Raw genomic sequence first — 238,584 nt, forward strand, 5'->3', positions numbered from 1 at the left:
TCGTTTGAGGCCAGGAGTTCGAGACCAGCCTGAGCAACACAGCAACACCCTGTCTCTATCAAAAAAAAAAAAAAAAAAAAACCAGCCAGGCATGGAGGCGCACTCCTGTAGTCCTAGATACTAGGTAGGCTGAGACAAGGGGATTGCCTGAGCCCAGGAGTTTGAAGTTGTAGTGACCTATTGTGACACCATTACACTCTGGCCCAGACAACAGACCGAGACTCTGTCTCAATTAAAAAAATGTTTTTAAATGTTCAGACATTAAATAAAAAACTCTTTTAGTCAAATGTATCTTTTCCTTTATGATTGCTACCTTTGCTATCATGCTTAGTCAAGTCTTCCCAAGTCTGATTCCAAGGTTGTATAAATATTCACCAGTATTTTATTCTTGCACTTTTATAATTTCTTTTTAAACAGTTGAATATCTGATCTATTTGGAATTTATTTTCTAAATTGCCCCAACACTACAGCAAAATCTATTCTTTCTCTGCTCTGTATGAAGCCCCGTTTCTCTATATGAAATCCCGTTTTTACTCTGTCTGTACCCAGTCCTGCTGCTGGGTTCCTGGGATCGCACTGGCTTCCTCCAGCGCGCTCCGAACTCTGCCGTGGTCCGTTCTAGCGCTGGTACCGCACCATTTTGGTCATTATAGCTGTGGACTAGATATCCCCATTAATCAAGCTTTTTCAAAAATTTCCTCACATTGCGTATTAATATTTCCCAAAGGAAGTTTGGGATCATGTTGTAATGTGTAGAAGAACTAAAAATTAGATTGTGTAAAATTTATATATCACTACAGAGAGAGTTAAGATCTTTATAATATGTAGCCTTTCAGTTCAGTAAATTTGTTTTATGTCCCTCAGCCTATTTTTTCTAGTACAGGTAATTTTTGTAGTTGTGGTTACTGTTATAAATGAGATCTTTTGTCCATAATGTTTTCCAAGTGCTTTATTGTTAGTATACACTACTTTTTTAATGAAAATTAAATCCATTTGTTTTCTAAGACATTGAAAGTTATGTAAATTTAAACATTATGAAAAGACATAATGTAGAAAATGAAACCAAAATCTTTTCCCCAAGATAAACAATCAATAATTGATTCATATTCCTCAGCTTTTCTTCCTACAATGTTTTATCACTTTGACCATATGATATTCTCCTTCTGCTACTTCCATTTTGCGCTTGGCCGTAGATGCTTTGTGAGTGCACATCGATCTACCTCATTCTTACCTCTGCATAAGAGAGTAGTGTGTGGTTGTATAATAGTTTAATTTGGCAATTGGTTATTTATTTTGTAACTAGCCAATTACTGAATTCTCTTCATTCTAATAGGGTTTTTTTGTTGTTAATTTCTTTTCCCTCTTTCAGGTAAGTAATAGTTTTGGGTAGTGATGATAATTTTACCTCCATATTTTTAATAATCCTGTTTTATTTTTCTTAACACATCGAGCAGCACTTTTAGAACCATGTTAAATAACACATCTATAACGGCTGGTATCGTACGTTCTTCTTTATATATTTTTTTTTTACTTAGCAAGAATACCTCTAGTGTTTTTCCAAAAGTATAAATTTGACTTTTAGTGTAAGCTAGTCTTAATATTTGAATTTATATATTAAAAGTATTCTCTTCTACTTCCAATTTGCTGAAAATTTTATCAGTAATGGATGTTAGGATTTTATTAAATGGCTTTTTTTCACATCTATCAGGAAGGTCAAATGGTCTTTCTCTATTATGACTTCAGATGAGTCATTTTAATAGATTTGCTAATGTTACGACCTCTGCATGTCTATGAAAAGTTTATGTAGTCATAGTGTATCATTCTTTCAATAGACATCTCCTTTCGATGTTAACAGTGGTTATTTGTGATTGGTTGGTCTATGATAGGTTCTTATTTTGTGTTTCTTATCTGTATTTTCTGATTTTTCTACAAAGATCATGTATTACTTATATAATAAAAATGAAAGCTTTAAAACAAGAAAAACATTCTTCTGGATTTGGTTTGTTGATTTTACTTTGCAATGTTTCACCTCAGTAAGATGAATAGTTATATAATTTTTTTCTGCTGTTTTTGTCAGGTATTGGTGTTAAGTTTAACTTCTTAAAAAAAATTAAAGAGAACTTGGGACAGTCTCTTTTTCTATGCCCTGTAACAGTTTAAACAGTATTTAGAATTTTTTGCTCTTTGAAGTTTTTATAACATGTATAAAACTGTCCAAGTCTAGTGCCTTTTTAGGAAATAATTACAATGTTTTCAATTTTTTTCCATGTTCATTTGTCTCTTCAAACTACCTTCCTGTTCCATAAGTTTTTGGCGATTTAAATTTTCCTAAATAGTGATTCTATTAAAATTTTCAAATTGTTGGCATGGAGTTGTGTTACTCTTTCTCACTCACAATGCTGTGTGTCCGTGCTTCCCTTTTTGTTCTGATTAGCTTTTCTGGAATTAGTCTATCTTAATGGCCTTTTCCAAGAACCAACTCTGGGATTTATATCTTAATTTACTGTTTTACCACTTTATGACTTTTTTGGTTTTGTTTGTATTAATTTTTTCCTTTTTTATTTTTTCACCTTCTCAAATTGAATGCCATTTTAACTTTTCCTTGCTTAATAAAAGACATAGTTAGGCTGGGTGCAGTGGCTCACGCCTGTAATCCTAGCACTCTGGGAGGCCGAGGCGGGAGGATCGCTTGAGCTCAGGAGTTCCAGCCTGAGCAAGAGCCAGACCCCATCTCTACTAACAATAGAAAAATTAGCCAGGCATCGTGGCGTGCGCCTGTAGTCCCAGCTGGTTGAGACAGAAAGGTCGCTTGAGCTCAGGAGTTTAATGTTGCGGTGAGCTATGATGACACTATTGCACTCTACCTGGGGCGACAGAGTGAGACTCAGTCTCTCAAAAAAAAAGTTACTAACATTGTGAGGCTGTGACGTTTCCTCTGAATCCATCTTTATCCAAATCCCTTAAATTTGTAATGATAGTGTTCTAGGTTATAATTTATAATTTCAAATATGGCTTTATTTTTTACTAGAGTTATTTGATATTCTACTTTTAAATTTCCAGGTAGTTTGATGTTTGTTGTTGTTAACACTTGTTGCAAATTTCTGGTTTTGTTGCCTTGTTATCAAGGAGGGTACGGCCTGTACGATTTGTCCATTTTGGCATTTATTGATGTTTTCTTGGGACCTAATACATTTTTAATTTTATCCCTAGGAAACTGGATAAGAAAGTATATTCTCTGAAGGGACAAAATTCAATCTATTTGCATTAATATGACTTTATAAAGTATAATATTGTAGACCTTTAATTTTTACTTGATTCGTTAAAGACTAGGAAAGTTAGTCTCCTACCACTGTTGTATTTCTGTTTCTCTTGTTTCCAGCAGTTTTTGCTTTATGTGTTTCTGTTTGATGTTATTTGGCAAATGATGTTTTTTATATTTAAGGGAAAAAATATTTTCCTTTAAAGACTTGTATACTTTTGTGAATTTTACCCGCTTTTGTTGTAACTGTTGTTTATGTAGAAATACATAGTTCAGTAAAATATTTGTGTCTATTTTTAAGCTGACAAAAACCTTTTAGAGCCTTTTGTGTCTTAACAAGATACTTTGGAAGTTGCCGATGACCCTAAATAGGCCGATGTCCTTCCTCCAGGGCCACTTCCTGAGCCCTTAAAGCCAAGAGCGGTGTGGGTTGAGGTTGTACTAGCCTTTGGGGAAGAATGTTAACATTCCTGGTTCCTGTCTTGGGGCAGCCCCATGTGTGGGGATGTTTGGGGGTGCCTGCCCTTCATCTGGTCACATTTTGCCCCAGCAGGGCCCACACTAAGCTATTCTCAACCCACGGAGGCACTTTCTTCCTGCAGAGACTACAGAAGCCAGCAGAGAATTTATACTTATGTGCCTGGGTATTAGGGGAAAAAACTAATCTCAGAGACTCATCCTACCAGAAAAGATTTTTCCGGAGCTGTTTGAACAGGCTGTTCACGTGGCAAAGTCTGTGCCAAGCACAGAACCAACTTTTCCCAAACGTGTGGGAGGGGCGGCTCCCAGCGTTCAGCTCAGAAGTGAGAGAAATACGAGCTTCTCTGTTTTTCCTTCCTTCAAGTTAGTTTGTATCTTGAGCCCCACCAGGCATGTGCAGTTTGATCCAGTCAATCCCGAGACTCCCTTTTCTCCACAGGTGAGTCCTTGAAGGTTCTGGGGGCTTACAGATTGCATATCCCAGGGTGTGAGGGAGAGGGGCCCACGTCAGCTGAGGTGTCCCCTGCTCTCTCCCCGCCCCCTCTGCATCATGCTTGGGGCCCGGGAATCACTCAGACGTCCTGCAGGAATCTCCGTAAGGCTCCACTCGGCCCTGACTGCCTAGGCCCTCCACGCAGCCATCCCGTCAGGCGCTGCAAAGACTTTGGCCGGGGGGTGATTTAACTCAAACGGGGACTACTGGATGCCTGTTTGCATGGGACACCAGACCGAGTGGAAGTGATCCTGTGGCCACCACCGATGCTGGTTTGCTTTGCTGATGGCTGCAGTCCCAGCACCCCCTCCCCCCCACAATGGCCTCACCACCCCTCCAAGTGTTGGCACCATCCCTGGGCGCTTTCTCCTCTTCCTGCACGATGAGTTACACAGTCTTGTGCTTGCCCCTCTTGCCGTCCCCATCTCTTTGCCACAGTTACTCTCACCAGGCCATCCCTCCCTATTCCTGGCACCCTCGCTCCAGGCTCTCCTCCATTTTCTGGGTCCTCTTGCGGCAAAGCTGCCAAGGGCTTCTCCCTAGACAGTGGGGCGGAGTCCCTTCTCTTCCTGGCTCCCTCCCCGACATGCGGCCACCCCAGGTTCCTTCCCTGCTCTGCCCGTGCCTTTTTGCAGCATTGGCTGTGTTCTTGCTCATGGTGTTCCCACGGCCTGGAATCCTTACCTGTTCCAACCCCATCCCTCCTCTTAGGCCCAGGTCAGAGGGCTTGACCCTCTGGATGAAAATCCGCCACGACCAGGGGACTTCTCCTGCCTCTTGCATAGTTCTTTTCATACTTGGTTCTTAAAAAATTAATTCATGTTTTCATTTAACAAATATGGAGCAGTGCTGTGCCCTAGGCCCTGGGAACACAATGGTGAGAAGTCTCAGTTGCTTTCCACAAACCGGACATCCTGCAGGCGAGGTGAGGGGGGGTCCTGCAGGCGGCGGTGGAACTCAGTGGAGGGGACTTGAGCGGCTCCGCCTGGAGACAGCGCTCTCACAGGTGGCCAAGAACACCGGCCGGGCCGAGCATACCCAGCCCCTCCCAGGCCACCCTGGAGCCCCATGAACACCAGGCCTCAGGACTGTTACCCTCAGGAGCAGCCACAGTGGCTCCAGGTAGGCCTGCTTCCCACGTCACCGGCCCGCCCAGGTCCTCTGTGACTTTAGCGTAGCAAACATTGTTTCGGACGGTCTTCGGACCAGCTGCTTCAGCTGTTCGGGTTGCCGTCCCGTCCCACAGAAACCTAGATGAGGACCTTTGCGTTCTGGGCCTGGAAATCTGCATTCTAGCAAGCTCCTTATACTAGACAGGATAACGGTCCCCAAAGATGTCCACACCCTAATTGCTGGGAACTTTGTTACCTTACATGGCACAGGGACATTCAGATGGGGAGGTAATTCCGGGTTATCCGGGTGGGCCCAATCTAATGAGTTTTTAAAAGCAGAGCAGCTTTCCTGAGGGTCAGAAAGAAACGTGATGACGGAAGGAGCCCAGGGAGATGCGTCGTGGCTGGCTCTGAGGATGGACGGAGGGGCCACGAGCCAAGGAACACGGACAACCTCTGGAAACCAGAAAGGGCAAGGAAATGGCTTCTCCCCCAGCGCGTTTAGAAAGCAATGCAGTCCTGTCAGAACCTTAATTTTAGCCCAGTGAGACCCATGTCAGACTCCTGACCTACAGAACTGTCACATGAATTGTTCTTAAGCCACTGCAGTTGTGGTAGTTTACGGCAGCGATAGAAAACCAATACGTTCCTCATGTGAGTCGACCTGCCCTAAGGTTTGAGACCCCCTGCTGTATAACCACATCCACCCAACTACATGGTTTCATGTGATGTGTGGTCATTAATCCAAACCTCTTGATTCTAGCTCCTGCTACCACCTGCTTGATTCCACTTCCAATTCTGGAGAGGGAAAGAATGAACAAATGCATAAACAAGGGGACTGGCCCAGCTCGTTTTCCACTCCAGGACAGCCCACAGGACGCTGCCGGTGTGGACTGGCCATCCCAGGATCACATGCCAGTCTCCAGGACAAGGTACAGTGGCCAGCAGTCATACAGGAGAAAGGCGTCAGGGAAGGCTTCAGAGGAGAAAGCTGTGGGGTTGAGCCCGAAGGATGGCTGTGGTTTTACCAGGACATGGCGGTGGGGGGCAGAGGGGCAACAGCTCCAGGCACTGAAGTTTAAGAGAGCAGCCCCCTCGGGGGGCAGGCGGCAAGCAGCTTGGTGTTGCTGGAACAAAACCTGCAGTAGAAGGGGCCACCCAGGGGACAGCAGCTGGATATGAGGGTTTTGTGTACCACGCTGAGGGACCAGCCCCTACTCGTGTGGGTTGGAAAGCCAGGAAAAACTTCGAGAGGCGAAGGCTGATTGGCAGTGCTTTGCGGGGTGGATTGGAGAGCTCCAGAGCTGGACAGTAGGAAACATACTTGTCCCCTCTCCTTGGCTCAGAATTCCCTGAAGGTAAAGTCTGGATTTACTTCAGGGCTTGGCTGGAAGAAGTAGGGAAATGGAGAAATGAGGGAGAAGGTTCCAGAGAAGGAGGAGAAATCTTGATGCACAAAAGGCTGAATTGGGCCAGGACCTTTAATCAGGAGAAGGCTTCTTGTCTTTGGCAGCCCTTAGAAAGCAAATTCTGAGAATTATCCAAGACTGATTCATCTCACTGGTATTTATAAAGTACTGAAATTACAAGGAGTAATTAAAAACAATGCCAAACTGCAAAATAAGCATAAGAAAGTTCCACAGTGTTCTGGCTTTGCCATTTTTTAAACTCAAGTTCTTTCCAGAGGAATGGTTTGGCGCTCAGCTTGGCCTGAGTGTGGTGGGGAAGGAGCAAAGCCATTTACCTGCCTCTGGCGTTTGGAACTGAAGCCCAGCGAGGAGCCGGCAGTGAGGGTCCCCCAGTGGAGCAGCCCTGGGACCCTGAGAGGGAGCAGTGAGGCAGGGGCCAGTGCAGAGTCAGGCCCGGGCTGGCGGACTGAGGCCCACTCCTGCCCAGGAGTTGTATTTTCCAGTTCTAGAAAGGCAGGACAAGCAACAGGCCCGTGGGCAACCTGGCAGTAGCCGCACCTGGCAACCGTGCCACGGAAGGACCCAGACCCCTCCCTGCTATGGCAGCTGGGATGGGCCAGAGTTAAGAAGACACTGGAAGTAGGAAGATTTTGGTCTGTAGCAGGACTCTTCTTTAGAGGCAGGGAGGGTGGGTTTGTTTTGTTCTGTGGAAACCCAAGAATAATGTCACACAAGTGAGGGCGAGGAGGTGATGGGGGACGCCTGGGCAATCTGAGAAACGAATAGACTGCTTTGTATTGGTCCCTTCCCCTCTCCTAATTTCAACAATTTTAAGCAAGGAGGAAAAAAGATTTTGGCATGAGACTTCAGTTCCTAAGGGGAACACCACTATTCCACCACCTTTAGTATTTGCTTAAACAAATGTTGAGCTGAAATCTTATTTAAAACTTTAAACCCATCAGGCAGGGAGGGTTTTGCTTTTATAGCAGTTAAGACATTCTGCTTTTCCTGGGCATGGTGGCTCATGCACTCTGGGAAGCTGAGGCAGAAAGACCACTTGAGGCCAGGAGTTGAAGACCAGCCTGGGCAGCATACAGAGATCCCATCTTGACCAAAATAAAATGTTTTTAAATTATAATTAGCTGGGTGTTGGGGTGTGCCCCTGTAGTCCTAGATACTCATACTCAGGAGGCCGAGACAGGAGGATCACTTGAGTCCAGGAGTTTGAGGTTACAGTGAGCTATGATCATGCCACTGCATTCCAGCCTGGGTGACAGAGCAAGACTCTGTCTCTTTAAAAATAAATAGTTTTCATTTCCTCATGAGTGACATTGATACATTAAAATAGCTCTTTATTACGAGTTTATGCAGTGCTCAACACATAAATTTCATTTAAACATTTAAAATAACTCCTCACTATAAGCAGCTTACGCTGATTATTGCTAAAATAACATTCACATTTCAGCCTAGTAGTTCAGAAGGACGCAGCCAGTAGTTTAACAGTGCTGCTTACTAGAGTCGTATAAACTTTCAGAATCAGGGACTATTCTAGATTACCCCTGGGGAGAAGTAAGTGCTATTCTTAGGCCAGCAACACTCTTACGACTTCGACATCCCAACTGTGGGTTGGTGTGTGAAAGGCCCCCCCACCCCACGTCCCTCCCCAGTCTGAGGAGCCCCTGTGTGACGTAAGACCTCAGCATGCCACACCAAGCGCTGCTGCGTTTTGGGGCATTGGTATAGCACCCTGTTCACATGCTTTTCAAGAGCAGGCCCTGGCCCCACCTTGTCCGTCCCAGCTCGCCGTGGTGGGCGCCTCCTCAACCTGGAGAACTTAACGGTCCCACTGGCCGGGGTCCTGCTCATCGCTGTCTTCCTCCGAGTCGGCGGACACTCTCTTGATTCTCTGGAGCGCGGCCTTGATGCTGCTCTCGAGGTCGCTGGTCGGTCTATTGCTGGGGCTCGGGCCAGAGTTGGGGTAAACTTTCTTCAGTTTGACCCCTTGCCGTATGGCAGCCAGAATGTGCTCGTTGACTGAGGCTCGGGGAGGGGCCGGGGCAGGCACCTCTGCTTTCCGGAGAGGGGTTCTGCCCTCCCTTAAGGAGGCCAGCACTTCATCCATAGATCCTGAAATTGAGTAAGCAGAGCAGGTACTCTCGGGAAAGCCTACGCCTTCGCCCCAGGCTGTCAGAACAGCATCACACTAAAGCTGTAAATCTCACATCGTTTAACACCATGATTTAACAAATCATCATTCTGTTAAATGCCTTGATTACCTGCTAGACAAGATCAACAATAGCTCCCTCTTTGGATCCAGGATTTTAAGAGCTACTATTTTTGTTTCACTACTTACTATTCCACTAACTTCTTCAAATCCATAGCAACTCAGAGGCAGAGCCACACGCACCTTTTGCTGGACTGTTTCTCAAGACACAGGTGCTGTCCTCTTGCCCTGTGATCCTGAAGCGTCATGGCTGCCTGGGGTGGAAGGGATCTCACCCCCTGAGCCTGACTTGGATACCTCTGAAAGCGGATCTCCTCCATTTCCCTGCCCACTTAAAAAAAAAACTTAAAAAAAATTTACCCCACTCTAACTTCAGTCTTGGACATTAGCCATTAGTGATGACTCATTCTGTGACAATGAAGTGAGCAGGTTACCACAAATGAAAAGGCTTAAAGTAAAATTTTAAGCAGGAGCTCAGTGACCCTGGAGGGGGTGGTGCTGGCACATTGTTCGGGATGTGGCGTGTTGAATTCTGCCCACATTACCCCGAGGCGGCTTAGGGGCTTTATTTGTGAGGATGTTAAATGCTGTCAAAACACACATCAGAGTTTCGAGGCACGGTGGAGAAGCTGTTTTCACTCTGGTACTTGAGACCCCTGAGGGGGTAAGATCTTTCCTCACCTGCTGGAGACCGGGCATGGCTGTGGCCACCGATCCGGACATCTTCCAGGTAAGGCTTCAAGATTAATAGTCGTTTCTAGTTCAGGGTTGAAAGGTCATGCTATGGCTAACAAAAAGCTATTTGATTTTCGATTTAAACCTAGAGCTTGCTGTTATAATTTCATTCTGGAAGTAATAAGACAAGTTTCATAATCAAGGGCATTTTCTGGTGCTAACTCACTGTCTTAGTCATTTCAATGAATCGAAGGACTGTTTGAGTTGAACAGAGCTTCCCAAAACCGCGTGCGTTAAACCTCGGCTGGGGACGCGGCACCCCCCATCCAAGGTCTAACCTAGACACACGCACGCGAACTCGCCTTTTCGTTCACGTGGTGTTGCAAACCCCAGGGAAATGGGCCATCTGGTCTCCACCTGACGGTGTGGACATTTTCACTTGCACCTGGTTCTAGGTACAGTGAAAACCTGAACTCTGAATAACCAGAAGCACAGTTTGCAACTGTTGTATTTATATCATTCCCAGCGCCTATTATAATAACCTTTCGTGTTGTAGGTGCAGGTGCTCAGGCATATCTTTAAAAACAAATGTACAAAGATTTTGCTAGGATTTATCTAAAACACACACAACCCCCAAAGCAGCAGGTTCCAAGTCTAGTGTTCCGAAGCCATGCTCCTCCATAGCCAATGCCTAAAGCCGTAATAGAAATATTCAGTATACTATACTTGCCAAGACAAAAAGTAGCCCACTTTTTCTATTTGACCCACATTTTAGAAAGATTTCCAAAAGCCTTATTCCTCTACAATAATTTCCAACCAATATTCTGCTTAAAATGCAACACGTTAATTCTGTAAAGGGTTCAGAGATGGAACAGTAAGCTTAATTTAAAGCTATATTGAAAAATTTTCCAGTGATAATAATCAAAATATATAGTAAAGTCTTAAGAAACTTGAAATAGGTTGATACTTTAACAGCCTCAGAAATCCCAAGTGAACATTAAATGCATAGAGATGGTTTCTTCAAACTTAGTTAGCATTTACCCAACTTAGGTTTAAAGTACACTAACTTTGCAGCAGCAGAGTAATATTCAAGACAACAAATAACTGGAATATTTTAAGATTGTAGAAAATTCTAAAAAAAATTTCAATGTGAAGACGATAGCTTCTAAAGCTAGAGTGCTTCAACAGCTTACAACCCAGGGGGAGCAGGCACAGGACTCGCATTACCTGGGCACTGGAAACCTTCCAAGGAATCACGTGGTCTCTCAGCAGGTGGTTCACACACTAGAGGAAGTGGCTGATCATCTTTTACTGTAGTCCTGAAGGCGAAGTTCCGATGAGTTGGAGCCTGAGAGGACAAGGACAGAGGAGGGAGAGGGGGCGGTGGAGGAGGAGGCGGCGGCGGTGGAGGTGGCGGTGACAATTCCTCACTGGATTTGAAATGTGTTTGGTCACCAACTGGAACAGAAATCTGGACAGGGATATTTCCGAGACAGTCTTGACGCGTGGGGGGTTTCACATTGCTAAGTTCAGATAAAGGAACACTTCTGGTTTTCCTAGAGGCCCGGTGAATCACTGACACCGTCGGGGAAGCTGGCGAGGATGTCTGCTGGGAAAGGCCACCTGGCAGGTTTGGAGCCACAGGTTCTGAGCAAGAGGTTTTTGTTACAGACTGAGCTGGACATTTCTGAAAAAGAAAAATGGTTGCGAAGAGTTTGCCACAAATACAAACCACTGAAATGCTGAAATTTTTTATAAATAAATCTATAAACAAACACTGATGCGTTTCTATGCCATAGATGGTCTAATTCTAAGTGGCGCCTCATGTGGACAGCCGTCCTTGCTACTAACTTGGCTTTGCATGTGTTGAAAAGTAAGTATTTATATCCCTTGATCAAGTACTACCTTCCCTGTAATAAAATGAAGATATGAAAGGATACAGACGGATGAGAATGTTCATATTTTTACTATGAAAAATCAGAAACCCTAGCTAGTAATAAATTAGTTGAAAAAATTGTGGCAAATTTATTCAAAATATTAAGCAGCCATGAAAAATCGTAAATAGTACAAAGTCTGGGAAATATCTGGAAAAATCAGATAATACGGTGTTAAAATAGCAGGACACAAAATAACGTATTATAAATGTGAAAAACAGGTCTATGAAAATACCAGCAGAGTGAACAGCAAAGTGATGATGTAGTAACAGGTACTACTGATATTTCTTTTCTCTAACTTTTAGGCTTAAAGTAAGTTTCATAAATTAAAAAAAAAAAAATGTAAGTTTAAAAAGTTCTGGTCTTTCAGGTATCAATTTGATAAAGAAAAACCTAACCCTACAAAGAACTAGTCTTGAGAGAGGTGGTCCCTAAAAGCGGCTTTTATTAGCCAATAAAAGGTAACACTGTGGAGCCACTAAAATGAACTAGGTCTACATATATTAACATTGAATATATCTCAAAACCATAATTCAAGTTAAAGAAACAGGCAAAGGATGCATATAATATACTTTTTTTTTCTGAGATAGGGTCTTACTCTATTGCCCCGGCTAGAGTGCAGTGGAGACGTCATAGCTGACAGCACCTCAAACTCCTGGGCCCCAGCAATCCTCCTGCCTCAGCCTCCCGAGTAGCTGGGACTACAAGCAGGTGCCATCACACCTGGCTAATTTTTCTATTTTTAGTAGAGACGGGGTTTCTTGCTCAGGCTGGTCTCGAACTCCTGAGCTCAAGCGATGCTCCTGCCTCAGTCTCCCACAGTGCTAGGATTACAGGCGTGAGCTGCTATGCCCAGTGTGATATTATTAATATACACTTAAAACACATACACAGCATACAATTCATGATAAACTCAGTATTTCTATCTCCCTCACATTTTTCTAAGGACAAATAGCAAAGTAATGGGAAAAGCCCCAAACCTCACTATTGGAGACACAGTCACACAGCTGTCACCCTGCAGCTGTCTGTCAGGGAGGGTGCGAGAATTAGAATCCCAGAAACTCCGGGCCAGAGGACCCAACTCCAGTGGCCACATCACCTGGCCCCTGATGTCAGGGATCCCCCGGTCCCCCAAGGACCCCCTCTCTGGCATTCTGGCAGCAGCATGCCCCTGTGACTCGGGACTGTTAAGTTCTGCCTTATACTGCCGGGCAGTCTGTCTCTTCAGGACAAATTAAATCCTCTACCTCACAACAGCCCTTCAGGTATTTAAAAAAACAGCAACAGGTATCACATATCACATGACTCTATATCTTATCTTCTTCCTCTCCTACCTACTCCCTCCCTTCCAGATGTGTTCAAACTGGCTTCGCCCCCTTCAAGGGTGGCACTTCTTGGTAAACACAGAACTCCGTCACTCTACAGAGGACACTTCTGTTCAAAAAGTCCAAAACCCCGAGAGCGTTCAGCACAGGTCTGCAGTCCCCAACCGCTGGGCTGCGAACCGGTCCCGGTCCATGGCCTGTTGGGGACTGGGCTGCAGAGCTCTGCTGCCCCCTCCTGCCCCATGCCCCATCCCTGGAAAGACTGTCATCCATGAAACTTAGGAAGGTGGGGGCACAGCTGCTCCCCATCGCCCGTATCACTGCCTGAGCTCCATCTACCCAGCGCCCCCTTGGAAAAACTGTCTTCCGTGAAACCAGTCCCTGGTGCCAAAAACAGGGATTGAAGGAAACTAAATTCTCAAAGTCTTTTCCCCTAAATTTAAGCCACACGGATTTTCCTATCACCCTGTGTAAGTGTACACCACCTCCATTATGGGCTTTTTTGGACTAGAAAACCAGTAATTTATCCCAATTTTAGGTCAGCTTGTTAAATTGTAACTAATTATTCCAGTTTGTTGAGAGCTTAGGAAGCCAGATTCTGTCATCTTAAATCTGCCTACCCCTCCCACTTTCATGCCACCCATATTTGAAAGGCCATCTTCTATACTGCCGAGCAACTCACAAATCTGAGTCAGGGCTAAGGAGACAGACTTGCAGCTGCCCTTGATCCCTTCCCCCATAGTGATTCCATTCCGTTAATCAATATCCCCTTGGTGACAGCACCGAACAGTTACCCTGCGCGGGCTCTCCCCTCACTGTGCAGCTCCCCTTCCATGCATCCATGCATCCCCCCTGCAGTTCATGCCCAGGCCTCGTTCCAGCCCAGCGGAATCGGAAGCCCTGGGGGTGCAGCTGGCACTAGTACGCAGAAGCCCCCCCCCCACGCCCCCGGTGATCCTGGTGTGCTGCCCAGGCTGTGAGCCCCTGTTGGGGCTCCAGAGTAAGAGAGACCTGGCCGCAGCTCCTGCCCTGTTTAACCTTGAGCTAAGCTGTCTAGCCACTCTGAATCTTGGTTACTCATCTGTAAAATGGTGATGAAAACATTAATATCTCACAAGGTGGTTGTAAGAATTAAATGAGAATGAATCTAAAGCACAGTGCCTGGTATGCAGAAGGCATCCAATAATGGCAGCTGTTATTGGTCAGAGTAAATGATACTGATAAGTACATCACAAAAGATGAAGTTAGTATGTTATGATTTATTCACTCCAGTGGCCCCAACTTTTGTTGTTGGTATCACATGGCATCTCTCCAAAACCTATTCCAGAATCTTATCTGGGATGGACTGGGTTGTTTCCTCTTTTGGGATCAACTTAGGACTTTATGAAGAAGGGGGTTGGGTGAGATCAGGTCTATGTTTTATAGTCAATAATTTAATGATATTCTTACATAAGTCCCTATTCAGTTTTTTTAAAAACCTATTTACTAGGCCAGGTACAATGGCTCACACCTATAATCCTAACACTCTGGGAGGCTGAGGCAGGAGGACTGCTTGAGCTCAGGAGTTCAAGACCAGCCTGAGCAAGAGCAAGACTCTGTCTCTACTAAAATTAGAAAAAATTAGCCAGGCATGGTGGCACACCTGTCATCCCAGCTACTTAGGAGGCTGAAGCAGGGGGATGGCATAAGCCCAGGAATTTGAGGATGCAGTGGGCTATGATGACACCACTGCACTCTAGCCTGACAACAAGGCAAGACCCTGTCACACACGGACAAAAGAAAAACCTATTCACTTTTAGATAAATGTTTGAGGTGATGGATATGCTAATTACCTTGATTTGATCATTACTCATTGTATACATGCATTGAAATATCACACTGTACCCCATAAATGTATAATCATGTGTCAATAAAAGGAAAAAATAATTTTTAAAAAGATACAGATAATAAAAGTATAAAAATTTAAAAAATAAACATTTATTTAACAGAATACTTTCACTACACTTATATCACAATGCTTCCTTAGTAATGTTTTAAAGAATTTTTTTTCTTAGAGATAGGGTCTCACTGTTGCCCAGGGTGATCTCGAACTCCTGGCCTCAAACGATCCTCCCACTTCGGCCTCCCAAAATGTTGAGATTACAGGCATTAGCCATTGCTCCAGGCCCAGTTTAAAGACTTCTTTATTACAAATGAGGGGAAAAGCCAGCTAGAGTCGAGGGCGTTGACTATTTTCAGTTTTCCCTGCCGGTCTGAACCACAGTGGGCATGGTCAGTACCACTCAGTGAAGAGGGGACAGGAAGGACCCAAATGTGTTCTCATGTCAGAAACAGTAGTTGTTTTATATCATTGTTTTTGAAACATAGTGATAATCTAATTTTTGGTTTTTATTGATATTCCACAAATAATGGTATTTTTGAAATGTTTCATGTTCTAAATTATCTGTTCTTAATACTTTATACTTTCCTCCTAGCATGGGATATCTTCATTTGTTTCCCCAGAAAATGTAGGTGAGGTGATTATTTCCAGAACATACCTCTTTAAATGCTCTCAATCGTTGGAGTGTTTTTTGGCGTTCTTGATTTATCCATTCTTTTTTCTTCTGCTCCTCTTCTTTTATCTTGTCTCTTTTCTATATTTAAACAAACATGTATTTATAAATTGCTCAAAATTACAATAAAATGTCTTAATATATAATCAAAATATGTCTTGACAAGGAAAGGGGCTGTAACACACCACCAGCCCCCGCCAGTCTGCACCCAGGCTGCAGGGCTGGAGGAGGGAGGCTGTCAGCTGCAGGTCCGAGGCGGTGGAACTCCAATTTCCACCGGCTTAGACACAGGTTTGGGTGTCACATTATGTTACGCAAATATAAAACATTCTCCTTCAGCAGCTTACCATCTGAATACTGTGATGCTGATGAAAATATCGTACGCTTTCTTCAGCCTGTTGCAATCTGAGTCGATGATTTTCCTTGCATCGATCCTGGCGGTGGAATAATATAAATCACCTATGTGGCTTTTAATATTACCATGGTATAGCATAAGGTTAAAAGAAAACAGCACTGCATTTGGGCTGTAGTGTAAGGCATTCGTTAATACTAGTTTCTGGTGTGGCTGGCTCAGTGGTACTGCCTTCTCCACAGTCACACGAGAAGAGGTGACTGGCTGCTTACAGGAATAGTTTGTTCCCGGCAGAGTGCTTTGAGAGATGAAAAAGCGAGCCACCCATGAGAGAACATACAGCCTAACAATCTGTTTTAAAAGGGTTGTTTTAAACACGTTTCCCTATAATGTTATAATTATTTCCAAACATATCTACAAAAGCATAGTCAACCTACAAACATCTGAAAAATTATGTTAAAAACTATATTTCACCTAGGCTTAACCACTCATTATATCTATATGTGTTTTATGTATAAAACCCTTAGTATCTGTAGAAAATAATACAGTGATAGTACTAACATTTTTTAGTATGTTTTAGGTCCTAGCCTCAATGCCAAGCACCTTACGCGCCTTATGGCATTTTATCCTCCTGTCAGCCATGCGATTGTATTATTACCATTATTATCCTCTTTTACAGATGAGAAACCTGAGCTCAAAAGAGATTTAAGTAATTTGCCTACAGTCATATGGCTACCAAGTGGCCAAGCTGTGATTTGAACCCAAGTTAGATTCCAAAGCCTGACTTCAACTACCATTCTATTAACCCAGTGCCTTCCGAATTCTAATATTTGCAGAATTAAGTGGCAAATATTAGACTGGGGAACAGGGAGGGATTATATATGGAGGGTGAAGGTTAATACTCCAAGTCTGGATAAGAGAAGGCACAGCTGTCCTGCCCAAGAGGCGGAGGCATCCCTTCCTCTCGCCACAGTGGTGCAGTGCCCTGGCAGTGCCCAAGGAGACTTCTCCCAGGGCTTACAGGTTTTCTGAAATGTGGAGCAAAGGGCAAACGCCTGTCTATCTTCAAATCATCTGAAGAACAGTTCCTAAATCTAGAAGCTCCAATACTTGAACACAGACATGCAAAGAATATTATTCTAATGAAGTGTTAAAAAAGCAATTATATTTGCATGAAAGAGTAATAAATGTTTTTGTAAGCTACAAAAGTCACAATCTTCATGTTTTCCTAATTCCAATAGTATAATAAATATAAGTAAATACATATAAAAGTCTGGATACAAATGAAATACAGGCACTTTCTTTTCTGTTAGAAATAATTAAATTTCTTAGTGTATTACCTTTTATGTATTCATAGAGTTTTTAAAAATTAAGAAAAAATCACCAAATATAATCTGAAATGAGCTGATTATATCTGATTTTTTAATCAATTTATAATCAAATATAGTTTAGAATTTACTGTATTTGATTATTAGAAATAGAGTTTCTACCTATTGTGATTTTAAAAGCACCTGTGTATGCAATGGGCATTCAACAGATAGTTATTAAATGAATTAATTAAAATCTAGAGATTTGGGTAAATGCTTAAATCCCAAAAGAAACAAAGAATCTTTTTAAGAAGGACATTTCAAATGTATTTTAACTGTAGCCACTGATATGTACATAAACATTCAAAAAATTAATCACTGTGTTGGTAAAACCTTATTTTCAATACCCCCTTTATCTTTCACAAAAGAAGAAATCCCCGCAAGAGGAAAGAAACAAAAGCTGCTGTGGGCACGCCTACCTTTCTGTTCCTGAGATAGGCCCTTCTGGCGCAGAGCCGGCCCCGTCTGGCCTCCAGCTGCTGGCACTGCTGGCTGAGCTCCTGCACCTCCAGATTGCTCTCCTGCAGCCCCCCTTCACGCTCAATGACTTTAAGTTCCTCTGGGCTTTCACATGGATCATAATAGACAACTTCATCCTGTTTCTCTAAAAATGTATTACTGATTTTTTAAAATGTGTTTTATTATGGAAAATAATGCATAACATTTTTTAACATAAGTAAAAATCACTTGTAATCCCACCATTCAGGGAGAACCACTATACACACATACTACTTTTATAGCTACACGTATGGACAAAGTTCTAAGAACATTTTCCATGTGATGGCAGTATCATTTTAATGGCAACATAGTATTCTCTAAGCATTTCCTATTGTTAGACTGCTCCAATGTTCCATTATTCATTTCACTGTGATAAACAGCTCTCTATATAAATCTGTGTACATTTTTTATTACTTTCTTAGCAGATAAATATTTAAAGCTCTTGGTATCCGTTGCCAAGTTGCCCTCCAGAAAGGCAATTTATATTCTACCAGCAGTATTTCATTAAGGTGCCTTAATGATATTTAATGTTGATTACATATTGATTTTTTTAAAAATATGCTTACTGTAACAAATTCGAACCCTAGAGAAGTACATAAAATAAAAAGTGAAAGTTTTTTTCACCTCCTTCCCCAAATTTTCTGAATCCCATTCCCAGAGGAAGACATTTTATGAACAATTTAGTGTGCATCCTTCCAGATTAACTTTTTTAAAATGGACTTTTTCCCTAAATATGGAAAATACAATATGAAAGTACTGCAAAAAAATTTTGAATACCTAGTATTAAACTAAATGTTCAGGATCTATATGAAGAAAATTATTAAATTTGGAGGAACTTTAGGGGGAACAAAAAAGATTTAAATAAATGGAGAGACATACCATGTTCTTGGATGGGAAGATTCAAAATTGCAAAGACGACAGTTCTCCCCAAAGTAATCTCTAATTTTAAGCACAATCCCAATAAAAATTCCAATGAGTTTTTTGTTTGTTTTGAACTCGATTCTAAAGTTCATCTGGAAGAATAAAGGAGTGAGAATAGTCAGAAAACTTGTGGGGAAGTACAGAAACAGGGTCGGGTGCCTAACCAGACATGAAAATGTGCTCCCACGGCATAGTCATAAGAGCAGTATGGAGCCAGCATCAGAAGCCACTCACAAATCAATGAAGAATAACAAGTCAGAAACAGATCAAAGTTAATGTTTTTCAAATCGGTGATTGGGACTGCTAATAATTTGGGGAGGGAGTGCAGTCTCTACCAGAATCAAAATTAAATTTCAGCTAACTTGAAGTTTTAAAAAAGCAAAATCATAAAAACACTAAAATAAAATGTAAATATATATTGATATAATTTGGAGAGGAGAACATTGCCAGGCATAATACCAAAAGGAGAAACCAAGGGGGGAAAAGATTGATAAATGTGACTTCATAAAAATTAAATATTTCTACAAGGCAAGAAAAAGCAAATGACAGGGAAAAATTATCTGCAACATATGCCAGACAATAGAGTAATATCCTTAATATGGAAAAGAAATATTCTAAGGAAGAATGGGCCAAGACCATGAATAGAGAGCTCATGAAATAAATACAAATGGTCAATAAATCTACAAAATTGTGTTCAGTATCACTTGTAATTAAATAACTAAAAATTAGATGTCATTTTTTTCTATCAAGTAAGCTTAAATTTTTTCTAACTGGCATGAGTATGGGAAAACATACACACTCACACTTGGCTAATGCAAGTATCATTTTGTGCAACCGATCTAGAGGGCCATTATGTATATGAAATTTAGAAAACAGAAAATATAGGGGTGAGAAAAAAATGTATCTCAATTGTTGTAGTGTTAACAGATATATATCAAAATGTAAACGATACATTGCCCTTGACCCAATAATTCCACCTTTAGAAATTTATTCCAAAGAAATAATCTGTCCTTTACACAAAGACATGTGTAAAGGAAAGTTCTCCACTATACTGCCATTCAAAACGGCAAAAAACTGAAAATCACAACACATCCATATAATGGAATACTATGCAGCCATTAAAATTTTGATGTTTTTATTACTTACTGAAATGGAAAGACAGTTATTATACATTAAATGAAAAGGAGGTTACTGAATATGTAGTTTTGGCTAAAATATTTACTTAGCATATAAAAAAGGCTACAAAGTGATACAACAAATCATTAATACTAAGTATCTCTAGATGATGGGATTTTTTTGGGGTAATAGTTTTTCTTTCTTTGTTTTGCTATGTGTTAACAATGGTTATTTTTTTTTTTTTTTTTGAGACAGAGTCTCACTCTGTTGCCCAGGCTAGAGTGCTGTGGTGTCAGCCTAGCTCACAGCAACCTCAAACTCCTGGGCTCAAGCAATCCTCCTGCCTCAGCCTCCCAAGTAGCTGGGACTACAGGCATGCGCTACCATGCCCGGCTAATTTTTTCTGTATATATTTTTAGTTGGCCAGCTAATTTCTTTCTATTTTTAGTAGAGATGGGGTCTCGCTCTTGCTCAGGCTGGTCTTGAACTCCTGAGCTCAAACGATCCACCCACCTCGGCCTCCCAGAGTGCTAGGATTACAGGCGTGAGCCACCGCGCCCGGCCAACAATGACTATATTATTTAAATAATAAAAATACTGAAGGGAAACTTCATTTAGGAAATTTCAGTAGATGTTATACATAACTTACAAGAAGTAACTGATAATAATGGTCTGTATTTCCTTACATGTGTAATTTAAACATTTTAATCTATACATTTAAATATAAATTTTACCTTTCATAAGTCTTTTAATAGAGTCCAGCTGTGTAATAAGCAGTATTTCTTCATTTTTTAATATCTCAAATTTAACCTCAAATAGTTCTAACTGAATTTCATAAAATTGTATTTCCAGTTCATCTACAACATCTATATTTTTTTCTTGTTCTGGAAGATCTTCCATCTTGTTTACATGGAAAAAAGAATAAGTTAAAATAATTAGTATATTAAAAGCAAATGTTGGAAGCATTCTATTTTCTTTTTTTTTTTTTTTTTCTTTGTCTTTTTTTTTTGAGACAGAGTCTTACTCTATTGCCTGGGCTAGAGTGCCGTGGCATCAGCCTAGCTCACAGCAACCTCAAACTCCTGGGCTCAAGTGATCCTTCGGCCTCAGCCTCCCGAGTAGCTGGGACTACAGGCATGCGCCACCATGCCCAGCCAATTTTTTATATATATATATATATATATATATATATATATATATTTTTTTTTTTTTTAGTTGTCCAGCTAATTTCTTTCTATTTTTTAGTAGAGACGGGGGTCTCGCTCTTGCTCAGGCTGGTCTCGAACTCCTGAGCTCAAACGATCTGCCCACCTCGGCCTCCCAGAGAGCTAGGATTACAGGCTCTAGCTATTTTCTATTCTTGCTCATTACTAAACATAAAAAAGCAAATAGGGAAGAAACACTTTTCCATTTCATCTAGTGAGACAAAAATGCCTTATTCCACATTCATTACAAATACTTTATCTCATCCTTGAAACATACAAAAACATATAGGTATTGAAAATAACAAATGGCAATGAGGTATTATCATGAGCTGAAAGTCTGTGTCCTCCCTCCCCAAAATTCCTATCTTGAAGCTGTAACTCCCAATGTGATGGTACTTGGAGGTGCGGCCCTGGGAGGTAATTAGGTTTGGATTATGTCAAGAGAGTGGTGTCCTCATGATGGGATTAGCACCCTTATAAGAAGAGAAGCAATGAGATGGCTTTTTCTGTCTCCATGAACATACACCAAGGAAAGATCACATGACCACACAAGAAGGCAACTGTCTACAAGCCAGGAAAAGAGCCTTCAGACACTGAATCTGCAGGCACTTTGATCCTGGACTTCGCAGCCTCTGAAACTATGAGAAAGAAATGTCATGGCCCGGCGCGGTGGCTCACGCCTGTAATCCTAGCACTCTGGGAGGCCGAGGCGGGTGGATCGCTCAAGGTCAGGAGTTCGAGACCAGCCTGAGCAAGAGCGAGACCCCGTCTCTACTAAAAATAGAAAGAAATTATATGGACAACTAAAAATATATATAGAAAAAATTAGCCGGGCATGGTGGCGCGTGCCTGTAGTCCCAGCTACTCGGGAGGCTGAGGCAGTAGGATCGCTTAAGCCCAGGAGTTTGAGGTTGCTGTGAGCTAGGCTGACGCCACAGCACTCACTCTAGCCAGGGCAACAAAACCAGAGTCTGTCACAAAAAAAAAAAAAAAAAGAGAAAGAAATGTCTGTTGAAGCCACCCAATCTATGGTATTTTGTTATAGCAGCCAGAGCCAACTAAAACAAGTATTTACAGTGTTTTCTAAAGTCATCAGATTACAAAAAATTAAAACGACTATGATCCTAGGATGAAGCACCTTTTTGATTATTCTATAAAGTACTGAAAACATTGGATTGATTTTAAAATATTAATATATTACCCACTTCAATACTGAGCTCAGTGTTATGATAAAGTAGATCCTACAATATAATATTTCAAAAACATTTTGACCAGAGGGAAATTTTATGGCTGAAATTTAATAGTCTTTAGATTCTTACCTACTAGAACTGTGGTCCCCAACCCCCAGGCGGTGGACCAGTACACGTCCATGGCCTTAGGAACAGGGCCGCACAGCAGGTGAGCAGCTAAGCCAGTGAAACTTCATCTGTATTTACAGCTGCTCCCCCTTGCTCGCATCACCACCTACGCTCTGCTTCCTGTCAGATTATCACAGGCATTAGATTCTCACAGGAGCGTGAACCCTACTGTAAACTGCACATGCGAGGGATCTGGGTTGCGGCTCCTTGTGAGAATCTAATGCCTGATGATCTGAGGTGGAGGAGGGGCCGTGATGCTAGTGCTGGGGAGCGGCTACAAGTACACATTATCATTAGCAGAGAGGTTTGACTGCACAGAGACCATCATAAATGAATTGCTTGCAGACTCATATCAAAACCCTATCAGTGAGTGGCAAGTGGCAATGTAATAATAGAAATAAAGTGCACAATAAAATGTAATGTGCTTGAATCATCCCGAACCACGTCCCCTAACCCCTGTCTGTGGAAAAACTGTCTTCCATGAAACCAGTCCCTGGTGCCAAAAACCTTGGAGATCACTGTACTAGAAGATGGTATTAGAATAACTGAAGAGGCCGGGCGCGGTGGCTCACGCCTGTAATCCTAGCACTCTGGGAGGCCGAGGTGGGCGGATCGTTTGAGCTCAGGAGTTCGAGACCAGCCTGAGCAAGAGCGAGACCCCATCTCTACTAAAAATAGAAAGAAATTATATGGACAGCTAAAAATATATATAGAAAAAATTAGCCGGGCATGGTGGTGCATGCCTGTAGTCCCAGCTACTTGGGAGGCTGAGACAGGAGGATCGCTTGAGCTCAGGAGTTTGAGGTTGCTGTGAGCTAGGCTGACGCCACGGCACTCACTCTAGCCTGGGCAACAGAGTGAGACTCTGTCTCAAAAAAAAAAAAAAAAAAAAAAAAAAAGAATAACTGAAGAAAGGAAGCTCTTTAACAATGCCTGGCAAGAGTGCTATCTAAAATAAAAGTGTATTTTTAAAACACAGTTACATTTATCTTTGTCTTACCTTTCGTTGAATTTCAGCTCTTTTGTGATTTAAACACAACTCCGTGGCTCGCATGAGTTGCAGAGTCTCTCGAGCTAGCATCAGCTTAAGCTTTTCTAACCTGGGACATGCTGTGGCCCAGGCAGCCTGGCCAAACCTCTTCCCATCCTGTTCCATTTGTTTCTGCATTCCTGTTGAATTATAATTAATAAAATAAAATACAATTACAACTCATTAAAAAGGGGACAATTTATCATGAGCTAATCCTTTCTTGCCTCCCATATTGCCTGTAAAACATCCTTTTTAAAAGAACTTTTAATTTTACTTCAATAACTTTTTTATCATTACAAAAATAATACAGGGTCATTGATATAAAATCTTAGGTACTCCATTTTTAAAAAGATAATAAATTATGATCTCACCTAGTTGAGGCAACTGCTTCTTACATTTTGGTACATATACTTCCAGACTGTTTCTATGTCTAGCTAGACAGACTATATGGATAGTTTATCCAAAAAAACCAGGATCATCATTCTGCTCTAGATCTTATTTGCCTACTAGAAACTCTTTTCATTAAAAAAAAGATATAGAGAATCATGCTTAATAGCCACATAGTTTTATGTTTTATGCATATCCCATAACTTAAAAAGGTTGAAAGACATTCAGGCATTTCCTATCTGGGGCTGTTACTGACAGTGATTTAAGATTAGAAAAAAGCCCTTCACGCAGCCCACACGCCCTATGCAGTCTCACCCCTGCCTGTCTTGCCAGTGTTCTCCCTCAGACCACATTCTCTGCAATCCAGCCCCGTGGGTTTTAAGTTCCTGGTATTGGCCAAGTTCCCTCAAGCCAGAGGACTTTTGCAAATGCTATTCATTCTGCCTGGAACACTCTTCCCTCACTTTTTTTTTGCCTTCAACTTCCATTTACCCTTCAGATATCAGGGCAAGCACCGCTTCTCAGAGGCCTTTAGTAACCACCCTGGTGGAGTCCAATTTCTTTCTCACAGGCTCTCAGAGCCCACGTTTCTCTTCTTTGTGTTACTTACTGCCACTGCCATTTTCCATGTGCTTAAATGAATATATACGATTTCTCTCCCCTCACCAGACTGTACAGTGTCTACTTATGCTTATCCATGCACTGAATTCCCAGCACCTATAAAACAGAGTGATGCTTAAGAGGCACTCAAATAGTTTTTGAATAAAATGAAAATGTAGCATTTTTTATTATCACCTGCCAATGCTTTTACTGTTTCCTTAAAATAATTCACTGTGATATCTTGAATAGAGACAACAGCTTCTTCAGCCCGTCTGGTCCACTCTTTGGCTTCCTGCTGCAGGCCAGCTATCCTTCTAGGACCTAGGTCATCCTCATCCAAGGACTTCTACAGAAAGAAGAGAAAATTGTCTTAGTAAGAGATGACAGTAATGTAGAACTGTTAGGAAACTGAAAGGAAATTGGTCACATGGCTTATTTTCACTAGTTTTATTACCATTATTTAGTCAATTTAATTTTCCTTCATTCAGCAATCCCCTTACTGAGTATGAATCAGGCCATAAGCTGGGCACCACCTGGAAGAAAAAAGCCTTATCTTTGCATGCCTATAATAACTTTCTAGAGAGGAATGCTGTCAAGTTATGTTTCTATTAATGGTGACAATTGTTTAACTGAGATCTGCTAAGAACTCAGCATTGGGCCTGGTACACAGCACTCAGGTGTTAACTGTTGCTGTGGTTGATTTTAGAGATTTGACAAGAAGCTTTTCAATACTTTGGTTCTTTTTTGAAGAGCAAAAGTAATATAGCCACCTAAAAGATAGTAAAATCTGTATATTCATGATTATGACATGTACTGGCATGGACTGTTTTTGTCACCCTCAAAATTCATTAAGTTGAAGCCTAAATCCCCAATTTGATGATATTTAGAGATGGGACCTTGGGGAAGTAATTAGGTCATGAATGGGATTAATGCCCTTAAGAAAAGAGACACAGGATCTCTCTCTCTGCTCTTCACATGAGGACACAGCAAGACAGTCATCTACAAATTAAGAAGCGGCCCCTCACCAGACACTAGATCTGCTGACCCCTTGACCTTGGGCTTCCCAGCCTCCAGAACTGTGAGAAAAAAATTGCTGTTGTTTATAAGCCGCCTAGTCTATGGTACTTTGTTTTAACAACCTGAACTAAGGCATGGATTAGGTTGGTGCAAAAGTAATTGCTGTTTTAGCACTGTTGAAACTTGCCATTTGATATTGTAATACATTCTTAAATAAATGTGGTTTTGTTATACATCATTTTGGTGCACATTTCTTACTTTATGTTTTTTTGTTAATGACTTATTTGCTATTTATTTTATATTTATTTTAGACTATGGAAATGATATTAGACAAAAAGCAAATTTGAGCGAATTTCTTATTCAATTCAAATGGGTCATAAAGCAATGGAGACAACTCATAACATGAACAACGCATTTGGCCCAGGAGCTGCTAACGAACGTACAGTGCAGTGGTGGTTCAAGAAGTTTTGCAAAGGAGATGAGAGCCTTGAAGATGAGGAGCACAGTGGCCGGCCATCGGAAGTTTTGCCTCATCCGCCACATTCTCCTGACCTCTCGCCAACTGACTACCACTCCGTCAAGCATCTCTACAACTTTTTGCAGGGAAAATGCTTCCACAACCAGCAGGATGCAGAAAATGCTTTCCAAGAGTTCATGGAATCCTGAAGCATGGACTTTTACACTACAGGAATAAACAAACTTATTTCTCGTTGGCAAAATGTGTTGATTGTAATGGTTCCTTATTTTGATTAATAAAGACATGTTTGAGCCTAGTTATGATGATTTAAAATTCACAGTCCAAAACCGCAATTATTTTTGCACCAACCTTAATACTACTATGTCATCCAGCATCCAATTTTTCTTCTACAAAGTATGATTCCGTAACATAAGAAATATGTACAGGTTAGCTGCAAGGAAATACAAACCAAAACCACAATGAGATGCCACTTCACACCCACTAGGATGGCTGTACCCCCCAAAACAGACAATAACAAGTATGGTGATGATGTGGACAAACTGACACCTCACTACTTTTGGGAATGTGGAAGTGGTGCACTTGCTTTGGAAAAGTCTGGCAGCCCCTCAATAGGTTAAACATTGAATTACCATATGACTCAGCAGTTCTACTCATCAGCACATACACAAGAGAAATGAAAACATATGTCTACACAGGAACTTCGAAACAAATGTTCATAACAGCATCATTCATAGTAGCCAAAAGGGAAACAACCTAAATTTCCATCAACTGATAAATGGGTAAGTAAAATGTAGTATTATCTATATAATGAATATTATTCAGCAGTAAAAAGAAATGAAGTCCTGATACATGCTACAGCATGGAGGAACCTTGAAAACACTGTGCTAAGTCAAAGGAGCCAGTTACAAAGGACCATATATTGAATGATTCCTTTTATATGAATGTTCAGAGCAGGGAAATCCACACAGACAGAAAGTAGATTGGTGGCTGCCTAGGGTTGGGGGAAATGGGGGGGGAAATGACTGCTAAAGGGTATGGGTTTCTTTTTGGGGTAAAAATATCCTAGAATCAGTTAATGATGGTTGCACAATTCTGAATATACTAAAAACCATTGAATTGCATACATTAAATGTATGGTCTGTGAATGAGATCTCAAGAAAGCTATTCCTTAAAAAAAGAAAAATATGTATAAGACATAAAGACTTTCCAAAGAACAGACTATCAAAATAATGAACAGGACTTTGTCTACAGGTTAGAGTCGCGTAAGTTTCATCTAACATGATGCCATTTTTATAGTACAATAACCCGTAGGGGTCATGAGAGCACATGTGGAGAGATGGCTCCGTGCAGAGGGCAGAGATCAAGAGATCACTCCGCTGTCTTCTGATTCCAGTTGTTGAGACCCAAGGCAAGCTATTTACTAACAATTCCTCTGGCTCTAGATTCGTGTGTAACACTGGAATAATGATGTCTTTTCTAAATAGCGTTTAAACTAAAGTTTAAATTACTGAATTACAATCTAGGGCCCTGCTATTTAAATTTTCATCCTATTTCTAAGAAATGTGCACGTGTCCTTAGAGGTGGAAAACAAGCTGAAGTAAATAAACATCACATCAAAATCAATTCATCAGCAGAAAAAGTGCTTAACTCTTTAAAATCTGCAGAAATCTTAAGGTATTAAGAGTGACCAACATAAATGTCTTCATTTTTTAATCAATTTTAAACATAAATTCAATATTTAAATGTAAGAGTGAACCCAAAGTACACAGACTGAACCTTAAATGTGACTAAAGAAAGAATATGACAAATAATATAATCTGATAAAATAAAAAATATAAAGAAAACATACCAAAATATCAAGCTTACATGAAGTTGCAACTTCTCGCATATCCCTGAATGGCTGCAGTAAATACTGGAAGAACATGGTTGCCGCAGTCACTAATTCCTGGTACGCTTCATCTTCCTCTTGGTAAATTTTCATTAATGCTACCATGGTGTTGGCTTTTGCATGTCCTTGAAGAACCTAGAAGGCAAATGTAAATAAAGCTCAAATCTGGACAGTATTGTTTATAAAACCGTAAAATACCAAACAAAATTAAAGAAACCTCAACGTTCTCAACTTTAATCATACATTTTAAATGATTAAATATGAAAATGTCCTCCAACCAAAATGCCCAATAAAACAAGAAAGGTTAAATAAATTATGATATAGCCATGGCAGATTATTAGTATTATAGTCATTCAGCACTGTGTTTTTGAAGACTATTTAATGATATGGGAACTTTTATATTTTAAATAGGGCAGAAAGCAGAGTGCAAAATTTTGTCTCAACTCTATACTAAATATGCAGAGAAGAGGACCCAAAAGAGTCATCAAACATTAATAACAGTTATCGTCGGAACATAAATTGTGGATATTTTTCATTTGACTTATCTGACTGTAAAGGTTTTGTGAGGCTGTACTCCTTTTTTAAAGGCTCATAGACATTATAGAGCTGTCTCCAAGTATTACTAGTTCTCCAGCATGTTGACTCTTAATTCCCCCAGGTTAACATTCCCACCAGTCCCCCAGCAGAGTCCATTCATTTACAGAGCCTCAAGGTGGCTCTAGCCCCTGCTGAGCATTGCGGGGTAGAAAATAAAGAGTTTATAATCTAGGTGAACTCCTTTGGTAGGAAATTATCTTACCCCCAGAAGAAGAGAAATAAACTCAAGTGTAAATTTTTTTTCAACTAATACATTCTTAAATTCTTCTATTTCTGTCCTTCTACTTAAGGATAAAGTGATCTACTTTCAGCTTTAGTTTTATCAAAAGGTGATTAGTGTTAAGAAAAAAGTGAATGATTTGCTGAACAAAATTAAAACATACACATGCAAAAGTAAACTTAAGGCAACTGATACTTTTCAGCCTTATTTCTTAGACTATTCAGACAAATTCCAGAGTTAAAACATTCAGCTTCACTTTATGTATCCTAGCAATACTAGTAATTGGTCTAATTCTAAAATCAACTGCTTTTCTATTCTAAATATAAGGTATTAAAATTATATACACTTCCATAGATATGGCATATTCTGTATTTAAACCTCTCTCCTTGCCCATATTTAAGTTCCAGATAAACACATGAACTACACTAGTGTGAACAGTTAGCTCAAAAGTATGAACTAAATTAGTGCTACAACACCCCTGACCCCTGAATGAACTTCAATTTGGGAAGAGTGTAATTTTTCCAATAATAACTACTGTATACATATCATATAAATGTTAAGAGTTTAAGGAGAAACCACTTCTCTGTGAGAAACCAAGTGTCTAAAAAGCAAAAGTCTGATATATAAAATGATGAAGATCAAAAGCTGACTGGCCTGAAACTCTCCTGTTGTTTCCTCATATGATAAAAAGAAATCAACAGATGAGGAGTGTGTAAATATTTACACATAAAACCCACAGCATAAAATAATCTCAATAACAAACTCCTTTTATAAAACCATTTTAATTTAGAAAGCTCATTCTATATTTAGCTTACGAAAATATAATTAAAATTTTGAAATGTGGCTGAACTCTCCTACACCTCCCCTTTCTCAAAAGAATCCACAGAAAAGTATCATTCAGGTTAATAATGGCTTAAAGGAGAAAGAGCAAACAGACATGTCCAGGTTAGAGAACAAATGACCAAATCTTCGCTCTCCTTAGTAAATTTCGAGTATCGGTATATAAGCCACGTTTTCTCCTCAGCCCTTCTGTTAATTTACACTTTCCCCTTCTCTTAGCCTCTGTTAAGTTTACCATTCAAATTTTTCTCTCTCAAGCTACTTCTTTCAAGCTTAAAAGGACACTCCTGTGGTTGCTCTTCGAAACTAATGAATAAAGCTCACTTTCTGTGGGTTTTCCATTTGACCAAGTCTTGATAACTTAAAAAAAAAAAAAAAAAAGCCATTTCATCCTCTAAAACATTTTATCCCCATTCTTGGTCTTCCTTCATATGCACAACCTGGAACTGTTTACATTTAGTCCATGTTATTACTTCCTGCGTGGAAATATGGGTTCTTTTCAGTTTTGCTTTCAATATTTCTGGCATTTCTCGTTGCAACATCCTGCTCTGCCAGTATCTTCAGGGAAAAGGTTAAGGGCCTGGCCTAGCCTAGCTCCTACCTGCAAATAACCTTTGATCTAACTAGTCCGTCCTCTCTCCAGGCCTGAAGCGAGCTCCCGCCTAATGCTCCCAGCAGCTCTCCCACAGGTGAGGGCCCGGGTGAACCTGCGGCTCTCTCTGCGTGCCCGCTCCGCCAGCCCGGTCAGACTGGGAACCTGACCTCTCCCAGCACCGAAAGAACCGTAGGAAATGGCCCACAGCATAACAAAAGCGCACAAACGCCATGGTTCGGCGTTGCGCGGCCCGGCCGGCCGTACCTGGCGCAGCCGGGCGCCCGCCTCGGCCCACCGCGCGCGCAGGGCCCGCTCCCGGAACTCGCGCAGGCTCTCGCAGTCGGCCGCGCCACCCTCGGCCGGGAAGAGCGCGTCGCGCACGGTGGCGCCGCCGCAGCAGTCGGCCGCCTGGCCCAGGTAGCGCTCCAGCTGCCGACACAGCTCCTGCAGCGCCGCCTCGCCGGGGCCCGCGCGCGCCGGCCACACCAGCCCCCACAGCCCGAGTCTCAGCCAGGCCCCGCCGCCGCCCGCGTCCAGCTCCGGCGGCAGCCGCGGGAAGCAGTGCTCCAGGGGCGGCCACAGCGCCGCCAGCTGCCGGTGCGCGCCACGGAGCCCGGCGGCCGAGAGCAGACCAGCCCAGCTGGGCGGGGGCGCGGCGGCCTCGCGCTCGGGCTCTGGCCGGCTACCCTTGTGCCGCCGCCGTTGCGCCGTGCGGTCGTGACAGGTCACGGCGAACTTGCCCTCCGCGTCGTTCCAGGCCACCAGGAAGCGCAGCTGGTGCCGCTCGGGCTCGGCGAAGAGGTCCTCGCGGACCGGCACCCAGCCCTCCAAGCTGTCGGGCTGCTCGTACTCCATGGCGGCCGGCGGCCAGCGGCCCGAGGGCTCGGCTCGCCCGGGCCAGGCCCCTTCGCACCCCAAGGCCCACGACGGCCCAAACCGCGACATTTTCCGCCGGACTCTGACCCACGTAGGTGCCCGGCTGTGCCCCGCCCCGCACTTTGGATTGGCTGCCTGCGGCCCGCAAGGCTTCCGGCAGGCGTTCGGGATTGGTTGAGTGATAGAGGGCGGGTCAGTGACAACCAATGAAAAGGTCAAGAGGGCTACCTCCGACTCAGCCCTCAGCAATCAATCTCAGGACTTCGCCCAGCGCCTGGGAATTACCACTCTTGCCTCACCTGGTCCACCTTTGGACTTGCTCACGTTGGGAAAATACAGGTTAAATGGACGAGTTATTGTCTTGGCCTCCTACACTGAACTGTGAACTTCTTGAGAACAGGGACCCGCCTGATTTTGTCTGCTGTCACGGCCCTATTGAATATATATATATGGTTCCTGTCCTCAAGAATGTCACAAATGTGCTGGGGAGATCAAACAAAATTAAACTCAATAATTATTTATGGAGAGCCTCTAAGTGCCAAGCACCGGGTAGGAGCCACAGATTTATTCTGTCAATTCAACAGGCTTTCACTGAGTGTCTGCTACGTGCCAGTATTTGAGAGGGGGCAGGTAGAGGGAGAATCCAAAAAGATATCTCTGCGTTCAGAGCATCCCAGCTTCCCACCAGCGTGTTTAAGTACAATCTATGTTCTAAGTCTTCATTTTAGAGGTAAAGAGAGACCCAGAAAAGTAACTTAAGATACACCAACACTCAGAGACTAAATAAGACCACCTGGCTACTGAAGACCTATTTAAGGAGATACGAAGAAATCCAGTTTACATGTGGCAATGGAGTTTGGGGTGGAGCTGGGTTTGTTCATACAACAGGGAACAAGAAAGCCCTAGTTAGTCTCTGCCTAGGAAATACACGGCGTAGACTGAGAAGTTCGGTACAGGCCAGCTCCCATCCCGTGAGCCCACTGAGGGGGATAATGGTGGTGAGGGGAGGGAGGGAGATGCCCAGGGAGCCCGCATCAGGAGCCCTTTGCCAAAGCAAGGACTGCGGGTTCTTGATTGAGCAATAAGTGAAAGAGCTTGTGGAGGTTTTTGTAAGAATGGCCTTGCTGAAATAACAGAAAAATATCTAATCACACAATTTTCTAATAACAGCTAAAGATCAATCTTGAATTCTCCCTACTGTATCCCAAGCTGGCAGGCACCCTGTCAGGGACTCTGTTTTCACAAACATCTAAAAAGATCCAAAAGACAGAAAGGAAATGTAAATCGTTCTCTTTACATTCAAGGCTCACAGACTTTAGAATTTCTTTCTAATAGCCTCCAGGTGTTCTTGAGAAGCTCTCTAACAGACAGCAGGAGGTAAACTCCGGGTCTTAGTTTCCTGCACAAAACCATATCTCAGGGGCAAAATCACATCGACTGCAATAAACCTGACTACATCTCAGAGATAACTACATCTCCAGGAACTTAGACGGAAACAAGAAACACAGACAACCTGACTTCTCAAAGCTGCCTGCTAATTACTCCACAACAATTACTATTTTTCTCTTTGTCTCCATAAAAGCAGCAAGCCACCTCCCTTTTCTTTCTTTGGGATGCCAAGCCATGTCTCTCTTTCTTCACCCTCTCTTCCTTTTCCCCAAAAGGGTAAAATAAACTTTTTTACGTTTATATCATAATCTCCGCCTGAGAAATCTTTCTCTACCAGTGCCATTAACACCTACCAGGCTGTCCACTCTAACAGCTTTAAACTGGGAAAGCCCAGAATCCCCAAGGTTAAGCAACAACAACAAACATGAAAAAAAACAAGGCCAGGCTAGAGCTCTGGTTAGGGCATCTCTCTGTCCTGAAGATGACCTCAAGGTATCTAGGAACTTCTGTAGAATACAACTTGAAGGTCTAAAGCTGCCTCTGTCTGAAATCCCTCCCCTTTAATGCCTGTGGCTGGGTCAGCGTGTTGGCTCTCAAATTCAATCACCCAGTCCTCTTGGAGAGAGAACCTTTTAGCCAAAGTGATTTATCTTTCCCCTAAATATTTTTAAATATATTATTTTAGTTAGTATAATTTACTTATAATTTTAATAGTCTGTTTTAAATATCTTTTTGGTATATTCTTAACATTATGTCTTTTCACCATCTATATTTGTTTTATACTATTTTATTCCTTCTAGTAGTTTTCTAATCTATTTGGTTTTTCAAAATGAAACTATCAATCTTTCCAATTATAAAAGTAATTTCCATTTTATGTGTGTGAGAAGGGCATAAATTTGTATATTCCTAGAAAAAAATATGGAAAAATACACACCAAACCTAATAGTGGTGTTATCAGGATGTGTGATTACTTTATATATATGTATATATACATATACATATATATATTTTCTGTTTCTGGATGCGTCATGGTTTTTGTTTGTTTTGTTTTTTATTTCAGAATATTACAGGGGTACAAACATTTAGGTTACATATATTGCCTTTGCCCCGCCCAAGTCAGAGCTAGAAGTGTGCCCATCACGCAGGTAGTGTGCACTGCACCCATTAGGTGTGAATGAACCCATCCCCCCCCCACCTGCCAGACACCTGATGAATGTTACTACCATAAGTGCACATAAGTGTTGATCAGTTAGTACCAATTTGGTGGTGAGCACATGTGATGCCTGTTTTTCCATTCTTGTGCTACTTCACTTAGTGTAGAGTGGGCTCCAGCTCCATCCAATATAACATAAGAGGTGCTACTTCACCATTGTTTTTTGTGGCTGAGTAGTACTCCATCATATACATATACCACGTTTTATTAATCCACTCATGTATTGATGGGCACTGGGTTGTTTCCACATCTTTGCAATTGTGAATTGTGCTGCTATAAACATTCGAGTGTAGATGTCTTTATCACAGAATGTCTTTTTTTCCTTTGGGTAGATGCCCAGTAGTGGGCTTGCTGGATCAAATGGTAGTTCTACTTATAGCTCTTTGAAGTATCTCCATATTACCTTCTACAGAGATTGTACTAGTTTGCAGTCCCACCAGCAGTGTATGAGTGTTCCTATCTCTCCGCATCCACACCAACATTTGTTGTTTTGGGACTTTTTGATAAAAGCCATTCTCACTGGAGTTAAGTGATATCTCATTGTGGTTTTGATTTGCATTTCCCTGATGATTAGAGATGTTGAGCATTTTTTAATATGTTTGCTGTCCATTACTCCATCTTCTTTTGAAAAGTTTCTGTTCATGTCCTTTGCCCACTTTTTAATGGGGTCGTTTGATTTTTTTCTTATTGGTTTTCCTGAGTTCTATACAGATTCTAGTTATCAGCCCTTTCTCAGATGTGTAGCCTGTGAATATTTTCTCCCATTCTGTAGGTTGTCTATTTGCTCTAGTTATAGTTTCCTTGGCTGTGGAGAAGCTTTTTAATTTGATCAGATCCCATTTATTTATTTTTGTTGTTGCTATGATTGTCTTTGGGGTTCTTCATAAATTCTTTGCCTAGGCCTATGTCTTTAAGAGTTTTTCCAGTGTTTCCTTCTAGAATTCTTATGGTTTCATGTCTTAGGTTTAAGTCCGTTATCCATCATGATTTGATTTTTGTGAGAGGTGAGAGGTACAGATCCTGTTTCAGTTTTCTACATGTGGCTATCCAATTTTCCCAGCACCATTTACTGAATGGGGACTCTTCTCCCCAGTGCTTTGTCAAAGATCAGATGGCTATATGAGGATGGTTTTATACCTGGGTTCTCAGTTCTGTTCCATGGGTCTATGTGTCTGTTCTTGTGCCAGTACCATGCTGTTTTGGTTACTGTAGCTTTGCAGTATAGCTTGAAATCTGATAATTAAATTTCTTTTTCATTGGAATCTGTTGCTGGAGAATTATTATGTTGATTTGGTGGTGTCATATTTCCTTGCTTTTTCACATTTCTTTTGTCTTTATGTTGCTGATATCTGCACATCTGGTGTAACAGTCACCTCTTCCAATTTTTTTGGAAGAGCTTTCATAGGAGAAGACTTTTTTCTGAAGATGTGTCTGTGGTGCTGGTTGCGTGTGGCACTTTAGCTTTGTTTCTGGGTGCATGCGGTTGTGTTGTTGCTGTATGATTTCTTTGGCTGTGAGCAGTGTTAGTGGTGTCTGTGATTTTCTCAGTGGCTTGGCTGCAGTTAGTGGAAGCTGTGATGATGCCTTCCTGGGGACAGGGATGCCAGGTGGGCCAGCCCTTGGTCTCCAGTGGTGACAGTGGCAGGATGAGCATACCTGCTTTTAGGTCCTGAGGCAGCACATGCAGATGTCAGTGTTAGCAGGTCCAGTTGGGCTGATTTTGGGAGCTGTGGGTGGCTGGCTCAGGTGGCAGCAATGGCAGTAGTGAGCCAGACAAATAGGCAAGTCCTCGGACCCCAGGCGGTGTGCATGGTGTGGGCAATGGTAGTAGTGGTGGCAGGACAGCCCTCAGGCTCCCAAGTGGCATTTGCCAATGTTACCAATGACTGTGATGGGCTGGGTGGGTCAGTCCGCAGGCCCCCACGTGGTGTGTGCAGGTGGGTGCCAGCAGTGGTGTTAGCGGCAGGCTGGGTGGGAGGAGTGCACTGATTGCAGTGGTGGTGGACTCAGCAGGGTGACCCCAGGCCCCTCGATGGCACACTTGGGGACCACAGGGGAGTGGTCCAGGCTGGGCAGGCCTGTTCTCAGGCCCCTCAGTGACGCACAGGCACAGGCTGTGGTTGTGGGTAGGGAGAGCCTGTCCTCTAGGCACAAGCAAGTGCATGGGGACCCTGCTGCTCTGTGGGGCAGGGCTCCTGTCAGTGGGAGTGGCCCCAGGCAGGTGGGTGGCTTTCAGGCTATGGGGAGCATGTGCTTTGGTCCCCAGAGGCAACAGCATTGGCAGTGGTGTGTGTGGAGAGCCTGACCTCAAGGCACGTGCTAGTGCACCGCAGCCCTGCTGTCGGTGGGGACGGAGTTGCTGTCAGCAGCCCCAGGTAGGCAGCTGTCAGGCTCTGGGGACTGCACGCTGATGCTCTTTGTCCCGAGAGCAGCTTCCCTGGTATGCTGCACCACCCTTTTCCTGGGGTGTAGGACTCTGTAGGCTGCAATTCTGGGGATCCTGCTATACTTGTGGGTCCAGCTGGTGTCGTGCTGCTGCAGCCTTTCAGGGAGACAGAGGTGAATGTCAGAGGGGCTCTGGGGATGTGGAGGTGCAGGAGCTGTTAGGGCCCAGGACAGGATGCCATCTGGCGGGGGTCGGGCTCTCCAAATGGCATCATCATGTAGCTGCTCAGGACTGGGGGAGGTGTGTGGGACCCAGTGTGAGCCCCCTCTCTGTAGCAATGCTTTTGCTCCATCTCTGGGCTCCTCCCTATGCTAGTCCCAGGGTCCTTGAGGGTAGAGGGGTTCTCCCGTGGCCAGGATTCCAAAGTCTGCACCGGGAACATGGACCACTGTGGATCTCTCCCCTGCCCCGCACTGGGCAGCCACTGTGGAGTTTTAGTACCAGGCGCCGGGGGAGCTGGGAGCCTGGTGCTCTGGCTGCAAGAAGCCTTCCGAGCACTGGCAGCAGCAGTTTCTGGGCCGGTGTGGGCAGGTCACTCCAGCAGCTCGGGAGCCCATCAGCAGTCTGAGATGCAAGGGAGGAGAATAAACTCTGCTCTCATTTTGTGTGTGTGTGTGTGTGTGTGTGTGTGCGCGCGCATGGTCTTAGTCCATTTGGGTTGCTGTAACAGAATACCATAGAAGACCAGCAGGCTTATAACAAATGTTTATTTTTCCTAGTTCTGAAGGCTGGGAAGTCCAAGATCAAGACACCAGAGGATTTGGTGTCTGGTGAGGGCCTGCTTCCTGGCTCGTAGAAACCTGTATTCCTACTGTGTCCTCACAGTAAGGCAGAAAGGATGAGGGAGTTTTCTGGGCCCTTCTTTATAAGGGCACTAGTCGCATTCATGAGGGCTCTGCTTTCATGACCTAATCACCTCCCAAAGGCCACATCTCCAAATACCATCACACTGGGGATTATGTTTTAACATATGAATTTGGGAGGGACATAGTCTACAGCATATATTTATGTATGTGTGATAGTTAATTTTATGTGTCAGCTTGGCTGGGCCACCAGGGTGCTCAGATATTTGGTCAAACACACTGTGCTGGCCGGGCGCGGTGGCTCATGCCTGTAATCCTAGCACTCTGGGAGGCTGAGGCGGGCAGATGGTTTGAGATCAGGAGTTGGAGACCAGCCTGAGCAAGAGCGAGACCCCATCTCTACTAAAAATAGAAAGAAATTATATGGACAGCTAAAAATATATATAGAAAAATTAGCCGGGCATGGTGGCGCATGCCTGTAGTCCCAGCTACTCCGGAGGCTGAGGCAGGAGGATTGCTTGAGCCCAGGAGTTTGAGGTTGCTGTGAGCTAGGCTGACACCATGGCACTCTAACCCGGGAAACAGAGTGAGACTCTGCCTCAAAAAAAAAAAAAAAAAAAAAAACCCCACACTGTGCTACTATAATAATTTTGTAGCCACCTCCTGTTCCTACTGTGGTGAGCTCAAGTGTTGTAAGTATCTGCTTAAACACCCAGTTTATCTCTCCAGTAAATTGCATATCACAATAAAAAGTATCCCTCTGGGTTCTCTAGTATTTTTTCATCGTGTTTAGTGCGGTACCACAAATGAATAACATCATGGAACCCATATGAAATGCCATTTGTGATGCCGGAAGTTCTCCCAAGAAGCAGAGAAAAATCCTGACAGCAAAAGAGAAGGTTGCATTGCTTGGTGGGGGCTGTAGATTGAGGTCTGCAGCTGCAGTTGCCCCTCATTTCAGACAGAGGATTCATCTCATAAGCAGACAACGTAAACTTATAGTGTGGATAAATACAGTAAAGTATTGTAAATGTATTTCCTCTTCCTTATGATTTTCTTAATATTTTCTTTAGCTTACTTTATTGTAAGAATTCTGTACATAATACATATAACACACAAAATATGCTTTATTTACTGTTTATGTTATCGGCAAGGCTTCTGGGCAGCAGTAGGCTAATAGTAAAGTTATATGTGGATTTTTGACTATACAGGGAGTTGGCACCCCTAACCCTTCAGTTGTTTAAGGGTCAACTGCAAAAAAGGGTCAGAATAGAGAAAAGAGAGGATGTTTTGGAGGGAGAGTGGTGGAGCAATTTCTCTGCAGAGAGCTGTCGTCAGGCTGGCGGTAATGACACCCTCCAATGCCAAGCCCTGTTCAGGGGGAGGTCTTCAAAGGGGGCTTGCCACATTTCCTGCAGTTGGACTAAAGGATGGCCGGCGGTGAGAGCCAGGGGATGGCTGCACTGGGATCATCTGCATCCCAGAGTTTGCTGGGACCAAGGATGAAGCCTCCTTTCCAAGATCCAGATGTGGGTCAACAGGAAGAAAGAGCCAGAAAGGAGCCACTTAGATTGTGCCCGAGAGGGGCACCTGCATGGATGAAGGGCCCTCACTTGAGAGATTCTAGAGGTGTCCCCAGACCCTTAAGGAGGGAAAAAAAGACCCCTTGAAGCCAGGCATGGTGGCTCATGCCTGTAACCCCAGCACTTCAGGAGGCTAAGACAGGGGGATCACTTGAGGCCAGAAGTTTGAGACCAACCTGAGCAACACAGTGAAATCCCATTTCTACAAAATATTACCCACAAAAAACCAAAAGAAAAGAAAAGGAAAAAGACCCCTTAGAATAGAAGGACTTTCAGCCTGGTTGTGAGAACTTCAGGGAAGAGATCTCCAGAGATTTATAAAAGTTTCCCATGAGAGAGAGAGTCAGTTATAAGCACCTTCCTGGCCCAGAGAGCCTGGAGTCAGCACCCACCGTGGCATCTACTCAAATAGGAGCCATCGTATCACCTTAGCCCTCCTGCCCTGATCCAAACCAGCAGCTCAGGTAGGGTATGGGAAGGGCAGGCCAAGCCCAGTCTCCCTTCCCCAGGGCAGCTTCCTGCTAATGAGGCCCGAGCTGCAGGGGGAGAAGATTTTGATGCCGGCTAAACCAGGTTTGGCTTTTTTATTAGTATATTGAACATTCAATTACTGAATTTGAAAGTATGACTTCAAGTGACCCTAAGGACTATGTGTCACCTAAAAGGGAGAAGAAAGTCATCAAATCTGCTGGATTTTCATCCAGAGAGGGAAATAATTCCCATCTTGCGTACCCTCTAAAGGAATGATGGGTGAAAACAGTTAAGTGGCATTTGATTAACTCCAGAGTTGTGCTTGTTCGAAACACCTTGGGAGAAGACTCCAGGAAAGCCCAGGTGGAAGGCCACCGTGCGAGGGCTGTCAGAAGTCTCCACCCTGGCCTTGCTGTGACAGCCCCCACCCTCTCTGCATGACCAGCTGTCTGAGTCCTTGGGGCAGCCACAGGTCTCAGGCTCCAACAGTAAAGGTAGTAACTCAGAGCACAGCATGTGACCTCTCTGGGTGACACTTGGGCAGTGGGAGGTGGCAAGACAGCTGCAGCAGGTCTATATTTGGACTTTCACTCATGGCAGGCCTGTTGCTATTTGCGGCCGGAGCCAGCTCATGTTTCCATCCCGCTCTGGTGCCCCGCTTGTGAGCTGGGTTGGAAACAGGCAGGGGCAACCTGTGGGGCAAGCAAAGGCCGCCAGGAAGGAAGGAAGGAAGGAAAGCCTGCCGAACACAGACCCCATTTTCTAGCAGAAATCCGGGTCCTCTGAGTTAAAAGAAGCATTTATGGACCCTTAGCAGGCAAGTTTGTGGATAGTCTTATTTTTCCAGTGCAAACTGTATTATTAGAATCTCAACTGAATGCCACAATGTACGTGCAGAACCTTCCCCTTAGGTGGAAGGAGATACCGTGGTACACTGAGATGTTTAAATGACAATGAATAGTGTAAATGTTTTCTGTGTTCTTGCGGCAAGGGTTTGCATTTGGTGCGAGGTGTGACAGAGGCTCTGAAGCAGGTAGGGAGAGGCTGGTGACTGTTGCGATGTGTCTTCACAGTATTTCCAGTTCAGGGGCCCATTTACTAGAACTGTTTGGAATCCTAGATGTTGATGTTATCTGGCTATAATGTTGTGTTGGTAAATACTTCTTATTTTAATCTGCGTGTACGTGCTGACACATCATAATTTCATGCTTGGAGTCAAATACCGAAGAACAGCATTGTAATCATTTCTCACTTACTATGTGCACGGCTTCCAGGAGAAAGTTTGCGGTTGGAAGTTTTCAGCTTTGAGCTGCTCCTGCAAAGTTGCTTTGAACCATTTTGCATTACCGTGCAGCTAACACCTGAAGGCAGCTTTTCTTCGTGTGTCTCAGGAATTTGTAGGGGCTACGTGGATATACTTCTAAAATTATACACAAAAATATGTTCGTGCCCCTGTGGGATCACTTCTGGGAAGAACTCACAGGTTTCAGTAGATTCTCAGAGGTGCCTGTGACCCATAAAAGGTTAAGAAACATTTTGGGAGGACTTTCCTAATTAAAGCACATATAAGCCTTAAGCAAACATCTTTTTTAGTTTTAATTGCCGTCCTATGCACAGAGGTGAGGCTATCCAGCCAATATGGTCATTATGGATTGCTCTAAGCTTTAGTTACTTCATTTATAAAATGGCAATTTATTGTCCATGTTCCTTTCTCCTCTAATTCTGATTCTGTTCAGAAACTAGAAGAGTCTAAGCACTAACTGTGGGGTGTGTTGCAAAATTCCTACTCTGAGGCTGAGTGCACAGAACAGTTTGTGTTTGTGTGTTCAAAGGGCAAATGCTGGCGTGAAGAACATGGTCTTACTAGTATTTGTGCTAAATGTCTGCCAGTCCTCTTGCAAGTGTCTTTCTAATCGTTCAACTTGGTGTTTCACATCCCAGCTTCTAGTTGAACGGATTCCCATGCTGATTTTTTGGTAATACAGAATTGCATGGAAATGTAAGCGGTATTTTTAGTGGGCTGCCCCTCTGCCTGTCGGTGGTATGGCCTAGTGGAAACCTGGGTTTGGAGCCAAGCTCTCCACCTGACTAGCAGTGTGTCCAGCACCCAGCACAGGGCTAAGTACACAGTGGCCCAGATAAATTCTTATGAAGTAAAATTGGCCATAAGCAAGCCCTTTACCCCCACAGGAAGCCAGTTTTGCCATCCGAAAATCGGGAAATTGAATGAGATGCTTTCTAAGGGCTCCTCCATCCCTAGAACACCACATCTCCTCCCGGGCCCCGGGAAGCTCTTGCTGCAGGGAGAGGGCTGCCCTCACAGCCAGCGGCTGGGCCTGGTTACGACACTGTTCTGCTTTGGTGCTTCTCCCACCATCAGCTGTTTTCAAGGGACAGATGTTCCCACAGTGACCACAGATGGTTCCACACTGCTGCAGCCACTGTGAGCTTTCGCTTTCCTTTGCTGGTCCTTGCCATCCATGAGTGACCAGGTAGGAGGCTTCTTAACTAGCCCAGGTGGGAGATGCTGAGGCTCAGATAATGGTAATAACAGTAACATCAACAACAGCCAACATTTATTGAGACTTACCTTAAGCCATGTCCTAGGCTAAGCATTTTATGTGCATTATGTTATTTCATCTAAATGTCAACCTGACGATGTAGACACTGTTAGCAAAATCATTTCGTAGTCCATGAAAGTGAGGCCGCAAGAGATAGTTTTGCTGAGGTCACACTGCTAGGATGCAGCAGAGACCGAATGCAGACGCGGACCGTCCGAATCCAGAGGGCAGTGGTCTGGGGAGGGGGAGGGTGGACGGGAGGGGGTTGTCATCTGGAGACTCAGGAGGTAGAGTCAGAGTCAGCAGCTGGTTACTAACTAGATCGGGTCATGTCAAGGATGAGCTCTGGTCTCTGGTTTGTGTGCTGACGGGGTGGGCGTCATGCTATTATTAATGGATAGTAGCAACGCAGTGGCCCTCGCGGAAGGTGTAGCGGGAATTGGCCATGTGGGTGGGTAGAGGTTTGAGGAGCAGCAGTGAGATGGGGAAGGGTGGGGACTCTCAGCCTGAGCACACTGGGGCGCACGGTCAGCAGACTGTAGAGATGAGATGGTTTCGAGGAAGACTTCTGTCTACAAGGTGTGACGTTGGATCCACAGAGGAAACAGTGTGATTTTGGCCTGAGTGACCGGATCCTTCGCTTTAGGAGGGAGAGGTATCCTGGGACCCCAAGGAAGAGGGAAGGTGGCATCTCTGAGAAGTTGTGCACCAGCCCCAGCTGGGGTACCAATCACTCATTCACTTGTCTGTGCCTCCGTGAGACCAGAAGCTGTGTCTCATCCCTTGTACCCCGCTCCTGGCCCAGTCCTGTGCTCTTGGGTCCACTTGAACCCGCGCCTCACCACGCCATGAACAGTCAGCACTGGGGCAATGAGTGATGCCCAGCACCACGGGCCACGCATGTGCTGGAGTCAGCCGGGGCCACCGACAGACCTCAGCTTCCCCAGATTCCCTGCGAGGGTGCAGACTTGCCGGGTCATTCCATGTTGCCCCAGAGCACGCGGCTCCAGGACTCCTAACTCTGGCGTGGCCGAGGGGCCTGTAGTGCCCGGGAGCAGAGGCAGCAACCAAGAGCCCAGGTGGAGGGAAGGTAGGGGAGCTGCCCCTAAGCCCGGAGACCTGCTGCTGCTGTTGGCTGATAAGAGGCTGCCGGAGAGGAAGCTCGCCCCCCTCACCCTCTCGGGTTCTGTTTCCGGATCTACTTGCCCTCCACTCCGTTCTCCTCCTTCCCCTCCCACCCCATGATGCCAGGAGCTCAAAGCAGTGTTCATGGTAAGACATTGTTTCTACGCAAGGGGAGAGTGACTGATCAGCCGGACAAGTAGACACACGGGAGTGTGAAGGCAGGATTCAGAGCTTCTCAGGACTGAGGCTCTGACTGCTTTGTTGAGAACCATCCACTACAATAAGGGACTCAGGGACCCAGGATGGATCATCAGGAGAGAGGAGGCGAAATGGTGTTTCCATAGCTGGAAGGCAACTTTGACCTTGGGAACTATAGGGGTGAGACATGGGCTAAAGCGCAGGCGAAGTGCATGACACCCAGGAGGAGCTGGCAGTCCCCTGGGCCTGGCGTGTGTGGAGGGGGCGACGTCCTGGCCCTGCTTAGCACTGGCGTTGGGACGCAGACCCACTGTGGGAAGACGTGCCCTAGTTCACTTGAGGCCACCCTTCTCCAGCCCTGGGAACAGGCCGTGTTCCTGAGGATGGGCCAGCACTACCCCAGCCAGGGTCTAACGGGGGCGGAGTTCTTAGGAGTAACCCCCCAAAACCCCAGATTCTGGAATCTTCATAAATCATAGATGCTGTGAGACAAAACACTGGCCCTGGAGCCTGGAAGCCACTTGCGCTGTGACCTCTGGAGGCCTACCTTCCTCCGTCCCTGCTCCCCGCGCGGGGTGGACCTGACTCCGTTGGTGGTCTCAGTCGGTGTGGACCAGCGGACGGCGGAGCCTGTGTGCGTCAGTCCTGCGTGGCTGTGGCAGTCGCCTCGGCAGATGCTACCGAAGTGACGCTTACCAACCGCTCGGGGTGAGGCTTCCGAGCATTAGAGAACGGGAGGCCCCCACGTGTGATGAGCCCACGGCTTGGAGTCTCGGGAGTGCAGTTTCCATAGGGGACCCAGATCCCAGCGGGCCTGGCATAGGGCCAGGAGAGCCGTGTGTCTGTCACCGCGCACCTCTGGAAGTCTCCCTCTGTGTGGTGCTGACAGAGAGGTGGAAAAACAGCAACCTGTTCAGAGGGAAGGAGGGAAGAGGGAAGGCCCCAGGGGCCCACCGGGCTGAGTCCGTGTAGTCACACTCCCCGCCCCGTCAGGGAAGGCCGGTGGGCTCTTGTATTTTCGTCTTGTCATCATCAAGATCCAGGGTGAGCCCACTGAGGGTTACCTGAGGGACTTCCGCAGAGGGGTGTAGCCAGGATTAAATCAGGGAGAGATATTTGATACCGAGCCCCAGAAGAAGGGAGGTGGCTAAGGGCCCCTCCCAGCTAAGAGCAGGACAGGGTTCCATCCCTACAGTGCAGTGGTATCATCATAGCTCACTGCAACCTCAACTCCCTGGGCTCAAGCGATCCTCCTGCCTCAGCCTCCTGAGTAGCTGGGACTACAGGTGCACACCACCACAATGCTTGGCTAATTTTTCTGATTTTGGTAGAGACGAGGTCTCACTATTTTGCTCAGGCTGGTCTTGAACTCCTGGCCTCAAACAATCCTCCTGAATTGGGCCAATATTTGAACATCAGTTGTACCTGTTTGTGACCATTAATGCAGTTAAAAAAATTTTTTTTAACTGCTTTTCTAAACAAAAAAGTTCATCTTAGCAGGGGCAGTTCTGGTACTAGTTGGGATTGAAATCCAGATTGCAGTGTGTGGATTGGTGGTCTTCAAACTTTTTGCTTGTGAACCTCCTTAGCAAAAGTTTAAATTACCTCAGATTAGGCAATGATTTCTCAGATATGACACCAGAAACACAAGCTAAAAAGAAAAAAATAGATTAAACTTCATAAAAATTAAAGATTTTTGTGCTATCAAGAAAGTAAAAAGAACTAAAAAAAAAATAAAAAAAAAGAAAGTAAAAAGAACTGAGAAAATATTTGTAAATCCTATATCTAATAAGAGATTAATATCCTGAATATGTAAGAACTTTCACAACTTAATAAACAGAGAAATAACACAATTTTAAAAGGGCAGTATTGGTTAAAGCCCTTTAAAGAAACAGAACCAATAAAATGTGCAGGTGTGTGTATATAGAGAGAGAGATAGAGAAATTTATTTTAAGGAATTGACTCACACAATTACGGGTACTGGCAAGTCCAAAATCTGCAGGGTGGGTCCACAGGTTGGAGACCCAGGGAAGATGTCACAGTTCATGTCTGAAGGCCATCTCTGTCAAAGTTCCGTCTTACTTCAAGGAGGTCCATCTTTGTCCTGTTAGGGCCTTTGACTGATTGAAGGAGCCTTACACTCATTATAAAGGGCAATCCGCTTTACTCAAAGTCCACCAATTTAAATATTAATGTCACTAATTTAAAACATTCTCACAGAAACATCCAGAATAATGTTTGGCCAAATATCTGGGCATCACGGCCCAGCCAAGTTGACGCATAAGGTTAGCCATTATGACCAGGCATGGTGGCTCACACCTGTAATCCTAGCACGTTAGGAGGCTGAGGCAAGGGGATCGCTGAGGCCAGGAGTTCAAAAGTAGCCTGGGAAACATAGCAAGACCCCATCTCTACAAAAAATAATTTTAAAAAATTACGGGGGTGTGGTGGTAGCAACCCGTAGTCCTACCTACTAAGGAGGCTGAAGCAGGAGGATTGCCTGAGCTCAGGAATTTGAGGTTACAGTGAGCTACGATGACATCACTGCACTCCAGCTTAGGTGACAGTGAGAAACCCTATCTCTAAAAATAAATAATTAAAATAAAATTGATCATTGCATTGGGCAAAGGATTTGAATAGATAATTCTGCAATGATGTAACAATGCCAATAAGTGCATGAAAAGATGTTCAATGTCATTATCCATATGGAAAATGCAAATCAACCACAATAAGGTATCACTTTATACCTACTAGATGGCTCTAATCAAAAAGGTAGTCAATAACAATTGTTAGGGAGGAAGTAAAGAAATCGGAACCTTCATGCGCTGTTGGTGGGAATACAAAATGTTGAAGCCACTTTAGAGAACAGTCTGGCAGTTCCTCAAAAGGGTAAGCACAGAGGTAACACATGACCCAGCAATCGCTCCTCGGTATATACCCAAGAGAAACGAAAATCTGTGTCCACACAAAAACTTGTACATGAATATTCATAGCAGCATTACTTATAACACACAAAATGTGGAAACAACCCAAGTGTCCATCAATTTATGAATGGATAAACAACATATGGCATATGGGACATTAGTCAGCTATAAAAAGGAATGAAGTTCTAGTACATTCTGCAACATGAATAAACCTTGAAAACATTATGCTCAGTGAAAAACCAGACACAAAAATCCACATATTGTATGATTCCCTTTATATGAAATATCTAGAATAGACAAATCCATAGAGGCAAAAAGTAGATTAGTGGTTACCTGGGGCTGGGAGGAGAATGGGGGATAATTGCTAACGGGTATGTGGCTTCTTTCAGGGGTAAGGAAAGTGTGAATATTCAACTCTGTGAATATGCTAAAAACTACCAAATTGTACATTTAAAAGGGTGAACTTTATGGTATGTATATTATGTCTTCATAAAACTATATGAAGTATAAAAGTATAAAATAGTTGCAAAAGATATACCTTCTGGCATATTATAAATATTCACAATTTTTGAAAAACTACTTTATAACCCTTTTTAATTTATTCAATGGGGACTCTTAAATACTAGCAATTTGATACCCTTCATCCAATATTGGTTTTTTTTTGTTTTTTTTTTTGAGACAGAGTCTCGCTCTGTTGCCCGGGCTAGAGTGCCGTGGCGTCAGCCTAGCTCACAGCAACCTCAAACTCCTGGGCTCAAGCCATCCTTCTGCCTCAACCTCCTGAGTAGCTGGGACTACAGGCATGCGTCACCATGCCCAGCTAATTTTTTTCTGTATATATTTTTAGTTGGCCAGCTAATTTCTTTCTATTTTTAGTAGAGACGGGGTCTCACTCTTGCTCAGGCTGGTCTCAAACTCCTGACCTCAAGCAATCCACCCGCCTCAGCCTCCCAGAGTGCTAGGATTACAGGCGTGAGCCACCATGCCCAGCCCAATATCTTAAAAAATGCAAGAATAAACTCTTCTATAGCATTAGAAATTTTACATTGTTCTTTTTTTCTCCTTAAACGTGTATTTCCATTCCACTTCTCAACAGAATTTCACCCTAATGTAGTGTTTTTCTATGATTGGAAAGTCTCTCATTGGTCACCTGTGATGATTCTCCACAAAAATACACATATATAACTTAAGATTTAATTTTTTTTCGTATTTTCCTGGAACCACAAGTCTCTAAATAGTAAGCTCTTTATTCTTCAGTATTAAGTTACCAATACAATTTTTAGTCATATCTAAGAAAAACAACATATAGTACACATTTTGATAATTATTAAACAGAACTAAAATGGAAATACATCTCTTAATGAGGCGAATGGGGCTTTTTAAAAAAAAAAAAAGTTAATTTATGTATCCAAAGATGAAAATTACATATTCTAGAATGCGACAGAAATCAGAATCAATTATCTTCCTGTTTTTCATTTTGTTGATAGAAGCACTGAGCAACCTTGCTCACCCAACATCAGTAGATGGAAATGAAAGCACTTTATTATAGCAATGACACTTGATTCTTCGAACTTTTTCTGAAATATATGCCAAAAATTATATAGTGATCTATCATGAAAAATTATTTTTAATCATATACTAGCTGACAACTTGATTAGATCCTCCTTCAATTTTGTTGAAAGCAAAGAACTGGAAACCACTCAGCTTGAAAAACTTTTTTCTTACCCATTCATTATTGTCATTCACTCTCTCAAAATTGATACTAATCCTTCAAATTGTCCTTTCATTTAGCCCCTTGGAAATTTTAAAAATTCCCATGCAATAAAACTTATAGCGCAATGTAATATTCAGAATGAGTAGGAGGTGAGGTTTTACTTTTGTGATAAGGAGAAGAAAGGCTCTTGTGCAAAGAGAACCTGCATGAAGCCTCCGGTGCTGGCTGGCTCCCAGGCAGCGCAGCGCTGGGCAAGATTAAACGTAAGGGTGAGCACGTGGAAACTCATATGCCCAAAACAATTTACGCCATGTGACCCTTGGAAGGTCTTCTTGTATTAATGCATCTGCCGTAGTCTGGAGATCGGTGGTGTAAGTGACCTCCCTTAGAAGGAGCCTCACTGTGAAGAGAGGAGGGAGAGAAAACCGTAGCAAGGAGAAACCCAGGTGGAAAGAAGGTTATTTCCAGGCTGGCATAATGTGTTCGTTATCTGTCATTACGTAACAAATTATTGCAAACTTGGCAGCTAAAAGCAACAGATATTTATTATTTTGTGCGATTTCTGAGGGTCAAGACTCTGAGAACAGCTTGTCTGGGTGAGTGACGCTGACTCAGGGTCTTCCCTCAGTCTTCCTAGCGTACCTGGTGCCTACAGCAATACTTCCAGTGCACACCGCTCACCTGCCAGCCAGCCTTGGTTCACCTGTGTCTCTGTGTGTTTCTCTTGCTTGTATGCCAACTGCGGACCAGCTCTAGCCAGGACGACTAAGTGAGCCTGTCGGCCGTGGTGTGGGCTGTACTCACAACTTCTTTGATGAAATTTGAACCCCCTGTCAAGTTTATCCCTTGTTAGGTTCTATAGTCACTCTCCTATCATAGCTTAATACTTCTTTATAGTAAACCGTCTTCTCTGATGTTACGTCTTTAGTTCTCAGACTTGTGGATGCCAATCTTCTTTCCTAACCTCTGGTTTACTATCCTACTAGGAAACTGAGAATTGGAATGTTAATTATCAGGTGCTGAGGAGGACTCTTTTTCGGGGGTGCGGTATGTTATTTCATAGGAAATGCCGTTTTGTTACACGGAAGAAGACATCAAACTTGAGCTACTCCAACAGTGTTGTCATTTAGAAATTCCATAGGAAGCTTTTCATAATGAATAGATAAGAAAAATTAATAATATAGCTAACTATATGTTGTCTACAGGATTCACATTTTAGATTCAAAGATACAAATAGATTGAAACTAAAAGGATGGGAAAGATATATCTAGCAACCACCAGAAAGCAACAGTGGCTATACTGACATCAGAAAAAAGACTTTAAAACAAACAAACAAAAAATGTTACTAGAGATAAAGAGGGACACTTTATAATTATGAAAGAGTCAATCCACCAGAAATATATAACAATTATACATGTATAGGTATACACATGGATCAGACCATGATCCAAGCCTGACCCTGGCTGAAAGAGAGCAGAGGGAAGCTCGGGGAAGCGCCCCAGCCTGCCATGCAAGGTGCCAGGGAGTCCTCCAGCCAAACTTGGCCATCAGAGGAGTTTTGTGTCAACCGGAAATGGATCTTCCTTTTCCGTATCCTTGCCGCACCTGTGGTTGGATGGCAGCCGTGTGTGGGAAGTGTGTTCTCCGTGCAACGCGGCAGTGGAGGTCAGAGTGCAGCTGAAGCCTCTGTCCATTGCGCTCCCTGCAGTTGGTCATCTGCGAGGCACAGTCTCACGGCCACCGCACAGACTAGGGCTCAAATCCCATTTTAACACCTTGCTAACTGTGGGACCTTGCACGGGACACACTCTCTGAGCCACGGTTTCTTCATCCATAAAATAATAGCAGTGCTGACCGCATGGGGTTGATGCAGGGAGAAGATCATTTAACTGCCCAGCACAGAGAGAGCACACACTGAGTGTTCAACAAGTGTAGCTGCTGCTAATATTGTATTACTACTACTGTTATGGTTATCATATTTTTCTAGATTTTATATACCTTCATTAAAATAATGAACATCATATTCTACATGTACTAAGTATTCTGTTCACTTTACTCTCCAAGTTATCATTTGCTCTCCGTGAACATTTTAAAGGCTGCTTTGTATTCCATGTCGTGCACCCCCTCTAGTTTGCCTAACCATTCTCCTCATCATTAGGCCTTTTCAAAACAATTATGAAATTTTTGGTGGTTGACATTTTTATATAAAAGTGATGTTTTCCTTGTATTGGGATTTTTCCTCTAGGTTTCAGAAGAGGATAACTAGGTTAAAGAGTGTGAACATTTTTAAGGCTCCTTAGCCAGGTTGCCAAATTTGCTCTCCAGAAAGGCGGGCCGGTTTACATTCCAACCAGCAGCATATGAGAACGCCCACCCTTCCCCGGCCTTGGGCATCATTTTTATAATATATTTAAAAATATTTGCTAACTGGAAAGGCAAAATGTCATCTTATTTATCTGTTCTGTGTTGCTGATAAGTACAAACAGTTTTTCAAATGTTTTTGTGCAGGTCATATCATACACAAAAGCAATTGTTTTGTGAACTGTGTGTACCTTCATCTATTGAGATCTTACTTTTTCAATTAATTTATAAAACTTTTCTTTTTCCTTTTTAAAATTTTTTCACTGACTCCATTCTGCAGAACAATTTATGCAATTTTTAAAAATAATAATTGCCTGAGACTTCCCATTATTTTGCCTAGATTTTAAGTTCTTTTTAAAAATGTATAGAATTCTTTCATTAGTCACGTGTATTGACATTTCTTTTGTGATTTCTTTTGTCTTTTAAGCTTAGAAAGCTCATCCTCCCAGAGAAAACAAAACTTTCTTTACAGATTCAAAGGTGTGGTCCAAAGTGACACCGCCCCCGGGCTGCTCAGGTGGTTTCTTTTTCTAAATTGTGAGTGAGCAGAGCCCACCCCACCAACCATCCCCCACAATGACCTTCTCAGGAACTGATTTTTTTCTCCTCTTTTTGTGTCCCAGGACCCAGGATATTCACTATTAACTGTCCAGGAAGGACCCCTGGACCTTGTACGGAGGCACTCCGGGGCTTCCAGAGTTACAATGGAGGAGGAAGCCACAGAGGAACCGGGGCTGGACAGGTCTTCTCCCAGGGACTTCCACTTCTATCACGCAGATCTGTATGACCCTGAAGACAGGCTGCAGATCTTCCCAGAACAAAACGTTAGGATGAGGAGGGAAGTAGTCCAAGCTGAAATGAGCCCTGAGCCAAGAGGGGCAGGGGATGGTAAAGTTCAAAGAGACCTTCAAGAGGAAGTGGATGAACTTGTCCATTTATACGGACTTGAAGATGATCACGAGTTAGGGGATGAGTTTGTTGATGAAAACTTGCCCACGATGGGGGTTTCAGGATATCCTCCTCACGTGATGGAGAGGAGAGACCCAGCCAGGGAGCAGAGGGACTGGAGACTTACTGGAGAGGTGGCAGAGGCTGAGGACCTGGGCCTCGGAGGGTGGGGCTCGGCAGGTCAGTGCCAGGACCTGCGGGAAGCCTATAGGTATGCACACGGCCGAGCCAGTGAGGAGTACGAATGCTATGTCATCCCAGAAGAGGAGGATGAGGAGGAAGCTGTTGATGTCTTCTGTGTCACTTGCAAAACTCCAATAAGAGCTTTTCAGAAGGTTTTTGATGAACACAAGGAGCATGAAGTGCTCCCGCTCAGTAAAGCCCTGGAAAGTGCCAAGGTAAACAGGTCTCCTTAGTTCTTTGTCTTGATAGTGCATTTGCATCTCAAGTATGTGGGCAGGGAATACATTAAAAAAATGCCTTCTATAAAAGAAAGAGAAAAGATTAACACCTTCTTTGTGATCCTCTGTCGGATAGGATGAAATTCACAAAAACATGTACAAATTGGAAAAGCAGATTCTCGAAATGGAAAACTTTGCCAACCACTTGGAGGAGGTTTTCATCACGGTGGAGGTAAGAGCACACCTGGGCACTTCATCAGTGACACATTGCCTGCACCACGGCTAGGTCAAGAAGCTATTTCTGGTATAAGTAAAACAATCTGTTTTCTTAGAATGTGAGAGGTCACCACTGCCCCTCTCCCCTCGGCCCGACCCCTGGCTCCCCATAGCAGCTGGGTACACGTCTGGTGGAACTGACCACCCGTCAGCTGTCCCTGCCGAACTGTGGACTCCCAGCAGGGAGGCTGGGTCTTCTGTGTCTCCGCATCCCCGGTCCTACCGCGTGGAACGTTTCCGAGCAGACATTTTATATGTTTGTTGCATGAAAAAATAGGGCAGGAATTTTCCAATCATGGTCCTTCTCCTTCTCTAGCTTCCTTTTCTCCTCATGCCCCTTTAATCAAATCACCAATTGATCTCGTTTAGACCACATGGTTTAGACCCTTATTCTAACAAAGATGACTTAATGGTGGCATCCTGAAGTGAGAGCCCCTCGTTTGGGCTCGGGTGCTGAGGTGAACAGCTTTCTTTTGCCCTGGTTTTGCTGTTGTTTGTTGTTTGTTTTTTGTCTCACTGACAATCGCTTGGGCGCTATCTGGTCGCTGGCTGTGTAAACAGAGACAGTGAGTTTCCGTGTTGTTTCCTTGTTCTTTGGGGCTGTTAACTCTAGGTCTTCGGGGACCTATAATGCTGACTGCAGAAAGTCAGGTGTGGACTGTCAAACAGCTTTTAGTTGCTTTAAGAGGCAAAATACCCACTTCTGCCAGTTATTGCTACTCAAGCACAGGCATACTTTTAGCTGTGCACGGGTTAAAAACAATATGTTTATGTGTTGTCTTTATCTAGTTAGAAATGTCCATACTTTCCTGAGAGAGCAGTAGGAATTTAGAATTCCAGGGTTAGAAGGGACTTTTCATCCTTTGACGAACTCTGCCTCTCCGTCCTGACATGGGAAAGAACATAGGCTCTTGATCCCAAGGCCAAGGTCACTGAGCTAGATGCTGCTGCTCTGTGATTTCTGTCAGCGGGTCCTGTGGCCCCCCCATCCCCCAGACCCTCACAGAACAAGGCCCGTCTCCCATTCACGGGCCAGCCTTGGTAACGTCATTGCAAGATACCGATTCTGGCTTTGAGAAATGTTCTCTTCCTCAGATGTTATCTATTTCTCATAAGGTTAATCTTTCCATGCCTGTCACCAAACATGACAGAGTCCCCTGGGTGTGCCCTAGTAGGAACGTAGTACACCGCTGTGATGCCAGAGCTCAGCCCGACTTTCCAGATGAGGTAGACCTCAGGAGGTGGGCTGAGGACCTCAGGACGTCCCTCTCTCTTCTCTTCACGTGGATGCTCTACTTCTATTAATGCAGCCTCAGATTGCGTCAACAGCAGCACCTCAGATGAATTACCTAAGACCCAGGTCCCTTTCCCACGAAACTAGGCCTTCTTCACCCCCATCCTAGAGGGGAGGAGATCTATTGCACTAATCCCCTGTGGAAGACACAGAGAAGGGGCAAGCCCTCGCTGCCCAGCACAGGGCGGTGGCAGAGTAGGTACCGCCCAAGACGAAACTCCTTGCACTGCTCACCAGCTTACTCTCAATCAAAGTACCCTCAGCCTCAGAGAGGACTCTGAGGCTGTTGGTTCATACTCAACACTGGGGAGTCATCTATGGCTTCTCCCTCTCTCCCACCATTCTTAGCAAGTCCTGTGCACACAGAGGTGCTCATGGTACTCCCTGAATGATTGACAAGAGGCTGTTTTTTGGAAATGTCCCCATTGTCTGAGGAGGATGACATCAGTCAGAACCCTCAGAGCTCTCCTGGGCTTACAATATAAGTGGTGGAGACCAGGAGTCATTATACTCTATTTAATATTTCTCATCTATTGTGCTCTTAGATTAAGTCCTGCCAGAACCCTCCCCTCCGCCTCCCTGCATTTTCTCGTGCCACCGGCCACAGCCTTTGTTCCCTCTGCTTTCATCGTTCCCTTTGTTGATCCTAGTTGATGTAATCTTGGTATTTGTGTGATCCAAGCACCAAGGAGTGACGATGAGCATCTGAGATGTTGAGATATCAGGAAGGGATGATGGGTGGGAATATCTCAGGGAAAATATTTCTGCACTAAGGTCCAAGGCGCAGTAGCAGGCTGACTCATTCCTGATCATTTCCCCGGCCGGTTGTCATGGTGATGGGAGGTAGCTGGAACCCGGGCAGGATTGCAGACTGCTGCCCGGACAGACAGCAGTGCTGTCGTTAAGACTATCCCTGGGGTTCCAGGTTGAGGACTCCTGGGTCCCAGCTTCTCCAGCTTCCACCCCAACATCCCAGCAAGAGATGATGAGACAAAGTGGAGGGACTAAAGCAGCTCTGGATAGACACATTTTCATGCCCCTAATGACTCTAATCAACATACCACATGCATTGAAATGATGACTGAGGTCAGCTGTCTTGCAGGAGAATTTTGGAAAACAAGAACAAAATTTTGAGTCACATTACAATGAAATCTTGGAAACACTTGCTCAAAAATATGAAGAAAAAATACAAGCACTAGGAGAGAAAAAGAAAGAGAAGCTGGAAGCCTTATACGGACAGCTGATCAGCTGTGGAGAAAACCTGGACACCTGCAAGGAACTGATGGAAACAATAGAGGAGATGTGTCACGAGGAGAAGGTTGACTTCATAAAGGTCAGTGATGAAATGATCGTAAAGGGAAGACATGGGATGATGAACTGAGATGACAGGTTCGGCTCAGGTGGGCCAGGCTGCCCTCTCTCCTGCTGGAGGCGTCTGCATCCATTAGATTCCACCGGATTCGTGATGGGGAGATTGTCGCCCCATCTCTCTGCTTAGCTTTGACACAAGTGGCCGGGCAGGTTGACACACGCTGACTCCGTCCCGCCACCAGTGCTTTGCTCCTCTGCTCTGGTTACCCAGAGATCTGTCTCCTCACCTTGGAGCCAAGCTAAAACTGTGCTCTGGCCACCTCAGATGGCCTCTAGGAGCTCTGGGGAGAAAGTTGTCAAGGCTGAAAAGCACCTTAAATTTCCCAGTTGCAAGTGTAGCAATTAAACATCTTCAGAAACTCAGACATGCCAAAAAAATAAAAGAAAATCTACTTCCTAATTTTCTTGAATTCAGATGAAATCTGACCCAATCCTCTATGTGATTGGGTGTGGAGCTTTCAATCTCAATTAGAGCCAGAGTCCCCTTTCTTCACAAGGTCCCACAGGAGTATAGGGCAGATGTGGTGGCCAGGGTGTGGGGGAAAAATTCAAGAAATCATTGCCAAGACCTTCCCCATTGCTAAGTGTGGGCCGTAGGTTTTCCAAGCCCACAGTCGCCCCTCAAAGCCCAACAGCGCCTCCTTCCTGCTGCACTCGGGGTGAGGGACCCATGAGTGAAGCCGGGGAGCAATTTGGCAGGCACGTGAGAGCCATCGATGCTCTTCCCACGGTGCCACTGTGCCTGGAATGTGGAGAAAGGGACAAACATGAAGGTGTCCCTCTCACCATTATTTATAATGGTAAAAAATTGAGAACAACCAAAAATATCCAACACTAGAGGAACAGTTAAGTAAATGATGGAGTTTCCATGCGTCAACTGTTGGTCATTAACTGTTACCCAAGTTTACAAGTTGCCCGCCCCGCGGGTGAGTGACGCGGGACGTGCCCTCACGGTGCTCACGGGAGAGCAGCGCCGCGGCGTGGAGGGAAACCCGTGGGCACAGGGGGTTTTGTCAGGGTGGGGGATGTGGCTGCCTTTTTTCTTTCTCCTAATTTCCAAGTTTTCTAATATGTTTATGTTACTATATAACTGGAAAAAGAAATTTATTTCCAAAATCAATTTAATATTTCTCCTTCTCCATTTTAGGATGCGGTGCTAATGGCCGACAGGTATTTCCCTTTCCTTTTCCTTGCACCTCTGATATCCAAGTAGAATCAGTTCCACTTGTTACATGCTCCCAGTTTCAGCTTTTGTGTCTGATCCTCAGAGTAAAATAGCTCTGGCTTCAGAATGACGTTGTGGGGTCACTAGGAGCCTCTAGTATTGAACGGCAGGTTCTCGGGGATAGAAAAGGGAGAGTCTGGTGAGGCCCAGCCCACAAGCCCATGGTCAGCTCTTCCACAGCCCCCCATTTCACCAGGAGGAACCGAGACCTGGGAGCACCCCCAATGTCCTCCAGCTGTGCCAGGACCCGGACCGTGCGGCTGCAGAAGACATGCACGTTTTAGAGTCAGACAGGCAGAAGTTCAAATTCTGCTGGCCCATAACTTTGGGCAGGTCCAGCCAGACTAGGACCCACCTTGTCTGCAAACAAGGATAGTTTTGGGAGATGCGAATTTGGTCATGTCTATAAAGCAGCATAAACATCAAATCCTAATGATGTAAGGGTTAAATGCATGGGTTTTGGCAAAGGTAGATGTGGTTTCAAATTCTGCCTCTGCCGCATACAAACCCTGTGACCGTCAGGAAGCAGGTGCAAGGAGACCCAGAGCCCCATGATCAGAAACTTGAGGGCAGAGGGCCACGCGGAGAGGAAGCCCAGAGAGTTCCAGCCCTCCGTACATTCTGGGGCCTGGAGTGACTTGGGGGTGGGAACTTCCAGGTTAGCAACTGAGAGATCTTCCCGAGGGTGTGGATCTGGACCTTATTGGCAGATGTCCCCCCGCCCATCCTCTGACATGACCCCACCCTTTCTCCTCCTCCTCAAAGGCACAAACCGGTCACCCCCATCCCCACTGGCAACCCCTAGGTCAGTCCCCAAAGCAGACAGGGGACAGCGGTGACCCAGTATACTACAGATACACCCTGTGGACAATGCCCCTGCCTTCCTGCTGGCATGTCTTTTTACACCAACAGACTCGGGAAATTCCTGAAAACAAAAACCGATGTGGAAATCTCTGCGCAGCCTGACTTTGAGGACCAGACCTTGGACTTCTCTGACGTGGAGCAGCTCATGGGCTCCATCAACACCGTCCCAGGTGCGATCTCGGCAAGCTCGGATTTCCTGGAGCTCTTTTTTTTTTTTCTTGTGGCGAGACCGCTTAACGTGAGATCTGTCCTCTTAACATATTTTAAAGGGTACAATACAATATTGTTCAGTGCAGGAACCATGTTGTACAGCACCTCTCTAGATCTTACTCATCTTGTGTAACTGAATCTTCATACCCATTGAGCAGTAAGTCCCATTTCCCCCTCCCCTCGGCCCCCGGCAACCACCATTCTGTCCTCTGCCTCTGTGCGTGTGGCTGTTTTATGTAACTCAGGTAAGTAGAATCATGCAGTGTTTGTCCTTCTGTGACTGGCATGTTTCACTTAACATAACGTCCTCCCGGTTCATCCATCTCACAAATGGGTGAATCTTCTTTTTTAAGGCTGAATAATATTCCTGTGTGTGTGTGTGTGTGTGTGTGTGTGTATCACAGTTCCTTTATGCCTTCATCTGTTGGTGGACACTTCGGTTGTTTTCATGCCTTGGCTACAGTGAATAGCGAATGCTGCAATGAACACGGAGTGCAGATCTCTCTTCGAGATCCTGATTTCAATTCTTTTGGATACATACCCAGAAATGGTATTACTGGATCACATGATAGTTCTATTTTTAATTTTCTTTTTTTCTTTTTTTTTTTTAAGAAATGAGATATTGCTTGTTTCCCAGGCTGGTCTTGAACTCCTGGGCTCAAGCAATCCCGCCACCTCAGCCTCATGAGCAGCTGGGACTAAAGGTGCAAGCCACCATGCTCTGCTTATTTTTAATTTTTTTGTGGAACCACCATACTGTTTCCCATGGGCTGTATCATTCTCTGTTCACACCAACAGTGTGTGAGGGTTCAAATTCTCTACATCCTCACCAACAAGGATGCTTTTTGATAAAAAGTGGTACTATGAGGGAAATTCATAGTGGTAAGTGCCTACATTAAGAAAGAAGGAGCATCTCAGAGCCCAGAGTGCTAACCATCACACCATGGAGCCCTTCTTAGAAATATCTGAAATAAACAACCTAACTTTACACTTCAAGGAACCGGAAAACGAAGAACAAGCTAAGCCCAAATTTAGGAGAAGGAAGGAAATGATAAAGATTAGATCAGACATAAATGAAACAGAAAACAATAAAAAAGATCCACAAAACTGAGAGTTGTTTTCTGAAAAGACAAACAAAATTGAAAAACCTTTAGCTAGACTAAGGGAAAAAAAGAGGATTTCAAATGAATAAAATTAGAAATAAGAGGAGATATTACAACTGATGCCACAGAAATGCAAAGGATCTTAAGAGATCCTTTGGTCTATGAATATTGACAAACACAAAAAATTGGGTAACCTGGAAGAAATGAATAAATTCCTAGAGACATGCAACCTATCAAGACTGAGTAATGAAGAAGCAGAAAATAAGAGCAGACCAACAGTGAATAAGGATTTGGGCTGAACTGCATTAACAAAAAGAAAAAAAAAAATAAGGAATAAGGAATTGGATGAGTCATCAGAAAGTTCTCAAATAAGAAGAGCCCAGGAACAGATGGCTTCACTGGTGAATTCTAACAAACATTTAAAGAAGAACTAATGCCAATCCTTCTCAAAGTCTTCCAAAAAATTGAAGAGGAGGGGACATTTTCAAATTCATTTTATGAGACCAGCATTACCCTGATACCAAAGCCAGACAAAAACACTGCAAGAAAAGAAAATTAAAGGCCAATGTCTCTGATGAGCACGGATGCAAAAATCCTCAACACAATTTGAGCAAACTGAATCAAATGACACATTAAAAGAACCATACACCATGATCAAGTGGAATTTATCTCTGGGACTCAAGGATGGTTCAACACAAGCAAATCAAAAAATGTCATACACCACATTAACAGAATGAAGGATAAAAATCGTAAGATCATCTCAGTAGATGCAGACAACATCTTTGACAAAATTCAATACCCTTTCCTGTTTAAAAAAACTCTCAACATAATACACATATATGACATCCTACAGCTAACATCATACTCAACGGTGAAATGTTAAAAGCTTTTCCTGTAAGATTAGGAACAAGACAAGGATGAGCACTCTCAACACTTCTATTCAGCATCCTAGTTTGAGCAGGTAGGCAAGAAAAAGAAATAAAAGGCATCCAAATTGGAAAGGAAAAAGTAAATTGTCTGTTTGTAGATGACACAGTATTATGGTAGAAAACCCTAAAGACTCCCTGAGCTTTGAGTAAGAAACTTCAATGTCTAAAAAAAATATTAGAAAGATTTAGAAACAAGTATTTTTTTCCTTCTTCCTGTTTTTGTCTTACTGGCTTGTAAGTGTGAGAACAGAGGCTGACCTCCCCGGGGTAAGTGCCCACCCTCACTCTCCAGGGTGCCAACGTCTGGCTCTAGGCAGCCTTGAAATACTTTCTGTTCATAGCCTATGTGGCTTCCTAAGCACCTGCCTTCCTGCCTGATTTATGCCAAGCAAGAAACCCAATTTTTATTTCCTTACACGTTGTATTTAATGTTCCTCCGGGGTGGCTGTTTTTAGCCTGGTGGTTAAAGAGATGGGCTTTGGAATTCTATGGAGCTGGTGAGAATCCTAACTCTGTCACTTCTAGCTGTGTGGCCCTGCACAATTCACCCAACCTCTCTGAGTCTTGGTTTCTTCACCTGTAAAATGGACATCATAACACCTCCTAGGGATATGGCAAGAATTAAATGAGATAATGTATGTACAGCACATTACATGGTGCCAAATAGCTCTTTAAAAATCTGATTGTGATTATTTATTTCTAAGGCTAAAGCTACGATTTAGCATTTTTTGACTGCTCACCTTCTCTTTCTCACCAACACTACACAACATGATTGTGAACAATGTTGTATATATCATTTCATGTTTTTACTTGCACAGATTTTTTTTTAATAAAAATGGAATCATTCTGTTTTGTAATCTGCTTTTCTTGGCAAAACAATTATGGAGATCTTCTCGCTCTGATAAATTCTTCTACATCGTCTCTTTAATGGCTACATACTCTGTTTGCTTAATCCTCAATTTTTGGATACTAGGATGTTTCTAGGTTTTGTTTTTTTTTTTTGTTTTTTTTTTGCCATTATAAACCATATTGTATTGAACATCTTTAATCACAGGTCTTAGGGGCCATTCTTAGACTCACTGGGTCAAGTGGGGATTTCACTGAGCTGTGATATCCATTAGATGGTCCTTTCTCCCACCTAGTGATGGTGCTGCCCAAATAATCAGGCCTAGTCATCGGGAAGGAAAGGCACGATCACCCAAGTCAGTATTTGGGAAAGAGTGACATCTTTCCTCATCCTCGGTGTCCGGGTCCCACGCAGAACCACTGTCCTCCTGCTTGCATCTGGTGCCGCCTGAGGGGTTAAATGCTCCCACAATGGCCCCTCCTCTTACACTGCACCTCTAGGTGCAGCTGTTTTCGACAGTGTGCAGAAGGGCATCTTCTGTGCAGCCTGGACTTTGTCATTTGGGCATATAAGTTCTTTGTCTTCCTCCTGGCCTCTGTCACCTTGTAATCTTCCTGCCCCTGATCAGAAACGAAAGCGTGAGCTGTAGGTAAATAAACTCCTTTGAGTTTAGCTGTGCTCTTGCCTGGATTGCTCAGTTTCAAGTTTGGAAACTAAGGATGTTCTTAAAATCCTGGGATGGAGCGAGGTGCTGCTATGGAGAATTATGGAGGAAAAATACCACTTGTTCCATTCGGTTGTGTGTGAGACTGTGGGGTAGAGGAGGCAGAAGTATTCAGCTACGCAGAAGAAAAGAATTAACTTCATTGATAGACTCTAAGGGAGTTGGTTCTGAAAAGCACAATTGGGCCACCCCAATCTTCTCTCGCTGTAATGTGGAAGACGGGTGCTGAACGCCCCTCTCCTTCTTCGTCCTCTTGGTAAAAGCAGAGCCTGCCAGCTGTTGAAGGTGTCCTTCCCTGCGTTCGCTCCAGGGCGGGGGCAACAGTGCGGTGACTCCGGTGGTCCTGCCTCTTCAAATGCCGTGGAAGGCCCGAAGAGGACCCACAACTTGGAGCAGGACTTGCAAACTCTATCCCAGCCCGAGTCCCCATCACTGGGCCCTGCTCCCCAAGCTCACGGGCATTTGTCCAAGCAGGGACGGAAGTGCGGGTTGTTCTCTGCAGGCTCAGGGCGGAGAGGCTCCGCGTCCCGTCCTGGTGCGCTCCAGGCTGCCTCTTCCATTCCCAAAGGCCGGCATGCACGGGGGCCAGTGGGCCTGTAAAAGGGGCCACTCCCACCCCACACCTCTGCTCCAGGCTCCTCATTTTTGTTTTCTAATTTCCTTTTCTAGCTCCTTCTGCTCCAGTGATCAATCCGCAGGCCCCCAACTCAGCCACGGGTTCCTCGGTCCGAGTGTGCTGGAGCTTGTACTCCGACGACACCGTGGAGAGCTACCAGCTGTCCTACCGGCCAGTGCGGGACAGCTCACCTGGGAAGGACCAAGCAGGTGAGGCTCTGCCAGGAACATGCTCACGCTCGGGGAACGGCTCGGGCTCCTCGGAGGCCGGGCCCTGCCTCCCTGGCAGTCGGGAAGGTGGAGACGGGACGGGTCTGCACAGGCAGCAGGGGACGGTGCGGGCAGGGGAGCGTGGCAGAAAGGGCTAGAACGGCAAGCTGGGGCCAGCCTGGGGAGGGCCACTGGGCCAGGCTGAGGGGTCCGGAGCACATCCCCAGCCGTCGGGTCGGAGTGGTCCTGGGGATCGTCGCTGGCTGCAATGTGCACGGGAAGGGGGAGGCCCGGCTGGCATGCAGCGCACCTGGCCCGCGACGACCGGGCTGGCCCTTCGCATAGCGACCCTGTGCTGCAGAGGAAACGGGGGGGGGGGGGGGTTGGTGCGCAGACCCCGCGAGGGGCGAGGGGCCTTTGCCGCGGGCCGTTCCCAGGGTGCGACAGCTCCTGCGGGCAGCTCTCGGCCCGCCGCCGCCCAGCGAAAGGGGGCTGGCTGGCTGAGGCTGGGGCTCGGGTGGGCCCCCCGCTGATGATCAATAGCCCGCTCTCCTGCCGAGAGGGAGGGTCACACGCAGGACAGCCCCGGCGGGACTGGCCCGCCCGGTGCCCGTGGGTCGGCGTGACGCTGCCGGAGAGGGGCGCAGAGCTCTCCATTTTATGGGCGGGGAAACTGAGACCAGAGGGAGCCGCCCGCGGGGACACAGTGGGCCGAGGCAGAAGCAGGATGAGAAGCGGGCGTTTGGGTACAGGCCGCGAGGGCGGAGGCTCCGAGCTCCGGGCGAGGACGGCGTTTCCGCCCAGGAAGGGGATTCTGGGGCGGAGCAAGAGTAAGTTTAAGTGATGACGAGGGAGGGGAGGTGGTCGGAATCAGGACTAAAGAGGACATGGGGGGAAGGCAGAGCTCTGAAAAGGGAGGTTGAGGACCAAGCATCGGACCTGACTAACCCTGGCTGTTGCCACGAATCCACCCTGCGGGCGCCCCCTGCAGGCACACAGCGGCCATTGCAATGGGCTGCGTCATGACGCTTTGTACGAAGATCTTTTAAATAGGCCATTTTGCTATAAAGGAACTAGTATCAGAGGGTGGATTCATGAGCTATCACTGCCTTTTAAGATTCTGGGGATGTGTGGAGTTGTATCAGTTAGTTTTTGCTGCATAACAACACCCCCTCCTGCCACTTCGTGGATAATGAACATTTATTATTTCTTACAATTCTATGGGTTGGCTGGACAGTTCTTCTGGTCTGGGCCACCTTGGATAGAGCTGGATAGTCTAGGGTGGCTATGGCTCAGATGGGATGACTTGGGTGACTGAGGCCTCTCTCCCTGTGGTCCCACGTGCTCCAGGAGGCTGGCCTGGGCTTGTCCACGTGGAAGTGAACGTTCCCAGCAGCGGGAGGACAAGCCCCTGTGCACCAGCTCTTCCCAAGCCTCTGCTTGCGTCCTGTTTGCTATTGCCCCGTTGGCCAGAGCAAGTCATGGAGCTAAGCCCGGCTCCAGGGGTAACAGGAAAGACGGAACCTCTTAATGGAAGGCCCAGCAAAGTTGGGGGGGGGGGACGGGAGGAACGTGCAGCCAGTTTCATCATCTATTGCAGTGGGATTCAGCACAATGAATTTGGAGCCATGCGGCCTACTTTTACAGTTGAATTCTTGCCTTTTTTCCCCCCCAGAGTTTACTGTGACCGTCAAAGAAACATATTGCTCAGTGATGAAACTTGTGCCAAATACTCAGTATGAATTTTGGGTGACAGCTCATAACAGGGCTGGTCCCAGCCCCCCCAGTGAGCGCGCAGTGTACATGACAGGTAACGGCGCTGCGTGTGTTCTCTAATGGAGGCTTGTTCAAGGGGAGGTGAGTCGTGGGTTCCTAGACACGGCAGGGCTCGTGGTTTCATTTGGAAGGGCAGGAAGAGCTGTGTAGTTTTTTTTTCTTTCTTTTATTTAATACACCAAATCTACATGCCTGGTGTGACAGGGACATTTTCTCATGGTTGGTCTCAAAATAACAAAAACTGCTACTCTTGGTCACACTGACATTTGAACATCGAAACCATCCTTCACTCCAGGAACATCTGAAAGGGGTTCCCGGTTTGCTGTTTATTGCACTGAATCCCTTTTGTGGGAGGAAGAGGGTGGTTGTGCTGTTTGCCCGCGGCTCTGAACCAAGTGGCTGGAAAGGAACACAGCAGTTGTTCATCTGTCCCTTTCTCCCACATTAGCGCCTTCGCCCCCCATTATAAAAACCAAAGAGATAAGAAGCTGCGAAGAGGCCGCTCTGATCTGCTGGGAGTCTGGAAACCTCAATCCTGTGGACTCATACACCATGGAGCTGACCCGGGCAGAGAGGCCAGAGGCCCCTGGTGTCACTGAGTGAGTCACAGGGCATTTACTGGGCATGTGACACCTGACACAGTGATGTGGCTTAGGAAGCATGCGGGGTCTGGACAGAAGGTCAGCATTTGTAACACACGGGAATCTTGATTTAGGTGGCCTCGTTTTCATAAGTAGCTGGAATGCTATTATTGAAGGTGAATGATGAATGGACAAGTAAGTTTAACCTCATCCTTGCTTTTTTTAAAGCCCCAACCCATTCATTCATTCATTCAACAAGCAGTGAGCACCTGGGTGGTGCCAGGCCCTGTGCCAGGTACTGGGGGACTAGACAGACAAACCCCTGCCCTCACAGAGCTGGCAGTCACATGGGGAAATAGCCAAAAAGCAAGAAAACACAGCCATGTGTAAAATTTGTGGTGCGAGGAAGCAGGAACAAATATATTGAGACAGAGGATGGGGGTGGAGGGGAGGGTCTACTCGGGATGGACGGGGCATTTAAACTGAGGCCTGACAGGTGGGAAAGACTGAGCCCTGAAAACTGCAGGTTCAGGGTGCACGGACACAGGCCCGGGCAGGAGTGAGCTGGTTGTACTGGGGAAACTGGAGGAACTAAAGGATCTGCCAGCTGGAATTCAGGGAGCAGAGGGGGAAGGGCACAAGGCAAAAAAAAAAAGAGAGAGAGAGAGAGAGATTGCAGCTCAGTGTACAAATAACGCTGCATCTATCACAGAAGGCTGTGTAGAGGCCCAGGTCACCTCGGTTGTCAGAGAGCTGGAAGGGTTCACAAAGAGATGCGGGCTGGACTCGGTGTCCCCCAGGGCCTGCAGATCTTGGGAGCCTGCAGCTGTGCACGAGGGAGGAAGCATGGGTGTCCTTCTGGTTGGCAACCAGGCAGTCCAGAAGTTTGTGGAAGGGGAAGGAACCGGCCAGGCAGCCCAGTCCCAGCCACCTCGCCGGGGCGTTGCCCTGCCGTGTGGCACAGGGGTGCACTGACCTGGCTCTGGAGAAATGGAGGGGGTATTTGGTGTCAGCTGTTAGGGAGGCAGATTCTTCTTTGCTAAATGCTGGGCTGGAAACCTGCATCTACTCCACCACCCACAGCCCACACAGCCGACCTTGGTATCTGCTCCTGGAGGTACAGAGGGGGGCCGGGGGCCAGTGGTTCTGGCCACCCTAACGGTTCAGGTTCCCTTTGCTATTTGTGCTGATAGTTTAGGAGCACCTGACACCTGGGACCAACCCATAATAATCAATCAGAGGACTGGTGAGTGATCTGACAGATGACCTATGAGGTGGTTGGTGATGACTCCCCCATACAAATCTAATCATGGTACCCACTGCTAAAGAAAAGGCAAAACTCCTACACAGGCTCCGGCCCCTTCCTGCCTCGCCAGCCCCTCCCTCCCAGCTCCCCTCCCCCTCCAGCTCCCACCGCATCAGTCATGTTTCAGTTCCTCCTACTTCCCATGCGCCTTCCTGCCACAGGGCCTTTGCATATGCTTCTGCTGTGTAGGAAATTTCTCCATCCTCTTTTCATCCAATTACCTCCTAATCATTCTTGAGAGCTCAAAAGTCAGCTCACTGTCCACTTACCACGGTTGCTACCTTACATTTCTTCCAGTGATTGCTCCAGGAGCACCTCTCTTCCCAGCTAGACTGTAAGCTCTGTGAGGGCGGGGACTATATTCGGTTTTCCCCAGGGCCTCCCTATACAGTGCCTGGAACCTAAGCAACTTAATGTTTATTGGGTGAATAAGTAAAAGCTCCCTCTGGCCTGGAGCTGCAGATAACCGTCAGCCTGTGGTATCTGTGTAGAGCATCACCCTAAAGTCGTCTCTTGCCCGCTGGACTGAAGTGGGGTCGGCAGCCACAGCAATTTACACCGTGGGGAGTGTGGGCTTGTATTCCTGCCTAGTACAATTGAAATAAATCGGAGTATTCCCAGTAGGCAGCTGTCCCCACGGGGGCAAGGGCAGGGGGCTTCTGTGCCCGTTCAGCTCTAGCCCGTGTTCGTAAACACGGAGTGGGGCCTTCCGTGGGCCCAGCACTGTGCTGACCTTGGTGGTACCCGGCCCCTCCCCCAGAGCGGGGACGATCTGACAGACAGAGGGGTGAGCCAGTCGGGCAGAGGCCTGGCGCTGGGTGCCCGGGAAACCAGGCTGGGGAGCTTGCAGGGGACAGCCACAAACACAAGGAGTAACAACAAAGTGAGAAAAGTGGCTGAGAGGCTGCGGTGGGGAGCGCCGGGGGGCGCCGCTGCTCCCGGCTGTGCTGCTGTGGGTCAGAAGAGGCGCGAGACCCAGTGAAACCTCCCAGCTTTGAAGGGGCTGCCCTGCGCCTGCGCCAGACGCCCGGAGCCCACGCCGACTGCCGCTCTGCTGCCTTGTCCAGGTCTGTTGTGGGCATCCCGACCTGCGAGTCCCTGGTGCAGCTGCAGCCCGGGCAAAGCTACCTGATCTACGTGCGAGCCCTCAACGTGGGGGGCCCCAGCGCAAGGAGTCAGCCTGCTACAGTCCACACCGCAGGTCTGTGCCCCGCCACACACTCCCTGGGACCCAAAACGGTCAATTTGTGGCAGACCCAGTGCTGCTGGGACTTCACTAGAAAATAGGTGAATGTGTAGGTACGCACACATGGCAAAAAAGCCAAGAAAGGGCTCAGGGGTGATGAAAGCCTGTGTTCCCATTTTGTAGATGGGAAGACTGAAGGCCCAAGTCACAAAGCAATTTGGTGGCTGAGCAAGAAAAACTCAAAGTTTTTCTCTGGGACCTTCAGGTGGACTAGAGGCTTGTCACACTGGACCTGGTGGCCCATATACTCCCTATCTCCTACAGGCTGAATGCCACCCCAGCACAGGGTCTTATGAAATTCCCAGGAGGAGCTATTAGCTGTGGCTCCCCTCCCGGTCCCTGCCATCAGCCCAAGCAGCTCCCAAGACCTGGCTGCCCATCCTCCTCCTCGGCCCTGCCTAACATCCCTAATTCCAGCTCACCCTCCATCATCACGTCACAGAACTGTCACATCTCATGGCCAAGTCTTGAGTTAGCAGAAACATCACGAGAAACACCCCACACATCTTCTGTTGTCCCAGCACTGCTGTGGCTCCAGAGCTTTGCCAAGGTGCACTGAAGCCAGGTGGCTCTTCCCACTCCTCCCAGAGCCAACACAGCTCAGGCTGGCTGCAGGGGCACGAAGGTAAGACGCAGAGGCAGGGAGCCTGGGCCGAGGGCTCAAGGACATCAGTTCCTTGACTGGGGTCTTTCACTGAGAGGCTTGTGTCATTTTGTCCTCATTTCCAATGCTGGGAAGACAGGTATGTGATTAGCCTGCCCCCACTTATGCAGAGTCCCCCGTTATCCTTGGGGGATGCGCTCCAAGAGCCCCAGTGGATACCTGAAACCGCAGAGAGCACTGAACCTACACGTACCATATTTTTTCCTATACACACATACCTAAGGTAAAATTTAATGTATAAGTTAGGCACAGTAAGAGATTAACAGCAATAATAAAATAGAACAATTGTAACAGCATACCTTAGTAAGAGTTGTGTGAATGTGGCCTCTCTCTCTCTCTCCCTCTCAAAATATCTTATTGTACACAGTATTTTCAGGCTGCAGTTGAGCTCGGGTAGCTGAAACCACGGACAGCAAAGCCCGGATAGGGTCACTGCCGGACTCCTCCCACAGATGGGAGAAGCAAGTGAAGTGGCCACCCAAGGTCCCAGAGCTGGTAGGGGTTAGCACTAGATTTAGGACCCAGGTTTTTCTTTTATTTTGTGCTGGGACCTTCCGTCAGTTGTCTGGCCGTCTAATTCCCACTGCTGACTTGGTGTTGAGATGTCAAATTCTGGCTGTTTCGATAAAAGAACATAGAGCAAGAGGCACAGCCCACTCTTGATTATTCAGTTGTCTCTTTATCGTTTGTTCAAATAATTTTTTAAGAGTGTATTTATAGGAAACTTAAATCAGCAAAAAAATCACATACTCAAAAGTGACCTTTGCTTGCGACTGGTGAGGGGGTGGGCAGTGAGAACCAGCGCTGTGCTGGCTGCGAGGCGGGATCGTGCCTCCCCTCACCAGTCAGCTCGGAGAGCAAGTGAAATTTCAGTAGCATCAAATTGTGAAAATAACTTTGGACAGTTTGATGGTGATGCTTGAACTAGAGTCTGAGACAATGAGAAGTGACAGAATGGGAACTTAGGAACAGAAGAGCTTGGCTAAGAGACGATAATGGAGAATGATGAACCCCATCTCTACAAAAAAAAAAAAAAACAAATAAAATTAGCCAGGCATGGTGGTGCACGCCTGTAGTCCCAGCCCCTTGAGAGGCTGAGCCAGGAGGATCATTGAGGCCAGGAGATGGAGGTTGCAGTGAGCTGTGATTGTGTCACTGCACTCCAGCCTGGGCAACAGAGCGAGACTTTGTTGAGAGAGAGAGAGGGAGAGAGAGGGAGGAACGAATTTTTTTAGATAAATAATTTTTTATTAGCTCTGTCCTGTACCACCTTTTGATGAGTTTTGTTTTAACCACGATTTGGGGATGGCTCTAATCTGCCCTAGTTGCAAGCTGAATGTTGAATTTTGCTAATCCTTGTCAGATGGGTCACTAAGTCCCTCAACTCCCATTTCCCTTGGCAAGTAGTTTAGAGACTCTTGTCCATGTGCAGGCATTTACCGCAGAAGTTAAGAGCACAGCCTCTGCAATCAGAGCAGCTGGGGTTCAGGTTTGGGTTCTGTCATCTACCAGCTGATTTCTTAACCATGCTGTGCCCAGTTTCCTCATCTGCAAAATGGAAATAGTAACACCTGTTTCTAGGGGTAACTGTGAGCATTTAAGGAGCTAAGACTTGCAAACGGCTTAGCTCAGTACTAGACACACAAGCACTGCCTGCCACGTGCCAACTGCCATCCTTACGACTGGGAAGGCTGCTGCTATGCACGGTTCGTTCAGTCTGTGGGTGTCCCAAGCCATGCCCAGCCATTCGCAGAGGAAAAGCCACGTGGGGCGCCCCGGCGGGGAGGGCAATGGAGTGATTGCCTGCGGGTCTTCCTCGTGTTCCCTCCCCCGCAGGAAGCTACTTTCACCTAAACAAGGACACCTGCCATCCGTGGCTGACCATTTCGGAAGATGGGTTTACAATCATCCGGAGTGAAAAGAAAACTCCTGTGAGGGAGCCACTACCCAGCGACGCCCGGTTTACCAGGTACTTTGCCAAGCGCTGGCGAGGTTTTGTTAACTCCCTAATATACACTGATCTTCAGGCGAAATCTGATTAGGATACCCAGATGCAGCCCTTAGGGGTGGGGGGAGAAATCCCAGAAATGCGTGAGCAGGTGGGTGCCTGGTGGGGCGGGGAGGGTGTGGAAGGGGTGTGGGCGGGAGAGGCAGGTGGTGGTCCCTGGGGAGGCCGCGGGGCTGGGGTAGCCGCGGGATGCGGGACATGCTGCCTGTAGTGGAAGAGCAGAAACAAGGACCCAGGTGTCCTGCCGCTTTGCCCGCTGCTCCTTCCCACGCTGTGGTACCTGGTACCAAAATGCCTGATGAAAAGCTGGCAATGAAGTGAGCCTGCTCCAAAGTCGATGGGGAAACCTTTGCTCTGGTGCGTGACCTGAGGGAGGGGTGGCCACCGAGGATGCTGGCTGGCTCTCCAGCTGCTTCTAGGGCTTGGTACCCAGTAAATGTCGAAATGAAATTCCTTACTTCTTTCCAAAGACTTATGAAACAGTTAAAATGAACAAACATACAATACTGAAATAGGAAAAGGAACAGAAAAAAAGAACACAGGTTAACTTCAAGGGCTAATTTCCAGGATTAAGCATTAAACGTGGCCTCTCAGCTTCCTGGTAGGACAAAAAGAGCTCCAGGTAGGTTGGTTTTAGAGTCAGGAGGATCTTCTAAGGAATCAAGGGCTGTCCTATGAGGCTGGACGGGCCGCTGATGGGAAACTGCATCCTCCCTCCCTGTCTGGGACTGGGCAGTCCTCTGGGCTGGCTCCTCTGCTGACCCTGGCTTCCTGCTGGCCTTGTTGCTGTCCGTGGGCCACGTGCCCACTGCAGGTGGCTTCAGTGTGAAACAACAGAAGTCTGCAGGATACAGAGGTGTCGACCCAAAAGGAAGAACTGTCACAAAATTAATGTACGTAGAGAGTTTATTTGGGCCAAGCTTGAGGACTGCAACCTCGGAGCACAGATCACGTTGCCCTGAGTGTACACTCCGATTAGCAGCAGCTACAAGTGCATTTTTAAAGGCAAAAAGGGGGACGGGGTGGGCTGATACCAAGCTGTTTGTCGGGATTCTCCCTGGCCTACAGAAATAACATTGCTGAGCTACAGGATGTGGGGTGCAGTGTCCGGGGGGCATTGTTAGGTTAATTTATAGCAACTTGTGGCGACAGCAAGCAGCTTCAAGAGATGAGTACATAGCTCCAAGTGTGAGGAGTAGGATGTGATTGTGATCTCATTTTAATGTCTCCTTGGGCCTGAAATTAAAAGGACTCGCATTCCTCAGATAAAATTTCATTTCTTCTCCTAGAGGAAAAAAATTTTATCCCTTCCCTCCTCTGCCCATTCAACCCAGGGTTGGGGTATGTAGCGAGGCATAAGAAGCAATAAAGGTCTTACATGACTGTCACCAAAGCAACGTTTAAAGCTGACTTTTTTCTCATGGGCATTGCCGTAGGCCCCTCTGAGTCCTCTGACCACAGCTGTAGACCCCAGGCAGCCCCCTGCCTCTGGGGGCCCTTCACAACCCATCGACCTCTGCATCCAACACCACAACTCTAGCCTCCTTCCGCTGAGGTCTCCTCGACCCTTACAGGAAGCCCTCTTGGGCAGGGTCTCTTAAAAATTAACACTGGGGGCCAGGCAAGGGGGCTCACACCTGGAATCCTAGCACTCCGGGTGGCCAAGGCTGGAGGATTGCTTGAGTTCAGGGGTTCGAGACCAGCCTGGGCAAGAGCGAGACCCCATCTCTACCAAAAATAGAAAAAATTAGCTGATTAGCCAGGTGTGGTGATGTGCACGTGTAGTCCCAGCTACTCGGGAGGCTGAGGCAGGAGGATCACTTGAGCCCAGGAGTTTGAGGTTGCGATGAGCTAGGCTGATGCCACTGCACTCTACCCAGGGCAACAGAGTGAGACTCTGTCTCCACCAAAAAAACACAAAAAACAACACAGGGACACAATTCCTATGGTGTGTTCTGGTCACACCTGGTCCTGGGGAAACACACACCTTGGACCAGTCCACTGCTACTTCACTCTTCCTGTGTGTGAATTATAAGAAAGCTCTCTGACCAAGCCTCCAGCATCTTCACCTCCTTGGTGTTGCATTAAGAGTTGTAAAACCAGTTTTTGGCCATCTCTGCAAGTTCTGCTTAGGTGGTCTAGCATCTCACCTTGAAATAACTGCCCTAACTAGGACTTTCAGTGCCCCTCGTTTTGTGCTTGGCTTTTTGGGGTCCAGCCAAGCTAGTTAGAGTACATTTTGGTATCCTGTTACCAATATACTGTTGCCCTGTGAAACACTGCTGTGTGCTGGGGGTAAAAAAATAAAGAGGACAGTCCCTGCCCACCCAAGAGTCAGATCTTCAAGGGGGAAGATGTGTATGTAAAAGGCACACATATAAAAGATGAGGTAGATGTATGGCCAAGGCATTGTGGGACCCACAGGGACAAAGACTTCTTGGAGGGACAGGGTCTTGAGGGATGAATAGGAGTTCTCCAGGCCAACAGGCAGATGAGTACTTTGTGTGCGTACAGATGGAGGAGGCGAGGAAGCTCTCATCTGGAGAGTGTAAGTAGTTGAGCGTGTCTGCAGGATAGGGTCCACAATCAGGAAGCAGAAGATGAGGCAGGAAAGACAAAGTCCAGCACCAAAAAACAAGTTGGGATTTTATCCTTAAAGTGGCGAGAATCATTGGAAGATTTAAAGCAGGGGAATGACAGGAACAGATTTACGTTTTAGAAGATCACAGTGCATGGCGCAGGGTGAGCTGGAGAGGGAGAGGCAGGTGGGAAATGAGGAGCTGTGGAGGCCCCGACTACACAGTAGGAGAGATGAGAAGCCAGGGGATTCAAAGCCATTTAGCACATAAAACCAACATGATAGGTGGCCAGCTGTTTACAGGGCAACAGAGCGGGTCTGCACTATGTCATTGCTGTATTTAGAGTGCTTACCAAGGCCTGGCTCTGCTTCAAGTCCTTTGCGTGGATTATCTCATTCACCCGTCACAACCACCCTGTGAGGTCCAAGCTGTTATCAATCCCATTTCATAGATAAGAAAACCGAGTCACAGAGAAGTAACTTGCCCAAGGGCGTAATGCTATTAAGGGTTGAAGCTGGAATAAAACTCAAAGCTGAGTTTGTAGCCACTATGTTATTCCTGTCTTAGTTTTCTGCCTTGGGTTACTGGGTAGATAATGAGCCTATTAACTAAAATGGAGAAAATGTCAAACACAAACTTCGGTAAGTGAGAGGGGTGGAGAATGTGACTATTTCCGTCTGGGACATTCTGAATTTGAAACAACAGGTGGAAATGTGGGTCTAGAGCTTGGATAGAGATGACTTCGTTCTATAGGTGAGGAGACCGAGGCAGAGGAGGTAACGAACGTGCACCTCCCTCCGGAAGCTTTGCGTGGGCATGCAGAACGTGGGGCTTTGAGAGGAAAGAGAAAATTTTACTGACAGCTGAACAAATCTTTCCAGGGATGTTGGGGGCTACATAAATTTTGGTTAACACAGGCGTCTCCTGAAGGAAGTAGAACATTCACTTTGGAGATACTGATGTAATCTGATTTTAAATGAAAACCTTCCTCTGTTGAGTAGTCTGTTGTAGAGCAAACCTAACTCTGACCTTTGCCAGTAAAATTGTTTCCAGTGCCAAGCACGGAGGTAGATTTTGCTGATTTGTGACCTATTTGCTATCTTCCTCTTCTTGGGTTGGCCTCTGAATTGTCTCCCACCTGGGGTCATCCCTAGCACTAGGGTTACCTCAAAGACCCTCCATGTTCATTTTGTACCATAAGCAAGCACAGGCCAGTTCATGAACTTCAAGCATGTGGTTCCCTTGACTGTGCTGTATTCTGTGTTTTCAATCCTTTTCTTTTTTTATGAACAAGTAAACCAAACCTTTATTTATTACTATAAAATCCCTAATGCTGGGCATGTGGCTCACACCTGTAATCCCAGCACTTTGGAAGGCCAAGATGGGAGGATCACTTGAGCCCAGGAGTTTGAGACCAGCCTGGGCAACATAGTGAGACCCTATCTCTACAGAAAGAATTTTTTTTTTTTTTTTAATTAGCCGGGCATGGTGCCACATGCCTGTAGTCCCAGCTACTTAGGAGGCTGAGGCAGGAGGATCAGTTGAGCCCAGGAGTTACAGTAACCTATGACTGTGATACTGCACTCCAGCCTGGGCGACAGAGTGAGACCCTGTTTCCAAAAAAAGAAAAAAAAAAATCCCCCAATCATTTTTAAGAGCAAACAGAGCTGTTCTATTGGTTTGGTCTGGTGTCCCCTTCTCTCCCATTACCGAGCCGTACAATGATCCGCTTTTAACCTTCAGCATCAGCCAGCTGAGCTTTGAGAGCGAAGGGCGCTTTACAAACAAGGTGTCCAGAAGCACCTCCCTCCACCTTCACAGGTCACCTGCTGACTGACCCCAGCAGTTGGCATCACTCACATGCACGGCCAAGGCCAGGGGTACCCCAATCTCACATGCTTCCTGTTAGGGTGGGAATCTGTACACGAGTGGAGAAAGAATTCTCAACGCAAAGATTAGGATATAGAGAAATGAAGTTTATTTTACTTTCTCAGAAAGAGAGAGAGAGAGGGAAGGAGAGAGAGAAAGAGAGGAGCGAGATGGTGTGGCACCCAACAAAAGGACAGGGGAAGTGCCGGCCATGAGCAGAAGCAGCTCAGGATTTTTATGGGGCAAAGAGAAGAAAGAAAAAAAAAATAGCAATGGCTGTCAGCTGGTAACAGAAGCAGCTATGGACTAATTAGCAGGAGGCAGCTGTAAAACTGCTGCATTCTGCCTTTTCTTCTTGCCTGCAGACTAATAAGGAGGTGGCTGGCAGCCATTTCTCCTTTTTTTCCCTCTTTCTGGAGACCTGCTGATCAACTTCTCTGGAATGTGGTCTTGTCCCAAGGTCTTGTGAATGCAAAGGAGAATTTACACTTTCCTTTTGTCTGCCCAGCTCCTTTTAATTGCTGTAAAAACATCTCTGCAGGCGATCGATTAGCGAGAGAGCTGGTGTGATTAATCTTAAAGACAGGAGTTAAGGTACATGCTGTTATTTAGAGGCTGTGGGTTAGATAACTTATTTTTCCCTGTTAGTTTATTAACAAGGCCGTCCTATCACTTCCACTTTCTAAAACCAGGTGTGTTGCTGTCATGGGAAATCTAATTCCAGTCCGAGGGTGCCATTACTGGGAGGTGGAGGTGGATGAGCGTTTGGACTACACAGTTGGTGTGGCCTTTGAAGATGTCCCTAAACAGGAGGACCTGGGAGCAAACCGCCTTTCCTGGTGCATGAGGCACACATTTGCATCACCAAGGTAACGTAAAATCTGGATACCCAAGATTAAAATTTGCTTTTGAAAGATCAGAGCAAGAGGTTTTCACTAATAATAATTAAGGCCCATATTATGTTTTACAAAATATTCTAAGATATTTCAGGAGTTGTTGCCAGCCACTTTCCCTAAAGTCCAAATGAGAAGAGAAAGAACAGCTTTTCTTTGAATAAAAATAGCTAAAATTCATGGAGAGATCATTATGTGCCGAGCACTATTCTACTCTTACGTGCATTATCTCGTTTACCTCTCAAAATTGTACTATCCCATTTTACAAATAAGGCGGCTACGCCTCACAGCAGTTAGATAAGCTATCCAACAGAGCCTGGCTTCAAACTCAAGAAGTCTGGCTTCAATGACTGCATTCTTAACCGCTAAGCAACTGATTTTTCACTTATGTTCCGTTTCAGTGTTACTATGTGGATGGTTTAATTTGAAGCCCCAATTCCATCTTTTTAAGTAAATGTGGGTAAGAGGCTGAATGGTCATGGCTAATTCTAGTTTGCTTTGCTGCTCAGCACTCAGTCTCCACACATGGTGTAGTTCCATGTGGCTGAGGGAAAAATTCTTCGAAGCCCAGGGCAATGGGCAAAATTTTCAGACTTAGAAGGCCAAGGTTATAACCTTCACCTCAAAAATTAGAAAAAAGAAACCCCAAAACCACACTGCTTTTGTAATATGGGGCCTCTCACCCTCCTTGGTTTGATGAATCCTATTAATTTTCATCCAGTGTTCCCTGCCCATGAGCCTCCATCATGGTTACTTAAACATTATCTGTCATGCCCAAGCGCAAGTGGGAAGACCAACTTTCCCCCCATAAGAGACTGAGACTATAATGAACTCTACTAAACCTCAGACCCAGTTTGGGGAATGCTAGGATTATTACGCACTGAGCCAGATACTTTATTTGGGGATTCTGCCTGAAGTAAGACTAAAGAGCAAAGTCTCCTATTCTTTAGAAAGGTAAGGGGCAGGCCGGGCACGGTGGTTCACACCTGCAATCCTAGCGCTCTGGGAGGCCAAAGCAGGAGGATCGCTTGAGGTCAGGAGTTTCAGACCAGCCTGAGGAAGAGTGAGACCTCATCTCTACTAAAAATAGAAGAAATTAGCAGGGCAACTAAAAATAGGAACAGAAAAAAATTAGCGGGCATGGTGGCAAGTGCCTGTAGTCTTAGCTACTCGGGAGGCTGAGGCAGGAGGATCACTTGAGCCCAGGAGTTTGAGGTTGTTGTGAACTAGAATGATACCATGGCACTCTAGCCCGAGTAACAGAGCAAGACTCTGTCTCGGAAAAAAAAAAAAAGAAAAAGAAAAAAAGGTAAGGGGCAGAGTAAAACTGAGGGAGCATAAAGTACACCTAGGAGTGGAAGAGTGGGGGACAGAAGACAGAATAGAAGAGGCTGGAAAATATGAGATAGAAGACAAAGGAAGGGCAGAGGCAACAGGCCAAGTGCTAGAACAGCTTCTTGTATCCTATCTTGGAAAAAAGTAGGAGGGTGTGTGTGAGTGTGTGTAGCGAGTGGAAGATGTGGGTATGGTATCCTAGGATAAGATCACCCAGCGGACTCATATGTTTTGTTCCATAGTCTTAGACTATTGGCAGTGGGAGGGAAGGCAGAAGGAAGGACTCTTAGCTTCTGGCAGCTGCTTAGTGAAGAAAAGAAGATAAGGTGAACGGAGATGGAGACAGGCTGGCTTGCTCCGACACATTTAGATCATATTCCAAGTGCTCATCCCCGTAGCCTGGACCAGTATGCTGGCACACAGAGCTCTTCCAATGTCTGCAGGTAGCTGGGTCAGGAAATTCCTGTGACTAGCTTTGGGTTCAGCCATTTTCAAAGCGCCCCGGATACAGAGCATGGTTAAAAGGTACTAGTGCCACCGATCAGTGACAGGCTCACTGGATGCCCCGCTCAGTCTGAAAGGTTTAAGAACTGGAGTACTTGTGCACAAAACAGCTTATGCCAAAAGGCCCATTTTATCACATGAAAGATCATAAGGTTCCCCGTTTCAAATATCCTTATTACAAAGGAGTTACATACTTGAGCCTTGAAATCCAAATTTTTAAAATGTGTTCTATTTCGTGCTAATTTTGATGCATTATGATGAGTTCGTGATACTGTATGTAAGTTCCTTAGGTTGAAAGGTTGCTCAAGAACAGAGTTTGAAAATGTTTCTTAGGACAAATTTTAGAAAAGAGATATGGTTTAGAGAGTATAGTTTTAGAAATGGCCTGTTACTTTGGTAGTCATTTAATACAAGAAAATAACAAAATCATAGGAGTATGAATAAAATTGATATGAACTGTTCTGTGAATAGTCCATCTGAAGAATTTCTGAAGCTTTGTTTTACCAACATTTGCTTTTCAGGCATAAGTATGAATTTCTACACAACAGAACAACTCCAGATATAAGAATAACAGTTCCCCCAAAGAAGATTGGCATTCTATTAGACTATGAAAATTCAAAGTTGTTATTTTTCAATGTGGACATTTCTCAGCATCTATACACATTCAAATGTCAGCTTCACCAATTTGTACATCCCTGTTTTTCTTTGGAAAAGCCTGGATGTCTAAAGATACATAATGGCATTTCAATGCCAAAGCATGTCACTTTCTGACCATTCTGATGTCGTTTCCTGTCTCTCTTGTACACCTGCCCCTCTTGTAGCCACTCCCACCTCAGCTGGCTGAACTTGGCATTCAAGCACCATGTGCCCAGCAGTTTACGGCTCACGTTATTAGCTGGCAGACTAGTGTGCTGGCTCTCATTTCCCCCGACCTGGATTCTAGCCCTGTGCACCGCTCGCTACCTGTGTGACGCTAGGGTAGTCATTACCAGGCCCGGGTACAAAATGAAGGCTCAGACTAAATGAACTCAAGTCTTTCAAGTTGTCAAACTGTATTTGTCTGCTTGTGTATATGCAAAGTCTCCCCAGTCCCCAAGGCCTACAGAGCTTGGGGGAGGGGGAGAGAAGTCTTACCGGCTCCAGCAGCCGGTACACTCATGACATTTCATGAGTCAGTGAAGAACAGACTTGAGAGGGTAAGAGGCTGCCCAGAGAACCAGGGATGCCATATCCCCTTCCTGATGCCCCCTCCCCTTCTGTCTGCCCAATAGTGAGCAGCGCTGTGGTGACATCCACCCACTGTGCACTCTTTATCAACACCCTGTTCCGCTCCTTCATAGTACTCGTACTGCTCTCCAGTTCTGAAATTCCCTCTATAATGCCTAATTCCGTGAAGGCAGGGACAGTATCTGTTTTGTTCACCACTTGATCCCCAAGGGCTAACAGTTGACACCAAATATTTGTTGAATAAGTGAGAATCTTCTTCATCCAGCCACTGCTGTTTGGCCTCTCACTGCTCTCCATGTGAAGGATGGCAGGGCTCTGTCAAAACTCTAGCAAAGGACCTACGGCCTGGAGACGGAGGAAACCCAGAGGGAAGGCAGTATGAAGGAAAGAAGGGTGTCTGTGGCTTGGTGGCAAGATTGGGAAACGTGGGACATTACTACTACAAGCAGCACACACATAAATGTGGTGCTTTTGTTGTGTGTGTTGAGGACGGGGGATAGATGGAGATAAAATAGAAAACATTAATTATAACTGATTCTACAAACTGTCCTACAATGTAAAAAGAACCAGATCTGAAATCAGAAGACCTATGTTTGATCGCTACTCTGTAGCTACTTTGCCTTATGACCCTGGAAAAGTCACCTTATCTTCCAGAGCTGCTATTTCCCTTTAAACAAAAGGAAAAATACTTGTCTCACAGGTCCGGGAGACTTAATGACAAACTCAGAGCACCTAACGATATATGGTATATTGCAAGTGCAAAACAATTTTTTAAAAACAAATCATCAGCCCCCCAAAGGGCAAAGCTGAGCGCTGATGGGAAGAGTGGTGTTCAGCCAGCAGCCCTACGGCATCCTGCCTCACTGCCCCTGCCATCCTGCGACCTGGATGCCCGACTCCCTCAGCTGCATTCCTGGTTCTCCAGTTCCAGTTTCCAGTTACCACGTAAGCTCCGCACAAACAGCATTTTCAAAGCTTGTGAGTCAACAGAGAACTCATTTGTGAAGCAATTATCAGAGACAATTCTGTACCATGCCCCATGGATGCCTCTCTCAACCCAGAGATGCCTTGATCTCATCACTTAAGGTTTTGTGTTAACTGAAAAAGTCTTTCGCTTTAAGACTTTCATGTTTTCCGGTACAAGCAGTCTAACACACTGAACACTTCTCACCTCCTACTGAACTCTGCCTACTGGTATAAACAGCAGCTCAGGTTCCTGAATTAACAACTCATCCTGACAATAGCTCATTACACCACCCACCCACCCCACCCCCACACACACCTGCTCTGCCAAGCTGGGTCACCTACCCTGAAATAAGGAGGGTACAGCAGATGTAAACACAAAACGGTTCAAGTTATAAACGATTATATGTGTGTGTGTATACTCAAAAATGTTCTCAGCTACTGAAATAGAACCTGCCAAGTAGGAAATAGGGTATCACACAGAAGGCAAGTTTGAATTCAGGGTTCTCACAGGCTTTATGGAGTACGTCACATGTTATATGAATGTGGATAAATGGATAAAAGCTGGAACCTTGTAAGGTTTTAGTAAGATTTTTATCTGACCAAGAAAAAACTGTCTAGAGTTGTCTTTGACAATTTAAAATCCACTTACACAAGGCAGATGACCAAGCATCACAATTATTCAACATAACCTTTGTTGAAACATCTTTCTCATTTATTTAGAAGAAAATATAAGTCTAGAACAGAACCAAACAGAACTTCTGTTTTTTGTGAAATATTCTAATTCCTTAAAATACCATGAATAATCTGCTGAAACTAAATTTCAACAAGGGGCAGGATTTACCTCAAGGCCATGTTCACCTGCAACCTGCTGATAAATCTGTTAAAAAACAAAACAGAAAAAGATTTTTTAAAACTTAGACCATTTGAGCCAAAATCCCCAATACTGGGCAGTTAAAACATATCAAAATCTGTTCTTTTCTCAGCTTTACCTGTATCACTTGAAAACTCTTGAGCAAGTCATTAACATAAGCTTTGGCCTGCCCACCTTCACAAAGGAGAAAGAGTAAAACCACCACAGAATCTTGATTTAAACTAACATGGGCTTAGTAACACAGAACACAGTATTTAGAATTGAAGGCACCTTATCAGATAGAATTGGAAAGTTGGTTAAATAAAATTACAGTGGTTTCTGATAAAATTGTCTTTTATTTAGAGAAGTTTAATAATCGACTTCCTGCTGGTTCAAACAATACACAATCACATGTATATATCTAATAAAAGATTTCTGAAGCATGTACTTGGTCATCAGCATAAAGCAGAGCAAATTCATGAGCAGGGGGGCCTTTTGCTTAATTATTTCCAATCCTTCAAAAAGTGTTAAAATTACAATCTTGGCTGGGTGTGGTGGTGGCTCATGCTTGTAATCCTAGCACTTTGGGAGGCCAGGGGCAGGAGGACTGCTTGAGGTCAGGAGTTCAAGACCAGCCTGAGCAACACAGCAAGACACTTAGCTCTACAAAAGAACAGTAATATTAGCTGGGCGTGGTGGTGTGTGCCTGTAGTCCCAGCTACATGGGAGGCTAAGGCAGGAGGATCGCTTGAGCCCAGAAGTTTGAGGTTGCTGTGAGCTATGACCACACTACAGCCCTCAATCTCATGCAACAAAGCAAGACACTATCTCAAAAAAACAAAACATAACTTTACATAACTCATACACTGGAAGATGCCCACAGTACAATTCACTGTGATGTGGCATTCCGTAAATGAGACCATACTGGTCTCTGTGTAAAAAGGTTCAGCTATTAGAAAACTTTTTGGACTCTACAAAGCCTGCACTACAGGAAGAGTCCTCTCTCCTCAACTTACCACAACCACTTCTCTCATTTCTAGTCATCTTCCTATCAATTAGTAGAATAAGATTCTCATGTGTTCACTGTATCTTTCTCTACCTTTCTGATCTATAAACTCATTATTCCTATTTTCAATAGAAAGACAATGGAAAGTGTGTAATTGCTGTTGGTAGATAAGTAGGTCTTGAATTTATTTTGCAAACAAGACCTGTTCTATCTACCTTTTCATTTAGGAGGCTAAAAGCAGAGTCAGCTTGACTTCAAGGACTCTATTTTCTTAGTCTCCAGAAGAACATGACCAAGTCTAACTTTTAAAACATGGTCTTTCAACATTTCAAGATGTTAAAGGAAAGATCATTTCTAACTTGAAGCTTTAAGAGATTTGAACTCTTTACATATGTTTGCTTCACATAACCAATGGTTAATTAATCTAAATGCAAGATAAGTGTTTGTTATTGGAAAAGAAGACCCCAAGTCAGCATCTTTCTGTCACTAAGAAGTCTCCTGGAAACAGCGTGACTGTGACCTGGGCACAACAACTGACCCTAAATTTTCGAGTTGCCAGTGAACAGGTTCTGGTTCTTTTCAAGTATATCATGTCTGACTGCTTCACTGATTGTTTTCTGCTATCGCTAGCCTCAGAAAAAAATTAAGCCCAACTCACTGATTGTTTTTCCTTCCCTTTCCCAGACTTTAATGGAAGCAGTTTTTCTGCTCTATTTTCACCTTACTCAAATCAGTACAATTAAACTATTATTTATTTGAACTGTACAAATTAAACAGTTACAGCTGATTCAAACAACATATAATCACTCAGATATAGCCAATAAAAGTGTTTTTGTCATCGCAACTTGGATTCGAATCTTGCTGTCTCTCCCATTCTTTCCTAAGCCTAAATGTGGGTCTCTTTCTTGAAAGGAGCTTAAGGCACCGTTAACTTGAAACAACTGGATTGGAGACAGGAACATAATCCATTCACTGGGAAAGTACTCAGCTAACAAAACTGAGATTTCCCAGCTGTGCATTTTAACAAAGGAGGAGCATAACTTTTAGAGGCAGACTTACTGCGTATATACATTACTTCTTGGTAAACCTATTATTTTGCCCCCTCATACTTCCTTCTGAAATCTATCTAATTAAGGGGAGAGGGGCAGAGAAGAAAAAACAAGAAGCACTATCTAAAAATAAGGCGAGTACTCTGGAGAAAGGTGTAGGATACTTGGTACTGTCTTTTGTACCATTTACAATTTATAAGCCAGCCACAAATTCCTAGGAACTCAAAATGGACCTCCCCTTCCTTGTCCACCTGATGCCTATATAGCTTTGCAAAAAATCACCTCTTGGAAGCACTGCCTAATTCTTCCCTCTCCCAAGCTGAGTTAAGTGCCGCACACTCACCTCTTTTAGAATACGTAAGTAGATAAACTGTAACCATTGACTTGTGCTTGCTCCACCTCACTGCAAGCAATCAAAGGCGGGCACTGTGCCTTCGTAATCTCTGAATGATCAGAACATGGAAACAAGTGCTTTGTATTTTCAGGGAGCTCATTTACCTGAAAAGAGACAGCAAATTACCTTTTAAATCAAAGGAAAATCCTCTTCACTAGAAGGCAAAGAAGCTTTCAAATTTTTGTGTGCTTGGTGGATGGAGGGGAAGGTTAAAAATATGAACCAAAAACATCAATCTTTCTTCTGTCCCAATACACCTGAGGGACCTGACACTGTTAGTACAGTGTTCCGTGGTGACTTCTAATCTGTGAAGAGTGGGAGGGGGAGTGTAGAAGAGTCCGGGAGGTGGGAAAGATGGATGTGGTTTAGAATGCTCCTTCCATCACTGCAAGAGACCTTTGACACTCACATTTCATATTTATTATAGCTTTCACCAATCTTAAGAGAGCGCAAAGATCTACAACATGTGTATTTTAAACGTTCTGAATTATAAATTTGGTTCATATACCCTGGAGGCTGGTGAGTGGAAGCTGCCGCCTTTGCCACTGAGTAAGCTTAACTGTCAATCTTATATTTATAGCACAACATGACTATGTTGCTGTCTGCTAGTTTTAGAATCTCAAACTTTATGGAGAAAATTATATGCTATAAAGGTAATGACAAACTTAGGGGCTTATACAAATCACAAGTGATTCCTTCTCAAATGTCAAGCATCTTTAAAATCATTTTATGCGAGACTCCCGCACATGTAATAGAAAGCAACAATTAAAATAGCTCAGTATCTAACAAAAAATCCCTCCCCCCCAAACAACTTTGGCCAAATTTATATACTATCTGTAAGGTAGAAAAAAGATGGAGGCACCTCTATTACTGAAATCTCATCCTTTTCTAAAAGGTGATGGATGACTAGAATTTTCAGCTAGTGGGATCTCATGTTCCATTATTTTAAATCACAAATATATGTTCCCAGTCCTTCAAAAGATCTCAAGCCAATTTCCCAAATAACCACATATCTACCTGTCTACCAAGGATTTCTACATAAAATTAAGGCATTTAAAATACTATTTACCTATTTATGTAACAAGTATAACTCAGTAGTGGACACTTTTCTATGCAATAACTTACCCACTGAAAAGTCATGACTCTGGAAGAGAAAGGAGATGGAAGCTGGATGCTATAACACGCTGAGGTTTCTGGTAGGGGAAGGTAATTTAATTGGCCGAGGAAGTGAGTGAAACAGACTGCTTGTGGCTTGTGCATGTTCAAATCCAACGAACTGGTAGAATCTTCTCTTCTTAGCCCTTGATTCTCTAGTTGTCCTAACCTACCGTCTGAAGCCGTATAAAAAAAACAACGGGGCCAGACACAGTGGCTCATGCCTGTAATCCCAGCACTTTGAGAGCCCACGGTGGGAGGATCGCTTGAGCCCAGGAAGTCTGAGGTTATTGTGACCTATGATTGCACCACTACAGCGCAGTGTGGACAACAGCGTGAGACCTTATGTCTTAAGAAAAAGAAATGCAACTGGATGAAAACAACACAAAACGGGTTATCTGTTTGTGTTCCCTGTGCCTGGAATTATACAGCTCCTGGAAATACAAGACTGTGCTTGTTATTGCATTTCTAAGGTGAATTTCTGCTCATGTCATGATCCCTTGCAACAGCAATCATTTGTTTACATAATCTAAAATTTCTTTAAAACATTTGCACAGAACAATTGTTCTCAAAACGTGATCCCTGTGGGGGCCCCTGAGAGCCTTTCAGGGTATAGTGAGGACAATACTATCTTCATAATAATATTAAGACATTATTTGCCCTTTTCCCTCTCATACCATGAGTGAACAATGGAGTTTAACCAGAGGACATTCATCACTATGACAACTAATGGAGTGTGTGCTTGTGCATTTATGTGTTTAAAAACATTTCTCAGTTTTTAATTTCTAGTACTATAAATATTTTTATAAATAACCTACACAAAAAAAGCTCTTTGGAGTACTCAATTTTCTTTTTAATGAGACAGGGTCTCACTCTGTCTCCCAAGCTGGAGTGCAGTGGCACAATGATAGCTCACTGCAGCCTTGAACTCCTGGGACTCAAGCGATCCTCTTGCCTCGGCCTCCTGAGCAGCTAGGATTACAGGTGCACACCACCACACCCAGCTAATTTTTCTTATTTTTTGTAGAGATGAGGTCTCAACATATTGCCCAGCCTGATCTCAAACTCCTGGCCTCAAGCAATCCTCCTGCCTCAGCCTCCCAAAGTGTTGGTACTGCAGGCATGAGCCACTGCTCCCAACTTCTCAATAATTTCAAAGGGAGTCTTGTGCCCAAAAAGTTTGAAAATTGTTTATATATTCATAGCTCCCCTACAACATCTAGTTGATCAGTCTTAAGATTTCCCCCATGTGATGCTAACAGTTTTTCAACATTTGCTAACGTACGAATTGTTTTCTGGACCTCTTAGGGTCACGTACGTTCTTCACAGGCTTGCCACTTTCCGACAACACATGTCCATTTCATGACATGAGAAAGATGATAGCAGTAATGCACAATGCATTTAAAAAGCACAAGCACCAAACGTATTATTAAAGACAGCTGAGGTTTGACTGCAGTGCAGTCTACAGCATCTCATCTGGACTTGTGGGCAACTTAGAAATTCTTTATAGGTGGTGTTTGATTCAGATAGTTTTGGATAAACTTGGAGTTTGAATAACTTTGGAGTTAATACAGCATATAATCATAGTGAGAGCTCAGGTAAGTAATCAGACCTAAATCTTTCAGGGTGAGCACATGTCTTGTTTAATGAACCCCAAGCCTTTCTGTGTAAAGGTAGGGAACAGGTTATGAAAGTTCCATCTTCACGTTGCTACTGCATATGTGACGCTGAATGAGAAATGACAGAATCAACATGACAGACTCATCTCCAGCTACAGAGTATGGAAAATGTAGGTGACTGACAGTTCTAAGTCCTGACACATACTGACTTTGCCTTTGATGGATTCATACTGTATCTAAACCTCTGTCACCACCCACTTCACTCCTCCTCACCTCCTGCCCCCAACAGACAAATTGTTTCACAATCCAAAGAGACAGTATGGGATAGAATAAAGAATTCCAGGCTGGAAACGAAGGAATCTCGCTTTTAGTCCCCACTCTGTCACTAAATAAGCTGTGTGACTTTCGGTCTCTCTTCTCTCATCATGCTTCAGTTTAAGCTGAAACCAGGCAGATGACCAAGATGGCTTTTTCCACCTGACACCAAAGGATTTTGCTGGCAGTTTCAGGAAGCTTAAAAATGACCAACTCCGTATGTGTTTTAAAATTAATGCAACAAGTGCTGCTGCCTCAAGCAGGAATCACCGATTCAGAATGTCCGGGTTTGCACAGGCCTAAGAGCTTATTCGACACAGGACGGCATCACCTATATGAAAATTGTAATTTCTTTTCCTTAACTTTACTCTGTGTGAGTGTGTATTTGTCCCCTTCACATTTACATCCACTAAAGCTCCGGAGGCTACCAAACTCGCTTTTCAAACGAGGTCGAGAAAGCTAAGCACAATGAACCAGGAGTAGGGCCCAGGTCGTTGGTGGCGCTGACCCCGCGATAGATACACCAACCTTTCGCTTTTACCCCCGTTCCCTGCCGCATCCCCTGAAACCCGACACGCCAGCCTGCCCACTAGGACGCTGCCGTCACCCGCCGCGCAGGGTGGTCAGAGACAAGCCTAACTCTACGCGACAGACGGGAGCAAACCTTCCGTGTCCGATCCTCTTCGCAAAGGCTCTACCCTTCCGGCGGAAAAGTGCCCTTCCGGTTTCCTGGGCGTGGGGAGGAAGTCCCGCCCCTACGCAACAGCGAGACGTAACGAGACGCGCCAAGGCGCGGCGCGCAGGCTTGGAACGGTCCGATGGTTGATGCCACCTCGGAGGGGTTGACTCAGGGCCTGCCAGGACGCTTTACTTTAAGAGTTCAAGAGCAGCCTGAGTAAGAACAAGACACCCCCCCACCCCCGTTTCTACAAAAAAATAGAAAAATTAGGCAGGCGTGGTGGTGTGCATCTGTAGCCCCAGCTACTCAGGAGACTGAGGCAGGAGGATCACTTGAGCCCAGGAGTTTGAGCTTGCACTGAGCCTTGATGATGCCATGCTCTCTAGCTGGGGCAACAGAACAAGACTCTGTTTCAAAAAATAGAAATAAAAGAGTTCACTGGTTAAATGATGGTCTATTCCTACAGTAGAATGCTAGGCATTCATTAAAAATGATGTAAATATGTATTTTGGGCATTAATAACTAGGTAAGAGAAGTATGTTTTAAAAACGCATGTTACAAAACAATGAGTTATAAAAATATAAATTAGATATATACACATGACTGAGGAGGGAAGGGAATCCAATTATAACAATGGTTAGATCTGAGAGATAATATCCTAAGTTCTTTATTTTTATTTCTATAGAAATCTCTGTCTTAACTCGTTTACAATTAGCATGTTTTAGATAACCAGAACATATATAATCTATTTTTGAAGCAATATGGTGACTATTCTTGTACATAAAATTTTGCATACATCTTCACTTTCTTGGAATTAGTACCCAGGTTTAAATTATTTGGTCAAGAGAATAGATTTTTTGAAGGTTTACATACATATTTCCGAATTTCCTCTTCAGAAGAAGTGCAAATACACGTTCACCAGCAGTGTTTGACAGTGCCACTTCCCTAGACCGTCACTACTGGAACTTTTTTTTTTTCCTTCTAAGCCAATTTGACAGGTCCTCACTTCTGGTTGCTTCCTAGGGGGCATGTCTCATGTGATTGACACTCAAGGAGTTACTCCTTTCAAACTGGCTTTTTATGGTTTCCAAAGTGGTGTTTGTTTTTAGCTTTCTATTGTAAACATTTCATGTCTGTCTGGTTGATTTTTTCATGAGTAGTTATCAAAAGAATCGCTTTAATATTTGGAGACCTTCTCTACCCAGTCCATAAAAGTATAACAATTAAAACAACAAATTCCTGAACTCAGTTCATCATATTTCAGAATTATTTTTCCTCTGGTTGAGGCAGTATAGGGTGGGAACTAGGAGTTTGAGATTTATGGTCAGACTGCCTGGGCTCAAATCCTAGTTCTACAACAACTTACTGATTGTAACCTTAGTCTAGCAAATGAACTAGACTCAGTTCCCTCAGCTACAATATAATGAGGTCTAAGTGAATACAGTGCCAGCACATAGCAAGCTCTCAAATTGTGTTTATTACTACTATTCTGTGAAGAGAAACTGATGAATAGATACAATGCTATGAAATGAATTGTGGGCCGGGCGCGGTGGCTCACGCCTGTAATCCTAGCACTCTGGGAGGCCGAGGTGGGCGGATCGTTTGAGCTCAGGAGTTCGAGACCAGCCTGAGCAAGAGCGAGACCCCATCTCTACTAAAAATAGAAAGAAATTATATGGATAGCTAAAAATATATATAGAAAAAATTAGCCGGGCATGGTGGCACATGCCTGTAGTCCCAGCTACTCGGGAGGCTGAGACAGGAGGATCGCTTGAGTTCAGGAGTTTGAGGTTGCTGTGAGCTAGGCTGACGCCACGGCACTCACTCTAGCCTGGGCAACAGAGTGAGACTCTGTCTCAAAAAAAAAAAAAAAAGAAATGAATTGTGCTCCCCTAACCCCCAGTGTGATGGTATTTGAAGATGGAAACTTTGGGAGGTAATTAGGTTTAGATGAGGTCATAAGATGGGGCCCTTACAATACTTTTAGTGCCCTTGAAAGAGGAGACATCAGAGAGCTAGCTTCTCTCTCTCTCCTTGCCCTGTGAGGACACAGCAAGAAGGCAGCCTTCGGCAAGCCCGGAAGAGGACCCTCCACAGGAACCAAATCTGCCAGTACCTTGATCTCGAACTTTCCAGCCTCCAGAACTGTGAGAAATAAATGTTTGTTGTTTAAGCCACCCAGTATATGATATTTTGTTATAGCAGTATGAGGTAAGATATACAATCTTTTTATTATCATTCAGCATGTGGCCTAAGGGTCTTAAGTGAGGAATAAAAGGGGAGTAATGATGACAGGCCATGAGAGATGGGTTAGGAATGTAGGTGAAAGTAAGGAGTACACAGTGATCGATTGATGCTTTTCTTACATCTATCTGTGTTTAACCTCCAGAGTGTTTCTCTGGCAGCTATTCTTGCAAGCAACAAAAACTTGACATGCCTAATTTTGTTGCTAATTTTGTGGAAGATTATGGAATGAGGCTGCTATATGAGGCTAAGTCATCTGACTGTAAAACCCAGGACCTGGACTAAGTGTTCTGCAGCTTTCCTTCTGGATGGTATGTACTGTTAATATGTAGGGATTCACTTAATGCATGAGAAAGTTGAAATGTGTATGTATTCAGTAATAAATGATTCATTTCTCTAGAGGAGTTATGAGTAAATCTTTTATCTTCATTATAATCATTTTAATACAAATTTTTCTTACATTCCCAAGAAGGCTTACTGTTTTCTAGAGTTTTCTTTTTGTGTAAAAATACTCCTTTGTATATAGAAACAATACTATTCTATACGAGTGACTGATTATGCTTTCTTTGGCCTACATTCTTTATTCTGCGGTGAAGTTGAGGCTTATAAGTCAAAACAAAGGAACTAACTTACTATCCACCAGTTTATACAGAACTCACAGTTATCTATGACTTTTTTAAACTAAGATCTGTTAATCATGCTGTCAGATCCAGGCAAAAAATAAAAAAAAAAAAAAAAAGGAAAAAAGATCTGTTAAAAAGAAATCTGTGTCAACAGATGACGGTGTACAATACCATGTGGTGAAAATGCATTCAGACTTATTAAATGACGTAGTTGTTAAATCCTCTCAGTGTCTATTTATCAGCACAATACACACAGGAGAACTGTTGATGGCATATTGAGTAGATTTTTATGAATAAATTGCTCTGGAAACCAAAAAAAAAATACTCCTTTGTTACTAAATCAGCATTAAGATATTATAAAAGGAATTAAATTTTTCCTTTCCACAATGCCATTAAATTAATACCAACTAGTTTAAGGTTCATCTGTTTATTTTACATGTGAACAATTTTACACACTTGTTTGTTCATTCAACAGGATTTCAAAAGCTCATTTCAATATTGCTATTCATTTATCATATCCATATAATGTTACATAGAACCCCATTATCTCTGACAGGGGAGTTATGCTGCATGATATATGTGTGGCCAGTGAATACCAGGCTGACCACTCAAACCAGTGCCCAACAGAGGAGGTAGTTCAGGGGTGGCAAACCTGTGGCCTTCTAGGTCCTTAAGTGCAGCCTTTTGACTGAATCCAAATTTTACAGAACAAATCCTTTTATTTGTATTAATACATTTTTGTTTGTCTTTTATATTTTTATTTTACTTTTAAAATGGATGTATTTAAAATACCAAAGAGCAAAATAAGTTTCAACGAAATAATCCTCCCAGACTGACCAGCACAATTAGAACATTAGTAAGTCATAAGGGCTAAATTGACAGCTGCTATGCTCATGGTTTAGTTCTAACTTCCCCCACCTGAGTGGCCCCACTACTGTATGAGGCTGGTTGCGGAGAGTTTATGGGGGTCGAGTATGCCAGTCTGATATCAACTTTTGGCAACAATGCACCGTGTTTCTGTTTGAAGTGGAATTTGTGAATGGTTGCACAGCTCAACAGTATTTTTTAATTCTGTCTGCTTAACAGCCCATCATGTCAAAGAAGACCAAGAGAATGCTGAAAGAAGAAAACAGATTTTTTTAACTGAGGATTGGCAATTGCAATATTATCTTGTTTCTGCTAAAGATAAGATGATTTGCTTGCTTTGTAATACTGTAATATCAACCTTAAGGAAATTTAGTGCTCATTAGCATTATATAATAACACTCATAAGGACCACAAGTATTTTAAATTAGAGGGAGAGGCATGAAAGGTTGTGTTGCAAAAATTAAAAGATGAAAACCAAAAGCAGCAAAGACAATTCTTTCAAGCAACAATAAGACCTGGAAATAATACCACTGAAGCAACTTATAAAGTAGCTTATATACTTAGGAAAAAAAGGGCGAGTGATGTAGAAATTGTGAAAGAATGCATTATCAAAGTTGTGGTATGCTTGGACCCCAATAACATTTCAAAGTACAAGCAGCTGCCTCTTTCAAGGAGAACCATAAGTGATCGGTAGTATGAATTAACCTTGAACATAAAAACTTCATGCAGTGCTTCAAAAGGAAACTATATATTACATTATTCAATTGCTTTGGATGAATCAACTGATACTACTGACTCAGTGCAGGTTTTATACTTCATTTGGGTCATAACAGAAGATTTTCTTTGCTGTGAAGAGTTACTTGCTTTGGGCATTCTTGTGAACAGAACATGGGGAATAGATATCTTCAACAACTTTCAAGACAAATGTCATGAAGTTGGACTGAATTTGGTAAATTTAGTGAGTGTATATATAGAAGGTGTACCTTCCATGACAGGAAAACATGAAGGGTTTATTGCATAGATAAAAGAAATATTAACAGATCCAGATGCTCTCATTTGTTTTCACTGTATCTTGCATCAGCAAAATCTCTGTGCTAAAGCTACTGTTTTAAGTGACACTTTGCAAAAACTATACATGACATCATCAGTTTTGTAACATGCTAAAGTTGAAGAATGAGGTATTCAGTGTGGATTTGCCATATCATTCTAAAGTGCTTTGGCTATCTCAGGAACAGGTGTTAGCCAAAGTTTTATCTCTGCAAGAACAGATAGTTAAATTTTATGAAGAACAGAATCAGCAATGAGAATTATTGAAGATTTCTATAGGAATATAGCATTTCTGTATATATCATGTCAAATAAAAACAACTTGAATATTTCTTTGCAAGGCAAAACTAAGTCTATATATGATATTTGATCAAAAATCCAAGTATTTTGAAAAAAGCTATCTATTTTTCAAAATACTTCTTCAAAAGGAAATTTTGAATGAATATTTTCCCTAGTTAGCAAAGGTCATTGATGAGCAGGATGATATATGTGGATCATTTGAAGAAAATGCAGCTGTTATAGACCTATTAACTGGAGAATACAATGAAAGTTTGATTGACTTTGAGAATCATGACACCACACTGAAATTAGCATTTCAGCCTCATCTAGTTGATATCACCAAGACACTACAGATGGAATTGATTGAGCTCTCAGTAGGTGACATTTCAAAGTCATTGTTTGATGCTAAGAAAGATCCAATTGATATATGGAAAAATGCAGTAGAATACCCATGCCTTCAGCAACATGCCCAAAAAATGTTTTCTTGCTTTTCAACCACTTACTGCTGTGGGTGGTATATTCTCCTACCTAACCCAAATCAAGACATCCTTAAGGTCACAAATGACTGATATCCATCTAGAGGATCAACTGAAACTGCGGACCTCCGTGCTACAATATTCAAATGCTATCCAATAAAAAGTAGACACAAACGAAGTCATTAAAAGGTTAACTTTAAAATTAACAATAGTTTTTATTTTTTGATATTACTAAGTACATAGTCATTAGATTTTTACAAAATAATGTACATTTTAAATTATATCTAATTGAAGTTTCTTGAATGAGGCCTTCTTTGATTACAGCTAAATTAACACAGCCTTCCAACATGAAAAGATTCTCCACCCCAGAGGTATTTAATAGTTTATCTGCTGAAGTGTGAAGTCCAGCCTTCAGCATTTTTAGATCAAGAAGCTCAAAGTTTGCAACATTTAGAGGAGATTTTATTTTGAGAAATTGATTTGAGCTAACCAGTTTGGCAAGAGAAGCATGAAAATTCTAGACTACAAATGAATTAACTTATAAATATAACCAGAAGTGAGAAGAGATTTGGAATATTCAAACATTTTAAGTAAGTCATTTCCTCTGGAAGGAAAATCTACCTGGAACTTTGGGTAACTAGATGACCACTTACTTATAACACATGGAGGGAGTTAAATGATTTTTAACATACACCATCAATAACTTCAACATACAAATTAACCTACTGTGGAGACTGTTGATCAGAGTCCTCTCTGGAGGTACCCTCTTCCCCTGCTGCCTGAGATGTGCACTGGGATTCTTAACTGGATCCTGGGCTGATTGTTTTTCCCATAGCAGCAGTGAGGTGGGAACAAAGAAAGCTATAACCTGGAACTTGTACAGATGAGAACTTAGCAAATGTGGAGTCTTTCTTCCCAAGAGTGGCTTCACAAGGCTCCAGATTTGAGTCAGCAAAAACAGAGAGTGGAAATAGGGCTGATGTCAAAGCGGGTAGCTGAAAGACAATCTATAGAACCACTTTGTGGCTATAGAGTTGATGCTGTGGCTCTCCCCACCCCAACCCTACATACAAAATGGCTAGCTGCAGCAATCGCTAAACTAAAACTAAACTGAAAACTAAAAACAGAGGAGTAAGTGTTCCCTAAAGAGAATGATCTGCCTTAGGAGGGCTCCAGTTTCCAATGTAGGTAAGCCCTTCTCATTTTGGCATTTGGGAGGGGCCTTCCTCCTACCTTCTGCCTGTGTACCCTGAAGAGAAGCCTCCCAGTTGACACATCGCCTATATATGTGCCAAGTTCACGTAGTCCCTCTCATCCCAGAGAGAGGTCAGCTGGGGAAATCAAACTCACAGCAGCAGATGAAACTCAAGCCAGCTATCCTGGCTTGTAGATGCATCACCCCAATCTCTGCCTTTATGTTCACCTGACAGCGTGTGTGTGTGTGTGTGTGTGTGTGTGTGTGTGTCTATGTCCAAATTTCCCCTTTTCTAAGAATAATAGTTATATTGGATTAGGACTCACCCTAATGACCTCATATTAGCCTAACTAATTATATCTTCAACATCCATATCTCCAAGTAAGGTCACATTCTGACATACTGGTTAGGACTTCAACTTCTGAATTTTTTGTGAGACACAATTCAACCCATAAAAGAAGATCTAACATTTTAGTATTAAATATGTTTGCCATGATAACCTTTATTAAGTTCTCTTCCATTCCTGGTTTGCTAAGAGCTTTTATCAAGAATAGATGGTAAACTCTGATTAATGTTTTTGTGTAATTAATATCAATTAGATGTAATATATGGCTTTTCTTCTTTAATCTGGTAATGCAATGATTTATACTAATAAATTTTCTAATATTAACCCACGCTTGAATTTTGAGGATAAGCCCTCAAAATTGGTCATGATTTTTAATACATTTCTAGATTCAGTTTGCTAATATTTTAGAAGATAGTTTTTTTTAAATCTATCTTAAGAAATATTGGCCTGTAGGGTTTTTTTTCTTGTACTGTCCTTTTACGTTGTTACAATGGCCTGGCCTCATAAAAAGAGGTGGAGACTGTGACAGGATTGCTAGTTATTTTGGCTTGGGACGATGAAAAAAACCTGGAGAAGAATAGTGGTGGTGGTCGAGCAACAATGTAAATGTACTTACCACTGAAATGTAGACTTAGAAATAGTTAAAATGGTACATTTAATGTTTTTGTATGTTTTAGCACACACATACACAAGACCTCCAGCTAACATCATACTTAATAGTGAAAGACTAAAGTTTTTCCTCTAAGATCAGGAACAATCTTCTCTTACCACCCCTATTCAACACTGTACTGGAGATTCTAGTCAGAACATTAAGCAAGAAAAATAAACAGCATCCACGTTGGAAAGGCAGTAGTAAAACTGTCTCTATTTGAAGATGACTTGATCTTATATGTAGAAAACCCTAAAGAATACACACACACACACACACACACACACAAAGCTAACAGAGCTAATAGACGAGTTCAGCAGGGTTGTCAGATATAAGACCAATACACAAAAATTAGTTGCATTTTTAAACTACCAATGAACAATCTGAAAATGAAATTCAAAAACAATTGAATTTATAATACTATCAAAAACAATACTTAGGAATCATTTTATACAGAAAACTATAAGACTTGTACACTGAAAATTATAAAACATTGTTGAAGTAAATTAAAAAAGACTTAAATAAATGCAAAGATATACTATGCTCTTGGATTGGAAGACTTATATTAAGATGGTAATGCTTCCCAAATTGATCTATATATTCAACACAATCTATATCAAAATTCTAGCCATTTTTTTTTTCTTTTAACATAAATGGACAAGCTGGTCCTAAAAATTCATATGGAATTGTAAGGGACCCTAAATGGCTGAAATAATCTTGAAAAATGAATAACAAGGTTGAAGAATTCACATTTCCCAATTTAAAACCTACTATAAATCTACAGTAATCAAGACAGCATGGTACTAACATAAGTAAAGACATACAGATCAATGGAACAGAATTGGAAGTCCAGAAATAAGCCCATATATCTATGGTCAATTGTTTTTTGTTTTTTGGTTTTTTTGTTGAGACAGGGTCCTACTCCATTGCCTGAGCTAGAGTGCAGTGGCATCATCATAGCTCACTGCAACCTCAGTTTTGTGGGCTCAAGAGATCCTCCTGCCTCAGTCTGCCAAGTAGCTGGGACTACAGGCAATTGATTTTTAACAAGAATCCCAAGATCATTCAGTGTGGAAAAGACTATTTCTACAAATGGTACTGGGATAACTGGATATCTACATGCAAAAGAATGAAGTTGGATTCCTACCTCACACCATATACAAAAATTAACTCAAAATGGATCACAAGTCTAAAAGTAAAAGTTAAAACTAGAGACTTTTGGAAGAAAACATAGGTGTGATCTTGGATTAGACAATAGTTTCTTAAGAATGACATCAAAAGCATGAGCAACCAAAAAAAAAACAAAACATGAACTGGACGACTTCAAAATGAGAAACTTTTGTGTATTAATGGACACTATCAAAGACAGTGAAAAGATAATCCACAGAATGGGAGGGAATATTGTAAACTGTATATTTGATAAAAGTCTAGTATCATAATATATAAAGCATTCTTACCATTTAACAACAAAAAGATAATCCCACTTTAAAGTGGGCAAATGGAAATTTCTTCAAAGAAAATATACAAATAGCCAATAAGTACATGAGAAGATGCTCAACATCATTATTCATCAGGGAACTGTAAACCCAAATCACAATGAAATACCACTTTACAGCTGCTAGAATGGTTGTAAAAAAGACAGACAAAAACAAGTGTTGGTGAGGATGTGGAGAAATTGAAACATTGCGGATAAGATAGTGCAATAGTGCTTTGGAAAGCAGTTGGTTGTTTCTTCAAAAAGTTAAATATAGGCCGGGCGCGGTGGCTCACGCCTGTAATCCTAGCACTCTGGGAGGCCGAGGTGGGCGGATCGTTTGAGCTCAGGAGTTCGAGACCAGCCTGAGCAAGAGCGAGACCCCACCTCTACCAAAAATAGAAAGAAATTATATGGACAGCTAAAAATATATATAGAAAAAATTAGCCGGGCATGGTGGTGCATGCCTGTAGTCCCAGCTACTCGGGAGGCTGAGACAGGAGGATCGCTTGAGCTCAGGAGTTTGAGGTTGCTGTGAGCTAGGCTGACGCCACGGCACTCACTCTAGCCTGGGTAACAGAGTGAGACTCTGTCTCAAAAAAAAAAAAAAAAAAAAAAAAAAGTTAAATATAGAATTGTCATATGATCTGGCAGTTGCACTCCTAATTATATATTTAAGAGAATTGAAAACATACGTTCAAACAAATACTTGTACCTAAATGGTCATAGCACCATTATTCATAAAATTCAAATAGTATTAATAGAAACAACCCAAAAGTCCATCAACTGACAAATGAATAAACAGAATGGACTATATCAATACAATGGAATATTGTTTGACCATAAAAAGGGAGGAAGTACCAGTACATGGTACAACGTGGATGAATCTTGAAAACATTATGCTCAGTGAAAGAGGACAGTCACGGAAGGCCGCATGAAATGTCCAGAATAGGTAGATTCACAGAGACAAAAAACAGATTCATGGTTACTAGGAGCTGGGGGAGGAGAGAATGGGGTATTTTTGGAGGGTGATGAAAATGTTCTGGAATTAGATAGCAGTGATTGTTGCACTTGCAACATGTTTGCACTTGCAAACATACAAAAAAATCACTAAATTGTACTTTTTTAAATGGTAAATTTTATGGTATGTGAATTATATTTTGATAAAAAATAGACAAAGTATTTGAACAGATACTTCACCAAAGAGCTTATGTAGATGGAAAATAAGCACATGAAAATATGTTTAACATATTAGGGAAATGCAAATTAAAACCATGGTGACAAGAGGAAGCCAAGGAGACATGATGACTAAGTGTAATATGGTATCTGGGATGGAATCCTGGAACAGAAAAAGGACTACAGGCAAAAACTAAGGAAAGTTGAATAAACTATGGATCTTAGTTAATAAGAATGTATTAATATTAGTTCACTAATTGTGACAAGTGGACCAAACTAGTATAATATGTTAAAAAGGGTTACTTTTTTGGGATGGTGGAGCTATTCCATTAATATATCTTGATTGTGATGAGTCTGTACATCTGTTAAAATTCATAGAAATGTACAACAAAAATAATTCTACTGAATGTCAATTAAAAAAATAAAATTTTAAAAATGACTTGGAGGAACTGGAGAGCAATCAAGAGCCAGCAGAACCTGGAGATTGGGACCTTGAAAGAAGAGAACTACACTGAATGAAGTCCATGTTTCCAAAGCTTCCCCCTTAGGGAACCCCCCCCCCCGCCAGTCTTCACAGCATGGGGTGCTGGAACTCACTTAGAAAGCCACAGACTTCTTGGCTTAGATATCAGTAGATAAGTTCAGGATTTCCAGAGCAACTATAAATTGATGGAGGACATCCCAGAAAGGAGGGATCTTCAGAGATGAGATCTCCAAAATCTACACAAGAAATCCCTTCAAATCCTTGGACAACCCCTTACTGCAAATCCACTAGGTGAGACTCCAAGGAGCTCAGTAGAAAGCAATAGCTGAAGAGCAGGGGAAAAAAAAAGAGCAGATATTTCAGTTGCTGCCTACTGCAGAGGCGACAGAATTTGTAGTTTAATTTCCACAAATTTAAAAGGGTTTGGTAAATGCCTTGGACTATCCACTGAAACTCCCTAAGAGTCTTACCTTAGAAGACTATATCCAAGAATTAAGGAATTCATCCTAATAATAAAGGTGAAATTTAAACAGAATCATCATAAAAAAGAGTTAAATCACAACTCCTGACTGGGGTGGTGGCTCATGCCTGTAATCCTAGCACTCTGGGAGGCTGAGGCGGGAGGATCACTTGAGCTCAGGAGTTTGAGACCCTGTCTCCACTAAAAATAGAAAAAATGAGCCAGGCGTGGTGGCACACGCTTGTAGTACCAGTTACTCGGGATGCTGAGGCAGGAGTTTGAGGTCGCTGTGAGCTAGCCTGACGCCATGGCACTCTAGCCTGTGTGACAGAGCGAGACTCATCTCATAAATAAATAAATAAATATTTTTTAGGGATATATGCACAAGGATGAAAAATATAAAGAAAAGCACAGGAAAACAATGGTTGTATCTGGGGAAGGAGATGGAAAAACTGTACAAAAAAATCAGTAAAGTCATAGATTATCTTAACATTATCAACCACCTTGACCTAATTGATATTTATAGACTATTACACTCTAATCTGGAAAATAAACATTTTCAAGTGTACATGGTATGTTCACCATATGTTACTTGGTAAAGCAAGCCTCAGTAAATTGAAAGCGATTGGAACCATACACTGTTTGTTCTCTCACCACCCAGAGCCCAGGGAGGGAGAAGAGCCAGTGCAGAGAGCAGGCACAAGCAGGGCTGAGGTGGGGCTGAACACCAGGAGGAGGGGAGAGAGGATGGGTGAGGCCACCAGTCCCCTACCTGGACCCCAGCCTCACAGACTTTGGCTTCTCAGCTGCCCCCAGAGCCACTGAGAGGAGGGAGAGCTGCTGTCAGACTGGCCTGGGCAGTAGTGACAAACAGGGCCCCAGGGCTTCCTGCTTGGCTTTTTTATCTGCCCGAGGGCTAGGTAGCTTGTCCTTCTTGCTCTGGACCCAGAAGAATGTCTAGCAAGCTGTGGGGCGTGGCCGCTGCAAAGTGAGCTGCCGGGGTAGGGGCTCAGATTCAGGTGGGATCACTGTGCCTAGAGAGAAGGGGTAACCAAAGGCTCTGTAAGGGAAGGGAGAGCCCAAGCAGGGTGTGCTGGGACTGCTTACTCTACACCGCGGGGAGCCCTGACTCTTATTTTGGCTGAAGGTGGCCAGCTAGGAGCAGTGAGCCCAAAGCTTCACCTTCCACAGAGGCTCCCCCTTGTCCAAGGGCTAGACCGATGGGTGAAGGCCGGAGTTGGAAGTTCAGGCCAGACCACAGCCATAGCCAAGGGCTGCCACACCGGCCCCACAGGCCTGTGCTTGGGGACAGGGCCTCCCTGGTTGAGATCCTGCAGGGCCTGTTACCCCCACACCCAGTCCCAGGGCCACTCTCACCACTTTGTCCTCCTGAGGAGCCCCAGTGGGGTGGGCAGCATTGTCAGGCCAGGTGTCCCAAGCTTGGGATGCTTTGTCCTCTGGGCTCTTATAGCTCCAGGGCTTGACTCTTTTCTTTTCTTACAAAGAAAATGATGGCTTGGCTCAATGAAAGCCAAGGAGAATAGTGGCTGTTTCTCCAGGTCAGGGAGGATGCAGGAGTCAGCACTTCCTGGTGGTGGGGTCGGGGAGGGGCGGGGGGTGGCCGGTGGTGGGGTCGGGGAGGGGCGGGGGGTGGCCGGTGGTGGGGTCGGGGAGGGGCGGGGGGTGGGCCTCCCGTGCTGGCAGCATGAGAAAGGCAGTGCTGTACAGTGGTTAGGGACATGGGCACTGGAGCCAGACCACTGGGGCTTGAATCCTGGTTCTGCCAGTTACAAACTTGTAACCTTGCCAACCTCTCCAAGCCTTAGTTTCCCCATCTGTAAAATGGGAATAACAGTATCTACTTCATGACATTATTGGTACGGCTGCCTGGGGCTTTAGCACAGGTTCTGGAGATAGTCATTATGGATGGAGCACCATGTGTGGACCTAGATCTCCTATCTGAAGGGGCATCTCCTCATTCAGACACTGACTAACAGTGCAGAGGCCCAGCTGATGGTGGCCGAGGTGCCTCCCTACCTCTGCCGACACTGGGGAACTTTCAGAGGGAGAGTCGGGAGTGGTGCCTGCTCCCCAGCGCCTTTCCAGCTGGGCGTTCCCTGAGAGCTCTGGGGCAGGGGTCACAGGGAGGCCACCAGCTTCTGAGGGCCATTGTTCTTCTCCTCTGAGCTGAGTAAGATGTATTCTCCCCACCCCTCCTCCCAGCACCCAAATCTGCAAGCTCAAAACCAGCCCTTAAATAAACAAACCTTGTTCCTCTGGCCTTATCCAGTCCACAAAGAGCTCCCAGAGCCTCACAATGGTCCTGTGATTCCCAACCACCCCCCAGCTTATTGTCCCTAGCTCACAGATGAGGAAGTTGAGACCTAGGTAGAGGAAGAGGCTTATTTGAATTCCCATATAGAGATGTGGCACAGACGGGCGAGGTCTCCCAGTCCCGCGTCCAGCATCCTAGTGCAGACTCATGGGCGCACCAAATGCACAACCACACGCCGAGTACAAACAGCCCCGCGGGCAGAGTGTGGAGCCCGAGGGAGACAAGAGAGAGGCAGAGTGGCCTCCGTCCTCGCCTCCTCAGTGGCCAGGTGGTGACAGCTGGGTTTGTTTTTTCCCCCAGATGAGCTTCATGTCCCAGGTAACTGGAGAAGACCTCAGCTCATCTTGTTTTCTCCCCAGGCGGGGTGCCTGCCGCCTCAGCAGGGGACAGAACAGTCCACCCTCTTCCACAGCTGTAAGCCCTGCTTGGCCCAGTGGGTATGGGGGGTGGAGGACCCCAGGGAAGCAGGACCCAAGGTGCCCTCCTTACCTGGTGGATGGTAGGAGGGCATGAAGGAAAGCTAAAGGACGTTCACATGACTGGGTCCTCCCTGCGGCCTTCTGAGACGGAGGGAGATGGAAATGGGGAGCCCCGAGCCTAGGCAACCAACTGTCTGGGTTCCCCTGGGTTCCTGGGATGAGAGGTTTTCAATTTTAGACCAATGCAAAGTCACAGGCAGACTGAGATGAGTTGGTCACCTGAGTCTTCCACAGCTTCCAGTCTGAGAAAATGACTCACCAAGCAATAAGCAGAGGCTACAACGGACTGGGGCCAGGAGGGAAAGGAACGGTCAGGGATAACAGTGAGCCACAAAATGGCTAGCGTTCTGCACTGTGGGTTTGGGCAGCCCTGCTCCTCACTGGCATACGGGTCCTTCCTGCCCAAGTCACATCTGTTAAAGTCAACCCCTCTCCCTTCCAACAAAGATGCCCAGAGACCTGGGGAGGCAGATCACCTCCGAGGGCCCGGTGCCCCCAGGATCTGCCTTAACCCCCTTTCCCAGGCAATGGGGCATCCTCCGAAGTACCGAAAGCCTTCTGTTCCCAGCAAAGATAGGAGAAGCCTGAATTAAATAGATGTCTCACTTTCTTATAAAGGAAAAGAGGTAAGACAGGTGACTTATGTTTAGTACAAAGGGCTCGGGACAGAGTCAAGCGGGCATACATGAGCTGTGTGTGCTCCGGTGATGTATAACCTCCAGGAACCTCAGTTTCCTTATCCTGAAAATGGGCACACTGTACCCATCCTGTGATTGTAATAAGGATCAAATGAGCAGCTGCTCAACAAGTGTTTGTTGCTGAGGTTGTTGGAGAGGCCTTTCTCCACCCAGACCTGAGAGGAGATGCCTGTCCTGGGTTCGGATCTCACCCAGGTTTCCCCGTTTCTTCAGGTTTTCTGCTCAACCCAGGTATCAGCTGACACCCAGTCCTGGTGTTGCCTCTAGCAGGATTGGCAAGACGGGAGATGGCTGAGGAAGAGGATCTGAGCAGGGAGAGGGAAGAGAATGGAGAGCTGGAATTTGAGATGAGAAGACAAAGTTGGATGGGGAGGAAGTAGCAATTGCTGGAAACTGAGTGGTGTTCAGGGTGTCTCAGGGCAGGATGTATCTGGGGTGTCCGGGTCTCTGAAGTCGCTTTTAAGCACAGGAGGCAAGTGTGTGGGGGTGAAGCCATTCCACCTTGGGCTCAGCCCCAAGCCAGGTCTCCCTGAACCCTGGATTGACCATCTGACCCTATGAGCAGTAGAAGGACCCGAGGCCGTCTGTGCAAATGCCCAGCGGTTTGGTCGCTTTCTCCTCCCAGCCCCTGACTGGGGCAGGCAGCACCGTTAAGTTCTTCCTCTCTGAGGCTTTCCTGGTTCAGCACTTCGAGGTTGTGGAGTCGGAGGGCGCCGAACCTGAGCCGGGAGATCTCTTCCCGTTCAGGCTGATGTCTCCCAAAGGACGCGGGTGTGGGCCCCACGTGGGCGTATACTGCGGCCATGGAGAAGTCATCCACGTTGAGGGTGGGTGTCCCCAGCTGAAACACAGGCCCAAGTCTGCGAAGAGAGGCTGCCCAGCCAAGCCACTCCCCACCAGAGGGCTGCATACCAGGATGAAGACTGCGGTCCGGGGCTGAGGGTGCAGGTCTCTGAGAATAGGGGCTTTGGGGCGCTCAGGGTTAGGAAATGAGGGTGCAGGATCCCGGAGTATAGTACATAAACCTGGCTCTGATCCGCACCCATCTGGCGAGCCCTGCAGGCAAAAATCCAGGCGGCCAGGGGCTGCACGCACGTTTCCGGGCTCCTTGGAAGGCAGACAAGGTGGCGTTGCCCGCGTGGTGCTGGAGCACCGCATGCGCAAAGCCATGGACGGGGACCCACCACCCTATCGCCCCACGCGCAGTGACCATGTGCGCTTTGCACTGCGCCTGCTCGGCCAGCTCCCAGCCTGGACTCCCTGCAAATAGAGTAGAGCTCCAGCAGCTCGGTGAGCGTGGCCCAGCTACCCACGCAGGACCCCACCCACCTCTGGAGCCGACTAACCAACACGCCTAACCAAAGCGCTCCTGCAAAATCCAGGCCCTCCCCTCCCCACACAGGCCACGTTCCTCCAAACTCAAGATCAGCTATACTCTGGCAGGCCCAAACCTACCAGAACCAATTAGACCTGCCACTGGTTGAGTTCCTCCCCTCCGAAAACCTTTTGGCCTCAAGCCCGGAAGGCCTCAGGCTACTTACTACAGCCTGCCAAATTCTAAACCCGGGTCCTGCCCTCTCCTCCGTCGGGTCAAGCCCTGTTCTCATTCCCCCAATAGAACCTTCCTGCTGAGCCAAGCTCCGCCTTTTTAGGCCCTGCCCGTTTCTACCCAGGCTCACTAATTCTAAGCCATGTAGGCTTTGGGATCCTAGTCTACAGCTCAACACTGAGGCCTTAAGGACTCTTCCACTCCCCAGGCCCTGTCAGGAGACTCCAGCCACCCAACCTGATGCCCCAAACTCAGGCCCAACTAGATCCCACCTCTTCCCCTAGCCCAATTCACCACATTCCCATCCTTCCTTGGGCCTTGGGGTACCCCAGGCTGTGGGAGCTGAACTGGAGGCCTCATATGACCCAGGAGTTCTGGTGGTCACAGCAGGCCCTTTGCCTTCCTTGCTAGGTGTTGGTGGACGTGGACATGACCCTGGATTAGGCATAGACGTGGAGGGTTCAGAAAGATTCATTACACCATTTTCCAAAGTTTAATTGGATGTTCACAGCCCTCTCTATCCTGTCCTCCATCTCTCTAAGCCTCTAAGGCAGCAGTCCCCAACCTTTTTGGCACCCAGGACAGATTTCATGGAAGACAATTTTTCCATGGATGGGGTGGGGGATGGTTTCAGGATGATTCAAGTGCAATTGCATTTATTGTACAGTCAAACCTCTCTGCTAATGATAATCTGTATTTGCAGCCGCTCCCCAGTGCTAGCATCACCACCTCAGCTCGACCCCAGATCATCAGGTATTCGATTCTCATAAGGACGGCAACCTAGATCCCTCCCATGTGCAGTTTACAGGAGGGTCCGTGCTCCTATGAGAATCTAACGATGCCACTGATCTGACAGGAGGCGGAGCTGGGGGGGGGGTGATGCCAGCGGCTGTAAATACAGATGAAGCTTCCCTTGCCTCCGGCTCACCTCCTGCTGTGTGGCCGGTTCTGAACAGGCCACGGACCAGTATCAGTCGCAACCCGGAGGTTGGGGACCACAGCTCTGAGGGCTCCTCGGCGCTCCTGGACACCCCCTTCCTTAAATGCCACCTTAGATGCCACCTCCGGAAAGCCTCTGGGCTTCCCACTGGAAAACTAGATTTTGTAAGAAAGGTGGTGGAGGAAAGGGAGAGTCCTTAGATCTCTGAGGCCGGCCTCCGGGCGCAGGGACCCCTTCCCGCCCCAGGCCCCCCAGCCTGCGGACACAGCCCCTCTGCGTGGATGCGCACCCGCGCTCGCGTAGGGGCGAGCGGCATCCCAGGAGGTCGTTCCGCCGAGGCCAGGTGGTCGAGGGCGGGCAAGTGTGCTGCACCCCTGGGAAGGCTGTCCCGTCACCAGTGCGGCAGACGGGTGCATCAGGTCCTTTCAAAGGGCAGGAGCCGTCCTTAAGCAGGGGGATTTCCGAGGGCGGGGCGGGGCCAGCCCTGCCGCACCGCCCCCGGCGCCCCCCGCGGACACGCCCCGCCGGCCGGCGCCTTTAAGAGCCTCAGCGCGGCCCTGATTGATAAATCCGCGCGCAGCCTCCGCCCCGCGCCGCGGTGCAGCCGAGCCCGCGCCCGAGCCCGCGCCCGGGTCCACCGCCCCCGCCGCCCGCGGCCCCCGCAGCCCGTCCCCTGCCCCCGCCGCCCGCGGCCCCCGCCCCGGCCCCCATGTCGGCCGCGCCCGCCTACAGCGAAGACAAGGGCGGCTCTGCCGGCCCCGGGGAGCCTGAGTACGGCCACGACCCCGCGAGCGGCGGCATCTTCTCCTCCGACTACAAGCGGTGAGGCCCCGGCGGCGCGGGCACCATGGACAGCGCCCGGCCGCGCGGCACCGGCCCCAGGCCGGCCCGGGGAGGGTGCAGGCTGGTGGGGGATGGGCGGGCCAGTCCGCTCGGCCGCGGAGGACCAACCCTCCGGGCCTAGGGGTCTCTCGGGTTTGCGGCGCTGGATTACCGGGTCCCAGCCTTTGTTCGCGCTAAGCGGGTCGGCTCCCGCAAAACGGGGGGAGGGGCCTGAGTCAGCGGACTTGACTTTGAGCCTGGAGCCTCTCCAGGAAGGTGGGCCCTGGACGGAGATGCAGAACCTCCCAGGCCTGGCCCCTGCTACAAATTCACTTCCTTCGGTTCTGGTCCCCACCTCCCATCTGGCCCTCCCCACGTTGCCCTATAATTCAACCCTACCTTAACTTGCCCCCTCCTTTGACTCATTCGTGTTTGTTCCTTCGTTTGTTTATTCATAAATTCTGCAACAAGCATTTATTAGAGGCCGACTGTGTCAAGTCTTGTGCTAGTCACAGACTACAACTGTGAACAGGAGACCGACCTTGTCCTCCAGGGAGACGCACGGATGAAGCAGCAGCCAGCTACAGTTCCATGTAGAAGGGGCAGTGGGAGGTGGGCGAGGACCTGGTCCCTGGACCAGGGAGAGAGGAGAGTGAGGAGTGTTGCAGCCAGAGGAAAGGGCTTGTAGGAAGCTTGAGAGCGGGGCCACAGGTTTTGTAGTGGAGCCAGAATCATGGCACAGGCCACCAAGTACCAGAAATGACGGTGGGGAGCAGTACTGACGGGTTCTAAACAGGTGACACCATCAGATTTGTATTTTTAAAGGATCACAGGCTGGATTGTGGGGAAGAGATTAGAGCTGAGCTGGACTGAGCAAGAGACAAGTGAGGGGGGTGTTGAAGTTATCAGGCACGGGGTGTGATGGTGGCTAGATTAGAGGAGGGGCAGAGGGTTTGAGGGCTACTGAGGAGGTGGAAGCCACAGATATGATGGGTAATTGGATGTGGGGAGTGGGGGCAAGAGGGAGGGGCTGGCAGAGAGAAGGATGATACTCAGGTTATTAGTTCCTGCAGCCGGATGGATATGGTGCTGTTCAGTGTGATTAGAAATAAAAGTATCACTAGCAAACTTGTGGAAAATAATGTTGAGCCCAGCTTTGGACATGCTGAGATTGTAAACTCTGAGGGGCATTCAAGTCTAGTGGGTAGCTGTATATTAAGATTTGGATTCCAGAAGGGATCAGGGAATTGTTAACATATATTATATATATGTTAGTTAAAGCCACAGAAGAAAGTGAAGATAACCCAAGGAAGAGGGTATGGAGTGAGTTCCAACAGGGCGCAAGTCAGAATCCTGAGGATACAACATTAGGAGTGACCAGAAAGCAGGGGGAGAGTGTTTCAACGTACCTGAGAAGAAGTGAACCAAAAGGCAGGAAGAAAATAAAATGTGATTTCAAGAAGGAAATAGCATCAAGGCCCATTAAAGTCAAATCAAACAAGGAAAGAAGTTCATGACCACTGTTGGCAAAGAGGAGATCAGCTCCTTCCCACTCCACTCTCCTCCCCCTGCCCTGGGAGACCAGCTCTGGCAAAGCGAGGAGAACAGGTGGTAATTATTTTTCCCCCAACATTCTATTATGGGTGATTTTAAACATAGAGAAAAATCGAATTAATACAATGAATACATGTGTATCATCCATGTAAATTCAACCATCATGGACATCACACCGTATTTGCTTTATCTAACTATCCAGACGTATTTTTGGCTGAATCATGTCAATTGCAGAGATCGTGACCCTTCAGCCCTGAATTCTGAATCAGCATCTAAAGCCAGACTGAAGTGAATAAAGGAACAAATGAGGGTAAATAGGTAAAACACAATGAATGGGAACTTTGCTTTCAAGAAGTTTGACTGCAAAGGGGAGAGGGAGAAAGAATTGCCGGAGGAGAACATCGGTTCAAGGAGTTTTATTTAATTGTTATTTGTGTTTGTTATTAGGATGGGAGAGCCTAGAGCATGTTTAACTGCTCATGGGAAGGAGCCAGGAGTGGGGGAGAGGCTGAAGGGAACACAGGAGGTGCAGCCCCTGAGTGATGGGCGGGAGGGAGAGGTGGGGGGGCGTGGAGGACTGGCCCCAGTGCAAAGGGGACCAGCTCCGCCCAGAGAAAGGAGAGGAGAGTGTAGACGCAGGTGGATCTGAGTGTGGGGCAAGGAGCTACAGGGGATTTCATCTAAAGCCTTTCCTCTGTGAGAAGCAGGTAGTGAAGCTGCGGGAGCAAGTGCAAGGCTGAGCGCGGGGTCCTGAGGGCCGAAAGGGTTTGAAATATGGGAACTAAAGTGAGCACTGGCAGGACAGGGGTGTTGGAGGGCAGTAGGACACAAAGGCCAAGGATGTGAGTGACAGCAGTTGGAGCGATGGGCCCGGAGCCCTAGGTGGACCCAGGGGTCCTCCAGTGGGGAGGAAGTAGAGAGAAGAGAAGGCTGATAGGAAAGACAAAGTCGGGGATTGGCTCTGGAAGGGCAGGTGAGGATCAAGAGGCTTGGGGGCAGAGTGAGAAGAGGGCATGTAAGATTTCTGGGGAGGCTGAGGTCCACTGCGGCTGCGGGATTGGTGGTGAGGAGGCATCCCTCACTTCTCTGTCAGCTCCACTGACTGCCTGCTACCCTGCCCAGAGATTGGGGCTGGGCTTGGTCCACAGTCTGCACCCTTCTGTCCCTCCTGAGGCCTTGTCTCTGAGCAGTGAAGAGGAAACCGGAGCCTCCCTCCCTGCCAGTGTCTGGTTACTGAGTTTCGGGGGCGGGCCGTCTGGTGACAGTGACAAGCAACCACAGCGTCCTGGCCAGCTCAGCCCCATCCTGGAGCAGGACCTGATGCCCAATGCAGCGATTCCTGCAGCTCCCGGGGGCTATGGTGAGGCCAGGGGTCAGGGGGGCCTGCGGGGCTGATCAGGAGGCTGCCAGCCCTGTGCTGGCCCCGGAAGGTGGCCCCCCGCCCTGGTACCAGGCCTTGCAGCCTGAGGAGCTTCGGTGGCTGCAGGCCTCAGAGGAAGACACAACCCCAGAAGCGTCCTTGGAAGGACCTTGTCCAGAGGCTGGCCAGAGCCAGAGCCAGCCACTACGGTACAGGGGGACCCTCAGGGACCCACCCCAGCCAGACATCTAGAAAGGCCAGGCAGGGCAGCTGCACTCCCAGCCCAGACTCCTTCAAGCCCCACCTCCTCAGGTGGAAGACTGGGCTGACATTCAGGGTGCAGGCTGGGCGGGGAGGGTGGTCGGGGTGTAGTGTGGGCTGAGAGTGTGAGTGGAGGAGATGAGGAGCTTGACTCCCTGGGGGCTCTGAGGGGAGGAGGGTACTAAAATACTTGAGGGTTGAGTCCCACTTTGACCTGTTCCTGCCCACGGGCCCTGGCTGGAGCGGGCTCTGGGTGAGGTTTGGGGATAGGATAAAGCACAGGTGGAGTTTGTCCAGCCTCTCCCTGGCCAGTGTGGACAGGGCAGTGTGTATCCAGGGCGGGGAGCGTGACTGGCCCCAGACACCATGCTTGACCACCTGGCTGGCTCCAGCCATCCCCAGGGAGTCTCTCACGCCAGGCTGGGCCAGGGGTCACACAGTGGGTGCCTTGTAAGGAGATCTGACATGGGAGATGCATGTTTCAGGGCGTCAGGGTGTTGCTGTGTCTCTCCCTTCCTCTGCCTCTTGGGAACATAAGCGGCTGGAGTGGGGACGAGGGACCCAGGGTGGGCTCTGGGCGGTGCCGCCGTCTGTGTCAGTGCACGTCTGCCAGTCAGCCCTGCCCGTGCTGGCTGCTTTACACCCCACGACCCGTCCTCTCTCTCCATCCCCGTCTTCAAGGGCCTGGAAAGTGCGCACTGGGCTGGGCGTGTGCATTTGACAGGGGCCTGTGGCATTCGTGGGTGTGGTGAGGACACCCGCCTGTGAGGGGCTCAGCCCTGGGGAACACCCAGCCTTAAAGAGACTGGGCGAGCTCCAGCCACCTCCCACTGAAGCCCAGGGAAGAGTCACCCCAGGGCGACCCCTCCGAAGGAGGTCAGGATCCCCAAGGCTGGATGGATTTGCCCTGGAAGCCTCAATTTATCAGTGTAAATATCGAATAGGAGTCCATTAGGCATTTTGGTGAATGAGACTAGAGTGGCCAAGATTTGTCAAAGTTTTGTGTGTGCGTTAGGTGTGACTGTGCCGTGTGGGACATGTGTGTCTATATGAGGTGTGGGCGAGCGTGGAGAGGTCTCATGGTGATATGTGTCTGTGGGATCTGTGGGTGTGTAGGTGAGGTGTGGGGGTGTTTCTGAGGGAGTTGTCTATATGTGGGGAGTGTGTTTCTCTGGGGGTTGTGGGTGTGTGTCTACAGGGGTTTTCTGCAGGTGCGCGTGGGTCTATGTACGGGCTGTGTGTCTGTGGGCTGTGGGTGGCTGTGGGTGTGGGGGTACGGGAGTGTCTGTGGTCCGCGTGGGTGGTGCCAGTGCATAGGTGTCTGTGGGGCGTGTGCATGGGGGTCCTGGGGTGCAGTGGGGCACGTTTGTTTGTTAGGGAAGCTCTGTCATTCTTCCCAGACCTTCGGTGCTGCCCAGGCCCAGTTGAATGGTCTGTACCTCTGTCCACGCCCCAGCTGTCCCGAGCTCAAGGCGGACAGTACCTTCCTACCCTCTAAGGAACACACAGCCTGGTCTGTGTTTGGAAGGGTGACAAGGTAGTTGTCTTCTGGCCTTGGCTTGGCCGTGGGAGAGAAGGTGTCCTCTCGCCCCAGGTGGGGGAGTTTTAGATTAACGTGATGGAGCTGGATGTCTTCTTCTGCCCTCACCTGACAGCTGGCAAGGCCTCTGTGTTCGGGAAGGCGTCATCTTTCTACTTTGTTTTCCTTCAAAATCTCTTCAGGAAAGACAGTTTCTAAACTTCTTGGGACAACTTCTTAGTGGCCCTTCCGTCCTTTCTCATTGACTCTGCCGGGCACTCACACTTCCGCAGCCTGGTGTGTTATGTCCACTCTTCTCCTCTCCTCGTCGCCTGTCACTCATTTCTCAGCATCAGCAGCTGTCACATTTGCCTCCTTATGGCTGTGGTCATGCTCTCCCTCTCCCAATACTGCTACCCCCGCTTTCTGATTTTCTGTGGTTTCTAAATATTTCACGTCTGTGACTAACTTCCACACACTGCTTTTTAATTTCTACCACTGGTAGTACTTCTCGAGGCTGGGTTCTTGCACTGGGTCAATAGCTGTGGGTATCAGGGTGTTATCAGAGTGTCATCTGGGAGTGTGGCCCCCCCCCCACAGCTGCTCACCACATTTTGGAATTGTCTTGGCAACATCTGAGTGCATCAGTTGTCACACAACTCTATCAGCATATATAGACGCTTTTTTTCAATGATTCATTCACATTCTCTGATCACTTCTTGACCACCAATTCCATGTCCTCTTAGTATGGTTAGGCAGGTTGCTCACTGCACAAGGGCATCTGGCCAAGGAATACCAGCCTATGCTCCACTCACTGAATGGGGAGCGACAGCTCAGGGGCAAGCGATGGCAGATGAGCTTGCAAGAGCCCTGACAGTAAATGCTGGACATGGACCTTATAAATTTATATCAGTTCTGTATCTGTTTTGAATATTAAACTTTTATTTACCATATCCCGAATATTTTGCCTTCTGTTGCTGTTATGGGCTGAATTGTGTCCCTCAAAAATTACTTTATTAAAGTCCTAACCCCCAGTATCTCAGAATGTTACCTTATTTGGAGATAGAGTCTATAATGAGGTAATTAAGTTAAAATGAGGTCATTACTGTGAATCCTAATGCGACATGACTGATTTCCCTGTAAGCAGAGGAAACTTGGTCACAGGCACACACCCAGGGAAGCTATGTGAAGACATAGGGAGAAGACTTGTAAGAGATAGGAAAAAACAAAGTGCATTTCTCCTGCTCTCGTACACACCACTCACCAGAGAACACTTCACTTCCGGTCTCCAAAATGTGTGGGGGTTTCTCCCCACCAAGAACCTGTTCTCCAGTGGACACCATCTAGGCATCCTCTAATTGAAGTCAGTCTACCTGGAGATGGTGTCGGATTGCACAGGCTGACGGCTCGTCAGTACCACCAGACTGCGCCCACTTCCGACGCCAATTGCAAGTAGTAGGCTGCTACCTCTACTTCTGACCAACCAGCTATAAATCAGGGGCTCCCATGACCCCTGACTTGAGTTCAACTCTGTGAGTGGCTCATAGAACTCAGGGAAACTTTACTTAGGTTTATCCAGTTGTTACAAAGGATGATATATAAAGAGTACAGATGAACAGCAAGGTGTAAGAGACACATAGGACAGGGCATGTGGGAAGGGGTGCAGAACTTCCGTGCCCTCTCTGGGTGCCCCACTCTCCAGGCACCTCCGTGGTTCAGCGATCTGAAAGCTCTCCTTTTTGGTTTTTACGGGGGCTTCATTTCATAGCCATGATTGATGACATCATTGGCCATTGCTGATCGACTCAACGTTTAGCCCCACTCCCCCATCCCTGGAGGTCAGGCGGTAGGGCTAGAAATTCCAACCCTCTAACAGCAAAAGATGCTCTGGCCTGGGTGTGATGGCTCATGCCTGTAATCCCAGCACATTGGGAGGCCAAGGCAGGAGGATCACTTGAGACCAGGAGTTCGAGACCAAACTGGGCAATAGCAAGACCTCATCTCTACAAAAAATTAAAAAATTAGCTGGGCATGGTGGCACACACCTGTAGCCCTCGCTCCTTGGAAGGCTGAGGCAGGAGGATCGCTTGATCCCAGGAGTTCGAGCTTACAGTAAACTATGATCACACCACTGTATTCCAACCTGGGTGATGGCAAGACCCTGTCTCAAAAAAAAAAAACAAAACAAAAAAAAACAAAAAAAACAAAAAAGTGTTCCTGTCACCCAGGATCCAAGGGATTTAGGAGCTGTGTGTCAGGAACAAGACTAAACATTAGAACAAAAGGTTCTCCTAGTCCCCCTATCTCCAAGGGTTTTAGGGCTTTAGGAACTCTGTCTCAGGAACCAGAGGCAGTGAGCAAATATGTATTTTTCTATAATATCCCAAAGGCCATCTACAAGCTAAGGAGAACGGCTTCAGAAGAAACCAGCCCTGCCCATAGCTTGATCTCAGACTCAACCTCGAGCCACCATCTGTGGTAATTTGTTATGGTGGCTCTAGAAAACTAATACAGTTGCCTTATTTTTTTTTCTTAAATTTAGTGTTTTTTTTAGTTTTTCATATGCCTAAGTTTTAAAAAATTAAACCTAGCCATCCTGTTACTAATAATTTTATAACTTTAAAAATAAAAATTTCCCCTTCTGTATTTAAAAATACTTTAACTATTAAGCAAATGTGGGATTTATTTTGATGTGAAATATATGTACAAATATAATTTTTTGCTGTGGAACAGTTGTCCCAACAGCACTTATTTAAAGGAAGAAAGATTCTTTCACTAGAACTTTGGTGAGTTGTCTGTTCTTAATGTATCAACTTAGACTTATGGAATCCCCCCCCATGACCTCTGACCTTCTATTTTTAACCTGGTATACAGCTGTTATCATTGTCATGTGTTTTATGTTTTGAACTCCAGTAGGGTGAGTTGTCTGTCATCATTCTCTTCTTTTGCCAAAAACATTCTTTGGAGTTCTTACCTACCGATTTTTTTTTCGGATGAATTTTTCTGTCATTTCACAAAGTTTGACAAAATGCTCCCTTTGAAATTTCAGTAGACTGAGATTGCATGAGATCTGTGTATTGGCCTTGGCTTAGGCACCACCCTTATTCCCCTCAGCCAAGTGCAGGAGATAGATCATTTATTCAAATCTTTATTTCTCCTACTAGGGTTTTATAACTTCCTTGAATGACTGTTGAATGGTGAGTGACAGTCGGGTCTTCGTTGCAAGGACAATGTGGAGTCTCTGGGACCTGTCCAGTCCTTGGAATCAGTTTAGTCAGTGAGGTCAGGATGTGGAAACGCACTGAGTGCAGGGCAAGGGCGTCCTGCTCTTGTTTTGACGCCCACGACCTTTCCACCGTCCTACTCGTCCATCCGCCTGACTGTGTTTTCTGAGCAGCGTCCCTACGTACCCACCCCTCACCCTTCCTCTTGTCCCCTGGCCTCTGTCCCTGCCCTGTTAGTTTCCTACGCTGCTGTAACAAAGTACACAGACGGGCTTGCTTAGAACATCAGAAATGTATTGTCCCACAGTTCAGGAGGCCAAAAGTCCGAAATCAAGGTGTTGGCAGGGCTGTGCTCCCTCTGAAACCTGTAGGAGATCCTTCCTTGCCGCTTCCCGGCTTCCGGTGGTTTGCAGCAGTCCTTGGCATTCCCTGGCTTGCAGATGCATCTCTCAGTCCTCTGTCTGCATGTGGCTTTCTCCCTGCGTTGTCTCTTCACAGGGACGTCTTCTAATAAGAAATCAGACATATGGGATTAGGGACCCCCCCTGCTACAGTATGACCTCATTGAACTTAACTAATTACATCTGCAACAACCCTATTTCCAAATAAGGTCACATTCTGAGGTACTAGGGATTAGGACTTCAACATATCTTTTTTTGGGGGGACAACCCATAATACTGGCTGGCCCACACGTTTCTCCTACCCACGAGTTCCCTGATCTGCACTTTATCCCCTTCCCCCTAGCTCTGGTCCCTCCCCTCTGGCTGGGTCCTACCTGTGCCTTTCCTGCCCATGTCCCTTCTTTCTGCCTGGACCTTCATGATGGGCACCCCACCCCCACCCTTGTGCTCTCTGCTGACCTCTTGTGCCACACTGCCAGGCATGACGACCTGAAGGAAATGCTGGACACCAACAAGGACTCCCTCAAGCTGGAGGCCATGAAGAGGATTGTGGCGGTGAGAGGGGAAGGGGGGCCCCCTTGGGGAGGGGCCTGGGTGTGCAGGGACAGCTGTCCTTGGCTTCTCGTGGACCTGCCCCTGATCAGTGCTAGGCCTCCTCCTTTCTCCTTCCCCTACCTTGACCCTACCCAGATGATCGCCCGAGGGAAGAATGCGTCAGACCTGTTTCCTGCCGTGGTGAAGAACGTGGCCTGTAAAAACATAGAGGTGAGCACTGCCCGGTGAGGGAGCTCCCACCCCACCTCTGCCAGGACTAAGCTCAAGCCGGGTTGGGGGGAGGAAGGAAATGCTAAATGATTCAGCCCATGGGGGCCCAATCTGCTCAGAAATCCCCCTGATCCAGGAGAAGACACTGTTTACATGTCTCTGAATTGGATGTAGATCAGGGTAAAGGATCCAGGAGACACTGGAGGCTGCTCTCCCCACTACTGGAAGAATTTGTCCCCGGGGGCCCCGGGCGGTGGGGGCACCAGCCTTTGCCGAGAAACCTTCCGCTGAGAACCTGCTGTCCCCCAGGTGAAGAAGCTCGTGTACGTGTACCTGGTGCGCTATGCTGAGGAGCAGCAAGACCTGGCCCTGCTGTCCATCTCCACCTTCCAACGTGGCCTAAAGGTCAGAGGTCTCAGTTTGCCTCCCAGGGCTTGGGCCTCGTTGGCACCGTGTTGCGGGAGGGGGCCCAGGGAGAGGCCGTGAGCACGGGAGCAGGCCCCGCAGGCCCCTTCCTGCCTGTCTAAAGTTGGGGGTCAGAGTCAGAGGAGAGGCCAGCCAGACCTTCAGAGAGTAGGAGCCAGGCTCAGATGGGCATAAGAGCTGCCCCTCCTGCCCTGAGGGGCCGGTGGTGATGACCACCTCAAGTAGGAACCACCTGAGCCCTGACAGTGGAGAGCCTTTAAGAGTGGAGAGCTCCTCAGTGCTCACCCCTGTGTGTGTACAGTGTGACTTGTGGCCCAGTAGTGGCCTGAATCCCCCATGCTATTCTCACCTTTTGTCTTGCCCAAGACCTATAGTTGTATTCACGTGCGGTAGGTGCATGCTTTTCTGGTAGTCTAATATACCTTGAGGGTAAAGTGAGCAATATCGATGCCATTCTACTTGCCCTCCATACAGATTTTTCAGCTCCGATTACAACCATCAACTCCCCTATTCTTTCCACACTTTCAGTTCAAATTCCTGTGAGAGGGATTCTAACAGGTCCAGCTCATCTTTTCATCTCCAGCAATTCTATAGGTTGCAGGGCAGACCGAGAATTGACTGCCCAAATCCAGGGCTCACCCCTTGTTCATTCTGCTATGGCCTGGAGGAGGGGCTGACAGAGTCTGCTTCTTTGGAGTAAGGTAGAAAGCACCATCACCTGTGTTAATATGTACAATTCATTAATTTAGCGTTTACCTGGGTGTCTCTGTGCCATGCATTGTGCCAGGTTCTTTGTGTAAGTCAAAACCATGGGATCCATCTCAGGCAACTAATCTTTGGTTTGAATCAGGGTTAAATCATTTTATAAAAACTATTATGGAATTGCTGCACAGATTTTTACATTTACCTATAGTTTCTACAATCTGCTCCTTTTCCCCTTTTAGAAAACCAGAGCTCATGTAGTCCAAGTCAAGGCAGTGATTTCTCTAGAAGAGTGGTCAGCAAACTTTCTGTAAAGTACCAAATAGTATTTTAGGTTCTGTAGGCCATGCAGTCTCAACTATGCAACTACTCAATTTTGCCCTTGTGTGCAAAAGCAGCCATAAACAAAGTGGGCATGGCTGTGTTCCAGTAAAGCTATAAAAAATAGGCAGCAGGCCAGGCACAGTGGCTCATGCCTGTAATCCTAGCGCTTTGGGAGGCCAAGGCAGGAGGATTGCTTGAAGCCAGGACTTCAAGACAAACCTGGGCAACATAGCAAGACCCTGTCTCTACAAAAAAACGAAAAAAAAAAAAAAAAAAAACCTAGCTGAGTGTGATGGCACACACCTGTAGCTACAGCTACTCAAGAGGCTGAGCCAGAAGGATCACCTGAGCCCCGGAGTTTGAGGTATATGCTCTGTTACTGCGTACTATACTCCAGCCTGGGTGACAAAGCAAGACCCTGTCTTAAAAAAAAAAAAAAAAAAAAAAGGGCAGCACACAGATTTGGCCTGAGGGCTGCAGTGTGCCAACTTTCACCCTAGACCATCTCTGACTCCAGTGATATTATACAGACTCCACCCCCTCCTAAAGCAACTTGCTGCATCTTAAGACAACTACAACTATTAATATCTGTTTTTTTTTTAACAATTACATTGTGTTGAAACTCCATAGCTATATTTTTTTTTAAAGTTTATTTCAGATTTACAAAAGGCATAAAGAATAATATAATGAACATTTATAAATCTAGCATAAGAAAAGAAACATTTATCAAATAGCCAAAGCTTATGTATCTTCCCCTGTTTATCATTCATATGTATTTATTCTTTCACTACTTATTTACATATTCCTAAACAATATAAAATATTGTTTTGTAAGTGGTATCATACTATATATGTGTTCCTCTACAACTTATTTTCTTTTTTGTTGTTGTTACTGGTTTTTGGCCTCTTCTGCACATTAGGACCAGTCATTTCAATCCAGTCTTCTCCGTTGTTTTTATCAGCCCAGAGTGAGGCCATGTTTACTTTGTTAGCAGACCACTAGTGGGGTCAATCTGGTTGAAGCAGATAATCCAGGTCTACTTATATCCTGTCTTTGTGCAACTGATCCCTTGAATCCCCTATGAAACCCTACTGTATTTCATGTTATTGGTTTAACATAGGGTCCAAGCCAGGGTGATTCTGAATCTTAATTTGGTCCCCCCTGACTTTATGTCTTCTTCCAAGATACTGATAAGCTGTTCAGACCAGGGCAACAGACTTCGAGTCCTGAGGCATAGCATGTTTCCAGGTTGACACTGATGTGTTAATAAGCCTTCTCCAAGTGCAACATTTTACCAAGGTGTGGATCCACCTAACTGTACAGGCAGCTGGCATTTTCCCATTTTGTTAGGAAGGATCTTATTCAATAGCAAATAAAATAAAATAAAATAACACCTTTCATGTGCAAAGAGCTGTGAGTGGTAAGGAGATAAAATAAACATGAATTCTGCCCTTAAGATGCAAGCATATTAGGTGAAACTAAAGGCCTACCTCAAAAATGGCAATGCAGGAAATGCTATCAGACTCCCACAAACACCTTGCTGAAATCAAGATACATAGTATTAATATCTACCATCCTAATCACCCTATCAAAAAGGAAAACAGATTTTTTTTTTTTTGGTAACTTCATGAGAATCTATAACCATTTCCAAATAAAACATTAACAACAAAAAAGGGAAAACAGGTTTTAGCAGTTGATGTGACAAGATTTGTCTCTAAGAAAATACAGACTTCCCTTTAAAGAGCTTCTAACCCATATGTTTAAAAACCAATTCCAGAATTTTGCCAGGGATTCCCATCAATCTTACCTGTAATTGTGTGGATCTTCTGTTTCTCCGTTTTAGAAAATCAGAGTAACATCTGTCCTTCTTTAGTGTTCTAGCTCCCCTCCCATTGTCCATCATTCTCCAGAATTAATAGTCTTATTATTTAAGAAATACATTTCATAAGGCTATGGATAGTTGATTCTTCTTATTCCTCTAATGGATCTGAGCAATGTAGATTGAAAAACTTCTGGAAAAGATCCACCGTTCTAGATGTCATTAAGAACATTTGTGGTCAGCCATGGTGGCTCACACCTGTAATCCTACCACTTTGGGAGGCAGAGGTGGAAGGATTGCTTGAGGCCAGGAAGGAGTTCAAGACCAGCCTGAGCAAGACCGAGACCCTGTATCTACAAAAATAGGAAAATTAGCCAGGTGTGGTGGTGCACGGCTGTAGTTCCAGCCATTCAGGAGGCTGAGGCAGGAGGATTACTTGAGCCAAGGAGTTTGAGGTTGCAGTGAGCTGTGATGACACGACTACACTCTAGTCTGGGTGAAAGAACGAGATCCTGTCTCAAAAAAAAAAAAAAAAAAAAAATTGTGATTTGTGAGAGGAGGTCAAAATATCAACATTAACAGGAATTTGAAGAAGTTGATTTCAACCTTCAAGGATGACTTTGAAGGGTTCAAGACTTCAGTGGAGGAAGTAACTGCAGCTGTGGTGGAAACAGCAAGAGAACTGGAATTAGAAGACGAGCCTGAAGATGTGACTGAATTGCTGCAATCCCTTGATAAAACTTGAACAGATGAGGAGTTGCTTCTTAAGGATGAGCAAAGAAAGTGGTTTCTTGAGATGGAATCTACTCCTGGTGAAGATGCTGTGAACATTGTTGAAATAATAACAAAGGGTTTGTAATATCTCATAAACTTAGTTGTTAAAGCAGTGACAAGATTTGAAGATTGATACCAGTTTTGAAAGAAGTTCTGCTGTGGGTAAAATGCTGTTGAAGAGCATTGCATGCTACAGAGAAATCTTTTGTGAAAGGAAGAGTCAATTAATGTGGCCAACTTCATTGTTGTCTTAATTTAAGGAAGTGTCACAGCCACCCCAACTTTCAGCAACGACCACCCTGATCACTCAGCAACTGTTAACATAGAGGCCAAAACCCTCCACCAGGAAAAAGATTGTGACTCACTGAAGGCTCAGATGATAGTTATTGTTCTTTAGCAATATTCTTAAATTAAGGAATGTTCATTGTTTTTTAGATAATGCTATTACATGCAAAAGACTACAGTATATTGTAAAGATAACTTTTATGTGTACTGGAAAACCAAGAAGTTTGTGTGACTCGCTTAGTTAGATACTTGCTTTCTTGTGGTGGTCTGGAACCAAACCTGCAATATCTCCAAAGTATGCCTGTAATTTATAGCTGCTGCTGCTAGTGGGAAGACAGTCCTAAGCCTCATGGTCACAATACATTGCGTCTAATGTTTATAAGGTCTGTATAGGATGTAATAGGCGTTAAGAGGAGGGGCACTTACTCTGTTAAACACTGTTGAAGAAGAGCAGCTTTTGAGCGATTGCTGGGAGAGAGGAATGCAAGGATGAACTCTTTGGAATGGAGAACATTTTGCATCTGGTGGACTGTCACCTCAGGCATAAACACAGAGACACCCTCCCCCTACTCCTAAAGAACAGGAGGTATTGCAGGTGTTTCAGGACCTTTAGGTGTTCTGAATGTTTTTCACTCTTTGTGAAAGTGAAGCTGCCCATTGCAACACCTATTCAGGTGTCAGATTTCTGCAGCCAGAGCCAAGAGTCAATGTCCCCCCAGGTAGCCAGCACTGTCACATCATCCAGGCTCAGGTCAGGAGGCGGGAAGCAAGAGCTGGTGGTAGCTGGGGACAGTGACTTCCAAAGTTGTGGCCTCCCCCATCAGGGCACCTGGTGTCCTCTCATGGCTCTGCCTCCACCTCTGCTCCTAGGACCCCAACCAGCTGATTCGTGCCAGTGCCCTCCGCGTCCTCTCTAGCATCCGTGTGCCCATCATAGTGCCCATCATGATGCTAGCCATCAAGGAAGCCGCCTCGGACATGTCACCCTATGTGCGGAAAACAGCTGCCCATGCCATCCCTAAACTCTACAGGTATGCCCCAAGCCCTCTGGGGGCTGGTTTCTAAGCCCCCAACGCGCCCCTGGCTTCTCTCAAGTCTCAGGCTGCTCCTCAGGGGGTTTAAGACAGTTTGGGGAACTGACAGGTGGAGGACAACGGAGGTGGGGCTCACACCTCTTTATGAGTAAGGCTGGGGTGCAGGAGGTGAGCATGGCTTGGGTTGGGCAGACACTGGGAAGGCTGGCGGGGGTCAACTTCCCCTTCCCAATTCCCCCTCAGTTTGGACTCTGACCAGAAGGACCAGCTGATAGAAGTCATTGAGAAGCTTCTGGCGGACAAGACCACGGTGCGTGTATATGGGCACACCGGGATGGGTGGTGACGGACAGTGGCTCTTCTGTCCTTCACGGTCACCCTCTCTTGGCTTTGTCCGTTCCCCAGCTGGTGGCGGGCAGTGTGGTGATGGCCTTCGAGGAGGTTTGCCCAGAGCGCATCGACCTGATACACAAAAACTACCGGAAACTGTGCAACCTGCTCATCGACGTGGAGGAGTGGGGCCAGGTGGTCATCATCAGCATGCTCACGCGCTACGCCCGCACGCAGTTCCTGAGCCCCACCCAGAACGTAAGTGGGCCCAGTCCCGGGGAGGAGCGGCCCCGGGGCGGCGCCCACGGCCCGTCTGTCTCCTGCAGGAATCCCTGCTGGAGGAGAACCCGGAGAAAGCCTTCTACGGCTCGGAGGAGGACGAGGCCAAGGGTGCGGGGTCGGAGGACGCGGCGGCCTCGACCCTGCCTGCCCGGAAGCCCTACGTCATGGATCCGGACCACCGGCTGCTGCTGCGCAACACGAAGCCGCTGCTGCAGAGCCGCAGCGCCGCCGTGGTCATGGCGGTGGCGCAGCTCTACTTCCACCTGGCGCCCAAGGCGGAGGTGGGCGTCATCGCCAAGGCGCTCGTGCGCCTGCTGCGCAGCCACAGGTGGGCGCAGCCCTGGACCCGCCCCCTGGCCGCCCGGGTCCCGCCCCCTGCCTTGCGCCCCCGCCCCCACGGGCCGCCCGGGTCCCTGCCCCACCACCCTCCTCCACCGTAAGCCTACCCGCCTCCCTCGGGTCCTCTCCTCCCAACCGTCTGGTCCATCTCTTCCCCTCACCCTTTGCCCCTGCCCCAACCGAGGGGCCAGGGACTTCTGCCCGGTCTTCTCCGCAGTGAGGTGCAGTATGTCGTGCTGCAGAACGTGGCCACCATGTCCATCAAGCGCCGGGTGAGCATGCGACCGCGCCTGCCCTCGCAGCCCCGGGCCGGCCGGCTCTAGCGGGCTCTGGGGCGCTGTTGGGGCGGTTCCCGGGCAGAGGAAAGGCGAGATGAACAAATCCCTGGCTGTGCAGAGCATGGGAAGGGGAGACTCCAAATACAGGCGGCGAGCAGGGCCTGGACCCTGAAGGGCCGCTGAGGGGGTGCCCAGTGAATAAAGAGCCGGCCAGCTCTGCGATGGGGAGGGAAGACTTGAGTGGAGGACGGTGGTGAGGTGGGGAAGGATCCTGGGCCCTGGGCCGGCAGCAGAGGGTGGCTGTGGGGAAGAGGCAGGCCTGGGGCTGCAGTGGAGCTGCCTGGCGCTGCCCCTCTCGTGCAGGGTATGTTTGAGCCCTACCTGAAGAGCTTCTACATCAGGTCCACCGACCCCACCCAGATCAAGATCCTGAAGGTGAGTGGTGGGCGGAAGTGCATGCGGCGCTCCCACACCTCCCTACCGTGCACACCCACTCAAACAACTCCCAGAGGCCCCCTTGCTGCCTATTTCTGAGCCCATGGCTGCCCCAGCTGGAGCTGTGTGTTCAGGGAGCCCAGCCAATGAGAGTGGGGAGCAGGTAACTGCCCTTTGCCTGGTACCTGGTATACACCTGCCACTCTTCACATGTGAAGTAACTTGACTTTCATAATAACTCCAGGAAGTGTACATCATCTCCATTTTATGAAAATGCAGACTCAGGAGAGCGAGGTCACACAACTCTGCTGACTCCAAGGTTCATGCTTTTCCCACTGCAGCTTTCTTTCTCCCACCCACGGTGTTAGGGCTCCCTCACACCTGCCCCTTCAGGCTTTCCTGCAAACACACGCAGACAGGAAGACTGGCAGGAGCCCATGCTTCCACTCCGCTCCTGCGCTGCTCCCTCTTTGTTGAGTGATTCCTTCAGCAACAGTTAATCCTCCCAACCCTTCTGAACATCCACTCTGTATCCGCCATGTTGCTGCACCTAAACCAGCGATCCCCAACCTTTTTGGCACCAGGGACTGGTTTCATGGAAGACAGTTTTTCCACGGCCCATTGGGGTGGGGCTGGGGGGTTGCGGAGCTCAGTTGGTGATGCACGGCCCATTTCCTAACAGGCCATGTACTGGTACCAGGCCATGGCCCGGGGGTTGGGGACTGCAGATGTGGAGGTACAAGATGGAGCAAACTCATCAGGGACCTGTTCTTGTGGAGCTTACAGTCTGGTTAGGCGGAGCAGGAGACATTAAGCAACTAATCACAAGATAAACATAAAAATCTGTTTATAAAATGTGGTAAGAAAGAAGCCAGACTGGTGGCTCGTCGTGCCTTTAATCCCAGCTACTTGGGAGGCTGAGGTGGGAGAATCACTTGAGATCAGCCTGAGTAACACAGTGAGACCTTGTCTCTAAAAAATTTTAAAAATTTAAAAATTAAACAAAATATGGTAAGAAAGAGTGCAGAGCACTATAAGGGCATAAAATAGGGAGATCTCATGTATTCTGGTGTCAGGGAAGTTTGCCTTGATGATATGAGGCCTGAGCTGAGGCCTGAGAACTGAGCATGAATTATGCAGGGATGGAGAAGAGAACCGCTCCACACGCTCCACACACAGGACACGGGAAGGGGCGTGGCACTGGGCCTAAAGGGCTGGAGGGTAAGTGGTAGGAGAGCAGAGGCACACCGTGGGCAGACTATTCAGGAACTTACCATAATAAAGATGTAGATCTCTAGCCTACAATCAATAGGTAGCTTTAAGTTTTCAAGGGGTCTGACATGATCATACTCTAAGCACACTCTGTAGGGGATCCATTTAAGAGGCAAACCGGTCCTCTTGAATTTCAGACAAGTTTCATGACCCGTCAGTTCTGTCATTAGTCCAAGGATGATGCAGGGCTGTCCTGAGGATTGTTTCCTGGTCTGTGAAGTGTGCTTGGAATGAAAGCGTAGAAAGCCCACTGACCACCCTGCCTGTTTTCTGCCTCTCCACCCGTCCCTGCAGCTGGAGGTGCTGACCAACCTGGCCAATGAGACCAACATTCCTACTGTCCTGCGGGAATTCCAGGTGCAAGCCGGTGGGGGGGCTGCTCCCAGCTGGATGGGCCCCCGAGAGGGGCCCTTCAGATCCCTGTTCTCAGTGAGAATTGCCCTGGTGGGTCAAACCTCCTCATAGGAGCCCAAAGCTGGAGAAACCGTTATCTCAGTTTCCCTTCCAATGCCTTCTGCTGGCTTTGGGCTCTGAGGAATCACTGGGTGTGGTGTGGAAGTATCATTCCCTCTCCCAAGATTTAGTCTCTGGCCTGATGAGTCATAAAATGAGGGCTCACAGCCTTCCTAAAGGTCACCCTCAAGCCTGCAGAGTCACCAAAGGGTCACTACCTGCTAAGGATTACTCTGTTGTGTTGTCTCACAGACCTACATTCGAAGCATGGACAAGGACTTTGTGGCAGCCACGATCCAGGCTATTGGACGCTGTGCAACTAACATCGGCCGAGTCCGTGACACCTGCCTCAACGGCCTGGTGCAGCTGCTATCCAACCGCGATGGTCAGTGTTTGGCTGTCTGAGTGTCTGACCTTGATGATCAGAGGTGCCTGCAGGTCTGACTCTGCTGGCCAGTGGGTATCCACCTGTCTGCCTAGGCACGTGTGTCCATTGGTCTGTCTGCCTTGATTGGTGTCCAGGTGTTCCTACACCTCTGAGGGCTGCTAGAGAAGTGCAGGGGGTTGAGGAAGAGATCCCAGGGCCTGGGGGCATTGCAGATGTGTCCACCACCTGGGTTTGGCCATCTGACTGTCCTGGGGTCCACACGCTCATTTTCGTTCCATAGAGCTTGTGGTCGCAGAGTCAGTGGTCGTCATTAAGAAGCTGCTGCAGATGCAGCCGGCACAACATGGAGAGATCATCAAACACTTGGCAAAGCTCACAGACAACATCCAGGTGAGGGAGTAGCCACGTGTTTCTCTCCTCACCCCAGTGTCATCCTCCCCATGATTTTAAGAGGCTATAATCAAATACTCTAGCCTTATCAAAATCAACTACCAAACCTTCCACATTGGCTCAGAAACATCTTCAGATAGGAGGAGGAGAGATACTGGACCGTGTTACCCTAACCTTGTTGCCTAAGATTTGCCCTCCCTTTGGGGAACCCTTGCTGAGCTCCGTGGCCTTTACCGCCACTCTTGTTTTCTCTCTGAAGCTCAGGCCAAGGATGGCTGACTGACAAATCCTGTGTTTTTTTCTGTTGCACTGCCCAGTTGAAACATCCAAAGCAGGCGTTCCTAAAGATTTCAGGAAGAGTAACATGGCAATGAAGTAGGGAGGGTACAATGAATCCAGAAAATCAGTCTTTTAAACCATGACTGACTTTGGGGCCTGAAGGCTCTGCCCATGCTAATGAGCTCTAGGGAAGAGGAGAGATGCTGTCCAGGAAATGCCCACCTTTTAACCTCTCTCCCACCGGCCCCCACTCCCATGTCCAGAGAACCCATAATAGCACAGGCCAGCATAGGTGGGAGCAGTGGCATTTCCCTGGCAGTCCATGTCCCTACCCACGTTCCCACATTTACCCCAGTCCTAACTCCTCTCCCACACTGGCAGGTGCCCATGGCCCGAGCCAGCATCCTGTGGCTCATTGGGGAATACTGTGAGCATGTCCCCAGGATTGCACCTGATGTCCTGAGAAAAATGGCCAAGTCATTCACAGCAGAAGAGGATATTGTCAAGCTGCAGATCATCAACCTAGCAGCCAAGCTCTACCTGACCAACTCCAAGCAGGTAAAGATTGGCTGGGGGCGGTGGCTCGTACCTGTAATGTACTTTGGGAGGCCAAGGTGGGAGGATCACTTGAGGCCAGGAGCTCAAGACCAGCCTGAGCAACATAGCAAGACCCTGTCTCTACAAAAAAATAAAACTAAAATAGAAAAATTAGCTGGACATATTGGCGCATGCCTGTAATCCTAGCTGGTGGGAGGCTGAGGCAGAAGGATCACTGGAGCCCAGGAGTTGGAGGTTGCAGTGAGCTGTGATGATGCCACTGTACTCCAGCCCAGGCAACAGAACAAGACCCTGTCTCAAAAACAAACAAAAAACAGGTCAAGATTGAGAGATGCCCTCCCCCAAGATACTCTGGTCCCCAGAAACTGCCTAGGCAGCATTCTTTTGGCCCTCCCTAGGCAGGTCCACCACCAGCTCCTCTTGCATAAAAAGGAAATCAGGGCAGGTGTCTAGTCTGCCCAGGTAACCAATGCTACCCAGTGTCCACAGCTATTCTGGGGACTCAAGGGCCTGGTTAGGCTGGTAGTCACTGTTGAAATGGCTCTCCTATGAGGCTGTGACCTCCAGTCTGCTAGTAGCGGAGCCCCTATCTGCCACCCTTGGAACACTGGAGCTGTGAGGAGGCACATCTGGTTGGGGCTAAGGGAGTGCCTGTCACTGTGGGACAGCACGCATCCCGGGACACGTGGTCTGTGCCGCCTCTGAAAGCTTGGCGATGCTCGGCCAGTGTGTGCCAGCGATAAGGGGGCGAGTCTCTGCTCGGGCTTGGGTGGTACTGATGGCCATTGTCATTCCGAAGGTGAAAGGTTACCGGAGGTGCCGTAGCCAAGGATGAGGTGCATCTAAGCAGGAATATCAGGGTGTTAAGAACCTCTTGGGTATCTGCATCCCCCAAGGTTGTTCCAAGAGATTCTCCTAAGAATAAAGTACAATGTACAGAGCTTTTCGAGGTGTTGGGGACATTAACACCACGGCAGTTGCCACACTCATTGTCCACTGAGTTAAGTAGAACAAGGATTGTCAAACTACTGCCCATGGGCCAAATCTAGCCTGCTGCCAGTTTTCATTAATACAGTTTAAAGTTTTATTGGAACACGGCCACATTCATTCATTTACATGTCATCTGTGGCTGCTTTTGTGCTATGACAGCACAGATGACTAATTGCAACAGACTGTATGGCCTGCAAAGCCTAAGATAGTTATTCCCTGGCCCTTTATGGAAAGAGTTTACCAACCCTTGAAGCAAAACATCTGGGTGAGTGGCTGGGCTCTGCGGCAGACCTATACCCTGGAGAGTGGAACATCCTTGCCAGCCCTAAAGGTGGCCTCTTTGCCATCCCATGGGAGACTCTGGATGGTGGCACTTGTGCTTCCTCAGTGACTCCTTTGATCCATGGTGACTAGAGTGAGCTCCAGAGCCTCGTGCTGGGGTAGGCACGGTCACCAAGTGCTGGAACCCTTAGCAGGAGTCAGAAAGGACAGCAGCTCCACATGGAGGCAACCAGGTGCTGAGCCTTTGGGTCTCAGTGTTGTGGGGAAGCAGACCAGAGAGAAGGAAGTTACAAGGGAGCTCCGTGGGGAGGCATTCAGTCATTGAACAAATAATTGTGTGCTTCCTTTGTTCAGATGGGAGGAAGGAGCTGTGGGAGAAATGTTTGCAAGGTGAAGCAGCATGGCAGGGGGAGTCACCCAGGTAGGCTCCTGACATGCCCAGGACCGAGCCAGGGTTCTGAGCCCCAGGATGGCAAAGTTGGCACGTTTTCATAAGCCTGCACCTGTCCACGCGCGGTTCCCCAGGTTGTTGCTGTTAGCTGCACGTGCATTTGCTCGTTTATTTGGCCCACATTCCCTGAGTGCCTGCTATTTACCTGGCTCTGGACTGTGTCCTGGGGATGTGGCTAAGAATGAGACATGTTATTGGCCTCCAAATGCTCATAGTCAAGTAGGAGAAACAGGACAAAAATAAACATTTCAAGCACAGATCAGTAAGAGCTGTAGCCAGGTTTAGCGTAGACAACTGTAGCTATATATAGCTGAAGCCCCCTCCAAGGCAGGGCACAAGGGGTCCCAGTCCCCAGCAGGGCATCCAGCATAGGCTGGTCAGGCACATGGACACTGTGCCACCAGGCCACCCTTCACCTGAAGGTGTGTCTTTGCAGACACAGGCCCCTTAAAATGGTTCTTTGGTTTAATAAAGAGAACTTTTGTCCCCCCTTTTTTTCTCCCTTCTTTCTTCCCAGCCTCTCCTGGGACTTGTGGAGAGAGGAGATTCTTGCTGTACTAGAAGGGAGGTGGTTCCAATGCACACATGACCATCCTTGCAAAACGGCAGTGATGCTCCCCTCCTGTGACTTGGGTTGTAGTCTGGGCCTACTGAAAGGCCCCAGCAGTCCCAGTCATTCCTCGCAACTTCCTATCCCACTGCACACCAGATCCTGGCCTACGCTGAGGCCAAGGAGATGACCAAGATGAGGCCCCTGCCCTGCTATTGATCAGCAGATGATCAGATTCTAGACCAGAGGCCACAAAGGCTCAGTAGATGCAGTGACGGCAGGCTTGAGGGGGTGGTGGTAGTGAAGGTGGTGGTTACGGTCACTTGAACATGTAGCACCTGGGGCAATGGCCTGGAATGCTTCTGGTGGGTGAGTTTGCTATTACGTGCCAGGTGAGATGTGTGTGGGAGGGTCTTCCCGGAGCACAGTGGGAGCTACAACCATCCCATCTGACTTCCTCTACAATGAATAGAAGATTCTGATCAATTCTACAGAATTAAGAAAGAAAAATACTTAACGTTTTTTTTATATTCTAAAGATAATGCATGTTCCTCATAGAACATTTTGAAAATCCAGAAAAATACTAATTAAAAGTTTAAGCCATCCATAAGTATACCACTTAGAAGAGACCACCATTAATCTACTTCCTTAGCTTTTTTAGAAAACAACTTTTTGGTGCCTATATCTAGTTATCCAGAAGTTGTACATTTGTGTATTGTCCAATATTTTAATATTTTCATTTGTTTTCTTCCAATGCTGTCATGTTAAGAAAGTTTTTTCCCATTCACATATTAGTTAAAATTTTCACTTAGAATTTCCTCCAGATTTTTTTTTCTATGTTCACATTTTTTAATCCACTGTATTAGTTTTGTACTGCTGCGTAATAAATCACCATCAACTTAGTGGATTGAAACAGCACTTGTTTATTTTCTCACAGTTTCTACAGGTCAGAAGTCCAGGTGTGGGTTAGTTGGGTCCCGTGCGAAGCTGCGATTGAGGTGTCGGCCACGGCTGGGTTTTCATCTGGAGGCTCTGCTAGGGAAGGGTTCACTTCCAGCTCACATGATGCAGGATCTAGTTGCTTGCAGTTGTAGGACTGAGGCCTTGGCTTCTTACTGGCTGTCAGCTGGGGACTGCCCTCAGCTTCTAGAGGCCACCTTTAGCTCCTTGTCATGTGGGCCTCCTGGCATGGCCACGTATTTCTTCAAAGCCACAAGGGAGAAGGCCTCGAGAGCCAGTCTACTAGCAAGATGGAGACTTGCATAGTGAAACATACTCTTATGAGACATTAAGATTATGTTACACCCCATTACCTTTGCCATGTCCTATTGGTTAGAAGCAAGTCTCGGGTCATGCCACTAGCCAAGGGGAGGGGATTGCACAAAGGCATAAATACCAGGAAGCAGGGACTGGCAGGGAAGACCTTAGGGTCTGTCTGCCACATCCATCTAGAGCTTATTTGTGTGTAGTGTGTGAGGTGAGCATTATTTTATTTATTTTTTCTGAATAGCCAGTTTTCTAAGCATGATTTAACAGGTGGTTGCAAGGTAGCAGGTGTGTTGGCAGAGGTTATGGAAAGGGAGGAGTCAGTGTTCCCCACTTGGGCAGCTGGAGCGCATTGGTCAGTGGGAGCCTTGTTCTGTTCTTGGTGTGCTGAAGCGTGTGTCATAGGCCTTCTTGAGCAGCCTGTCATTCCTGCACGTGCTGGCTAGGTGGGCAGGGGTCCTTTCCATGGGGAACGGTCATGAATTGTTACAGGCAAATCCTGCAGTGTTGCGGTGGTGAACCAGTGCTGCCTTTTTTTGGCTGTGGACACGCAGTCCAGGCTGTGGACAGATGGATCCAGATCCTGAGCAGTTCTTTCTAGAACTAGGCAAGGACTTTAGCAGGAGGGGGGAGTCTGTGATCAGGCAGCTGGGAAGTCTGTGGAGGACACTGTCCAAGCCAAAGTGGGGATAGAGCACCTTGATAATGGACCACGCTGATAAGGGCATCCACCAGCCTCGCTGGTCAGATGGTGTCTGGCCAAGGGAGGGGCAGGTTGGTGATGTCCACTGCGACAGCATCATCTTACTTCCATATTTTTATTTTTTTATTTTTTATTTATTTATTTTTTTTGAGACAGAGTCTCACTCTGTTGCCCAGGCTAGAGTGAGTGCCGTGGCGTCAGCCTAGCTCACAGCAACCTCAAACTCCTGGGCTTAAGCGATCCTACTGCCTCAGCCTCCCGAGTAGCTGGGACTACAGGCATGAACCACCATGCCCGGCTAATTTTTTCTATATATATTTTTAGCTGTCCATATAATTTCTTTCTATTTTTAGTAGAGATGGGGTCTTGCTCTTGCTCAGGCTGGTCTTGAACTCCTGAGCTCAAACGATCCGCCCACCTCGGCCTCCCAGAGTGCTAGGATTACAGGCGTGAGCCACTGCGCCCGGCCTTATTTCCATATTTTTTAATCCATTCTATTAGGGGAGCATGGGTGGGAGTGCTTATCAGTGACTAGAACAGCACTGCAGGTGCTGCTGTGCTGGAAGAGACCGAGCTGAATGTGAGGCCACCAGAGTCCTTGGGGGCCATGTTGTAGGTAGGAGGGTGGAGCCACAGTGGCTCTCTAGAGTGGTGTGGGGCAATTCTGCCACAGCAGCTGCTGTGACTCTGGATCAGCGTCGGGGGGCTCTGCCCCTCCTAGACATCTGCCTGATGTCCCTGCCGGAAGGGCATGACAGTATGTCACCGTAAACCTCAGGAAGACCGGAGTCGGTTCTGGGCTCCCTCCTGTTGATTCTGCTGCCCCTGGGCCCCCTGGCTGTTGACTACTTGGTGGTTTTGATCTTGGTCACAAGAGATGGAGACAGGGAGGCCTGGGTCAGGGCAGCCTCCTTACGTCAGCAGAAGGCAGCGAAGGGAAGGAGACGGGGTGCGGCTGCAGTGGGTGCAGGCTGGGTACAGCCCCGATGGGCTCCTCCACCAGGAGAAGTGACTTGATGACTCTGATTCTCCTCCGTAAGGTGGGGGCAGTGACGCCGACCTCTCTGAAGGGTTGGGGAGGTTAAATAAGATGGCATGGGGCACCTAGCTGGGTGCCTAGTGCCAGAGGCCACTCGGTAAATGAGGGCTGCTGCCCCTGTTGTGTTGGTGGGGAACCTGCGGCCTCAGGGCCACATGTGGCCCTCTAGATCCCCACGTGTGGCCCCTCGACTGAATCCAAAGTCTATGGAACAAATCCCTTTTGTTCTGTAGTCAAAAAGCCACACTCAAGGATCCAGAAGGCCACATGTGCAGAAGGCTGCAGGTTCCCCACCCCTGGAAGATCAAGGGAGAAAATGGAGATTTTAGGCCCTTGGATGCAGCTGCTTTGACTGCAGACTGTGAACCCCATGTGACTTCGGCAAACCCACGGGCAGCTGTAGTTTGCTCTGATCTCATTAGAACCTACTAGGGAAGGCCTGGAGGCTTTGAGACCCCTGGGCTGCTCAGAAACTGCCATGTGGGTCGATAGGGCATGAGGGCAGCCCCTGCCAAAGGGACCCCTGTTTATCCACTCCCCCACTGTTTTTGATGTCTTAGCCTGGAAACTGTGAGGTCTGGCAGAACGTTCCAGACCTCCACTCACCCTGCCACCCCAGAGTGAAGAGGTTGGCCGGGTGTGGGGTGGTGGGACCACAAACCTGAGGAAGCTTGGAGTCTAGAGCCAAGAGGCAGGAAGATCCAAAGGGGCAGCTGTCAAAGCTGGGGTCAAGGGTCAGGGCCAGAGAGACGGGAGGAAACGGGAGCCCAGAGCTGTGGCAGGGCGGGCAAGGGACGCTGGGTGGAGGTGGCCAGTCATGAGGGGTAGAGGAGGAGCTCTGCTCCGAGGTGTCGGCTTGAAGATCGTCTGGTTCAGAGCCTCCTGGGTCCCACCCTCTGTCAGTTGCTGACCCACCTCTTCTCGTTCCCCTAGACCAAGCTGCTGACCCAGTATGTGCTGAGTCTGGCCAAGTACGACCAGAACTACGATATCCGTGACCGAGCGCGCTTCACCCGGCAGCTCATTGTCCCTTCGGAGCAGGGCGGGGCCCTCAGCCGCCATGCCAAGAAGCTCTTCCTGGCACCTAAACCAGCCCCAGTCTTGGAGTCATCCTTCAAAGGTGGGAACTGAAACCAAGGGTAACCTCCCGCGGGGAAGGCCAGGAATTGGCCAGGGTCCCCAGCCCCAGCCTCCTCTGGGCCGAGCCTCAGCCAGGCACCAGGCTCTGTGGGCAGGACCCCTGGGATGCCAGTCCTGCCGCTGGCTCACCCCTTTCGCCCTCCTGCAGCACCGAGGCTTACTCGCTCCTCCACCCACCCACAACCACTGCCCATCTCTCACCCAAGCGTCCGCCTTCCTGCCCTTCCTCATGCTCCCCCTTCGTCTCCCTCCCTGAGCAGGCACCGGCTTGGGGGTCTACATCGAGATTTTAAATGCCAAGGGCCCAGGAAGGCAGAACGTGCAACAGCACAGAAAGGAAGGGCATGTACTTAATAAAGGTCCTGAGAAAGCCATTGCAGCACTCTGCGAGCTGAGTCACTAGAGGTCAGCCCAAACCCCAGGCCTCCAGCCTTGCCTCCAGTCACGGGCTTGGTCCTTAGGCCCCTCTCCCATGACAAGGGCTCTGAGAGGGGCCTGGGACCAGAGGGCCCTCCAGCTGGCTCTCTGGACCCCAGGCCCCACACAGGAGAGGAGCCTCCCCCACGAAGCTCAGTCCTCTTGGTGTCTTTCTGTTCCTCTTCTCTTCCCTGGGTCTCAGGAACAGGGAGATTCTGAGGAGCAGGGGCAGTTTGGAAAACCTACAAGGAAGAAGGGCAATGGTCCCTTTCTCCCTCACTGCCCATGCCTGGCCTCTGACCCTGACCCTGACCCTGACTCTGTTCATACCCCCATGTGACTGCTCACCTCCCCACGGAGCCTGACTAGACACGTCTCGACCTCTGACCTGACTCTGTTCACACTCCATGTGACTGCTCACCTCCCCACGGAGCCTGACCAGACACGCCTCGACCTCTGACCCTGACTCTGTTCACACTCCATGTGACTGCTCACCTCCCCATGGAGCCTGACCAGACACGCCTGGCCGGCCTCTTACAGCTGCATCCTCGTCCGCCCGGCCTCCCTCCCAGGCCTGGCTGTGCAGTAGCACACTGCCCCACCACCCTGGAGGAGAAGCCACACTCACACTTTTGCCTCCCCACAGGAGACCCGAGCAGACAGGCTGGCAGCACCTCTGGGCCCAGAGTCTCCTGCCCACCTCTGCAGGCCACCTCCCTGCCCCAGTCCCTGCTCTGGACGGGCTGGACAGCCTTTTATTCCAGCATGTGGGCCCGCAGGTGCAGTCAGCATGGAAGAGCCATTAGGGGACACACCATCCTCCTCCCCTACCCAGCTAGGGCGTCCTGGCCAGAATCGCCACCCTGCCCCACCCAGGAAACAACTCCCAGGGCATTTCCTCACTGCTCCTACTGGCCTGACTTCTAAACCTGTCCCCAGACCGGGACCACTTCCAGCTGGGCTCGCTGTCCCACTTGCTCAATGCCAAGGCCACAGGCTACCAGGAGCTCCCGGACTGGCCAGAGGAAGCCCCAGACCCATCCGTGCGCAACGTGGAGGTCAGTAGCGGGGGAGGGTGGAACTGTGTGTGTGCAGCAGGGGACAGACAGCAAGGAGCCCTGGCAGTGCTGGCCCAGCCCCCTGACACGCTCCCCACACACAGGAAGAAGATCTCTCCCTTATTGAGACCCACGTGGGCCTGCTGGGCGAACACACTGAGGTCTCCCCTCCGTGTGCCGTGCTCTCTCCCCTCCCCCGTGTGCTGTGCGCCTGGGCCTTCCCTCTGCTGTCCCCTCCTTGGTTTGGCAGTGCCCCTCTGTGAGCAGTGTCCCCTCCCCTCCATGGGCGGGACCCCTTCCCCCCTCCCCCATTACTCCCTTCTGGGGACAGGACCAGGTAGGGTCCCAGAAGAGGTGGGGCAAAGGGTAAGAAAGGCCTGTGCTTTCCTTCCCCACCGCCAACCATGACAACACGACGCCACCCCTCCCCAGGTACCCGAGTGGACCAAGTGCTCAAGTCGGGAGAAGAGGAAGGAGAAGGAAAAACCCTTCTACTCAGACTCTGAGGGGGAGTCAGGCCCCACGGAGTCAGCAGACAGTGGTGAGGACATGGGCAGGGTGTGGCCCTCTGCGCTCTGCCCACGTGTGCTCCTGTGTGACAGGGGGTGTGCACGTGCACGGTTGTGTGTCTGAGGGGTGTGCACCTGCTCGTCAGGTGCTGTACGTGTTTGTGCACCTGAGGGATTGCGTGTCCCAGGTGCGTGAGTGCTTGTGCAGGTCTCTGTCCACGGAGCCGTCTGCGTCCCGGTCAGGTCCAGTTAGCGTCTGGGGCCGGGAGGGGTCAGAGGGGTTTGAGGCTTCAGTGCTGAGCCTGGAGCTGGGACCCCAGGGCGCCTGCACGTGACGGGGGGCCTGACGCGGTTCCTCCACAGACCCCGAGTCTGACAGTGAGTCGGACAGTAAGAGCAGCAGCGACAGCGGCTCTGGGGAGTCCAGCAGTGAGTCTGACAATGAAGATGAGGATGAGGATGAGGAGAAAGGGGGAGGCAGCGAGAGGTAAGAGGGGAGCGAGCCAGATGGCTGGTGGGGCGTCAGGTCTCCTGTGGAAAAGAAAGGCCAACGCTCAGCCTTCGCCAGTCTCCTCAGAGCCCCTGAGCTCGTCCGGAGCGGGTGGGCCCACGCGCTCTGGCCAGCTCACGCGACGGTGGCTCTGAGCCTCGTGGGGGAGGCGTGGAGAAGCAGTCGGGGGTCTGGAGCCTGAGGGGCGCCCGCCGGCTTAAAGCGCTCACCGGGGCCCAGCCGTAGGAGCCCAGGTGCCCCACCTCCACCCCACTTTTCAGGGCTCCCCCTGCATCTGTGAGCCAAGGAGGGAGTGCCCAGGCCAGGCCTGAGCCCTGTGTGCCCACTTTCCTCCAGCGAACAGAGTGAGGAGGAAGGTGAAAAGAGGAAGACGAAGAAGAGGAAGAAGGTGCCAGAGGGACAAGGAGAAGGCTCGTCCTCAGATGAGGGCAGCGATTCCAGCAGTAGCTCGTCAGAGTCCGAGATGACGTCGGAGTCCGAGGACGAGCAGGTGGAGCCTGCCTCCTGGAGGGGGAAAACAGTGAGAGCCTTGGGGCAGACGGGAGTGTGCTCATGGGCCAGGGCCCTCCCTGCCCTCGCTGCCGTCTCCTACCGTCCAGAACAGTCCCCATGGTATCTCTACCCACCCCAGAACAGGCCAGGGTGCTTGCCTTCCTCACGCCACGTCCCTTCTTTCTCTTGCAGCCTCCCAGCAGCAAAAGTGCCCCTGCAGCCAAGGAGATCTCCCTGCTTGATCTAGAGGACTGTGAGTTTGGGTGGTAGAAGTCTCCAGGGGAAGGAGGCCTGGGGAGTGTGACTTAGGTCCACGCAGCTCTGGAACAGGTTCTTTTAGGTCTTGGGTGGGGTGGGGTGCAGAGAGCAGACAGAACACATCTCCAGGCCTGAGAGGGCAGCAGGCCACCTCCCCAGGTCTGGGGGCTGGGGTCTAGCGGGTATTTCTCTGAGAGCTGAGTGTCTCGCTGTCCGTGGTGCTGAACTGTTTGCTTCTTGAGCCCAGGGCTCCGTGTTCAACCCGAGCCAACTGCACTTTGCCTCTCCCTCATCATCATCATCGTCCTTTTCTACTCCCACAGTCACCCCTCCCAGTGTCCAGCCTATGTCTCCCCCTACGGTTGTGTCTAGCAGTCTAGCTGCTGACCTGGAAGGCCTGACGCTCACAGACTCCTCTCTGGTGCCCTCGGTGAGTAGGATGGGGGAGGGACACGCCTCTGTGCTGCAGCCTATGGTGTACATTTGTGCGTGGGGGTGTGATGGAGAGGAGAGCTTTGAGTCCCCATTCTGGATGGCTGCAGGTGGGGACCAGGCTGGGACAGGCTCTCTTTTACTCATTTCTGTATCCCCCCAACTCTAGCTGCTGAGTCCAGTGTCGAGTGTTGGGCGGCAGGAGCTGCTGCACCGTGTAGCGGGCGAGGGGCTGGCTGTGGACTATGCCTTCAGCCGCCAGCCTTTCTCTGGGGACCCCCACATGGTGTCTGTGCACATCTACTTCTCCAACAACTCTGATACCCCCATCAAGGGCCTGCACATGGGCACCCCCAAACTGCCTGCTGGCATCAGCATCCAGGAATTTCCCGAAATCGGTGCGGAAGGGCCTTGGATGGGAGTGGAGGAGGAGGCCCCTGGGGAGATACCCTGCTGTGCCAGGCCAGGGGCCGGCCATGGGGACATAGAGATGGCATCTAACATCCATGCCCTGGTGGATAAGATAGACTGGCAAACGCACGAGTCCATACCAGGGCAGGAGGTGTTTGTGGCAGAAGACTTGGGCCTTGGTTGTTTCAGGACTGACTTAAATGGGGGTGAGGGCGGGTGGGGCAAAGAGTGCTTAGATTTCAGGAAACCAGGAACAGTTTCCAGGGGCCCAGAAAGCCGGGTCCATAGAGGGCTGGGCAGCTCTGATAGTGGAGGGGAGAGTGGTGCTAGGCTGGGTTCCAGACCTGTCAGGTGATGGCTCCCCTCCTCCCTGTTCCCCTGCCTCACACCACGTCAGAGTCCCTGGCACCTGGAGAAGCTGCCACTGCTGTAATGGGCATTAATTTCTGTGACTCAACCCAGGCAGCCAACTTCCAGCTGTGGTACGTGTCGAGCTCGTGGTTGGGTGGGAGGGTGGGCTGGAGAGGGGCAGGGTCAAATGAGCCAGAGCTGCAGGTGGTGTCAGTGGGCATATGTCACGGTCAGGTGGGTCTGGAAGCCATCCCAGGCCCTCAGGTCTGACCTCACTCTCCTGCTGCCTCTCGACAAGGCAGGAGGTGATGGGAGAGGTGCTGGCCTTACTTCCTCTCCGTCTCTCTCCCCTCCCAGCACCCAGAACCGACAGTTCTACGTCTCCATTCAGCCGCCGGTGGGGGAGCTGATGGCCCCCGTGTTCATGAGTGAGAATGAGTTCAAGAAGGAGCAGGGTGGGTGCTCCTGGGAAGAGGCAGTGGGGACTCGGGGAGAGGGAGGTGTATAAGCTGACTTCACACAGGGGCTCAAAAGTGAATTAAAAAAAAAAAAGCTGATTTTAGAATTTCTGGATTAGATGGCAGGGAGAATGATGGTGCCCTTCATCTAGCCCAGGGGTTGGTGAACTTTTTCTGTAATGGGCCAAAAAGTAAATGTTTTAGGCTTTGAGGATCATGGGGTATCTGTTGCAGTTACTTCTTCTCTGCTGTTTTAACACAAAATCAGCCATAGACAATATGTAAATGAGTTAGTGTGGCTGTGTTCCAATGACATTTTATTTATAGATCCTGAAACTGAAATTTCATATAACTTCCATGTGTCACGAAATATTAATCTTCTTTTGATTTTTTCCCAACACTTTAAAAATATAAAAAACATCATGGGCCATAGAGGTGGTGGGCTGGCTTTGGCCTGTAGTCTGTAATTTGTAAAATCCCCGATTTAGAAGAAAGATGATCCTTCCTCCCTTAGTTAGTTTTGGATAAGCTGATTTTGAAATGCATTTGGGAAGTTCAGGAAGAGATATTTATTAATAGTATGCAATTGAAAATGTGGGTCTGTGCTCCGGAACCACTTTGAGGCTGGAGTCAGGAGCATAGAGGTGGTGATGGAAACTGTGAGTATGAGTGAGATGACCCTGGAGGAGGGGGGGATATTAGTAAGGTGGGGCCAGGCACAGAACCTCGGGGAAAACCTGTGTTTTACACAAGAACCAGGAGGAGAGAGAAGAGAAGGAGCAGAGGGAGAGGTGCGAGGAGAACCAGAAGAGGTGACAAGGCGGAAGGTGCCTCAGGGAGGTCTGCAGGCCACGATGACCAAAGACCTTCAGAGTCAGCGTGCAGGAGGCGGCTGCCAACCTTAGGGCGAGCGGGTCCTTGCTAAAGGAGGGACAGAGGCCAGTCGCAGTGGGTTGGGGGAGACCAAGGCTTGAGGAAATGGAGTCTTCCTAGGAGGACTTTGGCCATGAATGGGGAGGGAGAGGCCATAGATGTGATGAAGGATCTCACTTCCAGAAGTGATTTTTTGGAAACAGGGAGACTTCAACATGGACAGATTGAAAGGACAAGGGCAAGAAAATGTTATTAGTCGGGAATGAAGGGGATGGCAGACACAGGAGAGGGACGTCCATTCTCTAAAGGAGAGTGGGGAAGCAGCAGAGGGAGGAGAGAGGCTGAAGAGGAGGCTGCTAGTGTGCAGGGGACAGAGGGAGGGGCTCACTCGGGCCCAGAGGCTGTGCGTGGAGAGGAGAGGTCAGCCTGGAGAGCGAGGGGCCCCGGGCATGCTGTTGGGGCCTGGGGGCTTCAGGAGCTCTGTCTTGTCTGGAGCTGCTGCTGCAGCGGCGCAGCTGGGAGTCTCTGTGCACGCTGCATGCGCCTGCTGGACTCTGGCCGGGAGTCTGGCGGCCACCTGTGATCTCTTAGCGAGAGCTCAATCTCCATGGCTGGGAGGGAATTGAACGGGGGTTTGAGGGCCACCCAGGAAAGACCAAAAGGCATGAGGTCCAGGGAGGGGAACCCTCTTAAGAACTGACTGGCCACCAGGTCCACGGGCCCAGATGTCTGACAGGCGTAAGTGCCAAATCAGTCTTCGGTCAACATGGATGAAGCCCTGGGCGTGGGGATAGGGAGGCTGACAAAGGCTTCCTGAGGGAAGGCCAAGTCCAAGAGGGAAATATCCCCTCCCAAGACTGATGAGGGAGATTCTGACCTGCCCTTAGCGTGAGGCCTGCCCAGCCTGGGAAAGCTCGAGGAACGTTTGTAAGCAGACCAGCTGCCGGCCTCCACACCCACCACGCCTGTGCCCTCATCATGACCTCTGCCCCCAGGAAAGCTGATGGGCATGAACGAGATCACAGAGAAGCTCACACTTCCAGACACCTGTCGGAGTGACCACATCGTGGTACAGAAAGTGACAGCCACTGCCAACCTGGGCCGTGTCCCTTGTGGGACATCCAATGAGTACAGGTACTAGACCACCAGTAGAGAAGAGATGGGCTCTTGGGGGGGCCTGTTTTGAAGGAAGGGCCCCACACCCTTCCAAATCCAGTACGCTTAGCAGCTCTCCCCACCTCTTCTTCTGTTCTCACCTCAGGTTTGCAGGGAGGACGCTGACCAGCGGGAGTCTGGTCCTGCTGACCCTGGATGCCCGGCCGGCTGGAGCTGCCCAGCTGACCGTCAACAGTGAGAAAATGGTGATTGGCACCATGCTGGTGAAGGATGTGACACAGGCTCTGACCCAGTGACTCCCAAGTGCTGTGACCTCTTTGGCCCCCATCCCTGCCTCCCCCATGACATCTGGGCTATCAGTCCCTCTCACTTATCTTCTCTCTCTCTCATCAGCTTGCTCATGCCAGATAGCATCCAGGGGTCCTCTCTCCCTCTGGTCATTGCCAGGCCCCTCCCCATGAGTTCCTTAGTGACCTGTGCAGAGGGAGATGGCAGCTGCTCCCTTCAGACCTCCCAGCTTTCTGTAGCTATTCACGTAGCAAAGCCTCAATAAAATGCCTTCTCCCCAGAGGCTGGCTCACCTCGCCTTCTGCTAAGGGGGAGACTGCTAAGGGTGGCTGTGTTTGGCCCTGTCCTTGTTGGGGAGGCTATGATTGACTCTCAGGAGCAACTCTGGCTGGATCCCCAAGGTTACCGTCTCTAGGTGAGGGTGCTTAGGAGGCCGTAGGCATCTCCAGGGAAGAGACATCTGAACAGGGATGGGTAGGCCAAATAGGAAGAACCCCTTGGTCCTCTTCATAAGCCTCTGCAAAAGCAAGTCCTTTTCAGTGGCTGGCAGGCCCTCTGGTCCCCTCATGGGCCCTTGGGAAGGAATGACTCCTAATATGGGAAATTCCTGAAAAAGGTGTTCAGTTCAAAATATGTTAACTACATCTGAATATGGGGTGTGGAGGCCCCAACCTGGCTGGTAGGATGACCCACCTGGCCACCTTAGAGGGGGGAAAAGGGAAGATGTGCAATAGTGCTGCTCAAACTACCTTGTGTCAAGTCACCCGGGCATCCGGTTAACATGCGGATTCTGAGCAGTAGGTCTGGGCGGGGTCTGGGATTCTGCATTTCTAACAAGGTTCCAGCAGCTGCTGCTGCTGCTCCGCAGACACACTTGCATAGTGAGGATTAGAGCCTGCACCCTGAGATGAACCTGGTGGGTGCAGCGAGGGTCAGCGCCCTCCCTGACACCTGTCCTGGTTAGAAAAGAGGCTGAGTGGTCACTGGTTCCAAAAGGTATAAAAGGCATTCCCTTAGCATGTGTTCTGCCAAAAAACAAACAAACAAACAAAAAAAACCCTCTATGATCAAATAAATTTAGGAATCTTGAATTTAAGTGAAGTAAGTTCATTTCCCACAGGCCTTCTCAGAGCGTTTACTGTGCTAATGTGCATTTCCACCGCCTCTCCCTCTCGAGGGGCTGGAGCTTGCAGTTCCCCAGACTTGGTTTGGTTTGGTCAGTCACACAACACGCTGACTGACCGGGTTGCAAAGGCACAATCCAGTGACAGTTTGAGATGCGGTGCCTGAGCCTCTGCTCCTCCACGACCAGGACTTTAGTTCCTTGGCCTTACGTGCCCACAGCCCTGCCACTTCTGCACCCCCCCCCCCCCCCCCGCAAGTCTGTTCATGGGTAAGACAGTGAAGCAGGTGTGGCCCTCCTCTCAAGGAGGGAGAACAAAGGCAGTGGCAGGGGACAGCCCCGCCTCTGCTCTGGGGATTTGCCAGGCACTGTGGCACCAGAGGGCAGCTGGAGCTGACGATCCCCAAAGTCTCCCTGGAATCACTGTTGTGTCACTGCAGGTTCCGAGATGGAACTGATCCTCTAGTCGAGATCCACTCGAACAGTGGACTCATTCTCACTTTTGCCTCCGAATCAGCACTGCCCACAGCACTGAGAGAGGGTGGGGCCACTTCCTAAGAAATTTGAACAATGACCATCAGAGAATTCTTTACCCGCCTTTATTCTACATCAAAGCCCCCCCCCCGCCCCCGCATGGGTTCTGTAGGTAGGAACCAGAGTGCGTAAGGCAAGTCCCTTAATATTCCTCAAGTGGTTCACAGCCGGGGTTCCCAGAACCTCTTGGAAAGGGCACCGGGTTCTCCAGCCTGGAGAGAGAGCACAGAGAGCCGGAGACTTTGGCCGCGGCTCTGTGTTGACGTCTCTGGCACGGGTCCCAGGCTTTGGGATTAGCAATAACAGCTCTTCATAAGGAAATGGTTCCAGTGCTTGCAGCAGGGGAGAGGCAGGAAGCCGGAGAGCACGATGGGGGGTGGGGTATGACTGTGGCTGGGCAGGAGGAGGAGCCCAGGGGGGAGGGGTGCATTGCTGGGGTGGCATCTCCCACCCAGGCAGGGGTTGCAAGAAAAGCTTCATCTTTCTCAGCTGCACCCCTTTTAATGAAAGGATTTGTTCTGTAAAATTTGGATTCAGTCAAATGTCCCACTTAAGGACCTAGAAGGCCACATGTGGCCCTAAGGCAGCAGGTTCTCCACCCCTGGTGCCTGCCCCAGTTCTCAGCCCAGCCCAGCTCATCTCTTCCAAGACTCTAGGTCCACAGCCATACCCCCCACAGCCCTGTCACATCAGCGTCCCTGAGTGAGTCTCCAGGGATAAGAAAGGGGCCTGCCTAGCACACACAGGTGAAAGCAAGTCAGACACGCACGGGCTGAGGTATCCTTACTTCCTCCCCCAGCATTGTTTTCCCAGCCCATATGATATCCTATATTTTGTTACTGGCCTAGGTCTTTGCCACTGTGGTGACGCCATGTCTCCAGGGCCTTCAGGGGCCTGGTCACAGGCTGCCTGGATCTCAGCTGGGAGGGAAATGCCTCCCTTGAGCAGCATTGATGGGGCAGCCTGGGAAGCACTCTTAGGAACCTGCTGGTGCACAGGAAGGGTTGTGGAAGGGGGTTGGAACTGAATAGAAGCAGAGGGACTGGCACAGAGGCAGAAGGTGCCCTGGGCAAGGATGGGGTAGAGCATCAGTGGGGTCCCAGGAGGTCTGAGTGTGGTCTGAGCCTGACCACAGGCCTCAGCAAGTCAGAGGACAATGAGCTCGGCTGGGAACTGGAATTCAGTCCAGGGTGGCTTCAAAGCAGTGCCCTGGTAAGTAAGAGAAATGGCTTCAGTTTCTGGCCAGGCTACTGCCCCTGGCTAGTTGCAATGGTTGGATGGGCTTGTGACCCAGGGGAACAGATCCATTTAGAGGTGCTGAGGAAGCCACTGCAAGGACGCCATATTGGGGCATTAGCTGTGCCCATGCTTGAACCCCCATCCATCCAGCCCCTACGGCAACCCCTCGTGCCAGTTCAGCACATTCTGCTGGGCATCTTGAGGGCCACCTCCCCGCAGTGAAGCCTCCAGATCAAGGAGATGGGTTTTGAGTATGATATAGCTCAGTGGCTGGATTTTCCCTGTCCTGGCTAGAAAAGGAAAGGGAAAACAAAATCCTGAGGGCCCACCAGAGGGCCTGGCCCTGGGTCTTCCTTCTGTCACTACCTGGTCAGTTTTGTCTCTTGTGGTCAAGAGAAGGATGGTGAGCTGGTGCCTGGGAGTATGAAACCCAGCATGGGATATAGAGAACAAGAGTCAAAAGGAGGGTACATTCAAGGAAAAGAAGCTGGGTGTACCTTCTTGGATCTTCCTAATGAGTCGTTTGACCCCATTGTCTCCCCCACCCATGCCTCATCCCACTGACCTATTAGAAGGGACACACTGCTGATCCTGACCACTAGGAGCCCCCGCTATTGCCCATTACTTATCACCCCATTACTGCAGAAGGTGCTGTGGAGTCCCGGAGGCCTCGCTTCCCAACCGTACCTGGAGGACAGAGGTTGGCAACAGCTCAGAAAGAACGCTTCCCCTCTTTCCAGGCCCTGAATACATTATGCCCCTGTCTTTGGGACCATTTTAAGTATTTATAATTATGAATTTATTTGCTAAGTTCTCGGTTAATTTAAAAAAACAAATTTATGAACTTACACATTTACATAATTTATAAATTTCTGAATATTTAAGTATAATGCTCCTATTAAAAATTATACAACTCATAAGTGTACAACTTAAATTTTCGTATAATGAATAACCCATGTAAACAACATCAGATCAAGAAGCAGCGTGACAGCACATCTTCCTCTTGCCTCCTCCTAGTTCGGGACAGCGTTTTATTTTGCTCAGAGATCACAGAGCCCTGAAATATTGAGCCCTGTTGAACTGTTGTTCAACATCAGACTCCAAATGGCAGTGGGATCCCACAAAGCCGGCATGACTTGTGTCTGACAACGCCAACATGGTGGCAGAAGCTTCTCTCTGGGGCTACTAGAAATGTGTTACCAGTGACCCCCACAGCAGGGGCAGGGGGTGTGGAGATAATCAGGGTTGTCGTCTTATTTTGGCTGGGGGACAGTGTAAGGGAACCGCTCCAGGGAAGAAGGAATTCTTGAGAGCTTGGGCAAGGTGACCTTGGTCTAGTCCTTGATGTGCTGGGACCCCAGCATCTGCACCTCCAGAGGGAAGTCAGGGAGAGGTAGCGTTGGTGCTTCTCATGGGGACCACGGCAAGACTAAGACCCTAGACTCCGGACCCTCCTGATAAGAAGAGCTGCATCTTCTCAAGTAAATCTCTAAACGTCTCAATTTCCCCAGCAAAACAAAGGGGACAGCCTCTCTGGGCATCCACCAACTAGCACTCACCGTCAGCCTCCAAGTCAGCGCCCAGTGATCTCTGCTTCCCAGGATTTGCACCCTTGAGTCATCCCTCCACCCCACATTTTTATCATGGATGTGTGTGTGTGGATAATAGGATGTAAGTGATAGTGTGTCATTTCTGAGATTAGGTTATAAAAGTCTTTGTACCTCCACCTCAGTTGGTGCCCCCTGCCTTATATTTGCTCTGGAGAAGGCCAGCTGCCGTGTCTCGAGCAGCCCAATGGAGAGGTGACAACAAAATGAGGCTTTTGCAAGCACCCACGTGAGTGAGCTGGGAAGCAGATCCTCCAGCCCCAGGCAAAGCTCCAAATGGCTGCAGCCTCGAGAGAGATCCTGGGCAAGAACGGTCCAGCTAAGCCATTCTCAGATTCCTGACTCTCAGAGAATGTGCGAGATAATAAATTCTTATTGTTTTAAGCTGCTTCATTTTGGGGGTAACTGAACAGCAATAAAAAACAAATACAATCCAGCCTTCGTTCCATCTCTTAGGGTGTTGGAAAAGTCCTCAGAGGGCGCCTGGGTCGCCAGCTCTGGCCTTCAGAGCACTTCGCTCCCACACTCAGTGTCTGAGTGCTATGCCTGAGTGCTCGGACTGGCTTGTGAGGGCTGACTGTTAACACTTTCAGAAATTTTGTGAGCCGCATGATGTGACACTGATAGTTTGAAATCACCCTGGTGGGAGTATTTATGCTATGCAAAGAGGTGAGTACTGCAAGTCCCTTCCCTCCCCCAGCCAAATGTCAAACATCTGCCAGCACATCACTGCCCTTGATTACCCCCTCCTCTGGCCCTTTTAGAGCAATTATGATGTATGTCAAGTTTAAAGAATAAAATATGTGTGTACTGATCATTCAACTTAAGAATCAAAGCACTTATCAGTTCACCCTCATTTCACGAGCTCTTCCTTTCCCACCAGAAATAAATCATCATTCTGAATTTTCTGCTTATCAATGCCATGTATGTTTTACATAGATACGTTCCTGAATGATACATAGTATTGTACTTTTTGATAGTGTACCGCATGTTTTAAAATTTTATATAAATGGCATCTTAGAGTACGTATTCTCCTACATCTTGCCTTTTTCACTGTATTGTTTCCGAGTCATGGTGATACGACCAGCATTATTTCATTTACTTTTACTTATACATAGTATTCCATTGTATGACTATCCCATAATTTATTGATCCACTCTCTCCTGTTTGTGGGCATTTAAGGTTATTTTGTTTTGTTTTTCCAACTACCAACAAAACAGCTAGAGGAATGGAATTTCTGGGTCATAGAGTATATACTTCTTCAGCTTAACTACAGAATGCCAAATTGCTTGCCAGAGTGGCTGCACTTCATATCAAGAATGTTTATAGCAGCTTTTTTCGTAACAGTCCGCAAACTGGAAACAATTCAAATTCCGATCAACAGGTGACTAGAGACGTACGTTATGGTATATCCATGCAGTGGCATACTACGTAGCAATACAAAAGAATGAGCTACTGCTACATGCAACACATGGATGGGTCTTACGGACATGTTGAATGAAAGAAGCCAAAACTCATACAAAGCTCTAGGACAGGCAAAATGGATCTGTGATGAAAGCAGTAAGAATGATGGTTACCTTGAGGAGGGAGGTATAAAGTGAGAAGGGACATGATGGAACTCTGTGGGGCTTCTGGAGAGAGTCTATGTCTTGATGGTTACCTGGTGGTGGTTACCTGGGTATGTATGTTGATAAAAAAAATCATTGAGCTGTACACTTAAGATTTGTCCACTTTATGCACTGTGTGTCATCTCTCCATGTAAAAAACAAAAGCACAAACCAAAGTGGCTGAACCAGTTTACACCCTCACCAGCAGTGATACTGCTATTGGGACAGCGAGACTGTCACATTGGTCCATTTGAGGAGTGTGAAATGGCATCCGATTGTGGCTTCACTGGCATTTCCCTGGTTACTGGTAAGGGTGGGCCTCTGTTGATACATTTATTAGCCATTTGGATTTTCACTCATGTCAATTGACTATTCCATCTTTTGCCTATTTTTCTATAGAGTTGGTTTTTTTTTTTCCTCATTGATAGAAGTTAAATTGCAAATATCTTCTTCTACTTTATGGCTTGTCCTTTCAAGTTTTTATTTTTCATTTTTTTTTTTTTTTTAGGAATAGGGGTCTCACTATGCTGCCCAGGCTGGATTTAAACTCCTGGGCTCAAGTGATCCTCCTACCTCAGCCTCCTGAGTAGTGGGGACTACAGGTATGTGTCACTGTGCCCAGCTTTCAAGTTTTAAATAGTATCTTTTGATAAACCAAAGGTTTTGATTCTCGTGAGGTTGAATTTATCTTCTTTTATGTCTTGTGCTTGTTTCTAATGTACAAAATTCATCCACAGGCTGAGTAATAAATTCTCCTATATTTCTATATTTTCTTCTAAAAATATTTCAAGTAAAGCTTTATCACATTTATATCTTTAACCCACTTTAAATTTACATGTGGGTATGATGAAAGGTGGGGCTGATCCACTCTCTTTTATCCTACTTAAAAGGACATAAAAAAAAACACGGTCTTTTCTGTACAGAGCTTGGTAAACTTGAGCAGAGACTGTGTGTTCACTTTACCTTGTCGTCTTGAGTTCCAAAGTGAATCCCCTTTCTGCTGTATTGCAACCAAGAAATTCTTTTCTCCCAGCAATCTCCTCTCTTCTTTTAGCCTGTGGTGGAAGCACTGACCACCTGAGCATATAAAAGACTACAGGGTCCCTCCTGTCCCCCTAGTACATGTATTTAAAACTAAATCCAGCCAATCATAGTTACACTTAAAATCTGTCTTGTAAATCTGGGCTTGACTGCAGAGACAGTGCCTGGTATAGCTGGACTCAAAGACTGGTGTCTAGAGAACACATAGTGCTGCCTGTTTGCCCCCACTACTTCTGCCAGTGACCAGCTGTGGGGACTTAGGACTGAGTCATTGAGTATTTCTACCTCTACTGCTTTCCGCACCCTGCCCTGTGGACTGTGGACACCTAGTCAGAGGGACTGTTGTTCTTGCACGAGCTTCAAGTGTGGGAGGGAGCAAGGACTCACCCATACCTGAGCCCACCTCTTCCCTCACCATCTGCAGTGAACTCTGGGGTCATTCACAGGGAAGTGTACACATAAGGGTGCTGGAAGTTTTGTTCTCATCTGGTTAAAACTTCAGACTCTGAAACCAGAAGAACTCTGGGTTGAGTCCTTGCTCTGCCACTTCTAGCTGGGAATCCTTGGGCAAGTTACTTAACTTCATTGAGCTTCAGTTTCCTCAACTGCAAAACGAGTTAACACAGGCAAAGCACTTAGAGCTATGCCAAGCACAAAGTAGGTACCTCAGTGAACATGAGCTATTATTATTACCTGCAACAGGAAGTTTAGAAAGAGGGATTTTAAGCAGCAGAAATTTTTATTTAAAGTAACCTGGAAGATGCCTTAATTTTCTTGCGGCTGGGAATTTTGAAATACGAAAATGCTGCTAGACATGTTTCCTTGGGCACTATTCCAGGTGCCAAAGTGCCCTTATCTTCCAGGTGCCCTTATCTTCCTCAACTTTTGGGTCACAGAGAAAAAAAATGATGTCAGGGATCACAAACCGGCTGCCAGTGAGCTGCACGGGGTCCCTGGACATGCTGGGCTTAACTCTTTCCATTTGAATTAGTAACCAAATTTAAAATTCACATTAAACATTTCACTATTTTTCAAAACTGTATTTCCAGCTTTTCTTGAAAGATCTGGCTGGGCTGGGACCTAGTTCCTACATGGTGCTGGTCAGTTAATAGTTCTTCTAGGTGTGCCTTGGGCCTTCAGTGCTCTTGCCCAGCCTCACTTGGCTCCTGTGCTGCAGGCATTTGGTTGTGGCACCCCCTGGAAGGACAAGCAAGATACACCACTTCAGAGCAGCTTGTGGGCCAGGGCAAGGCTTGGGAGTGGGGTGCTGGGGGTGGGGAATGGGGAGGGCTCTGCAGGAAGGTCCCAGCAAAGCTGCTCCTGCCTTGCCCCTGCAGTCATCACCCTCTGGGCCCATGACTTCAACAATCCAAGGAAGCTCCTTATGTAGACCTATGGGTGGATGGGGATTGGTCAACACTCACCGTCCCTCAGCCCCCTTGGAGACTTCTACACTGGCATCTGTCCTCGCCCTCACCACCTTCCCCCCATTAATCCTTCTCAAACACTAGGCTACACCATCGACGTCCTCTTTTTCCCACACCTCAGGCAGCAACCTACAGTTACCTGCCCCCTCCACTTAGCCATGAGATCCAGACCAGCCTCACCAGCCTGCCAGGAAGGCTGCAGCCTCAATTGCCAGGAGGAGCCTTCAGCATAGCAAGTGCTTAATAAATAGTGTTATGATGATGAGGTGACATGTGTAAAACACTCAGTAATGCTCTATAAACTCTCGTCCCTTTCCTCCACACTCCAGGCCCTTGTTTTTCCCTTTTCTGTTCCACCTCTATTAAGTCTCCAGTAACACCTAAAAAGAGACCTGACAACTACCAGCTCCTTTTACAATTCTTTAGCAAGTTTCCCCGCTGTCTGCAGAATAAAGGTCCTTAACAAACTGTACCCAGGCGTCCCTCCTGTGGTATCAACACGCATCATCCGCTGTCCCCAGAAACAGCCGCTCTGCTCGGTCCTCCCTCTCTGCATTCGCTGGGTGTCCCCGCCTGGAATGCCATCTCTGCCTCCGCGCTTGCGGTGGCTTCCAGTCCGCTACTGTTCCAGCTGCCCCAAGAGCCTCTGCTGACAACCCGGCCCAAGGTGGTCTCTCTCGCCCATGTCCCTTGTCCCCTCTCTGTGAAGTTTCCTATCTCGGCAGAAGCGTCAGAAGCAGTTTCCCCAGGGGGAAGGGTCCTCCAAAGAGGACCCCTGATATCTTTGGAACTTTCTGGAACCCTCTGACACCCGCGGCCCCCTCTCCTGCACACGGAGCAGCAGTTCTACAGTGAGTACGGCACCTGCAGCAGGGGCTGAGGTGCGAGCGCAGGGGCGCGGAGGTGGCGCCCCTCCTGGAGAGGTGACTGGGCGAGGAGCAGCGCGGACATAGGGTCTGGCACCGTATATCGCCGCCGCATCGCAAACGCTTGTGAATCGCGCCCCCTTTCCTAAGGGGGAAACTGAGGCCGGGGTGGGAGAGTGACTTGGCTAGGGCGACTAGATGAGTGGTGTGTTCAGGCTCGGGCTCCCCGGGGGACCTTGGCCAGCAGCCACTCCTGCGGCTACAGAACCCGCCCCCGTCTGGGGCCCCGCGCGAGGCTGCGGCTCCGGCTCTGGGTGGGCGGTGGCGCCCGCGGCCGGGCCTGCGGGGGGAGGGGCGGGGCGGGGGCGAGGGCCCGGGCGGGGCGACACAGGTGCTTCGCATCCGGCCGGCGGGCGGCTCCGCGGAGCTTTATAAGCCGCCCGGGGTGCAGCGCTGCGTGCGGCTCGCTGCAAAAAGAGCGCCCACGCGTGTGCGCGTCCTGGCGGCGCCGGCCCGCCGCCTGGTGCCTCAGTGCTGCAGGGCCACACCGGGCCCATGGCGTTCCCGCTGGTAAGAGCCGCCCGCCGACCAGGGCGGAGCTGGGCGGGGCCGCGTCCCGGCGCAGCTAACGGTCCGCGCGCAGCCTCGGCCGCTCTGCGGTCCCCTCCCCCGCCCCGTGCGCGCGACTCCCGGGCGGGGCGCGGGTCACGTGCCCGCAGGCGTGGGGCCGCGTGGTGGGGTACATGGCGAGGGGGGCAGGGAGCCTCCCTGTGACTCAGGGCCTTTGGGCTTAAAGGCGCCGCAACCCTGTGGGGGCGGCCGGTGGGGCCGCCACGCGGCAGGGGGACTCCTGGTGGCCTCGAGCGTATGTCCAGACGGAAGCCGGCCGGACGGAAGGGAACCCCGGCGCCCCAACACTGCCCTCTCTCACGGCCGTCGCACGTGAGATCCGAAGCCACCTGCACTGTTAGCTCACGCCCCCCGCGAGTCTCCTTCGCACCCGAGGGTGGCGGGGGCGGGGCCGAGCCGGGCTGCTGACGGCTTAGACCCCCGCGCCGGGCCTGTGTGGTCGGTGGAGAGCGCACGACGGCAGCGGGTGCGGCCCCTTTAAGGCGGAGGGATCGAGCCCCTCGTGCTACCCCGGGCTTTCCCCAGCCCGGGAGATCACGTGGCTTCACACCTTGGAGTGGCGCAGGCGCTGGAGTCCCGGGGGCGGGTTGGCCAGGTAGAGTGCGCGAGGGTGGCCGGCAAGGCTTCGAGCCCGGGAGCCCCGCGGGTCTGGGGGCTTCGAGGTGGGTCGTGGGGACGTGGGCGGGGGAGGGTACACAGGCAGGCCTCCTCGGTGGTGTCGCGGCGAGAGTGGCCCCAGACCGTGCTTCTCTTCACCCCTGTGGCCTCGCGAGAGGTGTGCATGTGGCCTCAGCGTTCCAGTCATCCTCTTAAGTCTGGGACAAGGCCAGCTGCCCAGCTCCGGTGGGAGGTCGGTGCGGCCTTCAGCGTCGACTTCGGGTTTGGCGGCGCAGAGGCCGGAGCCGACTGGTCGCTTCGTCTGACGAGCCAGCTGGTTGGGAACGCTGTGCCTGCCTGGAGTCTCTGGGGGTGGTGGGTGGGGACTCAGAAACGGGCCCTCACCTTAAGTGGTCCCATTTGGCAGCATTCCCGGGGCCTTCCCCCTCGTGGGTTTCTCTGAGGGGAAGTCGACCGTGGCTTTGTGGGTTCGTTCCTAGAGGCCCGGGAAGGCCGGAGTCTCTGCAAGTGGCCGGCGCGCCCAGGGAGCGAGAACAACCTAGCGAACCCCTGGTACGTTCGCGTGCGCGTGCTTGGGGGGGGGTGGAGTTCGGTGGCACTTAGCTCCGTACGGGCCTTGCCCCTTTGCACGGTGCTTTCAGATGGGATAACTGTTGTGGGAAAAGTCGGAAGTGCTGAAGACGCCAAGTCAGCTGTGAGAAGCCGCCGGTGTTTGCTGCCGGGCTGGGGGTGGGGGGAGGCCGCTTCCCTCCGCCCCTTCGTTTCTGGGCTGGGCTCGATTAACGCTGCATTTCTCTGGCAACTGCTTGCTTTGGTCTCCCTGGCTACAGCTCTCGCTCCCCGCTCGCTCCTGGCACCTGAGTAAATGACTGGTCTGCGTCATTTCTCATTTCGGTGGGACAAGGGGCAAATGGGTCGGATTTGGTTCTCTGGAAGACACAAATGTGCCACCTGCCTCTTCTGCAAGGGTGTTTCTTGAGGATAGTTTGTACCCTTAGGTTCAGGTTTTTCTTGACTCTAGGGACACACCCTGGGTTAAAAAATTAAAAAGTGAATTTAAACAGGCAGAACAAAACCTTGGAAACCTCAAGCTGGTAATTGTTTTCCTGGTTTGTTTTTTTCATAGGTAGAAAGGGAGTGGAAGTTCTCCTTCTGGAGCTCAGTGTGGCTCTGGGCTGTCAAGAGCCCCTAAGGACAGTAATGTTCAGGGCTCTCCTCTGGTCTTTTATTATGAACTATAATCCCAGCGCATGATGCTGTAGAGTTGGGGTTTTTTGGGTCAGTGGATGCCTAGTTTATAGAAAATAGGATTTGGAAGTTGACTACCCTGGATGTAAGTCAGTCTTTGTAGTGTAAAAATACTTGCTTTCCCCCCTCCAAACTGTTGTCTCATAAACAGCTCCCTGCCTAGGCTCCCATGTGTGGGAGGGAGGCTGTGCCAGCCTGTGCAGCAAGTAAGAGGTTAGAGAGCTGATAAATGTGGAGAATGATCTTGGAAATATTTGCAGTCTGACTTAGACCATAGGCATTTGATATAGGAATAGTTCCGTGGGCTTTTCTTTCACTGTGGTACACAAACCAGTGCCATGAGGCAGAAAATGGAGGAGGAGGATAAAGTATTAACATTCTAGGCTCAGCACCAAACTTGTTAAGGAGCGAGTTAATGGTAACAGCTGCCTTAATAAGCATTTTCACTGGGCACAAGCTGTTAATTTTGTTGTTAATCCTGAAAATGGGTTGCAAACCCAAACCTACAGGGGCCTGAGGTAACATAAATGAGTAAAGAAAAAGGAAAAAAAAAATAGTGCTTGCTGAACTACAGAGTATATGCTTTTCTAAAGGGAGCAGCCACGGGCTGATGGTTGCCAAGCAAAAATGTGGGCCCAGAGTTGATGGATCTTTGACTTTTTCTCTAGTTAGGCTGGCAATCTCTATTTTGATGAACTCCCTGACTTTTAAATGTGGCAGATAACAAACTTTAAATCTTGCATGGACCAAATGTAACACGTCTAACGTTGGATTTGAGGTGAGGCCTAGTTTAGTTTGTCTTAAAACATGCCTGTTGGATTTCCACCCTCTTATGCACATGAGGAAACAGTCTCAGAAATCAAGTCACAAGCCTATTAAGTGATGGAATTGAGTGTGAACCTAGGCCTTTATCGTGCTATAGCCCCTCCTATTACGTTATGTGTATTCTGGTATGTCAGAGGATCAAGGGATCATTGGTGGTATACATTGTAGAAAAAAGGTAGTGGTCTTATCATATTTACAGGCAAGGAACCTTAACTACATTGGTGGGAATCTCTGATTGCTGTAGAAGTTAGCGTGGGTCTTCTGAAGATTAGTGTAGCAGTGCTGATACCAGGAGGAATGTGCTGTGTCTATCATTCCATATGCGTGTCAGAGCAGTTAGTTGATCCTGAGAGAGCCCGAGGTCTGGAGAAAGGCTCCTCCCACTGTGGGAATGACCCTCCAACCCTCTGCACAAAAGACTCCTTTTTCAGAACAGTTAAAATTTCCATAACTTTTTCCTTCTCAGACAAGTCAATTTTGAAATTATATAATTGTTTAAGATCTATACAAGTAAAACGGAGCTTACTAAAATTCTCATAGTGCTGTCTCTAAGATTTCCAGGAAGAATTAATAAAAGGTTTTTAGCAGTATGTAGTAAAATCGTCTGGGATGAACTCCTAAGGCATAATAAAATGGCCCTGGACCAGGAATGAGGGGATGGGGTTTCAGTTCTGGGTAATGCTTAGAATCCTAGCATTACACACAGTCACACTAGCAGATGTAAAGCAGTATGTACTTTTTCTTCTTGTCTTATTCCCAAGGATTTAAAGCAGTAAAGATCATTATTCAGAGCTTTTGTGAAGGGTTTTGTTTTGTTTTTTATTTTCCTGTGAGAATGAAACTCAAATACAAGCTTGATAGCTTTCTTACCTGGATCCTGGAAAGTTTTTGGAGAGATGGAAACTTCAAAATGTTACCAGTTCCTAGCAGCTTCTTTAGCAACCAAACACTCAGCTGTGAGTTCAGTTTGCAAATTTGGCAGGGGGTGGGATGGGGAAGGATAGAGGTGACTAAATAGCTCTCTATTGGTATTTTTGTATTTACATGCTAGGTTTTGTCTGTACAAGCTTTGTCATTCATTGGTTTTAGGTCCTTTAACTAAATGATCAAATCTTAAAATTACGTTTGTTTAAGGGGGGAATTAATTAGTGGGTTTGTATTTCTGGCTCAAAGGTTGGGACAGGAGTGTATACCAAACTGGGATATTAATGTTTAGACTCTTGCTGCTTCCACCACTAACTCTAAAGACAAAAGACTCATGGAATCAAAGAGCAAATTATTTTCTCTGCTATGGAAAAGCTGTGCTAATCTCATCCAGTTCTGCAAATCTGCGTTTCCTAGGCAGTGTATAGACTGTAGTGATTCTGGAGGGAATTTGCCAGAAAGCCCCTGGAACGTAGGGATAAGAAGGGGATTGGATCTAGAGGTTGGGGTCAAAGAGGTTACATAAAGAATTTTGTGTCTGTTGTTTGAACTAAAACCAAGAAGCACTGATTGCTCCCTTTCAATGTTTATTAAGCTTTTTGGATACTACACATTCTGCCTCTTTTGCCCCCCACATTGTAGCTCTGGAAATGCCGTGTGTTTTTCCTGCCATTGTTGCAGCCTTTTTAAAGTTAAATCTGCTTGGGAGCACAGATTCCAAATGCTGAAAGTTTTTGTGGTGAAGGTAGGACCCCTAAACAGCAGGGTATTTCTCAATTATAGTAAACTGATTGAGCTGTATGTAATATTTTACATTTTTCATAGGAAAATTATCCGACTTGCTGTAAAAAGTTAGTATCCAAATTTCAAAGTCTTAAATTCACATTGTAGTTGTAATTCCAGTGAGTTTTGGTGTTGAGCTTTAAAAAGACTCCTGTTAGGGATTATTTTGCTGCCTTAGTTTATAATGTGTTTTTGAATAACATGGGTGTGGGAGGGATTCCTGACTACATGGGGTTAAGGTTTGCGTTCAGGAGAACATTCAGGCATGGATAACATTTGAATTCTACTTTATTATTATTGTTATTGTTCCTGTGTGGTGGAGCAGTCCTAGATGGCAGTGAGTTAACACTCTTTGCTGTACTTTTTTTAAGGTGTTTTGTGATGACTTCCCTTGAGGTAATTGGAGAATCCCCCAGAGGGCTGGTCTGAAGGTTGATTTATATGCTAAAACTGGGTCACAGTTGCAAGTAGCTGTTCATTCTGGGAGTAACTTGACTTAATAGTATTTTTGGCTTCTTTCTTTCTGGCCAAAGTAATGTGCTACTATAAGTACCATCCTGACTGATACAGTGCCACTGTCCGCAGTCCCCTTTGATGAAGGTGTGGGGAGTAGCTGTCCTCTGCTGGAAAGAGAACAGTTGCGTTGAAGGGCAGGTCAGGCTTTTTTTTGTGTGTTTTGACAACGCTTTATCTCTCCCTACTTAACACCTGTGCTTTCTGGCTTTGTGCTCCTGGGTTCTGGCTCTGACACCATCTGTCTGTCTCCTGAGTCTGCCCTTTCTCCTGAGACCTTTTTTTAAAATTGTAATCTTGGAATTGTTTTGAAGCTCAAAAGGTGTTAGAGACCTGTCTCCCAGGGATAACTTGGAGTTAATACTAAACCCAGGTTATAATCTGACTCCCTTTTTTCATGGACAAGGAGAATTAATCTTAGAATGAAAAGTGATTATTTTGATTTTACAGTGAATGAATGATAGAGCCAGAATTGGAATCCAGATTTTCTCATTTCTAGACTAGTACAATTTCTAGAATTCATACACCTCGACCTCTGCTATGTTGGTCTTGATTATCTTATTTTACTTAAAATTTCCACTTGGTTCATAAGACTATGGCTTCTTATTTCTCTTTTCCTATCTGACTGATCTTTTCTTGTCTTGGCACTTGCGGGCTTCTTTTTCCCCCCGAATGCACATTTTTTACAGTTCAGTCTGTTGGATCATTCCTGTCTCCTTATTCTGGGGGAGGGCCAATGTATTCCCATAGAAGTATCAGTTCTCTGCGTGTCTAAGTTTTAGGTTGAGCTCTTTAGCCTTGGTGGTTCTGAAGATCTACATTTCTGTATGCATTACATCTAACCGGGGCATGCTAAACCTAACAGGTCTAAAAACAGAACCAGTTTTCTTTCCTTTCCTCATCTCTTGGGGCTAATCCATTTCTGTCTCTTCCACTCAATTTAATTTTTTCCAACTAGATTGTAGTATCCTCTTGGGGGTAAGAACCGTGGTGGATGGGTTTTTTGTTTGTTTCTTTTACCATTAGATGCCCCAATACAGAAGGATGCTCAGTAAGTCAATACTTGGAGCTTTCCTTTGGAAACCTTTTCCCAGTTTCTATAACTATAAAGCCTTGATGTGATCCCAAGTTTTTGTCTCCCTTGGCCTCTGTATCCTTTCATTCCTTCTCCATTCCCATTGCTAGTTCACTAGATCGGGTCTGCCTAGGATGAATATTTTCAATTCACTTTTTCCACTGTCCTTAATTGTTCTTGCCTACTCACATCCTCCACCGTGAGGAACTCTGCCTCACTGCTGTTCTCATCGCTTCCCAGACATATCCCTCTGACCCTCAGTCCGTGGATCTTAGTGGATTATTGTATCTCCCACGCTGGATGGTGAACTCTGGATGAGAGAGCCTTTTCCTGGATCCTTCCTATTCCCCTCCACACCCCTCCAATAAGATAAATATTCAGTCACCAATTCTACCTCTTCTCAGTGTCAAAGCTCACAGCCACGCAAAGCCATTTCAGGATTTGGGGTTTTAAGTTTGGACCAAAGACAATTCCACGTGAACAAAAAACAAAGATCTCATGAATAATACAATCTGATGCTCGGAAATCCAAAGATGACAACTGTATTTATTTATTTTTTTTTTTGCTTTCTTGTCATGTTCCAGGGGCCACTCTGGGTAAATAAGAAACGAGGGTAAATAAAATCCCAGCTTCCAAATAGTTAATAGTCTAATAGGAGCACAAGCACATAAATAAGTTATATACTGTATTGTAAGCTCATCAATAAATATATTCAGAGATAATATGGGTAGTAGGCAGATAAAAGATTAAAAGAGGTGAGGCATGATGACTCACGCCTGTAATCCTAGCACTCTGGGAGGCCAAGAAGGGAGGATCACTTGAGCTCAGGAGTTTGAGACCAGCCTGAGCAAGTGTGAGACCCCATCTCTACAAAAAATAGAAGAGTTAGGTAGGCGTCGTGGTGCATGCCTATAGTCCCAGCTACTTGGGAGGCTGAGGCAGGAGGATCACTTGAGCCCAGGAGTTTGAGGTTGCTATGAACTATGATGATGCCACTGCACTCTAGCCTGGGCAACAGTGAGACTGTGTCTCAAAAAATAAATAAATAAATAAAAAGAATTAAAAGGCTTTGCCAAAACAGGCATTATAGGGTATGCGGAGGTTATTGTAGGCAAAAAGAACATGTAGAAAGACGAGGTAGGAGACAGTGGACTGTTTTGAGGTAACTGGAAGGTACAATATGATTAGGATTTTAAGTGCAAAAGGGATACTGTCCTGTGATCTAGCAATTGTACTTATGTTCCTATATGCAAGAGAAATGAGTACATATGACTAAAGCATATACAAGAATATTCATAGCAGTTTTATTCATAATGTTCAAAATCTGAAGAAAAAACCAAATGCCCATTCTGTCGGCAGTCCTTTAGATGGTGCCCAAGTTAGATGATTCGCTGGGAGGATACATAGGAGTCAGCAGATAGTTGTACTCGTGGCCAAGATTACAACTAAAGGATTTAGAGAAAAACCATCAAAGGGAAGAGGTGTTTGGGGCAAAGTCAGTAAAAGCTTCCACGAGTCCTCTCCCAGGGGAAGTTACACACAGTTTAATTCCCCCGACAACTGACAACACAGGTAAAATGTTGCCAGCCAGAAAAGCTTGTTGAGGGCTGGTTAGAGAGGCAGCCTCTGCCTGGAATGTATCAAAACTCCAGACTTCAGGAGAGCAGGTACTCAGCGTAAACCGTATTGTTTGTTCAGTTTAGGTATAGTAAGTCACATTTACCAGTGCTGGGAATGGTGGGAACTCAAAATCCAAGTTCCCAGGTGGCAGCCAAAAGACAGCAGTCAGACCTGGCTGTTTTAACTCTTCTGTATACCGGTAAGCAGGAATGTGAATAAATACATTGTGATATATCCACATCTATAATGTAGTACTGCACAGTAATAAACTACTGTACTACACTACAACATGTGGAAATCTCTAACTGAAAAAATGCCAGACTCAAAAACATACCTACATGGTTCCATTTATAAGAGGTTCAAAAATCGGTAAAACTAATTGGTAACACCAGGAGTTTGAATAGTGAACTGTGTGTTGGGGAGGGAGGCATAGAGAGTGGGAAAGGGCACAGAGGAACATTATAGGGTGTTGGGAATGTATCTTGATGTGTGTGCTAGTTGCTCCAGTATATACAAATAAGTGAATATTGATCAAGTTACATACTTATAACTAGTGCCCTTTACTGTGTTGTCCCTCAGTTAAATTAGTAGACTAATAGAGGTCTAATTGGGCCACTAGACTATGCTAGACTATGAAAGGCCTTATATGCTGTCCATAGGAGCTTGGCCTTTATTTTGTGGCAGCAATTCTCAAACCAAGGTCTTTGGACCCCTTGTGGTCCCCACAGCTCTTTAAGAGATTCACGGTCAGACTGTTAGTAATTCTAAGACGACATCAGTTGATTTCCCCCCCCCCACCCCCACCCACCACCACCATGTTGACATTTGCACTGATGGTGCAAAAGCAGCAAGGGTGGATAAAACCACTGGCACCTTAGCAGGAATCAGGGCAATGACATTAAACTGTTGTAGCAGTCATCGTATTCTTCATGCTGCATGTTCCCAGAAAAAGTCAGTTTCACTTATGAATGTCCTTGAGGAAGCAGTAAAAATTAATTTCATTAAATCTCAGCTCTTGAGCATATGCCTTTAATATTGTGTGACAAATGAAATGTCAGTGTAAAGTACTTTTGCTTCATATCCAAGTGTAGTGATGGCCTCAAGGATAGATATATGACTGAGTTTCAAAAAGAATAAGCCTCTTTTTATTTTTCTGTGAAACACCTTTTTTTTTTTTTTTAATAGAACAGCTGACAAACAGGTTATTCAACTTTGGGCATTTGATAGACATTTTCTTAAAAATGAACAAAGCAAACCAGTCACTTCATAACAAATAACTGATAATATTTGTTGCTAATGATACAATTTGAGCTCTGAAGAAGAAAGAGTTTTGGAATACCTTTATTTGCAACCACGTGAGCTTGATACCTTCCCCAGTACTCAAACTCCTGATGAGATTGGTGCTATTAACTAGTGTGTCCACAATTGCAATATTTGTATAACTCAGTGAACCAGTATTTATCAAATGACTAACTCATGTTATAAAGTCAGACATGGGTAAAAGGTCTATCAAAAATGGAGATAGACTTGTGTGTTTTAATATAACAGCATATCAAGAATATATCCATTTGGTTTCAGAGTCCGAGTTGCAACTAATCTTTAAGAAGTTACCACTTGTTGAGAGTGTTGGTGTAGTATTAGAAGAATAGCCACAATTTTTGAAAGGTTTTTAAATTTTCCTCCTTTTTCCAACTACATTTTCTTAATAGACTTCATATACTTTCAGACTCCATTTTCTTCTTCAACCAAAACAACACATGGCAACAGATTAACTACAGATAGGAAGGAAACAGATTAGATGCAGACAGGAAAATCTAGCTATCTTTTATTAACCTAGATGTTAAGGAGATTTGTAAAAATGTCAAAGAATGCCACTAAATTTTTGTTGGTTTGTTTTGGGGGTGGATATAGTGGTTCAAGCCTATAATCCCAGCACTTTGGGAGGCCAAAGAGGGAGGATGGCTTGAGGCCAGGAGTTGAGACCAGCCTGAACAACATAGCAAGACCCCATCTGTACAAAATACTAAAAAAAATTAGGCAGGCGTGGTGGCATGCACCTGTGGTCCTAGCTATTCAGGAGGCTGATTCAGGATGATCACTGGAGCCCAGGAATTAGAGGTTACAGTGAGCTGTGATTGTACCGCTGCACTCTAGCCTGGGTGATGGAGGGAGACCCTCTTAAATTTTTTTGTTCTGGAAAATTATTTGTGTTAATATGTAATGGGTTTGTTTTTAAGTGATTAGTAAATACATTTATTTTTTAGTTTTAATTTCTAATGGGTAAATACTGATATGATCCACCTGCATGAAAGCTCTCAATAGTATTATTAAGGTCCCCAATAATTTTAAGAGCATTAAAGGAGTCCTGATACCAGCATGCTTGAGAACACTGCCCGATAGAGTTAGGTGATCAGGTTTGTGCTTTTCAAAGCTCTAATAGGAACATCCAAGGAAGAATTAAAACATCTTAAAAGGCTCAGGAAATGTTCCTAGGACTCGATAGGGCACAGTGAGCTTGGTTAAAAAGTCTTTCAGAGTTGTATGTGTGGGACGGGAAGAAGCATCTGATGCCTTCAAGGATTAAAGAGAGCAGTGAGGGTGAGGCAGTAGGGACAGGACGGTTACTCTGTACAGAAGCCTGGTGGGGAAGCTGAGGAAAGACAGGCTGGCTACTGAAGGGGAGCATAGGGTTAAGGAAAGGTCCAAACATGGGAGAGAGCTGATCATGGTTACAAATAGAGGTGAGAGATGTGACCAAGAGGTCTTGAGGGTGTGAGAAAAGACGGACTCCAAAACTGTCCTTTGAATAGGAAGAAGGACACTCATTCAGTAACTGGAGAAAAAGGAGGGTAATAGAAGCTCTGTCAAATTGGGGAGGGCAAGAATAGGACTTGTATGATCAATTGTCCAGAGCCTTTTAGTTGCTTTTGTTCCTCATGAGAATTTGACTTTGTCATTCACACATGACAGAGAGAAAGACATGTTTAGAGAAATTGAAAATTCTGGTCAAGGGCAGCCAGTTAGTGGAGCACTGGGCCTCACATTGGAATCCCAGACTCTAAACTCCCTCTTCCTTCTGCATCAAGGCAGCTTGAGAAACTCTGTCTGGAGAGGAGATGGAGCCCAGGTCAGGAAACAGCTCTGAGACAACTCTGGAGCCTTTGGTCTTTTGTTCATGTGGAATTGTCTCTTGTCCAAACTTAAAACCCCAAATCTTGAAATGCCTTGGGAGCTTTATCTCTACTTTAGTCCTGGTGAAACCTCCCTGACCGGCCATGTTGGACCACTTCCCTTCCTTTGAATTTACTGTATTCTGAAGCCTCTCATTGCTTGTTCTCTGCCTATTGTACTCTTTCTCATGCCTGCTTCTTGAAATTCTGCTTTTTATTTTCTAGCTTAAAAAGTCTGAATTGTGAAACCATTCTAGACACTTTGATTTATTCGTCTCTTCTCCTGTGGCATTTTGTGCTTTCCTGATCTCCACTTACCTGAGTTTTCTTTCTCCCACTTAGCTCATTCTCTTGAGGGCAAGGATTATGTTTTATTTATCTCTGTAATCTCAACATCTAATCTAGCAGGTTTTCAGTATTTATGAAATAATATCCGATTGAACTATGTGAAATTGCCATTTTGTTGGTTGAAAAACGTTTCATATGGACCAATCTAATAAATTCTTTTGAGTTTAGTTTTTTTGGTTTTGGGTTTGTTTTTTTTTTTTTTTTTTTGAGACAAGGTCTCTGTCACCCAGGCAGGAGTGCAGTGGTACAGTCATAGCTCACTGCAGCCTTGAACTCCTGGCCTCGAGTGATCCTCCTGCCTCAACCTCTTGAAGTGCTGGGATTACAGGTGTGAACCACTGTGCCCTGTCTGAATGACGTTTTTCTAAATGAGTGTTGATATAAAATTGTAGTAAACAGGCTGGGTGTGGTGGCTCACACCTGTAATCCCAGCACTTTGAGAGGCTGAGGCAGGAGGATTGCTTGAGCCCAGGACTTTGAGGCTGCAGTGAACTGTGATACTGCCACTGTACTCCAGGCTGGGCAATAAGAGTGAGACCCTGCCTCTTTGAAAGAAAAAAGAATACAGTAAACTGTATACTCAAAATCCTGAGTATAAATGCTGTAGAGGTTTTGTTTACCTTCTTTATTAGTATAAAACTAATGGCAAATTACCAAAGTATAAGTCAACAGAACCAGTTCTTTGGGGCATCTAATTACATTTCTGTTGCTCTGGTTTAATTGTAAAAGAAAGTCCAGGGTGCAGTGGCTCTCACCTGTAATCCTAACACTCTGGGAGGCCCAGGTGGGAGGATCGCTTGAGCCCAAGAGTTTGAGACCAGCCTCAGCAAGAGTAAGACCCTGTCTCTACAAAAGAAAGAAAGAAAAATTAGCCGGCATGGTGGCATGTACCTGTAGTCCCAGGCAGGAGGATCACTTGAACCCAGGAGTCAGTTTGAGGTTGCATTGAGCTATGGTAATGCTACTGTACCCTAGCCAGGTGACGGAGTAAGACTCTGCCTCACTTCCCACCCCCCCAAAAAGTCTAAATGTTCAACACCAATGCATTTAACTAAAATACCTGATTAAATGGAAAAAAATCTTACTCTCAGAAAAAATTTTAATGTGAACATATTTTTGCAAGGAGCTCACTAGATTCCAATCCGTGGACCCTAATTTTAAAACTCTGTCTGGAGGAGTAAACTGTGTGCCCTTCAGACAAATCTTCCATCATCTCTCAACTGGCTTGTGATGAATCTGTAGTAGATGATTAATAGTAATAGTTTTAAAGGGATCTGCAGCGTTGGTATTGTGGTATTGATTAAAGGCAAACTGAATAAAAATCAAGCCAGAGATGGTAGAGTTGGCATTTATTTATGACAGGTGAATATCCCCAAACCAGGATTTTGGTCTGAAGGGAATGACTATCCCATCACCATGTTGAACCTGAGGAGTATGGTATCTGAAGGCAAGGCCAGGGTTTCCAAATTAGACAATTGTAGATTTGTTCTGTCATACAAATAGGAATAAAATTTGGGGATCTTATTCTTTAACCACCAAACATAACCACATGGTGCGGAGTTCAGATTTTTAAAGAAAAAGTTATGATAGTTTTAAAACAGATGCAAAAAAATGAAACCCAGTTATATGCTAAAATGAATGAATAAACTTCTTGGTGAACTTGGTTAGGGTAAGTTGAAAACATATTTCTAAGTAACAATAGTTTAATCACCTATATGGAATTGAACATATGCCTCTTGTAAGTTGTTGATTGAACATGTTCATGTGCTGTATGTATTTATGATTACTACAGAGTCTGCAAAGAAGGTGGTGTACCCCATTTGTTATACCTCAGGGAACCAAGGCTCAGAGCAGTACTTAAGTGGTAGACCTGGTGTTTGTACCCCAAAGCCTGTGTTCATTCTGCTTCTTGAAACAGTGATGTATAGTTTTGTGGAGGAGGTTTCTTCCCTTGTGCAAAAGGGGAATGCTTTTTTTCTGGACTGTCTCCCCCCTCCCTTTTTGTGTCCCAAGAGGATCATGGCTATAGGAAACCACTGTTTCATGATGGGAGTGTCATTTCTTTTATTTATTCAAGAGGAGAAAATTGAGACTTGATCTAAAATAACTCAGTAGAGGTTCCTCATGAGCTATTCTTTTTAATAATAGGTATGTAGAACTAGTTTTATCTGAGGCCATTTTTTTACTATATCATCAGCATTAAACTTTAAAAGAATTATTGTTTTATTTTCTAGCATTGCCAAGTAAATTCTTCTGGTTGACTCCTGATTTTCAGTAGTATTAAGATATTAAGGTTTGTGCTCTTTAAGTCTCTGATCTATCTTAAAGCCTACTTTGCTGTCCACAGTGAAAAACCAACTGAAGGTCAAGAACTGCAGATGTTCTTGCTCTATGGCAAAATATGCCAAAGTAACAGCAGACGCTGTCAGGCAATAGAATAACCAAGAGAAAAAACACATTTTTCCTCATGGTAAAACATTGGTCTGAACTCAGACCTATACACTGATCAAAGTTAAGACAGACTATACAAATAAATGGTTCTATCAGTATGGAGGTGGGATAATAAGTTTCCATTTTGAAAATGAGAAACTATTGAATTCATTTAACTGAAGAGTTTAAAAGGATCAATAAATTTTATACAGGCTGAGCATTCCTAATCCGAAATGCTCCAAAATCTGAAACTTTATGAGCATCGATATGACACCATAAGTAGAAATTCCAGACCTGACTTAATGGGATGGATTGCACTTAAAATACAGCCAAAACTTTGTTTCATGCACAAAATTATTAAAAATATTGTATGAAATTACCTTCAGGCTATGTTTATAAGGTGTATATGAAACAAATGAATTTTGTGTTTAGATTTTGGTCCCACCCCAAGATAGCTAATGTATATTAGCTTAGAACCTTAAAAAAAAGTCCAAAACACTTCTTGGTCCCAAGCATTTCAGATGAGGGATGCTTGACTTGTAGATTCAGATTTTAGGTAGTTCTGTTTGTATCATATCTTTGGTCTTTTAATTAAACTTTTTAAGTCAAATGATTAGGAGGAAGAGTTACAGGGTTCCAGGCACAGAGGGGCTTGGAGTCTTCAAAGGAATAGTTGCCCTAGATTTTTAGTTCATTTTTCTCATTTAGTGAGCAAATACATCCTATTCCTCAAGGATCCCTGTGGTGGCCTCTGACCCCATGGTGTACTGATACTGCTACTGGTAGCATTCATTGGTTCAGCACAGAATTATATGCCAGGCACTGTGCTAAGTACTTTATGTATGTTAATTCGCAAAAGCTCTATGAGATACTAGTATTTCTATCCCTATTGTACATATAAGGAGAGTGGCAAATCTGTTCTGCATCTGAGTGTGCTGGCTTTGATTTTTTTTTTTTCTTTCCAAATTGGTTTTTCAAGGCAAACATTGGTGCTTACCGGTAAGATCAAGCAGTTGGGTTATAAATTGAGCACCTCATTTACTTTAATTACACTGAGTCATCTCAAACTAGATCTGACTTGGTATACATGAGAGAAGGGGAGGGGAGCATGTCAGATACCATTTGCCTTGAGTTTGGAGGTTGTGGTATATGTTCTTAACTGGGTTAGGAGTGGGGCAGGGTGGCCAGACACATTCCTAGATTTTTTCAGGCTCCTTGAAAAGGTAAGATTTCCTTCCCTTCCCGAGAAATAAGTTTCTTCCAGAAGGCCTCCCAAGGCTGCATCTGCCACCCCTAGACCAGTGGTCTCCAGCCTTTTTGGCAACAGGGACTGGTTTTATGGAAGACAGTTTTTCCACAGACCAGGTGTGGGGTGTTGTGTGTGTGTGGGGGGGGGGTGGTACGGAGCTCAGGTGGTGATGCGTGGCCCGTTTCCTAACAGGCCATGTAAATGGTACTGGGCCATGGCCCAGGGGTTGGGGACTGTAGCCCTAGACTATTGTGGCACTTTTCCCACTGATCCTCCTACCTCTTATCTTTCGTGTAGTTACTGGTGGTCTCCTTCTAAGATTTAATTACAGTTGTCATTTACTTGCCTTTAGATGTGTCCAGGATCTGGAAATCCTTACGCATAGTACTTCTGTTATAGTAAATAAAAATTAGATTAATTTTGTGTATTAAAAGGGGCTTATTAAAATTTGACAACTTTTTATATAGAAGACAGTGCTGACACCTTAACCTGGCAGATGAGGCTGCCTTTCCACTCTTCTCGCTTTTGTACTTAGTGCCCTTCCACTTTGGTTAATGCCTCTCTACTTTCTTGTGTTCTTCAAGACATTCCTTTTTATTCCCATTTCCAGGTATGTTCTCTCCTCTGGGCCACCTTAGGTCACCTAGAGGACAGTATATGTTTATAGCACATTATAGCTTGTTTTATGGTGATTTATGACATCAGATCTTAGTTCCCTTTCTAGACTTCAAAACTAACTTTTGATTGACTCTCTAAGCTGCTGACCCTTGGAGCGCTCACTATAGAGAGAGTTGGTTAATGTGTTTATTAGGCAGTGAATGAATGAAGGCTATAGCCTTAAAGATCTACAGATTGTAAACACACTTGTATCTTAGTCTTTGTGGAGTTGCCTTAGTGAAGTTGAATATCATCTTAGAAATCTACATTTGTGAAGAGGGCCTTGGATGTCACTGGGTTTAACAGTTCGAAGTGATGCCACTATAGAGGGCTTGTGAAAACAACCTTTCAGCATTATGTATTCTGGTCATCTTCACAGCTTGCAAAGGATACCAGTCTTTTCAAGAGCTTAAGGCTGATATGGGGCTCAAGTTTGTTCCTTTAAGGTCATTCTGCAGAGTTGATAAAAATATGAATGCTCCTGGTAATTCTAATGCTTATATCTATAGATAGATTTTAATAGGCTAAACAGAGTGACAGCGGGCTTGGGTTTGTCCCTATCTGTTATCTATCTATCTATCCCAGAGTGTTGGGATTATAGACATGAACCATTGTGCCCACCCTGCCAGGGAGAATTTTTTCCTGAAGATATATATATGTTGTTGGTTGAGTAGGACACTTTGGCTTTGATTATGGGTGCCTATGGTAGTGAGATCTTTATATGATTTCTTCAGCAGTACACAGGGTCAGTAGTATCTGTGATTGCTTCGGTGGCTTAAGGTACAGTTATTAGTTGAGGCTATGGTGAAGTTTTGCTGGGGACATGGATGCCAACTGAGCCTCTCTTTAGGCCTCAGTGGTGGCACCAGGGGGCTGAGTGCCTGTTTTTAGGCCCCAGAAGCAGCTTACTCTGGCACCGGTGGTAGTGGATACTGTAGGGCCGATTCTTTAGGCCTCCAGGTGGGCTTGCTCTGAAGCTAATAGAGCAATGGGCTGGTGTGTGGGTGGGTTCTCAGGCCCCCGGGCAGCTGGTGTGATGTGGGTGGTGGCAGTAGCAGTGGTGGAGCAACTCACTAGGACCCAAAGGGTCTGTGTTGGTAGCTACAGTTGGTTGAGTGGGCTAGTCTCCAGTCCCACAGCCATCCATTGCAGGACAGTGGGTTTTGTCCTAGGTATGTGTAGGAGAGTCTGGTTTCCGTATCCCTCCTCAACTGGGCAGTAGCTGCTGTTGCATCAGTCCAAATTCAGCCTGAGGGTGGGGCACAGCCCAGCATTAAACTCTCAAAGTGGTGCCTTGGTGGGAGGATTACTTGAGGCCAGGAGTTCAAGATCAGCCTCAGCGACATAATGAGACCCCATCTCTACAAAAAATTTAAAAATTAGCTGAATGTGATGGTGCGCTCTTGCAGTTCCAGCTACTTGGGAGGCTGAGGCAGGAAGGTCACTTGAGCCAAAGAGTTGGAGATTGTAGTGAATGATGATCATGTCATTGTACTCTAGCCCAGGCAACAGAGTGAGAACCTGTCTCAAAAAAAAAAAAAAAGAAAAAGAAAAAGTGCCTTGAGCCTGTGACCAGGGAGGGTGGGGCTCCGCCTAGGCAAGAAGCTGTCGGAAGTACAGTCCACTTTTCATCTAGGTCTCACAGCAGGACAGTGGGTATTCTGTGTATACGTTCTAGAGCCTGGTTTCCCTTTCCCTCTCCAGCCAGGTGGTGGCTACAACTACATGGGCTCGAACTCAGCCTGGAGGCAGAGTACAACCCGGCCCAGGATTCAGCTCTCAAAATGACACCTTGGGCCTGTGACCAGAGAGGGTGGGTCCCCTTCCAGGCAAGAAGCTGTGGGAAGTGTGATCTGCTCAAGTTGCAGTCTCAATAGCAGCCCATAACAGGATGGTGGGGACCTTCCTAGGATTACGTGGGAACCCCCTCTCTATCTGCAGCACCACAGTGGCAGCAGCTGCATCTGTAGATCCCCAGTATCTAGGTGCTCAAAATGGCACCCAGGTGGAGGGGCTCTAGGCTATGATGCCTGTGGGATTCTGTGTGGGTTTCCTTTCTAGAGAGATGTCCCTGTACAATCTCTAGGCAGCTCCCTATGTTAGGCAGGAGGCCTGTGTGAGTTGAGGGGTTCTTGCATAGCCAAGATTATAAAAGACCATTTCAGAGTGTGAAGCCCTGGGGATTTCTCTCCCATTTCCCCTCATCCAGGAGCTTCTCCTGGCTCTCAGCCAGTCCCTGGCCAGGCAACCTCCTGTGAACCCTTTCCTTAGTTACTTTTGGTGCTTCCGGTCACTTCTCTGGTGAATCCTAGTGTTCTCTTCTAGACAATCTGTATGAAATGTGTCTACTTACTATTCTGCTTCCTCTCTGTAGAGGAGGAGGCACAGCTTCTAGTTGACTATCTTTCCCTAAGCCTTTCTTTCTTTTCTTTCTGACAGAGTCTTGCCTGTCACCCAGGTTGGAGTGCTATGGCAAGATCAGCTTACTGTAACCTCCAGCTCCTAGGCTCAAGTAATCCCGCCTCAGTCCCCTGGGACTACAGTCACATGCCACCATGCCCAGATAATTAAAATTTTTTTGTAGAGGGTCTCGCTGTGTTGACCAGGCTGGTCTTGAACTCCTAGCCTCAAGCAGTCCTCCTGGCTTGGCCTCCCAAAGTGCTGGGATTACAGGCGTGAGCCACTGCACCCAGCCCTTCTTCTTGTTTTGTTTTGATTTGACCAACTACAAGAAATTAAGTGCCACTTTCCTTACTTAGTCTGTTTTTTGTTTTCCCCAAGATAATTGGAAATGGTAGAACTGGTGAGGCAGACTCTCCTGAAAAGATTTAGTCTGTTGGCCAATATTTCATTGCTTAGTATGTTTGGCATTAGATGGGGAGAGTAAGGGAGAGTGAAGAATGGTGGAGTGAGTTTTGTGGATGGTGTTGTTATTTACTGTAATAGATACCACCAAAAGAGTAGTTTTTGTGTAGGGGTTCAGTTCATGGTTATATATCTAGGAGTTCTTTTTTTATTCAATAATGTACACATCTTCTCATGCCAGTGAATAGAGTTGTATGTACTTTTAATGACCATGTAGAATTGTATAACTTATTTAACCAGTTACCTTTGGGTGGTGTTTGTATTGCTTTTGATACTTATATCTTTTCTTGTAATTAATTATGCTTCAGATACAAAAATAGGTACTAGATGCCATGTTAACTGCTTTAATTATACATACCATCAAAAAGTTGGTAGGTACCCTGTTCCTACCATTTCACAAATGGAGAGACTGGGGCACAGAGGTTAATAAAACTGTCTTCCATCACACAGCCAGTAAATGGCAGAACCAAAATTTTGAAACAGCTACATTGAGATATAATTTGTATACCATATTTGTATATCATTTGTTCACCTTTCAATGTACGATTCATTGGCTTTTAGTACAGTTTACCCTTAATGCAGGGGTTGGGGTGCCAGTCCCCCCCAGATGTGAAAATCTGTGTTGAAAATGTGTGTGTAACTTTTCACCCCCCCCAAGGAACTTAACTACTAATAGCCTACTGTTGACCAGAAGCCTTATTGATGATGTAAACAGTTGATATAACACATTTGTATGTTATGTATATATTTGTATATATTATATACAGTATTCTTAAGCTACAGAAAAGAAAATGTTATTATGAAAATCATAAGGAAGAGAAAATATATTTACTATGCATTAAAGTGGAAGTGGATCATCAGAAGGATCTTCCCGTCCTTGTCTTCACGTTGAGCAGGCAGAGCAAGAGAAGGTGTTGGTCTTGCTGTCTCGGGTGGCAGAGGCAGAAGAGGTGACAGAGGTAGAGGGGAGGCAGGCACACGTGGTGTAACTTTATGGAAATACATCATAATTTCTATCTGGGTTTTTTTGCTTTTTCATTTTTCTAAAAATGTTTCTATGTAGTACTAATCCTTCTTCCTCTGTTTGCTTTAATTTCAGTGCCTGTTTAATAGAAGGGTCCATGTTGTAAAAGAAACCAAAAGCAGTCTTGAATAATTGGAAACCTTCTGCCAGATTGTCTGATGTCAATTTGTTTTCTGGTACTACTTCTATATCGTCTTCCTCATTGTCTGGCACTGGTTCAGAAGCACTCATCTCCATCTAGTCGTCTTCTGTTAATTTCTCTGGTGTGATATTGCTTCGGTGTTGAATTTCTCCAAGATTCGTATCTTGAAACCTTTCACTGCTCCCCTTTTTTGTTGTATCCACAGTCTCTTTCATGATTTCCTTAATTGGGTCTGTAGTGAATCCTGTGAAGTCATGCACAATATCTGGACAGTTTTCTCCAGCAGGAATTTATTTCAGGCTTGATGGCTTTCACACTTTTTTCTGTAACAATGGTGGTATCTTCAGTGGTGTAATCCTTCCAGACTATCATGATGTTTTCTCTATCAGAGTTCTCTTCCATAGCATTGACAATCCTTTCCATAGAATACTGTGTGTAATGAGCCTTAAATGTCCTTATGACCCCTTGATCTAGAGGGTGAATTAGAGATGTCATGTTTGGGGGCATGTGGACCACTTTGGCTTTGGTGTTGAACTCATGGTGCTCTGGATGGCCAGAGGAATTGTCTAAAATCAAAAGAACTTTAAAAGGCTGTCCTTACTATCAGGGTACTTCTTCACTTCAGGGACAAAGCATTAGTGGAACCAATCCAGAAAAAAGATTCCCTGTGTCTGGGCCTTCTTGTTACACAACCAAAAGACTAGCAGCTGTTGTTTCTTTTCCCTTCAAAGCTCAGAGGTTAACAGCTTTATAGATAAGGGCAGTTCTGGTCGTAAACCTGACTGTTTGCACAAAACAGAGTTAACCTGTCCTTTCCTTCCTTAAGTGCTGGTGCTCTCTTCTTTTCTTTACTAATGTCCTTTGTGGCATTTTTTCCCCAGAATAGGGCATTTTCATCTGCATTAAAAACCTGTTCAGGCAGATACCCTTTTTCCTCAATGATTTTCTTAATGGCTTCTGGGCATCTAGAAACTCATCTGCCTCTTGGTCAGCAGAAGCTGTCTTTCTGTTATCTTGACATTTTTCAAAGCCAAACCATCCTTTGCTGGAATTAAATTCTCCAGGTTTAGATCCTTCACATTCATTTTGGTTTAAGTTATTGTATAACAATTTCACTTTTTCTCAAATCATTACAGTCTATAAGTATGCCTTTCTTACAGTATTCCTGCACTCATATAAAAGTTGCACTGTAAACGTGGGATTTAAAAGATATTTCACAAAAAGTGCAAAGTCTTCACGCTTGCTCCATAGCTGCAGCAATGACTTCATGAATTTTCTTTTTCCTCCCCCCTCCTCCTTTCTTTCTCCACCCTTTCCTCCTTCTCTCTCTCTCTCTCTCTCTCTCTGTCTCTCTTTCTCTCTTTCTCCTTCCTTCCTCTTTCTTTTTACAATGATCCTTATGCTAGATTCATTTATCTCGAAATGGTGGGCATCCACAGTTGCAGACCTCAATCTATGGTACAGATGAAGCAGTTCAACTTTTTTTCTTTTTTTTTGTAATGTCATGACTTTTCTCTACTTCTTGGAAGCACTTCCAGCATCACTTGTGTAAGGGTCTCATGACATCATTCAAGGTTTATGGTGTTGCACTGAACATGATGAATAATACAGGAGAATCATGAGAGATCACTTAGTGCAATAAGCAATGTAGTGGAGAGACAAACAGCTCACGTGGAGATTAGCCTCACACAATGTTCTAAGTGGATATTTGCAACACTTGAGCTCACCACAATAGCGACAGGAGGTGGCCACAGAATTGTTACAGTAGTGCAGTATGTACCACAGTTAATTTTGTGTAGTTATTTTATAATATTAATAATGTATTAATGTATTAATAATCATTTATATATTTGTTTATATTTTTCTCCATTATGAATAGTGCCTTGTATGGTCTGTGTTTATGTGCATTAGTTTTGATAAATTTTAACCTTTTATAATAGATTTGTGTATATTTATGGTAGTTAATAAAGACTAGCATCTACATATATTTTATGCATTTGTGACATACCTTTTTTGTAATGCTTTGATATTTCTAGGCTATGTGGTTTGTGAGTTTTTTTGAATTGTCACAAATCTCCAAAAAATTTTCCAATGTGTTTATTGAAAAATATCCATGTATAAGTGGACCCACACGGTCAAAACCTGTGTTCCAGGGTCACCTGTATGTTCACAGAATTGTGCGACCATCACCATAATCTAATTGTGGAATCTTTCCATTTCAAAGAGAAACCAGGTACCCACTATCTACCACCTCCTAACTTTCCTTCTTTCCCCAAGCCTAGACAACTAATCTTTAGATTTAGTTACTCTGAACATTTCATGTAAATGGGCTCAGATAATATGCAGTCTTTTGTGAATGGCTTCTCTCACTAAGCATAATGTTTTTGAGGTTTATCTGTGTTGTAGCATGTATCAATCAGTCCTGTACTCCTTTACATTGCCAGACAGTATTCCAGTGTATGGATATATCCCAAGATTTGAACCAGGTCTCATTGTAGTTTTTACATTCTGAAGCTCATGCTGCTGCTGCCATGTCATGTTAATTCCTATATGTGTGTCCCATTAGATTAGGAGGCTTTTGAGGAAATATCTTCATATTTTGGTGTTTTTTTCCTTCTTGCAGTTCTCTCAGAGTACCTTGCTCCTAGTAAATACTCATTAAGAATTTTAGTCTATAAGCAAGAAACCCAAGTCCTTGTTACTTTGTCTAATTCTTGGTATTGGGTTGAGAGAAATAGGATGTGAAGTCTCTTTATCAGAAAGTAGTAGAAAACCTAAATATCTTTTCTCTGTGTCTAGGAGGAAGAGGCGGGAAGGATAAAAGATTGCTGGGACAACCAGGAAGCACCTGCGCTCTCCACTTGCAGCAATGCCAGTATCTTTCGGAGGATAAATGCCATATTGGATAACTCTCTGGATTTCAGTAGAGTCTGCACAACACCCATAAACCGGGGAATTCATGATCATTTGCCAGGTGATTTAGATTTGAAAACTTGGTTACACTAGGCTTGGTTACATGTATGAACAGCTTCTAGGCAGTGCATGCAGGTGGTCTTCCTTGGGAAGCATGTGAAAAATGATGGTTGAGTCCCTGGCGATACTTGTTCCTTTTGTGATTTACTTTGTGGATTGAATCCCTCCCTAGGTGAAGACTGATTTTGATTAGGATATAGAAATCTATAATATTTTATGATACACAGGAAGATTTTATAGAATAGGCCAAAGGTGATAGGAGTATTTATGTATAGAAATATATTGTAAATCACATACTTTATTATAGATTTCTTGGTAGCCATATTTAAAAAGTAGAAACAAATGAAATTAATTTAGTAATTTATTTAACCCAACATATAGCTTGTCAACAAATAGTTAATGTAAAAACTATAATGAGATGTCTTTTTGTTAGTGCTAAGACTTCAAAATCCTGTGTATATTTTATATCTACAATATCTTAATATGGACTTAGTTACATTTCAAGTGTTCAGTAGCTACATGTGACTAATGGCTACTGCATTGGACAGTGCAGCTCTTGAATGTTTTAATAGCTTTTAAACATGAGTGCAAGTCAATAAGCCTTTAGCTTTTAGGATACATAAGATACTTCACAGAATAGTGAGGGGAAGAGGGCAGTGTGTACTGGAGTTGACTCTTTCCAAGGAGGTGTGAATCCTAACAGTGTTTCATAATCCTCTCCAGGAGTTGCAACACATATTAAGAATATTGACGGGATTTTTTTAGTTATTTTATTTTTAATTATTATGGGTACATAATACGTGTAAGTTTGAGTTATTTTAGATGAAAGGATATCTTTTTAATTTTTTAAATGGACCTTGAAAAAACTTGACAACAGCAGGGATTCTCACAAGGACTGATAATTACAGTTGACCTTGGAACAACATGGGTTTTAACTGCATAGGCCCACTTACACACAGATTTTTTTCAACCAAACAGATTGAAAATACAATATTTGTGGGATGTGAAACCCGAATATATGGAGGGCTAACTTTAAGTATAGATGGCTTCTGCAGGGCCCACTGTAGGACTTGAGTATGCTCAAGGGGTCCTGGAACCAATCCTTGCATATTACTAAAGGGGAAAACTATACTACTTATAAATTTTTATTTTTTTGCTTGGTCTTGGAAATAATTCCCACAAAGATTCAGGAGTATATGTTCAAATGTTTAAATAGCTAAACATTTGAGGGAGAGGCTTAAGAAGGAGACTGACTTGTGGCATCTGTAGAATTTATTTCTATTAAATTGTATAGGAAAGCAAATGAAAGAAAGGCATATTTGAGGGGTATGGGAAGGTTTCTTGTCTCTTCTAACTTCCAAAAAAGTACTATGTAAAATACAAGTCATGAGCTAACCCTGTTCTCCTTTAGCTTACACTGAGTTAAAAGTCTTGCTGGGTGTGGTGGCTCACACCTGTAATCCTAGCACTTTGGGGAGGCCAAGGTGGGAGGATGGCTTGAGGCCAGGAGTTCAAGACCAGCCTGGGCAACAGAGTGAGACCTTCTCGTGCAAAAAAAAAAAAAAAAATTTTTTTTTTCAGGGAATCCTTTCTTTTTTCTAATACATGCTCTGTTTTTCTCCTTTGAGAAAACGGCATGGATTTTATTTCAGTAAGAATGACAACAGTGGCTTAAAACCTCACTGGGTTGCATCAGACATGCTGGAAACTTTTCTAGTTTATAGGAAAGTATGCTAAGTTGTTGAACTAAGGGAAAAGGACCCATGATCGATGAGGGAGGAGCTTTCAGTAGTGTATATTTGCAATTGGCCAGGGAGCCAAGTGGCCTCACTGCTAAGATGCCAGGCTTTGGTGAGGGTGTTACCATTACATTCTGCCCAGCTCAGTGGCTGGCCAAGCTACAAGGTATAGACTTCTCAGCCTCTTCTGACTCTTCTTAGGACCCTTCTAAGAGGTACAGTGGGAAAAGTACCTTGAAGAAATTGGGGAACCTGGATTCTAAGCTTGATCTTGGGCAGAGAGATAAAGAGGTCAGTTTTCCCAACTGTAGGATGGAATGGTACCTGCCCGACCAGCCTCATAGGTTTCTTAAGAGGCTCAGGTGTTAAGGTAGTTCCTCAGATTTAAGGGAACTCAAGGAATTGTGGGAAAGGTTCCTGTCAAGGTAGGTGGTCTCCGAAGCCTTTCACATATATATACCTAGCTCCCCTGTGTGGTCAGCCCTCTCTACTTCCCACCTGAGATACCTGCTCAGGGCTGTGGGTCCTTGTTCTTGAGTGGTCAAACAAGGATGCTTGGCATATAGCAAAGAGCATTTTCCTTGTGTTCCCCAGGAAGAACCCCATATAGAACAGGCCAGCAGAAATACCCAGATTTGAGGTTAATGAGGAAGCAAACTAGAATATATATTTTCTATGAAAAACCTTTAGAAATAACCTGAACCTGTAGCTTCTTGTCAAGAGTAATTTTGTTACTTAAGAAAATAATCAGAATTGTAGAAACTTTAAGATTGTTTATGACATTATAACTAGGGAAAATTTGGCAACAACAGAAGGTTAAGTAAATCATAGCATAGATATACCATGGAATGTTCTTCATCATTAAATATGTTTGTAGAAGATTGCTTTATATCAAAAAAAGATAACCATAGTATCAGAAATGAAGAAAGCAAAGTACAAAACAGTATGGCCTTAAGTATGTATATATGCATAGAAAAAAACTAGAATGTTATAAATGTGACGATGAAGGTGTTATGGGTAATTTTTTTCTGTAGGCTTTTCTTCACTAGTTTTTTTTTCATAACACATTTTATAATAAAAATAAACTTTCTGAAATGGTATGTCCCAACACAGAATTTCACATTGCTAGTTGCATTTTGCATAGATCACATTTCATTTTCAGTGCTGGGCTCTGACATAAGGAAAAGATCCTTTTCCTGCTGTCTTGCTAACATTTTATTTACTCAGTAATCTGTCATTAGAATTAGAATTGCACACTTTTTTCACATAGATGTACTTTGCAAATGTTATGTACTGTTTTCATTTGAACAATTTAAGTTTCAGTGTAAGTCACTTGTAAGACTGAACTGTTAGCTATGATAAATTTCATTGCATGGTGAGCATTGAGAATAGTTAGAGAAGTACATGCTCATTTGATAAGGGATTATTGGAAAAGTGCTGTGAATAGGGTCAGGGAGAGGTCACTTTGGTTAGGGACCTAGGTGAATACTGCTGAGTGAAACAGCATTTGAAATAGGCTTTAAAGAGAATTAAAATTATTTCACTGTTAACTGGATGTTGAACAGATTTTTTTTTTTTCTGTTGCCTCAGAATTGCCTATTAGGACCCAAAGCTGAGAATAAAGAGGTGTAAAGTGACCTGTGGTGTTAAGAGAGTCTTTAAGAGATGGGACCAGATACCTCCTATGGGGCTTACCAAAAGGCCACAGAGCTTTCCTTGCTACCACAAGCATTATCTCAGCCCTTCCCTGGTCTGTATAAGAAGCCCACAAAGGGAGGGAGGCACTTGAAGAGATTCCTTCCCCCTCTCAGTGGAGGAGGGTGGAGTGGGATGCAGCTTCTCTTTCAGGACAGCAGGGGGGCGTGTCCTCCAGGGGAAGCATTTGTATAGATTGAGGGTGCTTCCAAGAAGAGCAGGCAAAGTTGAGCTTTAGTTAGAGAGCAGACTTGCTGTGTCTGCCCCTGACTGAGGGGAGAGGGAAGGAGAGTAGCTGGAGTGTCTGAATTCTCCCAGTTGACACACGAAATTGTTACTTCCTGTGGTTTAAGGGGGTTTTGCCTAAGGCCCGAGTTTATTGGCTTGTACCCCGTGGAAAAGGTCCTTGTTGCGTGAGGGGTGGGGTTTGGAAGGTCAGGCCAGAGCTGGGTTTCCTACCCAAGCAACTGTAGTGGGGATGTACGCGCTCCTCACGGGAGAGATGCCTGCCACCTGGAGGGTACTTTCTACATTTCCTAGTACTTTAGGCCTCAAATCTGTTGCATTCTGTGGGCGAATGGAGGAAATGGGCTGCAGGTGGACATGTGATTGAAGCATTTATGAACAGTTTTTAGTAACAGTGTCTGTGAAGGTGTGAAAAGTGGTAAGACATCACTAAGGGACTCCTTAACTGCTATGTGAGTAGGGAGATTAAATGTATAGTGTGGCTGGGGGCAGTGACTGGAGGAAAAAAGTTTCATGTTAACTCATTGAGATGAGACTTTTCAATAACCAGTTAAAATAGCTTGGAGGTTTAGAAAAGGACTTGATTAGCCAAAGTAGTTCAAAGTAAGGTTTAGGACTGATATGCTGATTTAAAGGGTTTTTTAATATCTGAAGTATTAATACACATACAGGAAAATACATACTGTATCATAGGTGAAGAGCTCCAATTTTATTAAACTTTACCATGGAACCATTTCCCAAATGTAAATGGACTGCTGACTTTTAATTTAGAAATCATATAGTTATAGCCCAATGTTGAATATTTGAGATGGTTTCCTTTTTTATTTTGCAGGATCATAAACAGTATCACCACTAAATTATCTGAAAAACTATTCCAGAACAAGGTTTAATACATTCACTCCCACCTAGCAGGGGATGACTGAAATGACTCTCAGGAAGTCTTGTTTCCCACAAAATAAATTTTTTTGTGGAACCTTAGTATGTGACTGCTTTAACAGTTAAGAGATAAGGATTAAACTTTTTATTGAAGTATAACGTACATACAAAAAAATATGAGTGTAGTGGTCATTGAATTTTTATGTACTGAACACGTCTTGTATAACCACTCACACATACAGAGGCAAAAACTAACGGTACACCAGAAGCCTCCTTGCATCCATTTCAGTCTCTAACTCATGAAGGGCAGTTACCGTGGAGAATTTTAATTGCATAGGTTAATTTTGCCTGGTTTTGAACTCATATAAGTGGAATCATAAATATGTACTCTTAGCTGTGAGATTCATCCATGTTGCAACCACTGATCTTGGGTCATTCGCTCCTGTGCAGCATTCCATTGTATGAATATACCAGTGCTTATTCCTTACGCTGTTAATTGACATTTGGGTAGTTTCCAATTGGGGCCATAATTAACAGTGCTGCTATGAACATGTCTTTTGGTGAATTTATTTCTATTGGGTATATTCCTAGGAAGGAAGGGAGTGTTGCGTTCTAGGGTAGGAATATATTCATCTTTAAGAGATGCTGCTAGTTTTTTACCACAGTTACACCAGTTTACACTTGCAGTAGTGTGTGATGGTTTGGGTTGTTCCACATCCTCACCAACAATTGGTATTATCTTTTTAATTTTAGCCATTTTGGTGAATCATGGTTTCAGTTTCCTTGATGACTAATGAAGTTGAGCACCGTTTCATGTTTATCGGCCTTTGGATATCTTCTTTCCTGAAGTCAGGCCTCTTGAGGACTTGCATTCATTTTTCTTTAGGATTATCTGCCTTTTTCTCATTGACTAGTAGCAATTCTTTATATATTCTGCATATTGACTCTGTGTCTGAAATATATATTACAAATATTTTCTCCCAATCTGTGGTTTGCCTTTATATGCTTAATGGGTGTCTTTCGAATAACAAAACTTAAATTTTAATGAAGTACAATTTACTGACTTTTTTCCATTGTACTTAGTGTTTTGTGGCCTGTTTAAGAAATGTTTGCCTATTCCGGTGTCATGAAAGTAGTATATGTTTCATTTCAAAAGTGTTTTTATCTTTTACACTTAGATTTACAACTCAACTGGAATTTAGTTTCATACATGGTATAAGGTAGAGGGTCAAGATTAATTTTGTTCTGTGTAAATAGCCAGTTTACCCAGGACAGTAGAGGGGGAAAAATTCCTTTGGGGAAGGGCTGGTGGGCTGCACAGTGTGGGGGAATGTGTAGGGGTGGACTTCAGCGCTCAAGCTGGCCTGCTGCCCCAAGGACGTGTTCTGGCACCACAAGACCACCATCTTCACAGATGCCAAGGCATTGAGCACCATGTTCAATCTGAAGTGCATCGAGGGCATTCTCAAGCAGCCGCCCCACAACCAGCAGCTATACAAGGACAAGCAGCTCCTGGATGATGGCAAGACACTGGGTGAATGTGACTTCACCAGCCAAAGGGCACAGCCACAAGCCCCGGCCACAGTGGTGCTGGCCTTTGGGCAGAAGAAACCTTTGAGGCCTTGTGCACTGAGCCCTTCTCTGCTGCTGGAGCTGCATGATGTGTTAAAGCCCCAGGACTCAAGAAGCAGTGCCGGTGAACAAGCCATGCAGTGAAGTCCCCCAGCTTGCCCCCAAGAGGCCCATTCCACCCAATAAAAGATTTAGGTGTCAAAAAAATCCTTTTTGATTATAGGGAGGCTTCTGGTGTACCGTTAGTTTTTGCCTCTGTATATGTGAGTGGTTTGAAAAAAATACATACACATACTCTCACACATACACATGTGTGTATATGTCATATATATCAACAAAATATACACCAAAAAGTTAATATATATTAGACACTGTAAGAATGTCTAATATTAAGAAGACTGATCTTACCAAGAATTGTCAAGGATGTAGATTAACTGGAACTCTCAAACTGCTGGTAGGAATGCAAAAATTGTATATCTATTTGGAAAATACTGTAAGTTCTTAAGAAGTTAAACATTTACCTACCATGTGATCCAGCAATTCCACTCTTAGGTGTTTTTAAAAATAAACTTACATTTTAGAATAGTTTTCAGTTAATAGCAAAGTTAACAATGACAACACAGAGTTCCTGTATATCCCATACCTAGTTTCTACTGTTGTTAACATCTTACATTAGTATGATGCATTTGTCACACCTAATGAACCAATATTGATACTATCACCCATATTTTACTTGGATTTCCTTAGTTTTTGCCTAATGTCCTTTTTCTGTACCAGGCTCCTATCCAGACTATCACATTACATTTAGTCATCGTGTCCCCTTAGGCTTCTCCAGACCCTGGCTGTTTCTCAGACTTCCCTTATTCTTGGGACATACAGGAAAGAATACCAAATTAAAACTGGTTTTGCATGTCTGGAATAAACTCAAGTGCATAATATATTGTGTTTAGTATATTGCTGGATTTCATTTGCGAATGTTTTTGGGATTTTTGTATCCATGTATTTAAGAGATTAGCTTATAACCTTAAAATATCCTTGATGTCAGTCATGTTAGCTTCTTGAAACACATTGGACTGTTTCTTTTTTTTTTTTTTTTTTTGAGACAGAGTCTCACTCTGTTGCCCAGGCTAGAGTGAGTGCCGTGGCGTCAGCCTAGCTCACAGCAACCTCAAACTCCTGGGCTCAAGCGATCCTCCTGTCTCAGCCTCCCGAGTAGCTGGGACTACAGGCATGCACCACCATGCCCGGCTAATTTTTTTAATTTCTTTCTATTATTCATATAATTTCTTTCTATTTTTAGTAGAGATGGGGTCTCGCTCTTGCTCAGGCTGGTCTTGAACTCCTGAGCTCAAACGATCCGCCCACCTCGGCCTCCCAGAGTGCTAGGATTACAGGCGTGAGCCACCGCGCCCGGCCTGTTTCTTTTTTTATGTTTTTTTAGAAGAGCTTGTGTAAAACTTACAGTATTCCTTCTTAAATTTTGGTGTAATTTATCAGTAAAACCATCTGGGCCTGGAGTGTTTTTTGTTTTTGTTTTTCAAGGAAAGGTTTCTTTTCTATTATGGATTCCATTTCTTATAAATTTTGGTAAGATATGTTTTTCTCAGAATTTATCCATTTCATTTACATTTTCAAATTCATTGGCATAATTTTGGGTGGTGGTGTTTTTTTTTTTTTTTTTTTTTTTTTTTTGAGATGGTCTTGCTCTGTTTCTAAGGCCTAGAGTACAGTGGCCTCATTGTAGCTCACTGCAACCTCAAACTCCTGGGCTGAACTGATCCTCCTGCCTTAGAGAAGCTAGGATTACAGGAGCGATCCTCCTGCCTTGGAGAAGCTGGGATTACAGGCGTGCGCCACCATGCTTGGCTCATTTTTCTATTTTTTTGTAGAGGTAGAAGTCTCAACTCTTGCTCAGGCTGGTCTCGAACTCCTAGCCTCAAGCCATCCTCCTCCCTCAGCCTCTCAAAGTGCTAGGATTACGGGCATGAACCACGACTTCTAGCCCTCATTGGAGTAAATTTATATGTAGTAGCCTCTTAGAATTTAGAATTAACAATATTCTTTTTTTTTATTTTTATTTTTTGAGACAGTCTTGCTCTGTCGCCCAGGCTAGAGTGCAGTGGCATCATCATAGCTCACTGCAACCTCAAACTCCTGGACTCAGGTGATCCTCCTTCCTCAGCCTCCCAAGAAGCTGGGACCACAATGCCTGGCCAATTGTTCTATTTTTTTTTTTTTTTGTGGAGATGGAGTCTCACTCTTGCTCAGGCTGGTCTCAAGCTCCTGGCCTCAAGTAATCCTCCCCCCTTGGCTTTCCAGAGTGCTAGGATTACGGGTGTGAGCCACCATGCCCGGCCTGACAGTATTCTTGACATTGGTAATTTTCTTTTTTTCTTTGTTTTATTCTTCCTTAAAAATTAGCTTTTGGCTTTGATTTTGTCCCCTGCCATTCTAATATACGTTGCTTTTGTATGTCATTTATTTTTTTCTTCCTATTTCTTTTTGGGTTTAATTTACTTTTTTTTATAACTTGTTAAGATGGAAGTTCTTAGATCATTGACTTTTGTTTTGATTGAGATAAAATTCACAATATATACGATACCTTCACCATTTTAAAGTGTACAATTCATTGGTTTTTAAATATAGTCATGAAGTTGTGAAACTGTCATTACTATTTAATACCAGAACATTTTCATCACCCCCAAAAGAAACTTCATACCTATCAGCCATCACTCCCTTCCACCACTTTCCCATTCCCTGGCAGCTACTAATCTGATTTTGGTTTCTATGGATTTGCCTGCTCCGAACATTTCATATCAATAGAATGATGCAACATTTGGTCTTTAGAGTCTGGCTTCTTTCACTTAGCATAGTACTGTATTATCAAGATTCATCCATGTTAATCTATGAATTGTATGTCATTCTTTTTATGGCTGAATAATATTCAATTATATCAATGTCCCATTTTGTCTATCCACTCATCAGTTGATGGACATTTGGTTTGTTGCCATTTTTTGGCTATTTATAATGCTGTTAACATTCACACAAATTTGTGTGTAGAAATATGCTTTCATTTTTCTTGGGTATATACATAGGAGTGAATTTGTGGGCCACATAGTAACTTGATCAACTTTTTGAGGAACTGCCAAATTATTTTCCAAAGTGACTACACCATTTTATATTCCCATCAGCAATGTATGAGGGTTTGAATTTCTCCACATCCTCAAAACATTTTTTGATTATAGCTATATCCTGGGTGGGTGTGAAGTGAGGTCTTATGGTTTTGATATGTGTTTCTCTAGTGATGCTGAGCTCATTGGCCATTTGTATATTTTCTTTGGACAGATGTCTCCAAATCCTTTGTCCATTTGTTTTTATTTTTTAATTGCAAAATGACAAATTATAGTTGTATATATCTGTGGGCTACAAAGTGATACTGATCTCTGTATGTGTGTCCTTAGGCTAGTACCACATTGTCTTGATTAGTGTAGCTTTGTATTAAGTTTTGAAATCAGGATGTGTGAGTCCCCCAACTTTGTTGTTCTTTTCCAAGATTATTCTGAATGTTCTGGGTCCTTAAAACCCCTTTTGAATTTTAAGATCAGCTTGTAAACCTCTGCAAAAGAACCAGTTTGGCCTTTGATAGGGATTGCATTCAGTCTGTAGGTCGATTTGGAAACTGTTGCCATCTTAACAGTATAAAGGCTTCCAATCCATGATCAAGAGATGTCTTTCAATTAATTTGTTTCATTGCTTCATAGTTTTCATCATGCAAGTCTCGCACTTTATTTGTGAGTGTATTTATTTTTCAGTACTATTGTAAATGAAGTTGTTTTAATTTCATTTTTAGAATTGATAATGTACAGAAATGTAATTAATTTTAGTACATTGATTTTGTACCCTGCCATTTGCTGAATTCATTTATTAACTCTAATAGTTTTTTGTGGATTCTTTAGGATTTTTTATATCCAAGATTATGTCCTTGTGTGTCATGTTTATATCATGTATGAAGATAGTTTTTTTCTTTTTTTTTTTCAATTTTCCTGACTAATTGACCTGGCTAGACCCTCCAGTACAATTTTGAGTATGGGTGAAGTGAGTGGACATCTTTGTCTTGTTTCTGAAACCTTTCAGTCTTTCATCATTAAGTGTGATGTTAGATGTGAGTCTTTTGTAGAAGCCCTTTAACAGGTTGAGGATGTTCCCTTTTATTCCTAGTTTATTGAATGTTTTTACATCATGAAAGGATGTTGGATTTTTGTCATTCTTTTCTGTGCATTGAGATGATCATGTGTTTTTGTCTTTTATCCTATTAAGGTAATTTTATTGATTTTCGTATGGTAAGCAAAGTTTGCATTCTTGGGATAAATGTCATTTTGTCATGATGTATAATCCATTTTATATGCCACTGCATATGGTTTGCTAATATGTTGAGTTTTGCATCTATATTCATAAGCACATAGGTCTACGATTTTCTTTTCTCATGATCTCTTATCTGGTTTTGGAATCAGGGAAATACTGTCTTAATGGCTAAATTGTGAAGTGTTCCCTCCTCTTCTGTTTTTGGAAGAGTTTATGAATAAATGATCCTGATTCTTTAAGTCTTTGCTAAAATGGACCAGTGAAGCCATCTTGTCCTGGGCTTTTCTTTTTTGGAAGTTTTTTTGTTTTGTTTTGTTTTTAGAGACAGGGTGTTGCTCTGCTGCTGAGGCTGGAGTGCAGTGGCACAATCACAGCTTGCTGCAGCCTTGAACTCTGGGGCTCAAGTGATCCTTCCAAGGGCTAGGACTACAGGCTTAGTTTCTCTACAGTTTCTTTGTAGAAATAGGGTCTCTTGCCATGTTGCCCAATCTGGTCTTAAACTCCTGGCCTTAAGTGATCCTCCTGCCTCAGACTCCCAAAGTGCTAGGATTATAGGTGTGAGCCACCGCATCTGACCATGGGAAGTTTTTTGATTACCAGTTCAGGCTCTTTGCTCGTTACAGGTCTTTTCAGATTGTTATTTCTTCTTCAGTCAGTTTTGTTAGTTTGTACCTTGTAGGAATTTGTTTCACCCAAGTTTTCCATTTGTAGGCATACAGTTATGTAACGTTTTTTGAAGTGGCCGGGGCCAGAGAAAGAAAGACAAGCAGAGTTGAAAGGGGTAAGTAAAGAGGCTTTATTGGAGCACGCTTGGGTGGGGGTAAAAAGTCCCAAGGGAGGGACCTGGGCAAGTCTCACAGGACCCACGGAGTGGAACCAGAGAAGCTGCATCACCCAGAAGTCTGAGTGGATTTATATATGTTTTTAGGGATGGAGGATGGGAGTTTCTTTGGCCAGGAGATGTCGGCGCGAGGAGTGAGGAATTTCTTTGTTTCAGCTTTAGGGCGGGTATCTAGGAATAGGAGGGGCTTCTTCTTTTTTATTAGGGAAGGGAGGGGTGCCTGCCACCAGCGTTACAAGTTATTCGTAGTAATTCCTTATAGTCTTTTTTTCTGTAGGATTGGTAGTAATGTTTCCACTTTTATTTCTGATTTTAATAATTTGAATCTTCGATCTTTTTTTCTTGGTCCATCTAGCTCCAAGTTTGTCAATTTTGCAGATGTTTTCGAAGAACCAACTTTTAGTTTTGTTGATTTTTCTCTATAGTTTTTCTAGTCTTTGTTTCATGTATTTCTGCTTTAATATTCATTACTCCCTTTCTTCTGCTTGCTTTCGGTTTATTTTACTCTCTTTCTAGTTTCTTAAGGTATGTTAGGTTATGATTTAAGATCTTTTTTAATGTAGGCATTTACAACTTTCCAAGTGTTGTTTTTGGTGAATGCCGTAACTTTCGGTATGTTGTGTTTCTTCATCGCAAAGTATTTTCTGGCCAGATGCAGTGGCTCGTGCCTGAAATCTTAGCAGTTTGGGAGGTCAAGGCAGGAGGATCGCTTGAGCTCAGGAGTTCGAGACCAGCCTGAGCAAGAAGAAGATCCCGTCTCTACTAAAAATAGAAAGAAATTAGCTGGGCAACTAAAAATAGAAAAAAAAAAAAAAATCACCTGGCCGGGCGCGGTGGCTCACGCCTGTAATGCTAGCACTCTGGGAGGCCGAGGCGGGCGGATTGCTGGAGCTCAGGAGTTCGAGACCAGCCTGAGCAAGAGCGAGACCCCGTCTCTACTAAAAATAGAAAGAAATTATCTGGCCAACTAAAAATATATATAGAAAAAAAAATTAGCCGGGCATGGTGGCACATGCCTGTAGTCCCAACTACTCGGGAGGCTGAGGCAGGAGGATCGCTTGAGCCCAGGAGTTTGAGGTTGCTGTGAGCTAGGCTGACGCCACGGCACTCACTCTAGCCCAGGCAATAGAGCGAGACTCTGTCTCAAAAAAAAAAAAAAATCACTTGAGGTCAGGAGTTTGAGACCAACGTGAGCAAGAGCAAGACCCCATCTCTACAAAAAAAAAGAAAAAAGAAAAATTAGCCAGGCATAGTGGTGCACGCTTGTAGTCCCAGCAGCTTGGGAGGCTGGGGTAAGGGGCATCCCTTGAGCCCAGTAGTTTGAGGTTGCTGTGAGCTATGATGATGCCACTGCACCTCTAGCCTGGGCAACAGAGCATGATTCTCTCTCTCAAAAGGAAAAAAAAAAAAAAAAATTCTAATTTCCCTGTGATTTCTCCTTATGATTCATTGATAAAGAGTATATTATTTAATTTTCACATGTCTGTGAATTTTGCACTTTTCCTTTTGTTATTGGTTCTTTTGTTTGTTTGTTTGTTTGAGGCAATATCTCACTCTATTGCCCAGGCTGGAGTGCAGTGGGACGATCATAGCTCACTGTAACCTCAAACTCCTGGACTCAAGTGAGCCTTCTACCTTGGCCTCCTGAGTAGCTGGGACTATAGGTGTGTGTGCCAGCATGCTGATCTAACTTTTTAAAAAAAATTTTTTTTTATAGAGACAGTCTCACTATGTTGCCCAGGTTGGTCTTGAACTTCTGGCCTCAAACCATCATCCTGCCTTGGCCTCCCAGAGCTCTGGGATTACAGGCTTCAGTCACTGCACCTGGCCTCTCCTTCATTTTTGAAGGATAGTTTTTGCTGATATAAAATTCTTGGTTGAGTTTTTTCTTTTAACACTCTCAATGTATCATCTTCCTGCCTTTTGGCTGCATGGTTTCTGATAAGAAATCGGCTTTTAATCTTACTGAAAATCCCTTGTGATGTGTGATGGTTGCTTTTCTCTTGTATAATAGTTTTCCGGGCTCCCTTTGTCTCTGGATTTTGACAGTTACTGATGTGTCTTGATATACTGTCTTTGGGTTTATCCTACTTGGAATTCATTGAGTATTTTGCAAGTATAGATTACTATTTTTCATCAAAGTTTTCTGCAATTATTTCTTAAAATTTTCTTTGTCTCTTTCTCTCCTTTCAGTTTTCAAATATGTGTATATTGGTGCACTTGGTTATATCCCAGAGGTCTCTGAGGCTCTGTTTATTTCTCTTCAGTCTTTTTTCTTTTTATCTCAGTGGCCCTATCTTCAGGCTCTCTGATTCTTTTTTCCTGTTTTGATCTGCTGTTGAGCCCCTATAGTGAATTTTTCATTTCAGTTATTGCACTTTTTAGCTCCAGAATTTCTTATTGGTTCTTTTTTTATAATTTGTCTCTTTATTGATATTCTCTATTTGGTGAGACATTATTCTCATACTCTCTTTTGGTTCCTTAAGTATGTTTTTCTTTAGCTCATCATACATATTTAAAATAATTGGAGTTGGGGGCTGGGTTTGGTGGCACATGCCTATAATCCTAGCAGTTAGGGAAGCCGAGGCGGGAGGATTGCTTGAGGCCAGAAGTTTGAGACCAGCCTGAAACATAGTGAGACCCCATGTCTACAAAATATTAAAAAATTAGCTGGGCATGGTGGTACATTCCCAGCTACTTGGGAGGCTGAGACAAAAGGACCGCTTGAGCCCAGGAGTCTGAAGTTACAGTGATCTATGATGATGGCACTGCACTCTAGCCTGGGTGACGGCATAAGACACTGTCTCAAAAAAAAAAAAAAAAAAAAAAAAAAAAGCTGGGGGTATATGTCTAATACATGTAATGTTTGGTTGCTTTTTTTTCCCCTACAAATGGGCCATAATTTCTTGTTTCTGAGCATGTCATGCAAAGTTTTTGTTAAACTGGACACTTTACTGTGGCAAATCTTGAAAATCAAATTTTATCTTCTCCACAGGATGAATTCTTGTTATTTGTTGTTCGTCTAAGTGGCTTTTCTTTCTTTTTTTTTTTTTGAGACAGAGTCTCGCTCTGTTGCCCAGGCTAGAGTGAGTGCCATGGCGTCAGCCTAGCTCACAGCAACCTCAAACTCCTGGGCTTAAGTGATCCTACTGCCTCAGCCTCCCGAGTAGGTGGGACGACAGGCATGCGCCACCATGCCCGGCTAATTTTTTCTATATATATTTTTAGTTGGCCAGATAATTTCTTTCTATTTTTAGTAGAGACGAGGTCTCGCTCTTGCTCAGGCTGGTCTTGAACTCCTGACCTCAAGCAATCCACCCGCCTCGGCCTCCCAGAGTGCTAGGATTACAGGCGTGAGCCATTGCGCCCGGCCTTAGTGGCTTTTCTTAACTAATTATGTGAAGTTCGAACTTATTTTCATATGTGGTTACTGAAGTCTGTGCTTGGTTATCTTAGTGGTCTGCTAATGATTGGACCGAAATTGCCTTACATGCCTAGAACCAGTAAGTGTCCCAGTCTTTGCCAAGGAGCCCAGTGTGCCTTCCACACTGAGCCAGACCATTTACAAGTCTGCAGTAGTCTCCATGTCCTGTTTGTGTAGAGTCTCAAGGTTAATCAGAAGTGAGAGCTTAGGGCATTCTAAGTCTTTTTTTTCCAAGCATGAGGTGGCCTTCCCAGGAATATACTGGACTTTTTAAAGATCACTAAAACTATCTCATTCCCCAGCCTTTTCTTTTAAGCTTTTTTAGCTAGCCTCTTGCTTTCCTAAACTATAGCCTACTGCCTTAGGCACATGGGATATTTAGTAATTGCCTCTGTTTTTGAATAAACTTCCCTTGGATTTAACTGGAGAAAACTGACTAAAAAAATTTAAAAAAGGAAAAATAAACTTCCTTTGGGTAATGGCTGTTTATACTGGGTGAGCTCTGAGGGAGGTCAAGTAAAGATAGCCTTGTAAGTAAAGTCTTTCAGGGAGCCACCTAAAAGGTCAAGTAATGGCCGGGCATGGTAGCTCATGCCTGTAATCCTAGCACTCTGGGAGACCGAGGTGGAAGGATCACTTGAGCTTAGGAGTTTGAGACCAGACCCCTATCTCTACTAAAAATAAAAAAATTAGGTGGGTATGGTGGTACACACCTGTAGTCCCAGCTACTCAGGAGGCTGAGATAGGAGGATCACTTGAGCCCCAGGACTTTGAGGTTGCTGTGAGCAATGCTAATGCCACTGACCTCTACCTAGGTGACAGAGCTAGACTCTGTCTCAAAAAAAAAAAAAAAAAAGGCAAGTAATGACAGTTCTCTGGAGATGGGGCCTGAGCTGTCCCGTCATTGACTTCTAGGATGCTTGTTTTTACTGTGATTGCTGGTTGTTGGTTTTCAGGATTTTATAGCAGAGCTAGGGAGGGGGAGGGGGGTTGGAATAGTGCGAGTCAAAAGGCCACAAAGCATGGTGTTCTTACCAAGATTCAGCTGCTTATTTTCGTTTTTTAAATAAATGCTTTTCAGATTGCTGTTAGCCTTTGCTTAATTTCCAGAGTTGTGAAGAAAGTTGATTTTGACAATTCTTGGCACTATTCTCATTGAGTTTACACATAGGAAGAATTATTGGAGCTCCTTATTCTGCCATTTCACTGATACCACCCCGATCATTGATTCCTCTCCCCACCCCCTGCCTGATCACTGATTTTTTTTTTTTTTACTCTTTCTAATACATGTACCAAAGGATATAAATTTCCCTGAGGATGGATTTAAGTGCATTCTATGACTTGTGAGTTCTTTTTAATTATTGTACAGTTGAAAGTATTTTCTAATTCCTATTGGATATCTTGTTGACCCCTGGAGTGTGCTTTAGCTTCAGAATATTTGGAACTCTTTAGTTGTCTTTTTGTTATGGATTTTTATCTTATTTCCACTATAATCATCGAAAATGCTTCATATAATTTCAGTCTGAAATTTGTTGAGACTTGCCTTGTGGGCCAGCATACGGTCTGCTTTGTTAAATGTTGTGTAAATACTTGTAAAGAAAGTGTATTGAGCAGCTGTTGGATGCACTATTCTGCTTATGTCAGTTAGGTTACATTTGTTAATTTTTCGTTTCAGGTCTTCTATATTCTTTTTGGGGGTGAGGGAGAATCTGCTTATTCCTTACCGAGAGAAATGTGTTAAAATGTCTAGCTTATGTTGTCGTCTCTTCTTTTAGTGTTGCTGTCGTTTTTGCTTTATAGGTTTTTGTAGGTTTATAGGTTTATAGGTTTTTGCTGTTATTAAGTTTTAGAATTTCATATTTTTTTGGATTGATCTCTGGAAATTCACGAAATGCCCTTCATTAGCTCTCATGCTTTTGCCTTAAAGTTTACTTCATTTGATACTTGTTCAGTTATACCAGCTTTCTTTGATGTTTGAATGGCATATCTTTTTTCATATTTTTCAACCTGTAAGTGACTTTATGTTTTTAAGACACGATCTTGTCTTACAGTTGGGATTTTGGTTTCTAATCCATTCTGCCAGTCTCTGTCTAATTATAGTTTTGGGTTTTTTGTTTTTTAAATGTGATTTGTTGAAATGCTTTAATCTATCGTCTTTACTGGGTCTTCTCTTTGTCCCTCATGTTCTGTTCCTTTTTCTTTTCTTCTGTGGCCTTCTTTTAGATTACTCAAGTATTCTTTATTTAAACAGCCCCTTTTCTGATGGGTGGTTAAACATTTATTTTTGCTGTTCTTTTTGGGACTACCGTTGGGATTTATTAGCATCTAACAAATTAGTGCTTTCATCACTTCCTAGAAGATGCAAGAACCTTATCTAACTCTAGTGACGCTGTTTCCACTGCTTTTGTGGTATTGTTACTATGCATTTTAATTGTATATATATTTAAACCCCAGAAATTATTTTATATAACCATTATTTCATCAGATATATCTTTTTATTCTTCATTTTTAAATGAATTCTATTCTGCCATGTGGGTTCACTGTCTTTCTGTTTGAGGAACATATTTAATGTTAAAGATGAGCAGCATCTTTATTGTGGGTCTGCTGGCAATGTTATTTTCGCTGAAAATGTCTTTATTTCACTTTTCATTTCTCAGGATAAATTGGCTGGTTATAGAATTCTTCTGTGGGTTTTTTTTTTTTTTTTTGAGACAGAGTCTTGCCCTGTCCTCCCTGATAGAGTGCAGTGGTATCATAGCTCACAGCAACCTCAGACTCCTTGGACTCAAGTTATCCTCCTGCCTTAACCTCCCAAGTGGCTGGGACTACAGGCGTGCACCACAGTGCCTGCCTAAATTTTTTTCTATTTTTAGTAGAGACGGATCTTGCTCAGGCTGGTCTCAAACTCCTGAGTTCAGGCAGTCTTCCCGCCTCGGCCTCCCAGGTAGCTGGGACTGTAGATGTGTGTAACCATGCCCAGCTAATTAAAAAAAAAAAAAAAAAATTTAGAGATGGGGTCTTGCTACATTGCCCAGGCTGGTCTAGAGCTCCTGACCTCGAGTGATTCTCCTGCCTTGGCCCTCCTAAGTGTTGGGATTACAGGCATGAGCCACTGCACTCAGCCCTTGTTTGTTTTAATATCTCTGTGTTTTCTTCTGTTTCACTGTTAGTCTAGATATGGATATCTTTTTCTTGGGGGTTCTTGGGTTTCTTTTTTTCTTTTCTTTCTTTCTTTCTTTTTTTTTTTTTTTTTTTTTTTTTTTTTTTTTGAGGCAGAGTCCCACTCTGTCACCCTGGCTAGGGTGCCATGGCGTCAGCCTAGCTCACAGCAACCTCAAACTCCTGGGCTCGAGCAATCCTTCTGCCTCAGCCTCCCAAGTAGCTGGGACTATGGCATGCGTCACCATACCTGGCTAATTTTTTCTATATATTTTTAGTTGTCCAGCTAATTTCTTTCTATTTTTTAGTAGAGACAGGGTCTTGCTCTTGCTCGGCTGGTTTTGAACTCCTGAGCTCAAACGATCCACCCTCCTCAGCCTCCCAGAGTGCTAGGATTACAGGTGTGAGCCACTGCACCCGGCCTCTTGGGTTTCTTATATGTACAGATTGGTATCTTTCAGTACTCAGCTTAAAACTATTATCTCTTGATATATTTCCTTTGCCTCATTTTTCTTTCTTCTTGGACTTTAATTTAAACATGTATTCTACTTTCTGTTAGTTGTTTCTTTGGTATTTTCTACTTTCTTGTTTCTCTCCTGTACATTGGATAAGTTTTGGTCCTATTTTTTAGCTCTGTCTGTTCTACCAATCAGACCATTAATCAGCTTTATTTGAATAATCAAATTTTAACTTCCAAGGTCCCCAGTGGATCTTCTAGTATCTTTCCGGGAATTATTGTTATTTATTTAAAAATCTTGTTCTTTTGGCTGTATTATCCTCCGTTTCCTCAGTGTAGGTATAGGTTGCTGCCACATTGAATCTGTTGGTTTTCTGAAAACATTTGGTTGTAATTTGTATTTAAAAATGACTTTTGTATTTGAGATTGCGTGAAAGCTTGTGTGCAGTTGCTGTATAAGTTTAGTCAGCCCTCAGCGTGGGAAGTCGTGATGGGAAGATGTAACAGTAGCAAAACTTCTGGATATGTGGCCTCACCATGCCACCTGGGTATTGTTGGCTTCCTGGTTCAGAGGAAGTAATCAACCAGCCTCTTTGCCTCCTGCTGAGCTCCTCTAAACCAGTCATTGTCACTTGTCCTATAGGTAGCTCCTATTCCTATTACCCCTCCAGCGTGCATATCTGGAGCAGCTCTTCCCTTTTGTAACAGTGTCCTCTGGCAAAGTTGCCTCCTTCCAATTTGAATCCCTATGTCTTGTTTTCATGATTCTTTATGATTTGAGCACACCAAGGATATCCTTTTTTGTTTTCTAATATGTCCCTGGATTCTTTAAAATTGGCATTTTAGCACTGGAGAATGAGGGGGAAGCTGTGGCATGTGCTTGTCTGACATCTTAAGCCTGTCGTGAGCATTTTTGCTTGTTGCTAGATTATCTTTGATATTTAATGACTTAAATATGTCAAGGGGCTATACAAAAATGGCTTAACAGTTCTCATCCTGTTCTTGCCATAAAAACAAAAACTGTGTGCTTCTGGGTATCTTACTGCCATAAATAATTCTATAATACACATTTTTGGTTTTCTTGTTTGTTTTTTAAAGAGACAGGGTCTCACTCTCTTGCCCAGGCTAGAGTGCAGTAGCAGAATCATAGCTCGCTGCAGCCTCAAACTCCTGGGCTCAAGTGATCCTCCCAGCTTAGCTTCCTGAGTAGCTGGACTAGGCTAGAGCCACTAGGCCTTGGCAATTTATAAATTTTTTTGTAGAGATGAGATCTCGTTGGGTTGCCCAGGCTGGTCTCGAACTCCTATCCTCAAGAGATCTTCCTACCTTGGCCTCCCCAAGTGCTAGGATTACAGGTGTGAATCACCGTGCCTGGCCTATAGTGAACATTTTAATGAACACTTTAGTGCATATGTTCTTCATATTTTGCTTTTTTCCTCAGATTAAAAGCTTATTTGCACATGAATTGAACCAGAATATTACACTGTCAAAGGTAAGAATAAGTCCAAGTTTTACCACATATTTGCTTGTATTAAGTGCTTTAATTTTTGTGAGCTTTGGTGAAAATGGGGCCTACTTGCTTTTTGATTTCTTGTGGAGTAGGTGAACATATACACTTGTGATTGATAACATCTCATGTTGCTTTTAGTCTACAATTGCTTCCTCTAGCTTCGCCTTCTCCCCTACAATTTATTGATTGAGAAAACCAGGTCATGTGTTCTGCAGAATTATCCATAGTATAGAGTTTCCTGATTGCATTCCCATTCCAGTACTTACATGTCCCTCGGTCCTCTGTATTTTCTGTTAATTGGTGATTATATCTAGAGACTTGAGAGAACAGCTTTAGGTTTGGCTTTTTTAGCAAAAGTACTTAGTAGCGGCTGGACATGGTGGCTCACACCTGTAGTCCTAGCACTCTGGGAGGCCGAGACGGGAGGATCGCTTGAGCTCAGGAGTTCGAGACCAGCCTGAATAAGAGTGAGACCCCGTCTCCACTGAAAACAGAAAAACTTAGGTGGACGTGATGGCACACACCTGTAATCCCAACTACTCAGGAGGCTGAGGCAGGAGGGTTCCTTTAGCCCAGGAGTTTGAGGTTTCTGTGAGCTAGGCTGAGGCCGTGGCACTCTAGCCTGGGCAATAGAGCAAGACTCTGTCTCAAAAAAAAAAAAAAAAAAAAACTTAGTAGGTGATATTGGGTACTTCTAGTTAGTGATATCATCAGTTGTTGATAATGACTACCTAGGTACATATATATTAAGGGTTGCAAATAGCAGTTTTCTAATTCTCTTGCTCATTTTTTAGTTAATATGCTTTTATAAAAGTAAACTTACTTTCATCAACTATTTGGCAAACCTGGAGAATAGAACACTAAATGAAGGCAATTAAATGCTTGATTATTTTCCTTTACTTTCTTTTGTAATATTGAGCTGATTCTCCAAAGCTCACCAGTAAATTGTTTTTACAGTATCATCGTGAACCTGTGGATTTCATGTGTTTGATATGTCTTGATCTGTTGCAGTTATCCTTTTTTGTTCAGATTGTCTAATGTTTGAACAGTTGAGCCTCTTCACACCCACTAGGATGGCTACAATTTTAAAAACAACAACAATTGGTGATCAGAATGTAGAAGAGCTGGAACTGTCATACATTGGTAATGTGAAATGTTACAGCTGCTTTGAAAAGAGTTTGGTAATTACTCAAAAGGTTAAACATGGAATTACCATATGACCCAGAAACTCACACCCACGTATGTATCTAAGAGAAATGAAAACGTACATCCGCACAAAAACTTGTACATGGACATTTATAATAGCATTATTCATAATATCCCAAATGTGGAAACAACCCAAATGTCTATCAACTGGTAAGTGGATAAACAGAATGTAGTATAGGCATACCTCATATTACTGAGCCTACCTTTATTGTGCCTCATGAATATTGCATTTTGTATGAATTGAAGGTTTGCAACCCTGTGTCAAGCAAGTGTCTCTTGGTGCCATTTTCCCAGCAGCATATGCTCACTTCGTGTCTCTGTGCCACATTTTGGTAATTCTTGTAATGTTTCAAACCTTTTCATTACTGTATCTGTTATGGTTATCTGCGATCAGTGAACTTTGTGACTGTTGTAATTGTTTTGGGGCACCACAGACCACACCCATATAAGATGGTGAACTTAATTGATAAATGTGTGTGTACTGACTTGTTCCACCAACCAGACATTCCTCGTGTCTCTCCTCCTCTTTTCAGGCCTCCCTATTCCCTGAGAGACAACAATATCGAAATTAGGCCAACTAGTAACCCTATGATGGCCTCCAAGTGTTCAAGTGAAGGGAAGAGTCACACATCCCTCTCACTTTAAATCAAAAGCTAGAAATGATTAAGCTTAGTGAGGAGAGGATGTCAAAAGCCAAGATAGGATAAAAACTAGGCTTCTTGTGTGAAACAGTTAGCCAGGTTGTGAATCCAAAGTTCTTGAAATAAAAGTGTTATTCCGGTGAACATACAAACGACAAGAAAGTGAGACAACTTTATTGCTGATATGGAGAAAGTTTGAGTGGTCTGGATAGAAGATCAGATCAGCTACCACATTCCCTTAAGCCAAAAGGTAATCCAGAGTAAGGCTCTAACTCTCTTAAATTCTGTGAAGGCTGAGAGAGGTGAGGAAGTTGCAGAGGAAAAGTTGGAAGCTAGCAGAGGTTTAAGGAAGGATGCCATCTCTGTAACATAAAAGTGCAAAGTAAAGCAACAAGTTATCCAGAATATCTATTTAAGATAATTGAAGGTGGTTACACCAAAAGCAGATTTTCAAGTAGACAAAACAACGTTCTGTTGGAAGAAGATGCAATCTGAGACTTTCCTAGCTAGAGAGGAGAAGTCAGTGCCTGGCTTTAAAGATTCAAAGGACAGGCTGACTCTCTTCTTAGGGGCAAATTTAGCTGGGGACTTTAAGTTGAAGCCAGTGCTCATTTACCATTCTGAAAGTCCTAGGGCCCTTCAGAATGATGTTAAATAAATCTACTCTGCTGTGCACTGTAAATGGAACAACAAAGCTAGGATGGCAGCACTTCTATTTACAGCATGATGTAATGAAGATTTTAAGTCCACTATTGAGACCTGCTGATCAGAAACAAGATTCCTTCCAAAATATTATTGCTTGTTGACAGTGCACTTCGTTACCCAAGAACTCTGATGTACTGTAAGGAGATTAATGTTTTCATGCCTGCTAACATGGATCAAGAAGTAATTTCAAGCCTTATTATTTAAGAAATACATTTTATAAAGCCATAGTTGCCATAGGTAGTGATTCCTCTGGATCTGGGCAAAGTAGATTGAACACCTTCTGGAAAGGATTCACCATTCTAGATGCTATTAAGGACATTTGTGGTTTGTGGGAGGAGGTCAAAATATTAACATTAAAAAGAGTTTGGAAGAAGTTGATTCCAACCCACATACATGACTCTGAGAAGTCCAGGACTTCAGTGGAGGAAGTAACTGCAGATGTGGTGAAAATAGCAAGAGAACTGGAATTAGAAGCGGAGCCTGAAGATGTGACTGGATTGCTGCAGTCCCATGATAAAAGTTGAACAGATGAGGAGTTGATTTTTTTTTCTTTTTTTTGGGACAGAGTCTTACTCTGTCACCGGGGCTAGAGTGCTATAGTGTCAGCCTAGCTCACAGCAACCTCAAATTCCTGGGCTTAAGCAATCCTCCTGCCTCAGCCTCCCGGGTAGCTGGGACTACAGGTGTGTGCCACCATGCCCAGCTAATTTTTTCTATTTTTAGTAGAGATGGGATCTCAGTGTTGCTCAGATTGGTCTTGAACTCCTGACCTCAAGCAATCCTCCTGCCTTGGCCTCCCAGAGTGCTAGGATTACAGGCATGAGCCACTCTGCTCAGCCAAGGAGTTGGTTCTTTAAGGATGAGCAAAGAAAATGGTTTCTTAAGACGGAATCTACTCCTGGTGAAGATGCTGTGAATGTTGTTGAAATGACAACAAAGGATTTAGAATATTACATAAACTTAGTTGATAAAGCAGCAGTATGGTTTCAGAGGATTGACTCCAATTTTGGAAGCAGTTCTACTGTGGGTTAAATGCTATCAAACAGCATTGCGTGCTACAGAAAAATCTTTTGTGAAAGGAAGAGTCAATTAATGCGACTAACTTCATTGTTGTCTAATTTTAAGAAATTGCCACAGCCACCCCAACATTTAGCAATTACTACGCTGATCAGTCAGCATCTGTCAGCATTGGTCAGCATTGAGGCAAGACCCTCCACCAGGAAAAAGATTATGACTTGTTGAAGGCCCAGATGATTGTTAGCATTTTTAGCAATATTTTAAAAATTAAAGCATGTACTTTGTTTTTTTAGACATAATGCTGTTGCACACTTAATAGACTATACTGTGATACCCAGACCCCATCTCTACAAAAAATTTTAAAAAAATTAGTCAGGCATGGTGGCATGTGCCTGTAGTCCCAGCTACTCAGGGAGGCTGAGACAGGAAAATCACTTGAGCCCAGGAGATTGAGGTTACAGTGACTTGTGATTGCACCACTGCACTCCAGCCTGGGTGACAGAGTGAGACCGTGTCTCTAAAAAAAAAAAAAAAAAAAAAAAAAAAAGACTATAGTGTAAACATAACTTTTAATTGCACTGGGAAACCAAAACATTCGTGACTCACTGTATTCACTTTATTGTGGTGGTCTCAAACCGAGCCTGCAATATCTCCAACGTATGTGTCTATCCATACAGTGGAATCTTATTTGGCAATAAAAATGAATGAAATCCTGATATATGCTAAAACATTGATGAATATTGCAGACATTATGCTAAGTGAAAAAAGCTTTTTAAAAAATACCACATCATGTATGATCCCATTTATGTGAAATGTCCAGAATAGGCAAATCTGTAGAGACAGTAAGAGGTAGAAGGGGTTGGAGGAAAATGGGAGTGACTCCTGAAGGGTTTGGGTTTCTTTTTGGGATGATGGAATGTTATACAATTGCAGTGATTTCAGAACTATGGCTATACTAATAACCATTTAATTGTTTAATCTAAATGGGTCAGTATGTGACCAAGTAGGAAAAAATAATTGTAATGTGTAACAGAGGGTTAACTTTCTTAAATCACAGTATGTTCTTAGAAATTAAGGAGACTTGACAACCCTATTTTTAAAAGGGATGGGGGACACATATGAAAAGACAGTTCTTCTGTTCTTTTAGTTAGCGCATAAGTAAGGCATTAGAGGTGTTGTGATACAGATGTGAACAGGGCAGTCGCAGTGTCTGCTCTCCTATAGAGAAGCTGTGAATTGTATGTAACTACAGAAGTATGGTGGGAGGAAAAAAGAAAACAGTTGTCTTTTGTTATCTTTGGGGGATGGGTTTCAGGCCCTCAGATACCAAAATCCACACCATCAAGTCCCTGATATATTAATAAAATGGCATAGTATTGCGTGTAACCTATGTATATCCTCCTGTATAGTTTAAATCATCTCTAGATTGCTTATAATAACCTAATACAAGGTAAATGCTATGTAAATAATTGTTATACTGTATCATTTAGGGAATAACAAGGAAAATTTTTGTATGTGTTTACTACACATGCAATTTGTTTTCACATATTTTTGATCTGGAGTTGGTTAGATCCATAGATGCAGAACCTGCAGATATGGAGGGCTGACTATAATATTTCAAATTATGCTAAGTAATATGAAACTAAACATTGGGATGTGATAAGGAATGACTAGGGTGTGGGAAGTTAGTGGTTAAATTGTTTCCCCGCACACAATTAAGGGAAGGCCTCTCTCTGAGAAAGAGATGTTTAAGTCTATGTCCTGAATGACAAGTAGCCAGCCATGTAGAAAGACTGGTTTAAGACTAGGGTGAGAATGTTTGAAAGCAGAGCAAGCAGCAAGGCCTTGACATGGGCCTGAGCTTGGCATATTTAAGAGGTAGCAAGGATTTTAAGGGAGTAGGAAGTGTTAAGTGGTAAAGCAGAGATAACAGGAAGCTGTTGCAGAAGTCTGGTTGAGAAATGTGTATTGACTTGAACTTGTGTAGTAATGGAGACAAGGGTAAGTGGACAGGTTCTATATAAATTTCAGGGTTAGGTTCAGTGGAACTTGGTAATTGTGGGAAATGGGGGAGAGTAGAATCAAATTTTGTTGGCACACTTAGGTGGATCCATTTTCTGAGATAGGGAAGATGGGGGAAGGGGACAATTAACATATGAAATAATGCACAGTCTTAAGGACAGGTATTAATAGTGGACTCCTTGTCATTCTGTTCCAGAGTCTCATCACAAATTTATACAATGGATTCTATTGTTTACCTGCCAGATTCATAAAAAGTAAACTTTGGCAAAGGTGTGGAGAAGTAGTTCTCAATAGAGAAATAGTTAATTATATTATGTTCATGGAAAGGACTGCCATGCCACCATACAAGAAAGAATTTGAGTTCTGCATACATATATGGAAAGAACATCAAAATATTTGAAAAAAGATGTGAAATAGTATATTTGACTCTGTGTGTATTTTTTAAAGAGCTATGTGTTTACATGCTTATATATGAGAAAGAATCTTCGAAACGGATTTCTGAGGTGTAGGGAATTGGATGGAGGAGGTAATTCTCACTTTGTATGCTGTTGGTTTGCTTGTTTGTTTGTTTGTTTTTTTGAGATAGTCTTGCTCTGTCTCCCAGGCTAGAGTGCCCTGGTGTCAGCCTAGCTCACAGCAACCTCAAACTCTTGGGCTCAAGTGATCCTCCTGCCTCAGCTTCCCGAGTAGCTGGGACTATAGGCGAGTGTCACCATGGCCAGCTAATTTTTTTTTCTTTTCTATGTTTAGTAGAGATGGAGTCTCACTCTTGCTCAGGCTGCTCTCAAACTCCTGACCTCAAGCGATTCTCCCAACTCACCCTCCCAGAGTGCTAGGATTACAGATGTGAGCCACTGCGCCAGCCTATTTTTATTAACTTTTAATGTAGAGATGAACCGCCACATTAAGAAAATCTTTCATCATAACTCATCCTCATAATAGAATCTTAGAAGTACCGAACTAACATTTGTACTAGGTATAAACATAAGGAGGCTATTAATATATGTGACCAGATAACTCAGTAAAAACATTTCTGGGATACTCTTTTATCTTAAAAGACAGTTCATTTTTATTTAAGTGCACTATTTTAAAAATATCTTGAGTTCTTTTGTCAGAGAGCCAAATCCAGATTTTAAATTTTTAAAACCATTTTCTGAATTTTTTTCCTGTGTAATTTAGATTTGCTAAAGACATTTTAAAATTTTCAGTAAAGATGTAATACATCCTACTCTCTGTGGTCTACTTCAGTTGTTTTTGATGACTTTAATCTCTTCCCTCCATACTTCTGGATTTTTTCATGTGGCTGTAAACGTGTTTGTATACAACTTATTCTCTTTCCCCAACCACTTAAGCATTCTCCTTTGCTATATGCTGAGAGATGTGTATTTTAATAACTAAGTTCATAGTCCATTTTGAGGGAAATGATTATTTCCAGTTTTTCACCATTGATAGCCTTGTGACAAACATCATTACAGATAAATCTTTCTTAGCATTTGAGTATTTATGTAGAGATTTTTACAATTACTGGGTTGAACAGTTTTGATATTTTTTTTAATTCTTTGATATTCTTTAAAATTCAGCAGTTTGAGTGCTGCCTCACCTTCTAAAGAGAAGAAAATGATCAACATGACTCTTCATCATTGAATATTATAACTTTAATTTTTCTGATTTGGTAAGCAGAATTCTCATTTTAATTCTCATGTCCTTTATAAGTAGAACAAATTTTTTTTCCATTAGTCTTTTTAATTTTGTCCTATCTTGAATTTCCTGCTAACTTTTTTTTCTACTGGGGTGGAAAGCCTACCAAGCACTCTGAAAAGTCAGACTACCTTATAGACAATTTTAATTCCTTCCTCTTTTGGGAAGTTAAAAGAAGATACATATTAATAGTCCGATCCATTGTCATCTAGTTCCCAAAGAATAAAATCCCATGGGGAAAGTGCTTAAAAGGGGGCTTAGGCCAGCAAACTTCCGTTACTGGCAACTTTAGCTCTTTGAAATGTTAATGACGGCTAGGAATAGTATCATCTTGAAGTCACACCTGTGCAGTTCTGTATTCCTAATTATAAAGGTGCATGAGCAGGTGCGAATCCAGATTTAGAATAGCTGTGAAAACCAGCTTGGACCTATGTCCTTAGATTCTTTCCCAGTGAACACAAAGTACAAACTAACCTGTAAGTGGCGCATTTTTATCTAGATGAGTTGTGCTTTGGTTTATACCAGCAGTCTGGCTGTCCTGTACAAAATGTAACTTGGGTAACTTTTTGTTCCGACCAAAACCCAGAGAGGGAGAGATCAAATTTGTTTAATGTAACCTTTTTTTTTTTTTTTTTAAAAGGAAAATAGCATTTGATACTAGTGACCTCTGCAAATAGTTCTAGAGTTTAAAGTGCTTTAAATATTATCTGGTGATTAGAAAAATATAACAATCATTTTGGGGGTACTTTTTTTGAGACAGAGTCTCACTCTGTTGCCCAGGCTAGAGTGAGTGCCGTGGCGTCAGCCTAGCTCACAGCAACCTCAAACTCCTGAGCTCAAGCGATCCTCCTGCCTCAGCCTCCCGAGTAGCTGGGACTACAGGCATGCACCACCATGCCCGGCTAATTTTTTCTATATATATATATATATTTTTTTTTTAGTTGTCCATATAATTTCTTTCTATTTTTAGTAGAGATGGGGTCTCGCTCTTGCTCAGGCTGGTCTGGAACTCCTGAGCTCAAAGGATCCGCCCACCTCGGCCTCCCAGAGTGCTAGGATTACAGGCGTGAGCCACCGCGCCCGGCCTTGGGGGTACTTTTTAACTTTCCAGAGGACAAGAAGTACTGACTTATCCTATGGTCTTTATATCAGTAAGAACTTAGCCTTAAAAGAGGGTGAAGTGTTACCAAGTTCCGAGTTCCCTACTCCAGTGGTTTAAGATACTAGAAAACAATGAATAGTTTTCTGCCCCTCTGATTACTGGCCTTGGGCAAGAATGCAGGCTTTAATTCCCAAAATGGATGGGGGGTTTTGAAGAGGTAACTTGTAATATATTTTGACCTTTTTGAGACCTTTCCTTCTGTTACAAAAGGATATGAACTGAAAATTGATAATTACTGTTTTTATTCCATTTGAAAAAAATGCTTCAACTAATCAAATTACATTAACTTTGAAAATTAGATTAACAAGCATTTGTAAAGCGTGCTTATCCAGGGAAATTTTAACTATCACTCTCCCATTAGGTCAGGAACCTCTTTATTTTCTTTTATATCATCACATCTCTTTCCTTCCTAGCACTTCACTTACAATGAATAGTTTATCACTCAAGATTATTTGGTTTGTCTCTAACACTAGACTTATAAATCCATAAAGGCAAGAGTTGTAGCTGTTTTTTCCTTACTCACTATTAATATATCCCTGTTGCCTAGCTAGTGCTTGACATACAAGATTCTTATTAACTACTTTTTATTTTTAGCCTATTGTATTGGCAGAAGCTATAAAGTACCAATGTTCGTAAAGTTGTTCACAAATGCATAGAAAATGATAAACTGCTCATTCAGAGAGTAGGATTGAGGACAAGGAGTGTTGCAGGAGTGTGAAAGTAATCTTACTTTACTTTTTACTTTGTGTAGTCTTGATTTACTTTTTTAACAAAATGAAATTTTACAATGTAAAGTAGTAAAAAGGGCATGGCATGGGGAAGGGTATGGTTTTGGAATGGGATCTGAGTGGTAGCTGTGTGACCTTGGTCAAATTGCTTTACCTCCTTTGTACCACGGCTACGATAGTTGTAAGGTGGATGTAACATCTTCATTTTCCGTGAGTTGTTTTGAGAATTATGGTCATGGCTATAAATTGCCTAGCTCCTCTTGGACCTCAAAAACAAATTTTCTACTCTTTTTCTCACGTGAAAGGTAGGGATTGTAATGTTTCATTTCGTTTCTGAAAGCCTTGGTCTGCGTGGTACCATCCCCATCTGCTGGAATGTCAGGGCTTTGCCACTGAAGAGTTGGTTTTGTCTTGATCACAGTATCAGTTACTTCCACTTTGGTGTTTGTGTTCCAGTTTCCAATTGTAGATATTTTACATCTGAAGAAGAAATGAGTACAATTACTGGGTGAGAGGGGACTATGCAGAGATCAGAACTTAAGGCTTCTGGAATTAGTACTTAGTGGGATGGTGTTTCTGCTGTGAAATGAGGGGCTTGCATTGAGTGGACTCCAAAGTCCCTATTATAGTGTCCTGTGGTTTATTGTATTTAGGATTATAATCTAGATTTCATTTTGTTGTTGAACTCCTAATGTCAAATTGAAACCTTCTTTTTAATATGGACTTTTCTTTGCAAAAATTAAAAGAAATTCAAATTTATTTAGAGGATGTTAAATCTGAGTCACCTTACTCTGTTTATAAACTTGTATTTTTTTCTTGTTACAATAATATGTTCATTGTAAAAAAAATTTTTTGAAGGAAACAGATAAATTAGAAAAAAAATACATAATTCTACTACCCAGAGATAACTATTGATAATGTTTTGATGTCTTTCCCCAGTATTTTTCTAACATGTAAATAATTTAAATGAAATCTTTCTGAACACACTGTTATTAATTTGCCTCTTTCTCTTCCTTTTATCTTTCTGTGTCATTAATTTTCTATATATTTTTCAAGGTTGCATAGCATTTTACTGTGCAGATAGATGCATTATGGGATTCTTAACGTGGGTGCATGGATAGAATTCTGGGGTCTAATAATTTAGAAAGATAAAAACTGCTTTATTTTCACTGATGTACTGATGTTTAATTGAAATATGTAGCATTTCTTTGAGTTGTGAATTTAGGCAACAGATCACAACAGGACCTAATACTTTGTCATCAATAGGATGATCATACAATTCATATTTGATTCCTTTACAATCGTTGCACATATCTGGACATGTTATTTCCTACTTCAAAATTATTATCACTATTTTATGTATTTTAAAACTTTATTCTTAGACAATGTCTGTAGGTTTTAGCAGAGTGCTGAGTGCTGAATGGTTCATGATACAGAAAAGGTTAAGAACCTTTGGCTTTCAATTCTGTGTTTTGGAGACAGTTTGTTTAAATAGATTTCTGTTTTATACACCAGTGAGAAATACCTGAAGTTAAAACTTTTGCCTACATCTGTGATTATTTGGACATAGGATAAATCCTTAAAAGTAGAATTTCTTCATCAAAGAATACATCTTTGAAGCTTTTAATGCATGTCAGATGCCCTCTAGAAATGTACCAATTTACTCTCTGTAGGATATGAAAGTACCCGGTCCTTTAAACCACTGGTTTTTATATTCTCCAGGTTCACTGTGGTTGGCACTGTAAGGGTCACCAATAGGGGTCTCCAGTTTGGTGTAATGTTCAAGAAACTTCTGCAGACCCAAAATTTGAACGCTGTAGCATCTGGTAAAGTAACATTTCATTGTGTTTTGGTTATATTAGTTTCCTAATACAACGTGGGGACACAGCCTAGACGGCATGTTGTGTTCCAGGACTCTGGACCAGAATCTTCAAGATAGTCTGCTTCAGAACCCCCCATACCATAAGCAGTCTTGCTTTTTGCTCTTCATGGGAAGAAGAGAAATTATCACCTTCGAAAATAGTATATACACATGGAAAGGCAATCTTGGAAACCCCAGAATGTGAAAATGACTTTTAGCAGAATAAATTAGGAAATTGTGGAGAGAGTAAGGGATGGGGGAAGGAGCCTAGGGTTAAGAATTTAACTCCTGGTAGGATGGGATGGATTTTAGTACACAATTCCTTGAAGACCTAAGAGGAGAAAAGGGATCCATCCATTGGAGGCCAGGAGTGGTGGCTCATAGCTGAAATCCTAGCACTTTGGGAGCCTGAGGTGGGAGGATTACTTGAGCTCAGGAGTTTGAAACCAGTCTGAGCAAGAGCAAGATCCCATCTCTACAAAAAATAGAAATATTAGCTAGATGTGGTGTCCCACCTTCTCGAGAGGCTGAGGCAGGAGAATCGCTTGAGCCCAGGAGTTTGAGGTTGCAGTGAGCTGTGATGACACCACTGCACTCCAGCCAGGGCAACAGAGCAAGACCCTGTCTCAAAAACAAACAAACAAACAAAAAACATAAATAAAAAGGTCTGAGTAGGAATATGTGTGAGTGCAGACTTGGGCCTAGAAAGTGTCGCACAGTAGGAGAGAGGTAGGGAAGATCAGATTGGTCCCTGGATTTGGGACCAACAGATCTGGATTTCAGTAGCTTTGTCACTTTGGCCATCTCTGGGCCTTGTTTGCTCTCTAGTAAAAACAGGGTATTTGACCAAGCGGTCTTTTAGCTCCTTTCCCGTTTTCTTTGTGGCTGACTTTTTCATCTGTTACCAGAGCATTAAGGGCTTTTGTCCCAGAAATTCTTATCCTGCATATAGTAATTGTTTGGTCAGTCCTTGCTAAAGGGCTTGAACTACACAGAGCATTCTTGTTTGCAAATGATCAAATACCTAATTAGAACTTGCTTTAGCAAAATGTGAGATGGGTTGTAAGGCTCTGATGTGTAGCTCACAAAATAGGAAGGAATCACTGAATAACTAGGGACGCTGAATCCAAGGCTTGCAATCTCATCAAGACTCTGTTTTTCCTCTGTTTCCCAGTGTAGGTTTCATTATTTCCTTTTGCAGACTTGCCTGCTGTCTGAGGAATGGGATATGCTCACATCCTCTGGCATCATGATCAATCAGGAAATTGTTCTTCCTCCACTATATACAGTTAGGGAAATCTCAAGGAAGGACTCCAGCTAGCTTGGCTTAAGTCATGCCCATGCTGAACTGGTCTCTAATCAAGGGGATGGGCTATTCTTGCCTAGCTTGAGTCAGATGCTCACTGTGACCAGGGAGGTAGAATTCTGCAAGATGGCATTTGCCTTTAGGATCACTCAGGTGGCATAAGAAGAAAAAACCTGGTGTGTGAGAGATTTTTAAAAACATTATCTTGGGGATTCATTAACTAGGCAACAACAATCTTCAAATATTTGTTTACAACCTATTTTTAAAAAACAATGTACCCTACAATGAAATACCAATTTATTCCCATTAGGATGGCCACTATTAAAAATATATGTATCAGGTGTTTGCAAGAATCTGGAGAAATGGGAATACTTGTACATTGCTGGTGGGAACGTAAAATGGTACAGCTGCAGTGGAAGGTATTGTGGTGCTTCCAAAAAAAATAAACAGAATTACCGTATGATCCAGCAATTCTGTTTCTAGGTATATACCCAAAAGAGTTGAAAGCAGGGACTTGAACACGTTCGTACATCAGTGTTCATAGCAGCACTATTTATAATAGTCAAAAGGTGGAAACAGCCTGAGTGTCCATCAACAGATGAATGGACAAACAAAATGTATAAAATGGAATGTTAGCCTTAAAAAGGAAACCTGGTGTGGTGGTACATGCCTGTAGTCCAGCTACTCAGGAGGCTGAGGTGGGAGGATGCTCTGAGTCCGTGAGTTCGAGACCAGCCTGGGCAACATAGCAAGACCCTGTCACTAAAAAATAAAAAAAAAACCTTGAAAAAAGGAAGGAAATTTTGATGTCGGCTACAACATGGATGAACCTTGAAGACATTGTGCTGAGTAAAATATGCCAGACACAAAGGACAAACGTTGTATGATTCTACTTACATGAGGTCCCTAGAAGAGTCAAATTCATAAAGACAGAGTAAAATAATGGTTACCAGGGACTGGGAGGAGAGAGTAGTGGGGAGTTAGTGTTTAATGGTGTGGACTTTTAGTTTAGGATGAAAAAGTTGTGGAGATGAATAGTGATAGATGGTTCCACAAAAAACGTGAATGTACTTAATGCCTCTGAATTGTACGTGTAAAAATGGTTAAAGCAGTAAATTTTATGTATATCTTACTACAATAAAATTTTAATACAGTGTACCCCTTGAACACTTGATATCTAAATTTTCATCATAAGTGAAAATGTACTTACTGGATTTTTTGCAATAAGTGCAGAGATTTAATACTTATCATCTATTTAAAAATGCATAAACAAATTTTTTCAGTGGGAAATCTTTCACTATTCCTTTACTCATATTTCTAGTTCACATCTCCTACAGTTTTATCTTAACGTAATATTTTATGCTTAAGAGTCTTTATTGATCACGTCATACTTCTGTAAAACAAAAAAAGTACCTAAATTGAAATTTTAAATTATTTCTTGTGACTCAAAGGCTGTAAGTTTACTGGATTGCTATGATGATTGGTAGGACAATTAAGACAATCTAAATGTTATAAATGTTGATAAAATTTTATTAATTATTTATTAGAAATGCTTCTTGATGAGATAAATGAGGCTTTTTAAAACCTCATGTAATTTTGGGTGACTTAGTGCTGAAATGCTGGAATGACTTGGGACTTTGAACACCAAATCTATTTCTGTTTTTTATTTTTGTAGATATTGTGCTCTGAGTAAACTTGCATACATAAAATAAGTAAATGGAGAATGAAGCAGTTCACTCAATTCTTTGAACTCTTTGAGTTCTATGCAAAAAATCAGTCATCTGTTATTTTTAGTCATCTACTTGCTGACAGTTCCATTCACTCCTCCTTCATATTTGTTAAAAAGAAGGAACTGGAAACCATCTAATTTGTGAAAAGGTTTGTTGCCTAGTCATATCAGACATTGAATTACTCAGTTTCTTGGAAGTGTACTAGGAATGCCTTATCAAGATTTCAGATGACTACTATGTTTCTCTTTCACTTAGAGACACCTTGTTTAACTCAGTTTATTTAAAGGATTGAGGAAAAATTAAAATATTGTTTAAAATACACATTTGCCAATACAGTATTTTAAAATGGTTTTTCCTCATCACTTTGTTTTGTCAAAACTTTGGGCCAGTAGATTTAACCTTATTTATGGAAATGTTCACCATAAAACCTCATTTAATGGAGTTACTTCTTAAACTAATTAGTTCAGTCAGACTTGCTTTTTGTCAGAAAAGGTCTCACTTCAATTTTTCCTGAACATTTTGTGAACATTTTCAAGCATACAGAAAAGCTGAAAGAATTATAAAATGAACACCCATTTTGAACCTACCACCTAGATTCTACAATGAACATTTTGTCATATTTGCATTGTTACATATTCATTTGTTTAGCCCTCTAAGCATTTATCAGTAGTTCTTATTTTGATGATTCATTTCAAAGTAAGTTGTAGATGTGGGTACAGTTCACCTCAAAATACTTCAACATGTGTGTCATCAACTAGTATTCAACACTAGGGTTAGGGTTGTATTTGTTGACAACTTGTTTTGAGGTAAAACTAATATGCAGTGAAATGTACAAATTCTAAGTGTATCATTAGATGCATTCTGACAAATGTACACACCCAGCTCCCCTCAAAATACAGACTAACACTGTCACAGAGAGTTCCCTCTTTACCCTGTTCACTCCTGCTGCTCTCCAGAGGCAACCACCTGATTTTTTTTCACCATATATTCTGTCTGTTTTAGAAATTCAAATTAAATGGAATTATATAAACATGAACTCTTACATAGACTTCACTCACTATAATTATTTTGAGATTCATCCCTGTTGTGTGTATTAGTAGCTTATTTCCTTTTATTGCTGAGTAATACTCTAGTACGTGCATATACCACAGTTTTCATTGCTGAGTAATACTGTAGTATATGCATATACCACAGTTTGTTCTCCTGTTGATGCTCACATGGACTGTACCCAGGTTCTGGTGATTATAAATAAAGCTGTTATTACTGTTCTTGCACAGGTCTTTATGTAGACAATGCTTTTATTCCTCTTGGTTGACTTCCTAGAATTGCTGGGTTGTAGGATAGCTTGTGTTTAATTGTATAAAAAATTGCAGACCTTTTCCTAAAGTAAGTTGTACCATCAGAGAATAACATATAGAAGCTCTGGTTGACAACACCAAATGTTGGCAAATTGTGGAGAAGTCTGTAATTTTAGCCTTCTGGTAAGTGTGTAGTATTATCTCATGATTTTAACTTGCATTTCTTTGACTAATGATGCTGAGCACTTTTTCAAGTTATTGACCATCTATGTATCCTTGTGAAGTGCTTATTAGATGTGGTAAAAACAGTTGTTTTTTTTTAACTTTTGAGTTAAGACTTCTTTTATACTCTAAATGATGCTAGCCATTTGTCAGATATGTTTGTGGATATTTTCTCATATTTTGTGGCTTGCCTAATTATTTTCTTAATGATGTCTTGATAAGCAGAATTTTTGCTTTTGATATGTTCAGTTCATCAAAATTTTCTTCAATAATCATTGCTTTCTATGTCTTACATAAGAATCCTTTGTTTCTGTGCACCTCCCCCCCCCCAACAAGTTACAAAGATTATTTTTTTAGAAAAGCTTTATGGATATATTTAGCTTTTACTTTCAGGTTTCTCTGATACCTGTTAAATGAATGTTTGTATATGGTATGAGGGAGGGGTCACGGTTCATTTCTCACCCTCACCCTCCTATGTGGATATTTGGTTGTTTTAGCACCGTTTTTTAAAAAGTCTTTTGGCTGGGCTCGGTAGCTTTTGCCTATAATCCACTTCAGGAGGTGGAGGCGAGACCCTATCTCTACCAAAAAAAATTAGCAAGGCATAGTGGCACACACCTGTAGTCCTAGCTACTCAGAGGAGACTGAGGCCAGGAGGATCTTTTGAGCCCAGGAGTTGAAGTTTACGGTGATCTTAGATTGTGTCACTGTATCAGCCTAGGTGACAGAGTGATACCCTTTCTCAAAAAAAAAAAAGTGTTTCCCCATCGAATTGCTTGAAGGCCTGTATTGTTATTGGTATTACACTATGTACAGACATCTCTGATTTAGGATGGTTCAGCTTCTGATTTTCTGACTTTATGATGGTGTGAAGTGATATGCATTCAGTAGAAGCTATACTTTGAGTGCCCATATGACCATTCTATTTTTTGCTTTCAGGACACTTTATTATAAAATAGGCTTTGTGTTAGATGATTTTGCCCAACTGTAGTCTAATGTAAATGTGCTGAGTACATTTAAGGTAGGTTAGGCTAAGCTATGATGTTCAGTAAGTTAGGTGTATTAAATGCATTTTGACTTGTGATATTTTCAGTTTATGATAGGTTTTTCAGGACATAACCCTGTTGTAAGTTGAGGAACATCTGTGTATTAATTTGGTGGGAATTAACTTTTTAACAATATTAAATCTTCCAGTATGTAAACATGGTATGTGATGTTTTAAAATCTTAACATGTTAATATTTACTTTAAGAACAACTATAGGAATCACTTTAAAATAATTTACAGAATTTATTTGAAGATTATAAAAGCAGTCAAAATTAATCTAAAATTTTTAAATCATAAGTACAAAATAAACCTAATGCTCTTTTATGCCTTAATCTATAATTAATCTGTAATTAATGTATAGCTAAAATTGTAAGGAAGCTTTCCTTGGATATTTTAGCCATCATGCTTCCTCTGTCTTCTGAGCTACTGTCTTACTTATTAGTGCACAGATTAGCAATAAGTCACTTTTTCTAGAGTGTGAACTTCTGGGGAGTTGTGATTTACTCAAGGTTAGCCCTTTATGTTTGGTGAATAGTGTGAGGGAAAGTTAAAAAGTAAGTCTAGGGCCAAAAGATAGGCTTTGATCTGAGAGGCAACAGGGAACCATTGAAGGTGTTTGTTGAGGAAAGTGAACACCATGAAGAAAGTGGTGTTGAGTAAGGATGGGATGCATTACCTTGAAGAGTGAATCTGAGGTCAATAAATAAATTCATTTGGCCAGGTACGGTGGCTCACACCTGTAATCCTAGCACTTTGGGAGGCCAAGGCTGGAGGATTGCTTGAGGTCAGGAGTTTGCGACCAGCCTGGGCAACATAACAAGACCCTGTCTCTATATTAAATAAATGAATGAATAAATAAATTCATTTTAAACTTTTCTTACTCAAAGTTTGGTCAGCAGACAAGCTAACACTGACATTACCTTGGAAGTTTGTTAGAAATACAAATTGTGGAATCAGAATCAGTGTTTTAAAAAGATTACTAGGTGATTTGTATGCACATTAAAGTTGGAGCAGCACTGCTCTAGAGGAACTTGGAGCCACTCTGATGGGGGGGGGGGAGGGTAAAGTCCATAGTACAAACAGAACAATTGGAATGATCTTGACAGATGTCTGATTTCCTATACTTTTTCTCTTTAAGCTGTCAAAATTGGCATTTTAGTTTTTTTGATTTGTGGGAGAAGATAGTATCCAAAGTCTTTTTAGAAATACATTCTTAGAAATGCTGCTTGATGGGCTTGTTAAAACTTTAAGAACAACCATAAATCATTGATTTAAATAGTTTCAGCTGACTGTAAAATTAGTCATTTGAAAGAATCTAATGAGGACAACTGACTGTGTCCTGTCTTTGCTACTCCCAGGGACTGGAATTTGAAGATGAAGTAGAGATTTTATAAAAGAGTTCAAGTGTGGTTGCTATAAAAACTTGAAATAGTGTGTTTGTTGAAAGTCTAGAGTGAAAAAGGACAGGAGAGGACAGATCTAATTTATTGTTATGTTTGTGTAATAACTAGAGGAAAATCTGTTAGCATACTGCTATCCCCATGTTAGCTGTTCATAGTTTCTGTGTTCCTTTATCGACATTATCTATTAACATAGAGAATTTTCACATAGTTATAATCCTGGCATAGATGCAATGTTGTGCTCTGCCCATGCCATTTAATGTATTTCCCACCTCCGAAACTCCTCTTTCTTCCTCCTCCAGTTGTTTCTGTGCTCTCTTCCTCCTCCTCCTCCTCGACTCTGTCTTCTTTCTCTCTGATCTCTGATTCATCTTAAGCCCTCGACCAGATTATTTTCCTATTTAAGAGCTTACACAGATTCCTCACCAAGTGCCTGAACGTAAAATCGATATTCTGGCCCAAGCCCTAGCACACCTAGCTTGCCCTCTCTCCTATCATCTCTTCAAAATTAAACCTCTTTTTATTTGCATCTGCTCTGTGAAACCCTTTTCAGTGACGCCAACTCGGGTCTCCCACGAGCCTTGATTGACTCCTTGCAGTCACTGTCTGCCTTACATACAGTGGAGCCTTTATAACACCTGCCTTAATGGTTTCACAAATGGGGCCCTAAAGGCACTGTTCCTGCCTTGTTACTTACCCTGTTTGCCAGGTACTCAAGAATGATACTCACAGAGGACCCTGAGCAATTTTATGCTAAGCTTTGGTGGCCGAGGATTCATCAGAGGACAGGTTTTTATAATGCTGAGGATGGAAAAGATCAGCATTGAAGCTATAACACTCTGAGCTCTGAAGCCAGAATCCCTGGCTTTCCCATCTGCATTTTGAGTTTGTGAGAGGAGTCTCTATTTTAGACCATAGCAAAACTTTGAATTAATTTACTTATTTCCCTGAGTTGTTTGGTTGTCAAGAAATTTGGAAAGTTAACTGTAGAGAAGATAACTGATATTTTGAAAGGAAAACTATTTTAAAATGTGAACTGAATTAAGAAACTTAAATTGGAAACTGTATATAGGTGTTGATAAAAAAATAAAAAAACGTACAGGAGAAAGCATTTGAGACATTGTTGAAATAGATTGCCTTAGAATGAGAATTATCACTTCAACCTTTGCTGGTTACCAGCTTTTGGTATCTTCTGAGTGCCTAGTTGGTCACTGGCAAAGGGTTATAAAGAATGTCTTCTAATAAAAAGGGCTAAGTGCCTATCCAGCATCAGATGAGAGTTTGAGAAGGACAAGTGGGCTTTTGCTTATTAAAGTCAGCTTTTGCTTCTCAGGCCTTGACTCATGTTAGCCTGTGTTGTTGGAGCAGAATGGATAGATTTGGAGAGATGGGATCAGGAAGCCATTAGAAAGGAGCAGGCTTTTTGAGTAAAATGTTTCTGAACCCAAATGGCTGCAGATAGAGTGATCATGCCTACCAGTTGTCTAAGACCATCTCTGTTTAAACTTGGAGTCCTGGTATCATTAATATTTGCCCCTTTTTTCTCTCAAAAGTATTCTGGTTTGGATGATAAATTATGTGGCCACCCTACTGATAAAATACTTCTGCCAAACACTGTATCAAATGCTTTTTTATTTTATGAGACAGGGTCTGGCTCTGTTGCTGAGGCTAGAGTTCAGTGGCATGATCATAGCTCACTGCCACCTCAAAATCCTGGGCTCAAGTGATCCTCCTGCCTCCGCCTCCCAAGTAGGTGGGACTACAGGCATATGCCACCATACCCAACTAATTTTTAAAAATTTTTTATAGAGGTGGGGTTTCATTATGTTCCCTAGACTGGTCTCAAACTCCTGGCCTCAAGTGATCCTCCTGCCTCAGCCTCCCAAAGTGCTGGGATTACAGGCATGAGCCACTACGCATGGCCTCAAATGCTTTTTTTAATGCTCACCAAACACTGAGATCACACAATGGCAGACCTGGTGAGCAGAGCAAGGTCTGTGAGACTTCTAAAGCTACTTGATTTTTTTCCCAACCTGCCACACTAAGAGCTTAACAGGTACGGCTCCATTGGTTTTTGAATCTAGTGAAGGAAACCTGCAATGGTAGTGAAAACCTTTCTCTGAAAGAAACAGTGGATTGGGGAATGTCTGGATAAGGATAAAGGTGAGGTCTATGGTGGTGGTTCTCCGGCAAGGTTAAAATTATTATGTATATGTAAATCCCCAGGCTTCGAGACGCTTGTAGCCATTTGGTCCCAAGGGGTTTAACCAACCTGTTGCTCAGGCCTGGGGTGTTTCAACTTGGGGTAGGAAGGTTGCAGTTCAGCCTTTTATGTGCATTCATACTAACTGGGAATCTTGTTAAAATGCAGATCACAATTCTGTTGCTCTCAGATGGGGTCTGAGATTCAATATTTATAACAAGCTTCTGGTGATGCTGGTATAGCTGGCCTGCCACACTAAACTTTGGGTAGCTTAGATTCCTGAGGTATGAGGATAGCCCTTTACCCAGATGCCCTGATTTGGGGGTTGAGGGGCAGAATGTCTACTTGGTAGACATAGATGCTGTCAGATTGGGTAGAAGGGATTAATTATATAGATAACTGGTTTGGGGGGAATAAGTACTTAAATGTTTTTAAGGGAAGCATCATGCTTTTGTAATTAATGCATATGGGTTAATTTGTAAAGTATATCTTTAGCTTGAGGGAAAGGTGAGGGAGTAGTCTAGGGTGGGAGCAGCACCAGTATGGGTGAGTTCTTGCTCAGCCTGTGCAGTGATGAACAAGCTTTGACAAACACAGACAAGGGAGTAAGCAGAGTATCTACTGCCAGACAGGAATAACGTGGATGGATGACACAGCAGCACAGCTCTCCACCCCCAAAAAATACTCCAAAGGAAGGAGACTGACCATTTTCCCCTCTAGGCTGTGCTTGTGCCTTTGGACACATGGTATACTGCAGGAGGCTCTGGCCAGCTATTCCTGTGAGGAACAGCATTCTCTCTCTCTCCTGCCCCACCCATTCTCTGCCATGGGAGGTCCCAGGTGTGCATGTTTCCAGTATCTGCTTGCTTCTCCTTGCACCAGGGGAGAACAAGCAGGTGGAGTGCTACCAGCCTGGTCCAGGTGTGAGTAGCCTGCCTGCTGAGTCTGGGCCCCTTTCCCTGCCCTCTTTTATGAGGAAGAAGCCCAGTGACCAGGCAGGGGTACTGTTGGAAAAGGTCTGATGTAGGTGGGAGATGTTGGCAAAGAAGAAATGACAGGGGCTCCAGAGGCTGAACTTTCTTAGACTTTGTTGCTGGAGCTGTGAGAGGTCACAGAAACAGTGCTTGGTCCTGGGCAGGCCAGGCAATTAAAAGCATCAGTGGCCCTCGCAGCTGGCCAGTATCACCCTGAGGACTCCTGGAAGGGCAAGAGAAACAATATTGACAGAGGTGGGTGACGTAAGTTCCTGAGAATGGTGCCCCTCATAGGGTGTAACAATACTTCAAGACTGTTTCTCTTGGTCCGTCAGACACTGCTTTGGGAGTGTCTTCTCAGTCCGTGCCTGCAGTTGCAGGAGGGAGGTGGGGAGCTGGGATGATATATGTGCTCATGACTAATGCCCATCCTGTTGGGGTGAGGGAGCCCCAGGTATGATCCCAGTCAGGGCAGGTCTCAGTCAGGCATGTGGGTTGTGGGCCACGTCCTGTGAGATGTACCTGGAATAGCCCAGTGTCACTCCCCCTCCCTCTGCCTAAGCTGACCCCTTTTCTCTGTAATAAGCTGCTCCTGACAAGCCTAGAGCACCAGGTGTTGTCCCCCAGGGTCCAAGTGTACAGTGTTGTTCTGAAGGTTATCCCGTTCCTCAGTGGTAAACACTGCTGCGTCAGGGTGCTGCTCAGGGGCCACTTGGAGCACATAGATTTTTGCTAGCAGGATTTTGAAGCTTTGCATTGGGCTGCAAAGCCAGGGCTTGAGCCAGCATCTGGAGAGAGTCCAGGACTAGAGTGTTTTTGGGTTTGGGGGTGGAGAGCAGAGGGAGGGAAAGGGAGGGGCAGGAGGGCAGAGCTACACAAGCAGCAGTCGGCTGCTTTGCTTTGGCTTTGCTGTCAGCAGAGAGGACTTCGTTCGTGCCTGAGGGCCGCTTGGCCACCATTGCTGGAGACCGGAGGGCGCTGCCTTGAAACCCTGACTTACCGGCACTGCACCCGGAGTATTCCAAGTAGCTGTTGTGCTGTCTTTTCCCTGGGAGGCAAGTCTCCTCCCTGTTGTCCCCTCCTGCTCCTCCCCCGTTCTGTGAGGGATGGTGCTGCTCTCTATTGCACGGCTCAGCCGGCTGATGTCACTGGCAGCGGGAAGCATCAGCAGCCTGATCACATGCTGGCCCAGTCTGTAATGCAGACGGGATAGGGGTGTGTGTGTGGGGAGGGGGCTGTATGGCAACTGCTCTTGCTCTAACGCCCCCAAAAGTGCAGAGGCAGCGGCTGTAGCATCCAGCCAGCTTGGATGTCTGGCCCCTGAGCCTGGAGAAACTATTCTCAACAATATTTACCATTGATAAGATTGGGGAAAACAGCCCTTAACTCCGGGGTTTCTGCTGTTTTCCTGTCCAAAGCAGACTTCCAGGATTCTGAAGAAACAGTTTCAAGGAGGATGCTTTTCCCCACCTCTGCGCACGAATCTTCCCGTGGCCTCCCAGATGCAAATGACTTGTGCCTTGGCCTGCAGTCCCTCAGTCTGACCGGCTGGGACCGGCCCTGGAGCACCCAGGACTCAGACTCCTCAGCCCAGAGCAGCACACACTCGGGTGAGTGCCAGAGAATGAGTTGGCTGGGGGAGGGGAATGCATGGGGTGGTGAACCGAAGATATCCACAGCAACAGTTGTTCTGTTCCCCTTGGCATCCCCCCATACACACACAACATGGAGCTGTTTTGCAAGAAATGGAAATGCTAGCTGTGAGTGTGGCAGGACAGATGGCTGCTCGTAAAGGCAGGCATGGCTTTTCCACTTACCCTGATAAATTCCCTGGAGTTGTTAGTCTACACCTGGGGTGGCCCTGAGAGGGGTTCCCAAGGTGACAGCCTTATGCAGAACAGATCCAGCTAACCCCCTGGTGCCAGGCCTGTCTTAGAGATGATGAAGCAAAACACTTTAGGTGGGGGAGGGGACTTAAGGGGTTCATTACTGGAGGACCAGATTCTGTTTCTCAGTGGCTTTTAAAACTGAGGAGCTTTATATGAAGGATGAGTGGTCTCTAAATCATGGCAAGGGAATTTTAACCTCAGGTGTGGCTGGGTAATGCTAGGATATTGGAATTGACTTAGTATAAGGTTAAGAGCATTGATCCTGGAAAGGGGTAGGCTGGGTAAGTGGGGTGGGGTAACTCCCAGCTACAGAGGTTTTTTTTTTTTTTGTGTGTGTGTGTGTGTGTGTGTGTGTTGAGGATGACCAGGTGGATGAAAGAAGAGCCACTCCCATTTAGGATCCCTTGTCTTCTTGCTAGTATTCGATGGGGACAAATTGAAGGGACTTCTTGGCAACTCCCCTTGAACTGCTTCTGCTTAGACCTTCCATTACCCGTTTATTTCCCTCTTGTGGTACAAGGGAGGAGGGTTGGCCAGATGCAAGTCTTAGAGTATTCAGGAAGAAATGTGAACTAAATACTACAGGTATACTTATCTACGTATTTTGATTTATGGGGAGATGGAAATGTAGTAAGGGGCCGTGGGGGACGCAGCCATTTGCTGCTGGTGCTGACTGTGGGAAACACTGAGCCTGCTGTCCTTCCCCTGCCTCCCCGTCCAGAATCCAGCCGTCATGGCAGCAAGGTACTGTCTTGTTGATTTCTCTGGCCTCCGCCCTGTTTGGCGCAGGTCTTTTTTTAGAATGTTTTGCAGAGCCGGGACTGTTGTGTCTGTTAGGCATTTTAATGCCCAGTTGTTTGGGTAAATTCCCATTTGGGGGAGCGGTACTGAATTTTTTATATGTGGGTGGGGGAAGAGCTTTACCTTAAGTAACCACCTCTGGGTTAAGATGGGGTTTCTTGAAGTTACGGCCTTAGCTTACTCAGGATTTTCCAGAAAGGTTGGTAAGTGCCCTGTTTCCCTGGGCAAGGAAGTATGGTGTCACTGTTTGGTATCCTCTGCCTGAATACCTTGGCCTAGAAGCCACGGCACTTTCTTTTGTGTGAACTTTGAAGCAAACCTGGGTGGCCTGTGAAGCCAGCCTTATCCTTGTCTCGTTTCCACTGTGTCTGAGTAAAGACAAAGGGTTCATGCAGGAGATGGGCACTTGTCTAGGGGTGACCAGTGTTTGACTGTCTTTCACTGGCATCAGGTTGGGATGTGGACTTCTTTGGCTCTGGCTTCCCTTAGCTATGAGGATCCTTATGAATTTATATTATAGCATTGGGCCCACAGAAGTGCATCTGTGCCCAGCTTGGGGCTTGAAAAGCTTGGCCTGAAAGTTACTGTGAAATTAAGCCATGCTTGGATCCAGTCGTAATTTCCCCAGCTTCCCCACCACCTGAAAGATCTGTGCTTGTAGCTGTTTGTTTCTGAAATGGGGATAGTTTTTCGTCTCCACTTTTCCATCTCAAGCACTTTAGTGATAAATATTACATGATTTTGTGGATCAGGGAGGAACTGCAGTCTGAGCCTCAGAACTCTTAAGGACCAGAGAATTGCCCCAGTGATATGACCTGGCTGTGGGCGGGGTTAGTGTGGGTATGTCTTCCTTTCTGAGGGTTGAAGACACACCCATCCCTAATCTCCATGTATCTTTGGTTTTGGGGCTGTGGTGACGGCCAGTGCTCTTCTTTCCTGGGCTCTAGGTCGTCTTAGAAAGCCCACTACTGCCTCCCGGAGTAGGATGCAGCCCTCCCACCAGCCAGCTGCAGTGCCAGATCGCACACCCTCGCCAGCAATGCAGGAACATACAGCCCACATTCCAGTGCCTACACTGCCTTCCCATCTGAAAACCAACTAGCTGTTTCTTCAGGGAGGGAGGAGATATTTCAACAGCTTCGGACAGCCTGGGGGTTGTCCTTGCAGACAGCCTGGTGCCCTGTTGCCTGTGTGGAGCCCAGGATATAAGCTTATTCCTTCGGCTCTGCTTGGTGAAATACTGCCCAAGGCAGCTATGGCATCATATCTGCCAATCTTCTACCACTCCTAAGTGTTGAGGTTCAGCAATGTCTGGGGCAAGGTTAGAGATAGCAGGGCTCTTGTCTAAATTCGTTCCGCAAACATTGAGCATTGGCTGTGTGTGGCACTGTGCAGGTACATCAGTGAATAGCATAAAATTGTTGCCTTTTAGTATCTCCATGACTATCAAGGGAAAACAAATGAGAAAGCATACCAAATGCTGCGTGATAGCTGCTGTGATAGGGACTTCCATTTTCTCTCGTAAGGATTTTGTGCACTGGGACAACCTTCCATTGGATTCTCAGCAAGAGCCTGGTATATGGATACCATTCTTCAGGGGCCAGAGTGCTTCTGCTGCGAAGATCCTGGGGTGGAGTCTTGGAGAGTTGTGCCCCTAAGGCCAGCATGGATTTGGATGTGGCACTCTGTGGGGTCCTTCCTTTGTAGACTGTGCATATCCTGAGGCCCCACCCCTTGCTGGAGAGGAAGCCTTTAAGGGCAAGATCAATGTTAGAAGTGTGCCCCAGTGGCACGTGTCCAGGGCTACCCTGTCCAGCTTGCAGTATCTTGAGACCTGTAATAGAACAGCAGGGCTGTGGAAGCTGTCCTCGAGTTCCTGGGATGGGGGATGGAGTGACTGATAGCGAAATAGGCTCAAAGAGGTCACAAAGTGCCAAAAGTGATACGACTACTGGCAGACCCAGAATTCCAACCCAGGTCTTTCTAGTTCCAAAACTCTTATGCTTCCTGTTACACTCGTGTTCCTATTAGCAGAAGATGTTGGGCAGGAAGAGTTATCTCAGAGTATCTCCTTATATAATTCCAGGGGCTACTCAGCCAGAGGTGATGTGCTCCCTTGAAGAGCTCTCTGAAGGCGAGGGCACATGACAGACAGTTCCGACTCCCTTTTGGTCCCTGAGTCTCAGCTCATCAGCTGCACCACCCGCTGGATTTGTCTTCCTGCCTTCTCCCTTGTGACTCTTTTGTGTGCAGTATTATTCAGCAGGAGAATGAAGTGACTCTGCGAATCTGCTTTGGGGGACCTGGAAACAAAGACTCCTAGTGATGCCTTGTGGACAGACTATATGCTTAGTCTAAAGATGCCAGAGGACAGTCCTATTTTCTCCCACCCCACTTTAGAAGACCCTTGGGAATTAACCTGTGCACACTCTGGTTTCTGCCCTAACTGCTACACAATGAGTGAAGTGTTCCCTGTGCTGTGTCACTTGTGGACTCCCCTTGGTCTGTAGGCTAGATCAGCTAGGGATGGTGGGGTGTGGGGGTGGGGTGATGTCTTCAGCGTTTTGCTTTTGTCGCTTCTGTACTTACAGCCTTTCTGAAGCAACGTTCAGAATAGGATTGGATCTGTCTTGTGTGGAATATGGACTTCCTGGGCCCAACCACGATCTCTTGCAAATGGGATTCAACTCACAGTTCTCTACTGTTATATACCCAGCAGTAACACGGTGCCTGCCTAATGGCCGTTTCATAAATATTTGTTGAATGAATGATGAGTGCTGTTGGTGTTGAATGATCATGAGCCACAGTGTTAATCTGAGTGTGTTTTAACTGCACAGTTCAGACAAGGTCTCTCCTGTTCTTTTGCCTCCTACTCATATTGATCTGCTAGATGGACAGATTCTTCAAAGATCAGTTTCTCTGAGCCCCCATTGCTTCTGGGGTGAGATGATGCACTTACAGAAAGTTCTCACCGTACACTGGAGCCTGATTTCTATCACGGAGTCAAGTAGTGTGTTTGGGGACCACTTTCAGTGCAGAGATGATAGAGAACCTGGGGAGCAGTGTAGCAGCAGGTACCTCCTAGGTGAGAAAGCTGTGAGGTGGTTGGGTATGTGGGCTGATCTTACATGGGACTTAGGTATATCTTTTCTGCAGGTAATGGAACTTGTCCAGTGATCAAGACTGGGAGTTACACTAGGGCGAAGGGCTGTCTTTGGACCCACGGGATCCAGAGTCAGTGGAGGGAGTCCACATTCAGAACATCCCCACTGTAGTTGGGGTATGGTGTAGAATTGCAGATTTGGGGTTGCAGGCAGAGTAGTCTGTTTTTATACCTGAGATAAGGGCTTCCCTCCCCCGCTTCCTACCTCTAGGCCTCCAGATGGATTCTGAGCAAGCAACCTAGAACCAAGGATAGCAATAGGAAGACAAGGGGTCCAGGTATATGGCCTTATATCTCAGGCTGGAAATAATGGCTCCTGGTCTGGATTTTCCCCATGACCACTCTCGTTAGTGTTAGTTAGCATGTGTCTGATCATGATATGTTGGGCCTAATCTCTCTTGTAGCTGAGCCTAGGCTCAGACAGTGTCTTACAATGCAAGCATCTAGTGCCAGGCCCTTGTTGCCATCGCTAATGCTGCCATCAGACTCTGGGTGCCTTTGTACTCTTGGGGAAGGCTTCAGAAAATTCCAGCAGTGACTCAGCTGTAAAACCCACAAGAGCTGGCACAGAAGGATGAAAGTAGAGAAAGTTAACAATCAGTCTAAAAATATTACTGCTGATTTGGTCTCTTGTACCCTCTGAGGTAGCATTAATGAGCTGGAACCCTCTGCCAGGTCCTTTCATCCCCGTGACTTCTCTAAGAGCTGTCTGTAGCTGATGCCGATCCCTGCCAGCATGTGAGTGGGGATGGGTGCCTGTGCTCCAAGAGGAGCAGTGTCTTAGTGACTTCTGCAAGATGGCGATTTGGTGGACACTCAGCCTCCAGGACTGGAGACCCTTGGTAAACGCCAGGCTTTCTATGATCCAGAATTGCGGAGACTAGGACAAGAACAGAGCAAAGAGCACAGGGCCTTGGGCATCATTGAAGGTTGACTATGAGACTTCTCTCCCTACTACTCCTACCCCTCCTGTAAGCCATCTAGCTTAATGTTTGACATCTGGTCTTGATGAAGCTCTGTGCCGTATGGGGAGACATCTGTCACTGGCCTGCAGTATAAGGGACCTGTTATTTCCACTTTATTTTAGGTTGTGTGGCTTAAAGAGAGAGTGCCTTTCCAGTAAGTATACTCCCTGCTTTGAGATAGGAAGAAGGGAACAGTCTAACACTAGCTCTTTGCTCTTTTCCTCCTGATTGCCAGCTGGTGGAAGTCAGCGTTGCTTACTGAGCAACCATACATAGGGCGGCAAGTATGGTCTCCTGAGCTGAGCTGGGAGCAAGACAGGTTCTCTCTTGAAATGAGGTCCCACTTTCCTGGAACCCAGTGTCTCTACTGCTTTCCTTTCTTTGATCTGTAGATACTCAAAGAACTATATGGCCAGGCCCTGTGTGAGGTTGGGGTGTGGAAGGACAGTCAGGTCACTATAGGGCAGGGGTTCCCAACCTATGGTGAGTTGTGTAATTATTTCATTATATATTGCAATGTAATAATAAATAAAGTGCACAATAAATGTAATGTGCTTGAATCATCCCCAACCCCTTCCCCTACCCCATCCCATGGAAAAACTCTCTTCCATGAAAATGGTTTCTGGTGCCTAAAGGTTTGGGGACTGCTGCTCTAGGGCATCTGACAATGGGTGACAGTTTCCAGAAACTTGGCTCCTTCTGTGGGTTGAAGGAAATGTCAAACCAGCTGGCAAGTTGTAGGCTTCTTGGTACTTGTCTTCTCAGTTATTTCTAGTCAGACTTATGCAGACTTATGCTGCCTTCTAATTTAGTATGTGCAGGAACCTGATGCTTGGAGATACTGACTTAGCCCAGGTTTGTGAATTCTGGGGCACCCTGATCATCTCTCTACCAGATGGCATTGCCCCTTTTTGAGCTGTCAATCTAAGCCCTTTCCTGGTCTGTGTGATTGGAGACACTCTTCTTGCTCCTGCACTTGAATGTAGGAATCCATTTCAGTGGCTCTGAGGATCCCAATAGGTTCTCGGGGAGAGTTGATTGGAAGAGGGCTACTCTTCCACCCTATCCCTCCTAAAGCAGAGTAGCTTTTTTCAGCCTATATCTGTACGCTTAGTTCTCTTTGAAGAAATTGTTTGCAAGTGGTAGGAGAACGGTCACAAACTTGGCGTGGCAAGTCACTGTTTCTCTAAACCTCTGTTTTAGCAATGGGCTGGGTAGGGATGAACTAAGGTTTATTCCCCTAAGTCTGAGGTGCATCTAAGTCAACATTGTGTCCTTAAAAGGAATATCCTTGATAGAAAAGGGTATACTGGCTCTAAGGAATACAGTATTCTCTTTCTTTGTGTAGAATTCAGCAAACATTGATTGCGTGCTTTTTGCCGGGTGTCGAGCTAATTGCCATTGAAGTAAGGTGGTAAGGATGGCCCTTGGTATGTTTGGTTGAGAAGCAAAAGTTTGTACGCATGTGTGCCTCAAAATATCCATACGGATATTTTTGAGGCTTTATAAAGCTTGTTTAAAAAGATTATTTCTTGCAATAGGCAGAGACTGCAAAGGTATTCAATTACCATTTTCTCCGCTGGAATCCTTGTTCCTATTACTTGTGCTTGATTTCCCTTTTATGGCTAGACCAGTTGCCTTGAAAGAGGCAAAGAAAGCCGAATGAGAATTGACTAGTTTTTCTTTCTGTCATTAAAAAAAAAAACCTGTTTACCAACCTGAGCAAGAGCAAGACCCCGTCTCTACTAAAAATAGAAAGAAATTATCTGGCCAACTAAAATATATATAGAAAAAATTAGCCGAGCATGGTGGCGCATGCCTGTCGTCCCAGCTACTCGGGAGGCTAAGGCAGTAGGTTCGCTTAAGCCCAGGAGTTTGAGGTTGCTGTGAGCTAGGCTGACACCACGGCATTCACTCTAGCCCAGGCAACAAAGTGAGACTCTGTCTCAAAAAAAAAAAAACACAAAAATAAAACCAAAAAAAAAAAAAAAAACCTGTTTATTTTGAAAAAATTTCAAATTTATAGAAGCTATAAAAATTAAAGAATACTTGTATTCCCTTTATCCATATCGTATTGCTGACATTCATATTACCCTATTCGCTTTATCCTTTGCACATCCTCTCTATATCTATATATATAATTTTTTTCTGCACTGTTAAGAATAGAGATGATCTTACAATAGTACATAACAAAACAGTTACCAACTTCAGTTGATTAAAATTGATATAGTACTCTTATTAAACTGTCATTCATATTCCAATTTTGTCAGTTGACCCAGTAATGTCCTTCATAGTTTATTGCTCTTCCTTCTCTCTTAACTTGTATCTGCCCTAAGCAGGAGGCCCCAGCTCCTTTTTGTTTTTGCTTAGTGTGAGCTTACAAAGTCCCTTGGTTGTCTTGAATGTTTTTCACAGTGTATAGCTTACTTACTCTTGCCATCGATTTTCCTGAAATTATTAGAATCCTTGTCACTCCCTTTTATATTTATTTATTCCTGATTACAATGTCTGTCTGCCTCTCTGCTTCTCCCTCCCCCCACCACCCAGTGTTTTCAGAGCTCAAACTGTTTGGGAAATATCCCCTATAGCATGGCCACGTTTATTTCTTTATTTGATGCCTTTTTTATTCTCTTGAATATTTGCCATTGTGCTGTAAGAGCTGTTTATTTAAAGTATAACTGCCAGTGTGTAAATCAAGTCAGTAATTACATATGAAAGATGTCTAGGTGTGGTAAGGGAATTGATTAGAAATTTGAAGTAACAAGCTTTAGGTTTTTCTAGATTAATGCTTTTCAAATTTTGATATATATACAAATCTCCTGAAGAGCTTGTTAAAGTGCAGATTATGAATTAGAACTGGGGTAGGGCCCAAGATGCATTTTTAATGAGTTCCTACAGTGGAAAGGCCCTAGATAAGTTTTAAGACCTGAATGTTATACGTCCCAAGGCACTGACTTCTGGTAGGAGAGAGTGCTAGTCTATAGTCGATGGTCTTAAAGGATCTGAACAAAGGAGAAGTGCCAGGAACATGAAGACAAACAGATACGAGGTAAGGACTTTTTAATAAAAGTAGCTAGTAAATGGTGTACTACAGAAGACGAAGCTTGGAGTGGAAGAGAATCGGGTCTCACTGTCACTCATGAGCTGTTCTTTAACTGGCTGCCCCTGAGTCCTGAGTTCTGTTTAAGATGACACTACTACCCACTTTTTTGGATTTGATAAAGGATTATTTACCTAAGGGTTGTTTTTTTTTTTTTTATAGCAGGGTCTTGGTCTGTTGCCCAGGCTGGTGCAGCGTCACAGTCATAGCTCACTACAACCTTGAACTCCTGGGCTCAAGTGATCCTCCTGCCTCAGCCTCCCGAGTACCTGGGACTATAGGCATGCGCCACCACTCCAGCTAATTTTTCTTATTTTTGTAGAGATGGGGTCTTGCCATATTGCCTAAGCTGGTCTTGAACTCCCCACCTTGAGATCCTCCTGCCTTGGCCTCTCAAAGTGCTGGGATTACAGGTGTAAGCCATCATGCCTGGCTGTGAGGTGCTTCTAACATGGTATCTGGCACATGCTAGATGTACAGTAAATGGAAGTTGCTATTAATATTAGTGAGTGGTAGGAGCTTAACTGAACCTGGCCCAGATTGTAGGACGGATGACTCACCATGAACTGTGAGCACTTAAGGAAGTGGAGTTCGTTAGTGGCCAACTTGGGTTGTCAGGCCATTTTCTGTTTAGACAGGCTTATTACTAGATTAGAGGAGTGCTGTAGAGATAATTCCTAGCTTTGACGCAGGAATTTAACAAAGCCTCAAGATACCTTTGTAGGCATGATAGAGAATTTACACATTAGTGGAGATAGATGGATTTGTGGCTGGAAAAACAGATGTACCAAGACAACAGTGAATACAAATTGATGTGAATGAGAACAGTGGTCTGTAGTGTCTACCATGTTGCTTTTGACACTTTCCTGTTATGCTTTTTTTAAAAACGCTGGATGAAGACAGTTGCCATAGCCCATACGTGTCATCCCTGGTGCCCTCAGATGCAGGCCCTTTAGGCCAGCATCACCTCTTAAGCATTTTTTTCTGCAGAATGCTTTATGCTGTGTCTCCCTCGACAACTCTGAGCTCTCTGCTGTGCCCCTTTTCCGTGATTAACAAGCTGCCCTTCATCTGGTTTGTCACTGGTGAATGTTCCCTCCTCCTCCTGCTTTAGCAGAAGGCTTTTCCTTTAGGATGCTGCTCTGCCAAGTGGAGCATTCTTTTTGTTCCTCACCAATTTCCTAATCCTTCCCCTTCTCTTTGTTTTAACCTCAGTTCCAGTTATCACCATAGGTTCCCTGTAATGTCTATATGGGTGACCTTTTGAATATTTCAGACTTTACACATTCTTATTCAGCCACCTCTGCTTCCATACCCTGGAGCTTGGCATCGTCAGAACTCTCAATCTTGCCCGGGCTCGCTGGCTCACTCTGGGAGGCTGAGGCAGGAGGATTGCCTGAGCTCTCAGGAGTTTGAGACCAGCCTAAGCAAGTCTTAAATAACAAACAAACAAAACCTCTCAATCTTGACTGTCCCACCTCCTGTTTATCCTGTCTGCCACCTTTATTTCTCTTATAGCTGTCAGCCTATTGAGATCACTAGTTCCCCATTTACTTGCCCCAGTCTGTTGACTCTCTTCTGTTGTTAGCCTGTAATACACGACCCATTCTTCATCTCCTCTATTGCTGTCACCATCAACTCTGTTGTTCCATTTCCTCCTTCACACCCCTTTTGGGGAAAAAAAAAATCACGGTCTTGTGTGGGCCCAGTGTCCATCCAGGTGCTTAATCTCTGCTGAAGAAAATCCTGTAAGTCTAGTTCACACAGTTTTCCTCTCAGCTGGGAGCTGGGCCCCACTGCCCGTTGTCTTATTTTTTTCTGGTCACGCCACTTGGCCATCACCACAGCAGCTCTGTAACCACCTCTTCAGTGTCTCAGTTACCTTTAGGATAAGATCAAAACTCTTTAACCTGGTTGTCAAGGCTCTTTATGATTTGATTGTTAGACCACTGTTCACCACCCTAAACTTGTTTTTGTAAAATACGGAGAAGGATGAGGCCCTCTAGGGCATGGGACTGATGTGTATGATTTGTTGGTTTTCACGGTGCCTTTTCACCAGGCTTTGCAGCATCAGGGAGGAGCCTTGAATAAATCGTCACATCTCCTGCCTTCTCAGGGCATGGATTCCAGGGGCTTGATTTTGCATTTGTTTCAGATGGAAGGGTTTGTCAAGGATTATTTGAGAAGTTTGTCAAGGATTATTTCTGTTGGGTGTCACAATCCAAGCATTTGCAGATGCTTATTTTCAGCATACACTTAAGTGCTAGTGCTTTTGAAAACGGTTTTCAGAGGCCCAGGTGAAAGAATGTTTCCTCGAAAAACAAAATATTAATAGTAAACTAACTCCTTGCTGGATATGGTATGGCTTCACCACACCCCTAACCCGCTACGTACATATTCGACTGGCTAGAATTAAAAAGATCGACCATACCAGGTATTGGCCAGGTTGTGGAAGGACTGCAACTCTCACTGCTGCTGATGGGAATATAAAATGGTACATGTTACATGTTTTCCTGCTTTGGAAAACAGTATGACAGTTTCTTAAAAATACATGTTTGCCACAATAAAATAAACTAATAACTAGATAAATAAATACATCCACAGTAATCCTCTGCATTAAAAAAATAAAAGTTAAGGATACATTGACTATATCTTTATCCAGAAGGGCAGTCATATCCCGAAAGGAGAGTGGGCTGGTCTGATCCCATAGTAACAGATGTTTGTGATCTTGTGTACATGCTCTGTCATAAATGGCGTGTATGTCTGGTACCCTATAAGCATGCATCAACTTTGGTTTCAGGCTTGGAGAGGTTTATTTCTGCCTCTTGGGATTCACTCCAGCCCCAGCCAACCATTCAGACTGACTTAGAGGCCTGGGAGGAAACCAGTTCTGGATGACCTGTTTTGTTCAGTTGCTAGCCAGGGCTGAAGTGGAGCCGGTCACAGTGACCATATTGAGCACTTAAACATATGTTTTGGTTTCACCTTGCAGCCATTTTGAGGTGAATATTCTCCCCATTCTTCAGATGAAAAAACATGAAATTAAGGCTTCTTCCCTAGCCTTAGTGCCTCCATAGTGCCATGTCCTCATCCTCATTGGATTAAGGGTATGCTTTGCTCAGGTTCCTCAAGGCCAAGTGTGGAAAAATTTTACTCTTTTTTGATGTTTGACATTTAAAGATGGTGTGCTGGGCACTGGTGTGCTGAGCACTTTTCACCTGCTGTCTAATTACTGGACTGTTGTAACAATTTTAGGGAATGTTAATAGTTGGTACTTTATGCAAGATGCCAGTGAGAAAATGGAGGTTTAGAGAAGCTAAGTGAACTTCCCAGAGCTCACAGCCATATATAGGAGGTGTCAGACCCAGGGTTTCATCCCATGTTTGTCTTCAGTCAGAGAGTGGGCTTAACCATATCATTCTGCTTCCATTCTGAACATTTCAAGTTCAGGAGTGCATAGAAGACAGTCTGTATATGCTAGAAGTCTGCATAAGGGAACTTCTCAAATGAGATGGCGTGCTTATGCCATACCACATTTCTGCGATGTGGCCTGAGAGTCTGTATTTTAGCCATATGGCATTAGAAAGGTGGGAATTCTTATAATAAACACATTGGCAGGTGGTAAAGTAGTACTATGATTTGGGCTTCTTAATTATGTTGTAGGTATATCTAGACCTTAATAGCAGCTGTGATCAGGGTTCCCAGTGGCACAGAGTTTCCCAAATGCTTGCACTGATCCTTCAGCATAGATGGCAGAGAGCAAGAGTTTTGCTGCTATGGTAACAGCAGGAACTCTGGTCTTCAGACGGTCATCCTGTAACTGCCTCTAATGTGCTCTGATGGCCAGGTCTTAGAACTGGATGTATATCTGTTCGTTATATTCTAATTGTGTTTTTGACATGCTTTCAATGGTCCTGCCTTTGGTATATCTTGTTGGGTGGCTGTGGGAGAAAAGAAAGGCTATTGGCTGGAAAGAAAACTAAGAAGTCATGAAGTTTCCTTTTTTGTCCTAGTACTGAGTATGCTACATAACCCACTGGGAAATGTCTTAGGAAAACCCCCCTTGAGCTTCTTGCCTCTGGATCCCCTCGGGTCTGACTTGGACAAGTTTCCAGCACCCTCTGTTAGAGGATCACGCCTGGACACCCGGCCCATCCTGGATTCCCGATCAAGCAGCCCCTCTGACTCAGACACCAGTGGCTTCAGCTCTGGATCAGATCATCTCTCAGATTTGATTGTATGTAACTTACTTGGGAAGGGGGGTTGAGGGCGGAGTTGCCTGTGGGTGTCCAAGGGAAAGGAGGGTGCTGTACTTTTAGAGCTTGAAGTGGAATGCTTGTCCACTGGAATGCAGGCTGGGAGGTGGGATGAGGGAGGGGAGCAGTAGATGCCATTTTGGGGGACATACGTAGAGCTTTTTATCCTCAACAGAGTTGAGGGTGCTTTGAATGCCCATTGAGCAATATGTTTCAGGACCTGAACTGAGGACTCTCATCTTACTAGTTACTCCAAGAGTTGTTGGAAAAGTTAATTTCAGAAGTAAATGTGGGGACCCTCGCAGTGTTCTGTTTTTTGACCTGCACTGGTACTTTCTTTAGCCTTTAAATGATATCATTTATCTACCTTGATATATGTTATCTCAAAAATTATAAGTGATAATTTAAAAACTTAGGTTAGTAATTAGCAGGACTAGGATTTTAATCCAGATGTGACTAATTCTAGCTCTTATATTTTTTTCACTGACCCATACAACTCACAATCTGAGGCCATGGTGAATCTATGAAATAACGCCTCAGAGTTAGTTTTTGCATCCGATGTTTCTTATCTACAGCCATGTATATGACCTGTGTGGTCTTCATGCTGAGGGGAGCTGGCAACTGGATTAGAGTAGGAGTGGGGATAGTACAGATAGGATAGTACAGATAATACACACAGGGGATAGCAGAAGTAAATGTAAATGGGATTGGTAGTAAGAAATTATCTGAAAATGAAAATACAGTTAATTTCAGGTGTCATCTGAGCCCTGCTTCTCTATTTCCAAATCCTCTGAGCTGAGTGCGCAGTGCATAGAACGGCTTGTTTTCCCACCTCTTCTCTTCCACACCAAGGACTGGCAACACGGGGCGTGGTCTCCTGTGAGTTTGTCCTAGAACGTGGAAGCTGGCATTGGGTTCCCACTGCACATTGGTTTTATCTGCTTCGGCTGTGTTTCTAGAATGGCAATCATAAGCGGGTCCCTGTATTTCTCTGGGCTACAGTTTACTCCCCCTATAAGATGGTGTCAGATATGGTGCTTCTGGTTCTGTTAATGTTACTTTAGATGGGACTCAGTCTTGGAAATTTACCTCATGACTGATATTTTGGGATTTTATTTAAAGAACTTTCTCAGATCCCTCACCCCAGGGGTTAACTGGGGAAGAGATAAGGAGACAACCTGGAGAAGAAGAAGTAGAGGCAGTATTTGAACTTATGTAAAATACTCTGTCAACTAGTTATTTTAAGTTTTTTGATAATATGCTGTCATTTTACCCACTTAAACTAGAATTTAAAGCCTTGACACAAGCTTGTAGTAAAACTCATGTTCCCATACATTTCTAATAGAACACAGAGCCCTCATAGAAAGCATTTTTGGCATTCTACTTCTAGGAATCTGACCAAAGAAAACAAAATATAAAAAAACTACATCTTAAAATTTTTATTTATGATTCTGAAAACTTGGAAAGTATCTAAAATGTTTAACAGGAGAATGGGTCAGTGAAATGTACCTTGTTCCCTAAATAGAGTATGATAAATAGATTTAAAATGGTTTTGAAGATTGTCTGGCAATATGGAAAAAAATGTTGAATGGGGAGAGGACAAGTTTTTTAAATTATAGTGTATCTACAACTAATCTTAAGAATTCATAGGAAGAAAGTCTAAAAGAAAATAAATCAAATGCTAAATGTAAGGTATTTTTCATACTTTCTATTACGTGATTATTTATAACAAAACTGTCCTTTAAAAACCTCTGTCTTTCTTTTTCCTCCCCTAGTCAAGCCTTCGCATTTCCCCTCCTCTACCCTTCCTGTCTCTGACGGGGGGTGGTCCCAGAGACCCTTTAAAGATGGGGGTTGGGTCCCGGCTGGACCAAGAGCAAGCTGCTCTCGCTGCTGTCACTCCCTCCCCAACCAGTGCTTCAAAGAGATGGCCAGGAGCCTCTGTGTGGCCATCCTGGGACCTCCTTGAAGCTCCCAAAGACCCTTTCAGCATAGAGAGAGAGGCCAGGCTGCACCGGCAAGCTGCAGGTGAGTGTGGCTTGAGCACGTGTGGGACCTGGGGCCCCATTCTGGGAGCGGAGAGGAAGTGACCTTAGTTCACACACTTGTGAACTGTCTAAAAGAGGCTTGGTTGCATGGCAGAGTCTCCAGCTCTGCAAAGAATGGTCTTTCTGTGGAGTTCAGTGGCGGTGGGGACAAACCCTGGAACTTTCTTGAGGCTGAGTGGAGAGGAAGGAGGCAGATAGTCTGGTGCACAGGTCTGTGCCACAGCATAAGGAGTTGGATCCATCTCTCACTTGTGCCCTTCTATGGAGACTGCCTGTGTGTTGCTCTTGCCTTTAGGTCTTCCGTGAGTGGGTGTCCTCAAGAGAAACCCCAAGATGATGCCCAGAATTTTGTCTACCCTCCCCCCTTTCTCATTCAAAGACATGTCAAACACAACCCATGCTAGAGCTTTCTTCCCCAAGGTTTTCTGGTAGGTACACCCAGGGAGGCCTGGGGGGGTGGTGGCCCACTTGTCAACCTCTAAGGTAAGGGATGTCCTCAGGTGTCCTGGTCTCTTAGGAATCCTTAAGGTTCTGTCATTTAAATTATCTTAAACATGTATTAAGTCTGTTTTTCATCTTACACCAGTGCTTGGAAGTAAATGAGCTATATGTCATTGTCTATAAATGTATCAAGATGATGTTCACCAACTACTATTCTGAGGCCCTGGACTTGATGACTAAGTGAATGTTAGTTTCTCCATTCCATTTGTTTCCATAGGCTTCAGTAGGTCTTGTCTTTGTACTCACAGAGCGGGCCGGACCTCATTCTCCCTTAACACTGCTGCTGCCCGGTTCACCTAGTGGTTTTAGCAGCCCATCTTTGTACCTTCTCTGGTGCGATTGTTTTCCTATGAAATGACATTACCATGCTTTTGGATGAGGCCATTGTATCGACTTCTGTTTTTGTCATGAAATATTGTTGACAGTGCCCAATTTCTTGCTGTGGCAATACAATGGGCCTGTGCCTTTTAGGGAATGGCCTTCCATATCTTTGTCCTGAATGAAAATGATGGTTCTTTCATTGGCTGTCTGCCTCAGTGCTGAAGGAGAGTAAAATGGGCAAGGACTAGCCAGTCCCCACTAAGGTCAGTCTCTGATCTGGAAAGGCACAGATTTCCAGATCTGAGCTGGGACAGGATTAAAGACTTAAAAGATTGAATTGGTCACCAATAACAGGCCTGTAGAAATAGTTAGGGGTAGGCTAAATGGAAGATAGTTTCTAACCTATATAGCAAGAAGGATTTCTTATTTGAGTCAGAAACTTCGCAGCGGGTTTGGACAAACAAGTTTGCCAAAAATAGAAAGCTGAGGGGTTGGGGACAAATCCATTATCGTACTGTGTTGGTGTCAAGGAAGGCCCAGTGTTTGTTCAGGTGCTATAAAGATAGCTCTGGCAGTGGTGGGGCCTGGTTCTGACTTGGAGAACAGTTGTGATATGCTGTCTTGGTGGGGTGCTAGTGGTGGCTTTTATTGTAATTGAGTTCAGAGCCAAGACCAGGAAGGCAGAATAGAATGTTCCTTATTTGAACATTGGGAGAAGGCCCATTTGTACCAATAAGCCTGTAAGATATTGTATACATAATTGTTCTGTTTACTTTCAAGTAATTATAAATTAATACTGTAAGCCATAACTAGATAAAACTGCTTTGTAGTTAGCATATCAGTTATATGTCTGAAAATAGCCTGGGGTGTGATAATTTTTACCTTCCACATCTGGTTTGGTAGTCCTTTCAATTTTAGTGGGAACAGACTTAGTCAGTTAGGATTATCATACTGGGCTGAGTGAATTGCTGAGACAGGTTTCTTGCTTTTTAGAATAGTCATGGCTGTTCCCTCAGGCAGCCAGGCTAAGCTCATAGCCAGTCTAATTCTTTCTGAACAAGTTTACCCAGGGAAGGGTGGAGGCTTTATTCATTCTCTGATACGCACCTCCCTCCCCGTTTCTCTCTTTGTCTTCTACCAAAGCTGTGAATGAAGCCACCTGTACCTGGAGTGGCCAGCTTCCTCCCCGGAACTATAAGAACCCCATCTACTCTTGCAAGGTGTTCCTAGGAGGTGTTCCTTGGGATATTACGGAAGGTGAGCTACTTCCAAGACCTCCTGCTTCAAGAGTTGAAGGTGGGGCTTGTCTTTCAGGAGCATGAAACTTGGATTTCAGGGCAGGGGCTGAATCTCTGCCTGAGCTGAGGGTATGACAGGAGCAGCTGAGGGGAGAAGTGCTTCACAGACTCCTGTAGTGCTTCTGTGTCTGGTCCTTACACTTGTCACCTGAGACCAGCGGTCCATTCTGAGTTGTTCGTCAAGGGTGGTGAGCCAGGGGGAGCACACTGGTGATCCCATGCTTATGTCTTTACTGGGGAGGATGGTACCTCAGCTTCTGCCGCCTTTTGTCTCTTTTTGCAGCTGGATTGGTTAATACCTTCCGTGTTTTTGGTTCTTTGAGTGTGGAGTGGCCTGGTAAGGATGGCAAGCACCCCCGGTGTCCTCCCAAAGGTAATATGCCTAAAGGTAATAAAGACATGGTAGGAGCTTTTTTTTCCCTCCCTAGTACATAACTGCACCAAGGGGTGCTGGGATGTCACAGGCGCATGCTGGTAACATGGTGGGCACTCCAGGGCACAGACCTTTCAGCCATCAGCACTTTCTCTTCAACCGAGCACACCCTTCCGTTTCTTCCAAGCTAATGTTCCGTCTGTCCAGACTTACACAGCAACAGGAGCTGCTTCCGAAATCTCTTCCTTGTACACTTCCCTCTAAACCTGAACCCCAGCAGGGCCTTTCCTCTTGAAATGAGGTGACTGAAAAGCTTTCCCTTGCCTGCCTTTCCTGCCCAGTTACGCTGTTGCCTGACCTAATTCTGAGATCCCTTTGGAGTTGGCAGGAATGAGGACCAAGAATCTGATTCCTCACTGGTCTGAAATGAGATCCCTTCCCTGTAGAAAGGAGCAGGTGCTATTTTCACTCTGCCCCGTCTTTGGTGAGCTGGACCTGTGGTTTAACTAGGCTTTTAAAGCAGTACCTGCCACCCTCCTGCCCTCAGGAAACGCCTGCTTCTGCTGACTTGAGCTTGCTCTGTGTTCTGGGATGGAGAGTGGTGGTTATGGCAGAATCCTCTGTCCCGGTTTGCCAGCCCTTTCCCGTACTAGGGTGGGAGATGGTGCACATCTCTCTCCTTGGCCTGGGCATCTGGCATAGCAAGTGCTTCCACTCCACAGGACTTTTCAGGAGTACGACAAAAGTGTATCTTATACCCAAGGCCTCCTTTCTTGGAAGAAACTCCCTGCTACAAAGCCAAGGCTGAGGGGTAGCCACCTGAGCGATGTTAATGTGATCTTTCCTCTCGTTGGAAATAGGGTACGTGTATCTGGTCTTCGAACTAGAGAAGTCTGTCCGGGCCTTGCTTCAGGCTTGCTCTCATGACCCCCTGAGCCCAGATGGCCTGAGTGAATATTATTTCAAGATGTCCAGCCGAAGGATGCGCTGTAAGGAGGTGAGTTAGCCTGGTGTCCTTTCTGCATTGCGGTAATTGGCATACTGGGTCACCGGATTTTCTTGGAGTGGAAAGATATGCAAGCTGCAGGCAAGGAGTATTCTTGCTCTTCTTGCCTCATGATAAATACAACAATACAATAAACTTTTCTCAATTACATGGGGGAAAAAAGGGAAAACAACTTTGAGTCTTAATGGGGTGTGCGCATGCACACACACACACACACACACACACACGCGCGCGCGCGCGCCCACACCCAAAGAGATCAAACTAATCTCCAGCCTTTATTCTACTCTTTTTCTAGTCAACACTTATGCCTCAAACTTCTTGTTTTAGAGATGAGCTCAAGAACAGCAGCTTTTTCTACTTGAACTTAACTGATGACACCTATAGGTCTTTCTCCTTAGTCTTGCCTCAGGCTGTGCCTTCTGACCTCCCAGTCTGTGGTGGGCGAACTCCCTTTAGTCTACACCCACGGGGGTTACTCCTTCCCTCCTGCTCAGGGCTTCATTAGTTATGTGGTTTTCTCCATATGATTCTCTCTTCTTACACCTTTCTGGTATCAGCCTGTATGTCCTTGGCATCAGGGGTTTCTAGCATGGAGTTATCTCATCTGGGGACCTCACTGCAGATTTGGGGGCCTTATCCTACATTTACTGACTGTCTGGGTGGAGTTTAAGAATCTCCATTTTAACCAGGCCCCCCAGGTAGGTCTAGTGGATAATGTTTGAGAACCACTTGTTAGAGCAAGTTTTGATCTCAGGAATTGGTACGGCATTTCTTAAAATCTAATTCTAGAGCATATCACTTCTGTGATTCTGGACTAGATATTTAATATCTCTAAAACTTCATTTCCTTATCTATAAAATGGGAAACTAAAATGCCTATTTTAGTAAAAAGATCAGTGGTTGCCAAGGGTTTAACAAGAAGGGATGAATAGGCAGAGCATGAAGGATTTTTAGGGCAGTGAAACTGTTCTGTATGGCACTATAATGGTGGGTATATGTTCTTTTTTTTTTTTTTTTGAGACAGAGTCTCACTCTGTTGCCCAGGCTAGAGTGAGTGCCGTGGCATCAGCCTAGCTCACAGCAACCTCAAACTCCTGAGCTCAAGCGATCCTCCTGTCTCAGCCTCCCGAGTAGCTGGGACTACAGGCATGCACCACCATGCCCGGCTAATTTTTTCTATATATATTTTTAGCTGTCCCTATAATTTCTTTCTATTTTTGGTAGAGATGGGGTCTCGCTCTTGCTCAGGCTGGTCTCGAACTCCTGAGCTCAAACGATCCGCCCACCTCGGCCTCCCAGAGTGCTAGGATTACAGGCGTGAGCCACCGCGCCCGGCCGGTATATGTTCTTAAACATTTGTCCAAACCCACAGGATTGTACGACAGGTACCCAGAGTGAACCCTAATGTCAAGTGCGGACTTTGGGTGGGTGGTGATGTGTCAGTGATATGTACCACTCTGGTGTAGGATGTTGACAGTGGGGGAGGCTGTGCATGTGTGGGGACAGAGGGTATGTGGAAAAACTGTACCTTCTGCTTAGTTTTACTGTGAACCTAAAACTGCTCTAAAAGGTAAAGTCTGTTTTCAAAAAAATCTGGCTGGGCATGGTGAGTCACACCTGCAATCCTAGCACTTTGGGAGGCCAAGGCAGGAGGATTGCTTGAGGTCAGGAGTCTGAGACCAGCCTGAGCAAGAGTGAGACCCCATCTCTTTAAAAAATAGAAAAATTATCTGGGTGTGATGGTGCACACCTATAGTCCCAGCTCTACTCGGTAGGCTGAGGCAGGAGGATCCCTTGAGCACAGGAGTTGGAGGTTGCTGTGAGCTATGATGATGCCACTGCACTCTAGCCTGGGCAACAGAGTGAGACTCTGTCTCAAAAAACAAAACAAAACAAAATCTATGAGGTTAGGGGGGAAATGCCTATTTTATTGGGCCAGTCACATTATATTTAAAATAAACAATCCATGTAACAAAGCTGGCTCTTTGTTTTATAGATGTTTCCTGGTGCTGGTTCACGTTCTGTCTTAGTGACAGGGCAAAGTTCAGCTTCTGGCTGCTCACGAGGACCCACGGCTTCCCCTCTTTCTTTCTTACTGTGGGAAACTCATGCAATTATCTCACGGTATTCTAAAACTTAGTTAACGTGCTCCCTCTCCCTGCCCCCTGCTTTCACAACCATGGACTGCCATATCCGTAGGCAGAGCCCCTCCTCCTCCTCGGTGCCCGCGTGGACACCTTCCCATCTCCTGTTCCCTCCTTACAGGGTTTAGTATCTTTGGTCCATTGGCTGTCTGCTGTGTCTCAGTCCCCTACCTTTCCGACTCTTGTTTTTCCTTTGTGTTTGCCTCCCCACCACCACCAGAGTAGTCCGCTCTTGACTCCTTCCTGTCTTCTTTTCCATCTCAGATAAATTACCCACCTTTGTGGCTCTGCTCTTACCTTTAGACGCAAATTCTCTTTTCTAGCTTCATATGCTCCCTGAGCCCCACCTTCCTGTGGGGCCCTCCTTTGGGATGTCCTGTAATCCCAAATTCTTCTGTGTGTCAAATAGGCTTTTTTGTCTTGTAGTGAAACTGGCTCCCCTGGTAACTCCTGCCAGGCCCTCTCACATAGGCCTAGCACCCTCAGTATTGCTTCTTCCTTGTTGGCCCACCATGCCTGCTCAGTCTCAGTGCTGCAGACACTTCCCTGAAGAGTCTCCTCGGTCTGGGCCTGTTCTGTGCCCGTTGCTGCCAGCCTTGTCCAAGCCTTACAGCTGTCCTCTGAACTCCTGCTTTGCCTCCTGGCTGGTTTCTGCGTCAGATCTCTTCCTGCTTCAAGACAGTTTTTTTTAGATCTTCACAGATCAATCCTCCCAAAACACTTACTTGTCATCAGTGACTCGTTTCATTTGGAGTTCTCTATTATACCAGGTTTTTTTCTAGACTCAAGAGATTCAGGGGCAAAGAATCAGCCTCTGAATCAGAGTCAGGTCCTGCCCCTGGTGTTCTTCGGCTCTGCAAGACCTTGGGGTTCTCCTGTGCATGACTTTCCACCCTCTCCTCCAGTTAACCCCACTGCCCCTGACACAGCCCTCTGGGGCCCAGGTGGGGCCAGTAACCATCTCACACAAATACTGTAAACATCCCCACATCTGTGTCCTTCAGGCTCCTTTAATTTCTCTGTGCATCTTCCTTTCTTGAGAACTCCAGGTCATGCTCTCTGTTCATCAGTGTCTGTGGCCCTTTGTTGGAACCACACAATTAGAGGTGGTGACAGAGTGCTGGACTCCTGGGCATGACAGTTTGGTACTTTTTTGCTTACTCTCTGGGATGAGTGAGTGTTACTTATCCACTTCCACCGTTCCTCACACATGGACTCAGTAAAAGTCAACTCTAGTTGGGTTGGAGTGAGGAGGTTTACTGATTGCCCATGAGCCTGAGACCGGGCGATAACACCTTTTCACCCCATATGGGCCTCGGTAGCCCCAGCTTTAGTAACTCCTGAGCATGTGCCTTGCCAACAGGAGACTCTCTCTGAGGCTTTTTGCCGGGGCTGATATACCTTTGGGTGGTTTTTCAGGTGCAGGTGATCCCCTGGGTCTTGGCTGACAGCAACTTTGTCCGGAGCCCATCTCAGAGGCTTGACCCCAGCAGGACAGTGTTCGTCGGTGCCCTGCATGGGATGCTCAACGCCGAGGCCCTGGCAGCCATCTTGAATGACCTATTTGGCGGCGTGGTGTATGCTGGGATTGACACAGATAAGCACAAGTATCCCATTGGTAGGTGTCCCACTTCTGTGTGGGAAAGCTTGGTGGCCCCTGGGAGTAGACCAAGATTGTGATACTTTCCCATGGGAATGGAGAGACAGGCCTGACCCAGGTCTGCAGATGGGCATACACCAGCAGCACAGCATCTTTTTCTAGACATACCACCAGCACTGGCCCCTGCACCCAGTCTTCTACCTCCACCTCCTGTGCAGAGGGGGAAAAAGTGATTGGAGACTATAGGAGGTGACAATGAGGCAGGAATTTGTTGGAATCTTAGTTCACAGCTAAACAGTTGGGGACAGACAACAGGTAATATTTCGTTAAAGGGTCACACTCTCCTGAACTTGCCTGGTTTCATTTATTAAAAGTTCTTAAAAAGCTCTGGTGTTGTCTAGGGTCAGAGACCAGGTCAGGCTGAAGGAGGACTTACTGAGTAACTCAGGCAACAGAGTATAGTCATAGCCTGTGCTCTTCTAGCTCAGGGGAGTCTGTGGGTCTCACCACTAGGTTTTGATCAGCCCCTCTGGGAAAGGAGGTGAATTCACCAGTCCTGGCAGAATAATCTCAGTAGTGGGGTTTAGAGGTAGAGCAGAGCCCGAACTCTCTGATCAAGATGTGGCTAACCCACCTCCCCAAATGCTTACCCTGCCCACCCACTCTGAATCTGGTCAGGAAGGAGCATTGTGTGCTCATCAGTGCTTCCCTGCCGATTAAGAACAGGGGCTTCAGAGGCTGCAGGGGTGGAGGCGGCACTTGGCAGGATCGGTCTTCTTCCGGCTCACCTGCTAAGCCTCCAGAGTACCTGTAGGCCGCCAGGAAGGGTTTTACTGCTGGGCCTACCCTGCAAGGAAGTGTTCTATCTACATTTTGGTTTCCACTCTGAACCCTTTAAACTTCCTTCCCTGTGCATTTGCCTACACTGGAGGAGTCCCTTCCCTCCCCATTTTGTTCTGCAAATCCTTCCCCTATTCTGTGGTCTATAACTGCACTAATGTGTTAGCTACCAGCTAAATGTGTCTATTGAGTGCTTGAAACACAGCTAGTGCTGCATGTGAAATGATCATATTTTGGACATGCAGGGTTAAATAAAATGTATTATTAAAATTCCACTACTTTTTATTTCAGTGTGACCAATAGAAGTTTCAAGTTACAAGGCCGGGTGTGGTGGCTCACACCTGTAATCCTAGCATTCTGGGAGGCCAAGGCGGGTGGATCTTTGGAGCTCAGTAGTTCAAGACCAGCCTGAGCAAGAGCGAGACCCTGTCTCTACTAAAAATAGAAAGAAATTATATGGAAAACTAAAAATATATAGAAAAAATTAGCGGGCATAGTGGGCATGCCTGTAGTCCCAGCCACTTGGGAGGCTGAGGCAGTTAGGATTGCTTGAGCCCAGGAGTTTGAGGTTGCTGTGAGCTAGGCTGACGCCACGGCACTCTAGCCCAGGCAACAGAGCGAGACTCTGTCTCAAAAAAAAAAAAAATTTACATAAGTAGCTCACATTATATTTCTGTTGGACAGCACTGGTATAGAAACAGGGTTTCCTTGAGCGTTAAAGACTGGCATTTGGGAGAATTTGGTTGGAAGGTAAGCTTGTATCTGTTGTTCCTAGGATCTGGTCGTGTGACTTTCAATAACCAACGTAGTTACCTGAAAGCAGTCAGTGCTGCTTTTGTGGAAATCAAAACCACGAAGTTCACCAAGAAGGTGAGTTGGCTGGTTCATGCCCTTATTCTGGGATATCTGAGAGGGGCTTGAGCCAGTTACTACCCAGGACAGGCCTGAGATTGAAGCTGTGTCTATGCTGGGTGTATACTCGGAGAAGTGAACCAAAGTGCTGAGAATTAACATGAGCTTAGGGTTTGGGAGTGGGCCTGGTCTTGTCAGCTCAGGAAGGAGGAAGGTGGAACTGTTGAACCTCCTCAGCGCGCCTGCCCTCACTGTGTTACTTGTCTGGCATTGCTAAGTAGCCTGACTTCCCATTATCCAACCTTTCCTGAATCCTCTGAACACTTGGCTATTGCCAAATGGTAAAGCACTGGGATATGGTTTGGTGAGAAGGCCAGGCAGTAAGGTGTGTGGTTGCCTGAATCTTGGAGGCAGCCAGCCTGGCTCTGCATAGTGTGTGTGTCTGTCCACTCTGCCTGTAATTCTCCCTAGACCTTTAAAACAGGCAGACATCCTGCACTCCTGTGTGTGCCCTTCTCTTCTAGCCCAGCTGGCCTCCTGGACAGAGGATCCACTTCATCCTCCTATTTTGCTTTTGTGCAGGTTCAGATTGATCCCTACCTAGAAGATTCTCTGTGTCATATCTGCAGTTCTCAGCCTGGTCCTTTCTTCTGCAGAGATCAGGTGAGTCCCAGGGGCAATGAGATGTCTGTGAAGTCCCTGCCCTCATTAAAAACTGTAATGCCAAGTTCATGACATTGAATTTTGGCGTTGTAAAGTGTACCTCATGATGTCTGAGAGCATAGAGCAGACGGCAGTAATATTTTATAGATTGCTTGACCCAGAACTTTTGGGAAAGCTTGTTGACTAGAGTCTTGGTACTTTGGCCTGCTGCTTGCTGAGATGCAGCTGTGCAGTATGGCACTATTGCGGACAGAGAGTTTTTGTAAATGACAGAAACCTGGGTGGGTGTGGTCAGCAGTACCTATGAGCCAGGTGCTGCTGCTCTAACTCTGAGGCCTTCTAGACTGATTTTTGTCTACCGAAGGACCCCTCTTCTTTATCTGTGAACCTCTGGACTACTCTGATATTTGCACCTGGGCTGTACCCACAGGTGTCAAAAAGAGGCAGACGGTAGTGTGGCAGCTTTCTGTTGAGTGTTTCTGGGTGGTGGAGCATGGGTGTGTTTGGCAGAGCTTCTCAGACTTCACTGTACACATCACCTGAGGGTCTTATTTGAAGCAGATTCTGATTCAGTGGGTTTGGGAGGAGCCTGAGATTCTGTGTTTCTAACTAGTTTCCAATTGGTGTCAGCGTTGCTGGTCTTCATCACACTTTGATAAGTTTTAGGGGAAGTTTGGGGCCTTCTTAGGACAGTAGCAGTCCATCCATGCTTAGCAGAGGGTTTTCTTTCTTTTTTTTTTCTTTTTTTTGCACAGCAATGCTGTTGCTCAGGTTTTGATAGCCAAACCGAGGCTCCCAAGTGAGAGTGTGAAGTTTGGATTATTAGGTAAAGCCTGAGAACAAGTCTCTCTCTGGTCAGCCTCTTCTAGCAGGCTTTTATGGATCAGCATCTTTCACAGATGACCTCTGTTTTCAGCAGTTGCTCAGGTCAGTGGCTTGCCTGAGGTTACATAGCAAAAGGGGGCACTGAGACTGAGGCATATAACGCAGTCACCTCTCCTCTGTTAGTGGGAAGAAGGCATGCTGCCTCGGTGTGGAATCTGTAGTCAGTGTCTTGAAACGTTCTCCCACCGTCTGCAGCCATGTGATGCAGCTACTCTGTAGGAGGTGAGAAGGGCAGGGGAATAGGAGAGCAGCTGTCGTGGGTAGAGGGGATGAGGGAAGCTGGCAGTCTTCGTACACAGTAGGAGCCCAACGTGTTCAAGGGTGCCCATAGAAACAGTGACGTTGGATTTGTCATGGTTGGTCAGACTTCTGTGTTGGGGTGAGAGGGCCCCAGGGACCATCTCTTCTAACTCCACGGAGGCTATCGGCAGAGCAGGCCACTCGTGCAGTAGCTCCTGTGGCTGGTGCTGACCCAGGCATGACATCCCTCTTTTTGTTCCCCCAACCCAGGTCTGCTTCAAATACTTCTGCCGGAGCTGCTGGCACTGGCGGCACAGCATGGAGGGCCTGCGCCACCACAGCCCCCTGATGAGGAACCAGAAGAACCGAGATTCCAGCTAGAGGAGCTGGCTTTGCCCGGTGGCCTGTGGCGCCCAAAGCTGGCAGGTCAGGCAGCAGCCTGCACCACCTGCCACCGGCGACCAGGGAGCTGGCTTCCCGAGGACAAGGGAAAATCGTAGTCACCTTTGCACTTGCTGAATCTGTCTTTGTTTCTGCACTAATTAATGCACAATGAGTTTTGTCGGGTTTTGTTTTCAGGGGGTGTGCCAGGGCAAGGACCTTCTGGCTCACCTTCCAAGCGACTCTGTAGTTTTCCCAGATTTTAGTTCCTCATTTTGCCTATGAAAAAGCAAAAAAAGAACTACGTGTCCAGAAGGTATTGACACGGATGCCTACATCTAGGTTTATTTATTAAAAGCGCTTTTTTTACATTCCTTGCAATACTGATGGTGATGATGTGCAGGTCTCATTGGTTTCATTCTTGCAGTTGCCATACAGTGCCTTTCCATTTATTTAACCCCCACCTGAACGGCATAAACTGAGTGTTCAGCTGGTGTTTTTTACTGTAAACAACAAGGAGACTTTGCTCTTCATTTAAACCAAAATCATATTTCATATTTTACGCTCGAGGGTTTTTACCGGTTCCTTTTTACACTCCTTAAAACAGTTTTTAAGTCGTTTGGAACAAGAGATTTTTTTCTTTCCTGGCAGCTTTTAACATTATAGCAAATTTGTGTCTGGGGGACTGCTGGTCACTGTTTCTCACAGTTGCGAATCAACGCATTTGCAACCAAGAAAAAAAAAATTGTTTTTGTTTTATTTGAAACTGGACCGGATAAACGGTGTTTGAGCGGCTGCTGTATATAGTTTTAAATGGTTTACTGCACCTTCTTAAGTTGCACTTATGTGAGGGGGGGTTGATAGAAGTTTTTAATCACAAAGTCACAGGACTTTTTTCTTTTGTAACTGAGCTTAAAAAAAGGGCTGCTTTTGGTGGGGGCAGATGAAGGCTCACAGGAGCCCTTTCTCTTAGAGGGGGCAAGTACCCATCCCTTACGCTTTTCATTTGAGGAATGTATGAAACAACAGCTGCAGTTGACTGAAATGCTACTGGAATTTGAAAACTTGACTTTTTCCTTCCTTTCTCTCTCTCTCTTTTGTTTTTTTTTTTTTTTTTTAAATTACTTGCCCCTCTTAGGGAAGCTGTGTGCCAAAGAACCAGTGTCATAACCCACCCCCCCCCTGCTGAGCTGACGTTGCATTGTTGCATATCCCAGCTACTCTGTGGGTTTTGTGAAGCTGTGTGTGAAGTCTCTACCTCATTGTAGTATATGCAGGCAAGACTGCACTCTCCTACAGATGTGTGGAGTAAGCTGTGGTGTAGTTTTTTTGGCACATAATAAACACGTTGCAGCAGAGTTGTGGTTTTGTCTCTGTGTCTAAGATCTGGGAGCAAGGGGGGTAAGGGGGTAACAAGATTCCAGAGTAACAACTCATTTCCTTGGATTTTCTGAGATGGGATTCCAGCCCAGGAATAATTGGGATCATATGGGAGATCTGTCCCTGTGAGTACTTTTTGGTCACTTCCATGGTTAAATGCACTTCTGAAGATGGGTCTCCAGTGGGTGGATGCTTCTAGCCCAAGTATAAAAAGCCCTCGCATTTAAGCTTCTTGGGGCTCCTCACAGCCTCTAGGTCCAGCTTGCAGAATGCTGGAAGCATAGCTCTCAGGTGTCACTGTCCACAGAAGCCACTTGTTCTCAGCTTTTCCTGGGAGCCTTGGTCTGTTTCTTCTTAGGAGGCTTCTCATCGTCTTGGACTGACCTGTGCTGACCCTGTTCCTTTTTGAGAGGGAGTAA

General features: G+C 45.1%; 4 protein-coding genes, 1 non-coding gene and 1 pseudogene across 22 annotated transcripts; 4 read left to right on the plus strand and 2 right to left on the minus strand.

The window, feature by feature from the left end:
- Nucleotides 1-7,657: 7,657 nt before the first annotated feature.
- On the minus strand, nt 7,658-30,900 carry WHAMM (WASP homolog associated with actin, golgi membranes and microtubules). The gene is made up of 10 exons (XM_069466561.1): nt 30,197-30,900; nt 27,642-27,815; nt 24,493-24,643; nt 23,281-23,450; nt 20,452-20,617; nt 17,602-17,786; nt 15,811-15,897; nt 15,449-15,544; nt 10,880-11,339; nt 7,658-8,880 (listed from the first exon to the last, which is right to left on the minus strand). The coding sequence occupies exons 1-10, from the start codon at nt 30,875-30,877 to the stop codon at nt 8,588-8,590; spliced, it is 2,463 nt and encodes an 820-aa protein (XP_069322662.1). The 5' UTR covers nt 30,878-30,900; the 3' UTR covers nt 7,658-8,587.
- Nucleotides 30,901-41,151: 10,251 nt separating this feature from the next.
- Nucleotides 41,152-76,145, plus strand: FSD2 (fibronectin type III and SPRY domain containing 2). Its single transcript, XM_069465656.1, has 12 exons — nt 41,152-41,205; nt 50,220-50,942; nt 51,082-51,177; nt 53,618-53,848; nt 55,034-55,056; nt 56,024-56,145; nt 60,458-60,613; nt 62,838-62,988; nt 65,344-65,477; nt 68,023-68,155; nt 73,335-73,511; nt 75,896-76,145. The coding sequence occupies exons 1-12, from the start codon at nt 41,194-41,196 to the stop codon at nt 76,143-76,145; spliced, it is 2,208 nt and encodes a 735-aa protein (XP_069321757.1). The 5' UTR covers nt 41,152-41,193.
- A 3,433-nt stretch (nt 76,146-79,578) lies between these two features.
- LOC138382282 (small Cajal body-specific RNA 15) lies at nt 79,579-79,705 on the minus strand. Its single transcript, XR_011233371.1, has one exon. It is a non-coding gene; the product is annotated as a small Cajal body-specific RNA 15 (non-coding RNA).
- A 22,958-nt stretch (nt 79,706-102,663) lies between these two features.
- Nucleotides 102,664-136,098, plus strand: AP3B2 (adaptor related protein complex 3 subunit beta 2). Of its 3 annotated transcripts, XM_069465657.1 has the most exons (27): nt 102,664-102,776; nt 111,575-111,650; nt 111,786-111,860; nt 112,170-112,265; nt 117,061-117,221; nt 117,468-117,534; nt 117,629-117,811; nt 117,880-118,163; nt 118,392-118,446; nt 118,816-118,887; nt 120,454-120,516; nt 120,865-120,997; nt 121,281-121,390; nt 122,051-122,227; nt 128,442-128,628; nt 130,005-130,123; nt 130,228-130,284; nt 130,556-130,664; nt 130,996-131,119; nt 131,480-131,663; nt 131,828-131,888; nt 132,217-132,323; nt 132,495-132,723; nt 133,134-133,218; nt 133,445-133,542; nt 135,414-135,552; nt 135,680-136,098. In XM_069465657.1, the coding sequence occupies exons 1-27, from the start codon at nt 102,664-102,666 to the stop codon at nt 135,828-135,830; spliced, it is 3,315 nt and encodes a 1,104-aa protein (XP_069321758.1). In that variant the 3' UTR covers nt 135,831-136,098. The 3 variants fall into 3 exon arrangements, with proteins under 3 accessions (XP_069321758.1, XP_069321759.1, XP_069321760.1); XM_069465658.1 differs by lacking the exon at nt 130,228-130,284; XM_069465659.1 differs by lacking the exons at nt 112,170-112,265; nt 130,228-130,284.
- A 9,555-nt stretch (nt 136,099-145,653) lies between these two features.
- On the plus strand, nt 145,654-238,143 carry CPEB1 (cytoplasmic polyadenylation element binding protein 1). Of its 16 annotated transcripts, XM_069465667.1 has the most exons (13): nt 146,332-146,558; nt 168,187-168,383; nt 205,527-205,532; nt 210,882-211,070; nt 223,392-223,615; nt 225,410-225,662; nt 227,648-227,761; nt 228,086-228,175; nt 229,036-229,172; nt 232,744-232,942; nt 234,540-234,634; nt 235,199-235,279; nt 236,675-238,143. In XM_069465667.1, exons 4-13 carry the CDS (start codon nt 210,917-210,919, stop codon nt 236,783-236,785), a joined length of 1,458 nt encoding a protein of 485 aa, XP_069321768.1. In that variant the 5' UTR covers nt 146,332-146,558; nt 168,187-168,383; nt 205,527-205,532; nt 210,882-210,916; the 3' UTR covers nt 236,786-238,143. The 16 variants fall into 16 exon arrangements, with proteins under 16 accessions (XP_069321762.1, XP_069321763.1, XP_069321761.1 ...); XM_069465661.1 differs by lacking the exons at nt 146,332-146,558; nt 205,527-205,532 and adding an exon at nt 145,654-145,836 and having other exon boundaries at nt 168,187-168,361; nt 228,086-228,190; XM_069465662.1 differs by lacking the exons at nt 146,332-146,558; nt 205,527-205,532 and adding an exon at nt 145,654-145,836 and having other exon boundaries at nt 168,187-168,361.
- On the plus strand, nt 172,273-174,632 carry LOC138381880 (elongin-B pseudogene; annotated as a pseudogene).
- Nucleotides 238,144-238,584: the final 441 nt, after the last annotated feature.

Source organism: Eulemur rufifrons, chromosome 3 (assembly GCF_041146395.1).
Source record: "Eulemur rufifrons isolate Redbay chromosome 3, OSU_ERuf_1, whole genome shotgun sequence".
NCBI lineage: Eukaryota > Metazoa > Chordata > Mammalia > Primates > Lemuridae > Eulemur > Eulemur rufifrons.

Bases quoted from the DNA above. Each gene is read 5' to 3' on its own strand.
- AP3B2 (XM_069465657.1), top strand. From the start codon at position 102,664: ATGTCGGCCGCGCCCGCCTACAGCGAAGACAAGGGCGGCTCTGCCGGC. The intron at 117,535-117,628 runs GTGCGTGTATAT...TCCGTTCCCCAG, and splicing joins TTCTGGCGGACAAGACCACG to CTGGTGGCGGGCAGTGTGGT. The intron at 130,124-130,227 runs GTCAGTAGCGGG...CCCCACACACAG, and splicing joins CATCCGTGCGCAACGTGGAG to GAAGAAGATCTCTCCCTTAT.
- FSD2 (XM_069465656.1), top strand. The intron at 56,146-60,457 runs GTGCGATCTCGG...TTCCTTTTCTAG, and splicing joins CTCCATCAACACCGTCCCAG to CTCCTTCTGCTCCAGTGATC. The intron at 60,614-62,837 runs GTGAGGCTCTGC...CTCCCACATTAG, and splicing joins ACCTGGGAAGGACCAAGCAG to CGCCTTCGCCCCCCATTATA.
- WHAMM (XM_069466561.1), bottom strand. From the start codon at position 30,877: ATGTCGCGGTTTGGGCCGTCGTGGGCCTTGGGGTGCGAAGGGGCCTGG. The intron at 24,644-27,641 runs GTATGTTTTCTT...TTCTTTCTGTAG, and splicing joins CATGTAAGCTTGATATTTTG to AAGTCCTTGGATGAGGATGA. The intron at 11,340-15,448 runs GTATGTTCTGGA...TTTCTTTTTCAG, and splicing joins GATTGAGAGCATTTAAAGAG to AAATGTCCAGCTCAGTCTGT.
- CPEB1 (XM_069465660.1), top strand. From the start codon at position 146,134: ATGTCCAGACGGAAGCCGGCCGGACGGAAGGGAACCCCGGCGCCCCAA. The intron at 168,362-210,881 runs GTGATTTAGATT...TGTCCAAAGCAG, and splicing joins AATTCATGATCATTTGCCAG to ACTTCCAGGATTCTGAAGAA. The intron at 232,943-234,539 runs GTAGGTGTCCCA...TGTTGTTCCTAG, and splicing joins TAAGCACAAGTATCCCATTG to GATCTGGTCGTGTGACTTTC.